This window comes from Cnephaeus nilssonii, assembly GCF_951640355.1.
Source record: "Cnephaeus nilssonii genome assembly, chromosome: 21".
Lineage (NCBI taxonomy): Eukaryota > Metazoa > Chordata > Mammalia > Chiroptera > Vespertilionidae > Cnephaeus > Cnephaeus nilssonii.
The window spans coordinates 10,575,755-10,864,112 of record NC_137092.1 but is presented as its reverse complement, the minus strand read 5'-3'; the positions used below and the strand labels follow the sequence as shown (position 1 = coordinate 10,864,112).

The following is a 288,358-nucleotide window of genomic DNA, read 5'->3' as shown; positions in this document are numbered from 1 at the left end:
TATATATATATATAAAGGGGGGAAAAAAAGAAACAAAGCTCAGAAAGAATCTTGTTTCAGACCCAAGAGCTTCAGGCAGAAAACCTGCTTTAGGAGAGACCTTGGCTTAATCACATTCAGCATCTTCACCCTAGCCTTAGTCAGGAAGACTCCAAGCCTGTTAGCTAGACACCCAGTGGTCCCATTGTTTCTGGGTTGCCTAGGAGCATTTTCCTGCCACGTATGCTTCTCAACTACTTGTAAACTGCTCACTCTCACTTCTAACATCTAATACCCCATCTCCCCATTCCCCCCCCCCCTTTTTTTTTCTTTGTCCAAAATGTCTTATATACCCAATGTTGAATCACTGTCTTTGGAATTTTCATGCATATGTGAATTCTCCTTGCACACATATTAAAATTTGATTTTTTTCCCCCCTTTTAATCTCTCTGTGTCAATTCCACACAGTACAGCTGTCACCTTGGAATCTCCCTTCATCACATCCTGGGGATTCCCTTCACCCGTTGTGTTGACTAATCTGGTCCTTGCATTCTACCTCTTCCTTGTTCTTGGTTCACTCCATTGTTTTGGTGGAGCACATCCTTCAGTCATTTTCTAAGAAAGAGTACATTTCTAGGAAGATATAACAGATGCCATCAATGCCCTGTCCATAATCTCTTGGCACCTACTACATCCATGCATTCTAAATTACCAGCATAAATGTCTCTTTGCCTGAGGGCTTTTTCTGGCCACTGAAAGTTTTGCTCAGAAAATCTTAGGGAATTAACCCCCTTCTCCCTGGGAGCAGCCGTTACCCAATGACTGATAAGAGTTAGTAGATAAATACCCCAGTTTCCTCAGCCCTGACTGGGGGTAACTTTGAGGCACAATTTCTACACTGGTCTCCAGAATTCCCCAAAGGAATCAAGTCCCAGTTGTTCACAGTAACTTGCTGGGTTTATTGGCTTCCTTGTTTCACTTCCCACTGCCTTACAGGTGTTTCCTGGGATCATCTCCCAAATAAACTACTTGTGCTCTTATATCTGTGTTCCATCTCTTATCTTTATACTTTACTCTCTACTTTCCAAATCTTCTACCGAGTTTTTTATTTTTAGCAATCATATCTACATTTCTAAGGCCTCTTTTTTGTTCCCTAAAAGTTTCTTTTTAAAAAAATAGTGTTCTGTTTTTATTTTATGTGTGCACAATTCCTTCTTATCTCTATGAGGCTATTAATAATTTTTTTCTTTTTCTCTCAGAGATGTTGCTGTTGTCAGATGATCTTTAGAGCATTTCTCTCCAGTGTGTCAGGTTCCCAGAGAAAACTTTTATATAAATCTTCTGGTTGGATGTCAGGGTTGCACTACCTACATAAGGAGAGAAGGCAGGGGGTCTCTAGGTAATCTTTTTTTCTTTTTTTTCTGTATGTTGTCCTTTCACACAGCTCTGCCTGGTCCTCCCTCTGTCTTACTCTCCCACCAGAAGAAAAACCTTCTTTCTTTGGGCTTTGTGGGGCAGGAACAGTCCACCTGAGAGCAGCAAAGGGAACTGGGGGTCTGAGGATCTCGATGCCTCTTGAATGGACTTTCAATTCATCCTACTGTTTTTAACCACAACTTTAGTCACAAAATACTCACAAAGTACCTGGCTGGGGCCACCAATGGCGGAGCACATGGTGGATTCTGAAGTGTAAAGAGAGTTGCTAGAGCTTTCTCATCTGCTGGCTTAGAATTCTGCTTTCCCAGGCCTCTTGAGAAACTCTGGAAACAGACACAAGAGATTGGTAACAGCACTTACTTATGGGCAGGCAGAAGGTGGGACCTGGGCCAATGGGAGACACGGATGAGGGATACTTTTGTTCTGTGCCTTTTTACTTTTTTTTTTTTTTTTTTAAGAACCATGTGAATGTATTACTTCATCAAACATTAACTTTTGGTCGAGCCCTAGGAGGGTGTGGAGCATAATGCATGTGTTTAATCTGTGGTCCTTAACCAGAAATCTTGAGTGTTGTTTTCTAAGTTAGCAGCTGCAATGTTGAGACCATGAGAAGCTTCCCAAGCAAAAGCCATTCTAAGCAAATTCAGAAGCCATAAGCAAAAATATGGACAAATTTGACTCCATAAAAATGCAAGATTTCTGTGAGTCAAAAAAGCAAAAAGAAAACCAGGACACCAAAAACAAATGGGAAAGGTATTTCCAACTAATAGGAAAAGGGCTGGTTTCCTTAAAATATGGAGTTCTTATAAGAGAATTAAAAACAGATCAAAGTCTAATAGAAAACAATAGGCAAAGGACATAAATAGAATACATTGGTAAATCAATACAAATGGCTTTTTTTTCATTTTAAAGCCACTTTTTTATTACAAAATAAAACAAAAAAACATATACAGACAACCAAACAAAACAAATGTTATATAGTAAGCACACTTTTCATCGTCACCCAGAACAAGAAACAGAACGTGGTCAGCCATGTCAGAGGCTCTCCATGTGCTCTGTGGTGATCATAACTGCCTCCCTTCCCCTGAAAGTAACCACTATACTGACTTCTGTAGAAATCACTTCCTTCTAATTTTGAGGTTTTACCAACCAAGTGGCATCCCTGACTACTATGGTTTAGTTGTGTCCAACCAATGGCTTTTAAGTATAAGAAAAACACTCTCAACCTCACTCACGGTTTTAGGAATGAGCATTCAAACAATGAGAAACCATTTTTAACCTATAAGAAAGGCAATATTATAAAAATCTGATAATACATACTGGTGAGGTGAGGATAATGGGGAGATAGGAAATCTAAAACATTTTTTGTGAATTTGAAAATTCAGGCAGTTTCTTTGTACTTCAGTTTGGCACCAAAGGTCAAAGTTAAAAAGTTATACCTTTTGACCCAGCAACTTGACCACCAGAAATTTATCCTGTGAATATGCTTGCACTGGGCATTATGATATATTTAAGACATATTTACACGAATAAACATTATAACCTAATTTGTAGTCATAAAAACTGTAAGCAACCCAACCATTTACAGTAGTACACTGACTGCATATATTGTAGTATATTCATTCTATATACTGTATGGAATACTAAGCAGCCATTAAAAAGAATGAGGTACCTTTAAATTATGTCAACATGTATTGTTAAGTTTAATAGCAAGATATGAAACAAATGTCTATGAATGACCCCATTTCTGTGTTTGGTGGTTTTTCAAGTGTTACATAGATATACATAGATATACTTACATACACACAGAATGTCTCTGGACGGGGACATAAGAAACTAGCAATTATGGCTACCTCCAGAGAAGGGAACTGGGAAAACAAGAGGTTAAGAAAGGGAAGGAGACTTGCTTATTTTTTTCTTAAATACATTTAAGTCTTTTATCCATTTTGAGTTTATTCTTTTTTTTCTTTATTGATTAAGGTATTACATATGGTCCTTATCTCCCCGTTGCCCCCACACACCCCCACTCATGCCCTCACCCTCCTGGGTGTCTGTGTCCTTTTAAATTTATTCTTATGTATGGTGTAAGTTGGTGGTCTAGTTTCACTTTTTTTTAAAAAAAGGTTTTATTTTCATTAATAAAATAGTTTATTTATTAAAAATAAGCAAACATTATGGAAGATTTGAAAATAAATAGTAAAGTCCCTACCCTCATCTCCACTTTTCCTATTCCATAGGAATAATCAATGTTAAAAGTATGGTAGGTATCTCTCAGCTCTTTTTCTGTGTATATACACATATATTTTTATATATATTTCTAGATATGTGTATAATCTTTTATAACTTGCTGTCTCACTCTCCACGTAAAATGGACCTAACTGACACTTGAAGTGGCTGCATGCCAATAAGTTACTGACAGGTTGGTAAGCCGCGCATGGAGACACAGTGTCTGAGGAGGGGATGTCACACTCCGTGGAAGGCTTGCGGGTAAGGTGATATTTTTGGTTCAGTGGGCTTCACGGCGCCCCTCAAAGTGTAAATTACCTTTTGTAGAAAAATACCAACTTCTACATTCAGGACTGCTTCAGAGCATGAAAGGATCTCCAGCATCATCCAGTCCTACCTCAATTGTAGGCCAAGAGCTGTTTTCCTGGGAGAAGGGGAGGACTTGGTTAGGGGCCTTGCCTAAGATCCCCCAGCCAGGGAGAGTGCCAAAGTTGGGACTTCTTTCTCCAAGACCCTCGCTCACTGTGTTGTGCTGCCTCCGGCTGCTTTGAGAGGAAGAGGAAGAGGGAGGGCAGTGCTCACTTTGAAAATATTCAGTTGCTCAAACCACACGATTCCTCAGATGACAGGGCTGGTGCCCCGCGCCTGGCTCTGTGCCCATGAGCTCTCCCGTGAGGTTTTACTCTTGCCTGCCGTACACCTCATTAACTGCCATGAACTCATTTTGGGGAACATCAGTCTTGTACTTTTCAATCCTGGCACTTTGCACTCTTTATTCCTCAAACACAGCTTTATTATTTGCTCAGGTCTTGGCAGAATACTGAACAGGACAGTATTATATCAGATGGATGATAAAAGGAGTTGGGGGAAGACAACCAAGTTCAGATCGATGCCAAATTAATTTCTTTGGGGAACAGTCATTAAGTACTAGATAATGAGGATGGGGGAGGGATACAAATCAGAACAAGATATATCTCTTGCTCTTTAGCAGCTTCCTGTCGAACTACCTCCAAACTCTTTTCATCATTACATTCCATAAAAAAATTTTTTTAGCATGGCCCTAACCGGTTTTGCTCAGTGGATAGAGCGTTGGCCTGTGGACCGAAGGATCCCGTGTTCAATTCTGGTCAACAGTACTAACCAAGGTTGTAAAGTGCCCTGGTCGGCTCATGTGCAGAAGGCAACCAATAGATGTGTTTCTCTCACATAGATATTTCTCTCTGTCTTCCCTCTCTCTTCCACTCTCTAAAAATCAATGGAAAAATATCCTCAGATGAGGATTAAAAAAAAAAATTTTGCATGCACTCCCAACAATTGCATACTTGTTATAAATTATATGTGCTCTACTGTACTAATTTTTAGATATTGGTAAAGCTTAACTTTCCTAATATTTTAGTATCTATAATAATAAAAGCATAATATGCTAATTAGACCAGACAGACGAATGACCTTCCAGACGTCATTCTGAATTAAGCTGCTGGGGCGGGGGCTGAGGCAAGCAGTTAGAGGTGATCAGGCAGGCAGACAAGCAGTTAGGGGTGATCAGGCAGGCAGGCGAGTGGTTAGGGGTGATCAGACAGGCAGGTGAGTGGTTAGGGGTGATCAGGCAGGCAGACAAGTGGTTAGGGGTGATCAGACAGGCAGGCGAGTGGTTAGGGGCAATGAGACAGGCAGGTGAGTGGTTAGGGGCGATCAGGCAGGCAGGCGAGTGGTTAGGGGCAATGAGGCAGGCAGGCGAGTGGTTAGGGGTGATCAGATAGGCAGGCAGAGTGGTTAGGGGCGATCAGGCAGGCAGGCAGGCAGGCGATCAGTTAGGAGCCAGCGGTCCCAGATTGCGAGAGTGATGTCTGACTGCCAGTTTAAACTGACAGTCGGATATCTCCTAAGGGGTCCTGGATTGTAAGAGGATACAGGCCGGGCTGAGGGACCCCCCACACACACACACTGAATTCTGTGCACTGGGCCTCTAGTAAAGAATAAAAAGAAACAAGTGCTCACATATTTTTCTTCCCACCCCACTTTGGAGCCCATTGTTCCAACAGGGGAATCAGATGGATACCCCAAAATACTATAACCCAAGAGAGTGTGAAAAAGGCTGTAACTTCAGGGTAAGCAAGGTATTCTTCGAGCATCAGGAAGCATTGTCAAAGGAAAGGGAAGTTGAGAAAATGAAAGGACTTCTGACCTAGCCCTGAGCCCAGTCTCCCCTGGGCTCAGGGCTAGAGATTAGTGCCAGGCTTCATTTCCTAGGCTGGTGTCCGTGCAAAGACTGCCTTATAAAAAGACAGCAATATGCTCCTACCTCAACCCTGAAGCATCCAGTTCCCAAGACCTTGAGCTTAATCAATAACATGGCCTTTCCTGATGCTGGAGGCAGACATTTCTGACCCATGGCCCAGAGCCACATTCAACATCTACACTCAGTGGTGAGGCAAGGGCCCTTGATGTGGTGTCGGGAGGCCAAGCTGAATCCTGCTTCTCTTACTAACCAATTGTGTGACTACTGCCCTTTAACCTCTCTGAGCCTTCATTTTCTCATCTGCAAAAAGGGAACAATAAATGCCTTCCAGGATGCATCACAATTTCTAACATTAGTTGAGTTTTTCACTGTGCATAACATGTATCATCTCATGAAATCTACATGACAATAGGATGAAGTAGATGCTACAATTGTTCCCACTTGGCAGACATGGAAATGGAGTCATAGAGAGAGTAGATCATTTGTTTGTACAAGTTTACAGAGCAAGAATGTGCGGAACCAGAGTTCTGCGGACTCGAAAGCCCTTGCTCTGCCCACTCTGCTGGGCTGCTGGCCTCACAATGCTGTCTGGAGGGGCAGATCGATAACTCTAACACTGAAGTACAAAGGAGGTGCTATTACACAAGTCTAAATGCAAAATATGCTGCCGGGCCAGTGTGTCTCAGTGGTTGAGTGTTGACCAGTGAACCAGGAGGTCAGGACTCAATTCCCGGTCAGGGCACATGCTCGGTTGTGGGCTCCATCCCCAGTAGGGGGTGTGGAGGAGGCAGCCAATCAATGATTCTCTCTCATCATTGATATTTCTCTCTCTCCCTTCTTCTCTCTGAAACCAAAAATATAGTTTAAAATAAATAAATGCAAAATATGCTTTTCTACACAGCCCTAAAGGTCAACAGGGTAGGATTTGGTTAGGAAAAAGGTTGAGAAGGAGAACTTTAAAAATTTCTTGCTCTATTTTTAGTCCCTCATAACAGTGTATCATAATCTGGGAAGAGTAGCTGGTTAAGAATAAGACCAGTTCTGCCTCAAACTTGCGCCCTGACTTGGGCACATCATTGAAGCCGAGTGTACTCCTCTGTTAGGAGTCCTAATATATGAGCTCTACAGGGTCTTCTTGTCTGACGGTCCCCAAACTCCATTCTCAAAACAGTCTGCAAGCTGGACTCTCCCTGATCTCCGGGGAGGGGGCTGGAGAGAGTCCGGAGTTCAGGGCGGTGCAGCTCAGGTCAGGAAGGGCGAGGGCGTAGACCAGGCCTGCGGGGCAGGGGTGGGGGTGGGTTAACTGGGAGGGGGCGGGGACTCCAGCCAGAGCTCCGGTGGCCACTCCATAATTATAAGGAAACATCGCAGTTTCTGTTGTGGTTGTTCCCTCTGTTTTCTTTGGGCAGTTGTCATTTTTTAACTGACCCTTCCCAGATGAGATCGTCCCTTTTCAGCTGGGTAAAGTCAGAGCCTTGCAACTGATGGGGTATTTGAATCCTCTGTGGAGAGAGGCCAGGGGCAGCTGACCACCCTGCCCCCCTTCAAGATCCCCCCGCCGACACACACACACACTTCAGGGAAGTGAAGCCAGGGCGGCAAACTTGCTGACATTGCCGGACAGCCTGCAAACCCAAACATCCTCCTTTCCCTCCTGGCCTCCTGCCTCCTCAGTGCAACCATGCGGGGCAGCAGTGCGAAGAACACAAAGCCACGAGCTTTCCAGAGCAGGGGAGGCTCCAGCCATTCCCTCCCAGCCCCTCGCTCCTCCCTTGGGCTCACAGCCACACAGGCACAAGGTTATAGTTACAGTTGAGAACTGCTGACATCTACTTTTTTGGTTGTTGCTTACACACACACATGCACGCACGTGCACACACACACACACACACTTTCCTTCATGGCTTAAAGCTTCACAACACAGTTGATTCAAACCCAAAGGTGCATATTTGCTTTGCTTCTCATGTTTCCTTAAGTTTGAGCAAAATGAATGCGGTGTTTAAGAGTCAGAGAGAAGGCTCATTGGCTTAGTTATTTTCCTAAACTTTCCAGTTTTTTTCGGCCACTGGAAACCAAAGAATAGAGTCTTTTACGCCTAAGATTAGAAACATCTGGCCGTCACATTTGCGTGAGGCTGGGCTAGAGTCTGGCAAGACCAGGTGGAGTGGCCTGCCTACGTGAGTGATGGAATTTTAAGCATTGATGGGACTAAAAGTTACTAAATCCAAGCTCTTGGTTTTACAGATAAGGAAACAAGCCCAGAGTGGTTAGGATTTCTTAATGTCACACATCTTGTGTCAGAGGTGAAGCCAGAACCCAGAAGATAACTGGGAGAATCCCATTGCTGGTCTACTACACCCATAGGAAGGACTTGACTATTGAAAAAAATTAAATGTTTATAAATATTCTTAATTCCTCAATTAGACACACCCAACTATTTCCACCTTTGCATATTTCTACCCAGTTTTTCTTTTTACTTGATTCTTTTTTAGAGACAGCGGGAGGGAGGAGAGAGAAACATGGATTTGAGAGCCAGAATTGAACCAGCAATCTTTCAGTGCACGACAAGGCCCAACCAACTGAGCCCACCAGCCCAGGCTTCCACCCACTTCTTATTCTTCCTCCAGGAGAAGAAAGCACCCACCCTGCACCAAATGTTCACTTACAGTTCGTCACTGAATTGTCACAACACTAATATACGGGAGGCACTATTATGCCTGTTTCATAGAGGATGAGACTGAGAGATCAGACACATTTGCCCAAGGTCATACAACAGAAAGAGGTGGAGTTAGGATTCGAATCCAGGTCCCTCTGACTCTGCAGCTCCAGACTCCAATACACCATGTTGCCACAGCCGCTGTGCATGTCACAGTCAGTATCTGTACCCTTTCCCACTTTCATAATTCCCAGTTTTCACAATTATTACTTTTATGGATGTATTCATCCATTCCGTAAATACTTATCAAACAGCTACTCTGTGCCAGGCATAGTCAAGACACGAAAGATAGAGCAGTGAGTGAGCAACATAGAGGAATCCCTGCTCTCAAAGAGCACAGATTCTACAGGGAGAATCAGACAATAACCCCAAATAAGTCACACAAAGTGCTAAGTGGAATGAGGAGGACAAAATGAGGAAGGGGAATAGGAAATGCTGGGAGCTAGGGGTGGAGGCAGATGACAATTTAAAACAGGATGGCCAAGGAAGGAGAGCTCACCTGTGATATTTAAGGGGGTGAGGGAACGAGCCAAGTGGACATCTGGGAGAAGAGGGAAGAGTGAGTTCAAAGGCAGGAGAAGACCTGGTGTGTCCAAGTAACAGTTAGGAGGCCGGTGTGGCCAGGGTGGAGTATGCAAGAGGAAAAGTAGTACAAGATGGGGTCAGGGAGTGATAGAGGCCCAGTGAGGTGGGGCCTGAGACCAACCAAAGATTTCAGCTTTTATACTAAATGAGAGCGGAGCCAGGGAAGATTTTGAATGGAGGATGAACATGTTTCAGTGTTCTCAGGGGTTCCAATGTCAGCTGTAATTGACCCACCCCCACCCCTCAAAAAATAATCCTAAATGGTTCCTATGACTGCGGTGTTGAAAGTAGAGTAGGGGGTGGGGAACAAGGGTGGAAGCCGAAAGACCGGTTGGGAGGCCACTGCAATTCAGATGAGAGATGATGTGACTGGGACCTGAGGCAGTAGAGAATGCAGTGAAAAAGTGATGCAATTCAGGGCATATTTTGACAGTGGAGCCAGCAGGGTAATCTACCCTCTTTGCATGTCATGATGTCATAAAACATTTATTTTAGAGATATAGGTTGTTCCTGCCGGTGCTATTACAGATAACATGCTCATTAACATGGCCACTCTTGCTTTTTGCATGTCTTATTTCCTTAGGATAAACTATTAGGAGTTGGATTACTGAGTCAAAGAATGTGATCATCCTTACACCTCTTGCTACATAATGCCACAGTCCATGGTAGAATGTACCAACAGTACCTTAAAGATCTTTTATTTTAAATTCTCCGGAATTCCTCTACTACCCCCAGCATCTCTCTTTTTTCTCTCTTTCTCCTCCCTCTCCTTTTGGGGAATTTATAAAGGGGCAGGGTAACAAAGATGAACAAAGGTTAGGGCTGGCCACAGAGAGAGGTAAGAAAAGACAGGGAGGAATTTCTTCATTTTTTTTCTTGTGTTACAGCCCTGAGAAAGGGCCAGCTGCTTCCCTTTAGTTATTCTTTGGTAAGAATCAACAAACTAACAATACTGCTTACTTAGAGACCTTTTTTTCTTCTGGGGAGATCAATGGACTTAACAATTTCAATTATCTTTCACAATGTCCCCTGGTGCTAGATTAAACTGCCTCCTCTGCACAAACATTCCTCTCACTAGGGTGGGAAGTTCACCAAACTTTGGGCTCCTTTATTCCCCTTATCCAGCAGGATGGTCCCCCTTTCCAAGCTTCCCCCCTCCCGCGCGCCCCCCGCTTTCCACACTCCAAAGTCTACTTGCTCTGTCCTCCTTATCCAATTTCATCCTTAGTATGAAAGAAAAAATTTTAATCATTTATTAAAAGTAGGGGGTTTCTTATGAATTTTAGGATCAGTTTGTCAGTTTCTGCTGATCCTAAAATTCACATGGAAACGAAAGGGACTCAGAATAGCCAGGTGATACTGAAAAAGAACAAAGTTGGTAGACTCACACTTCCTGGTTTCAAAGCTTACTGAAAAACTATAGTAATCAAGACAGGGTGGTACTGGCATAAGGATAGGCGTACAGATTGATGGGACAAAATTAAAAATCCACAAATAAATCCTAACTGTTTTTAGGCATTTGATTTTTGATAAAGAGACCAAGAGTGTTCAATAGGAAAGAACCGTCTTTTCAACAAATGGTGTAGGAAGACTGTGTATCCACATGCGAAAGAATTTGGACTTCTATCAAATATATACATAAAAATTAACTCAAAATGGACCATAGACCTAAATGTAGGAGTTAAAGCTATAAGACTTTTAGAAGTAAACGTGGGAGTCAGTCTTTGTGACCTTGGGTAAGGCAATGATTTGTTAGCTATAACACCAAGAGCACAAGTGATAAAGAGTTGATTTCATCAAAATTTAAAAACTTTGTGTTTCAAAGGACATCATGAAGAAAGTAAAAGGACAATCCATAGAATGACATAAAATATTTTCAAGTCATATATCTGATAAAGGACTTGTATCTAGAATATTAAAAACTCTAAATTCAATAATAAAAAGATGAATAACCCAGTTTCAAAATAGGCAATTACAGCCCTGGCTGGTGTGGTTCAGTTGGTTGGAGCTTCATTCTGTACACTGAAAGGTCATGGGTTTGATTCCCAATCAGAGCACATACCTAGGTTGTGGGTTCAGTCCCAATCAGTGTGCATCTAAGAGGCAACCAATCGATGTTTCTCTCTCTCTTTCCTTTTTCTAAAATCAAAAAACATATCCTCAGGTGAAGATTTAAAAATGTGGCAATTACAATAGACATTTTTCTAAAGGAAATATACAAATCCTATATAATAAAAGCCTAATATGCTAAGTGTCCGGTCGTCTGGTCGGCTGTTCAACTAATCAAAGCATAATATGCTAATGATATGCTAAGGCCGCTCAACCACTTGCTATGACATGCACTGACTACCAGGGGGCAGACACTCCAACCAGTAGGTGAGCTTACTGCTGGGGTCTGGCCGATCGGGACTGAGCAAGACAGGCAGGACACACCCTGAGCCCTCCCACAGTCCCTTCCTGGTTGACCAACCTCTCACGTCCCTCCCTGGCCCTGATTGTGCACTGGTGGGGTCCCTCGGCCTGGCCTCTTGCAACCTGGGACCCCTCAGGGGATGTCCAAGAGCCAGTTTCAGCCTGATCCTGCAGGCCAGGTTGAGGGACCCCACTGGTGCATGAATTCGTGCACCAGGCCTCTAGTAGCTAATAAGTACATTGAAAGTTAGTAGGGAAATGCAAATCAAGATCACAATGACATGCCAGTTCTCCCCCGTTAGAATGGCTATGATTTAAAAAGCAAACAATAACAATTTTTGGTGAGTATGTAGAGAAATTAGAACCTTCATGTATTGTTGATGGAAAAGTAAAATGGTGCAGCCACTTTTGAAAGCAGTTTGGCAGTCCCTCTAAATGCTAAAAATAGTTACCATATGACCTACCAAAAATATGTCCACACAAAATCTTGTATGTGAATGTTCATAGCAGCTTTATTTGTAGACTCAAAATGTACCATAAACAAACTAAATGTCTATCAACTGATAAATGGATAAACAAAATGTGATGTAGCTATACCATGAAATAGTATTTGGCAATGAAAAGGAACCAAGTACAGACACATGCTACAATATAGTTGAACCTTAAAAGCATTATGCTAGGTCCGTGGTTGGCAAACTGTGGCTTGTGAGCCACATGCAGCTCTTTGGCCCCTTGAGTGTGGATCTTCCACAAAATACCATGGCCTGGGCGAGTCTATTTTGAAGAAGTGGCATTAGAAGAAGTTTAAGTTTAAAAAATTTGGTTCTCAAAAGAAATTTCAATCGTTGTACTGTTGATATTTGGCTCTGTTGACTAATGAGTTTGCCGACCACTGTGCTAGATGAAAGAAGCCAGTCACAGAAGACCACCTATTGTGTGACCTCATTTATACAAAATGTTTAGAATAGGCAGGTCCATAGAAACAGAAAGTAGATTAGTGGTTGCCTAGAATTAGGGGGAGCAAAAGAGTGGAGTGGGGAGTGGAAACGGTGACTGTTAATGGGTACAGTTTCTTTTGGGGATAATGAAAATGTTCTAAAATTAACTAAGGTGATGGATGCACAACTTTCTATATAAAAACCATTTAATTGTACACTTTAAACGTGAAGTTTACAGTATATAAGTTATATCTCCATATAGCTATTTTTAAGTGGCTTCTTGCTCTCTATTGGAAAAAAACCCCACCAGATTGTTCCCTTCAGTTCCCTCAAAACATGTGTTCCTGTGATGCATGGAGGAGCATGCTAGGAGAATTGCCTTAAGGGTCGCTAGTAATAAAAGCTGGAGGCTGAGAGGAGCCAGGGGAAGAGGAGGATGGAATAAGGGATGGAGAAGGAACGATAAGGAATAGGCAAAGAGAGGCACCCAGAAATGAAGGCATAAGTCATCTCAAGGTTGGACATCCAGGTGGGAAAGGGAGAGGAAATGTGGGAGTGGGATTTGCAGAATGTATTTACTGCCAACTTTGTGGGAATGGGGCCAGGTGGTTCAAAGCCAAACTGAAAAGCAAATAATTATGAGGATACAGACTTCCCTGATTCTTTGAGTATATAATGCTGGGTAGAGCTGATAGGGATTATTTGGTAAAAGTAGATGAGCACTGTGGCCATTTGGGAAAAGCAGTCATGACTGCTATCACCAAATCTGCAGCAGAGCAAAACTATAACACGATTCTGCAAATAGCCAGAAAAAATAAATAAAAGGCTAACCTTTCCTACAAACAGAGCTGTGGATTAACGTTAGGTAACTTCCAGGACAGTGCTCCTTTGTCTAAGCAGAAATCCATGTGCATAATCTTATTTGTACAGCCCCTTGCACCTTGAGAAGGGTATGTTTAATTTCTAAAAAATGTTTTCCCTAAATTAGAACTTTCAAGAGAGATGTTGGATCTGAAATGTGCCTATTTTTAAAAATTGATTTTAGAGGAGAAGCAGGGTATATATATATAGAGCAGGGGTCCTCAAACTTTTTAAACAGGGGGCCAGTTCACTGTCCCTCAGACCGTTGGAGGGCCGGACTATAGTTTAAAAAAAACAATGAACAAATTCCTGTGCACACTGCACATATCTTATTTTGAAGTAAAAAAACAAAACGGCAAAAACACCCGCATGTGGCCCACGGGCCATAGTTTGAGGACGCCTGATAGAGAAACATCGATTGGTTGCCTCCTGCATGTGCCCCGACCGAAGGATCCAACCCAGAACCCAGGCATGTGCCCTGACCAGGAATCAAACCCGCAGCCTTGGGCACACAGGACAATACCCCAATCAATGAGCCACATAGGCTATGGCTTACATAAGAATTTTAAAATAAGAATACCGGGTAAGTTGAAGAATACAATGGTAACTCATTTCGCACACGCACACATCATCCCCCAAAGGTTAAAGCCTGGCAAGATGCAGATCACACCACTGGTAGCCTCTTCCTTGCAACTTGAGAGTCCATCTCTTCCTCTCACAGACGGGAGAAGAGACAGACAGAAGAGCTGTGACCAGGGCTTACTCATCTGTACAGTCAGTAGATGATAATGGCTATAATAATTAACATGTGTGAAGGTTTTGGCAGTGCACAAGCCACCACCATGCATTTGCTTTTCATTTCATTTTAATCTCTACAGAAACCTCCCCTCTCATGAGAAAAATCAAAGCTTAGGAATGAAGTAACTTGCTTAAGATCTCTCTTACCACTTTCTCCTCAAGTGTATAAACACACCTAAACCTCTCTCGGTTTGACAAAAAGAAACCCGTTCTGTACTCCACATGCCCTCCAGCCAACCTGTCTCTTTTCCCATAAGTAACCTTTTTCAAAAAGTAGCTCACACTCCCTGTCCTCCCCTCTTTGCACTCATATTCTTACTTTCTTGTCTAAGGAATGTAATGTACAAAGGCAGGTCACAAGGTGAAAGGCCGCACCTGGGGAGCACGCCTCGAGCTCCTGCAGCTTGGACCATGCATGAGTATTAAACACAACTTGAGGGTTTAACAGGAGGGATGCCCTTGACCTCTGAAGCAAGTGGGCAAGCCCTGGGCAGGCAATCAGGCTTGGGAAGCTTGTAGCACCCCTCGGAGCTCCAAGGAGCTTCCCGTTCCATGGCTACTTTCCCCTCCCTTTCTCTCTGAAGGGAAGAAGGGAAGGAAGAAAGGAAGGGATGGAGGTCAGGAGGAAGGGCGGGAGGGTTCTTTCAAAGCAAAGTCATCTGACCACAAACCCCTTTATTAGGATAGGATCCCTTCCAACTCACTGCTGTTGAGGTTGCACAACAGAGGCCACATTTTTAGGATGTGTAGCTCTGGCCTTGTGAGAGAAGGCCCCTCTCTCCAGAATTGTTTCCCTCACCCCCTCTCATTGCACCTATAATTCCTCCCTTTCAACCTCATGAATGATCTAGATCTTGAAAGATGTCCTGAATTGAAGAGTCTCAAGAAGCTGACCCGGACGGGAGCGGGTGAGGATGCTGCAGGCGCCACCTGCTTCCCAGTGCTTCTCAAAGTCACCCAGGTCACGTAGAGGATAGAAAAGTACGATGCAAAGAGGCCGAGGAGTAACCGAACGGTCTTGGGTACAGTTGGTTCTCTCTCCCCTCCCAGCTGCACTAACCGTACTTCCTGTTCTGTTATCTGAAGTGTGGGTCTGGCACTGTGTGAAGACACAAGTGCCCACTTGCAGCCAAGCACAGCAGCCTTTCTTCCGACCCGACGGCCACCCCTGCTCTGGGTGCTCTGCACCTCCAGCTGCAAAAGCAGGTCCAGGGCTCACCTCCCCAGGCTCTGAGGCGATGAGCCAGTGCTTAAAATCTAGACAGAGTTCCTACATCTTTTCCCACACCTTTCATCCCTTCTCTGTAACCCAGGCTGCTGGAGAATTAGTATCTCCTTTGATAGCAAAGGGGACAAATGTAAGTAGTCAGGGGAGGCCAGGGCAAAATCACTAAGTAGGCGAAATATATCTTTGATGCTCCCTTCTCTTTCCTTACTCCTTCTCCCTCTACTGAAGTCAGGAAAGAATCAGAAAATACTAATTTGTAACTTAATGTGACTATAAAGTTCTCCTGTATCTCACAGGGCCTTTATCTGCAGTTATAAAATTTAAAAGTTTGGGGCACTACTAGCAGCAGCCTTTCAGGCAGGTAGCAAAGGTAATTTTAGGGAATCGGGGAGCCTTCACCTGGGAATCAACCCGGGTAGGGAGCTCTTAGAAACACTCTCAAGCCCAGGATCTTCCTGCTCGTGGAGCTGGACCAGGTGGGGAGTTTGAGATGAATGGTCCACAGTCATTCGATTCAGGGGCTTTCTCCCAAACGCTACCCCTCTGGTGGCCTTTTCTGTCATCACCCCCCTTCTTAGGCCAGTACCTGGTAACTCATGGTGACAAAGGAAGGTTGGATCAGGGGAAGTGAAGAGCAGGCTGTGCTGATGATTTATTAAAGCCTGTGGCTTCTGACTCCTTCACAAGACTCCTCATCAGAGGGTGCGGCTTGGGTCATGCCGGGCACTCAGCAGCTTTGTGGTGGGTATTGGTTTGTGCTTCCTTCCCTTTGCTTTCGATTCAGTGCTTTCCTGTTGCAGCCTGAGCTGTTCTATTTAGCTGTGGCCCCACAGCAGCCACCACTATGTGCACACTGGATCCACTGAGGGGCAAGCGTAGGGCAACCAGAGGGGGAAGGGTTGAGAGGTAAGAAAGGAAAGTGGTAGAAGCCAGCTGGAAAGGAGAAAAAATTCCAAAGATAAAATGTCATGATGAATAACAATCAAGAAAACATTCCAGTAATTTAAAAAGTATGTTCCAGCTTACATTCAGCCCTGGTTAAAGTCAATCCTGATCTAAGTTAATTCATTCAAATACATTTTCATTAGAACATACCCTTGAGTATATTTTTCAAAGAAATAAGAAATACATAGGATGAGATAAGGTTAATTCAAGAATTAATTGAATTCAAGAGGGGTGGAGGGAGGACAAAGAGGGTAAAGGGTTCAAATATGTGGTGATGGAAGGAGACTAGACTCCAGGTTGGGAGCAGACAAGAGAGTATGCAGATGTTGTAGTATAAAGTTGTACACCTGAAATGTATACAACGCTATTAACCAATGTTACCCCAATACATTTCATGTAAAAGCATGCTTACCAATTTATAAAGAGTTAATTAAAAATTAAGTATCCAAATTCAATTTTAATTCAGGAATAAGATATCTGACAATATGCGGGGGGCGGGACGGGGGGCATGGGGAGCTCAGATGAGCTGTGTTTGAGGTCCTGTAATAAATTGTTCCAAGTGAAGGGAAGAGCATTTGTGAAGGCCTAGAAGCGAGGAAGCAGGGGTGTGCTTGAAACCCTGGAATCCGGCATGAGTGCAGTGCAGACTGGTGGCGGGAGGACAGGCTGCTGATCACCAAGGGCTTTCCAGCCCGGCTAAAAGGATTGTTCCCTAGCCTAAATGATTTTATTTTTTTAAAAATATATTTTATTGATTTTTTACAGAGAGGAAGAGAGAGGGATAGAGAGTTAGAAACATCGATGAGAGAGAAACATCGATCAGCTGCCTCCTGCACACCCCCTACTGAGGATGTGCCCGCAACCAAGGTACATGCCCTTGACCGGAATCGAACCTGGGACCCTTGAGTCCGCAGGCCGACGCTCTATCCACTGAGCCAAACTGGTTTTGGCTAGCCTAAATGATTTTAAGCAGAGGAGGTAAAGTTTATCAGATTTGCATTGACAAAACACCTTTTGATGGCTGGTGGAAAATGATCCAAGGGGAGAGAAACTAAAGGCAGGAAACTAGCAAAGATCCTTTAGGCCAGGATGAGGATAAGTGGGTAGATTCAGAGAAGTAGACTTTACTGAATTTGGTTATTGATTGAATGTGGAGGGTGAGCAAAAGAGGAATCAAGGACGAATCCTAGATTTCTGGCGCAAGCAGTGGTGTGGATGTTGTGGCATGTATTTGGATAAGGAGCATTGGAGAGATAGTTTGAGTGAATGAATATGGTTTCAGGAATTTCCAATTGGAGAAGTTCTAGAAGGCAATTGAATGTGTCAAGCTCAAGGGAGGGAGAGATCTGGAAGTCATTGGCATACAGACCTCAACCAGTCCTAGAAGAGGATGAGATTTCTCAGAGAATGCGTAGAGAGAAAGGACACTGACGTAGGTCAGGATCCTGAGGAACACCAACCCTTAAGAAGTTCACGGAGAAGGAGGAGCTTGCAAAGAATGCGAAGATCTATGACGAAGGCAGGAAAAAAATAGCACATGGAAACCAAAGGAAGACAGTTGGTCTTTCAAGGAGGTAATAGTGTCAGATACTTAAAGTCAAGTAAGATAAAGACTGATGTGTCCATTGCAGTTAGTGACACAGGAAGCATTACTGTCCTTAGCGAAAGGCCCTCCAACACAGTGGGAGCCAATTCCAGATTAAACCATGTTGAAAAGAGAGAGAGAAGTGAAGAATTAGAAACAGCAAGGGTAGACAGCTCATTCCTCTCCTTCAAATGTCCTTCCACACTGTTCCTACTTTGTAAAGTCTTGCCCATTCCAGGATTGGGATAAAGTGGAGGGAATTTCTTTATTTTCCTTTCAACTTTATTTTTATTGGTTTCAGGTGCACAGCGTAGTGGTTAGATAATCATATACTTTACACAGTGATCCCATCGATATTTCCAGTACCCATCTGACACCATCCATAGTTATTATAATATTATTGATTATATTCCCTGTGATGTACTTTACACCTCCATGACTGCTTTGTAACTGCCAAATTGAAATGAAAGGGATTTACAAACAAACAAACAAAAATCCAATATATATTTTTCCAGAGACAGATTCAGCCAGGGCTGGAAGTGAAGAAGTGAGTGACTTGCTCTGTGCTCACTAGACAGGAACTTTCAACCAATAAAGGCCCGCACACTCCCTGGTGCCAATGTGGGGGTGTTGGTCTACATTACGCCAAGAATGTGATGCAATTCTTAAGAACAGGAAGAGGTTTAGCTGGAATGGAAAGATGACTCTGGCTGGGGGGGTGGCTGTAGAGGGGAAGGAATGGGAAACAGTCTTTTTTTTTTTTTTCAAATGAGCTGAGCCAGAAATGAAGTGACATATGCAGAAGGGAAAAGCTGTAATGGAATGCCCTCCTACCCCATCTCTGATTGTAGTGAAGCAGACAGAAAAAGCATCAGATTCAGAATTGGCTCTTTTGTCATTTATTAAGAGAGAACAAGTACCCACCCCTGGAGATTCTCTTGACATAGGGGCAGCTCCCTGCACTTTTCTCTTTAAGCAAAGAGCAGCTATTCTGATTACAGATGAGGAAATTTATCTGTAAGATGGGGATAGTGGCTATCAACCTCGCTTGAAATGTGTATGAGAGCGCTTCATATGCTATTGAAACAGTACAAATGTTAGCCGCTGGTGTTCTTGCACAGTACAAAAGCACAAGAGGCCCTGGATGGGTAGCTCAGTTGGTTAGAGCATCGTCCTGATATGCCAAGGTTGTGGGTTCAATCCCTGATCAGGGCACATACAAGAATCAACCAATGAATGCATAAATAAGTGGAGCAACAAATCGATGTTTCTCTCGTGCAAATCAATTTTTAAAAAAGCATAAGAATATCTTAAAACAAATTTGAGCCCAGCCGGGTGTGGCTCAGCGGTTGAGCATCGGCCCAGGAACCAAGAGGTCACCGGTTCGATTCCTGGTCAGGGCACATGCCTGGGTTGCAGGCTTGATCCCCAGTGTGGGGTGTGCAGGAGGCAGCCTATCGGTGATTCTCTATCATCATTGATGTTTCTATCTCTCTCTCCCTCTCCCTTCCTCTCTGAAATCAATAAAAATATATTTTTAAAAAATAATAAAAAATAAAACAAATTTGAATAATGAAAGAGTAAGAAAGATTAGATATAGATAACACTTACTCCGAATGACACAGACACATGCTATGACAGACATATTTACACAGTGTTGTGAATCATTTTTTGGACCTAGGTAGGCATCTTAAATGGAAAGAATCAGGCCTGAATAACTTACTTTCCTCTTATTAAAAAAATTATTTAAGCCTTGGCCAGTGTGGCTCAGTTGGTTGGGCATTGTCCTGTGCACCAAAAGGTTACCTGTTCAATTCCTGGTCAGGGCACCTTCCTGGGTTGTGGGCTTAATCCCCAGAAGGGGGCATGCAGGAGGCAACATAACATTGTTCTCGCACCCATCTTTCTCTCTTCCTCTTCCTTCCTCTCTAAAAATCTATTCTTAAATTATTTAAAAACTGGTGCTATGTGAGATCTAAAATTCTAGAGTTAAATGGGAAAATATGACTAGGAGTATCTAATTACACAGGTCAGATCATTAAAATGAGATTAAAGGAATGGCCCAAACCATTTTCTTCAGAGGATACAGAAAAGACAAAATATTATTTGAAATGAGTGAATGTCTGTTATAGTATTTACTAGAGGCCCGGTGCACAAAATTCGTGCATGGAGGGGGGTTGTCCCTCACCCCAGCCTGTACCCTCTCCAATCTGGGACCCCTCAAGGGATGTCCGACTGCCCGTTTAGGCCCGATTCCTGGGATCGGGCCTAAAGGGGCAGTCGGACATTCCTCTCACAATCCAGGACTGCTGGCTCCCAACTGCTTGCCTGCCTGCCTTCCTGATTGCCCCTAACCGCTTCTGCCTGCCAGCCTGATCACCCCCTAACCACTCTGCTGCCAGCCTGTTTGCCCCCAACTTCCCTCCTCTGCCGGCCTTGTTACCCCTAACTGCCCTCTCCTGCAGGGTTGATCACCTCCAACTGCCCTCCCTTGCAGGCCTGGTCCTTCTCAACTGCCCTCCCTTGCAGGCCGGGTGCCTCCCAACTGCCCTCTCCTGCTGGTCATCTTGTGGTGGCCATCTTGTGTCCACATGGGGGCAGGATCTTTGACCACATGGGGGCAGCTATATTGTGTGTTGCAGTGATGATCAATCTGCATAGTACTCTTTTATTAGATAGGATAGAGGCCTGGTGCACGGGTGGGGGCCAGCTGGTTTGCCCTGAAGAGTGTCCCTGATCAGGGTGGGGTTCCCTTGGGGCGTGGGGCGGCCTGAGCAAGGGGCCTGTGGTGGTTTGCAGGCGGGCCACGCCCCCTGGCAACGCAAGCGGAGGCCCTGGTTATCTGGAATTTATTTTCCTTCTACAATTGAAACTTTGTAGCCTGGAGTGGAGCCAAGCCTGGAGCTCCCTCCGAGGCCGGTAGCCATTTGTGTTGGGGTTATAATTGAAACTTTGTTGCCTTAAGCGGGTGGGCCCGGCCAGGGTGTGCGGAAAGCTTTGCTTCCCCTGTTGCCGGCGGCAACCCTGGCCTGCTCTCTCAAGCTCCATTCTGCCGCCATTTGTTTGAATTTGTTTACCTTCTATAATTGAAACTTTGTAGCTTGAGTGGAGGCTTAGGCCTGCAATGGCTGGCGGAAAGCTTGGCTTCCTCTGTTACCTAGGAAACCTTGCTCTCTGTGGCTGTAGCCATCTTGGTTTGGGTTAATTTGCATACTCGCTCTGATTGGATGGTGGGTGTGGCTTGTGGGTGTGTCGGAGGTATGGTCAATTTGCATATTTGTCTATTATTAGATAGGATAATAATGGGATCTGCCTCATCATTTTTTAAAGCTGTTCTCTTGGCAGGCTGATGGTTACCAGAGGTGAGGGGGTTTGGGGGCTGGGTGAAAAAGGTGAAGGGATTGAGAAGTTCAGATTGGTAGCTACAAAACAGTCATGGGGATGTAAAGTACAGCCTAGGAAATATAGTCAATAATCTATATATATAAAAGGCTAAGTGACTGTCCATCCGTCTGTCTGTCCGACTGACCGGCCAGTACATATGACATGCACTGGCAACTTAAAAATAAATGTTGACTCACACACGTGCGATACATATAAAGCTCTTGCTGGCACCATAACCAAAGCTGAAGTATTATCAGGACCGGTGGAAGGAGGTGTTGTTCTGATTCCAAGAATTGATTTGTCCCCATCTGACACTGACCTCCCATTTAAATTAATTCAGACAGTTTCCCATGATGCCAGCATTTGTGATGCCTATTAATAAATCATAAGGACAAACTCTAGACAGAGTAGGAATATTCCTATCTGAACCCATTTTCGGACATGGTCAGTTATATGTTGCTTTCTCTCAAGTTTGAAGACCGTGTGATGTTAAAGTTAAAGTTGTAAATACTTCATCACAAGGGAAATTAGTCAAGCACTCTGAAAGTGTTTTTACTCTTAATGTGGTTTACAGGGAGATATTAGAATAACTTTAATCAATTTATCAGTCATTGTTTTTATCAATGTTTTTATATGTTTTTGTATTTATATCATGTCTTTGTTATTATATCATGCTGTTATTGTTTATTAATCAATTTATATGTTATTTTCATATACATTTTACTAATTTTCATCTCTGACACTTCTGTTATAGAAAAAGGGCGAATAGAGATATTAAAAATATTTCTTCTAATTAATTTCCTTTCAATGTGCATGAATCTGTGCACTGGGCCACTAGTCCTATCTAATAAAAGAGTAACATGCAAATTGACTGTACCTCTACCACACCCACAAGCCACGCCCACCAGCCAATCAGGAGCAAGCGTGCAAATTAACCCAACCAAGATGGCTGCGGCCACGGAGCTGCAGCAAGCAGGAGGCTTGGGTTTCCCCAGCAATGGAGGAAGCCAAGCTTCCCTGCTGCCCTGGCCGGCCCAGACCTACACTCAAGGCTACTAAGTTTCAATTATAGAAGATAAATAAATCCCAACAAAAATGGTGGCAGCCATGGAGATGGAGAGAGCAGGAGGCTTGAGTTGCCCCTGGCCATGGAGGAAGCCAAGCTCCCACAGCCCTGGCCTGCCTTGGCCTCCACTACAAAGTTTCAATTATAGAAGATAAATAAATCCCAACAAAAATGGCTGTGGCCACGGAGTGAGCAGGAGGTTTGGCTCCGCTCAAGGCTACAAAGTTTCAATTATAGAAGATAAATAAACCCCAGATACCAGGTTCTCCACTTGGGTCGCCGGGAGGCATGGCTGGCCTGCAAACCACCACAGGCCCCTCACCCAAGCCACCCCACACCCCAAGGGAACCCCCACCCTGATCTGGGACACCCTTCAGGGCAAACCAGCCAGCCCCCACCCGTGCACCAGGCCTCTATCCTATCTAATCCTATCTAATAAAAGAATAATATGCAAATTGACCATCACTCCAACACACAAGATGGCTGCCCCCATGTGGTCAAAGATGGCTGCCCCCATGTGGACACTAGATGGCCACCACAAGATGGCCAGCAGGGGAGGGCAGTTGGGAGGGACCAGGTCTTCAAGGGAGGTCAGTTGTGGGTGATCAGGCCATCAGGGGAGGGCAGGTGGGAGGGACCAGGCCTGCAAGGGAGGGCAGTTGGGGGCGATCAAGCCTGCAGGGGAGGGCAGTTAGGGGTGACCAGGCCGGCAGAGGAGTGAATTTGGGGGCGACCGGGCCTGCAGGGAAGGGCAGTTGGGGGGACCCAAGCCTGCAAGGGAGAGCAGTTGTGGGGGACCAGGCCTGCAGGGGAGGGCAGTTAGGGGCAATCAGCCTGGCAGGGGAGCAGTTAGGCATCAATCAGGCTGGCAGGGGAGTGGTTAGGGGGTGATCAGGCTGGCAGGCAGAAGTGGTTAGGGGCAATCAGGAAGGCAAGCAGGCAAGCAGTTGGGAGCCAGCAGTCCTGGATTGTGAGAGGGATGTCCGACTGCCTGTTTAGCCCCGATCCTACCTGGATCGGGCCTAAACGGGCAGTTGGACATTCCTTGAGGGGTCCCAGATTGGAGAGGGTGCAGGCTGGGCTGAGGGACACACAACTCGGTGCAAGAATTTCATGCACGGGGCCTCTAGTATTGTATAACTATGTATGGTGCCAGTTGGGTACTGGAAATATTGGGGGGAACACTTTGTATATTATTGTCTAACCACTATGCTGTACCCATGAAATTAATACATAATGATATTGAATGAAAGCTGTAATTGAACAAATTTTTAAAGAATTAAGAGTGAAAAATAAAGGGTGTTCTCTCTGCAGTATAGTTATTTTCCTCTAAAGAAACACTAAGGTTAGACCCTCTGAGGATGGGACAAAGAGCCTCTGAGTTGGAGTTTTGCTTCCCTCTTCTGGAAACATTAAGTCATGACCTGAGAAATGGATGGTGCTAAGGGATCCTAAATACTGCAGTATAATCAAACCAGAATACAGTTCCATCGAGAGTAAAATAATTATGCAACTGGGTTGTTTCCAGAGGAACAGACAGATTGCACTGGTGACAAATGTTTCCTTGAAGTTAGAATAGTGGTAGTAGTAGTATTAATAGTATAATAATAATAATAATAGTCACTTCAAAGTTCATAAAACCCTGACACACATTACTGCATTTTTTACCTGCTCTTATCCTCCAATCATCCAGGTGAAGCAGGCAGAGCAGATATCACTCCTGTTTTCAACCATCGAAAACTACGGCCCAAATAACTTACCTAAAGTCCTACCGGGGCGGAGGGGGAGCTGGGTCTGGAAGCCAAAACTCCCAACTCCCTGGTTCAGTGTTTTCTGCCCTTTCACCTCCATGGACACTGCTGTATGTGATGTCAGTAATTTGTCAGTGTTTTACGTGAATCTCTGTCCTTCATCAGCATGTCCCGCAGTGTTCACCTCATTGGTGAAAACAGATATGCCGCTTCGTATAGGATTCTAGCAAGGCTATACTGTTATTGTAGAAAAAACATCTGAAATCTCAAGCACATGGCTGTCTATGGCAGAACTTCTTAAACTTTTGCACGGAAGTTCTTTAGCATTTCATTGTTGTTTTTTATTTTTCACTTACAGTTACCATACAATATTATATTAGTTTCAGGTGTACAACATAGTGATTAAATAAATTATGAAGTGGTCACCCCATTCAGTCTAGTACTCACCTGGCATCATACATAGTTATTACATAGTTATTGAATATATTCCCTATGCTGTACTTTATACCCCATGACTATTTTTAAAAACCACTATATATATACATACATACACACACAAACACACACACACACACATTATTTTTAAGAATCTTTGGCATGTAGAGTTTTGTAATAATAAGTCGCAACTCTGTTACTGGGAAAAATTGAGTTTGAGAAAGATGGAAGAAAAAGTAGAGTGTAAAGATGAAAAAAATCAAGAAAAACCAATTTGAAGGTTAAAGTGCTTTTATTTTACAGTTCTAAGTGTGCAAATAAACACATTCTGCAAATTAATGAAATGGTCAAACAAAAGGCATACACATCAACATGCTCTTCCATCTTCCCTTTCATAGGTCTATCACCTACCCTTGCGTGCTCAGCCCAAAACACCTCATTGCCCACTTGCACTATTTGCAAGGGAACCACTGGGAGAAGTTTGGCAGGTGCGAACTGCCACCAGCTGGTCAAAACCAAGCCTTACACCAGTTTTGTGACTTTAGCATGATAAAGTATGGCTTCCTTTATAGGGCATTGTTGGTCAAGGTATTTATCATTGGAGTTACTTTTTTAGATGACAAATTGGTAAGGAGTTAAGTGACACGAAAAGCTTAATTGCTGCTATCCACACAACATAAAAGCAACCACAGGCATGATGGCTCTGTGGTCAACCAGAAACTGCTGGTCTATTTGACTTGGTGTTTTCTCTTCATGTCTAATTTGCCTCCATGCCTGAACTCCCTTTCTTTTTCCTCTCAATTGTTTCTGCCCTAAAGAACTGATTTCATTTTCTATATCACTTTCTTCTTCTCCAGTGGGTTCACTGTACATAGAATCTTCCTGTTGGCCCTCTCTTGTGACTTCTTTAGTGTGCCTTCCCTTCCCCATTCTCTTATTAGGCCTATGCCATTTTTTCCCGTTTTCTTCTTTCATTCAAATTACATGTATATCCATGACTTAAGAACAGCCCAGTTCCAGAAAACTTGGGCATGAACTTTTTAAAGACAATGTACTCATTCTGCAAATATTGCCGAGTACCTCTAACATCAGCCATTGTTCTGAGTGACAAGGATTCCAAACCACGAATAACCATTGGTCTGTACCTCAGGGACCTCACATGGTCTACACAGCCAAGGAGACAAAACAAGCACACGATGACTGTTCTTTGAAATTGGTAAGTTTGCTATGAGAGGACGAAACCATAATCCCCCCAGGTTGGTGGGAAGAGGCAGGTGAGAACCTTAGAAAGGCTTTGCAAGGGAGACATCAGAGCTGGATCTTTGAACGATAAGCAGAGCTTTAGTAGATTGAAAGGGAAAAGCCTGGGGGTAAGGTTTACAGAAAGGATGTTCTAGAGAGAAGGTACCACTGAGCTAAGGCACATGGTAAAGTGCTTAGAACAGAGAATGTGGTCAGGCTCAAACAGCAGAGGTGGTGGGAGTGGCAGGTGAGTCAGGAGTGGTACAAAGCAGTCGGCTTGTAGGAGGCAGCCTGGAGTACATGACCTTTTATTCTATAGAAAACAGGGTGTGATGAACTTTTTAAGAAAATTTCTGTTACTCACATGGCAGCACCGGGTTGAAAAAGGGACCTGCGTAAGGAAAGTAGTAAGGAGGCTACTGCATGAGTCCAAGTTAAAGTTAATGAGAGCTGGAATCTAAGGCCAAAGGAAAGGAAGTGACGTATGAAACATTTTGGTGGTTATTAAAAACAGACTTTTTTTAAACAGTTGAGAGGTAGAAAGCACAAACACAGGCATCAAATGCAGTTAATGATTTGTTCAGGTAAAGGGGTGGCAGGTGATGCCAAAAAAAGGACCAATAGAAGGAAGCACAGGTAAGGTTTTACCTTTGATATTGAAGTGGAGGTAATAAAATATCTTAGATGCAATTACATATTTGTGGAATATTACAACACAGATCTCCAATAAGCAATTACATATTTGTGGAATATTACAACACAACTCTCCAATAAGCAGCAACAAATCTGGGTCTGAACCTCAAGTCTGAAGGTAGACAGGTGTACTTCAGAGTTACCAATAACACAAGGAAGAGTTGAAGTCCTAATTACAAAGGCAAGCTAGTGGAGCTTGTTCTTAAAGACTTCTTGAAATGTTTGAATTTTTTTATAAAGGGACTCCTTAAAGAAGGGGCATATCTGCATTAATAAGATAACATAGGATAGTATAAAATCAATAAAAGTTTAGATGAATGAAGGTCTAAAAATAAAAAGTATAACAGTTGATTTTTAAAAAAATATTTTTAATGATTTCAGAGGATAGGAGGAGAGATGGAAATATCAATGATGAGAGAGAATCATTGATCTCCTGCACGCCTCTACTGGGGATCGAGCCCACAACCCAGGCTTGTGCCCTGACCTGGAACTGAACTGTGACCTCATAGGTTGATGCTCAACCATTGAGCCATGCCCACCGGGCTATAACAGTTAATTTTGAAGCTCTTGCTTATAGAGCAAAGTTGAAGGATTACATTGACTCCTCAGTAGAAACAGCATCTAGGGAAATTATGTAAAATGCGAAGGGATAAAAGAAGTGAGGAAAAGAGAAAATGGGCAAAAGGATTAGGAAGGGAAGACTTACTTTTAAAAATCATTTTGCACACTGGCCAGGTGGCTCAGTTGGGTGGAGCACCGTCCTGTATACCAAAAGGTTTTGGGTTCGATTCCTGACCAAGGCACATACGTAGGTTGGGGTGTGTACTGGAGGCAACCGATCAATGTTTTTCTCTTACATCAATGTTTCTCTTTCTCTAAAAATCAATAAACACATCCTCCAGTGAGGATTTTAAAAAAGCATTTTGCTAATCCTTAAGTGAATCAGATGTGGAAAAATGTTGAATTGACAATGAGATCTAATGAAAAAGTCAAACCAAGGATGAGAAAGGGCAAATAAGAACTCAAGAGCAAAAAACATTAAAAAGGAATACAGGAGAAAGGAAAAAAAAAAAAAAAAACACCTAAAAAGAGAATGGAATAATACAATGAAATTGTTTAAAAAGATATACTTCTCCCCAAAAAAGCAAATTAAATAAATTGACAGGACAAAGTGAAATGCCAAGTGCTTAAAATGAACATGTCTGCGTGATTATTCAGGAGTAGTAAACTACTGGGTAGGTGTCTAGGAGTCTGGGGGTTGAATCTAAGTACTTCAACATGCTATGCAGCCTTGGGCAAGCTGGAAAATGGTTATGGGGAAAACATTAGAAGTCTTGATTAGTATATAAAAGCCAAACTTCCAACAAATTTTCTCATCTAAAACATGGATTCAGTTACAGCACTTATAACTGAATGATTAAATTGCTCAAGATAGTTTTTGACTTTTGGATCAACCTTCTCCGTAATGAATAATAGGGTGTGAGACTCAATTTTCTCATCCTATATCAACACATGCTACAAATTTTCTTTCGGGACCTTTAACTGTACAAGCTATTTGGTCCAATCAGTCAATTTGCAATTATACTAGTACACCTATACACCCACTGCTCTTTGCCTTTTTGCTGAGCTGTTTGAAAAGACAACCAGGGGAGGATTCAGTCAGTTTGCTAAATACACTAACCAAAAAGCCTTAACTGTGTGGCCACCAACAATCAAGCCTTTAGTCATGAAAATTCCCAGTGGGATGGGAAATTAAATTATGAGATGTTTTCTAATGCATTTATTATTAAATACTGTGGGTGCAGAATTATCCATTTGTCTTAACTTGTTTTTTGCTAGATGTCCTACTGATAAAAGTAGAAAATATAAAAGATCCTTAAATGTGATTTTGTAGAACTGAGACCAAAATTTTTTTTTAATACAGTTTTATTGATTTCAGAGAGGAAGGGAGAAGGAAAGAGAGATAGAAACATCAACGATGAGAGAGAATCATTGACCGGCTGCCTCCTGCACGCCCCCCTATGGGGATCGAGCCCACAATGCGGGCATGTGCCCTTGACTGGAATTGAACCAGGGACCCTTCAGTCCACAGGCTCTATCCATTGAGCCAAACCAGCTAGGGCCAAAAATTTTTTTCTGTACCACCAGATGCCTAAATGTACTACAGAAAAATATTGATAGAATTTTTTTTGGTATACCACCTTTCAAGAATGCATCTCATCCACAAAGTTAGTTCAAACAATAAAATTCTTCCGATTCACCAGAGCTGGACAGTTTTCAAGGCTTCTGGGTACTTACCTTTGACTTCCACTTCCTGCATGTCTGGGGTTCTTAACTGGGGGACCATGGGCCACTGGGTTACAACAGGCTTCAGGAGTCCTTGAATTCCCTAACATAGTATGTGATACTTGGTATACAAGTACGCATGAGTTTTTTCTAGGCAAAGGCACATACCTTTCATCAGATTTTCAAAGGCTTTCCAAACAGTGTAAGATCCAGTTAGACATTTAAATGAGCAGATGTATGTACAATTGGCCAAATCTTTTTAACATTTGTGAGATTTCTTAGTTTAATAAGCATCTTGGGAAGTTCAGTGTCACAAGAGCCAGAAAAGCTACTTTTAAGAGTAATTCCACATCTTTACTTCCTAGTAATTCACACAATCTTCAACCCACTGTAATCTGACTTCTGTCTGTATGATTAAGTTCCTAACTGCTAAATTCAAAATACATTTTTTGGTACTTATCTGTCCACTTGGTGGTATAGTATATTGGAGAGAAGCGGACTCGGGAGCCAAACTGCCTAGTTCAAAGCTTTGCCCCATCACTTTCTAGCTCTCCAGCTTTGCACAAATTAACCCTCTATGCCTCAGCGTGGTTTCCTTAGTAAAAAGTGTCTTTATTCATGTTGTGTGAACAGAACTTACTTCAAAATGTCAATGGGAGAATTCAATGTGCTCCCAACTAAGAAAGCATTATGTAAATATGAGTTACCATTTGGTACCTGGGATAACTCCTTTCTTGAAAATCATTTGAAACGTGACTCCTAGGTCTCATTCCAACTTGGGTGGCACCTTAAGTTTCATCTTCCTACTTCTAGGCTTATCCCTCTCTAATATATCTTTTACACTATGGCCAGAATGATCATTTGAAACTACAAACCTGATGCCATCTCTTGCCCCTTTACAACAGTGGGCCAGTCTAGCTCTTCTTCCTTAAGTCTCCATTGCCTACACTTACCCTACCAGGTGCATGGAACCAAACTAATTACAATCCCCAAAATGTGCCTTATTCTTTTAACTCATGGCTCTGTATAAGCCATTGACTCTGTCTAGAATACCCCATTCTCCTTTTCTTACTACACTCCTTCCCCAAGTAAGTTGGGTATCTATTCTCAATGTGGCCCCAGTAACACTGCACGCTAATTACACATTCTATTCTAGAAGGCTGTTTGGTTGCTGATACATTTCATCTAGTCAGATCTTCCCTTCCTACCACCTCTAATAAAGAGCAGAAGTAGGAGCCATATTATGACAGTCTTGTTCTTTTTCTACCATCATAATCTTAAACCATTTTCTTATTCCTTTGTCATTCCATAATCCCCTTCTCATTTTTTAACCCACTGAGTTTATGAAGAAAAATAGCTAGAAGGTTATAGGGACATAAATAAACTAGATAACAACACTTCACACTGAAGGGAACATTCTAGAAGTATTTATTTCACTGCTGACCACTTGGTTACAGCATGCAACTCTCAACAGCGAGCTGCCACTATCCACTCCTACAGAAGCACCAAATGCTATGGTGCCTCTACTTAGTTTTCAGCCTTTCACAGGCTTTATTACCAACATCATTACCTAGGGACGAGCCCTTTAGAGACTTAAAAGCACTTATTCTCTATAAAAAGTAACTTTATATTTCATGCACAAAACTCCAATTGGCAGATGTAGGTCCAAAATGGAAAGAAAAAAAATTATTCTAGTTCTGTAAATTATCAGGAATAAAATAAGCATTTCTCCTTGCCTGTCATAAGGAAATAGAATTTCTCTATCAGGAATCAAGACAGTAGCTTTGATGAGCCCACAGTTATAAAATGAGCCCACAGTTATAAAATTGCTCACTGGTTAAAGTTCTTTCCAAAGATGTTAAGAGGTAAGAAGATGGCTCATTTTCCTCTACAATTTAAAGAAATATTTGCAGTATTTGTAGGAGTAATAGGTTATATTGCAGGCCCTTGTGACAATATTTAAAAGACCTATTCTCCCATTTAGAAAATTCAATCTCAGAAGGTAAAAGAAAATCCCCATTATCCCTGAGCAAAAAGGGGAAAAATCATATGTCCTCTTATTTGTTACTAGAAGACACTATAAATGAGTTGCCTAGCTCTAGGTCATTCTCAGAAAATTTATATAAACTTATGCAGGTGTGAGGTGCCCTCAGAGACTTTCTCAGATAAATGTATTTAGTAGTTTGAGTAGTCACTCAGCAAAACTTTAAATTTAACCACACAGCTGAACATTCTCCATTTTGAAATTTGAGACTGTCCTGAGAAGATGCTGATGGGACATGAAACTATTGGGCACAGAATAATTTTTTAAATGTCAGCAAACGGTGACAAGAGAGAGAGAGTGGGGGAAACTGTAGTGGAGACAGTGAGAACGGGGCAGGACAAAGCTCTAGTTAGGAACCGGGCCTTTCTTCTTAAGTCAGGGGCCTCTGGCTACAGGTACGCTATCCTCACTCTTCATATAAACCAGACATTGCAAAACAAAATTAAGCATGTCCCAAACTAATTTAAGTCTTTTAAGGAATAAATGACAGAAAACATTTTAGCTTCTTAATCAAGGAGTGCTATAATAGAATTTCAAGGCATCTTAATATAATTCGTTTAACCCTAAAGCAATTGTGCAATAAGCAAAATATAAAAGGAAAATAACAAAGGTTAACTTCCTACAGGGGCCAACAGACAAGATCTCTGCTGCACAGCAATTAACCTTCACACACTGGAGTCTTATTTAAAAGGCCATCGAAAACTCAGATTACTGAAAATCACAAATGTCACCAACAAAAGGAATGTTGATCAGATAGAGTCAAAAAACTTCCCAGAGGGCTGCCTTCTCTGAAGGAATTTCAGCCTGTTGCTAGCACAGGTTGGTTTAGTTAAATCTCGCTGATGGCTCCGTTAAAGAATGAATGCCCCAGTCAGTGCTGTTTTAAAAATGTAAAACACTGGGAGGGGAAAAAAATACCCAAAATAAAACAATCTACTGTTCCCTAACATATACAGCTTAGCACCCAGAGAAAGCCTCTGCCCCCCAAAGAGACTTTCCACATAGGGTTAAGCTTCATTAAATGAGGTGTAACCTTTCCTTTTCAGGATTTGTCTTTTCTTGCAAGGTCCTTAAAGGCAGAGGTCCCACTTGGATTCTAACACACATCTCTGTGAGCTCAGCTTCCTGAAAACACACACGTGCCGGGGTCTAGGTTCTCCCTTGCCAGTGACCGGTTCACTACTTCACAGCCACCAGAATCGCACATACACTATCAACATGATGAAAAACACAGCCACTGCTGCAAGTTTGGCGTAAGTGGACCGCATGTTCAAGTACTTCGCGTCTTGGCGGTATTTCTTAGACAGACTGGACAAATTGTTAGCCTTTGAATCCAATGCTGTCAAAGAGGAAGAGAGGAAAACACTAATTAGTCCATGGAAGTATTTTATCAAATGTATGAAGTCATAAAAATAACCAAAAGGAGTGGCACTATACCAAACAACCACAATGCTTAAATGATCACTTTTATTTTAAGGGTAAAGTTACCTGTACTGATTAATTCATGATCCTAAAGCACTGAAAAATCTACAGTGCATTTAAAAATTATCAGACCAAGTAATGTTCAAATTCCTGAGGCTGCATAGTGAAGTGGTTAGGAGTGTAGGCTCTGGCCTCTGACTCTTTGGTCAAATTTCAGATGCATCAGCCTCACTAAAGCCCCGGTTTCATCATCTATGTATTGGGGATAACAGAAACTATATCATAGGCTTATAGGTACATGCAAATGCCTGTAAAGTGAGCACAATGCCTGCATATGGTAAACATCTGAGAAATGTTGGCCGACATTAAGCATCTCCATAATCTTTCAATGGTCTAAATTATATTCCCTCATATTTTAAAAAATAATAACTCATGTAAAATAACACTCAGATAACCAGGAAATCCAATGAACCAGCCACTGAATATTAAGCTATATCTCAATGATGAATGCTGCCAAATGTCTAAAATTCTTCACATTGTAGAGACTAATATAGGTGCTAGAAAACCACCAATTATCTACTAAATTAAGCTTTTTAGAATATTTTGCAACATTTATTTTCCCTACAAGTAAATGGCATTTGTAATGTCATTATCTTCTTACAACTAGAGGCCCGGTGCACGAAATTCGTGCACACGGGGGTGTGTCCCTCAGCCCAGCCTACTCCCTCTCCAATCTGGGACATCCCTCTCACAATCCAGGACTGCTGGCTCCCAATTGCTCGCCTGCCTGCCTTCCTAACTGCTTCTGCCTGCCAGCCTGATTGATGCCTAACTGCTTCCCTGCCAGCCTGATTGCCCCTAACTGTCTCCCCCTGCAGGCCTGGTCACCCCTAACTGCCCTCCCCTGAAGGCCTGGTCACCCCTAACTGCCCTCCCCTGCAGGCCTGGTCACCCCTAACTGCCCTCCCCTGCAGGCCTGGTCCCTCCCAACTGCCCTTCCCTGCAGGCCTGGTCGCCCCCAACTTCCCTCCTCTGCCAGCCTGGTCACCCCTAACTGCCCTCCCCTGCTGGCTTGAATGCCCCCAGCTGCCCTCCCTTGCAGGCCTGGTCCCTCCCAACTGCCCTCTCCTGCTGGCCTGATCACCCACAACTGACCTCCCTTGCAAGCCTGGTCCCTCCCAACTGCCCTCTCCTGCTGGCCATCTTGTGGCAGCCATCTTGTGTCCACATGGGGGCAGCCATCTTGTGTGTTGGAGTGATGGTCAATTTGCATATCACTCTTTTATTAGATAGGATTGTTAACTGAGCAATTAAGAGAAATAGCCAGATAGACAAAAGCTAGACTGGACTAAAATACATGGCATATTTTAATAATAAAAACAAACTCTCAATTTGACATAAGTGAATTCTGATCAAACTTTTACTTCTTTAAGTTTTTGAAAAACTATTTTGCAATCTGAATGTTTGTTCTTCCTCAGAGAATGCTTCTGGAATATTTGGAGTTGCCTAATAGAGACTGGTTTTGATTGAGAAATGTGGCATTACTTAATAGCACAGGCATGACAGCTACTTCTAAATTATCAACTTGTCCTGTAAGAAAAACACCTAGTCATGTAAAAAAAAGAAGTTACAGGATGAGAAATAACCATGACAATGCTGCAAGGAATCTTTCTAGCCAGTCTACTAGAGTGTACAACTCACTGGACAGAGGTTTTTAACTATTGTGTTTATTTTGCTATATCCCCAGTAACTAGGACAGAGTCTGGCATATATAGTCAGTGCGCAATAAATAAATATTTGCTAAATGAATCTAAATCTGCTGAGACTAACTGGACAGAGGAACAAGTATTAGGGCATATGAAATAAGTAATAGTTAAGTGAATTCCTCTGCATCAGAACATTTAGAAGCACATGGCATCATTAAGACAAAGCTACTACTTGGAGAAGTCGTTTAGCAAATATGTGAAGACACCATGTGAAGTGCTAGAGGATACAATGATGGCCAAAACATGTTTTTTGATACCTAAGTTTGTGAAATTTACAGTGCACCTTTGAATGAAAAGACAAAACCTATGACTTAAGAGAAATAGGTATATTTAGGCAGTAAAAAAAGGTCATAATTTGATCTTGCTGAAAGAACTCACAGGAACTATTCTTGGGTCTTAAATGCAAAGTAGACTAGCTATACAACTTTAAAAATTAGAGAAGAAGGCATAAAAGATGGATTCTTATTACGAAGAAGCTTAAAGAGAAAGAAAACAGTATATGAGGTGGGCTTATTTTTTTCACTGTCCTTCAAATATGCTCCAGACAGAAATGGTTTTTCTTCCTCTTATAATACCACTCTTCACTCCTTCCTGATGTATCAAATTTCAAGAATCTTTCCTGCTCAGTTCACATTTATCTACTTCCTTCTATATTTTTATAGCTCTCATTGTCTATATGTCTATTTAAAACTACCATACAATGAAAATGGACAACTCCGTGGGCCAACGAAAAAGCAGTGTGGCTTTTATGAAGCTACTCAACCTTTCTGAGTTTCTGATTCTTTATCTATAAAACTGGTTCGACACCACCCACTTCACCTGGGATTACTCTAAAGAATTAATAAAATATATGTAGTCCCCCTAACATCTTGTCTAGCACAAAGTGTTCCATTGATGTTTGTTTCTTATACCATCTATAAATTTCTGATAATGTTACTTATTTTCCCAATCAGATGAAGTTACTTCAGGGTATAAATGTACTTCTTTTTCAATCAGCATCTCAGCTTTGTAGCAGCCAGCAAAGCATTAGGAGAGAATTCTTTACATTTTTTATGAACTCATCAATATATGTATTTTGGATTTTTAAAAAAGTTCCTGTGGTCTACTTTATCACAAGTAGAAACTGTAAGTCTGTTATGATGAAAATATACACAGACTCACTTAAAATTAGATTTTTAAAGAGTGTGAAGCTATATGCTTGGACAACTGCTTCCTTGTAACATAAAGGTTAAAATTTGCAATATATAATAAAAAATTTATTCATGAATATGCAGAAAGGTTAAATTCAAGAAATATTCTTAAGACATCTACTTGTGATCATTACTATGAGAGACATAAAAGAAATATATGAACTAGACATAAAACATAAGCACTTTTAAAGAGTACATGTCCACATTAAAAACTTAGATAACATTTAAACACTTAAGTAACATTTAAACATTAAATATATATTTGGTATTAATAAATATATTAAGTATAAATATATTTATTAATACCAAATATATATTTCAGGAAATTTACATAAATAAGTACATATACACAAACACCCTTTTAAGTGCTAAAAAACACCAAACACCATATGTAGCTAAGTGCTTTAAAGAATTTAATGTGATATGGACTATAAGGATCAGAAAAGGCTTATTTATTTAAATATGTTTGTATTGATTTTAGAGGGAGAGAGGAAGGGAGAGGGAGAAATGTTGATGAGAGGCTGCCTCTGGCACACCCCATACTGGGGATAGAGCCTGCGCTCTGACCGGGAATTTAACCAGCAACCTCTTGGTGCATGGGCCGACAGCCGACATGCAATCAACTGAGCCACACTGGCCAGGGCAGCAAAGGCTTCTTCATAGAGGTAGTTCCTATCTAGATTTAAAGAACAGGTCCAGGATTACCTGACTGAGTCAGAATGTTTGTAACTAGGGAGAAGGAGAGGAGTTTGTAATCTCCTTACCTCCCAGTATAGAGAACACAATGCTTTTGCACATTACAAGTACACAATAATAATGACTGAATGAATGAAAAGTAAGTTGAGACCAGACTAAATCTTATCTTGCATTCAGAGTTTTTAAAGTTTCAGCAGAGGATTATATAACATTTAATCTCGAGGCAGTAAAATCTCCCCAAGTGGCTACTCAGGAAACCACAGCAATTGACAATTTCCTCTCATTCTTCTTTTCATTTCTGCTCACTTACGTGTTTCTGTAAATAATTACTGAACTTTGTAAATATCTTGGAAATAGTAATTGCTTCTGATATGGAATGAGACCCTTACTGTTTCAACTCAACAAATCTAATCATGCTAAGAAAAAACATATCATATTGGAAGCTTTATAATGTCATCTGTTTCTGAGAGATGAAGTCTTAACAGTGCTCCATAGACTCTGACAGCATGCAAGTTACACTAATATAAGCTATCCTTGCCTCTGGAATGAGAACCACCTCTTCGTAAGACTCGTATGGCTTTTAGCTACTACCTGAGAGTGCTTCTCCTCGTTGTAACACTTCTTCGATATTGGCCACCATGAGCCTCTGCACGTCTTGCAATTCAGTGTTGATGGAGCCTAGGTTTCTCCGAGCACGGCTATCAGTGTACAGCTTCTTGGTTTTCTGAATGTAGGTCTCTAGAATGATGGAGAACAATTACCATGAACGACTTCTTTCATGTCCATCAAAATAGTGAAATAGGGATTAAGCAGTTCTGAGTTTAGTGCTGGATTGCTACTATCCATGCTTAACCAAGCTATTGCATGAGTATCAAAAGGGGAGTTTTGATTTCTTTATTTGTAAATTGTAAAGATACAATTAGATGACCATGCAGGAGAAATGTCCTTTGCACACCTTCGAAGTGCAAATTAGAAGTACCTACTTTCAGGATCCTTAGAGAAATTAAGACTCACTACAGTAAGCCTTTCCTGAAAGCAGACATTTTCCAACTGTATTCTGAGGACTCTTACAGTTTCATTACTTAATTCGACACATTCCCTTAAAAAAAAGCTGGCGCCGAAACCGGTTTGGCTCAGTGGATAGAGCGTCAGTCTGCGGACTGAAGGGTCCCGGGTTCGATTCCGGTCAGGGGCATGTACATTGGTTGCGGGCACATCCCCGGTGAGGGGTGTGCAGGAGGCAGCTGGTCAATGTTTCTCTCTCATCGATGTTTCTAGCTCTCTATCCCTCTCCCTTCCTCTCTGTAAAAAATCAATAAAATATATTAAAAAAAAAAAAAAAGCTGGCAAATATCCAGCATTTCTATAGCCTAACATGGCAAAAGAGTCACTCTATCATTAAAAAGTTGAAAAAAATTGTCTTAAAGTATTTTCTTTAACGTTCATCCCAATTTCACTCTGTTCGTAAACTTTAGGTAAAGCAGACATGTATTAGGGAGTTTTCCCAAATAACCACTCTAAAACTGCAGCTTCATTCATGTTTAGGTCATGTCTATATTTCTCAGAACTGTAGAAGAATGACTTATTATTAAAGATTACATTCTCAACATCTGACCAAAATCTTAAGCTATTTGTGCTGGATACCTCTCATTTGCCTCTTTTGATCTCCTCTCCACTGTTCTGCACCCTGCTTTTGCCTTGGGAAGTTGACCTACATGGACTATGTCAATAGTCCATGCTAAGAAAAAAAATATCGTATTGATATAGCTTTGGGCCAAAGCGGGAGACCCAAGAGAAGGAAAGAAGAGCAAACAGTGACATCAGGGTATTTAATCCTCTAGCTCCTCCCTGAAAAATCACTTTGGGCTGGCAATGTCCCTCCACCAACTTACACTGGAGCTGGCCTTCTCTATCCCCAATCCAGAAACTGCTTCTTTTTCTCATTCCTTTGGGCCTGGGGATGGTAACAGTTACTGTGTTACGGGCCCCAGTACCTTGCAGTTCACCTATAACCCATTCATGTCTCTGTCTATAATCCTTTAACCTAACTTGCGTGTACCAATTATTTTCTGTGTGACCTTGACAACAGCAGTCTTATTTTTTTCGTGGCTTACTGGACTGCTATTGTCTACAAACGTAAAACTAAAAAACACATACATTAAAACAATCAGCTCTTGCAGAGTTATAAAACACGGGAGTATTTTGCTAAACTTTATTTCTAAAAAACAAGATGATCTCCTTATCTAGAAAACGAAACATTTCAGAAATATAGAGATAGTAAAAAACAATTTCCTTTTTTTTTAACTAAAAACGTCAGCGGTGAAGGCTGACCATACCTGTTCTTACTTCCTCTACTTGCTGTACTAGGACATTTCCTTTGATGTACTGCCATCAGATACTTTAACAAGGCTGAGCAGTGCTGAGTCTATAATTCTTATACAAATATCAACACCCATACTCACTACTTCAGCATGCAGTAAATGTTATCCCCCAATGCCATCTATCTTCTGATACTTTTCTTTAAAATTAGAGAATCTTATTTTCTAAAAGAAACAAGACACCAAAAATCTTGCTGATTTTCAAATTCTGACCTCCATAAAATGAGCCTTACTGTGAGTGTGTTTGTGTCTGCTTGGGAAAAGAACTCAGCTATTATATACCAATTAAGTAGACTTGACCATAATGAAGAATCAAACCAAATAACCAAAAAGGGCAAAGGGCAAGTTCTATGGGGAAAAGATCAAAAGACTAGTGAAAATTACTTATAAGAAGGAAGCCCCATCATTTAAAAGGACAAAAAAAGGTGGAATGAAAGAGGCAGAATCCAAAACTTCAGTAAAATTATGTGAAAATCATCAGCGTAACAAATAGCTTTTCCACATTCTTTGCTCCCTTGAAAGAGAGGTGAGGAACAAAAACTTACCAAACTCAATAAAGCAATAGGGTCTAGACACAGTGGGCACCTTCTTTCCATACTGTTCATCAAACTCTGAGTGTAAATCTTCTAGGAAGGCAAAAGCCAACTTCTTAGGGAAGTTAGCTTCACTCAAAACCAAGTAACACACTCCGTGTTCAATAATGTAGCTGGAGAGAGACAAAAAAGTAAGAAAAAGTTGTTTGTACAGTAACAATTCCTCTGACAATTTGAAGCAGACTCTCAGTACCATATAAGCTTTTCAAAAATATTCTAACCTAAGCTGTGGGAGGCTAAGTCAGAAAGCCAATTTCAAACAACAAACCCTTGGAATCAGAAAGCAAACATCTTTCTGTTATTAGAAGTATATTCCAAAAGGAGTACTTAGTCATGTGTAGTACAACTGTCTATTCACTATATAATTCTTGAAGTAAACTGTCCTAATAACTAAGGCTTTTTCTTGAAATCTGGGAGTTGTGACTCCATCCATCCTTTGATTATGTATGGTAAACTAGTATACACAGTTTTAAACTCCTTCCAGCTGTAAGAAAAACAGTGAAACTAAAAAATGTCATAGATACTTAAAAGTCAGAATTTAATGTTATTTACAGAAAATAATGACCTCGGGAATAAAAATATCCTGGTATCAAGGTAGGAGGACTCTGTATCAACTGGAAACTGCCCAGTAACAGAGCTGGCTTCCTCTTGTGAGAGTGAGCTTCCCGACATTCTGGAAGGGACTATGATTGAGAGGAGCTACTAAGCAGACAAGCAGAGCAAGGAAACTGAGGCAGGTAGTTAAATAAGCAGTTTACAGCCATCTGGTAAATTACATAATCTTATTGTCCCTAAACCAAAGACACTTAAGAGTAAATGGTTTGCATTTCTCCTCCCCAACCAGAGGTAAACAGCCTAAATCACCCTAATCGGGAAACAGATAGCAGAAATCCAATTAATGCCATTTGTCCCAACCGTACCCAAGGACTGATGAAGTTAAGGAAATAAATCTTATTTTGGCACCAGCATAAAACTGATTAATATTCTATTGAGAGTCTCTCATAAACCCTCAGCCTTTAAAACATTCAAACGGAAAGTCCCAGGGCATGCTCTCCCTCCCAGGAGCACCTGGGGTGCCTCTCCCAGCCCTCTCTTCTTCCCCCACAGGCATGTATCTCCTAAACCAGTGATGGGCAACCTTTTGAGCTTGGTGTGTCAAACTTCGCCAAAAAACTGAGCATAACTCGGGTAGTGTGTCACTTTGAGGAAAAAACATTATTTCGCAAATGTTTCATCCTCAGGAGCAGCAAATGTTTCATCCTCGGCATGCGGCCGCCTCAGCGGCCGCGTGTCATCAGAAATGGCTACGCGTGTCAGTGCTGACACGCGTGTCACAGGTTTGCCATCACTGTCCTAAACTCTAAAGGACCCCACAAGGCTTGCTACCAGGGAGCAATGGGCAGCGACCCCCTGACCCTGTACCCCTTTTCTCTGACTTATTAGTGAGCCAAAGCAGCCCAGCCTAGGCTCACTTCCCCACCTAGTCCCTCTCCTGTTGCTTCTTCTATCCTAGGCCCTTCCTTGTTTCACTGTCCCCAGCTTTAATAACTGTCCTCGGAAAATCACCTGGACTCGGGTTGTGAATCTTTCCTGCATGAAGTCAAGAACCCACACACTATCAGCCTGCCCCTAGGCAGACCCGCTCAGGGCCACGTCCCCTGTCTGGTAACAATTACATGTCTGAGATATTCTTGGAAAGAGGTTAGGCTACTCAGTGGTTTTCAAATGTATTTTAGCCATTGTAGTCTTTATTTCAGCTAAAATTACATTCAGAAGACAAATATGTATAGAAAATAAAATACGTTCTTTAGTTTAAGTAGGAGTCTATGGGTCCCCCACCCCTGCCCCACTCCTAAGGCATCCTAGGACTCCACAGAGTAGTGTTTCTAGTCTATTATATGATCACTCAGGCCCTTTAAAATAATAATGATGATGATGATGATAATAATACTGCTGTCCTATCTTTTGTTGCTTTTTTCCTAACCCATAGTAGAGATAAAGGTATTATATAATTAAGTGCCTTTAACTTTTTGATGTTAAAAATTAGGTTTATAGGAAATGTTTTATAAACTACACAAATTAATACCTTATGAAACTTAATGCCACTACTTTATTAACCAATAGGCCAGGGCTTTTTGTTTTGTTTTTGTATACTTATTTGCTTGTTTTTGATGGGTAGCGGTTTTTGTTTTTTTCCTTTTAAGTTAAATACACAAGGCTGCTCCCAGGTCTATATCACCTTAGTATCTGAGTTCCTAAAATAGCAACATTATTCAGCTAATCCTTTTTTCTTTTTCTCTGATTTTCTTATCCTCTCTTTTCTTTAATCCTTCCTGTTTTATCTCCTTCAAACTTGACATGTATTACACATTTAATACCAATTTTGTATATCATTTGAAATCCAATGAAGTGCCTTTGATCCCTCTCTCAGCTGTATGCATTATCTATAATCAAGGATTGAGATGCTCTTGAAGTGTCTTTTATAATTCTTTTTCCTAAGTAATAAGTAACACTTACTAACTATTCTCTATGTGCCAGGCAAGATATTAAGAGATATACGTGGATTTCCTTTACATGGAATAAAAACTATGATTACTTTCCCTACTTTATAGAGGAAACTGAGGCCTGGAGAAGTATATATGAGTTGTTCAAGGTTACACTATTAGTAAACTAGTGTCCCGGTGCATGGATTCATACACATTGAAAGGAAATTAATTAGAAGAAATATTTTAATACTGCTATTCGCCCTTTCTCTATAATAGAAGTGTCAACCAAATTCACGATCGACGATGACAGACAGAAACACATGCGTGATTTGTGCTAGCAAGAGCTTTATATGTACTGTGAATGCGCGAGTCAACTTAGTCTTTTATATATAGATAAACTTGCTTAATTAGACCTGCTTTCTGATTTAGCTAAACTTTTCCCAGCCCAGTGAAGCACCCCAACTTCTCTTTCAGATAATTGTCAGAAACACAGCAGTAAATATCAACACGAAGCAGATTATTATTGTATATCATGCAGGGGAATAAAGGGTAAAATATTTAACTGCAGCAGTGTTTAACTATATTCTGCGCAGTGAGAAAACCTTAAGTCATTTTCAAGTTCCACCATTTCTTACTTCTTTTCAGTTGGGTCAAGTTTCTAAACTTTCTAAATCTCCGTTGTCTTGCTAATGAAAAAAAAAAAAAAAAAAAAAAAGGATTCTACTGAGTCTCCTATCTATCTACTCCAGGACTTCAGTAGGGATCAAATGAAATGAGGCACAGGAAAACGCTTCACAGATATTTGGTTGAACTGTAAAATGTTTCCACCTGGCTATAAAGCAAGTCGTGTTCCTAGGCTAAAGAAACTGCAAGGAGGCTATTTACTAGGGAGGGGAAGCTGGGTGTTGCTATGTAACATCATTACCCGCGCTCACAGCAACCGTTTCTGGGCTGGGTTGGGCTGTGGGCCGCATTTTGCGCCATGGGGTCTTGGCAGCGTTGGCTGCGATTTGGTGGGGTGTCGCTCCGGGGTGGTGGCAGGGCTTGTGTCCCACTTGGGGGAAGCCAAGTGTTGGTTTGTTGGCACCAGGTCCATGGTGCAATTTATTTTTAAATGGCCAGTGCGCCTCATGGCAGCTCCTGCGTTGACCGTCTGCCCCCTGGTGGTCAGTGCGCATCACAGCTACTGGTTGGAGGGAAGGACGGACACTTAGCCTTTTATATATATAGATGTTTGAGCAGGGTACTAACCTGAATGTGTCTGGTTCTATGAAGCGCCTAAAGCAAAAGCTATCTATTATTGCATGACAGGTACAGCATTCACTAGACACAAGTTGAATAAACAAACCAAGATTTCAGTTTTGCAGAATCAGAGCTAGGGAAGTGGCTTCATGAAGAGACTACACTTTTAAAGTTATCTTACTTTTAAAAAATTATTCTCATCACATGTTACTTACATTTATTGTATTTCTGTATTTCATACTTAAATGATCACAAAGAAAGCAGGATTATACTCACTGAAAACTCATGGTGTCAGCTTCCAAAGTACATCTGGTAGGGGACTGCTCGTTCAATTTTCGAAAGAGTTGCTTAGCCTGACTCTGGTACTTTTGAAGGTCCCGAAAAGCCTGAAAGAAGACACCTTCATTTAAGAATTTTCCAGCCCTGGTCAGTATTGCTCAGTGGTTAGAGTGTTGTTACTGGTCTGGATCTGAGGTTGAGTATTGAGAAAGAACAAAGTGAAATCTTAAAATTCTATATAGTAAAATGCTGAGCTAAGAGTAAAAATGAGGAAGCAATAAAAAACTATTTCAACGGCAGATAAGCAAGGTACAAGTAGGTATAGCTATATTTAAAATGGTGAATTGAAAATGCAAATCAAAACCACAGTGAGATACCACCTGACACCTGCCAGAATGGCTAATATCAAAAAGACAAGAAATAACAAGTGTTGGTGAGAATATTGAGAAAAGGGAACCCTCATTCACTGTGGTGGGAATGTAAATATATATGCAACATTGTTTAATGATAATGTACAATGGTGCAGCCACTATGAAAACAGTATGGAGGTTCCTCAAAAAAAAATTAAAAATAGAACTGTCATATGATCCAGCAATCCCACTTCTGGGTAGTTATTCAAAGAAAATGAACACAGTAATTTGAAAAGATATATGCACCCCTAATATTCATTGCAGCATTATTTACAATAGCTGAGATATGGAAACAGCATAAGTGTCCATCAATGGATGAAAGGATAAAGATGTGGTATATATACACAGTAGAATACTATTCAGCCATTAAGAAAATGGAATCTTGCCGAAACCGGTTTGGCTCAGTGAATAGAGCTTCGGCCTGCGGACTCAGGGGTCCCAGGTTCGATTCCGGTCAAGGGCATGTGCCTTGGTTGCGGGCACATCCCCAGTGGGGGGTGTGCAGGAGGCAGCTGATCGATGTTTCTCTCTCATCGATGTTTCTAACTCTCTATCCCTCTCTCTTCCTCTCTGTAAAAAATCAATAAAATATTTTTTTTAAAAAAGAAAGAAAATGGAATCTTACCATTTGTGACATCATGGATGGACCTTGAGGGCCATTACATTAAGTGAGTCAAAGAAAGAAATACTGTATGACCTCACTTATATGTGAAATCTAAAAAACAAAACAAACAAAACAAAACAAAAAAACAAAATCATAGATGCAGAGAACAGACTGGTGGTTGCCAGGGGGAAGAGGGAGTAGTGAGTCAAAACAGATGAAAGGGATTAAAAGTTACAAATTTCCAGTTATAAAATAAATAAGTCATGGGGATCTAACATACAGCATGAAGACTAATATTAATAACACTAGGAGCCCAGCGTGCGATTCGAAATCACATAGCGCTGCCCACCCTCGAGTCGCAGGTCTGGTCCTGCCTCGCTCCCCGGGCCCCGCAGCAGCTGCGGCCGTTGCTGGTCTGGCCCTGCCTCCCTCTCTGGCCCTTGAAGCAGCCGCAGCTGCTGCTGATCAGGCCCTCCCCCAGCACAGGCGCATGGAGGCCCCTGACGCCCCGCCCCAGACGCTGCGCGCGCAACCTCCTCCTGTCCGGTTGACCCGTTAAGGCGTCCCGGTTAATTAGCATATTTCTCTATTTTATATATATATAGCCTGTACTGCATATTTGAAAGTTTCTGAGAGGAAATTTTAAATGTCCACATTACAAGAAAAAAAATGTAACTATGTATGGTGATGGATGGTAGCTAGATTTATTGTGGTGACCATTTCACAGTGTATACAAATATCAAATCATTATGTTGTATACCTGGAACTAATATGTTACAGGTCAATTACACCTCAATTAAAAAATAAAATAGCCGAAACCGGTTTGGCTCAGTGGATAGAGCGTCGGCCTGGGGACTAAAGGGTCCCAGGTTCGATTCCGGTCAAGGGCATGTACTTTGGTTGTGGGCACATCCCCAGTGGGGGGTGTGCAGGAGGCAGCTGATCGATGTTTCTCTCTCATCGATGTTTCTAACTCTCTATCCCTCTCTCTTCCTCTCTGTAAAAAATCAATAAAATATATTTTAAAAAATTAAAAAAATAAAATAAATAAGAATAAAATGGTAAACTGAACAATTAAATATGAATAAGAAAGTAAACAAATGAACCTGGGAGTTAGGCAGAGACCACTAGAACTATCAATTTGTAATAAATTGTTCAGCACTGTCTTTATGGCAATGATTTGTTATAATGCTGTTCACTTGAGAAATACTTCTATATCAACACATATAAGTATATATATGCATGTACATGTGTATATATGTATAGTTTTATATATTAATACTTTGAAATAATTAACATTATATACTATCATTAAACAATATTGTGTGTGTGTGTGTGTGTGTGTGTGTGTGTAGCAGGCATCCTCAAACTACGGCCCGCGGGCCACATGCGGGTGTTTTTGCCGTTTTGTTTTTTTACTTCAAAATAAGATATGTGCAGTGTGCATAGGAATTTGTTCATAGTTTTTTTTAAACTATAGTCTGGCCCTCCAACGGTCTGAGGGACAGTGAACTGGCCCCCCGTTTAAAAAGTTTGAGGACCCCTGGTGTATAGGGTGTCCAAAAAAAGTACACACACACTTTGAATAATTATAAAGGCAGTGTTTATTAAAATACATTTCATTTTCAAAATTGAGCTATCAGCTGTTAAGGTGTGTATACATTTTGGGGGACACCTTGTATATATATAAATTTTTTTTCATGATTGGTCAGCCAGTAAAGGAGACTGAACACTATCACATGCTTTGAACTAGTGCACAATATCCTGCGTTCCTAGGTTTGAATGGTATTTGCCAATCTGTTTGCTTCCCCATGCCATTATGTAGCATTCAGAAGAGTTCTGACCCCACAACAATAGATAAAAAGAATGAAATAAAGTTGGAAACGCTACTAAAGTGCCAAGAAATAATACCAATGTAGATTAATGCTTTTCAACCTTGGCTTTACAATAAAATCACCTGGAGATCTTAAAAAAAAATACTCAGGCACAATCTCCACCCGAAACGAATTAAATCAGCATCTTACACACAGAACTCATACACTGCTATTTTTAAAATATCCACAACCACAGATGTTAAGTTTTTTGACAGCTAAAGGCAGGTGAGCACCTTAAAGTTTATTTTATATCTGACTAGTCAGACTTGCTCAAGGGCTTGAGGCCAAGAAGAAAAGGGGCTAGCATTGGAGCCCAAGCAGTCTAGGTCTGAGCTCCTGCTCCTTAAGCTGCTATACCCCCTCTTCAATTAAAACTGCTGCAGCAGTAGCAGATACACCTTCTAGGTGATGTTTTACCATTTAATATTAAGTCAAATTCATAGAAAGTGTTCAAGAAACCACGTGGCAGCTTGAATCTAGGTCTCACAACATAAGCACTACTTATGTTAAAGATAAACGCTATTTGCTTTCAAGATTAAAGTCTACCTAAAAATAATTAAAGTAGATATCTTCATTCTGTTTCCTACTTTATCTAAAATGGACTTGAACCTTTTATACACTATAAGGAAAGTTATCTGTTGGTAATGCAATAATGAAGAGGATGTGACTGTCTGATAAATTCTGAAACTAATCTGAGTTCATTCAGTAGCATATTCGGGATGTGGTTCTGTATATAATATCAAAAGTACAGGGTAGTAATTGGCCAAACAACTGCAATACCTTTCATTGGTGTCACTAGGACTGCTGAACAATTAGTTGTATCAAATGCCATCTTTTGCCTTTGCAGAATGTTTAGGTAAACGCTTATCACTTTTAAATTCCTGATGAGCTCAACTGGTCAAAGGCCAGAAGCACCAGAACCAACCATTTTCCTCTTAATTACAGTAAGGTGATTAATCAAAACTCATTTAACTCTAAACAGACTATGCTTTTTTTGGAGCTACCTGTTGCCTACTAGGTTAGCTCTTCAAGTCCACAGAGCTGGGGCAAAATGAAAGAGAAGAGAGTATGTTTCATTTTGAGGTAGAACAGAAAGGTAGGTGAAAAAACTGCAAACACCTGAAAAGGAGAAACAGCAGAAAGGAAGAAAGAAAAAATAGATGATCAGTTAGGGACTCTAGGATTGAAAGGAAAAATTCATCTCTCTATTGCCCTAGGTCTACATTTCTAGTTAAGCACAGAGGAAACAATGCATTAGACAATCTGCTGATATTTTTTTTATTTTACTCCCTATTGTATTATCTGAATAACCATCCAACTGCTGTAATAAGGCAGCTTGTACAGGGACTAGCACCCAGTAACTATTTAAAATATGTTCTATCTTATCAGTGTAAATCATTGAAAATGTACATTGAATTATTTGACCTGGACAATTAAGATACTTACTATAAAAGTATTTGGAAGAGATATCCATTTCTTAAAAAATTATTTCTGGACTCCTAAGATGTAAATACATGATTAAAAAGTCATAGAACAAGGTTGTAAATTTAGTGTAGTGGGTAGGTACTAAGGCTCTAGTCTGGAGTCAAGATAGATACTGATTAAAAACCAGGGTTCCAAACCAGGCTGATTTTGCTCCACCCGCCACCCCCCACCCCAGGACATCTGGCAATGTCTGCAAACATTTTCGGTTGTCACAACTGGAGGGAGGGTGGAGGTAGTGCAACAGTGCTAAAGTTAAGAAACCCTGATAAAAAACTGCATTGTGCCCAGCCAGAGTGGCTCAGTTGGTTGAGCACTGTCCTGTGCACCGAAGGGTTGCCGGTTCAATTCCCTGTCAGGGCACATACTTGAGTTGTGGTTCTATCCCTGGTCGGGAAATGTACAGAAGGCAATCGATCGATGTTTCTCTCTCTCGCTCTCCCCTTTCTCTCTCTAAGCATGTCCTTGGGTGAGGATTAAAAAAATGAAAAAAAATTTTGTTGTGCTACTTATAAGCTATGTGACTTTACTCAAGAGACCCATCCTAAATTTCAGAGCTTCCTTATCTATAAGTAGGGATGATAACAGTATCTATTGCTGTTAACATTGCATGATATCATGCACTTGACAAGCTTAGCACAGTGCATGGAATGTAGTAAGCACTCTATAAATATTCTGTATACTATTGTAATGGTAAAAATTAGTCTACAATTGATATTTTTGCAGGTAATAAAAGTTTAATACTTTATCATTCTAAGTCAACATTTCTAAAGGAAATCACCATGGGATTACAATCACAAAAAATATTTTTGTGTAAAGTTTCTTTCCTTGTCAATTGAACAAAGTAACCCATTTTGGTAGATGGATACCTAATTTGTAATTAAATTAAGAAACACACAATAATATGTCAACTTTTCAATAAAGTATTAAGGTAGAGAGTAGGAGCCTACTAATATTAATTTAACTTCAAATCCATTTTGTATTCTTTGCCCACATTGAAATTCAATGCAATAGCTGGAAAGCTGACCAGATTTCCCCCGCTTTGGGAAAACTATTTCTCAAACGACACATCCTTTAAAGAATATTTCGCCACACCATCCTACTTTTCCAAATCATGCTCCATTTAAAACTTCCACTCCTTCTGCAGAGTGTTCCTAGAAAATCTTAACAAATTGGAAAAGAGAAAAATATTTCACAATTTAAAATTCAGGGCATGCTCCATTTTTTTCACATTTTATATCAACGTTTAAACTTGTTTTGTTGAATGAACCGAAAACATTTCACTTGGCATGACCTGCAACTTCAAAATCTGTATCACTGTTCTTCTAAAAGTGAAAGTAAATACATTTCTACATCAAACCTACAAATGCACACAACTAAAGAGAAGCCTCCCTTATTACTTGACACTACTGTCAGTTTAAATGTCACCATACCTTTTCCATGTTTAACCAAACCTTCTTCCTCTTCCATAGCAGTTACACTATGTTATAATTGCTTGTCAGTTGTCTGGCTCTTCCACCAAACTCTAAGTTCCAGGAAAGTAGGGTCTATGTGCGCTAATCCCCTGCATCAGCACCAGGCTTGGCACATTTGATGTGCTTACTAATTTATTTTTCATGAATATATGAACAAAAAGTCCTAGAAAAGATACGCGCAATTTTTTTTTATCTACAACCCGTCTTATTTTTAGGCCTTGAAGTTTTCGTCCAAAAACTACTTAGGTTGTATGAGAAAGTAGGATAAAACTGGTTACTTTAAACATGTTATAAAAAGTTCATTCTCAGCCTCCCTTCTTCAGAGACCTCCCAACTGGGCCCTAGAAACTTGTTTCACACCAGAAATTTCCCTTGGGAGACTAAGGCACAAAGGAGCTCCTTTTCAAGATGTCTGGAGTTGTTGTTGTTTTTAACCAATTCAATACATTTTTGAGCACCTAGGAGCATAAAGCTGCTGTTGTAAAAGCTGTCATAAACACAAAGATGACTAAGATCTGTCACTTGCCTGCTAGGAAACGCTATTAAAAGGCAAAGAAAAATAGTAAGAGAAAGGTATAAAGCCCAACAGGAAGATAACACAGGGGCTATAACTCCAACAGTAAGAATTATAGAAGGAGGTGGGAATTGGGCATAACCTTGAAAGAAGGTACTGTACTGAACTTCAAACAGGTGCCTATATGTGGCAATATTACCTCACCCACTTTCAACCGATAGCATCAGCAAGCTAGGGCAAGGATCAGGTGCTAGAGCTGGAGAATGTGGGAGCTGATTTAACCCAGGGCCTGTCAGTCAACCTTATTAGCAGCAAAAAAAAATTACGTAGAAGTCCTGAATTTTAACCAAGTCCCTCAAGCGTTACAGAACACTGGGGGGTCACAATCAGCCGAACCTATCCCTTCTCCAGAGCGTTTCGTTGGTTCGTTTTAAGAGAAACATGTAACACAACCATCGACCTCCGCCTTCAGAGCAGATTTCTTCTAACAGGTAGTCTCTCCAAAGCCAAAAGGTAAAAGAGCGCTTCAGAGAGGGCGGGAGTGTCTGGGAAGTAGCCAGGGTCTCCCGCGTTCCGAGAAGAAATCATGTGCTGAGAGCACAGCCCCCCCGGCAGGGACTTGGGGTCGCGGGGACCCAGGAGCTCACCTGTTCGTCCTCCTGTATCGAGGCGGCCAGCGGGAGCCCGTCCGCCACTCGGGCGATCATCGTGAGCAACAACATCTTCGCAGGTTACGGGAACCCGACACTGGGCCGCACGGCCGTCGGCGTCCTCTGGCTTTCCTCCGCCGCTACAACAGTTAGATCTCCACCTCAGTTCCCGGAGACCCAGCTACTGGCGTCTCCGCTTCCTGCTGAGGTGGCCGGAAACAAGCTCCAGAGCGTTCCACTACCGGTCCCCAGAATTGGCTTCCCACTGAGAAACACAGGCCTCGCAACACAGTTCCGCCGCCGCTCCTTCCACCTTCGGAAATTTTCAAGGCCCCACTCACTTTTCTGGATTTCGAGCTTCCAATAAGCCTTGAGGGCGTGGCACACAAACTGAAATAGAAAGTTCTAGTTCCTGATACTTTAAATTTGGGGGGAGGGCTGGAAAGGAGGGTGAGAGTTAATGAGTACTTAGATGGAGGGTGTGTAAAATAAAATCAGGCTACATATTTTCATATGTAATTTTTCTATTTTTTATATTATATATCCTATACATAGTATTTTATATGTTAGTATATTTTTAGGCAGAGATTCCCCCCCTTTTTTTTGCTTGTTTGTTTATGCTCTACCACCAGATCCCTGAACAGTTTCTAGTAAAAAAAAAAAAAAAGAAGAAGGAGGAGGAGGAGGAGGAAGAGGAGGAGGAGGAGGAGGAGGAGGAGGAGGAGAAGAAGAAGAAGAAGAAGAAGAAGAAGAAGAAGAAGAAGAAGAAGAAGAAGAAGAAGAAGATGATATTGTATGTGTGAATAAATGACCAAGTATAGGACCTCAGAAATCACCTAGGTCAATCACTCTTCCAAAAGCTGGGGCCTCTGCTACATCTCTCATGATAGGTAACGGGGTAGCCTTGCTAGAACTTCCAGTAACTAGGTATTCACTCCCTGCAGGAGAGACCTCTAGAAATTCCATTTATGTTACCATCTCTCTTTTCTCAGGTGTCCCATCTCTAAAATGGGGATATTGTCTGCCTCTCCGGACTTTTGTGAATATTAAATGAAAAAATGTAGGTACACAGGTTTTGTAAACTATAAACTTTAAAAATTTATTATTTAAAAACAATAAGTACTTCTGTATTTATTATATGAATAACAACTCTTTATTAAGCACTTGCAGTTGGTGTTAAGTGCTTTATGGATACTAGTTATTTAACTAAACAACACAGGAAGGTTGTTTAATGTTAGGTTCCCACTTTGTAGTTGGAGAAAAAGCACTAGAGAGTTATTTTTCCAAGGTGACACAGGTAGCAGTTATGGAAACAGGATTTGAACAGAGGTTGAACTTCAAAGCCTATTCTTGTAATCCTGATGCAACTCTGTCTTAACATTTAACCATAAGAAAAGAGCTCATGTTTTTGTTATCTTTTCTACAACTCTACAGCTATTAGGGGAAAACTAATATTATTTCTTGAGAGGATTTGGGGAGGAAGACCCAATAAGATCTAATGATTGACTCCAGATAAAAGATAAAAGACTAGGATATATGTAAGACAAAGAAACCAAAGGGGTTATTAACAGACAATGAGAAAGTAAAATAGAAGACAATCCTGTGTATATGAGAGCCTAAGTTGGTAAAATCATAATATCTTACATTTAGAATAGCTCATAGATAAAAGCTGATCTAACTTCCCATCCTCCAACTCAATAAGTACAGCCTTCTACCACAGTTTCAAATGATAGTCATTCAGCCTCTTCAAGGACAATTCCAGTAATGAGTTATTAATACAAATATTTTAACTTAATACAAATACATTAATATAAATATTTTAAGGATACTGCTATGAGGATCAGAGAAGTAGATAGAGAATACAGCAGGCATGCACAAGGAGCAGATTTGGAGCAAGTCCCAGCTTCTTTCCAGTTCCTGGCTCTGGTCTCTTCCCATAAACATTCCTGCACACAGATTCTATGAGCCACCGTTATTTCTTTACAATAAGTCCCCCCAGACACACACACACATTTTTGCTTAGTTTCTCTTACTTACAACCACAAAAATTAACTAATAGAGGAATGCAGAATCAACCTGAAGCAAAACTTTCTTGAAACAAAACATTCATATTTGCACCTCTTACTTTTTTCCTCTTAGACACACTATTCTGACACTGTTTATACACACTGAAATTATTCCTCCAAGGAGAGGGCAGTGGTCTTCTTAGGTCACAGAGCAATCATCAGAAGGCCAGAACTGCCTCTGTGTGAAACTGCCCCACACTTAGACCTCGGGAACTCTGAAATCTGAACTGCTTTTGCATTTGGCTTAATGAGCATCATCTCATTCACACCCAGGAGTTACCTTTGAGCTCCTGCCCTTTGGACCTTTGGGCGATACAGGACTTGGTAATTATGGCAAACACTGTGATCAAAATCTGGAAGGTTCTCAACTTTTACACTGAATGAAAAAAGGGGTAGTAACAAACATTGTCCAAAGCTTTAGAGTTATAAAGCTTACATACCTTTGCCTGAAACCTAACAACACTGTGAAATGGGTCAAATACAAGAATCATGGAGCTTGTAAACATTGTACTAAAAAAATGAAAAAATAAGCCTTGAATATCAGAGCTGCGAGTAAATTCTTAAAACTTATCAAAGAAACCGAGGAAAGCACATATCTAAATCAATTTAAATTAAGCTGCTAAAACAGGATGAGACTTTCCATTAAATGAGTCAGAAGGTTGCAGAGATTTTACACGTGAGATCAAAGGAAGCAATAAAGGCTTGTGTCCATTTATTCTTAAACAATTCTTGACAACCTAATTAATTATATGCCAGACACTGAGCCCCAGACCAAACACTGTTGCTTAGGGGAAGAAGAAGAAGAAGAAGAAGGAGGAGGAGGAGGAGGAGGAGGAGGAGGAGAAGAAGAAGAAGAAGAAGAAGAAGAAGAAGAAGAAGAAGAAGAAGAAGAAGAAGAAGTAGTAGTTGTATGTGTGAATAGCTGGGGCCTCTGCTACATCTATCATGATAGGTAACGGGGTAGCCTTGCTAGAACTTCCAGTAACTAGGTATTCACTCCCTGCAGGAGAGACCTCTAGAAATTCCATTTATGTTACCATCTCTCTTTTCTTAGGTGTCCCCATCTCTAAAATGGGGATATTGTCTGCCTTTCTGGATTTTTGTGAATATTAAATGAAAAAATGTAGGTACACAGGTTTTGTAAACTATAAACTTTTTAAAATTTATTATTTAAAAATAATAAGTACTTCTGTATTTATTATATGAATAACAATTCTTTATTAAGCACTTGCAGTTGGTGTTAAGTGCTTTATGGATACTAGTTATTTAACAAAACAACACAGGAAGGTTGTTTAATGTTAGGTTCCCACTTTGTAGTTGTAGAAAAAGCACTAGAGAGTTATTTTTCCAAGGTGACACAGGTAGCAGCGATGGGAACAGGATTTGAACAGAGGTTCAACTTTAAAGCCTATTCTTTAATCCTGATGTACATGAATGTTCATAGCAGCATTAGTCATAATAGTAAAAAATGCAAACAATCCAAATGTCGATCAACTGATGAATGAAAAGAAAAAATGTGGTCTTTTTATACAATGTGAAAAGCAATAAAAAGGAATGGAATACTGGCATATGCTACAAAGTAAATGAACCTTGAAAACATGATGCTAAGGGAAAAAAAGTCAGACACAAAAGACTGTATGTCATATGATTCTGTTTATATGAAATGTAAAGAAAGAATATAGGTTAGTGGTTGCCAGGGGCTGGAGGGAGGGAGAGAAGATGATAGAGATGGAAATGCCTTTGATGGCTATGGGGTTTCTTTTAGAGGGGATAAAAATGTTCTGAAATTAGATAGCAGTAATGGTTGCACAATTCTGTGAATATATTTGAAAGCTACTGATGAAAGAAATCAAAGAAAAACTAAATACAGAGATATATTCCATGATTATGGATAGGAAGACTCAATTTTGTCAAGATGTCATTTCTTCCCAACTTGCTCTAAAGATTGATTCCATGCATCCCAATCAAAATACCAGCAACTTATTTTGGGGATATCAACAAACTGATTCTAAAGTTTATATGCAGAGGCAAAAGACCCAGAATAGCAACACGATATTGGTGGAGAAGAACAAAGTCAGAGGACCAACACTACCTGAGTAATCAAGACAGTGTGAGTTTGGTGAAAGAACAGACTAATAGATCAATGGAACAGAATACAGAGCCCATAAATAGACCAACAAAATATAGTCAACTGATTTTTGACAAAGGAGTAAAGACAAATTAATAGGGAAAGGATAGTCTTTTCAACAAATGGTGCAGGAACAACTGGACATCCACATGCAAAACAATGAATCTAAATACCGACTTACACCTTTCTCAAACATTAACAGCAGGGCCCGGCTGGCGTGGCTTAGTGGTTGAGCGTCAACCTATGAACCAGGAGGTCACGGTTCGATTCATCAGTAATGTTTCTCTCTCTCCCCCTCTGAAATCAATAAAAAACATATATTTTAAAAATTAACAGCATGGGTAAAAGACTTAAATGTACATGCAAAACTGTAAAACTCCTAAAAGATAAGAGTAGAAAATCTAGATGGCTTTCGCTTTGGTGATGATTTTTTAGATACAATTACAGATATGAGCCATGAAAGAAATAACTGAAAAATTGAATCGCATCTAATTTTAATTAAAAACTTCTGCTCTGCAAAATACACTGTCAAGAGATTGAGAAGACAAACTCCTATTTTTTCCCCTTTTTCTGTCCTTCAATTTGGAATTTTCTACTGACCTGTTTTCCATTTCACTAATCCTGACTTCTGCTGCATTCAGACTGCTATTAAGCATGTCCAATGGGTTCTTATTTAGAGTTATTGTAATTTTTATAATTAGAACTAGTAGCCCGTTTGCACGAAGATTCGTGCAATAGACCTTCATTCACCTGGCTGCCTGCACCAGTTTTCTGCCAGCACCAGGGACCCAGGCCTTGGCTGTGGCCACCGCCTTCTGCCTTTTTCAGGGTCGGGGCTTGGCCCCGGGCGGTGGCCTTGGGCTCCGCGGCACCCAACATCCTTGCTAAGGATCGCAGGAGCCGACCCCCAGTGGTTTCCTGCCATCCTTGCAGGCTGCCCACTGGTGCCCAAGGCCCGGAAAGCCTCGGCCCCTGGGACCCCCGGGAGCGGCGGGAGGGGCGGGATGGGCATGGCCAAGCCCCCCCAGGTGTCCGATCGACACCCGGGACCCCCGGGAGGGGCGGGAGGGGCCGGCCACGCCCCCCCAAGTGGCCGATCGACCCCCGGACTCCCGGGAGGGGCGGGAGGGGCCAGGCCACGCCCCCCCAGGTGTCGATCGCCCCAGGCACCCCCGGGAGCGGAGGCATGGGCCCGGCCACGCCCCCCCGGGGTGCCGATCGCCCCAGGCACCCCCGGGAGCGGCGGCATGGGCCCGGCCATGCCCCCCCGGGGTGCCGATGGGCCTGGCCACGCCCCCGGGGTGCCGATTGCCCCAGGCACCCCCGGGAGCGGCGGCATGGGTCCGGCCACGCCCCCCCGGGGTGCCGATAGCCCCAGGCACCCCCGGGAGCGGCGGCATGGGCCCGGCCACGCCCCCCCGGGGTGCCGATCGCCCCAGGCACCCCCAGGGGCGGCGGCATGGGCCCGGCCACTGGGCACCGCCATCTTGATCTTCTCAACAGCGGATATGCCACCCGGAGTCCCGCCCCCAGCCTCCTGCCGGCCCAATCGTGGGCATAGCGGAGGTGCGGTCAATTTGCATGTTTCTCTATTATAAGGTAAGATGTCCACATGATTTTAATAGATTCCAGTTCTATATGAAGTACATTATCCATTTTTTATTTTCTTAAACCTATTAGTCACAGTTATTTGAAGTCCTGTCAACTTTGTGTCTGTTTCTATACTTTTCTCTTAGTGTTTAGTCATTTGGATTTGATTTTTAGCATGCCTCATAATTATATATTGGATCCTAGACATTGTGAATAAAAAAAAAATTGTAGTGGCTCTAGAAAATGTTATCTACCCCCAAAAGAGTTAAGTTTTGCTCTGGTAGACAGAGTACTGGCAGATCACTTTGATCCTGTAAAGAGTTGGTTTAAAGCTTTGTTAGATCTATTCTATTTCAGTATTGCCCTTACTCTATGGGTGTAGCCTTTTTTTGGGGGGGTCTCAACGGAAGGCCCTGGGTGTCTGTCTACCTTGGAGAGGGTTGAAGTCCAACTTGTGTTGGATGCTGAAATCTCTGCTTAGCTAATTAGCCTCCAAACTGCTATTTTCTGATGTGATTTTTGGCATCTTGCTTGTGCATGCTGGTCTTAGGGACTGACCACTATCTTGAGTAGAATTTGTACCTAGATTATTGAGCTACTTCTCTGCTATTCTCTTTTCTTTGGGAAGTCTCAGCCACTTTGATAGCCCCGAATTTTGACCTTTCACACTTTAGCCCAGTAATACAGCTGTCTTTTACATGGCCTTTATTTTCTAGCATCTGGTTTGGAAAATTCCCTTAGGAGAAAAATCCCAGGGTAAATATGGAACCTCATGTTCTCTTTTCTCTAGGGTCATAGATTCAAGTCCTGCCTGCTCTGGTTACTCTTCAATGCCTTTAAAGAGTTATTTTTATATTTTCTGTAGTTACACACATAGTATTTATATAATATATAGTATATTTATAACTACTTATAAATATAATATATGCTATTCTATCTCACCACCACCCCTGCCCAGGGGAAGAGTTAGTCTGATACACGTTCCTCGATCTTGGCTGAAATTGAAGTCTCAGCACTTCTTAGCTTTTGGGTTTGCAGTAATTTCACTAAACTTTTTATTTATTTGCCTCAACTAAGATTACAGATTCCCCTTAAATTAAAGAACCCCATTTCTATTCCTTTTAATTTGTGTATTAGATGAAATCTACAACTCTTCTGTGGGCAAAACTGAAGTCTGAGTCTGAAGCACAGCAGCTTCAGCTAAGTAATAGGATTAGAAGCCTGATTATAGAGAATTAGACGGTAAAGAATGAATGGAAGTCAGGAAGTGTAGACATCAAATGAACACAATGTATTTAAGCAAGTTGGTTATGAAGGGAAGTGAGACATATGATGGTGGTTAGTGGAGGAAGGACTTTGTTTTAGGGATGAGGAGACTTGAACATGTTTATTGGCTGGGGATGGAGCTAAAGGTGAAAGGGAAGCTAAAGATATAAAAATAAGAAAAGGTACTTAAGAATTTCTTAGTAGAGATGAGAGTGGTAGGGGAAATTGCCCAAGTAAGATAGATTGGGGGGAGAGGGGAGAAGAGAAATAAAGACATAAATTAATTTAGAAGATTTAAAAGAAAGAATGAGGAGGTCCCCAATCGTGTCATTTTCTGGAGGCAGTGGGAATCATGATGAGAGGGGCCACTTGAAGATAAAAAGAGGTAAAGAAGTAGAATTAAAGACAGGATGAGGTGAATTTGGAGCCTGGGTGACTGGATAGATGGTAGTGCTGTTTTTGTTGTAGTTTTAAAAAACAGACTGAACAGCAGATTTAGAAGGAAAATGAGTTAAGGTTGAGTTCAGCTTTGTTCATATTGAGTCAATCACAATAGTGACTATTGCCTATGAACCTTGGGATCCACAGCATCCACTACAATGATACACCTTCTCCCTTGCAGGCCTGTGCTATACTATAATAGTGTATCAGAAGCTTTCTGCTTTGTTGGAGTCTCCTTAGCCTCTGTTCTTAGAGGATACTGTGGGAATATAAGAAAAAAAGTTTTCAGAACAAACGTTCAGTGGATTTACTTGACCTATGAACTTTTCTTTTTTGAACCATGAAGACATTCCCTTGACTTGATGGTGGATACCAAGGTATATACAAGGTGGGCAAAAGTAGGTTTAAAGTTAGGAGTACATGAAACACAGAGTTCATTTTTGTATTATTATTTATTAATTATTGTATTTATTTGCATTACAACTGTGAGCCTAATTTTGCCCACCCCTGTATACTTTACTATGAGTTCATGAGAAATGGCATTCAAAAAGTCTCAACTGAAAGGAAAACTGAGTTTGTTTAGAGGAAAGGTTTTTACAATTGACGGGGAAATTGAAAGGAAAAATAGATGTTAAAAGAGGGAAAGAGAGAGGAAGGAGGCTAGCCAACAATCTGAGAAGTGGTGGTTCGGAGGAGGTATAAGGGTGAGTAGTTTGGAGGGAGGAGGGAGACAAAAATCAGGGAGATAAGGAGAGAGCGGTGCGGAAAGGAGAACCGTTTTGAGGTTGGAAATTGAGGAAGGTGGCAATAGAGCGGATAGAAAGGGAAAAAAAGATCTGGGGATGAAGAGATCTCCAGGTTGAGGTAGTGGGTGGGGTGTTTGAGGGAGAGGCACAGCGCAATCTGGGCGGAGCAGGTGGCACAGGCAGCCTTGGAGAAGGCCTGGTCCTTCCCACTCTCCGCCACAACGGGGACAACGGGGTGGATGCGCATCCACACCCCGAGGATGTGCGCAGGCAGTGCGGCGAGACCGAGCAGGGACCGTAACTAGGACCGGGGTAGCCAGGCCTCGGGAAGCCATGGAGAAGACCGACAGCGGGTCCTGCTGCTGCCGCCGCGCGTCCCGCCGGGCGCACCACGCGCGTTACTGGTCCGGGGACGCGGCACGAACCCTGCAGTCCTCGCTGCAGCCTCCTGGCCCGGAAAGACGGCACCCGGAGGCGGCCGGGAGCTGGGCTGCGGCGGCGGAGGAGGAAGAGGCAGCCGGGGCAGCCGAAACCTGGATGAGGTGAGAGTACCGCGGGGCCCAGGGGCTGCGGATGGCGCCTGCGGGCACTGAGCCGTAGCACCGCTCCAGGGCTGCAGACTCGGATGCTTGGGAGGGGTGGTTGCGGAATGACATTAACTTGGGGACGGTAGGAAGGCATGGGGGTGGGGGCTGATGGCGCTAGGGGCAGGGGCCGGAGGGGGAGAGATTGTGGCGGAGCTGCCTAGAAATAAAGCTGTGGCGCTGGATTCTACTGGACTAGAGCTTGGGAAACCCGGTCTCGATGCCAAGATCTTTGCTTAATGTGTTGACCCCCACTTTGTCGGTGGAGATGAGCTTGAAGGCCAGGCCTGTTGGGTCAAAGAAGAGATGAGCAGAGCACATGATTCAGGAGGCTATGCCGGGGTGGAAGCATTAGAGGCAGTACTAGTAAAAGAAGATATAAAGGATCAGGAGGTGTGCGTCGGTGGGCAGTTGAAAGAGTGCGCTCTGCCCTCTATTACACGCCCCTATAATTATTTTTTTTTTAATCTTAGATACAGCAGGGTGGGGTGGTGATGAATCCTTTTTCCTAGGCTACCTTTCTTCCCCGCGCAGAACTGGAGTCTGTCTGTTGACTACTGGATGAGGCCTTGCAGGATAAGAGCCACCTAAACCTAGTCCCTTCCGTGGCTGTGGCTTGTAAGACCAGGCAAATTAGGCCCACTTCTTTTTTATAATATATTTTTTTATTGATTTTTTTTACAGAGAGGAAGGGAGAGGGGATAGAGAGTTAGAAACATTGATGAGAGAGAAACATCGATCAGCTGCATCCTGCACAACCCCTACTGGGAATGTGCCCGCAACCAAGGTACATGCCCTTGACCGGAATCGAACCTGGGACCCTTGAGTCTGCAGGCTGATGCTCTATCCACTGAGCCAAACCGGTCAGGGCCCACATTTTCTTCATGCAGCAACAGCAGGATGAAAATGTCATACACATGATTTTTTTTTTTTTTTTTTTTAGAAGAGACAGATTGTGCTGCTCCTTTTTTTGAAATAAGCATTTCCTTGTCATACATCTTTAGCTTATCCTTTTTGGGGAGCTAACATTCATAAATCCAACAACAAGGCAGGTGGATTTATGGTTTACATCTCTAAGCGCCATTAACTAACTGGGATCTGAAAACAATTACTTCATTTTTTTAGGCTTCAGTTTCCTACACATAAAATCAGGATTTGAATCTTTTGAGTATTTATTACAGAAGTATTAATAGATCTGTATTCTGTGTTCAGGACTATGCTTTATTTGTAAACTAGGAAACTTAGTTTATTCACAGACACTTAATTGTATTTATTCATCATACTGTCCACAGTTGGAGAAAACTGAGTCAGATATTCAGTTAACAGTGCTTAAAGGAATCACATTTATATTAAGAAACCCATAATTACTGCTTTTAAGAAGGAATGAAACAAGAAGTATTCATTATTTCATTTTTTATAAAGTAGAATTTTAGCCCAAACATAATTACTTTTTTAAAACTTGTATATCTATGGGGTGTTGAATATTTTTCACAGACTACTTCGGAATTTTTTAAAAGCCTGAAACATCCCTGGCCAGTTTGGCTCAGTGGATAGAGCGTCAGCCTGCAGGCTGAAGGGTCCCGGGTTTGATTCTGGCCAAGGGCATGTGCCCGGGTTGCAGGCTCGATCCCCAGTGGAGGGCATGCATCTCATCATTGATGTTTCTATCTCTGTCTACCTCTTCCTTCCTCTCTGAAATCAATAAAGAAATATATTAATTAAAAAAAAAAAAAGAGCCTGAAACAGCCCTGGCTGGTTTGGTTCAGTGGATAGAGCGTCCCATTTACAATTTCATTTAAAAAAACACCTAGGGATAAATTTAACCAAGGAGGTAAAAGACCTATACTCAGAAAATTATAAGGCACTGAAGAAAGAAATAGAGGAAGATACAAATAAATGGAAGCATATACCATGCTCATGAATAGTAAGAATTAACATCATTAAAATGTCCATATTACCCAAAACAGTCTATAGATTCAATGTAATTCCTATTAACATATCATCAATATTTGCTTTATATATTTACTGCTCCTTTACTGGAATGCCTGGAGAGTTTTCAAATAAAAACTGCTATGCAGGCCCTAGCCAGTTTGGCTCAGTGGATAGAGCGTCGGCCTGCGGACTGAAGGGTCCCAGGTTCGATTCCGGTCAAGGGCATGTACCTTGGTTGCAGGCACATCCCTAGTGGGGAGTGTGCAGGAGGCAGCTGAATTGATGTTTCTCTCTCATTGATGTTTCTAACTATCTCTCTCCCTTCCTCTCTGTAAAAAATCAATAAAAAATATTTTTAAAAAAACCTGCTATACAGGCCTAGGCTGGCTGAGCACGCAGAAAAAGCCTGAGGAAGCGTGATGTGTTGGGTGGGGTGGGGTCTCAGGGAGTTAATAAAGGTGGCGCTAAGTTGCATTCAGATTTGGCCGTTTTGGAGGAGGGCTCAACACCAACGAGGTTACCTATCTGCACTGCATTGGAGGAGAGCTCAACACAGGGACAAGGGCAGCTGCTCACCAGTCCTTGCCCTGAAGGCACACAGCTCAGTTCCTCCCCGTATGTCTCTCTCTGGTGCCTCCAGAGCCACTGTCCCTCCATTCAAGCCCAGGGTAAATGCCTGAGAGAGAGTCTGTGCACGGGCCCTTTAAAAGAATGCCTGGGTCTCCAGCAGTCTTCCATCTCACTCAGATGAACAGAACCCCCTGATTTTCACAGCCAGACGTTTTGTGGGTTCCTTATCCCTGGCACTAATACTCTGGGCTGGGGAACTCCAGCATGGGATGAGATCAGGGTGGGTATGGGACCAGCCCGTTTCACATCTCTGTCCCTTGTACCAGTCTCGATGTGGCTTTTTCATAGCCTTAGTTATAGGACTTCTGTTGATGGTTCTCCAGGTTGATTTATCTATAATTTAGTTGCAATTTTGTGTGGTCATAGGAGGAGGTGAGCACAGCATCCATCTATCTACTCTGCCATCTTGACCAAAACTCCCATCTTGCATGGTTTATAGTTTCTCCATTTCAATGATCCTAGATTTGCTTTTTCTTAAAAAACAAAAAAATCAAAACAATAGAAAGACTGATTGAGGTTTGACCAAAAAAAAAAAGTTCTTGTCTCCAAATTAGCATATCAAGTGTGAAATTTCTTTTGTTTTAAAATAATAAGCTGCATTACTAAAATCTGACTTTGTGGGGATATGCTTTCAGTTCATAGCACAAAATGCCTGAAGGTCAACACAGAGAAATAAATGGCCTATTTAAAAGAAAAGAAAGTGTGCCTGGATATGAGCAAGAATCTTATCAAAAAACCATCAGATAACTCAATATTTAGGTTAATAAAAATGGGTTAACTGTACATTTCAAAGGAGAATCTGGGACACTGTTCAAATAACAGTCTTAAAGCAAGCTGGGCTCAGTGCCCAGAACAACAGGCACATGTGTTCACAGAATGAGGGGCTTTTGTTCACTGTATATGTGTTCATGTGTGCCCACATTTAACCATCCAACATTAGCTCAGTGAAAGCAGAACCAATGAAAGAAATGTTAACATGCACGAGTGACCTTAGTGTACAAACAGAAACAATACCACATTTTAGCATCCTTTTAGTGTCCATATTCCAGCCTATAACATCTTTGCCTCATTGCTATATAAACCTTGACTTTGGAATCTCCAATTAAATACTTCAACTGAAATGTACAACTTTCCTATAATCTTAACAAGAAAGCTCTTAATGGATTTTACATAGTTTCTAAAATAGTAATGTTTTAAAAGCAAATTTGGGGGAGAGAGTGCTTAGGCAGTATATTCTACAGAATGGTCTCACTCCCTTAATTTTCACCATCAATCTAGATTTCCTCTTGTGCTGCCTTAAGTAAGTGTTCTGAATTTTTTTGTCCTTCTTCACTCTTTCTGAATCATAGGGGTGGGTCTCTAACTCTACAACATGACCTTGGATTGTAGGAAAGTTCAGGAGTCTGTATTAGTTATCTATTGCTCCTTAGCAAATCACCCCAAATCTTAGTGGCTATTATGGTTAATTCTATGTGTCAACCTGATTGGAACACAGGGTGCCCAGATATTTAGCTAAACATTATTTCTGGGGGAGTCTGTGAGGGTGTTTCCAGATGAAATTAGTATTTTAAATGAGTAGCCTGAGTAAAGCAGATTGCTCTCCCCAATGGGGTGGGCACTATCCAATCCACTGAGGGCCTAAGTAGAATAAAAGATGGAGGAAGAGCTGAAACTGGTTTGGCTCAGTGGATAGAGCGTCGGCCTGCAGACTGAGGGGTCTCAGGTTCGATTCCGGTCAAGGGCATGTACCTTGGTTGCGGGCACATCCCCAGTGGGGGGTGTGCAGGAGGCAGCTGATCAATGTTTCTAACTCTCTGTCCCTCTCCCTTCCTCTCTGTAAAAAAATCAATAAAATATATATTTTTTTCAAAAGGTGGAGGAAGAGAGACTTTGCTCTCTTTGCTCTCTGTCTGCTTGAGCTCTGGAATATTAGCCCTTGAACTTGGACTTACATACACTATAGGCCCTTTGGTTATCAGAACTCCACCATCACCTTTCCTGGATTTTCCAGTTTCCACAGCTAAACGTGGGATTTCTCAGCTTCCATATTGCACAAGCCAATCCTTTATACTATATCTCTTTCCCATATCAAGAGTGTGCTTACCAGGGATCACTGAGGTACTTCTTAAAGATTGCCTATCACAGTCTGCATCCATTACCTCAACTCCTAGAAGTTAGTTGAATAAGGCAATTTATTCCTTTCCTTTCTTCCTTCTGGAACAAGGCTAGTACAAATTAAGCACAAAAATCAGGGAGTGTAACCAGAGCTGGGGCCGAAGACTGTGCCATGCTATGTATGTCGTGTTAAAGATTTTCATCTGTATCCTTAGAATAATAAAATCCCCAGACTCTACCTGCTTAGTCAGCTCTCCAAGCATCTCTGGAAAACATTGCTGGCAGTGACTGGCTCTGGCTATTTTCTTGGATGCCTAAAAGGTTGAGTGGATCAATTTCTGGACAATGTAACCTGTTGGCAGCACAAGAGGAATACTGTCTGGGAAGCTCTGCCTTTAGAGGACCTATTGGAAGACCATCTTGTAGAGGGTGGGGCAAAAGTAGGTTTACAGTTGTGAGCATGTGAAACAGAGTTTATTCTCGTATTATTACTTATTCATTATTGTATTATTTTCCATATGAACAACTGTAAGTCTACTTTTGCCCCACCCTGTATGTGTAGTTTACAGTGATGGCCCCCAAGCTCCTATTCTGAGGGCCAAACGATATACATGGGGAGGCCTCTCTGTGGGATAAGTTCTGCCAGCAGGGGGCATCTGTAGATGGTTGCATTGTCCTAAGACCAGGTTTGGTATTTGTGGGTGGGCACTTCTTGCCAAAGGAGAGGCGACAGTTTGATAGTTTCCTAAGCATTTTTGCTATGTGGCCTTGATTGCCTGACACGTGCTCCTTGGCCGTGGACTAGAACTGCTTGTCCCCTACCGGAAAATGACTCAGGTTTTAGTGATGGTGCAATTGTCATGAATGCCTTGAAAGCTGTTTATGTCAGTATTGTTTTGGATTGCAGAAATTTATTTATTTTTTTAACCCTCACATCAGTCCCTTCAATTTTTAAGGCCCAATATCTGTGTTCAAAGCAGTGAGAATTATCCAGGTATTTCACACAAGTCTTCCTTCACTGATCCAACCCCCCTTCCTAGACATTTTCATACCACATTTCTTGCATAATTCCCCCTGCTCCCACATCAGATACACATAAGTAGTGGGTGTTGAAAGAATGAGGGGGATTGTATGAGTAAATTACCACCAGCTGTCTGAAGGCTTGATCATAATTTCTTTCCTTGAGGTTTTTTTTTTTTTTTAAACAGCTGACAGGGCTAGCTAGTAAAGGAGATGGGTCTGAATAACACACACACACACACACACACACACACACACACACACACACACACTCCTAAAGACAGAAGGAGAAGGTTGGGAGAGAAAGAATACAAGATGATGAAACTGCCTCCTTTTTTTGTCCCTAGAACTCCAGCTAAGTGGTGAGGGAACCAGTTCATTCAGCTGCCTTTCCAGAGCCTTGGTCTCATATGATAGATCAGAGAGCTGAGAAATGGAAAACCTGGGTCACTGACCTAGCCCTCGAGAGTAATTTGGAACAGAACTGAATTTATGTCTCCTATCCAGGGTTGGAATCCTGCCTGGTATGCAAATATTAATAAAAAAAATAGCTATGATGTATTCAGTGCTTTAAATGTGCTAGGCAACACATTAAACACGTCATATGTTAGCTTAATTTGTTCTCACAACTACCTTATTAGGTAGTTGTTGTCATTAACCTTATTTTACAAATGAGGAAGCTAAAGTACAGAGTTTAAGTAACTTGTCAAAATCACAGGGCTGAAAATTGACAAAGCGAGGGGGGGCGTAAGGGGGGAGGGGAGGAGAGATTCAACCAAGTCTCTCTTACTCCAGAGCCAGAAATCTTAACCACGCTGTTGTAATGCCTGCCAGTGACAGCATCTACACTGCATGGCTTTTCTGGATGAATGGGACCACAGGCAGTCACTCAGACGAGACTGGGAAGATCTCTCCTTCTACTAGTAAAAATTCAAATTGTTTAACAGAAGCATGATCTTTTGCAGTCCTAATAATGTGATAAAGTTTTTAAGTGAATAAATGAATGAGATAATGGATCAGAATTCTTGTGTACATTAGAAGGCATTGGTCTAGTTGTCTAATTCTGTGTAATGATGCACTTAAAAACTTAGTGGCTTAAACCAACAGCCATTTTATTATATCTAATGATTTTGTGGGTCAGGAATCTGGAAAGGTCTCAGTTGAGCAATTTGTCTGCTTCCTGTTGAAATGGAATTTTTGGACTGGAACCCAGATTCTTTGTCCGCTGGAATCGAAGAACGAATCCACGGACAGAAAGTGGCATAGCAAAGATGGAGATTTATTGAAGAATAAGTACAGACTCCCACATGGGGAGAGGAAAAGAGTCCCACAGAATGGACCCTCACATAGGGAGGGGGGAAAGGTGAATATGCTAATTGACCATCACACCCTCACAAAGATGACGGCGCCACCACCAATAAGGAGGGAATATGCTAATTGACTGCCACGCCCTCAAAGATGGCGGTGCCCACAGCCACAAGATGGCGGCGCCCAGTCCCCTCAGCCCTGCTAGGGTGGCAGGTGCGCAGCACGGCCAGGCCCACCCCCAGGCGGGTCCAGCCGCTCCAGGCGCCTGCCTCTGGAGTCCCCCAGTCCCCTCAGTCCCCCAGCCACCCAGGGCCGCCCGAGGATCAGATAACCAGGGCCAGCTGAGGCTTGCGCTGCTAGCAGTGGCAGCAGCAGAGGTGTGATGGGGCGTCGCCTTCCCCTGATTGCTGGGTGACCTCCTGCCCTTGAGGGCTCCTGGACTGTGAGAGAGGCAGGCCTGGCTGAGGGACCCCCCTCCAGTGCATGAATTTTCATGCACCGGGCCTCTAGTGGTTTATAAAGGCTGCAGATCCTGGTGCCTTGATATCCCCTCTGATTGGTCACTATTCCCCTAGACTGGTTACTATAGTAACTCCTGAGCTCAAAGGTCGAACCTCACATGGGACATGTGAGGTTCTCCCCTCCCCCCTTCCTTATTGTTTTCCTATTCCCTTTGGGCTTTCTTCTTCTCCTTCTGGATGAAGGGCTTCCTTCTCTTTGTTTTGTAAATATAGAACTTTTGCAGTTCCCAGCTCCCTCATTCTATGGAATGTACCTGTTGCAGCTTTTCAGCCCCCCTATTCTATGGAAATATACCTCTGCTGATCTGCAGCCCTGTGCTTCCTCCATGGTCTCCTTAATTTCCAAAATTTCTAGAATTTCCTAAATCTGTCCTATTTTACCCCTAAAATTCCTGTTTCACTGTGGTGTTGACTGGATCTCTAGGTGGTATTCAGCTGAAGGATGTTTCGGAGGTCCAGAAAAACTTCACTTATATCAGGCTTAGAATGTGAGTGATGCCTGATGTCTTCATGTCGGCTGCTAGATGATATTTCACAACTGGTCTCAGGGCCTGTCCTTGGGGTCTCTCCAGCAAAGTAATCAACCTTCTTTTATGGCAGCTCCCAGGTGGAAGCTGCAAGGCTTCTTGTGCCTCAACCTCAGAATTTATAACCTAGCACTGTATTCTGATGGTCAAGCAACTCACCAAGACCAGCCTAGAGTCAAGGGGTGGAGAATTAAACCCCAGGTCTCAATGGGAGAAGTAGCAAAGAATTTTCAACCATCTCCAATCTACCACATTCCTCCAGCTTTTGGCCATAAACATTACCACATGCATTATTTACTCCCTCCCCAAGCTCCCAAATTTCATAACACTTCATCAGCTCAGAAGTTCAGAATCTCACCATCTAAATCAAGTTCAGGTGGAGATGAAGCTGCTGGGGTACAGCTCCTTAAGTATGGTTCCTCTAGATCTGAAGATATCTTGGTCTTGCCCTCTGGGCTCCTGGTTCTATTCTTTGAGTCATTCTTTTTTTTTTTTTTCCCCATAAGAAATGGTACTTGTAGTCAGGCAACTTTCTCAGCCTGCTTCCTCTCAGCAGCAGGTTGATGGGTCCAAAGGCATTTTTTTTTTTTATTCTGTACTGTCTAATCCCTTTCAGTCCATGCCAGTACAATTCACTTTAAAACTTTGAGGGCATCTTTTGTGCAAATTTATAGTCAACTTCTCTAGACAAAAGTCACACCCACACTTCGTTCTGAAACACACTCTTCTCTACCTCTGGCTGTCTATGAGGCTGCTGGAGGATAATGGGTCCTGCAAATTCTTAGCTCTTTTGTCTACTGGAGAGGCACACACTTAAGAGTCTTACAGGCTTTTTATTTTATTATTTTTAATACTCACTGGAGGATGTTTGCTGATTTTAGAGAGAAGGAGGGAAGGAGGGAGGGGGAGAGAGAGAGAGAGAGAGAGAGAGAGAGAGAGAGAGAGAGAGAGAGAGAGAAAGAGAGAAACATCGTTGTGAGAAACATTGAATTGATTGGCTGTCTAGATCCGCTGTCTCCCACTCTCGCCCTGACTGGGGGGTCCAATGGGAATCCAGCCTGCAACCTTTTGATGTATGGGACAGCTCTTCAGCCAACTGAGCTTACAGGCCTTTTAGTTTAACTGCAATTATAAATGAGGCACTAGCTTTAATCTTTTTGAGTTCTTAACCATCATTCTAACAGTTACATCTTAGATTTGATTTTTGCTCTGAAACTACAGTTGACCCTTGAACAACATGGGGGTTAGGACTGTCAACCCTCACTCAGTCAAAAATCCATGTGTAACTTTTGACTCCCCCAAAACTTAACTATTAATAGCCTACTGTTGACTGGAAGCCTTACTAATAACTTAGTCAATTAACACATATTTTGTATGATATATGTGTGATATACTGTATGCTTACCATAAACTGAAAATGATAGGGAAGAGAAAAATACATTTACAGTATTATACTGAATGTCTACATCCTTTATTTTATTTTTCAATTACACTTGAAATTCAATATTATTTTATTAATTTCGGATGTACAGCATAGTGGTTAGAAAATTATATAATTTACAACATAATTCTGATACTTATCTGACACCATGCATAGTTATTACAATAGTATGGACTGTGCCGAAACCGGTTTGGCTCAGTGGATAGAGCGTCGGTCTGCGGACTGGAAGGTCCCAGGTTCGATTCCGGTCAAGGGCATGTACATTGGTTGCGGGCACATCCCCCCCGGTGGGGGCGGTGCAGGAGGCAGCTGGTCGATGTCTCTCTCTCATCGATGTTTCTAGCTCTCTATCCCTCTCCCTTCTTCTCTGTGAAAAATCAATAAAATATATTTTAAAAAAATAGTATGGACTGTATTCCCTATGTTGTACTTTGTATCACCGTGACTATTTTGTACTTCTTAATCCCTTCACCTTTTTCACACACCCCAACTCTCCTTCTATCTGGCAACCCTCAGTTTGTTCTTTATATCTATCAGTCTGTTTCTGTTTTGTTTGTTTGTTTGTTTGTTTGTTTTGTTCTCTTAGAATCCACATGTAAGTGAAATCATATGGTATTTGTCTTTCTTTGCTGACTTATTTCTCTTAGCATAATGCCCTGTAGATCCATCCATATTGTCTGCAAATTGTTAGATTGCATTCTTTTTTAATGGCTGAGTCATATTCTATTGTATACATGTACCACCTTTTCTTTATCCACTAGTCTGTTGGTGGGCACTTGGGATGCTTCCATATCTTGGCCATTGTAAGTAATGCTGCAGTGAACATAGGGGTGCATATATCTTTTTGAATTGGTGTTTTGGATTTCTTCGGATATATACCCAGAAGTGGAATTGCTGGGCCATAAGGTAGCTCTACTTTTAATTTTTTGAGGAAACTCCATACTGTTTTCCATAATGGCTACAGCATTTCTAATCCCACTAACAGTGCAAGAGGGTTCTCTTCTCTCCATATAATCACCAACATTTGTTTGTTGATTTATTGATGATAACCATTCTGACAGGTGTGAAGTGATATCTCATTGTGGTTTTAATTTCTATCTCTCTGATGATTAGTAACATTGAGTATTGCTTTATATATCTATTGGCCATATGCATGTCCTCTTTGGACAAATATTTAATAAGTGAAAAAAGGAAGATATAAACTTATGTCTAAGTTGTAATTTTAACTATAAATAGATATGGAATATATATGGACTAGAGGGAATATGGAGACATTTAAACAGTTGTGCTGGAGGATTACATATATGGATGAATAGTTTTATTTCAAAATATAATACAAAAAGTTTCTTTTTTGACAATAAATGTAATTTTTTAAAACAAATAAATTTCTCAAGAATATACTCGTGTGTGTAAGAGTCATTGTTTAGGTTAGAAGATACATTTTTTAAAAGACTGGAAAGAAATTAAATTTTAACATCGATTATTTCTGGGGTTAAGGCTAATTTACTTTCTACATACTTTTCTGTATTTTTCAAATATTTCACAATGAATATATTATGAACTCTGTAAAAAGTAATTTTAAAAGCAAATGAGCATATTTTCCAGCCTCATTTCTGAGACCCACACTTTATCTAGTTAATGTGTCATTTCTTAAATGCAGCACATGTCTGGCTATAGACAGAGTTCCTCTCCAAACCCAGTAGCCCATAATTTGATTTGAGACAAAACTAAATATAGCACCAACTTTGGGACGGAGGTCGGAAATCCGACTTTCCTGGCCCTCTCCTTTTCTTCCCCCGCTAAAGAGGCAGCAGTAAATTCTTTTCAAGACAGGTGGCCTGTAAGCCTTGTCTCATTAAACGTTTTTAAATGTTTCCTGGAAATATTCTGAGTTTAAGAGCTCTGTGGCCTTAGGTCAAAGCTAAGTATTAAGGTTGGGGGATTCTAGACGAGGGGCTTTTTAGACGGTTCCTCAAATGTTTTAAAGTTATCCAACCCGCCCTAACCGGTTTGGCTCAGTGGATAGAGCATCGGCCTGCGGACTGAAAGGTCCCAGGTTCGATTCTGGTCAAGGGCATGTACCTTGGTTGCGGGCACATCCCCAGTAGGAGGTGTGCAGGAGGCGGCTGATCGATGTTTCTACCTCTCTATCCCTCTCCCTGCCTCTCTGTAAAAAAATCAATAAAATATATTAAAAAAAAATAAAATAAAGTTATCCAACCTGCCCGGCCCCCATTCTTTACTGACAATCAGGAGAACTAACCCAAGAGACGAGAAACAAGAATACAAGCTCCCTATAATATCATGCATACTCAGGCATGCTGGGGTCCTTCCTGAGTTTAACTCTTGGGATACCTGAGCGAAATCAATGCATCCCAGAGAAGCCTCATTCGTTTGATCTTCAGAAAGCATGTATCTAGGGCAGTGATGGCGAACCTCTGACACGCGTGTCAGTGCCATTTCTGATGACACGTGGCCGCTGAGGCGGCCGCATGCAGAGGATGAAACATTTATGTTATTTAAACTATAAATATCGCGAAATAATGTTTTTTCCTCAAAGGGACACACTACCCGAGTTATGCTCAGTTTTTTGGCGAAGTTTGAAACACCATGCTCAAAAGGTTGCCCATCACTGATCTAGGGCCACACTGTGTAGGCAACAACCTGTATCAGAGCCTTTTAGCCTTTTGGGGGTCTCAAATTTATTATCGGTGCCACAAGGGTGACTAAATCAGCATTGCTTACTCACGGGCACTCTGAAGCTTTCTGCAAATTAAAAAAAAAATAAGGTCAGTGGTAGTGCTATTAATACTGGTGGTTATGTCACTTAATAAAATGGCTTTATTTTAGAGCTGAAAAAGGAGCTTCGGGGCTGTGAGCACTTTAATTATAGCGCGTCTGACTTGTTTAAACCTTGTCGCAGAAATAGATGGTACATTGGTCTCGGGCAGTGCCATCTCCAAAGGACCCTTTTCCATGGTCTTAGAGCAGTACTTAGAAGCTTCTAGGTCCTGATGGCCAGTGTCTGAAGCTTTTCTGGGGAGTTTGGGAGCCCTCTGACCTCCTGCAGCTAGTGGGAGCGCCCGGCTGCCTCCATGCTTGAGGAACTGAACCCCAGAGAGACAGAAATGCCACACCGGGGATGTCTGAGATGGAGACAGCTGCTAAGGCTGCAATGTTTTGTTCGGATGCTTCCCTTCCCGAGCGAGGTTCCTGTCCCCAAATTCTGGTGAGCCCGACATGTCAGATCTCTGAGGAAATAACCTGGCGTCCTACGACCATGTAGTCTGTGCATCCGCATTCAGCCAGGGTTGCGCCTAAAACCCTCCTGCGCTCCAGCTCTGGCTCTGGGGTTACCTGCGGGTAGGGTGATGCAGGCACAAGAGAGGACCTCCTCTCTGAAATAGGATTTTCCCAAAGCCTATCGGCGGCGTGGGCAGGCACAGAGGGCTTGGCGTGGCGTCCTTTTACGGTCCTTTTGCCAACATCATCCAGGCGGGGAGGGCCGGAGGGTGTGTCTAGGCGGCGGGTAACCTAGGCCCGCTCGGCTCCCGACTCCGGCGGCCAGAGCTCCGCCTCCCCTCGTGGTTGACAGCTCAGCTGGAGCCGGAGCCGCTCGTGCCAGCCAGTCGTGTCTCAGCCTGCGCTGCCTCTGGCCCCAGCTCCCCAAACAGCTCCGCTCGACTCCGCATCCAGCTTCCTACTGAGAACAGTCCCTCCCTTGTGCCCGCTGCACCGTTAGCTGGAGGTTTGGCCACGTCAAATCGGGTTTTCTAAAAAAGCAGGAGCAGAGCTCTCCCCCTTTGCGGACACAGAAGGAGGGAGCTGGGGAGGGCAAGGCTGCCGCGCTTTGCACTGGAGGTTCGTGGGCAAGGCTTCGCATTCTCCCGGGCTGCTTCCTCTCCCGGCTGAGGGGCGCCTGGGAGCAAGCACAGCGCCTGGAAAATGGAGCAGCCGTGGACAAGGTAGGTGACTGCTGCTTCCTCGCCGCATCCCGCATCCCTGATTTTGTGCCCCCTCCCCCCCCCAACCCCCATCCCCGCGCCTTTACAGAAAAGTCGCTCCTCGCCTCTAGGGGTCTCTTTTTTTGTTGTCTTGCCCTCCGTAATGCCCACGTTCGCGTCTCTGGTGTTTCCTTGCCTAAAAAAAAAAAAAAAAAAAAAAAAATCTAACCTCTACCTCGTCTCGATGTTAAAAATACTCATGAGGCTGCCTGGGAGTTTTTGGAGAAATGTTCCTCTGTCTTTTCCTTGTTCCACAGATGAGAGGGATTCCCGCAGGTCTTCCTTTAGGGATACCTTTGATTTCAGATACCTTGGAAAAGGTCATATTTCCTTCTCCCCCTGCCACGTCGTCCCTCCTAACCTCACCCTCCACCTACTTACACAGAGGCAAAGGGCTGAGAGAGCAGGCCAGCCAGGCTCATCTCCAGGGCCCCGCTGGAACTGAGTTTGGGAGAGGAAAGGAGAAAGAGATCAGGGTGCCCTTCATTGCTCAGACCTCGTGGAGGCCAGGGCGATAGCTGCTTTTCGTTCTCGGTCGTATTTTGGAGATGCTGGTGACATTGTGTTTTCTCCGTCCTCCCTTCCTTCCCCCAAAGATACTTGAAAGTGGAGCTCACTCAAGGAGAAGAGATGATGGGTTGAGATGAAGACTTCATTTTTGTTTGTCGGTAGGAGGGCAGATGGAGAGACTATTCAGAGGTGTTTCCGTAACAGATGTTCCTCCATCTCCAAGACCTCGCTTGGGGGATTGGAGTGGGGCCAAAGAGTGTTGGGCGTCCTACAAGAGCTGCGGGCTGGACAGACACAGAAAGTAAACGTACTTGTGAAAAAGATGTGGGGGGTTTGGGCCGATTGTTCGACCGGAGTGAACGGTATAATGTGAATTTTAAAGAAAGGGCAAGTGGGAGGTTAGGGTATGCTGATAAGAAATACACTAGATTTGCACGTGATGATTCTACTTTCTGCTCTTTCCTGCTCTTCTCAGGCCTCTCCTAGGGGACTCTGCTCTCTTCTGGGCATCACTAGATAAAAGGAATGCAATCGAGAGGCAAGGAGGACTGAGAAACAGGCCTTGAGGGGTGACGGGAGGACCTGGAGCTCCTTAGTCCAGAGAACTGAAGACTGGGGAGGGGCTTACTAGGTTAATGATGTGGATTTTTTTCAATAGATGGGGTTCCACATATATTGATAGGTATGCTATTTTGTTATATTGACAACAAGCTTCGAAACTTCATATGTCAAATTTTCTGAAGGTGTGATCATAGATATTTTTACGCTTAAAAATGTCAAATTTTGTGCCAAAAAATGAGCATTTGCGGAAAGTTTTAATTCATTATTTTATTTGGAAGAAAAGTGCAAGCGATGGACATTACTTTGAATAAAGCACTTTTGGTGTTTCTCTTGAAATTATCGTGTTTTCTTTAATCACAAAATCCTCATTATTAACCTGTTAATTATTAAATTCGGATTACCCATTAACCGGTTAGTAATGCGGATTACCCATTAACCGGTTAATTATGCGGATACCGGTTAATTATGCGGGAACTGGTTAATTATGCTAGAACCGGTTAACACGTTAAGCGCCATGTCAGTCACTGGTGACTGACACTATACTTTCTGTTTGGACCTGTCAGTCTCCGGCCGCCAGCGTATCGGTGAAATCGGCTTAAACGGAAAGGAAGACAAAACAGGCTGGGCGCTTAACGTGTTAATTATGTGGATTACTCAACTATTTGAAGAGCAGCTGCTGTAGATGGAGTAGATCTATTTGGAATCTGTTAGGAGGACAGACGACTGATGAAGCAAGTTGTGGGGAGGCACGTTATGGCTGACTATAAGGGAAAAGCTTTCTAACAAGTGACCTGGGCAGTAAATATGTTCCTGACCCTGGAGTGATTCAAGCGAAGATTTGATGACCACTTGATGGTAATGAGAGGGAGTGTACGGTGGTTCTTGCTCTCTATGTGTTTTTCATACTTAAAAAAGGTATTATTGATTTTTTTGAACTTTATATTTAGATATCACAATTTCAGAAATAATTTAGAAAAATCACAAATCATATGTTTACTCGTATAGTCCAGCTGATTTCACAAATTGAGTATACCTATGTAACGGGCACTCCGATCAAAAAAGAAAACATTACCAGCACCCCTGAAGCCCTCGGGACCTGAAGGATAACCTAATCATCCTAATTTTTAACACCATAGATTCATTTTGCCTCATTTTGAACTTTAGGTGACTGAAATTATCCACTGTGTACTCTTTTGTATCTGGCTTATTTCATTCAATCGTATGCTTGTGGGGTTTTTAGACATGGTTGTGTATAGTGGTAGTAGTTCATTTTTGCTTCTATGTACGATTCTATTGTGCGTAAATACGTCACATTCATGTATCCATTCTATTGTTAATGCGCATTTGGGCAATTTCTAGTTTGAGGCTATTGAGAATAGTGTTGCTGTGGACCTTTCTGTACTTGTTTTCTCGTGGACGTGTATACACATTTCTGTTGGGTACATACATAGAAGTAGAACTGCTGGGTAATAGGAAATGCACGCTCAACTCTAGTACATATTTCCAAGGCGTTTTCTATAAAGTGCTTATAAAGAGGATTTCAAGAGGATAGAGACTCCACATCACTAGTCATCAAGGACATGCAGATTAGAACCACAGTATACATACCACTGCATGCCATACCACTGTGTACATATCAGAAAGGCTGGAATGGAAAAGACAGAAAATACCAAATGTTGGCGAGGTGAAACAGTCAGAATGCTCACGTGTTCTTTTTCATCCCTACCCACAATAAGAAATGTATTTACATCCCAACCCAGTTACATTACACGCCGATATGTCACTAAAACAAAAGCTTCATGTAACAGTACTTAACCTTACTCCATGTTTTGTACTCTGATCTTTTCTACCCTATTATTTTTCTTTTTTTAAAAAAAATGCTGGTATGACTCACTGAATTTATTTCACCACCTAGTGGGTCACACATGGAAAAATCCTCTAATCATATATCTTAACTGATGTCTCAGATACTTCCTAACTCCCAGCTAAGATCAGTTCATGCTTTAAAATGTGAGGGCCCCATACGGATCAGGCACTGTGCTAACTGCTAAGGGTAAAACAATGAATGAGCCTGGGTTCTTCTGCCTTTGAGGGTCTTACTTTCTCATTGTCTGAAATTCTGACAGAGAGCAACGAAGGCAGACATGTGCATTGCCTGCTCTGGGAGCACAGTGAAGCAGCACAGCATGGAGAATTCAAAGAGTAAAAATTAACTATGAAGTTACCATTTATTAAGCTTGTATTCATTCACTTGTGTGTTAATCCCTTTTCATACTTTATCTAATCTCACAACCCTCTGAGGTATAAGGTACATGTTGTTATACTCATTTTTTAGGACTAGAAAATTGAACTTTAGAGATATTAAGTAATACCCCTGGTTATGCACCCATATGAGGAAGAAGTGTAGTCTGGAACTATCTAATTCCAAAGACTAGGCTCTTAATTGCTTTGTTTGAGTTGAGTCTTGTAGGTGACTTGGTTTCTGAATTGGTTCTGTAGCTGGCTGCTTAACCTGACTACGCTTAAGCTTATGAGTAAGTTTAAGACTGTGATTCTATTCCCAAGTTTTCTTCTTGGCAGCTCTGGAAAGCCTCTTCTCTGAGGGGTTCTTCTCCTGAGCCCACAAACTCGTTATCTTGCTTAATCTTTCAAAAAAGAACAGGGTGCTGAGTAATTGAGTTCTCAAAGTTAAATATCCCCTATCTCTCCCTGCCCCCATACACATCTTCCCTGCTGCAAATCAGTGGGAGTGTCTCCCCCCATACACCTCCACCCCCACTCCCCCACCCCCACCCCCACCCCCACCCCGCATCTTGCCTGACTGTTGCCAAACTCTTTGGTTAAATCACTCAGGGAGAGCCTGGTTGGTTCTGGAATAACAAATTTCACATGAATACATAAGCCTTACAAAAAGCTGGTTTGGTCACTAATCAAACTGATATCCACGACTAGGGTAGGAGTTGTCAAAGGAACGAGTTCATGGAGATAATGAGGAACCTGGTGATGAGGGTCATTTTGCTCACCTTGCAAGTCTAGCACCAATCAGACAAACGGCTTCTACTTAATTTTTAGTGTTCATCTCTCTGGACTAGCAACTCTCTATAACCTTTTGGATACTTCAGAGTCCCTGTTTGTATTCATTTCTTTCTTTCTTTCTTTTTTAAAGACACATTTATTCAGCGTCATGATCAGACTATTACATTTAGCAATCAACAGCATGGGTGCAAAAAAAAAAATAATCTACATTAAAACCCTTGGTTGGAATGTATTCATTTCTTTTGATGCTGTCACAAATGCCACAAACTTAGTGACTTAAAACAATGCAAATTTTATCTTGCCTTTCAGGAGGTCAGAAGTCTGAAAACCGGTCTTTTAGGCTAAAATAAGGTGTCAGCGGGATGTGTTCCTTTCCACGTTCCTTGGTTCGTGGCCCCTTTCTAGAAGTGGCACCACTCCAGCCTCTGTTCATCTCCTCTCCTCCTCTCATTCTTCCTCTCTTGTTTGTCTCGTACAAGGACCCTTGTGGTTACATTGGGCCTAACTGAGTAACCCAGAACAACGTCTCCATCTCAAAATCCTTAAATCCGAACTGGAAGCTCCCTTTGCCTTGTAGAGGAGCATAGTCACAGGTTCCAGATATTAGGAATGCGGGCTTCTCTGGAAGGCCGCTGCTCAGCCTACCACACTGGTAAGTGTTGGAAAAGTCATTACTCATTCTCTTCCCCTTTTAGGTGGAAATGTTCTTGTTTCTAGCATATGGGAAAGCTGAATACAAGTCAGGAAATCATAATGTTAACCTTATACAGTTTCCCTGAACAAATAATTCAAGAAAAAGTGAACTTGAACTATTTAAGACTGAAGGTAAGGAAAGGAAAATAAAATTAGTCTGTTTTGTTTTATATTAACCTGTAATTTGATTTAATAAAATGCAAGCATTCATTGTATTTGCCTGCTGTGGCTGTGAAAATTTGGAGAAGGGGAGTAGCATCCAAGAAAAACACAGTGGTTTGGTATAAAAATTCAAGAATTTTTATTTTGTTTCTCCGCTCCTACAAAGCTAAAGTATAGCCTTCAAATAAGACAAGATGCAGTTAAATTGCACTTAAATGGTCCCCATCAATATAGATTATTTGCATTTTTTCCCCTGTTCAATGTTAACTCTTAACCTAGAGGAAGCAAGGACATTTATTTCTCTTTGAATTCATGGTGGGTTAGCAGAATCCCATTCACTAATTCATAGTGACAACCAGAGATGTAGTCTCCCCATTTTATAGATGTGGCCGCTGAGGCTCGGGAGCATGAGGATCTGATGATTTTCATATCTTTGCTTCCCTGGTGCTGCTGGTTGGCATATTAGGGAAATGCTCCTTTTCCTAATTCTCTTATTGAGATATCTTTGGACATTGGATTTCCAGTTTATCATTCAGCACTTCTAGCAATTAATTTTCTGCATTTGGTGAAGGAATATTTCTGCATTCACAATTCTGATCTGATTTAAGTAGGACCATACTTGGATTTTGACTTGAGAAATTTATCTTAATCCATGCTTTCACCTCCATTTATTTCCCACATACCAGGTCAGAGGAGCCCCCCCACTCCCTTTCTTTCAGCTTACACATTAAGGCTGGATTTTAAATACCAGAAGACTGGGATGAGGTTGTGTTTGCCTCTACAAGGATAAGTGGGCTGACACCTCTCCATCACGGTGTACCCTCTCCATTCTGGGTGACTCAGGGCTAGTTTATTCAAGGCTGCATGGAGCACCCATTCACTCAGTGGATGCCCTCGCTGCTCCTATTGGAATTGACCTTATTTTATAAATAAAATTCCAAATTGGTCCCAGAACATTCCACAAGTTCTGTCTCTGGCAATAATTCAAATCGCATTTAAAGTTAGAAGAAAGTCCAGAATAAAAGAGCTGTCACGGTGACCCAAGGTGGCTCTGTCCGATTCTATTTTAAAACGTTTAAACGCTCCAAGGACTTGTTTTCCTCCATCTCAGAACATCTGAGTTCTGTGGTCAGCAAGACAAGTGTGATCTGAATTTTATTTTTTTCCCTCATGGCTGAAGCACTTCCTTAGTCATAGACTATTTATTATTGTAATAATAATAACTTGTGTTTTCATTGCACTTTAATAGTTTCTCACATATTTTCCCTTAACCTGTCTCATTAGTTCCAGTCCTTCTCCGCTGGTTCCACTGAAGAAACTTCTTTCTTGCTTGGTTTCCCCAAGGCCCTTGGAAAATGGGTGAAGGTGTCTCCTCATCATGGCCAAGGTGGGGGGGGAGGTGCGTGTAAAGAAGCAATAGCTGCTAATGTATAGAAAACATTGATTGGCTAAGAAAATCGAATAAATCATAGAATTTCACACAATTGAAGAATATATTTGTGTTCCATTTCATAATGTGGAATATTATTATTTTAAATGCAGAATAGCATGTCATGTGGAGTAGTACTTTACTTAATCACTCCCCTAAATTAAAGCTCTTAGGTTTCCAATTCTTAGCTGTTATATAGATCTGGTAAACATCTAGGTGCACAAAGCATCTCCTCTCACAGTTTAGTTTTGAATGGCAAATGTTCAGAAGTAGGATAACAATGTTGAACACTTCTAGTTCTTGAAAATACATTGCAGTTATCTTAGGGTTTAGAATCATATAACTCATACTTATAGAAAAGTTATTACATTCAGTTTAAATATCCTTTTCAAGACCTGAGTCCCTATATGGCAGAAGGGGAAATGAGGCACACACACTGACATATACTAGGATATCCTGTGTGCATCAGTAGCAATAGTCCCAGCTGTTACTTCTCTCTGGGGCAAGATGCCTCACTGTTACTGCTATCTCTGCTCCCATCTTGAAGTGTTTCCTGAAATAAACAGAACAGTTCAATATAAGAAAGAAGAAGTGGATATAATTTACATCAAAATTATGCATACATATTAGGATGTTGATTCCAAGGAGAGAGAGAAAAAAATTGAGGCTGCATTTTGTTATAGGGTTATGGACAACACCCTTGACATGCTGCTTTTCAACCAAGTGAGCATATGCTTTTACCTGGTATATCAGGTTACATCTGTGTCTACCAAGTGACAACATGTAAAGCTTGGAACGGAGGTGGTTTTGGGAAGATTCTTCTGTGCATTACTAGGAGATTTCCAGATTATTGGCACCATGGGAGCAGCATTATGCTGGGAGCTGGCTGTCGAGCGTCATTTTATTCACCCTGAGCTAAAATTACTATGAGTGGGCCTCAGTACACCAGTTGTTCCCACCTACACAGCTAGCCTTGCCTTTGTTAGGATAACTCTGGGTTTCCTTCAGAGGGTAGTTGCAGCACTACCGCCTTTGGAATTATTTTTGGAACGTAGTTCTGCATGTTTTCTACCGCCAGACCACGCTCTGCACCTTGACCTCACAGTTCTTCAATTCTAATTCACTTCAGTACCCCCTAAGCACAGCCACCCTTTGTTACTCAGCTTCACCCCAAACTCCCCATCCCTGTGATCCTTAATTCTACAATTATATTCCCTGACCACAAGGTCAAGTCCCCCATCTCTTCATTCTTTCTGTGTATTCGGTTCACCTTATCGTTTAGTCCAGTTCCTCCACTTCTCCCCATCTTCCAGGCCTTCTGCTCTTCATTCCTCTCCCTGCTAAGCATTTGAATTGTTCTCAGCACTGCTTTAGAATCTCTCACCGCTTCAACCGTTCCCACCCTTGGTAACCCTCGGTCAATTTTATTATCCTCTAGGACTCTATAAGCTCTTTTTTAATATAAAAAACTATACTGAGAAGGAAGATTCTAATTCATTCTTTCTAATCTCTGTCAGGTCCGTAATGTTATAACACTTTCTCCTCCTTCACTCACCTGCCTCCTCCCTCCCTCTTCCTCTTCCCGAAAAATGCATTCCTCAAAACCTTCAATTTCAATACTATAAAATCAAGATACAAATAGTTTGTTCAGTATTATTTCTATTTTGTAGAATTCACATAGGCATACGAACTGAAGAGCAATACATAAAAATCTTTCGCAATATTGCCTTTAGGTGGTCGCACTTTTTATTATTTTTATTAGAGGCCCAGTGTGCAATTGAAATCGCGAGAGGAGGTGCCCCGCCTCATGCCATGTGAGGAGGCACCCTGAGGGGGGCGGGGACCCGCGCCTGACTCACGCAGCGCCAGCCGCTGCGGGAGTCAGGCCAGACCGGCACTGTGGGGGGCCAGGACCTGTGCCTGACTCGCAGCGTCCCCTGGCCCCCCTGCCTGTGTCCACTCTGGGGCAGCCCCCCCCCCCCCCCCCCCCCCGCCTCTGTCTCCGTCTCCTCTCCGGGCCTCACCTGCGCACGCAGTCTCCTCCTGTCTGGTCATGACCCATTACGGAGTCCTGGCCTAATTTGCATATTACCTCTCTATATAGAGAGATTTTTCTCTGTATACCTTTCTCCTTTCCAAAATTTCTAGAGCACATAATTTTTTTCAAATTGTTATAAATAGACATTGCTAAGAAAGGAAACAGTGCAAGATAATGTGAATAAAAAGATGAAATCAAGGGAAAAAATCACCTATCTCTTGATGCTTGGTCTTGGGTTCTGAGATAGACTGAGCCAGTTGCCTCGGCATACCCCAGTGCCTTGTGGGTGGTGCTTGTTCTTGAGAACTGAGGAGTACAGAGTGCAGTGCCAGGACCAAAAGCAAAAGGCACAAGCTAAGTTTTCGAAGTGGTGGAGAGCCCCTGTACCATCCTGAGTGATGTGACAGAACCGAAAGCAAATTATTTTAACATCTCATTTAAAAGAGTGATATCAGTGTCTTGGCTGATTTAGGGGGTAGGGTAGATAATTCATTTGATATTTGGATGTCTGGTAACCTCATAGGTCAAAGTGAAGAAAATAATTACTCAAACTGCCTTTATCTTTTTTACAGTAGTAAGTGGTTTTTCTGAACCTTGATAGATAGCAGCAAGAAAAATGTCCTCGCCCAGCTGGTATGGCTCAGTTGGTTAAGTGTCATCCCATGACCCAGGCGGTCACATTTCGATTCCTGGTCAGGGCACATACCTGGGTTGTGGGCTCGATCTCCAGTAGGAGGCATGCAGGAGGCAGCTGATTGATGATTCTCTCTCATCAATGTTTCTCAATGTTTCTCCCTCTCCCTCTACCTCCCTAAAATCAATTAAAAAATTAAAAAAAAAGTTAGTGAAGACTTAATATAGGAGCAAAATAGGTCATAAAACTCGAAGTTGTTGCAGATGCGCAGTGATGCTTGTAGCTCCCTATAGCTACTGAGGGCTTAGCACTCCAGAAAAACTGCCTCCCAGACTTCAGTTGGCCCTGGTCAATCTCAGTGAATAGATACTGTTGAGCGAAGGGTGTAAATTGCAGCCTGTGTTGGAGAAAACTGGATACCACGGCAGCAGTGTCAAGTCAGCCCGTACTTAGTGTGCAGAGGAAGCTCAGAGTGATCCTCTCTCCTGTCAGAAGGGCTCTGCCAATTAAGCATCCTACCCTGCAATTTTATAATGACAGGTCTTGAGGTAAGAAAAAATTACAATCTTACTGCATTTATCATATGAGAGTCTTGTGTTCTGCAGCTGTGACTTCTACCCCATTTGCATTTAATTTATATGTTTTTGCAATTATGGTGCCAAATGGAGGGTAGCTGGCAATATTTGGATCATGAGAGATATATACTCAGTGTCTCTCTTGGCAAGAGAAGAAACGAACTGAGGAGACGTCTCAGAGCTTGTTCACTCATGGCTTTCCCATTTTGATTGTGTCTGTTCCCATCACCTTTGCTGCCTGTCAGCTGATTGCCTTTGTTAGGGACAATGCCAAGTATCATCACACAAGGGGCTCAAGGCAGACGTGAAATACTTGGAGAAAATTGGCTGGAAATAGGGAAGTATAAAATAATATATGACTCACTTTTTAGGATAGGACTTAGATAAAAAGTCATATTTACCACTTCCCTTTTAGGATTTTAGTCATTTGTCACGTGGCATCTGTTTATACCAGTAGTCACATACTCAAGTGTGAACAAACTTGTGTCAGGATTTGACTCTGAATTCCATCTCCTTCCCACAGCACCACTGCCCACCCTTCCTCTCACCTCACTTCCCAGGTCCTTTCCCTGGAGTCAAGGCTCATTTACCCAGTAACTGAGTGGGTACAAATAGGGTGGATAGGACAGAGTAAAGGTATGGAATCAGACAGTAACAGTGTTCAAGTTTCTGAACCAACTAGCCAAATAGCTGATCTTGGGCAAATTACTTCACCCTTCTAGGTCTCTTATTTCCGCGTCTGTAAAATTGGGGGAGCAGTGCCTATTTTACAGGATTTTGTGTGGATTGAATGAGATACTGCCTGGAAAATATTGGGCACTCAATAAATTATGGCGGCAGCATTGGTGGTGGGTGGTGGTGGTCGTCTAACTAATGATGATGCTCATTTAATTCGAGATTAGTGTTGAGGAAAATTCCCGTGTAAGAAAACATGTTGAACTGTAAAGTTGTGCACAGGCAGACCAGAGACTGTTACCTCTTGACAACCTTGGTTTCTAAGTTGGCACTGCTTGTGAAACCCTACCATGTACAAGCTCTCAGAGCCAGAGCTTCACATATTAAAGGAAGTAGGCCACAGTTCTCCTCCTTCAGGCTCTTTTATATCTGCAAGGGTTGAGTGTGGATATAAACTGAGAATAGGAAAGATCAATTTTTTAAAAAACTACTTTTTTTAAAAAAAAAAGTGTTTTTATTGACTTTTAGAGAGAGGAAGGGAGAGGGATAAAGAGCTAGAAACCATTGATGAAAGAGAAACATCATCAATCAGCTGCCTCCTGCCCGCCCCACACTGGGCATGTGGCCTGACCAAGAATCGAATCACTACCTCTTGGTTCCTGGGTTGATGCTCAACCACAGAGTCACACTTGCTGGGCCTGAAAGATAAATCTTTACATAAGAAAGATTTCTTTCATTTGAACCAGAATCTAGCAACTCATGTCAAGTGAGCTTTAAGAATATGGGAATTAAGAGAAAATGTGTGTTTGGGTCAGTGCCTACTATTGGAGAGGACCCAAATAAACATCAAACTTCACCAATCTTCCCATCATACCACACATATCTCCCACTGTTTGAGAAGGCCACACTGAGACTAATCCCATTTCATCTTTTATCAAGGACATTCAATAAAAAAGCAATGTAAATTAAATCAAAATATGATTCCTCATTTAAAAAAAAAAGAATTATACCATCCTAAACCCTTGCCCATGCACCTCTCCTGTTTTCTTATGTACCCACACCCATCCTTCAAGGCCTAGATCGCGTGCTCTCTGTTTTCTATATATTTCCTAGTGCCACCCCCTCCCCACCACCACCAAACAGGACAAAATTATCTCATTTATTTTCTGAAATCTGTTTTAAATCTCATCATTCTAATAATTATCTCTTTGAATCTTGTCCTCCTCCCCCTATAGACTCTCAGCACCTTGATGACAGGGTGTATTTCTTTTTCACCTCTGCATTACCAGTGCTCACCATATAAGCAACTTATATGTTTATGAAATGGAATGAAAAACCTAATCAGAGGCCATTTTTTGCTCTAAGTACTGCAATATATATATATATATATATATATATATATATATATATATATATATATATGGCATATTGTTTTCCCTCCTTCTGAATAAGAAAATCACAAAAGGAAGTTTAAAAGATAGTAAATGCTTCTAGGAGATGGCCTTTGTCCCCAGGCTCAGAGATGTGAAGCAGGGTGGTGGTGGGTGATGAAGTAGGGGGACCACATTGTGCGGTAGTCCAACAACGTGAGTGTGTGTGATTGCCCTGGGGAGAGGCCTGAGAAAACAACCACCCCTTTGGGAGTTTGGACACTCATAATGGGAAGAACTAGCCCTAGATTAATGATCTTAATAGGTGAGAGTAAGAAGGAAAAGGTAATGGGACCGGGACAGACAACACCTCTTTATAAATAGTTTGGGGTGAGTTTGGTCCAGGGATACTAATAGTTCATTCCGTTCAAAGACTTGCTGCACAACCTGCTTTGTGATGGTGAAGTTGTCCAATCACCATCTTGCCATTGCTCATGTATAATATGGTCTATTAGCATGATCCATTTCTCTTCTCAGCCCACAGATTAAACAGGCAAGGCAGTAACGCCAAATATTCAGTTTACAAAGGACGGTTTATGGCTGCCTCCTAGAGAATATCTCCCTGTGGGCTCGGTTGTGGTGTCACCCTTTTCTAAGACAGGAAGACTTACGTTTCTACCCCTCCCCACAGTGTGGTGAGAGACGAGACTGGTGGGACCAGCAAGCTGCTCAAACCTTGGAAAGGAGCTCTATCAGTGGCCATTCTCAAGCAAAGGAAAATCGAGTGCCTTAGATATTCCTGACATAAGTGAAACTACCATATGTACTTAGAAAGTTGCTGGAGGAAATGATCAGAGCACAATTCGACAGCATCAGAGCATCAGAGGGTAGCGGGTGGCTTTGGGAGGAGCAGTTGTTTCCTGATCATTCACAACCTAAACACCCTGGAAAACGATAGGAAAAGCTAGTAAATAGGAGATACTGAATGTCGTATAGTTTGAGTCCAGTGTCTTCATAGCTGCTTATGAGCAAATCATGAAAATGTGGGTAATATGCCATGCAGAAATTAAGTAGGTGAACAGCCGGTGGGTGGGTTGTGCTTGGAAAATGCGTGGTTCTTCAAATTAAGCCGAAGAGTGCCCTGATAAAAATTAATGAATGTAATTTTAGTGTAATTGGTGTCAGTATTAACAGATTAATGAGGTAGGGAGAAAAGGATGAGGCTCATTGAGGGAAAGTGTAGTTCATTTATACTGGAAAAGCTACATTTAAAGTAAAAGCATCTTGGGGGAAAGATCGTCTATGTCCATGTATGCAGGAGAGCTATAAATGCCCTGGTGAACCACACACTTGCTGAGAATGAATCATTCATGGACTCATGTTAAAAAAAAATAAAATCTAGAAACACTTGAATTTTAGAAACTGGGACAAAAGATAAACATTTTTTTTTCCAGACTTGGGTAATACAGAAGAATTTACCAATATATATTACTGCTTTGTGTGTGTGTGATGTTGTGTGTGGAGGGGCGGGGGCAAGCTTGGAGTCTGTCTGTAGCATACTCCAATTCTCTTTGCACTTTGGTTTATCAGATGTCACGAACTGCAATCTCCTGAACATATACCCTGTGTTTCTTCACCATGAGCCCCTTCCCTGGGGGAGCATCAGATTCCTTACCAACCTTTTGGAGCAGCTGAGTGAGCCCCACTTTCTGGCAATAAGAGGGAACTTGAGCTGTTAATAGAGTTAAAGTGATTAAAAAAAAAAATCTCTGGAGACTACAATAATCCCATTAACTCAGTATCCATCCAAAGTGACCTCTCTACCCTTTCAGTTATTGATTCATCCCGGGCAGACAGCTAGCTCAGAGTGGGTGTGGGTGGGGTGGAGAAGGTGAGCCCATATGCATGGCCTTGCTGTAACCTGCTCCTGGTTGATCTAGAATGTGGACTCTTTAGAGCAAGGAGGATTGAATGTGATCATGTCTGGACAGTTCCCCGGATATTTGGAAAGTATTAAAATGGGTTTTATGCTTAAGCATCTACTAGAATAGAATTGCATGATTACTGTAAGGAACCATAGAAATTCATGGACTTCTTTTACAAATATTTGAGGAAATTGAAGGCCAGAAGAAGTAAAAATGACATCATAAGATAGTAGCTTATAATCACAGATTGATGAAACGTGTGCTAAAGCCAATAGGTTACTCGAGACTATGTCTTAAAGCAGACATGCAATCTGTCTGTGCTTTGTCAATATCAGGATAATAGCCTCCAAGGAGTCTGGCAAGTATCACAAAGAGTTCATGAGTTGGAACTGAGAGGGACCGTGGCAAACTGGAGAATACTCCTGTTCTGTTTAAAGGTGGCAGGTTATCCGCGTGTGGGAAGGCAGGCCAAGTATTGCTAGACCCATTCATTTTTCAAGAGAAGTTAGAAATGGGTCAACTTTGTGTTGACCAAATATAACATGTTGGATGGGCTGAATTTGGCCTGAGGAATGACCCTGCTCCCGATGGCTACCTCGGTCTATGGGCTGAGCATAAAGGAATTCACCTAATTCGTGAATAAAAGCAGCCAAGTATAAGTTTTAGTCTCTACAAATTTTTCAAGATATTATTCTGGCTGATAGTTTCAATATCCAAGTAGTACATTTCTCTCTTTCATTGTTCACTCACAAGGAAAGTTTTTAATGCGAAGTGGAAAAGGAAAGAGGCAGGGGGCCTGGAAGGAACCACCAACTGGTGATCTGCTTTTGAATAATCAAGAATTGGCAGGTGGTATGTGTAGGACTAATGTGTCCTTTCTGGTACTCTCATGTCCATCTGGAAATTAACAAAGTGAAGATTTGTGCCAAGATCCAGACCTGACACAGTGAACAAAGAACAACAATTTCGGAACAAATGCCTCCCTGTGAATGGCTTTTTAAAAAGAGGAGCTCTCTAAATCTCTGTCTACAGAATTATTGTCCCAGCAACCAACTGGGAGTATCCAAGATTTAAGGAATAAGCTAAATGTTGAAAGCATCTCATTGTAGAATTATTGCAATGCTCTCTCTGTTTCTGCCTTCCCCACCCAGTCAGTCTGGTGTCAAAACAGTAGCCAGCCCTTTTAAAACATTTGTCACTCAGTTCATCTCTTTTTTAGACGTACAAGACTCCAGTGGCTAAATGCCTCTCAGTGTCCCAAAAGGCTTTATATAGCCTGCTCCCGTCCAGCCTTCCCATTACTCCCCTGACCTCACCTCCTGCTACTCACCACGTGCTCACTCTGCCCAGCCACACTGGCCTCCTTGCTGTTCTAAAACCACTCTGGCGTGCTCCCTGCTAAGAATCTTTGCTTTTGATTTTCTCTGCTTAGAAGAGAAAATACCCAATACCCCAAGGCCATCCTTAGTGCTTTTCAGAGAAACCTTGCCTACTGAAAATCCTCACACATACCCCATTGCTTCCAGCACTCCTTATCCTTATCTCTACTTTAATTTTTAAAAGTACTTGTCCCCAGTTTCTAACTATATATTTTCCTTTTGTTTCCCCTTTTCTCTAAGCTCCATGAGTGCGGGCAGGTTGTTTTTATTGATTTTAGAGGGAGAGAGAAACATCAATGAGAGAGAAACATCCATCCACTGCCTTCGGCATGTCCCCTACTGGGGATCAAGCCCATGACCCAGGCATGTGCCCTGACCTGGAATTGGGCCAATAACCTCTTGGTGCATGGGAGATGCTCAACCATCTGAGCCACACCGGCTGGGCAAGCGCAGGCATTTTTGTCTGTTTTGTTCAATGTACATTTGTGCCTAAAACATAGTAGGTGCTTGACAAGTATTTGTTAATGATTTTGAGGTACCCCTCCCTTCTGTGCTAGGGATGGTGGTCTTGTGCTGGATAGATACACCTCTTGCTACTGAATTTTGGTGTTTTTAGCATTTCCATTAATAGACTTTGATTTCTATGTCAATTCTACTTCCTAAACATATCTTGAATATTTTGCTTTTCTCCATCTCCAGGTCTTTTTCCTTGGTTAAAACCATCACAACTCCTTGCTTTCCCCGTCTACCTTTGTTCCCTCCATGCAGTATCACTCAACAGTCAGAATGATCTGTCTAAAATCGAAACCTGGTCATTTACCATTCATTCCCTGATTTAAAATCCTTCAGTGGTTTCCATTGCCCTTCATATAAAACTCAGTATCCTTACCCTATCCCACAAGGCCAGACAAAGTCTGGTCCCAATCAGATTCTCTCTGTTCCTTTCCCATTCAGGTTCTTTGCTGTTCCCTTATGTTGGAATACTCTTCTGTTCCCATTTTTCATCTGGTTGACATTCTCTCTCTCTCTCTCTTTAAATCCTCACTCGAGAATATTTTTCTTTTTTTCTTATTTTTTGCTGCAAAAAGCTTTATTGTTTTGTTTGGTCCAAGGCATGGGAGAGGGCTTCAGGGTGGTTAAAAGAATGGCTAGTAGTTTCAGGAAGAGGCTCAGGTAAAAGCCAGACACCAGGGGATGCAGAGGGGCCTCTCACAAGTTGTGCTTGTGGGTGAGTTTTTCGAAGATATACTCCCCCAGCCCAGCCTGGGGACCAGGGGCCTGCGGAGGTGAGGCAGGTGTCTCCCATCTTCTTGATGAGTTTCACCTCCTTACCCCGGAAGTGGTGCTCCAGGAAGTCACAGAGATGAGGGTCTGCATGGGTAGAACCCAGGGCATGCCGCTCCAAAAGGGCCTGGGTCAGGTTCCTCTCCAAGGCCAGGGCAGCTTCCATGGCATCCTGAGTTGTGCCCACTCACCTTGGGGAGGCTTCAGCACGACCTGGAAGAGAATGTGGCCACCACGCTTGCTTTGCATCTTTGAGAGACGCTCAGCGCCCTTACACTTCTTCTTAGCCAACTCTCGGAAGAAGTGGCCCTGCCCTTAAGAGCCACACTGTCTCAGTAAAAATAGAAGCCCAGAGAGAGGTAGGTGTAGGAGGCCCGCAGATGCAGGTTGGCCAGGCGGTTGACCGCAGCCTCCACCTCGGTGGAACAATTCTGACGAATTTGGGAGCTCATGGCTGTTCAGCAATAAGGAGTTAAGGTAGAAAATTGGCTGGTCCCGGAGGTGGTTCTGAAGGTGGTGACTGGATAAGACGCAGGAGAGTGGTTGGAGGCTGGAAGAAGGAACGTCCCTGGGCCTGTTCCATCCAAACACTATTGTAGCAAGAGACAGATCCGGGACCAACAATATTTCCTATTGATTTTTAAAGAGAGTGGAAGAGAGAGGGAAAGACAGAGAGAAATGTCCATGTGAGAGAAACACAATGATTGGTTGCCTTCTGCACACACCCTGGCCAGGGCCCCGGGCCGGGGAGGAGCCTGCAACTGAGGTACATGCCCTTGACCAGAATCGAATCCAGGACCTTTTGGTCCACAGGCCAACGCTCTATCCACTGAGCCAAACGGGCTAGGGCATGGTTGATGTTTCTTTATCTCAGTTTTAATGTCCCCTTTTCTGAGTTTCTCTTAGTCTCTCTACTAGTTAATTTACTGTGCATTTTCCTTCATAGCATTTGCCACTTGGTAATTCAATACTTGTGGAATTTTTTAGTCTATGGCCATCTCTAGGTGTACTTATTGAGGATAGATAGGGGTTTGTCTTTGTATCTCCAGCACTTAGCACTGTCCCTGAAACACAGTAGGAGTTTAGTGAATACTTGTGGAGAAATAAATGAAAACAGAACATAGGTGTCTTATTGCCCCAGGGTTTGGGGACCCAGTGGAGAGGTTATCTCATGAATTATTTGTTTCTCTTTACAGAGATTATTTTGCAGAGGATGATGGGGAGATGGTACCCAGAACAACTCATGCAGTAGGTAAGGAAGCCATGGGCCTTGTCTTGTTAAATTCTGGTTTTCCTGCTGGTCATAAATCCCTTAAATCACAGACCTTTAAATTCACCATGGCAGTGTCCTCAGACTTTTTGTGAATTTTCAAACATGCCTCTGTGGCATGTAACTCCTCACCTGGCCAGCACATGCAGTGGATTCAGTATGTGAACTCTTTAGACTTTTAATGGTTCTGTAATTGCAAGATTAAAGTCACTTGTAAAGTGATTACAATAGAGTCTGCCAGAAACCTTCACTGTAATATACCATTAAAATGAGTATAATAACAGTGTCAAGCTCACAAGTGAGGTTAAGTGGGAAGACCTCTTAGAACAGAGCCCGTGAAGGAATAAGCACCCAGTAAATATAGTTATTAGTGTATTCCTAATACTCTCTCATCATTACTGCCCTACCATTAGCCAGAGGTCTACCTAAATTACAAAACCCGTGTGAAGATAGCTCTCTCTTTTCAGGTTTTCACAAAAACTTCGCCATTTGAGGATTTCACTTTGCTAAGTGATCTGCCTTTTTCATGCCAGCCTCAGAGCACAGATAGTTCATATGCACGATGTGGGGGAGAGTTTATCATTTGAACATGCCAGGGACTTCAGAGTCACTTAAAATTAGCATTTGGAGTAGCGTATGTTCATCTACAATGATCACAGTGCCACCATTGTGTGACATCACCTGTTGTTCTGTTTCACTGGCAGCGTTTCTCAGTGACACTAAAGATCGGGGCCCTCCAGTGCAGTCACAGACCTGGAGAAGTGGCGAGAAGGTCCCCTTTGGGCAGACACATTACCTGAGAGCATTTGAAAAAGCCCCTCCAGTGCAGACCCAGGCTCTCCGAGACTTTGAGAAGGTAAGTCACATGGGTGGAGTCACATGGGTGGGGAGTTGTTAATCCCAACTAGGAGGAGTCCCATGGGTAGTGATGGCTTATAAAACTATGATCCATGGCTTGCTCTGGTGTGGGTGTTCTTACCATAACGGTGCCTCTCGTACGGGCATGTGCCCCAATAAGCATTTTGCCCTATTAGCTGCGTGCTGAGCGCTGCGGTCTGTGGGCAGTGAGTGGCCTGAGGCAGTGGTTTTGCTGCTTCGCCATTTTTATCCCTGGTTTACTTCTCAGATCAATTCAGGAGGTTTAAAGGGCACCCGAGTCCAGGGAATCCAGTCCACGTGGCTGGCATTATTCTCTCTGTAGCTGGCTTGGGCACAGCTCTGCACATCTGGATACTGTCCGTGGTGTGAGGTGGCTCAGCCACAACCGTTGGCTGCTCAACAAGAATCTGTCATTGTGGCTCGAAACTCCTGCTTCAACTCTTGACGTGCTCAGCACCTTGATATGTTTACCCTTAGATTTGGCCAAGCCAGATTACGGATAATGTAATTCACGACCCCAGCTCCCTGTACCCTGGACTGATCCCAGCAAGGCTGTACAGTAGCTCCCATCTTCTGGCATTTTATATGGCCTGGAAAGAGCACCCAGGATTTCTTACACCCCCGTGTGCTAAAAATAGAAATAGTTCTTTGGTGCCCCCTGGGGGTTACCCGGGTATCAGGCCACACACCGGTACTGTGTCAGTGTACTCAGATCTGTGGGTTTCTTCTATTCTTGAATTGATAGCTTTTGACATAAAATAATAAAATTCCTACTAAAGCCGTGTTGACATGGGTTTGCCCCGTCTTCTCTCAGTTTGTAAATAGCAATGTTTCATTAGGACCTACTGTGCATCCTACCAGATTTCCTGTGGACAGAGAAGGTACTCCATGTCCCATGGGCTTGAGAATTAAACAGCTTGTTCTTGCTTTGGTTTTGTTTTCACCCAGGTTGTCATGGATACTGGGTGTGTGTTTTTAAGACACAGAGAGTTTGCAGGAATATTAAGTGGCTTTTGAAGACTAAATCTCTGAACCGCTGTGGTGCTGGTGGTGGGAGTCGGGCTGGTAACACCCAGCCCCTCCCTCTTGGTTCACCTTTGGATTCTGCGTAAGCACCCAGGGGTGAGCAGAGCTGCAGGACTCCTCAGAGCTGGGGGCGGGGCTCTTGGAAAGCCAGTCTGCCTGCAGGTTCCTTTTGGTTGAGAGGCGATTTGGAACCTGGAAGTCGGGGATGTCACCACTGACAGAATGAATGGCCGGATGCCGTGGGGGGAGGGGAAATAAAGGACCAAGCTGGGTGACAAACAGAAGTCACCTGACGTTCAGGTATGGAGGTCTAAGTCCTTTTCTCCTAACATCCAGGTCTAAGATCCCTGATTAGTCCTTATTCTCAATGCTGGGGACCATGGACAGAAACCGAGGCAGGACACAGAAAAGGCCAATAGGAGATATTTTAAATCTCCCCTGTGTGTCAAGTAATACATAAGTAACAAGGGCTATGACACTTTTGTCAGAAATGTCATTGCTGGGACTAAGAAACTGTGACTTTTTCAGGGTTATGGAGGTTATGTACCACGATCATAAATCCTGACAGGTTATTGGGTCAGAAAGATTCTTACATGTAAACGGTGTTGAGAAAAACTCCTTTCATGCTTTCCCTGGCATGTCTGGGATGAGTGAGAATAGAGCAGCATGTAGATAGTACTAGCTATCACATCTTGATCACTTTCTATGTGTCAGGTACTGTTTTAAGTATGTGTATTATCTCACTTAATGAGAGAGATAGAATAGAGATAGAGATAGAGAGAGGGGGGGAGGGAGAGAGAGAGGAGAGGTGAAGGGAGGAGAGGAGAGAGAGAAACATCAATATGAGAGAAACATCGATCAGTTGTCCCCCCGACCCCCAGTATTTGCACCGACCAGGGATCGAACCTGAAACCTAGGTATGTTCCCTGAATGGGAATCAAACCCACAACCTTTTGGTGAATGGAAGATGCTCCAATCAACTGAGCCACCGACCAGGGCAATACTTAATATATTTTATTTCAACTATTTTTTAGTTCATTTTCCTAATACTGAGATAGATATTATTACATCTGTTAGATGGATGAAGTGACCAAGACTCAAATAACATACCTAAAGCTATACTGGTTTAAAGTGACAGAACCATGATTACTCCAGTGATTTCCAAGGTTCCTAGGGGAATGAGTGGACCATTTAGGGCAGGCGTCCTCAAACTACGGCCCGCGGGCCACATGCGGGTGTTTTTGCCGTTTTGTTTTTTTTACTTCAAAATAAGATATGTGCAGTGTGTGCGTAGGAATTTGTTCATAGTTTTTTTTAAACTATAGTCCGGCCCTCCAACGGTCTGAGGGACAGTGAACTGGCCCCCTGTTTAAAAAGTTTGAGGACCCCTGATTTAGAGAAAGAGAGATTGGCGAAATGTGTGTAGTGTGGTTTTATGTATAGAATAAAATGGCAGATGCTATAGAAAAGCTATGGAGATGTGGGGGCCTGTGGCCATAAGGTCTAAAGGGGGACTCCACTGCTTTCTCCTGTTTATACATCTATAATAATAAAAGTGTAGTATGCTAATTAGACCAAATGTCCTTCCGAATGACCTTCCGGACGAAGCCAGGGCTGCGAGGGAAGCCCGGGTCCTGGGTGCCAGTGGGAAGCTGGTGCCGGCAGCCGGGGAAAAGAAGGCCTAGTCTTGTATGAATTTCATGCATCGGGCCTTTAGTCCTATATAATAAAAGGCTAATATGCAAATCAACCAAACGGTGGAACCACCAGTTGCTATGATGCGCACTTACCACCAGGCGGCAGATGCTCAACAAGGAGCTGCCCCCTGGTGGTCAGTGTGCTCCCACAGGGGGAGCGCTGCTTAGCCAGAAGCCGGGCTCATGGCTGGCCAGTGCAGTGGCAGTGGCGGGAGCCTCTCTTGCCTCCGAGGCAGCGCTAAGGACCCCTTGGGGGATATCCGCCTGCTGGTTTAGGCCTGCCCCAGAGAGCGGGCCTAAGCCAGCAGGTGGACATCCCCTGAGGGGTCCAGGATTGCGAGAGGGTGCAGGCTGGGCTGAGGGACCCCCCCACTCTCCCAGTGCACGAATGTCGTGCATCGGGCCTTTTGTTTTTAATAATGTTGTCTTGAACATGAAAATGCCTGCAAACCCAGCTGCAGTGTTTGGCTAATTATAGTGTGAAGCCAGGTTTCCCTGGTCGTCTGGTAGTCTGAATCCAGCCACAGTGAGTCAGCTGGGTGAGGCTCCACCCATCCTGGAAAAATTTTCCACTTGAATCTTGAAGTTTGTATGTGTGTGTGTGTGTAGTGGTGGTGGTGGTGGTGGTGGTGGTGGTGGTGGTGGTGGTGGTGGGTGGCGTGAGGGTGGGAGGACAAGTCCTAAAAGGGACTTTTCTGCCTTTCTGGAGATCCGATTTCTCACAGTCTGGGTTTCCTGTTCTGGGTTAGGTGAATCTGGATCAATCTCCGCTGGCGTTAGGTCCAGCAGCTTCAGTGCTTCTTGGGAGTTTCTCTCTAATTACAGCCTTGGGAAGTGAATGCTACCAGTGAAGAGTGTGTTCATTAAAAACAAACAAAACCGGCAGTTACGCCTCCCAAACCACAGTTCCCCAAGCATACTGACTTCGTTTTTGCTGGTGTTTGAAGCATTCAAAAAGTTATTAGATGACCCTGGCCGGGTGGCTCAGTTGGTGGGAGCGTCGTCCCCATATGCCTCAGTTGTGGGTTTGATCCCTGGTCTGGGCACATACAAGCATTTACCATTGAGTGCACAGAGAACTGGAACAACAAAATCGATGTTTCTCTCTCTCTTCCTCTCCCTCTCAAAAATCAATCAATAAATAAAAAATTTTAAGTTATTAGATGAGAAGGGAAGGGGGAAATCCTAAACTTTCAGCAATCATAAGGACAGAATTTTCTTCTTTCTAAACATGACTTTTCAGGAGGATTCCACACAGTCATTCCACAGAACTTCAGAAACATTTTCATTCCTAAGCAACATGGCCAGATATGTATCAATACAATCTTTTTTTTTTTTTTAAGAACTATTAACAAAAGGGCTGATTCTAAGTGATGTAGAGGATACAGAGATGCATACAAGTTACCCTTCTCAAAGAGTGTACAGTCTGATTGGGGTACATGAAATTTAAGTCATCCAAGATTTAATTTAAATAACAGCTACGGCAACAGGGGAAGAGATATCACAAGGTTAGAACATTTGCTAAGCAAATGTATGTCTTTAAAGCCCAAATATTAGAAAAACAGTTTAAAGTTTGTATTAATATATACATGTGTAAATATTTCTTCTTCACTCAATGAAGAAAGCTCTATCTTCTTATGGCCCTTGAGGAATTTTCATTCCAGTAATAATTTCCATTCCAAAAATAATTTTTAAAAATAGCAACAAAAGTGATGATGCCAGTTAACATTTATTGAGTGCTTACAGTGCACAGGGCTCTATGAATGCACTTGACTTGCATTATCTTGTTCAGTTCTTATAACAGTAAAATGAGGTTGGCACAACCATTATCTTGATCTGTACAGAGAGGGACATTGAAGCTAGAAAAAGATAGTGATTATTAGAAAGTGCTGAGCTGGGATTTGAGCAGAAGTGTGCTTATGTCAGAGCCTGAACTCTTTTTTTAAAAAAAATATACTTTTATTGATTTCAGAGAAGAAGGGAGAGAGAGATAGAAAGAAACATCAATGATGAGGGAGAATCACTGATCGGCTGCCTCCTGCACACCCCCACTGGGGATCGAGCCCACAATCCAAGCATGTGCCCTTGACTGGAATCGAACCCAAGACCTTCCAATCTGCAGTCAAATGCTCTATCCACTGAGCCAAACCAGCTAGGGCCAGAGACTGAACTCTTAGCTACACTGTGTTTTAATCCTCACCTGAGGATATGTTTTTATTGATTTTAGAGCGAGAGGAAGGGAGAAGAGAGAAGAGAGAGGGGAGAGAGGGGGGGGGGGAGAGAGAGAGAGATAGAGAGAGAGAGAGAGAGGCCAGTACATAGGGCCTTGCAAGTTATGTAAAGCGTTGTAATTTTTATCGGAGCTCTATGGGGAACCATTGAAAGCTTCTCAACAGGGAGATGATGTGATCAGATTTTCCCTTTAGAAACACCCCTTTGGCTTCTGTATGGACTGTGGATTGGAGGAGTCGGTCTAAGGCAGAGAGGGCAGTTAGGAGGCTGTGGAGTAGTCCAGACAAAGGTTGGTAGTGGTGACCCATAGGATGAGAGAAATGGACAGGTGAAAGAGAGAGATGTCAGAAGCAGAAGTGACAAGACTAAGCAATTGATTGGGTGCATGACCCGTGATGGAGGAGAAGCCTAAATAAGCCCTACCACCAATTCATCTCTCCATTCCCATCACAGGGTAGGGTGTCACCTGTTGTAAACTTCCAGAGCACCTTGTACTTTTCCTTTCATAACATATGTGTTCAGAGTCTCTCTTCTCCATTAGGATCTGAGCTCCATGATAGCAGAGACGGGGTTCATCTCGTTCACTACTAGAAACAGTGGGTAGTGTAGTGCCTCGTTATAGCAGGCGTGCATGGGTGCAGCTCAGCTGTCCTTTCTGCTGTGGAGGGCGTTTCACTGTCTGACAGCACTGCTGCTGGCTGCACCACGTATTTTTGGAAGTCAGGGAATTTGTTATTTGTTTTGTTTCGGTTTTATAGAGTTCACAGTGCTCTACTGTGGTGATGACGACAGCACCTTGTTATTCCAGGATCGGAGGAGGCGTGGGTGTGCATCTCTGGTGGGGGAGGGCAGCAGGGATATTGTCTGAACCCCTCTCCTTCATCCACACGATGACATGCGATGGGGTTATTTATCGACCTGATGGAACAGCTATGCTGTTAGCTCTCTGGGCGTCCAGACAGTTATTTCAAGAGAAAGGCTGCGCAGAGGATGGGTATCTGAGTTTTGGGGGAGAAAATGGAATGATATTAATATGATAGCATTTAAAAGATGCTGGAACTTCAGGAATGATGTTGAAATTTCAGAAACAGAGTTTCAGAAGAAAGATGTGTTTATTGTGCAACTCAAAAGAAAAAAAGGTCTTGGTAGAATTGCAGTCTGCTTTATGAGCAGGCCTCATCAACAGCTGACACCTGGAATGTGGGTCAGAAACCCTGGGTGGGAATGAAAGGGTTAAGGAGTGGAAGACCAAGTTCGTTGACTTTGGTTGACACTCGCCTTGTTAGACTGGTCTCCAAAAGGTCGGCATAGTCTTCAGGACCCCTTCAGGAGTATGTTTTTCCTGTAGCAAACCAGAGTGCATCTATGTTTCCTTTCTGTTTTATCTCAGGATTGTAAACAAAACCTTAACTTGGTAAAACATAACCCGTGAGTTTTTTATACTGAGGGCCATTTAAAGGGTACTTCATCTTAGCAACAACAAAAAAGGATACTTCATCTAGCCTTTATGTTAACGCCCCCTAATCTAAGCAGAACATTTTGAAATGATCATTTCTAAACCACTTGCTTTTAACGGAAACTTTATCATTAAAAAAAAAAAAATCAGTTGAGCCCCTTTGGTGACAGGACATTTACTCTCATAATGTAAGTGCTCAATAAATATTTGGTGAATGGCCCTAGCTGGTTTGACTTACGAGCATTGGCCTGTGGACTAAAGGGTCCCAGGTTCAATTCCGGTCAAGGGCATGTACCTTGGTTGCAGGCTAGGCTCCTCTCTGGCCCAGGACCTGGTCGGGGCTCATGCAGGAGGTAACCAATTGATGTATTTCTCTCACATCGATATTTCTCTCTGTCTCTTCCACTCTCTCTAAAAATCAATGGAAAAATATCCTTGGGTGAGGATTAAAAAAAAATTTGGTGAATGGATATGTGGATGGAGTGTGGCAATAAGTTTACTATATCCAACTCTACTAGAGAATTTATCCTTGATTTAGCTATTTTACAAACAATAGGAATGCACAAAGAATAATAAAACACTGTCATTGTGCCCAATATCTAAATTATACTAAATATTATTTTCACTCTACTTGCCTCAGATTAAAAAAACAAAAGTTAGCATTTCAGAGATAGTTACAAGCTTCTTAGTAGCCTACCCAGATCTGTCTCCTGACTCCTTCCCTATAGTTAATTACTAGTAAGTAATTTTCCCAAAGTCACACAATTAGAAAATAGCAGAGCTGGGATTTGAACCTACATCTCCTTGGTTCAAAAGCTTTTGCTCTTTCCACAATGCCCAGCTACTTCACCTAGATAAATAGTCATAATAGTGATAATATTTGTTGCCTATTTGTAAATGAATAGTAAGTATGGTGTCAAAAGTTACTTAAAATAGTAACTTTTTTCTCCTGTTTCTCTGTTTACCATAGTATTTAAGGCTATTTTTATCTTCATGAAATGTAAAAGATATGAATTACCACAGATATCAAATTAGTATAGTTTAAATTGCAGAAGTGCTATTATATTTGAAAAGAATCTGTCAATTAACACTGTGCGGACCAGTAGTTTTATTACTAGCTTTACCCAGTGGCCAGAGAAGTTTCTATTAAACGAGTACAAAAAAATGTTTTACATAAATGTTAAAAGGCATGCTTTAAAATTAAATACCATTGCATTTTGAAGTTATCTATTACATGTTCTTACAAACTAATAACTTTTAAAAGAATTCTCGTGATTGGCCACAAGCCTTAGAACAGGAAACACGAGAATGCTCGTGATCCGTCCGCAATGTGTTAAGATGATTAATCATCTTTAGCAGAGTGGAAGTTTATTTTTAGGAGACAGAATGGTAAAAGATTAGTATGTTTTCAAGCATTTCCATTTAGAAGAGCTATGTGGGGGGTCTGAATATGATCAGGCAAATGTGAAGCTGAGTTTTTTTTTAAAAGACTGACTTGACAGTTGTTTGTGTTAATGGGGCATGACATGCGACAGCTGGGTTGTAATCCTCCTACTATTGTTGGCATTGATCGAGTCCTTATTAAAGTCTTATTTCCAGTTTGAACTAATACATCAAGAAGATGTAGAAATTAAAGAAAGAGCAGGAGAGAGCCATTAATGTTTGGGAAAATATTTTTCGGGAAGAGTAAAGGTTTTCGATGCGCACTGTGTGAGAAAGAAATGGAAAAAAGAGGTAGGGCCCGGCCAACCTGGCTCAGTGTTCATTTCCTAAGTAATTCAGAGCTTAACAAAACACATGAGCCTGCGGGAGAGGCCCTGGTTCAGTAGCCTGGTGTGCATCTCGGGTATGTGCATTTTTGTTTGCTATAAACAACAGACATAAGCAATAAACAAAACAGTTCCTAGTAAGCAGTTTCTGGCTCTCCCCACCCCCCAAGCCTTTCTCCTCACCCGTTGTCTAAATTGAGAGCCAGGATGTGTCCAGAGGCTCCTCATCCTGACTTTCAAGATCTCCCGAAAATGGTTCTTCACCCCCATCCTCTCTTCCTCATTACAGGACAGTATGCGCCACTGTTTCCGTCCAGTTGGCTCTCTGCACCTTTGCTTAAGCTCCACCTGCCTTGATTGCCTTACATTCTCCCCAAACGTGACTCATCCTTTAAGGAGAGCTGAGATGCCAGTTCTCTATGGAACCTTCTGACAGCTCTCCTTCCTAATTTCCAAGGTTTTTACAATTTGTACAGTTCAGATTGTCCTTGAATTGTAATTTGTCTTATATTATGCCCCATTTGTTCAGAACTCATACGAAGTTCAGATTCTGCATTGTATATCAAAATTAGTCTTTTAAGATAACCTTTTTTATAAAGAAGGATGCCTTTATATATGCTCATCATCCTAAAACATCTCTCTAATTTTGTACATAGATTGAGTTCTCGTAGGATTAAATCCAGTCAGTAAGTTAACACATTGCGGACTGATCATGAGAATTCTCGTGTTTCCTGTTCTAACGTTTGTGGCCAATCACGAGAATTCTTTAAAAAGCTATTAGTTTGGCCCTAACCGGTTTGGCTCAGTGCATAGAGCATCCACCTGCGGACTGAAGGGTCCCAGGTTCTACTCCAGTCAAGGGCATGTACCTTGGTTGCAGGCACATCCCCAGTAGAAGGTGTGCAGGAGGCAGCTGATCAATGTTTCTCTCCCATCGATGTTTCTAACTCTCTATCCCTCTCCCTTCCTCTCTGTAAAAAAATCAATAAAATATATATATTTTAAAAAGCTATTAGTTTGTAAGAATATGTAATAAATAACTTCAAAATGCAATGGGTATTTAATTTTAAAGCGTGCCCTTAACATTTATTTAAAAAGTTTTTTTGTATTCGTTTAATAGAAACTTATCTGGCCACTGGTAAAGCTAGCAATAAAACTACTAGTCCACAATGTGTTAACTATTCATCCCTTCTTTTACCCAGCAAATACTTATTGAGCACCACTCTTGCCTGGTGAACAAAACAGGCAAAAATCCTGGAGTTTATATGCTAGTGGGGGAAGATAATCGAGAAACAAAATACATAAGTAAATATGTACATTTTAGATGATGATAGTGCTATGGAAGAAAAAAACAATGGCGATATGAGTGCTGGGGTGAGGCACAGAGTGAGTTACAGTTTTAATTATACAGAGAAAGCAAACCATATGGAAGATCAACAAGCTCAAAGGCTCTGAGGAGAGAGTGTGTTTACTGTTTTTGAGAAATAGTAAAGAGAAACAATGTGGCTGGTGCAGAATGGGTAGGGTGAGAGGGGGAGGAAAAAGTAAAAGAGCAAGGAGAGAGACTCCAGATTAAGCAGGGCTTTGGGCCTTACGGGCTAATGAAACGATTCCGTGTTTCACTCTAAATTAGATGGGAAGCCAGTGGGGGTTTCCAGCAGAGGAGTGATCTGATGTATTTTAGAAGGGTCACTATGACTGTTGTGCTAAGAATAGATTATAGGGGAGTAAGGGCAGGAGCAGGGAGACCAGTTAAGGGGGACTATTCAGACAATTTAGGGGAGAGATCATAAGTATCTTGGCCAGAGTGGTAGAGGTGCCAGTGGTGGTGGCGATATAGTTGGATTCTGTAAATATAGATGGATATAGATACATTGAAAGTAAGAATAATAAGATTTACAGGCAGATGAGATGGTGTGTATGAGAAAGAAGAGACGAAATAACTCAAAGGTTTTGGCCCAAACAACTGCAAATAGTTTTTACTCAATATTGGGGTCCAATGAGGAAGGAACGTATGCACTGGGAAGGATCAGGAGTTTTAGATAGCTCAAGTACAAGTCTGCATTCAGGTGGAAATTTCTGCTAGGAAGTGAGATAGAGACTGGGGTTCTGAAGAAAGCTCAAGATGGGCATGTAATTCAAGTGAGCAAAACATCATTCTTCTACAGTAATCATTCTAGCAAATGTGGTTTCTTTGGAAGTATTGCAACAAACCTTTCTATATTATTGGAAAGTTGTGAGAACAATATAAGCAAACGAGCCCATATTTAACAAATGTAATTAGCAAAATTCAATTACATTTTGAGCACTCATCTATTCATCAATTCAACAGAAATTTAGGGACTGCTTCCTAAATACTGTGCAATGAGAATGCAAAGGCACAAACTGCATCCTCAAAACACCCTGGTCTGGTTGAAGTGACTGTTAAGGAAACGGAATTTTTGGACTGGAACCCGGATTCTTTGTCCGCTGGAATCGAAGAATGAATCCACGGACAGAGAGTGGTATAGCAAAGGTGGAGATTTATTGAAGAACAAGTACAGACTCCCATGTGGGGAGAGGGAAAGAACCCCACAGAATGGACTCCCACGTGGGGAGGGGGAAAGGGTCCCACTGAGTTCCTTTTCCCTCTGGCTTATAAAGGGTGCAGATCCTGGTGCCTTGATATTCCCTGTGCTTGGTCACTCTTCCCCTAGACTGGTTACTATAGCAACTCCTGGGCTCAAAGGTCAAACCTCACAGGGGACATGTGAAGCTCCCCCCTCCTTCCTTATTGTTTTCCTATTCTCTTTGGGCTTTCTTCCTCTCCTTCTGGATGAAGGGCTTCCTTCTCTTTATTTTGTAAATATAGACCTTTTGCTGTTCCCAGCTCCCTCATGCTATGGAAATGTACCTGTTGCAGCTTTTCAGCTTCCCTATTCTGTGGAAATATATCTTCTGCTGCTCTGCAGCCCTGTGCTTGCTCCATGGTCCCCTTAATTTCCAAAATTTCTAAAATTTCCGAAACCTGACCTATTTTACCCCTAGAATTCCTGTTTCATTAACAGGTACAGTGGGGTGAATGTTACTGGCGAGGCTGTCTCGGTTGTAGTGGGACTGAAGTAAATGTGGAAAGACATGTAAGTGCTTGGGTGGTGTACAGACTAGTTGGAGAAACAAACACACAAGTTAAGTAGCTCTAAAGGGTGTAAACAATCCTTCAAGACAACAGGAAAACAATATCATGAAGCAGCATGTGAGCACTTGCCAAATGCAAATATTTGCTTTAGGAACTCAAAAGATGATGAAATCTTTCCAGGCTGGGGAAGCAGGGAACACTTTGTTTGGGTGGGATTTGACTTAGGGCCTGAAAAAAGTGGATGTGGCTCAGTGGTTGAACATTGACCTATGAACCAGGAGGTCACAGGTCAGTTCCTAGTCAGAGCATATGCCCACGTTGTGGGCTGGATCCCCAGTGTGGGATTCTCTCTCATCATTGATGTTTCTATCTCTCTCCCTCCCCCTTCATCTCTGATCTATACTAATAAAGGCCTAGGTGGCATCTCACCCTCGTGTCATCACAAGATGGCCACCCCCATGTCATCACAAGATGGCCAGCAGGGGAGGGCAATTGTGGTGAGCGATCAGGCCAGCAGGGAAGGGCAGTTGGGGGTGACCAGGTTGGCAGGGGAGGGCAGTTGGGGGAGACTGGGCAGGCAGGCAGGCAAGTGGTTAGGAGCCAGCAGTCCCAGATTGTGAGAGGGATCCCAGATTGCAGAGGGTGCAGGCTGGGCTGAGGGACACCCCCTCCAGTGCACGAATTTCATGCACCGGGCCTCTAGTATATATATAATCAGAGACAGGGTGTCTTGAGGAAAGATGATGGTGGGGTTTTCCTTTCATTCTAAGAGGGATGAGATAACTGATAAGGGTTTTAAGTAAGAGAACGACAGGATAAGATCTGAGTTTTGAAAACATCACTTTAGCTGTAATACAGAGCAGATGACCAAAGTTAATTCTGGCAGACATGATAAGAGACTGCTACAAATGTTTTTGCTATGAGGTTGATTGTAAGGATGGGACATTCACTCAAGCTATCTAGCAAAGAGTATGATGTGTAGGGCTAGGTCTTGGGTAAGAGGACTTGGTTGGAGATTTGGGGTTTGTTTAGGAGGCAGAAGTGATAGCCCTAAAAGTGGATAAAATCTCAAAGGAAGAAAGTATGAAGAGAAAAAAAAAAAGCAGAAGGCTAAGGACTAATCATCATTTAAATACTCACTTTAAGGAGCAGCAAAATCCAGAAAAGGGGACAGATGGAGGAACAAGGGACCACATGGCATAAGAGGAAATAGGCATTAATGTACAGAAAGAAATATCTAAGTTGGATAAGAATACCCTACATTCTTATGCAATGTTACTTTTCATAAAGCTTTCATTAAATTATCTCACTTGATAAAAGAATCCAAGTAGACATAGCAAACATTATTAAACATTAATCAAATCTGGAATCCTGGTTCCCCATGTGCCAAATGGAGGTGATAAGAACTAGGTTATCCCTTTTGGAGCATAGACTGAGAAAGTGCCTTAAAAATCACCTCGTTTCCAACCACTTCATTTTATAAATGAGGACAGGTAGGCCTCTGGAGAAGCACACTTCTGAGGTCAGACAACTCTTTAGGAACAAAGCTGGGACCAGAAACGGATCTTCTTGAGTTTTAATTTAGACTTTTCCTCTTCCTGAACTCTATTCATTTCGTCTAAGAGCATGGATATAACGAAAATAACTACATGGATTTTAAATGTCTACATTTTTTTAAAAAAATGAATATTTTATCTTAAGTTACCAACAGTCTATAGTAAAAAAAAAATAAAAATATGTTGACTACTTATAATCCAAATCGATTCGAGAGAATGCTCAGTTCAAATTATGCCCTCCTGAGGCCACTTGATCCACTCAAACTTTTCCTGTCTTTCAAAGCGAAGGGCAAGTGCAACTCTGAATGCAGTTTTCTGCCATCATCCCAATAAGAATTAACCACTTTGTCTTCTGGGTTCTCAAGAGTCAGCGTTTTCCAAACTTCAGGTGGAAACGTCAGTGTGTAAATGCATCAGTTCAGTGGGTCACTCCCAGAAAGAGCAATAGAACAGATAACGTCAGTGTGCATTGCATACCGTGGTGGTGAAACGGAATTTTTGGACTGGAACCCGGATTCTTTGTCTGCCGGAATCGAAGAATGAATCCACCGACAGAGAGTGGTATAGCAAAGGTGGAAATTTATTGAAGAACAAGTACAGACTCCCACATGGGGAGAGGGAAAGAGCCCCACAAAATGGACTCCCACGTAGGGAGGGGGAAAGGGTCCCACTGAGTTCTTTTTCTCTATGGCTTATAAAGGCTGCAGATCCTGGTGCCTTGATATCCCCTCTGGTCACTATTCCCTTAGACTTGTTACTATACTAACTCTAAGGCTCAAAGGTCAACCCTCACATGGGACATATGAAGTTCTCTTCCCTCCTTCCTATTTTCCTGTTCCCTTGGGCTTTCTTCCTCTCCTTCTGGATGAAGGGCTTCCTTCTCTTTATTTTGTAAATATAGACCTTCTGCTGTTCCCAGCTCCCTCATGCTATGGAAATGTACCTGTTGCAGCTTTTCAGCTTCCCTATTCTGTGGAAATATATCTTCTGCTGCTCTGCAGCCCTGTGCTTCCTCCATGGTCCCCCTAATTTCCAAAATTTCTAGAATTTCCTAAACCTGTCCTATTTTACCCCTAAAATTCCTGTTTCAGTGGTAACATTACTTTCTGAAGCTTTCACTTCATTCATGTATGTGTGCTGGATTGCAGTATAAAATGTAAAAAGTGTGACAAGCTTGGAGGATTATAGTGTAAAACACACACCTATATCCATATAACTAACTCTTTGGGGTTTGGGACTGTCCTCACCTTTCTATCCCTCATGCCCAACATACTATTTGGTGGGGACTCAGGAGATGAAGAGTTATTATTAGAAGAATGAAGAACAGGTAGGTTGGGGAGGAAGTGAGTACTTGAATTAAGTATAACTTTCTTTAGTCTACTTTGGATGTTAATACTAATTTTTTTCAACCGAGTATTTACCGCAACCAAGAACCTATGTTTGGTATGTGTGTCTCCCAGTGACCTTCAGTGTCCTGTGTGATGTGATATAAATAACACTTCCTGCTAATGTTGCAGCTGTCATTCAAGGATCTTAAATTGCTCTAGGAGCAGGATCTGGCGATGAGTGCCTGGCTCCACTGGGCAGGTGCCCGAGTTAGAACCAGGGACCGGCTGAAATCTCTGGGCTCCAGGCTGACGCCTCCCTCCCCTCCCACCCCCTCCGCCCACCCTCTTTCCCTCATCCCTTGTGGGGAGGAGCCATTGACCCTGCCTTTTTGTGAGCTTGTGTAATGGTAAACAGAGTTTGCAAAGATTCCAGTGACCGAGAAGGTTGCTGTTTAATTTGGGCTGACTCTGATGTATAATGGTGGGGGGAGGTCATGGAAATAAAGACTATTGATTTAAGCAACGCTGGGATGGAAAAGCCAGGGGAGAAAACTGTGAAGGCACTGATTAGAGGTTTGGGACCATCCAAGGAAATTAGAGACCCCTCTGGCTAGTAGCTCTTTAAGATTTGCACTTGACCTAAAGGGGCTATTTGACCGTCTATGTGCGATATCCATTTTTGTGTACACTTGTTCATTTCTTCCTTCTGGCCACACTCCGTTGGTTTTGTGTGTGTGTGTGTGTGTGCAAATCAGCCACCAGGAGTTTAAATACCACTACCCACCCCACCCCCCCCACCCCAGCACAAACACCGTTCATTTCCTTTTCTTTTTTGTAGCCCTACCATCACCTTGAATTACTCCCATTCCCCATTTCCTGGAAGCTTCTCGGGGTCACCCCCCTTCTCTTTCTCCAGAAGCTGTTAACTGCCCACAGTTGGGCCTGGGCGGCTCTGGGAGGGTGGCAGCTTGGAGTCCTGGCCTGGAGTCAGGTTACACCACTTGTGTGTGTCTGAGTTCACGCAGCATGTTCCTCTGTCAGGGATTCCGCAAATATCTCCCGGAGGTAAAAAAGGAAAGTGCGCTGCGCTCCAGCACCCAGAGCAGTGAGCCCCGCGTCCCGAGTCCCCGAGAGCGCCAGCCACCAGGGCCATGGCGCCGTAGCCTCCACCGCGCCCGCCCGCCCGGCCGCTCGCTTCATGCCTCGGTGCAGCCGCACCACATTCCTGGGGTGAAGGGGTGCCTGGGCATGCTCCTCCCCATGGGTAGCCCACCATGTCTAATGGATATCGCACTCTGTCCCAGCACCTCAATGACCTGAAGAAGGAGAACTTCAGCCTCAAGCTGCGCATCTACTTCCTGGAGGAGCGTATGCAGCAGAAGTATGAGGCCAGCCGGGAGGACATCTACAGGCGGGTGAGTGCCGCGCATTGATATTCCAGGCCCTTCCTGGTGCACTAGCGGGGGAGGTGGGTTCCAGGCCTGGACCGCCTCACCTTAACGTGCGTGACCTTGGCCAAGCCCAGTTCACCTCCTGAGCGAGGGAGCTAGATTGAACCAGAGGTTCTCAGACCGCGACAGTGTGTGTGGAACTGTGCAAAACCATCGCCTTGGGAGCTGGTTAAAATGTAGATTCCCTGCCTCACCCCGGGATTCTGACTTAGTCACCGGTGGGGACGCTGGGGAATTTGCATTTTGCCCCAGAGGTGGCTCTGAAGCTGGTAGTTCCCAGGGGTCACACTCGATAGAGAAGGGCTGTGTGTAGTGCTGACTGGCCCCGTGGAGGCAGAGAATGATGCTGTGGAGAACAGGGCAGCACGGAGGGCATTTCATCTTCTTGAGAAATTCATGTTCAGTTTTTAAATATATATATATTTTTTATTGATTTCAGAGAGAAAGGGTCAGGGAGAGAGAGATAGAAACATCAATGATGAGAGAGAATCACGGATCGGCTGCCTCCCGCTCGCCCCACACTGGGGATGGAGCTGGCAATCCGGGCCTGTGCCCTGACCAGAATCGAACCCTGACCTCCTAGTTCATAGGTGGACGCTCAACCACGGAGCCACACCGGCTGGGCTCATGTTCAGTTTTTGAAGATCGTTATGTAGAATAGTTTTAAAGTCAGAATCTTAGGCGTTTTCAGTTTTAGGAGTAGGTAAGCTTAGAATGAAGAAAAGGTAGCAGCAGGCCTGCGGAGGGGGAGGGGAAAGGGTGGCTTCCCTGAACCAGAGGGCTGTCTTGATTGACAGCTGAGTGACTAGGGTGGGGATTGGCTGGGTTGAGGGTGAGATGAGACAGCACCTTGGTAGAGGACATCAGGCTGTGGGGTACAAGGATTAAGCGTCCTGACTGGTTTCCACAACATTGGTTTCCACAGCCCTCTTAGTGTCTGTGCGGGTGCTGAAGTGGCCTGAGTGACCTGGAGCTGGTCGCCTGGGACTTTATCAGAGATCCTGAATCTCCAGCTGTTTACACAGGAGACCGTGCAGCTAAGACCCCTGTGCGTCTCAGGCTGCTAGATAGGGTCTTGGTCAGAGGAGGAGCTGGTTTGCATGACAAATCTTGGTGTCTCCTGAGAAAGAGAGCTAGACTGAACCAGAGGTTCTCAAACTGCTAATTTGGTCAATGATTATTTGGTAAATCAACTAATGTGGACCGCCACATTGGGGGGATTTAGCCCCATTTTCTGTTTTTCCTGGATTTCCATGTTTTGCTCTGAATTTTTCTGAAACTGGTCTAGATTCGCCTTTCAGCTTTTACATGACTAGTGCTGTGCCTCAAGGAGCCGTCAGGGTCCAGGAGGATATTGCCAAGTGAGGGTTGTTGGCTCAAAGATAAAGAGAGAGGGGGGAGGGTAAATGGCAGTATTTGCCTCAGGGTAGAAATAGTGAATGAATTTGTTCACTGGAGCATTTTTCTCTTAATTGTCCCTAAAGCAAGACAGAAGGAAGAATGGTTTCTTAGATAATTTGAGGGAAAGGTTGTGTGTGGGTTTTTTTTTAACTTGAATCAACGGATTGCTTGCATCGTTTGTTGTCACCCTCTGCTCTGAGAGTCTCCAGTGAACACCTCGGGCTGGCTGTGCAGAGGCCCAGCTGTCCAGGAGAAGCGTGATTAAGATTAAAGGAACTGCTGAGGGGTGGGGTGTGGGGAGGGAGTGGTCACAGCACATTGTCACATGCAGAGGTGACAACCATTTTGTTCGACCAAAGTCGCCACTAGTCCCGTTTAGGAAACAGACATGGCTCTGTGTCCTCCTAATGTCAAGTACAGCGAAGTCAGGCAGCTACTGGCCAACACGATTGGAGGGATCTCACTACTTGGTCCCCTTATCTTCCTTCTCACCAAATCTTCGTTCATTCCACCTGTCACATACTCATCCCATTTGTCTGTGACGTGGGAAACACTAAAGGCTTATGTTCAAATGCTCTTATTGGGGAAACGGAATACATAAAGCCATTATTAATCACTAGAAAAGAGGCACCAAGATTTGTCATGCAGACTTTTCAGCTCTGAGTTAACTCACCTTTCACCTGGGAGATTTATTTTCTGCAATAAGTGAGACAAGGGAGGGTCAAGACGCCCTTCTGGCAGGGAACTGCTGCTTGTCAGGGAACTTCAATTCAAAGTAATCAATATGTCATTGTGGGATATTTTGGGGTGGCCTGTTTTGGGCCCCACCAGTGTCTTATGTTCCTCCTTGTTAGTCACATCATGATTCCACGAGATTAGGTGGATTAAATAACAGCCATGTTGGCAAAGAGACATCAAAGGTGACATGCATACATCATCACACGGTAAGTCAGGTCATTCAGATGGGAATTCAGAGCCCTGTTTTGTTACCAAACTTAGCTTGGTTTTTCTTTAGCGTTGGGAGGACACTTGTTTAAATAGAGTAAAAATATTAAATCACACCCAGCTGAGTCAGAATCTGCAATAATTTGGGTGCTTGCCTGCATGGTTCTCTTAAATAAAACCAATGTTTGCGAAACATGTAACGTAAGTCTGTTGCGGACAGTAAGTATTTGATCATTTCACACATCTCCACTACTTCAGATTCTGTTGAGATATTTGTATTAGGAGTGAAAATGACTGTCTTTTTGCCATGATGGCAGCAGGGGAGGGAAAAACGGGAAACTTTAGGAGAAAAGGACTGGAGAGAGGGTCCCGTCTTTCCAAGTGGCAAGTCCTCCTTTATGTAGTTGCTTAAGGAAGAGACAAACATAGATATAATTCATAAGGATTTTAATTAATTGTAAGAAGTTGTAAGAGAGTTATATAAAATCCTGGAAGTGTCGACTGCAAGGCAAGTAAATAAAGGAGTTAAAGGTTTCTCTCTTTCAAGCTGTTCAGAAAATTCAGAAATAATCTTAAGACTCATGCTAACTATGGACTAATAAAACAGTATTAAATTATACATAAAAATTGGTTCTGTGAGACTGGTTACTTTTCTGCTGAGCGTTTTAACTATCCTTTAGCTTCAATTTTTGTAAATAATTAAAAAACACAGAAAGCGGCTGCTTACCCTGAGCACAGAAAAAAATGAGCATATATCTACCTGGTGAGGTACCACTGCCCCCTCTTGGTAGCAAATAGTAATTGCAGGTTCAGTTTTTTGGGAAAACCGCTTTGAAGGTGTCTTCCCAAGAAGAAACCATTGCAGTACTGTTAGCTCCTGATTCTGGAGCTGAGTAAAGTGAGAAAGTGCTGGGACTGGTCCACAGCTGAGTATGGCCCACTCCTTCAGAGGGTGGCTTGTTGGCATTTCTGGACTGCAGCTGCTCTGGCAAATAATTTCTGGGTGGCAACTTGTTGATTTCCTCGTTGTTGTTGATTATCTAATACCGCATCTTCTCATTATAGCTGAGTGTGCCACCACTAGGAATATGTTGTGCCCTGGAATTAATGAAATCCACTGCTGTGTGGAAAACACCCAGTCCACTGTGTTTCGCCTTATGATAGCGACTTACTTGTTTAAGCTTCTGTGAGTTTATTATTATGGTGCTTTAAAAAAAGATTTAAGAATGGAATTTAAAATCTGACAGATCCAATGACAAAAATATCAGGAGAAGCTGACGGTTGTCATCCTGGGCCAGGTAAAGTCAGTGTTTAAATCTGGCATAATTGACGTTAGAAGGTTAAAGTGGATTTGGCCTTTAGATGGGAGTTGGCAGAGTTGTGTTCTATTGTTCTTTGGCCCTTAAACTGTCTGATTTCTCTGAGCTCTGGTTTCTCATCTTTGAAATCAAATGATATTTTTCCTGAGCAAATTTTGAAGTTTATATACATAGCATCTTCATGCAGCTAGGTTTTTAAAATTGTGACAAACAGACTGACTTTACTTGCCTACTAGATTTTCATTTCTACTATTCAGCTGTCACTGGGCATAGTAGTTCAGAGTTATGAACCAGCCTGGCTGGTGTGACTCAGTGGTTGAGCGTCAACCTATGAACCAGGAGGTCACCGTTCGAATCCCAGTCGGGGCACATGCCTGGGTTGTGGGCTCAATCCCCGGTGTAGGGAGTGCAAGAAGCAGCCAATCAATGATTCTCTCTCATCATTGATGTTTCCATCTCTCTCTTCCTCTCTGAAATCAATAAAAAATATAACTTTAAAAAAGAGTGAATAAATAAGAAAGGCTGAGTTTGCTAAATTTCTTTTTTTAACAATGTATTTTATTTAGCAATGGTACAAAGTCCTTTGCTTTTATACAAATTATTATGACTGTGATTAATTATAATTCAAAATGTTTTATCATCTTGGTTTAATATTTTCTGGTATAATTTGGCCTGGTTCTAAATTCAGCTTTTAAAAAAGTTTTTAACCAATTCATTTGCCTGTCACCATAACCATTATTGCTTGTCCCATTTTCGGTTCTTATAAGTGTATTTCTAATAGCACATGATCTCACTCATCTAGGGGAAATAATGAACAACATAGACTGATGAACAAGAACAGACCCAGAAAAAAGGAGGCATGGATCAGACTGTCGGGCCTCAGAGGGAGGGTAGGGAAGGGTGGGGGTAAAGGGGAGAGATCAACCAAAGGACTTGTGTGCAAGCATATGAGCCTAACCAGCGGTTAAGGACAACAGGGGGGTGGGGGCATGTGTGGGGAGGGGTGTGGGATGGGAATGGGGGGATGAGGACAAATATGTGATACCTTAATCAATAAAGAAATTTAAAAATAATAATAATTTTAAAAAAAGAAAAAAAAAGTTTTTAAGACCTATCTCTTTTTGGTTGATCCTGCCTGCTTCCTTAGTTTCAGGGGAGAGACGGGCTTAGGCAAAGTGTGCAGGAATGTGCTGCAGTGAACTTACAGATTTTCCTAAGAGTGTGGAGGAAAACAGAGGGTCCGGTGGGCTCGAGAGACTGCCACATTCTATCCTCGTTCCCTCCCTCCTCACCTACACCTGCCTGGAGCTGTGTTTCCTGAGGATGGTGTCCACAAGGCCAATGAGCTCTCAGCACCGATGATGCACTTCGGGAGCCTGATTTACTCTAATTCACTTTCAGTTATCCCCTTACTACGACGTCCACCTAATTTATACTTCTGCATGAACTTATTACAAAGCCCCTTCTTAGTATTAGTTATGTCCATCCAGCCTTACACCCTGATAGACATAGCATGATATAGTTGAAAGGAGCCACTCTAAATTCCTGTCTCAAGTGTTTCCCTTATTTGCAGTATCCCCTTGACCATTTGTTCACTCTCAGTTGCACACATTCATTCAAACATCTGTTGATTATCTGCTATATGCCAGCTACTGTGCTAGATGTTGGTAGAGAAAGATATTAACAAATAAGTAAAAAATGATATAATAAGGGCCTCCATAGAGATACGAACATATTGGTCTAGAGTACAAAGGAGAACAATAAAATCCACCAGGAAAGGTCTTGCCAAGTGTGTGAAGTTTGAATTGAATCTTGAAAGGTGATTAACACAATAAGGAATGGGAAAAGCATTGCAGGCAGAAGAAACAGCATATACAACAGCACAGAGGCGTGAAAAAGCACTGTGTGTTGGCACACTCCAGGTCTTCAGTATGGCTGGGGCACAGGTAAGGCTTGTGGTGGTGGGAAGGTGAGTCTGGGAGGTAAGCAGGGTACAGATCATGGAAAGCTTTGGGACTTACCCATTCATTCATTAATAAACATTAATTGGATACCTACTATACTCTAGGTACTCTGCTAGAAGTTGGGAATTCATAATTGTAAAACACAAGCGAGGGAGTGTGGTAAAAAGCAAAAATCGAGATGTGTACAAAGTTAGTCGATGGATGGTACAATGGAAAGAAAAGGATTTTGCCGGAAATGAAAGCTTAGAGACAAGAAAGCGCATGATTCATGTGGAGTATCAAAGTGGTTTTGCGTTGATAAATTAAAGTAGTAGGCATATAGAATAAATAGGCTTTGAAGTACGCAGGACACAATCCTGTATGCCATTTTAAAGAGTGTGGACTTTATCCTGAGGATGATAAGGAGCCATTGATGGGCTTTAAACAGCGGGGAACCCCCAGATCCTTCTGGTGGGTGGGGAAGAGGGACTCCAGGAAGGGAGCTCGGGAAAGGAGGAGGACAGACAGGCCAAACAAACTGTGGAGACAGTAAAAAGATCAGTAGCTGGCAGGGGGTTGGGAGGAGGAAGGGATGAATAGGCAAAGCAGAGAAAACTTTTAGGGCAGCAAAACTATTCTGTAGGATACTATAATGAGAGACATATGTCATACATTTGTCCAGACCTATAGAATGTACAACACTATGGACTTTGAGTGATGATCATGTGTCATTATAGGTTCATCAATTGCCACTCGTGCCACTGTGGTGGGGAATGTTGATGTGGGGGAGGACGGGGTATGTGGGAACTCTCTGTACATTCTCTGCCCAGTTTTCTGTGAACCTAAAACTACTCTAGAAAATAAAGTCTATTTTTAATGCTAAAAAAATCAAAGAAATTTTAAAGAGACACAATGAAGGCCCATGGCAATAGGAATAGAGGGGAGGGAACTGATCTGGGAAATATTTAGGAGGTAAAACATCTGTAGGACTTGGTGGTTGATGGGATGGGAAGACTGAGGGAAAAGAATCTAGAAGACTGTCAGGCTCAGCAGGGGTGCCTCAGTGGTTGAGCGTTGGCCTATGAACCAGGAGGTCATGGTTTGATTCCTAGTCAGGGCACATGCCCCTATTGTGGGCTCGATCCCCAGTAGAGGGTGTGCAGGAGGCAACCAGTAGATGATTCTCTCTCAACGATGTTTCTAGCTCTCTATTCCTCTCCCTTCCTCTCTCTAAAATTAATTATCCTTCATAATAAAAAGGCAATATGCAAATAACCATCACTTCGCTACGCCCACGATTGGGCGGTGGGAGGCTGGGGGGCGGGACTCGGGGTGGCATATCCGGCCATTGAGAGGCGCGGGACTCCCGCCCACCGCCCCCCCCTGCCTCTCAACGGCTGGATTGGCGGCCGCTGAGGGGGGCTGCCTCGGACACCCTGGACACCCAGCTCCGCTGCCATCGGAGGCGGGGAGCCGGTTGTCCACACCCGGATCCCCTGCCGTGCTCCCCTTCGTCAGCGCCTCAAGCCCCAGCAGCAGCGGCAGCGGCTGGGGATGAGCTGGTGATCCCAACAGCCTGGCAGCTCAGTGGCGGCGGCGGAGGCAGCACTGGGCCTGGGGACTGGCGAACAGGCAGAAGATGGCCCTGATCGCAGGAGGCTAGGCCTAGGGACCCTACCCGCACGATTGAATCGTGCGCTGGGCCTCTAGTGTGTGTGTGTGTGTGTGTATATATATAGCATTTAGTTGATTTGTATTTAATATTCATTCTATTTTATATATATATAAAATGTATTATATATTTTAAAGACTGTCAGGTTCCTGGCTAAGACAGGTCACTTTTTCTTTTTCTGGGCTTCTGCTTGTTTATGTGTAGAATGAGTGGGCAGGACCCGGATCCATGCCAACATCCCTCCCGGCTCGAAGTTCTGTGATTCTGAACAGCCTCTTTGGGATACTCTCACCCTAGCTTAGGTAGTTGCCTCCCTTCTCCCAGGCTCTGAGCTCATGATGCCTCTCAGTGCGGGAGTTCCCTGCAGAGCTGAGATGGCTTTAAAACTGCCAGCCAGTGTCAGGAAAATCTGGTGCTGTTACCAGGTAGCTGGGGTTATAATTAGCCCAGTTGCTAGGGGAAAACTGAGATTCTGTAGGCATGGACTGCCAGAAACAGCTTTCCCCTGCTGGATGAATCGACTCCTTTGCAGGAACAAAGTGGATAGGGATGGAGTGTTTTCATGTGTTTTTTAGAGGATTCAGTTTTTGCCTAGGGTATAGGATAGGCTGAAAGCAGAAAACAGGTTTGTGCTGGGGCTACTCAACATCTTCTGTGTGGTAGGAGGAGTGGGCAAAATTCTCTTGATCTGTATTTGGGTAGCTGGAAAGAGACTGCACTTGATGGAGAGAAATAAGAACTCACAGTTTAGAGCTAGAGAGGATCTTGGAGGTAATCTACTAGTATATAACCCTTTTGCTTTTTAATAAATATTTTTATCTTAAAATAATTTTAGACTTATAGAAAAGAGGCAAAAATAATATAAAGAGTTCTTACATACCATTCATTCAGCCTCCCCTAATGAGTAAGCCCTTTATTTTTAAAGATAAGGAAATTGAAGCCCCAAATTGGTAAAGTCACTTGCCCAAGGTCACAGAGGTCAGGTTGGGACTAGAGTCCAGGAGGCCTGGCTACCTGTCTGGGTACTGGAAGTGACTTCCTTGGTCGTCAGCCAAGTTTCAAGGGGTTTACATGCTTGCCAAAAATGGAGACTTTCTTCCGCTTTGTGCTACTGGGCTAAAATAGAATATACACAGCAGGGGCTAGGGTAATTCATAGATAAAGATTCTGTACCCTGCGCCTGCTGCCAAAAACAAACAAACATGTAGTTCCTCAGCTTATATACGCCTTCTGTAGGGGTTTCATTTAGGTTTCCAAAGCCACTGTGAACATTTTTTCTCTCTGCTTCCTGCTCTGACCTTTGCCATCTCATCTAAGCAAGTTCAAATTCACAAACTTCACAGTGAGGTGAGGCTCTGTGATACATGGAGACGGCACAGAGTGGGGGCTGGGGCACACTGGACAGAATCCACCCTATCACGTTAAACAGCAGCTAAGCCACCCACACACCGAAAGACCTGGTACATGCTGTTCCGTGCAGAGCTAAGTAACGGTCCAGGTGGCCTTTTGCCAGGCAGCGTTAGAATGGACTTTGGGCCACACTGGGCAGTTATCATACCTGTTATTTGGAAACCTGGCTTGAAGAGGCTGGAAGTAAATGAAAGGCACTGCCTGCCTTGTCATGCCAGCTTTTCATGCCCCAACCTCACGCAAGGTCCCACTGCGTGAAGGGCGGGAAGCCACCTCTTTACGTATACAGGGCTTTAGAAAGCCCTCGTGGGGGTTTGAGGAAGAAGCCTGCTCTGGGGCCCCTGGGTAAGTGGAGGGAGCTGGCCAGCATGCAGGCCATGACCTGGAGCTGCGGAAGGAGAGTCTGGGCCCTGGCTGAGGGCCAGAAGCAAGAAGTCCTTCCGGGTCACTTGTTCTGGGTAGGTTTCCAAGCTTCCTCTGAGGCCGCATAGTGGCTGCCCCTCTCAGAGTTCTCCGTTAGATCCAGTCAAACTGAGTCGATGCTCAGTACTAAACATGCATCTGGTCCTGCCCACCTGGCACCACTCAGCTGATGACACACGGCGTGCTGTCATCACTCTGCTCCAAAGTCAGGGACTCTGAGTCCAGAGCAGGACCCTGGGGTCTTCCAGGGACAGAATCAGGTGAAGGTGGTGGGACTCTGGGGCTCAGGTGAGCGGATTCCTTACAGATGGGGAGCACTCTCTCTTCTGAGTCTGCTTTCTCTCTGACCCCTTCTCGGCTATGGGAGTGTGAGGCCTCAGAGGATTCTTACAGTCAGAACGGCCATAACGGGTCCCTTCCAGCCTCTGCAAAGCTGGGAAGGAGAGCAGAGGGGTCCCTTCAGTCAGGGAAAGCGTGGTTGTAGAGGGGCCACAGAAGGGCTTGCCTGAAGTGCTGCAGGTAGAGGGTGATCACGAGATGGTGGTTAGAACTGGAACTCCGCCCCAAGCTTTCTCCACCCTCATCTGCTCATTGCTCTCTCTTCTCTTTTCTCTCCTGTTTCCCTACTTTTTCAAGGCATGTGAGAGTATGTCCCTGGTGCCTCATCGTCTTGGCCTAAGATATAAGAAAAGAAATGATCAGGAGGAAAACTCCTCTATCCTTTCTAGGCTACTGCTCTCCAGAAGTTTCCAGAGCCAGATCTTGTCCCACCTTCTTGTATCACTGCTCTCCCCCATTTTTAGGCTCTTTCTGTCCTTCTTTGTCCCATATCTTGTCTCTTCCTCCTCAATTTCACACATGTAAATGCTAAATGCTTCCCATTTAAACCCTCTTGGAGAAGGAAATCCATTTAGTGTTACTGCAGGCCAGGCTCTATGCTTTTGCATTTTATACATATTTAATCTCAAACCCATAATAGCCCTGTGAAGTTGGTGTCTTGTCCTCATTTTTTTCCACAGGGCCAGGGAGTGTACCTGGTATCCCAGCAGCCACATGGCCCGATTCTTGAGTTAATGAAGGCCTTGGCACATCCTTTAGAATTAAAAGTTAGTCCCTCTTTCAAATGCAAATGATGCTTTTTAGTGACTAACTCTACATTGTATTAAGGCCTGACCAAAGAGAAAAGAAAGAGTTCTAGTGAACGATATCTATTTTCATAGTGGCTTTCACCAAGACTGTGACCGGAAGGGGTAGCATTATCTCACTGCTCTACCTGCAGTAAAAGGTGGCATTGACCTCATTTTTACTTGTGAAACAGGTGCAAATTGCTATGTGGAATGTAATAGAAACCATGCTATCCTTATTCCTGTACACTGCCCTGAGTCTGGTATGGAACTCCAGAAATACAGAGGAAATTAGGAAATATTCAAACCAAAATACAAATTAGAAAATGAGGTTTATGAGAAAAGGGCAATGGAATTGGGATTTTTAATTTGGGGAAGAATAAACTTAAAGGTGACCTAGTAGTAGCTTTTAGATACATGAAGTCTCGGTATGTGACAGATGATAAGCTATGCTCTTGTGTCTGATGAGAATAAGAATAAGTTGATCCTAATTCAAACATAAGCATTTAGGCCTCATTTATGAAAATATTTTTGACCACCTACTATGTTCCAGGTGCTATTAGAAGTGTTTGGAATATTGTATCAATGAACAAAACAGATAAGCATCGCTAGCCTCATGGACTTTATATTCTACCTTGAGAAGACAGACAATGAACAATAAATACGTAGAATATTAGAAAGTGATTAAGTCCTCTTCAGAATAAAAAGAAAAACATAGAGCAGGGTAAGGGGGTCAGAAAGTATAAGAATGGAGGGCAGGTTGCAGTATTAGAAAGTCCTCAGGGGAGGCCACATTTAGAGAGTGATTTTAAAAACACACACACATATTCATTACTTCACAGTTTACGTGGGCCAGCACTCTAGAAAAACTTAGCTGAGTTCTCTGTTTAGCATTTCACTAGGCTACAGAGAAGGTATTGGCTGGGCTGAGTTCTCATCTGGAGACGTGATGGTGAAGAATCTGCTTCTGAGCTCACTTGGGTGGTAGGACTAAAGGTCCCAACTTCCTGCTGGATGTTGGCAAGAGGCTGGCCACAGTAGCCATCAACTACCCTTTGCCATATGGGCTTTTCCACATGGCAACTTGCTTCACCATGTCAGCAGGGAGAGGCTCTAGTCTGCTAACAAGACAGTCTTAAGGCTTAACATTGACACAGCAGTGACAGTCCCTAACTTTGTTATATTTATTGGGTGGAAGCAAATTACACATGCTGCCCATACTCAAGGGGAGGGGACTATACAAAGGCATGAACACCAGGAGGCAGATATCATGGGAGGCATGTGAGAGTCTGTCCACCAAATAATCATCCCACTTTTTTTGCAGAGATGGGATGGGAAGGGAAGTAAATAAACATGAGAGGGACCAATAGAGGAAGATTTGTTCCTAGGTTCTACCTTCACAGCATTTATAACCATCAAGCATCCCAGATTGGTGGTCTCAATGCTGAGCTCCTTACCTTTTGTACTTGGCTATTTGCACTGACACTTGCTTTATTGTATCTTTCTTTACATCTTTTTGTTTAAATCAACTTTATTAAGTGTACAGTTTGATGAGTTTGAACAAATATATACATCTATGCAACCATCACCACACATTAGAGATATAAAGTATTTTATGACCCCCAAAATTGTATGTCCCATTGGTATCAAGCCTCTCACACCACTGGCTGTAAGAAACCATTGATCTACTTTCTGTGTATGGCTTAGTTTTATCTATTCTAGAATTCCTCTCTAATAAAATGGTAATATGCAAATTAACCATCACTCCGCTACATAAGCCACACCCACCAGCCAATCAGTGCGAGTATGCAAATTAACCCCATCCAAGATGGCTACAGCCACAGAGAGTAAGGTTTCCCAGGTAACAGAGCAAGCCAAGCTTTCCTATAGCCATTGCAGGCGTAAGCCTCCACTCAAGCTACAAAGTTTCAATTATAGAAGGTAAACAAATTCAAACAAATGGCAGCAGAATGGAGCTTGAGAGAGCAGGCCAGGGTTGCCGCCGGCAACAGGGGAAGCAAAGCTTTCCGCACACCCTGGCCAGGCTCACCCGCTTAAGGCTACAAAGTTTCAATTGTAGAAGGTGAATTAACTGCCACAGAAATGGCTGCCGCCCCGGAGGGAGCAGCAGGCTTGGCTCCGCTCCAGGCTACAAAGTTTCAATTGTAGAAAGAAAATAAATTCCAGATACCAGGGCCTCCGCTTGGGTTGCCAGGGGGTGTGGCCGGCCTGCAAACCACCACAGGCCCCTCTCTCAGGCCGCCCCATGCCCCAAGGGAACCCCACCCTGATCCGGGACACCCTTCTGGGCAAACCAGCTGGCCCCCACCCGTGCACCAGGCCTCTAGCCTATCTAATAAAAGAGTAATATACAGATTGATCATCACTGCAACACACAATATAGCTGCCCCCATGTGGTCAAAGATCCTGCCCCCATGTGGACACAAGATGGCCACTACAAGATGGCCAGCAGGGGAGGGCAGTTGGGAGGCACCCGGCCTGCAAGGGAGGGCAGTTGTGAGGGACCAGGCTTGCAAGGGAGGGAAGTTGGAGGTGATCAACCCTGCAGGAGAGGGCAGTTAGGGGTGACCAGGTTGGCAGAGGAGGGAAGTTGGGGGCAAACAGGCTGGCAGGGGAGCAGTTAAGCATCAACCAGGCTGGCAGCGGAGTGGTTAGGGGGTGATCAGGCTGGCAGGCAGAAGCGGTTAGGGGCAATCAGGAAGGCAGGCAGGCAAGCAGTTGGGAGCCAGCAGTCCTGGATTGTGAGAGGGATGTCCGACTGCCCGTTGGGATCGGGCCTAAACGGGCAGTCGGACATCCCTCCAGGAGTCCCAGATTGGAGAGGGTACAGGCTGGGCTGAGGGACAACCCCCCGCCGTGCACGAATTTTGTGCACCGGGCTTCTAGTTTCATATAAATGGAATTCTGGTGCCTGGCTCCTTTTACTTAGCATAATGATTTTGAAGTTCATTCATGTTGTGTCACTAGTTCATTCTTTTTTACTGCTGAGTAGTATTCCATTGTTTGAATATAATGCAATTTGTTTATCCGTTCACCTGCAGATGAGCATATAGACTGTGTCCAGTGACTGGCTATTAGGAATAAAAGTGCTCTAAATATTCATGCACAAGTCTTTGTTTTATTTCTTCTGGGTAAGTACCCAGTAGTAGAATTGCTAGGTCATATCATAAGCATATATTTCAATTCATAGGATGCTGCTAAACTATTTTCCAAAGTGGCTATGCCATAGAAAATGTTTTTTTAAAGCAATGCCTTAAAGAAAATGAGGAAGTTAGCCAAGCAGATAACTAGGAGAAGAACATTCCAGGGCAGCCATGGAGCCCGAAGCAGCATGAGTAGGTGCAAGAATGCTGAGATGAGGCCCTAGAGGTAGTGGAGCTGATGCAGATCAGATAGGCCCTCTTAGATAAATTTAAAGACTTTGGCTTTAACTCTTATGGATAAGGGAAGCCATTGAAAGGTTTTGAACAGAGCAGTGACCTAATTAATGAGAGTTCTATCTGACTTTTGAAGAGATCTCTGTGGACTGACAGTTGGCAGAGGGGAGTGGAATTGGAGAACTGGGTGAAACAGGTGAAGAGGTTAATAAGTACAAATTGGTAGTTACAGAATAGTCACAAAGATATAAATTACAGCACAGGAAATATAGTCAATAATCTATAATAATAAAAGTGTAATATGCTAATTCAACCAGACATTCTTCTGGACGAAACCGGGGCTGTGAGGGAAGCCTGGGTCCCGGGTGCCTGCTGGCGGCCAGAGGGAAGCCGGTGCTGGCAGCCGGGGGGGAAGGAAGGCCTACTCTTGCACAAATTTCATGCATCAGGCCTCTAGTATCAAATAACTATGTATGTTGCCAGGTGGGTACTTGAAATATCTGGGGGATCACTCTGTAAAGTACATGATTATCTAACCACTATGCTGTACATCTGAAACTAATACAGAATAATATTGAGTGTAAACTATAATTGAAAAATTAAAAAATTTTGCTTAAAGATCACTGTGGTTATGATACTGAGAATAGGCTGTAGAAGGGAAAGGGTAGAAGCCAGAAGGGCTGCTGGGAAGCTATTGCAGTAAGCCACATAGGAGGTGATGGTGATCAGACTAAGGTAATAGCAGTTGATGGGGGGAGAAGTGGTAAAGGTAGCACCAAGAGGATTTGCTGGTGAAGGGATGGATGTGGAATGTGAGAGAGAAAAAAAGGAATTAAGGAAGACTCCAGGGTCAAAGCCCAAGCAACTGGAAGGATGGAGTTGCCATAATTAAAACTGGGAAGGCTGTATGTGGAGCAGGTGTGAGGGTGGGGAGTGGGATTTCAATTTTGGACATTCTGTGTTTGGGATATTTGTTGGACATTCCCAGTGGCAATATCAAGCAAGCAGTTGAATTTATGTCTGAAGTTCTGGATAATGCATTGGACTGGAGATATAAAATGTGGGTGTTGTCAGCATGTAAATAGTATTAAAAGCTGTATAAGATCACCAGGGAGTTAGAACTTCCAACGGGGAAGAGGAAAGGACCAAAGACTTAACCCTGGGTCACTCAAACATTAATAGTTTGGGGACAGGAGGAAGAACCAACAAAGGAGATAGAAAAGATTCGACTGGTGAAGTGGGAAGAAAACCAAGAGTCTGGAGTCATGGAAACCAAGTAAAGAAAGTATATAATGGCCCAGCCAGTTGAGTGTCAATCTATGAACCAGAGGTCATGGTTCGATTCCCGGTCAGAGGAACATGCCCTGGGGTTTTGGGCTCGATCTCCAGTGGAGGGTGTGTAGGAGGCAGCTGATCAATGATTCTCTCTCATCATTGATGTTTCTATCTCTCTCCCTTCCTCTCTGAGATCAATAAAAATATATTTTTTTAAAAAAAGAAAGTATATAATGGAAAAGGGTGGGATCAACGTTTTGAACTGCCACTGATAGCTCAAGTAATATGATGACTAAGAATTGACCTTTGGCTTGGCCTGCATGGCTCAGTGGTTGAGTGTCGACCTATGAATCAGAAGGTCACGGTTTGATTCCCAGACAGGGCATATGCTTCGGTTGCGGTTGTGGGCTCGATTCCCAGTAGTGGGTGAGCAGGAGGCAGCCATTCAATGATTCTTTCTCATCATTAATGTTTCTATCTCTCTCTCCCTCTCTTTTCCTCTCTGAAATCAATTAAAAAAATTTTAGACTTGATCTTTGGATTGAACAACACAGATGTCACTAGTGATCTTGATTAGAGTAGTTTGATGGACTGGTGGAGGCAAAGCCTGATCGCAGTAGGTATAACAGAAACTGAGAGGAGAATTGGACTCAGTGAGTACAACAGATCCTATTTAGGAGTTTTGTTGCAAAGGAGGGCAAAGAAATGGGTAGTCACTAGTAAGGGGTTATAGAAGATTTTTTTTTAAAGGTAGATAATAGCATGTTTGCATACCAATAGAATTTTCCAGTAGAGAGTGAAATATTGGTGAAGAGAAGGGGAGAGTTTCTGGATGATTCTTTTAAGAGGCAATGCATAAATGGAATGTTTGGCTTTAGGCGGGAGCATGGATAGTTGGTCTTTGGTCACAAGTGGACAGACAGAGTATGTGAGCTCAGATGCCTGTGGATGGACAGATACGGTGGGAGAAGACTGTTCAGAGTTTTCTTCTAGCATTTCAGTATTCTCAAGGATGTAAAAAGCAAGCTTGTAATACTTTAAACAATAAAAAAAAGAAAAGGGAGAAAACAAAGCAAGCTTATTCTCCCACTTTGTATTTTCAAACATGCTCCTAGAGTGAGTCACTCTCCCTCATGTGTGCTAATTCCTGCTGACATATCCTCGTTCACACCTGGAATACCCCTATCCCTTTTCTCTGCTTATCCAAACCTTTCTCAGGTTTCAGAGTCCAACTCAGATTCTACCTGCTCAGGAGGGCCTTTCCTTATCACACTGCCTGAAATCATCTTTCACTCTCTGTGCTCTTCCAGCAACTACAGTTGGGATGTGTTATTTGGCAAATGTTATTGAATTCCTGGCTGGCAACTGTCTTTCCACATATACAGTCCTTGTCCCTCCTCTTAGATTATGAACACTTTGTGGGGTGGATTGATCTCAAACTTCCTCTGTAGCCTTCAACATAATCTTCTACATAGGGGTCCTCAAACTTTTTAAACAGGGGGCCAGTTCACTGTCCCTCAGACCGTTGGAGGGCCGGACTATAGTTTAAAAAAAAACTATGAACAAATTCCTACGCACACTGCACATATCTTATTTTGAAGTAAAAAAACAAAACGGCAAAAACACCCGCATGTGGCCCGTGGGCCATAGTTTGAGGACGCCTGTTTGTTGAGCCTATAACACAAACTCAGAAAGTTTGTGTTGATTGTTTGCAAACACCCTGAAAGTTGCAAGTGAGGCTCATCTGTACAGAAAAAGAGGAAGAGCAGAACACCTTTGTACCCTTTGCTATCTCCTCCACCTGGGAGGCCCAGGAGCTGTGCTTGGGAGGTGAACCCTCATCTCTTCCCAGAATCCAGCAGCCTCTCCAAGAGAAGGGTTGGCAGAAATAGAGAGCAAACACATTGAGGAACGAAATAGGTAAGAAGAAGAAATTTGTGTGGCAGGAGAGGAGGGGTAAGAGATCAATCAAAGGACTTGTATGCATGCATATAAGCATAACCAATGGACACAGACAGTGAGGGGGGTGAGGGCCTGTGCTGGGGGGATGGGAAGGGGCGGGGAGAAGTCAATGGGGGAAAAGGGAGACATATGTTATACTTTCAACAATAAAAAATTTTAAAAAGAAAAAAGAAGAAGAAATTCTTGACAGTAAGAATTGCTTAAGAGTGGGCTCTGGCCCTAGCTAGATTGGCTCAGTGGATAGAGCATCAGCCTTTGGACCAAAGGGTCCCTGGGTTTGATTCCGGTCAAGGGTAAGTACCTTTGTTGCAGGCTCCTCCTTGGTCTGGGCCCTGTTTAGGGAGTGTGCAGGAGGCAACCTATCAATGTGTTTCTCTCACATTGATGTTTCTCTCTGTCTTTCCCTCTTCCACTCTCTCTAAAAGATCAATGGGAAAAATATCCTCGGATGAGGATTAATCCCCACCCCCACCCCCCAAAAAAAGAGTGAGTTCTGTTTTATTTTGAACAAATTCACTCATTTGATAAAGATGTAATCATCTTCTATGTATGGGCACCGTGCTAACAACAGTGGGGATACAGTGGTGAGAGAATAGAGGGGTCCCTGTCCTCCTGACACTCATCACAGTGCCTGAACATAGTTTGAGTAGGACTGGGATCTGACTCCTACTCAGTGCCATGCTTGCTACCACTTGTCTCGTTTTGCTTCACTTATAATGAGCTGGAGTCATGTCTGTGTTTTGTTGGTTGCTGAATGCCATTATCCCATGAAACACTAAGATTCTCCTGTACCACAGGATTAGTGTAATGCAGGGCAGAGCGTTTTTTGTGCAATGTACTGAAAGTTAGTGCACCTTTCTCCTAACATCTTATAGAGCAGTGCTGTCCAGTAGAAATATAATGCGAGCCACAGACGAAACTTAGAAATTTCTAGTGGTCATATTAAAAGAACAGTTTAAAAAAATGTGAAAATAATGTTAATAATGTATTTAAAATATTACTTCAGCATGAAATGAGTATTTAAAAATCAAGAGTGTATATTCTTTCGTGTGGTTGGCCTTTGCAATCAGTGTGTACAGAGTCTTTGAAGTCCTTACAGCATATCTCAGTTTGGACTGGTCACATCTCAGGGGTTCAGTCGCTACATGTGGCCTGTGGCTGCCGCCCTGGATGGCAGAGCTGTAGGACCTACAGTCGTAAGTGCTGTGCCTGGTCCCAAACAGAAGCTCAACCTCAGAAGAGCTGACTGATCAGAGGGCCTGGCTGCAGGACACAGGTAGGCTTTCCAGGAGGAGTGGCTTAGATTCCAGTGTGGAGAGTAAGCGTCAGTGTAAGAAAAACTGTCTTGCACTTTGCAGGACACCCATCAGTGGCTCTGTCCTTTTAGAAAAATAAAAGCAAGTGAGCTGAATTTGGGGACAAATGTCAGATCGTGTTAGACAACATGGATGCTTTTTTAACAATTTATTTTTATCGATTTCAGAGAGGAAGCGAGAGGGAGAAAGAGATAGAAACATCAATGATGAGAGAGAATCATTGATCGGCTGCCTCCTGCATGCCCGCTATTGGGGATTGAGCTCCAATACCAGGCATGTGCCCTGATTTGGAATCAAACTGTGACCTCCTGGTTCATAGGTCAACACTCAACCACTGAACCACTCTGGCTGGGCAACACAAATCATTTAAAAACATTTAGTAGGCCATATGTTTCCTGTGCACCAATTTATCTATAGAAAAATTAATATAGTTGTTATATTTTTTTAACTTCATAGTAAATTTTTACTTTGTTCCCAGTTCTAGACCTGCTGCCCAGAGAGAAGCCAGGGAGAGCTCAGGATGGTACCCTGAGCTCCCCTTCCAGACTAGCTGAGGACACAAGCCATTCTGAGCATCCCTCTCAGCCCCATGCGTGGGGCTGGGCTCCTGTCTGCACACAGGTGTCCTGGGGGTTGAAGGGCTCCCGCCTCGCCCCGGCTTTCTCAGGAGGCCTGCACTTTGCTAAATTAAGCCCCGCCAGGCCTATTTGTGGACCAGAGGCTCCAGCCAAGTGAGAGATGCGTCCAGCTACGGAATGTTCTGGGAGGGAGAGAAGCACTGAGATCATTGGTATTTATGTGTACAGTCTCTCACTTGCCAGATCAGCAGAGGCTTCAGGGACTCAACCAAGATTTTAACAGAGTGGCCACGGGGGACGAGTGGCTGGAGGTACACTGAGGACAGTTGAAGTGGAGAGCAGTGTGGACACCAAAGCAGTGTGTATATGAAGACCTCTGAGCTTGGTCTAGCTGAAACAAGCCCAAGACACCTCAAATTCCCGCCCGCCCGCCCCCGTCCCCCCACCCCCCACTTTGTAATAGACTTTATTTTTAGAGAAGTTTTAAGTTCACAGCAAAATTGAGCCAAATATACAGAGATATCCCATATGCCAGTTGTCGGCAAACCGCGGCTCGCGAGACACATGCAGCTCTTTGGCTCCTTGAGTGTGGCTCTTCCACAAAATTCCACGGCCTGGGTGAGTCTATTTTGAAGAAGTGGCATTAGAAGAAGTTTAAGTTTAAAAAATTTGGCTCTCAAAAGAAATTTCAATCATTGTACTGTTGATATTTGGCTCTGTTGACTAATGAGTTTTCCGACCACTGCCATATGTCCCCCAACACCCACAGCCTCCCACCATCTTAGTCCAAAGACATCTCATTTTAACTTTCTTGGGTTCCTACAGTTAGTGTAGACCAGAAATTTCTCTCTCTCTCTCTTTCTTATGACTCATGCATCTTACTACCTGTGGGGGAAACTAACATTTCACCAGATTATGTAACCAGACAACCGAGGGGTCTGGGCTGCCTGTCACTACTTGAGCCACTTAAGCAGAGACAGGGTTGAATTATTTATGAGCGTTTATTCCAGTAATGCCAGCAGTGTGGGAGAGCAGCAGGTTATCCACAAAAATCTGCTCTGCACCCCACCATAAGCCAGCTGCTTATATTGGGTAGAAGGATGAAGATTACATGGGAAAGTAGGAATTACAGGCATGGGGAAGTGGGCATGGGATAATCATTACAGGTTACAAGTCATGCGGGCTGGAGGGGATTCTCAGAGGGCAGGTGCCTCCAGGCACCCCAGCACCAGATTACAGGTAATAGGGGCTGGGGGTTGTAAAGAGCAGGTGCCTCTGGGACTACATTTTTTTCAGCCAGGAGGTTGTAAATCTTTCCATAATGATAGACAGTTTTCTGGACAGGAGGATGGACTGCATTCCTATGTTAGCTCCCATATTCCAGGGCGGACAACTCCCAGCCAGGTAAAAATGTGCTTTCTCTAATCAGAAAAGAACAATCATGGTTAACAGAGCATGATTAATATTTCTTATAATTATAGTTGGTTTCCAATATTTTATTTCTGCCCCTAACACCTACTCTGTGTTAGATATTTTCACTGTATCTTCTCATTTAATTTTCACAATATTCCTGAGAGGTAGTTATTAGCACTCGAAAAAAACGAAAACATAGGTTAAGCGATTTACCTCTAGAATACAGAGGTTGAACTGTATGGAACTATGTGAAACTGAGAAAAGTGGCTGAAGAGCTGTACTTCCCTGTGATTCAACCTAATAGAATGTGAGCGAGCTAGTACATCAGTCCTAAAGTCTACACTCTTTGCCTTGTACCATACGCTGCCCTAGGAACCAGATTCTTTCTTTTCCCTTGGCAGTGCGGTAGCTTCAGACTTATGTCTCTCACCCCCTAAAACATTAGGACTAGGGAGCCGAGAGGAAGGGCAGCCCAAGGTCTGACATATGTTGAGTTGGGTCTAGGCGTGTTTCTCTGGAGGTGAAAACTGGAATTGCAGGACGGACCTCTATTGATTTGTGTATCTGCTGCTATTTACAGCTGCCACGTGTGAGCATTTCCGCATTTCCATACACTATCTGATTCTAGATCCCTTCTGTTTACCACACTCTACTGTAATCATCTGCTTAATTGCTCCCATAGGCTGTAATTTCCCTGAGGACTGTGATTGTGTCTGCCTCGTCCTTTCTAGTACCTATTAGAGTACCTTGCACATCCAAAGTAGGTGCTTCATAAATATTTGATCAAAAAAGAAGCAAACAAATGCTACCATCTCACAAGTCACCCTGTCTTCTGCCCAGTGAGCACCTTTTCTCCTTCTTTCTCTCTCTCTCCCCTGTGTCTGTTCATACAACCTGACCTCCTTACCTCCTTCGAACTCATTCACAGCTCAGTGTTTCCTCGGATGTGACTGTGTTTGTCTGCTTGGGCTGGGAAGAGAATGGTATTGTTTTCAGGCCCCTACGAAGGACTGACATGGGTTGGGCTTGAAGGAGAGACCTGAATAGAGGAACTTTGCCATTTGGATGTGGATCCTTGTATTATGTATTGTAGGAACTGAAATTTTCCACTTGGGTTTTTTCCATCTCTTTGGGGGCCTGGACATTAAAGCAGGTTCTGGCAGGAAAGTGCCCCGGCCTTGTAGAGTCCTCTGGTTACAGAGACTGTGGACACCGCCCTGCTGTCCTTTCCTTGGCAATGAAGGACGCTTGTCACATGCTGGGGCAACCTAGGTGTCTAACTGCGCTAGTAGAAGGCAGTGAACTTGGAATCTAGAAAGGCAGAAATTTCACCTCTGAGTAAAGTCTTTCCTGTATCATAGGGTCTAAGGACTGTTAAAAAAACAAACAAAATTCAACCCAGTACATTTGAAGATCTCATTGGCTTTATTAAGCGACTCATGAGTCAGGCAGCGTCCCGCCTAGCAACGAGAAGGATGATCCCAGGGTTGTACCAAATGGAAGCTTTTTACAGGAAGAAGGGTAGGGAAGGGAGCTGATAACAAAAGGGAAGGACTATTTTTAGATCACTGACATTTTCTTTTGGGAGCTGGGGGACAGCAAGGGTTTTTATCCTGCAGATTGCCTCTTCTCTATATGGGGCATGGTGAGAGCCCATGTGATAGATTACCTCATGGGTGTTGACCAGAAAGTTCCAGACTGGTTGATGAAGATTATCTTTCTGGGAGAGTTTGAAAGGGCAGTTAGGTCAGGTATTAAATCCAGGTTTGGTATCACGGGCTTTCGCACAAGGTTTTTTTGTGACTGACTGCGTTCACTTAACATAATGTGTTCAAGGTTCACCCATGCTGTATATATCATTTCTCTTAATGGCCAAATCATATTCCATTGTATGGATATACTACATTTTTTGTATCCACTCATCAGTCAGTGGGTGAAATTTTGAAAAGTGATTCTAGAACTTTATAGTGTCAAATATTTATGCTTGAAATGACTGAGCTCCTGAATGGTACTTGTACATATTGGATTGTCTAGCAATTTCTATCTTAATACCACATTTCTTACCTACAACGATGACATGGTTAGCATCGGTAGCAGCTCGAGAAAAAAGCAAGCGAGTGGCAAAGGGTTAAATTGGAATGTACTTGTATTTCCGTGTGGTAAGGTTTTGTATCACCTGTGAAATAACTTTGATCCGCAGGAATCATTGATCATAAGATTTCAGATATAATCTGTGATGCTGAAGCTATTTCAGCAGTTCTGTGTGAGACATAAATTTCACTGTCTATTTGATTGAACAGACATAATACTAAGGCCTAGAGAAGTAATTCTATTTTTTTAAAATCTTTCCTCATTTATTTTTATCTTTTGCTTTCCCTCCTTTTCAATTCTCTTTTCTACTTAACTTAGAAGGATAAAGCTAACATGAAGAATGTGCGGATTGGATATGTATTTGTGTGCAGGGTCTGGGATAGCCCACCTTCGGTGTAATCATTTCTTTTTTTCTTTCTATGACATACTAGTTTAAAATGTGGTTATGGCTGAGAACTTTAACTACCTTAGTCGGACAGGGTAAATTGTTTTTATAGTTGATAATAGGTCATGTTTCTTGAATGCTTACTGCACGCCAGGCACCGTGCGTGTGCTTTTTGTGCGTTATTTCACTTAGTCTTCTGAATATCCTTATGAGCGAGGTACCGTTACGGTTCCCCCTTGATCGATGAGGGAGGTCTGGGCTTTTAGAGAGGGCAGGTGACTTACCAGGCCCTCTTCTCACCTGCAGGGCCTATGCTCTCGGCCACTCTACTTACTGCCTCCACATCTTTCAAGAATGCACAAATGCGGCACGTTCCCTAGTTTTATAGCTCACCACATTCCACTAACTCAGGGAAGACTGGCAGTGTGTCCTGGCCTGGTCTCTGAAATGCTGCAGTGGAATACTGGATTCGGTTATTGCTGTATCTTCAAGAGGAACCCTTCCGGGTTTCAGTTTCCTTATGTTTAAAATGAGGGACCAGACCTAACTGGTTTGGCTCAGTGGATAGAGCGTCGGCCTGGGGACTGAAAGGTCCCGGGTTTGATTCCGGTCAAGGGCATGTACCTTGGTTGCGGGCACATCCCCAGTAGGGGGCGTGCAAGAGGCCGCTGGTCGATGTTTCTCACTCATTGATGTTTCTAACTCTCTATTCCTCTCCCTTCCTCTCTGTAAAAAATCCATAAAAATAAAAAAAAATGAGGGAGCATACTATTCCTGTGAGAAAACGGAGGCTCATGTGATGAAGCCCATAGCCTAGTATTAATAAAACTCCTCCTGCTTCATACTGTGCAATGGGTGCCATCAGGGAAGGAACCGATTCGTTTCTGTGCGCTCAGCTCGAAGCCGGAATAAAGTCCATCCTGAACTAAAATGCAGAGACCCCCTCCTTCGGCTCACCCACAAACCTGCTCCGCTTGCTGTGCCCTGGTTCAGTCATTCACACGCATTGCCACCCACTGGCCAGAAACCTCCGCATTGGCTCTGCTCCTCCCTCTGGTCTACTCGAGTCCCTCGCTAATCCGCGAGCCCTGTGGAGTCTACCTCTGAGAGGTCTTCTGAGTCCTCCTCCCTGTGCTTCGCTGGCCTCAGACAGTCCCCGCCCCGTTCTGGTCAGTTGCCTCTTGGCTCATCATCTTCCTCACGCCTACCTACTGTGAATTCCTTCCTCAGCACAGAGCTCGGTGAATTCCTTCCTCAACCCAGAGCTCGCCGTGGCCCTATTTTGCCTGCAGCGCCCTAGTGAGTTCTTGTTCTCTACTGATTACTATTCAGCCTTCTTAGCATGACGCTCACAAACCAGTTGTAAACGAATTTCAGTACCGATTTCCCACTCCTCACCATACACCAGGCCACTTCCCCTGCCCTGGGCACTTCATGGACAAGCGCTCACCAAATCTTTGTCCATGTTTGACTTGGGATGCTTTTATTTCCTTCTTGGGTTCGTCAAAATCGGACTTGTTGCCGCTTCACCTCAGTACAAATTAATTGTTCTCTTCATTTGCCATCAGAATCTCCTGTCACCTTAAACAAATGCCATTTATGAAAGTCCAATTTTATGATAAAGGTTGGGTATTGTTTTCAGAAATGCTCATCACAACACAATTTCTTTAAATAATTAAATTCCTAGGTAAACTTAAAATACAGTCCTATATACTGCACTTTGGTTTACAGGAACACACCTGTGTTGGTAAGAAAAAAAGTTATTTTAATATACACTCTGTCCGTCAGTGCATTGAAGAGCGAACAGGCTTGGGCAGTGCTCAGGACCAGGGGCGGTGAGGGACAGATTAGGACAGTGATGGCGAACCTATGACACGCATGTCAGCACTGACACACGTAGCCATTTCTGATGACACGCGGCCATATGCCGAGGATGAAATATTTGCTGCTCCTGAGGATGAAACATTTGCGACTAGAGTCTTGGAGTTAGTTTTTTCCTCAAAGTGACACACTACCCGAGTTATGCTCAGTTTTTTGGCGAAGTTTGACACACCAAGCTCAAAAGGTTGCCCATCACTGGATTAGGAGGATGGTTAAGTAGCCCTAGAGAAGTCCTGAGGCCTACAGTCCAGTAGTCATTGGCTAGGACCTAGGTTACTGACCCATCTGAATCCACAGCTGTGTCAAGGGCAGGAAGAGGGCTGAGTTGAGATGACAAGTTGAGGACCAAGGCAAGTTCAAGTAGGAACCTGTAGGAGGGTCTGCGGCAGGAAATGATGATTCGTGCCTGTGTGCTTTTCAGAACATCGAGCTGAAGGTTGAAGTGGAGAGCCTGAAACGAGAACTCCAGGACAAGAAACAGCATTTGGATAAAACTTGGTGAGTTGTAGTTTGCACTGGATGAGTTCTGGTCCCTTCCAGAGTCTGGCTCACTAACCCGAGAATAATAGATTTGGAACCAAATTCCTTACCCTGAACTCTGGCATCTGGATGCCATGTCCAATTCAGGGCTCTGTTACTAAGTCTGACAGACCTTGCCATAGGTTGACAAATTCACCAGACCTAAGTTTATAAACTTCCTATCCAATAGCCTACTGATATAACACCAAGGGCTGGCATAGAGTTTGGGGGAAATGGGAACTCTCATACACTGCTGATGGGAGTGTGAATTGTGGCCACATTTTTGGTATGTGGCACTACCTAAGTAAAAAAATTAGCATTTCCTCGGATCAAATAGTCCTTAAAAGGAATCTACTCCTTACAAATAAAAACACAAATATGAAAGGATAAATGTATAAAGATAATTCCTGAATCATTATTTTTAATGGCAAAAATCTAGAATCAACTAGGCATCAATAGAGCAATGGTTGAAGGCATTTTGATCTAACCATGCTGTGGAATATTATGCAGACATTAAAAAGAATGAGTTAGCTCTATCCTGGTGGGAAGTCCCTGATAGACTAAGTAAGGGGAAAAGGTACTGAGTGATGTTTATAGTATCAGCCCCTTTGAGTAAAGGCAAACAGTGTTCTCTTTGTGTATATGTGTTTGTTTGATGCTGCATAGGAAGAAAACTGGAGAGTTACATATCAAATCCTTTAACGTGCTTATATCAAGGGAGTGAGATTAGAGTTTGTGATAGGAAGAAGACTTGATTTTTTCTTTATATAATTTTGTGTTGTTAAAATAGTTTTATAATTTATAGTTTTTATAATTTAAAAACTGAGTTTTAAATGACAAGTATTATTAAAATTGTCATCAAAATAATTTTCAGATTGTATCCTGTGATCGGTTTACATTCAATTTGATCTGTCATTCTTTCTATTGCTACAGTATTTCTTGACACTTAGGATGACTAGTCTAGCAAGGTCAGAATACTCAAAACCAGATTCAATAATACACGATATACTGGCATTATTAAACACTTACTAAAGCATTAAGTGAGCTGATAGATTTTAGGAAAACGTATAAAATAACAATTGAGTAATAGATTTTGAGATTTGTGTGATGCTTTAAAATTTTTTATGTCATTTCAGCTTTTAATTAGGTGGCATTATCTATTATCTATTTTTAGAAATGAAAAAAGTAAGGTACAGAGTGTTAAAGTCTTGTCAAATGAGTGGCCGAACCCACATCTTCTGGCATCAATTCAGCGCCTCTGACTTTACAACAGCTGTAGCCTCTTCAATCAGGAATTCCCGGCCAACTGAGCTACTCAGAAAATGTATAACTTCCATTCTCTAGATATTATAGTTAGCTTTTGTCTATTGCATTTATCAAAGAGTATGGAGTCAAAGGAAAAGTTGGTGATTCCTGAGGTCTACCTATTTAGGGGTCTTTCTACTTAGGGTTATTCTTTTGACTTGTGTCCCTTGTACATCCAAGACCCTTCTATCCCCCAAAGACTCAAGTTACATAAAGCCTCTGGAGAGTACTGAGTAGTGTCCAGCAATAACTAAGGGATCCTGTCATCTTTAGGAAAGCTCCACATGGTCTCCATGGACACAGCCTTCTGGGTCAAATATTAAAGTACCACTGAGCTTGGGTAGAGTAGCTTTGATTTATCAGGAGCCTATGAAGGTACAATGTTTTTCTCTGCCCTGAGAATAAGAAGGTGGTCCATGGTTCTCAACAAATGACTTAAAGCAGGAATAAAACCAAACCGGAATTAAGATCATTCAGCACCTGATATTGCCCCCAAATTTCTAATCCTCAGACATCCAAGGGCAGCTGTTGTTAGCTAAAAATAAGCTGGTGACACCTTACCCGCTTCATGCTAGTGCCTGGACATTCATTCCTAAGGACGTCAGAGGAGCAAAGCTCAGAACTCTGAGCCTCGATAGATTAAATGTCTGCTCTCTGCATGGGATCCTGGGAACACTGGATCGGACTCTGGCCAGGTAGCCCAGGTACAGGGCAGGTATTTAGGGGTTACTGGCTATAAAGGAGGAGAGCATTTCTGTGGCTGTCCAAATGGATATTCTGTCCCAGCACCTACATGGAAGGAACACTTTCAATTCAAATAGCTAGAAAGGCAGGCAACTAGCAAAGCACTCTGGGAGGATAGCCTGAATGGAAGAGTCCATGGACAGAAGATAGTGGACATGGATGCTGAGTTCTGAACAGTTTGATGGCTACTCACCTTCCAAATGAAAGATTCCCCCATGAAGCTATAGAAATAATGAAGCCTCTAGGGCAGGAATGGGGAAGGTCCCGCTTGCGGGCTGTGTAAGGCCCTCAAAATCATTTGGTCTGGCCCTGCCAAGGCATTAGGGGTGAGTTAATTAAATGTTTGACCAAATACAGCAGGCTAATTTTTAAGTTGAGAATTTTGTATGGCCCACGAATGATGTTACAAATGGCGCTTGGCAGAAAAAAAGGTTCCCCACCCCTGCTCCAGGGAGTCAAGTGTATTCTGATGGACAAGCAGCAAAAACTTAAGAGTTCTTGGAAAGGTTGGAAAAAGCAGTTCCGAAAATAATTGCAGAGGGAAAAAAGCTTCATTTTCCTCCTCATCTGTGTGAAACAACCGACGTGGGCTCCCGTGCTAAATTACATGACTGGCTCTGACTGGCCCGTGCTCTGTGGTTTCAGTGCCGATGTGGAGAATCTCAGCAGCCACAATGAGGCTGAGCTCCGGCGCCAGTTTGAGGAGAGGCAGCAGGAGACGCAGCATGTGTACGAGCTCCTGGAGAACAAGATCCAGCTTCTGCAGGAGGTAAGTAGGGGCCCAGGGCCAGGCTCCCTGCCTCTTTCCCTACTGCTCTGCCCCTGCATCCACCTTTCCTTCCCTCTCTCGCTTCCCAAACGCGTGGAGTGTCCCTGTGTCTTAGGGCTCTGAACCTTGGTGGGGACTTCGCAGTCTCTCAGTTTTTGTTGTTTTTGCAGGAATCCAGGCTAGCAAAGAATGAAGCTGCGCGGATGGCAGCTCTGGTGGAAGCGGAGAAAGAGTGTAACCTGGAGCTCTCGGAGAAACTGAAGGGCGTCACCAAGGACAGGGAAGATGTGCCAGGAGACCGGGTCAAGCCCGACCAACACACTGAGGCCCTGGCCCAGAGGGACAAGTAGGTGCCTTTGGTGCTGTATCTGTCACCTGCCTTTTGCCTGTTCTCCAGGCTGTGAGCCACATAGCAGCTGCACTGTTCCCCTTTTTTTTAAAAAATATATTTTATTGATTTTTTACATAGAGGAAGGGAGAGGGATAGAGAGCCAGAAACATCGATGAGAGAGAAACATCGACCAGCTGCCTCCTGCACAACCCCAACCGGGGATGTGCCCGCAACCAAGGTACATTGCCCTTGACCGGAATCGAACCAGGGACCCTTCAGTCCGCAGGCCGACGCTCTATCCACTGAGCCAAACCAGTTTCAGCTGCACTGTTCCCTTTTAAAGGACTTACCGTGACCATTTCTAAGACTCGGTGGCTCCCACAACCAAAGATTTTCTTTTAGGGTTGCATCTTCAATAATATTCTTGAAAAGAACTCATTTGTTGGCCATTGGGAGCCTTAAGTAGGTATAAATAGAACAAGGGTCACGTGGTGGCTAACAAGAGATGTGGATTTACTTATTGTACAAACATTTACTGAGCACCTGCTACATTCCAGACCCTGGGCTAAGCGCTAAGGTTACAGAGATGAAAGACCCAGTTCTGTTATCATGCTGCACAGTCTTCGTAAGTTCTCTGACAGAAGTAACATGGGATGCTTGGGGGACATGGAGGATCGTCATCTCTTCCAGAGATGGGGGAGAGAAAGGTTCTGTGCGAAGGATAAACTGTGGAGGGGAGACAGAGGGAAGGGTGTATTTCAAGGCCTGCGCGTAGTTCTACGTAACTAGAGCAGAGGGTCTGGGGAAGACTAGGGAGAGGTAAGCTGTGCTCACAGTAGGGGTCTGATTGTGCCAGCTTTGTGTGCCATAATAAGGAACTTGAATTTGTTTCTAAAGGTAACTGGGCAGTTGTTAAGGCCACTATTGTCCTGATTACTACAGCAAAACTTCTAACTATTCTCTTCACTTCTGGTCCTGCCCATTTACTGTCCATTCCTTCCTAATAATTCAGAGCAGTTTTGAAGCGGAGAATTCAACATTATGAGAGACACAGCAAGATATGCCTTGCGTGTTGTAGATAATGAATAACTGTTTATTTGAACCCACAGTTTGTATATTTCAACATAGCGTTCGGCCTTTAAACTTACTCGTAATCCTAGTCTGCTTGTCCAGCCTCTTCTCCAGCCATGGTCTCTTCCCCCCAGCCTTTCCCCCTTCTTCCTGCCAGGGACTCTTCCCCAAATATAACTTGTGCCTTCATGCTTTCATTCCTCTCTTCAAGCTCTCCTTCTGAGCCTGTAAATAACTCAGTCTTCAAAAATCTCTTCTCCTGAGCTTTCCCCAGACTCTTTACAGTCAAATGAATCATTTAAAAAAAATCTGTCTTCCTGTAGCTCCATGGCAGCACCCAGTGTACTACAAGGTACACATACACCTGTGGTATGGCAGCACTTACTACATTCTATGACTATTTTTTGTTTCTCTTGCTGAGTCTCTGCACTCCCCAAACTCTTGGCATACACACTAAAAGAATGAATGTTTTTACAGAGCAGAGGTTGTGTCTTTTCCAAACTTATATTCCCAGTACTTGGTAGAGTGCATTGAGTATACGCTGAGTGGCCAGATTATTATGATCTCTGAACGCATAATACTCTGGCCACTCAGTGTATATCCTATATAATAAAAGACTAATATGCAAATTGTCCCCTCAACCAGGAGTTTGACCAGCAGGCAGGCTGGCCAACCGCCCATGTCCCCTGCCCCTGGCCAGGCTGGCCAGATCCCAACCAAGCACAAATTCATGCACCGGGCCTCTAATACACACACACACACACACACACACACACACACACACACATACACACACACACACACACACACACACACACACACACACACACACTGAGTGACCAGACTATTATGCATTCAGAGATCATAATAATCTGGCCACTCAGTGTACATAATGGCTATCTAAGAATTGTTTCTTGAGTGAAACAACAATAGCAACCGAAAAAAACCTGTAACTTCAGGGCCCTATTTCCAGTTACATACCTATGGTCTATAGATCCATGGATTGGCTTCAGGAGGCCCATAAACCTGGTGACCATGTAAGCAAAGAGTCACCTATATAAATGTTGGGGGGCTGGAGCAGAGCATACATGGCTTTCTGAAGAAAAGAATCACAGAGTTCAGTGACCCCCAAAGCTAAAAACCTACTGTATTGAACCATGCTGTCTTTGGAGTGGGCGGAAGGTAGTAATAGTATCATGAGCATAATTGTTCTCACTTTTTCTTCAATTCAGACAAATTGAAGAACTGAGTCAGAGCCTGGCTGCCCAGGAGAAGCTTGTAGAACAGCTCTCTCAAGAGAAACAACAGCTGCTACATCTGTTGGAGGAGCCAACTAGCATGGACGTGCAGGTGAGGTTTGGGCTGTACTTCCTGAGGCACTCGCCTCATGCTTTCATGAGTCCTGCTTTCTTGTATCTAAATGTATTAGCTATCTATTGCTGTGTAACAAATTACTACATACTTAGTGGTTTGAAAACATAGACATTTATTATCCCACAGTTTCTGTAGGTCAGAAGTCCAGGAATGGCTTGGCTGGTTTCTCTGCTCAGGGTCTCACAAGTCTGAAAGCAAGGTCTCAGCTGGGCTGCGTTCTCTTCTGGAGGCTCACTCGAGAACTGATACATGACCAAGCTCCCTCAGGTTGTTGGGACAATTTTTTTTAATCCTAACCTGAAGATATATTTTTATTGATTGATTGATTGAGAACATCAATGTGAGAGAGAAACATCAGTCGGTTGCCTCTTATACATGCCCCTGCTAGTGATGGAACCCGTAAGCTAGGTATGTGCTCTGACCGGGAATCGGACCTGAAACCTTTTGGTGTACAGGATGACACTCCAACCAACTGAGCCACCCAGGAGGACAAGTCTCTTGGATTTTAATGAGGGACGAAAAGTGGTATGAAAGAATGAGCTCAGGTTTCGGAATTTGAATCTGAGTGTTTTATGTATAGCCTTGGGCACATTACATAAACCCTCCAAGTGGTTTCCTCCTCTGTAAAATAGGCATTAAAATACCTCATGTTTGCTCTTTGTACGGATTAGAAATAACATGTATGAGATGTTTAGGGTATTACTTACAACATGGTAACCACTATCATCACTATCCCTATTAACAACCTGAAAGAGTAAGGCTGTTCCTAAAATGAGTAGCCGCTAGAGGGACATAGTCGGTCAGATATCGCAAACCTCACTCACATTGTAACTGTCTTTGTTTTATCACAAGGACAAAATTAATAAATATAGCTGTTGTTTATTAGTGAGATTAATGGTCATAATTCTCCCTTCAGACCTGTTAGCTTTGCACATAGAAAAACTATTTTGTAGGCAAAAACGGAACTCAAGAGTTGTCAATTTGAGTTACTGCTCCTCAGGAGGACCACAATGGAGTATGAATGGTTCAGAGCAAATTGATCACAATGATAATTATCTACCACTTTAACCTCCTAGACAAAAAGAAATATTGAAGCACTTTCTGTAATATCTTGGGAACATTTAATCACTCAAATGGTTCAGATATTGTAATATAAAACATATTCCAAGTGTAATTTAAAATATTTATCAGTGAATATTCAACAACTTTTCTGTAGTAATGAAATCAGCACTTATTGTAGCATTTTCTATGTACCAGGTGTGGCTCTAAATATCTTATACATTAACTCAAATTAACAAGTCTGAAAACAACCCTGTATATTGACATAGGCAGCATAAAAAGAGAGTAATCCTATATAATGAAAGGGTAATACGCAAATTGACCCAACGGCAGAATAACTGGTTGCCATGATGCGCACTGACCACCATGGGCAGACACTCAACATAGGAGCTGCCCCTTGGTGGTCAGTGTGCTCCCACAGGGGGCGCACGGCTCAGCCACAAGCTGGGCTGATGGCTGGTGAGCACAGTGATGGAGGCAGGAGCCTCTCCTGCCTCTGTAGCAGTGTGGGGACTGGGCCTAAGCCATCAGTAGGACATCCCCGGAGGGCTCCTGGACTGCTAAAGGGCACAGACCGGGCTGAGGGAACCCCCCTCAATGCACGAATGTCATGCACTGGACCTCTAGTTGATAATAGAATAATGTTTATTTTAATATGTAAGTTCTTGAGCACAATTATTTTAAAAAGACAAAGAAATAGGTGCTTATAACTATAACAAAAAGCACTGTGATTATCACAGCTTCCAATGCAATCTGATTTTATAAGTGATGGTATAACATGCAGGCATGTTCTGTTGGCACTTCAGAAATGGCAAGTGGCAAGGCTATTAGTAATGAGTTAGTGGTGATGCCAACATGATAATGAGCCAAGGTGATGCCAAGGTGAAAAACTCTTGGTAAATTTCCAAATGAAACAAAAACAATTCTCTCCTAATTTACATAGCAGTTCAACTCATGGAAAATTTAGTGTATATTAGTATGTCCATATATACAGTAGAATTAAGTCCTAAGTTCAGATGATTATATAAACAGTTTTATTACTTCCACCAGTGCCCCATGGAAGATTTGAAAGTCATTTAAATGTCATGCTTTGTCCATTGCAAGTTATGTAGCACCCTTTGTCCCACTCATTATTGGGATGACAATGAAAACAAGAAACACCCCCATGAATTTGCAGAATTCACCAACGGAGTTTGTACAGTTGCTCAGTAGAACTATGGCCTAAGGGGTCCTAGCCTTCAAAGGGTTAATCGTCCAATAAAAGATTGGCATGTAAAGAATTAAAATACAGGATGATAAATAAAGACATAGAAATATACACGTAATGCTAAAGGGACCCATCAACAACAGGGAATAAGTCTACCTATGGAAGTCCCCCTTGACCTGGTCTTAAAGATTGAGTACATTGGAGAAGTGCATTCTAAGCAAGGGGAACAATATATGAATAGTTAAGGAATTGGGAGGAATTGGTATTACCAAATATATGGTAAATGTTGGGAGAGTGAAATACATAGCTGGAATGTCCCATAAATGTCAAGCTAAAGATTTCATGTTGTAGGCAACTGAGAATTTTTAAAAAATTAAGCAAGGGGAATAAAAGCATCTGGTGTATTTTAGAAAGATAATCCTGGTGGTTGTTTAGACTGATTGACTGAGCAGAGATTTGATGTCATCCCTCGAGGTAGTAAATTGTGGTGTGACACGGCTAATAACTGGCTTCATCTAATCCATTCTGTGAATTGGATAGAGGCATATAAAGATTATTATACAACCAGTTAGACAGCACTTTGTCTCCCCCCTCTGTATGCACTAGTGTGTGGCAACTCTTGCTATTTGTGACACTGGAAGGCTCTGCTCTGGGTGTTACCCCTTATCTGCAAATAGTAGCTGCATTTTAGTTTCTGCAAATAAGACTCAGGGCTTTGATACAGGTTATTTGACTTAATTGATTTTATTATGCCTCTGTTTCCCTTTTCCATTCTACCAAAACATCGCACAGCATCCATTGTAGCTGGAGTGTACTTGCACAATACTTCTGAGCTTCTATTAAATAATTAACTTCATAGAACAACAGCAAAAATGCCATAAGCTTAACATGCCACCAATTGACAATACTGCGTTGGCTTCCCATCCTCTGTATCCACTCGGGTCGCTAGCATGCTGTGATTGGGGTGCTTGGGAGCTGTTTGAGGTGGCTGTCCCCCTTTTCACGAGGGAGTCAGAAAACCGAATGGAGCCAAGTTTACAAAGCATCGCTCTCTCTTCCTCGGTGAAGGCATCCTCAGCATTGCAGGGGAAAGCTGGCAGTGGCCCCAGTGACGGATATTATTCCCTTTACAGAATGGCAGGAGCTTCATCTCAAAGCACCTTTTAAATGAAACCTTTCCTGGAGGGTGTGCGGGCAGGGGAAACGATGAACGGTCTAGAGGAACTCTCCTTTTGTTCCTTTCCCTTTTCTCTCTCCATTCCCCCGCAGTATAAGGTAATATTCATTACCATGTAATTTCACTGTGGCTGGCCTGAAAATGAAACAGAACAACAGAATTCGGGAGAGGCATGCATTGAACAATCAGGCACCCACACAAAGCAGCAGACACCGAAGCCATTGCATTTATGGCTTGTTTGGAACCCAATGCAAATGACGCTGCTGTTCAGTGAGGCATGTTTCCTAAAATAGCAAACATTCCAGCGTTACCATGGAGAGATCTAAAGTGGAGGTTAAAGGCAATAATGCGCTCCGAAGCTCAAGGCAGAGACTGAAAACCTTGCAGGGATTAGTAGCTGAGGCAGCCCCAGCCAACTTCATACGAGATTTATTTTTTTTTCTTTCAGAGCAGCATTTCTGCATCCCCTTCTTAAGCTGATGAATGTTGAAGCTAGAGACTCATTGACAAAACTTCACTCAACATCCCTGTCTCCCAGACATAACCCCCATTGATAACATGTATCAGAAACAGGTCTTATCAGCTAAGACAATCATAGTTCTCCAACATCACAGGAAGTGGAAAAAATAAGGGCCTTCTTTATAGCTTCATTGAAAATGCTTATTGAGCATTTACAGTGGAGATAGTATGCATAATGATTAGAGGAGTAAGCTTCTCCTAAGGTTTCCAGAACCTGAAATGGAAAGCATAGTGAAAATGTGAAGCAACATTTCTGGACAAGCTAAAGATGTTCAGAAAAAGGATGGAATGAATGTAGTGTTTGGTTTGATAGGGAAGGAATCTGGGGAGTTAAAGGCAACAACTCTGACGCTTACACATCCACCCAGGTAGAGAAATTACACAACCAAGTTTCTCTCTCCTGCTGATGTATCTCCAGCTTTTTATACATTGTTAACCAGTGCTCTCCTCCTTGAAATCCTGTCCCCTCTCACCTGTGCTTGGATTGCAGAAGAGTTTCCTCAAGTCACCTAAGCTCAGCAGGTCCCGAATCAAATTTTTCATTATCGTTTTGCAAATGGACTGACTCTTCAACTTCACATTTCTGCTCATTTAGACCATTTCATCTATCAGTCTTCCAGACCAAAAACCTTACCTCCATTTTCAATCCTTTTTTTCGTTCATCCTCTCTGCATATATGTCATCAAGTCCTGCTGTTCATGCCTTCAAACGGATTCACACCACTTTCTTCCCATTTCCACCCCAGACTTCTATTACCCCACATATGAATAACTGCAGTGGCGTTTTTGCAGGTCTTCCTGTAATCATCCCCAAATCTCTTCCTGAAACTCTAATTTCTGATCTTTTGACTGAGAATTTGAATGTTGCCTGGCTAATCTTCCCCAAATAAAGTTTTCATCATGCCATTCTCTGCTCAAGTTTATAACATTAAGTCCTGATTCTAGTTGCCAAGGCCCTCCATAGCACCACGGCACAGTCTGGCTTATAGTTGGCCCTTCACACATGTTCTTTGAATGAGAAATTACAGAGGATAAGATGTATTGAGTAGGATGAAGCTGGCCATTCAAATGCCCGGCAAAATCTCTACTGTCTCCCTTTACCTACAGACTTCTGATGATGCTGTTTCCTTTTTCTGCAGTCCCTTCCTTTGTCTCCATTCTAAGACCCATCTCAAAAGCCGCTCTTGTCCCCTTTAACTACAAAGCCCATGCTCATCTCAACTTTTATTTTGCAGTCACATTGAATGTTAAATCAGTACCATTTAGTTTACCATCCAATTGTTCTCATTGTAGCATCCATATTTTCTCCCCTTCAACTAAACTGAAAGCTCCCTGAAGGCAGAGAAAAGACAGAGTTTGCAAAAATTCTTGCTCATGGGTTGCTTGATGTAACACTACTATAAAATTCACTTAAGTAGCTATGGGTATTTAATAACTTAACTGGAAAGACTCTGATGCTTACTATTTTAAGGGATCCTGCTGATACCCATACCCATATGACTACAATCTGTAGTTGAACTGGAAATCTGCTGGTTTTAGAGAAGTGTTGTGAAATGCTGTATCAGTTGTTAATGCAAAACACGATTGTTTCTGTCGTCTTAAAGATTTCCAGGCAGCACAGGGAAATCATGCTTGTGGTATTACCATAAAGCCTAACTGGTTTGATTGATATTCTTGTATTTCCTCATCTGCTTTACTTCTCTGCCATAACCACTTTTTTTTTCTTTTTTCTTTTTTTTGCATAGTTTTTAGTAATTGGAACAGCTAATCCCCATGTCATAACTAGGGCAATGAAACCTAATACAACTGGTTTGAGACATGGGGATTTTCCACATCTGATTCTGTTGGAAACTGCCAGCCCAGAATTAGGTCTTAGAAGCACTACAATGCTGGGGGTACAAATGTGACTACGGTCCTCAGAGATCCTTCCCAGGGCCCCAAATGTAGAGATCAAAATAGAGATAGTGCAAAACATCCTGACCACAGTAATACTAAGGAATCTTGTTCCAAATTAGTATATCGTTTTCTCTAAGGTCAACAGTTTTATAAGTAGTTTTTCATTGGTGGGTTTTTCAATTTATCTGAAGAATTTCTGATCTTAGACTGAGATTTTACTAACACAATTTAGGATACTTCTAATGCAGTGGTTTACACAGTGTGATTCCCAGACAGCAGCATTATTAGCATGATCTGGGATTTGTTAGGGATGCCAATTCTTGGGCCTCACCCCAGACCAAATGAATTAGAAACTTGAGGAGATGGGTCCCAGCAATGTGCTTTAACAAATCCTCGAGGTGATTCTGATGCATGACAAGGGTGGAAAACTACTGTTTAAATTCAACATGTTTACTTTGTAGATTAGGAAATTAAGGGCCAGATATAAGTGATCTGACCTAGGACATAGTTGCATGTATCAATACATTTTGAGGCAAAGTGCTGATATGTAAAATCAATAATTTATTTACTTAATAGCTTGTTATGTTATGCACCCTGCTCTCAAATTTTCCTTTATTATGTAACTTTGACAAGTTTTAGAAATAATCATTCTATTCTAAATCATCACAGAAGCCCTAAATCTCACCTTAATATGCTTTGCTTCACTCATAAATGTGTGGTGTGTACAATAATATTTTCCAAATCTCATACGGATAGGAGCTATAAAGTTTTGAGTTTGCAAGTGGGCCTTTTATAAAATTTTTCTGGGCTACATTTTATCTTCCCAATTTTCAAAGCTATTCTTATGACAAAGTGGGGGTTAGCAGCTGTAATGAGCTTTACTCGGAACTCTATTTTGCATTCTTGGTTTTAGGGCCAGAACATACATACTTAGTGAAATCACACATGCAGAGCTCTGTAGCCTGTGCAGCCCAAAGCTCTAAGAGCTGTCCCCTCTCCCAATGCAGCTACTAAGATTTTGTTTTGGTGATTAAATCAGAGAACAATACAATCTTTGTTCCCCCACAAAGTTTTAAAATTACTTAAAAATATTTTTATGATGTTAAAATAACAACATTCGCTATTCTTTACTGTCAAAGTACTCCTCCCAAATCATCTCATTTAATCCTCCATAAGAATTCTGGGAAGTTATTTGGACTCTCATTGAACGCGTTTGAATATCTCCAGGTTGGGGAGTATGGGCTTAAGATATACTTAGACTGTTGCTGGCCATGACCTCTCACAAGGTCAGGTTAATAAAATTCAGCGTTATTGCCACTGGGAAATGTCCTGCCCTGGGAGACTCCAGGTAACTGCTGGGGCTGTTTTCCTCCCCGTGAGAGGTGTCTGCATGCCTCTCACAACAAGAAAATTCTTTATTGTAAATGATTTGACACCTGGATTCCTCCGAGTCAGAGCTCCAGTTTCCCTCCAGTCTTCGTGTGCATCCCAAGTTCTATACCCAAGGGTGGGGTGACTTACAACCATATAGTGTTGAATAAAACAGGGTACTAACTGAAGTCCGAGAAATTTCCCAGCCCTAAATCTGCAGAGCAGCACTCCCTGACACTCTGGACTCTTGCTCAAAGCTAGGTCTTTTGTTCCAGAACCTGAAAGAGAATTGGGTGATGGTAATCTACTCTCAGGTGTCTCCATTCTTGAAACAGCTCACTTTCTCTTCCATTGTCTTTAAAATCTTGCTTAACCAGCTGCATTCATGCGGTATTTGCTGGACTCTCTCAGGTGATTGCTTTGTGCCATCTCTGAATTTCTAAAAAGAAAAGGGCAAATCACCCGGGGTTGCTAAACCTACCACCCACTCCCAACATCGCGTTTCTAGTTATTCCCAGTAGTCGAGGGAGAGGTTGAACTGAGCCGTCTAAAATCCGCCCTACGCGCGCCCCCTCTGGTTCATCCAATTTTTCTCCTCGGCCGCCTCTGCAGCCGCAGGGCCTTTTAATGCGAGCACCGGACTGGATGGGAGAGGAGGTGGGGCTGCAGGCGGGAGGGAGGCGGCACGCAGCGGTACCTAGTGGCACTGCCTGGCTGCTCCATCCAGAGGACGTGGCACTGCCCGTGGGGAGAAGGGGGAGGGGGTTCGGCTTTCTCCTCCCCGCGCAGAGCCTCCGGACGTGCTGCAGGGCGGCAGGGAGGACCCACGCGGGAACTGATGCGCTTTCGTGGTGAAATCTTAGCCGATGAAAGTGACCTGGCAGCGGTCAGCGTCCGTCCTGCTTGCCACTGCGAACACACACTGAGCCAGGTTTGTGTTACCCCGCAAGGAGCGGTGACCCGATTTGGGGCGAAGGAACACACACACTCGCCACCACGCATGCGCAGAGCCGGGGTGCGGCCTCCCGGACTACAGTTCCCAGAGGATCCTGCGGGAGGCGGCGGGAGCTTTAGCCGCTGACGCCATCTTGAAATCTGATCCTCTGTCTCCAAGCCTCAACGTCAGCGGCCGGCGGCAGCCCGGGCTCCGCGCACCCAGCCTGCCTTCTGTGGGAGGACGTGCGGGACGCGGCGGCTGGCGGGAGGGAACAGCCGGAGGAGACGTTGCAGGTTCCGCGCACGGCCTGCTCTGCTGTCACTTTAGCATCGCCCCGAGGCGTTTCCGCGCTCGCGCCCTCCCCGAGGGGCGGGGCTGGCCACTCCGGTACCCAGCGCTCGCGCGCGGGTGGCAGAGGTGACCCCCTGCACGGTGGGGATCGCCGCGGGCTGTGCCATGCCGGCACGAAGCCGCCGCGGTGGGAGACGGAGCGCCGCGCCGCGCCGGTGAGTGAACCCCGCGCAGCGGCCGCCCCGGGGGAGGCGGAGAGGGAAGATGAAGGAGATCTGCAGGATCTGTGCCCGGGAGCTGTGCGGAAACCAGCGGCGCTGGATCTTCCACACGACGTCCAAGCTCAACCTCCAGGTCCTGCTCTCGCACGTCCTCGGCAAGGATGTCTCCCGCGACGGCAAAGCCGAGTTTGTTTGCAGCAAGTGTGCTTTCATGCTTGACCGGATCTATCGCTTCGACACCGTCATTGCCCGGATCGAAGCCCTGTCCATCGAGCGCTTGCAGAAGCTGTTGCTGGAGAAGGACCGCCTCAAGTTCTGCATCGCCAGCCTGTATCGCAGGAATAACGAGGACTGGGGCGCGGAGACCAAGGCGGGGAACGGGACGGTTGACATTTCCGGCTTACCCGACGTGAGGTACTCGGCGCTGCTCCAGGAAGACTTCGCCTATTCGGGGTTTGAGTGCTGGGTGGAAAACGAGGACCAGATCCAGGAGCTACACAGCTGCCATGGTTCGGAAGGCCCTGGACACCGACCCAGGAGATGCCGTGGTTGTGCAACTTTGCGGGTTGCCGATTCTGACTATGAAGCCATTTGCAAAGTGCCTCGCAAGGTGGCCAGAAGTATCATGTGCGGCCCTTCCTCCAGGTGGTCCACCAGCATTTGCACTGAAGAACCAGCGTTGTCTGAGGTTGGGCCCCCAGACTTACCAAGCACGAAGGTCCCCCCCGATGGAGAAAGCATGGAGGAAGGGACACCGGGATCCTCGGTGGAATCTTTGGAGGCAAGTGTCCAGGCTAGTCCTCCACAGCAAAAGGATGAGGAACCCGAGAGAAGTGCGAAGGAGCTTGTCAAGTGTGACTGCTGCTCAGAGGAGCAGGCTCCGCAGCATACGTGTAACCACAAGCTGGAGCTAGCTCTTAGCATGATTAAAGGGCTTGATTATAAACCCATCCAGAGCCCCCGAGGGAGCAAGCTTCCTATTCCAGTGAAATCCAGCCCCCCTGGAGCCAGGCCTGGCCCTAGCGTGACAGATGGAGTTAGTTCCGGTTTCCTTCACCGGTCTTTGAAACCCCTGTACAGCACACCTGTCAGTTACTCCCTGGAGATTTCAGACCTGCAGGAGCTGTGGGATGATCTCTGTGAAGAATATTTGCCACTCCGGGTCCAGGTATACAACATGGCTACATAGTGTCTTTTTTTTATTAGAGTTATCCGGCCTCAAGCTTCACATGATTTCTAAATGAAGGTTAATTAGAAAATTAATCATCGAGCCTATTTTTGCCGCACCTTTCGCTTGTGTCCCATTTAGTATACAGTATGTGATTCACACTCAAATGATTTGCTCTCCACAGCCCCCTTTGTAGCAACATCTATTGGCCTTCCCATAATCAAAATTGCAGATAAATATTTCAAATTCACTTTGACCCTATGATCTTATCTTATGTCTGGCACTAAACATAATCTTATGTCTGGCACTAGAACTCTTCTTCCCTCTTACACACACCTCCCCTCCCCCTGTCTCCCTTCTTTTTTTTGTTCTGTTTTTATTTTTAGATTTGTAGATGTTTTCTCCCATTCTGTAAGGGAGTTAGTTCTTCCCCAGGTAAGCTTCAAACTGATTAGAGCATAGGGTAAAGGTTTGGGAAAACCTATCAATTCACCAAAGTATTGTGGCATCTGGGCAATATTTATACTAAATTAATAGAGGACTGATGGTGACTTGCTCATAAAAGAGATTTGGGAATTCAAGTGTTGTCATTTAAAATGTCATTTAAGGAGAAAACTTCACAGCCAGTTAGTCTATTGAGCTCTTTTAGGAGATATTTGATATTAAGAAAGGATTCATCCATTATCAAGTAATAGAGTTTCATCCATTATACTCTTGAGGGTCTAAATGATTAGAGGGTAGCAATTGATCTTAATTTGAGCTGCTTACATCTGGCCAATAGATTTCATGTCACTTTTAAAATTCAGCTATACTAGTATACAGGGATCTGACATGCTATTTTGTTTCTATAGCAACAGTAAATGCTAGATCTAGAAGGCATTTTGGGGAAGCCTGCTAGTCACCATCATCCTAGAAATTTACAGCTTGATAAAAAAAAATGAAATTGTTGATTATCACTTGAAATTTTTGAAAAGTAGTTTTAAAATATATATATATATATATATATATATATATATATATATATATATTAAACTTGCATCACAATGACAAATTTGTCAGAAACAGTATATATAAAAGTGTTAGAAAAAGTTTGATAATGTTTTCATTTGTATAAAATACTAAGTATTAGTGTGCCTACTGCTTGTGTGCTTCTTTTCTTTTGCTTCCTTTTCTTGGAGTGGAGCCTCACAGCTAAATATGGGCTTTACAGTATTTGTGTGACCAGACATAGATGTCACAATTAAACATGGTGTTTTCATATTAGGATCTAAAAGTAGTCTGGGGCAGGGTGGGTGGGAAATAAGCTTATTTTACCCCCTCTCATATATGGTCAATATTAATAGAAAAGTAAAGACAGAAAATGGCAGGCAAAATGAGAGGAATTTTAAAATCCATATTTAATTAAAAATTCTGTCTTTTGGTGCCTGCACTCAACAAATTTTGGTGTTGGGAAGGATTTTAAAGATCATTTCATGCAGGCCCTCAGTTGAGAGATCTGGAAAGCTCATAGTTTACATACTTAGCCCAGGCACAGCCAAAGGTCCCTAACCATTCTCAGCCAAGACCTCTTAATCTGTGTATTAAGTTACATTGCCTGATATACATTGAATTAAATACGTACTTATTTTTAACAGAGTCTCTTTTCTATACCCTAAGGATTCCAGGAGGATTCCTTTAAACTATGTTGACTGCATCTTTACATCAAGTCCCTTTACTTCACTAAATTTGGGCATTAGGAAAATAGATGTTTAAAACAAAGTGTATGACCTTCCACCCATCACTTGGCTTACATTCTTTACTGTTTGTTGAATAATAAAACATCAAGAGGAGGGAGAAAATAACATTCAGCTTGAATTATGGCTTTTAATTACTATGCCATTTTCTCTAATAATTAAGGATGTGGGCGGGGGGAGTATGAAGATAAACTGGGCTCAGGTGTTTGTAAATAAAATGTATGTTTGGACCCCTAGTCTGTTCTTTAGGCCAGGTTGACTTTTAAATTCCCTAGGCCTGTTGTGCTTTATGGCAGAGCCAGAGCCAAGTGGAACAAAGGCAGACGGGTTTTTGTCTATTGCTCTGAACAAATGTGGAAATATTAGAAATAAATGTAAATTATTTTTGGTAGTTGTCCTCTTAGTTTGTAGAAAGAAAAAAACACAAAAGAATAACATTTCCTTTCGTTATATTCTACTACAAATATGAAGAAAACCTTTTATCCTAAAGAGCAAGATTGTTCAGTAACATTATTTGATTCTTTGTTTAGTCCTCTACTTTCCCAGTGATGTGCACTATTCAAATGTCACTATCACAGTGCCTCCTGATTACTTTTCTTACTGTCTGTCTTTGCTTTTTCCTTCCTTATGTTGAAGACAAACAGCAACAGTGTCATCCTCCTGCTTACTAATTTTCTAATATTATGTAAATTGGCTTATTTGCCTTGTACAGAATTTATGCCTGAATAAATTCTACATATTGGTTGTCTAAATATCTAAAGAAAGGTTTGAAGCTTTATTCTAGCTGGTAATTATTCCTTCTTTATTGTCTGGCCCTGAACTAGAAAAGCTATGATAGGGGTGTGGTTCCTTAGTAAACAGCAGTTCAGCTCTGGCCCACATGCAATTTCCTTTTCTGTGTAAATTCCAAGAGCAGATCTTTGCTTCAAGCTTTGCAATGCCAGGGTCTGCTCTTGTGTGACTATAGTAAATCATAGCTCTCATGGTTTAGCTACATAACCTAGAGCAGGCCTTTGGAAGATGTGTTAGATGCTGGACAAGATTAGGTCTTTAATTTGATGCTGGGTGATGATTCTTATGTATCTCCTCTTATCAACAATGGAATCGAAAATTACAGCAGTTTGAGATTAATGACTTGGTATTGTGAGGACTAGAAACATGCCAAGAAAAAATGCTGTTAACCCAGAAGACCTAAATGACTGCCTTTTAGCCTAAAGGTCTTACAATATACAACATTAGGCCTGGAAGCAATTCTCTTTTCTGATACTGGATTTGTCCTGAGTTTAAAGCAACTTAATTAAAATTATTACAACATGAGCTTAGTAGCCGATAGTCCGGAGATTAACACTGATCAACCAAATCAAGTATTACTGAATTTCAGGCTCGATAAAATCTTCATAGGAGCGATTGATTTATGTACTTGATACTTCCCAAGAATTCATGAGCTGTTGGTTCAGTGGGGCTTTGCTAAAGGCTCTTTGGCACTCATATTTGAAAGGACATTTTTCTGAGATGTAAAATAATAAAGTGTTATGATTAAAGAAGAAACAAACAACTTCTAGCTTTTAAGTCAGTACATTACAGAATTAGGAGTTTCCTATGATAATTTATGCCAAGATGGGTTCAGGTGAGACCCAGATTCATTTGTACTCTTCGATGGCCTTCTTGGCTTTAAACTTGCTGTTGAGATATCTATATTAAATATCATCCATCTGTCTTTCTATCTCGTCTTATTTGTAAGAGAGCCACTAAAGGATTAGAACATTTTCCTGAGAAGGAGACAGGCCTATCTTTTGTTTGTTTGCTTTTTATTGTTTTTATTAAACAAAAAACTTTTGGCCCCTATAATATTTTAGGCATTATGATAAATAGTGATTTTACGTATATAGAGGTGAAAGATACATTACCAACTTAAGTGCATTCGGTTAAATTGGAACCTTTTCCTGATTTCCTGTGTCCCTTTGGACAAATTACTTACCATCTCTAAGTTACTCACCATTTCCTAAATGTAGGATGGTATTGGGCCAGATAATTAAAGTTTTCTTCACAGCGCTAAGATTCTTTGTTTAAAGGGCATAGATATAACCACAGTTCCTACCATTTTAAACATGAGGCTGTTTTCTTTGATTCTGTTTGTTATAGTTTAAATTTGAAACATATCACCCTAGCTGGTTTGGCTCAGCGGATAGATCGTCAGTCTGCGGGTTCAATTCCCGTCAAGGGCACATGCCTGGGTTGCAGGCTCAATCATCCCCAGTAGGGAGAGTGCAGGAGGCAGCTGATCAATGATTCTCTCTAATCATTGATGTTTCTTTCTCTCTCTCCTTCTCTCTTCCTCTGTGCAATCAATAAAAATATATTTAACATTTTTTGAAGCATATCTAATAATAGATATTATTGAAAAGTTGTTTTATTTGAGGAAATAAAAAGCCAGGTTTTGTAGACAATGTTTTATCATTAAATAAATGATAGTTATTTATCATTTAGAATTGTTGTACATGCCTATTAAATAGTTACGTCTCCCATGTGTGACATAATTCACATTGATTCAGGGCAAGGCTCCCTGTTATACCACAACAACAAATACCTCAATTTTTCTAGGAGTTGTTTTTCTTGCTTCTTTTTTCTTTTTCTCTCTTCCATCTTGTCCTGTATACTATACTTTCAAAACATATCTACCCATTTCTCTCCCCCTCCATTACTACCACTATAATCCAGGCTGCTGTTATCTTTCACCTACATTACTGCAATAGCCTAGTCTCCTGTTTCTATTGGCGCTCCCCCATAATCCACTCATCACAGAGCAGCTTGAGTGACCTTTTGAAAAATTAAATATGATTGGATTACTTTTCTGTTAAAAACACTGCAGTCCAATCTCATTTCAATGGGAATGAAATTCAATTTCATTAACTCTGGTGTACAAAAGCTATATATGATTTTACCCTGCCTTCCTTTCCATCTCATCCTGTATTACTATCTCCTTTGCCGCTTATGCTCAATCCCTGTGCTATCCAGCAAGGTAGCCTTACGTGGCTGTTGAGCACTTGAAATGTGGCTAATCCGAATTGAGATGTGCTATGGGTGTAAAATATACCCCTTCATTTCAAAAGACAGTATGAAAAAATGTAAAGTATCTTGTTAATCATTTTTATATTGAATGCTTGTTTATGATAGTATTTTGGATATAATGGATTAAATAAGATATTTTATTAAAATTGCATTCACCTATTTATTTTTACTTTAGCCAATGAAGATACTAGAAAATTTAAAATCATGTCTATAGCTCATTGCATTTCTATTGGGAAGCAATACTGTAGTCATCTAGGCCTTTCTCTTTCCCAGGCTCATATCCACCCTAGGTCTCTTTCATTGGTTCCCTCTTCCTGTCTTGTTCTGTAGATCTTTGCACACTGACCAACCAATTTAGGGTAACTTAGTCGCTTTATCATGCTCTCTGTTTTACTGCATAAGGCTTGTCCCTAGCTGATATTTCGTGTGCTTCCATGTTCCTTTATATGTAGCTCCCTTCTGCAATGCTTTGTATACTATGGTACTTAACAGATGTGCTGGATAGTATGGGGTTAGAGCACAGTGAGCAGAGGAGATAGTAATGCACGGTGAACAGAAAAATTGACAAATAGCACTGAAGGAATAGAAGAGATTTTTCTTCTGAAATCTTTATGCTCCCAGTTGCTGGCAGGAAGAGACTTAAAGTAATCTGTAACTCCACTGCCTGCAAGGTGGTAATAAGAGGTCGAAAGTGTGAAGGAAAGAAAAAATGAATACCAGTTGCCTTTTTTCTCTTCCTCTAATGGGTTTATAAGTTTCTAATTGGAATGAGGGAGGAATAGGGAGGGAGGAATAGGGAAGGAGGAGGTGGAATTTAATGCCACAGTGAATTCCTAAAGCTTTATTTTAGTAATACTCTTAGCTCATAATGAATATTAGTATAATTCAATGAGTTCATCTTAGTCTGATTGATCATCCCATATATAAATAATACATGTGTGTGTTTTTTACCTGAATTGTTTTGGTGAATTACTCTTTCTGTAAGACACCTTTCCCTCAGACCACTATGGATTTTTAAATTTATTTTAAAATATTTTTTACTTTTTATTTTATTATCATTTTTTAAATCCTCACCTGAGGACATGCTTAGAGAAAGGAAGAGATAGAGAGAGAAAGTGAGAGAGAGAGAGAGAGAGAGAGAGAGAGAGAGGAGAGAGAAACATTGATCTGCTACCTTCTGCACATGTGATGAACCCTCAATCCAGGCATGTTCCCTGAATGGGAATCAAACCAGGAATTGCAACCCTTCAGTGCACAGGAGGAAGCTCAACCAACTGAGCCACTCCAGCCAGGCTTACTTTTTATTTTGAAATAATTTCATGAGGGAGGTTTCATAGAACTCCCAGATTCACCAGTTGCTGAATATTTTGCTAACTTTGCTCCCACTGTCTATATAGACACATTATTTTTTTCATTCCGGAACCATTTGAGAATTAGTTGCAGATATAATGCATTTTTACACTGAATACTTCAACATTTATTTCCTAAAGATAAGGACATCTCTTATTTTATAACTATAGTATTATATATTATATAATTTTAGTATTGATAAAATACTATTATTTAATGTATAGTCCATATTAAAAATCTGCCAATGTCTCCAATAATGTGAGCAAGCATGCTATAAGAAAGATAGTTGGAATATAACTTTTCCTCTCTTAGGGATGACATAAGTTTGATCAGTGTGCCTTTTGAATTTCCTGATTGAAAACAGGATAAAGTGAATATATGATCATCATTTTCTATTTTGAATCCTCCCCTTTCTTTAAACTCTGAATTAATTGCTTTAACTGAATAGGTAGTGTTTGTGTGAGTTGCTGGGAGAATTAGGGAGGGGAGCTAGGGAGTATAGTAAGGATGGAAGTGAATCAGTACTCTTAATAAGGAACAGGACTGTCTTCAGGAATTCATACTGATAATGCATGCAACAACTGGTTTTTGTAAGTCTCTAGCAAAAGATGCTAAAATCCTTTGAAGATAAAATTTATTGTTGGTTACTTTTAACTCAAGTAACTTGTCTTGTTGCTTCTTCCTAGCCCATGACCGAAGAGTTATTCAAACAACAAAAGCTGAATTCAGATGAGACCATTATAACTCAACAGTCGGTACCTGAGTCCCACATGGCAGAACTCCAGGAAAAAATCCAGCAAACAGAGGCTACCAACAAGGTATAATCACCTGGTGGCCCTTGGAGATCATACTTTCCTGGGGATGTGACTGGCTCTGGCTGAGTCTGTTAACTTCTCTGAGTAGGACTTGGGAGATGGATAGTGTATATTTAAGTGTAGTTCTTTATTTCACATCAGGATGTTAGCCTGTTCTGCACAGATCAGGTTTCTGGTGCCTTTTAGGTATGTGATTAAAACTTGAATGCAATCTTTAAGTGTATAAGGTACTGAGATAGGAGATTTGTGCTTTTGATTTTAGCTTAACTTCTCATCCCTTCATAACCAATGGATTTTAACATCTGCTTAGAAGAAAAGTCCCACAATTTGGGATGCTGAGCTTCTGGCCTGGTGTAGTCCTGTATGATGCTAGATAGCAGAAGCTCCTTGGTCTTGGTTTAAGGGATCTACAGTGAGTCGTATGCACAAGTGCCCAGGATGGCTGCCATCATAGAAAAAGCACAATGTGTGAGAATTGAAGCAACTGAGTGTAGGAGGAAGTATTTCACCTTTCCTGCCACTTTCTCTTGCTGATTGGCTTAGGACTTGAATGGTCACTATATTGGGGGAAAAGTAATAAGGTAATGTTTCCCAAGGAATCCTCTGAACCTAAATTTGAGGGAGGATTTTATGGTTGCATTTGAGGTTAAAAGAAATAATTGGCCCTAACCGGTTTGGCTCAGTGGATAAGAGCGTCGGCCTGCGAACTGAAGGGTCCCAGGTTCGAATCCGGTCAAGGGCATGTACCTTGGTGTTGGGCACATCCCCAGTAGGGGGTGTGCAGGAGGCAGCTGATAGATGTTTCTCTCCCATCGATGTTTCTAACTCTATCCCTCTCCCTCTCTGTAAAAAATCAATAAAATATATTTTTAAAAAAGAAAGAAATATAATTGACCTAATAAACTCTCTTACTTTCCTGAATTTAGATTCTTCAAGAGAAACTGAATGAAATGAGCTGTGAACTAAAGTCTGCTCAGGAGTCATCTCAGAAGCAAGATGGTACAATTCAAAGCCTCAAGGAAACTCTGAAAAGCAGGGAAAGTGAGGTAAAATATTTGGCAATCACGGACCTGTGAGGAAATGATGTGTCCCATTAAAGTCGACAAGTATTCTATATTTTTGATGTCTGACTAATAAATCTTACCCTAGAGAAATTAATTGTAGCTTAACCTGAATTGATATTTTGGAATAGTCCTGCTACTAAAATCTGTACAGGCGAGATAATGGAGTTAATTACCATTTCGTTTACTAACGTGGGGTGCTCCCTCTCTCATTTTCAGACGGAGGAGTTATACCAGGTGATCGAAAGTCAAAATGACACAATGGCAAAGCTTCGAGAAATGCTTCACCAAAGCCAGCTTGGACAGCTTCATGTATGTGGGGGTCACATAGGCAGACTCCTTGGAGGATGTGCCGTTCTCTGACCGATATTGTTGCTTTTCTCAGCTGCGTGGTGCTTGCCCTCCTTGTGATCATAATCTTTACTCTTTTCAGAGCTCAGAGGGTACTCCATCTCAGCAACAAGTGGCTCTGTTTGACCTGCAGAGTGCTCTATTCTGCAGCCAGTTGGAAATACAGAAGCTCCAGAGGGCCGTACGACAGAAAGAACGCCAGCTGGCTGACGCCAAACGGTGTGTGCAATTTGTCGAGGCTGCGGCCCACGAGAGAGAACAGCAGAAAGAGGCTTCTTGGAAGCATAACCAGGTAAATCATTAATCATTTTGTGGCCCTACAGACTGACTTTGCCCTGATAATAACTTTTTATCAAGACAGTTTGTGTTGAACCCTTTAGTCACTTACTTTATCTGAGTAATTCATTTGTTGCCCTCTTACTCTGTGCCGAATATTGGGCTGTGCTCTGGAAATACAATAGGGAAGATCACAGGCTCTTTCCTTGTAAGTTACTTGTAATTTAATTTGAGATACAGCCACATAAACAGAAACATTGATCGATTGCCTCCCACACACGCCCCAACTGGTAATTGAACCCGCCACCTTTTGGTGCATGGACGATGCTCCAACCAACCGAGCCACACAGGCGAGGGCTATGAAGTTATTTTTGAAGGATGGGTAAAAGTCAGCGAGAAAGAAAAGTGGAAGCACAAGCAAGGTCGAAGGAATGGCACATGCCATTAGACATGTTGTTTGTTTTTAATAAAAGACATAATTTTTAATGGTTTCTTTATCTTGTTAGTTTAGAGCATATGCTATTCTTTTTTAAGATTTAAAAGGAAGGTTGAAATATCCTATCCTTGATCTTATTATAAAGCAAAGGATCCAGGTTTGCAGTGGGACAGAGTCCTCCTTAGTAGTTATAGAGGTCTATCATTTTTACCAAATTTACATTCTACCCCCATCCACAGTTTCTCACATCCTAGTTGATCTGTGTATAATATTTCTGAGTAATTTTAAGGATGGTACTTTCTGCTAGTTTATTTTGTTCTACATGCCCGGAAAGCTTTAAGGCCTCCATGTCTAATGACCTTGTGAAAATGTTAGATTCTTAACAAAAGGGAATATGGGGGACCATTTAAGATCTGTGTTGTCAATTTGGCTCAAATAAATTCTTATAAAATTTCAAAAAATAAAATAAGGGGAATCTGTTTAATTCAGGAATTGCGGAAAGCCTTACAGCAGCTACAAGGAGAATTACAGAGTAAGAGCCAACAACTCTGTACCCTGGAGGCTGAAAAATACAATGAGATTCGAACCCAGGAACAACACATTCAGCATCTAAACCATAGTCTAAGTCACAAAGAACATTTGCTTCAGGTGAGTCACACAGTGATTTCATTGAAAACTGGACTCAGAGAGCTGAAGTTCCTGTTCATGTAATCTCTAGATGTCAGTCCACCTGCGTTGAGTACCTGCCACATGTAGAATAGTGAGAGGTGGGGACCAGGAGGGTTCAAAATAAAGTACAATCTGTGAACCAGGATGTTAACCAGGAAGTCCAGGAAACAAATATAGACCTGAAAGACGGAGCCATACTCGTAAATAGTTATTAAGCACCTCTGTGAGTCAGAAAGTATGCTAGGTTCTAGGAAGACAAAGAGAAGATATGGCCACAGCTCTTAGCCTATTAAGTGAAGAGATCTGAACAGAAATTTCCCCAGATGATAAAACAAAAGTGTTAGGGGGGAAATCAAACTCTAAAGAAGACAGTAATCACTTCTACCACCTACTCTAAGCTCCAGTCACATTGAATCCCTTATAGTTTATTGTGCATACGATTGTTCATAGCATGCATACATTGTGCATACTTTTTTTTTCTCTGATAGAAATACCTCCTCCATCACCTCTTCTAGTCCTTTCAAGACTCAGAGCAAATGTAATCTTTTGTGAGATCTCTAGTGACACCTTCAGGCAGAGTTAGACAATGCATCCCCTGTTCCCCTATGCACGTGTATATGTGTATGTGATGCAGTTAAAAATTTGTTATCTCTGCTAAACTGTTCCCCTTGAAAGAGATCACATTTTGTTTTTTAACCTGAATAACTAACAAATTGCTTGGCAGAGTATGGGAATTCAGTTAGTATTGGATAAATGAATAAAGGAAATATTTTTTGGCTTCATTAGGAATTTAGGGAGCTCCTGCAATATCGAGATAACTCGGACAAAACGTTTGAAGCAAATGAAATGTTGCTTGAGAAACTGCGGCAGCGAATACAAGATAGAGATGCTGCGCTAGAGGTATGTCCCGTAATTTTGCTCACGATGCTATGGATTATTCTGTCCACATAGGCCCCATAGAAATCTGTATCTGCTGGGTTTGCTGCTTGTCACAGTTGAATCTCCATTCCTTTATATTGGGATTCTTATTGGAAAGGGGTGACCAGGATAGTGGCTCTTACGGAGCTTTAGGATCCTTGCTTTCCTTGCAGCGGGCTATCGATGAAAAGTTCTCCACTCTAGAAGAAAAAGAAAAAGAGCTGCGGCAACTTCGTCTGGCCGTGAGGGAGCGAGATCTTGACTTAGAGAGGCTGCGCGGTATCCTCTCCTCTAATGAAGCTACCATGCAGGTAAGAGCAAAATCTGTCCTGACTTGGCATCCCTCTCCTACTTGCATTCCTGAAGCATCAGCCCTTCTGTCATTTTCCAGCGTATTAATTTATGAGAAAAAAATATATTAAAAACAAAAATAATAGTCACTAGTTTCATCATCAGGGATTAGGAAGTGAGAAGTTTTAGCACTTTCATGAACTTTGTAGGGGGAGGCAGTGAATATGGATTTCTATACATGGTTCTAATTCATTTCTAACCCTTGCCAATATCTGTACACTTTTACATAAGCATTGCCAGGCTGCAACTACTACATTGTGGTTTTCTCATTAATGTTACATACATGTCTGTGTATGGCCGCAATCAGATCATTTGTTTATTTTAGTAATATTTACTGTGGAGCATTTTTGATATTTATTTTAGAGCTTATATATCTAACCATCTGCCACTTCTTAAAGAAGTTCTTCACTTCCTGTATAGTATAGCCTTCTTCCTCCAAAATACATCATTTATCATGTATGTTATGTTTATGTCTTGACAAACTAGATGAGAGTTTATAAAAACAAAAAATAAATTAGTATGGCATTTTTAGATTAGGTACTAAGCTTCCTCCTTTTGTAAAATCGTTGATAATATGAAGATCATTTAAAGGTAGACCGGGTTTCTTGTGTCACCTGAGGGGTGTGGAGTGGTCCTTGGACTTACGGTTGCTTTCTTTGTGACCATAGAGTATGGAGAGCCTCCTGAGGGCCAAGGGCCTGGAAGTGGAGCAGTTATCTGCTACCTGTCAAAACCTCCAGTGGCTGAAAGAAGAAATGGAAACCAAATTCAGCCATTGGCAGAAGGAACAAGAGAGTATCATTCAGCAGTTACAGACATCTCTGCACGACAGGAACAAAGAAGTGGAGGCAAGACTTTGTTAACTTACTGGCAGTCAGTTTATCGGTTACATAAGCTCAGTCTTGGATTAGGACTCTTGAGGTCTGGGAGGCCAGCGACCTAAGTCTTTTAATTCCATTCTGTGCCTGGGCGAGTCATTGGCTTTCACTGGGACTGTTATCCCTACTCCTATAAATTCAAGGAGTTTGTTATTTCAAAACAGTATGTCAGCTGCCATAGTATTCTTCTGTGTTGTCAGCGTTCATTCACTGAGCATGTATTTACGGGCTTCTGTGTGCGAGGCCTGTGCTAGGTCTGGGGAAACAAAAACAAATGAAACACTGATACTTGTTCTTCAGAATCTCACTGCTCCTTCTTATATGATAGATCCTTAAAAGCCCTTTGATATGTAGTAGAGGGAATTCTTTCCTCCAAAACTTAACTGTTTCTTCTGTCTTAGGATGTTAGTGCAACCTTGCTCTGCAAACTCGGACTAGGGCAGAGTGAGATCGCTGAGGAGCTGTGCCAGCGTCTACAGCGCAAGGAAAGGATGCTGCAGGACCTTCTGAGTGACCGAAACAAACAAGCGGTGGAACACGAAACGGAGATTCAGGGCCTGCTTCAATCTATGAGCACCAGGGAGCGGCAGAGCCAGGTAAGGACTAACACACACTTTACCCAGAGTAAAGAAAGACATCTGTTATCTGTTTATTTCAGAGAGGAAGGGAGAGAGAGAAACATCAGTGATGAGAGAGAATCATTGATCAGCTGCCTCCTGCACACCCTGTACTGGGGATTGAGCCCACAACCCGGGCATGTGCCCTTGACTGGAATTGAACCTGGGACCCTTCAAACCGCAGGCTGATGCAGGCCGATGCTCTGTCCACTGAGCCAAACCAGCCAGGGCCAAACCAGAATCTTGACACCTTGGTCTGATGAGTTCTAGCAGAACCAATTTCAGATTATTTTATCTTTAATATATTTGTTATATTCATTTTGTTCTAATATTTTACCTATGAGAGACTTTTCACTCATTGACTATATTTTCCCCTGTAAACTGAAAGCAAGGAAACTATTTTCCAGGGTCCCAAAACTGGCTTCATAATGGTTGGCTTTTAACATATAACTTCAGAACACAAATTTTGTTTTATTAGAGAATCTTTCTGATGTCACGTGTGATTTCCTTTCTAGGCTGCTGCCGAGAAGATGGTGCAAGCCCTAATGGAAAGAAATTCAGAACTGCAGGCCCTTCGCCAATATTTAGGAGGGAAAGACTTCACGGTGTCCCAAGCACTCATCTCTAGCCAGCCGACTGGAGTGACCTCTATCAGCCCCCGCCTCGGAGAGCAGACTGGTCAAGTAAGACTGTAGACTTGTGTAGATATTTGAGGCCTAAGTTTGATAATTATCTGACCTGTGTGAGAACAATCCAAGTCCTTGTCATTGTGATCATGGTTCCTGCATCTTCCTAAATCCCCCAACTCCTCCAATTTTCAGGGTTCAGTGCACATACCCTCCAGAGATGATAAAACTTCATTGACTACCAAAGGGGATACCACCATACCCAAGTCCCCATTAGGTAAGCATCAAATTGCATTAAGTAATCTCTGCTTTTCCTTCCCATAATTCTCTATTAATAGATTTGGCCAAGATTCTCTTTCCCTTCCTACCTTAATGGAAAAATTAAACTTGAGTTCCCCTGAAAGGATGAAGACGAGTCTATTCTAGGAAGAACTGCCCTTTCCATAATGTTATCTGTTTATTTCAGAGAGGAAGGGAGAATTGAGGTGATTACTCTGGGCACGCAGTTTGGCCAGGGAAATTGCATCCTCCTTTTCAGATAGCTTTGCAGGGATTCAGCAATGCAGGAGGTAGTGTTTCCAAATCTGCAGGACGATGGGGCTGATACCTTCTGGGTATTTTTTAAAAAGGCTGAAGACACTTGCTGTAACGTGACATTTCAGTGTTGGGAGGGGCAGGCAGTTGCCTCCATAACTACAATGTAATTGTCACACAGGAGATTTAACCTTGGTGTGGGTATACTGTGGCTTACTTAATTTTATAAGCATGTAGGTGGCTTGCAGTGTTTTGCCTTTACAAATCATGTTGCAAAGAACAACCTGTGCATATATGTTGTTTTTTATTGTTGGGGTGTGTCTTCAGAGTAAATTCCTGAGAAAGGAGGCCGCAGAGATCATGCTATGTTAATAGTGATAAAACGCACATTGTTGTTTCAATTTCAGGAGACTTGGACACAGTTGCAGGGCTGGAAAAAGAACTGAGTAATGCCAAAGAGGAACTTGAACTCATGGCTAAAAAAGAAAGAGAAAGTCGGGTGAGTTTTCTAGTGAACCCTAATTTCTAAATTCCTGGTTTTTCTTTCAAAATAATTTATATTTAAGAAAGTACATTTCTCCAACTATAATATCTGGGTCCAAAAACAAGGTATGCCTTTTTTTTTTCTGGAGAAAAATATAAATCACTTCATATACATATTACCTTTCCAAGATGCTCTGGTTTTTATAAATGGGGACTGTTAAAACATGTTAAGTGTTAAAATAATAGTTTTCTCTGCCCATTGCTAACTGGAATAAAGTAATTGGGAATAAATGACATGCTATATAATTGCTGCTTAGATTTATGACATTAGATTCATAAAATTAGTTTTGGAAGCATGGAACAAGAGAAATTTGAGAATGATCACTAATGTTGAGTAATTGCTATAATGCAGTGCACTGTATTGGCTACTTAAATTACCACTAATGCTTATAATTCTATACAAAGTAAGTGGTATTGGCCCTATTTATAGATAAAGAAGCTGAAACTCAGACTTTTTAAAACACAGTGGTAGGAAATAGTCATATAATTAAAACTAAAATTTAAGCTTGGGTCTTTTGTGACTTGAAATGCTTTGTAAGTAGTCATTTCCTGGAACAGATGCGCCCCCCCCCCCTTTCCCCGCCCATGTTTATGCTCGAGGTCTAGCAATAGAGTTTTCATCAGTCTTCTTGGAAGAGGCCTCTCAGCCTCACAGACTCTCCTCCCCTTCTGCCTCCCTGTGCAGCTAGTTGTATGTCCAGCTATGCTGCAGCCACAGTAGAGTGTTCCAGACTACAACTAAGAGCCTTTACTTCCCATGGCATCTGTTTTAGAAGGTCGGTCCGGGCCATGGGTTCCTAAATCAAGTTCAGCTGGCTAAGCGGTGTAGCTCAGTTTTGTTCCACTTCTTTGTCTTAGATCTAAATGTAAAGCCTGTGTTCATAGTTGTGATTAAAGTATCTTATTATACCTCTTAACTTCTCTTTTTACACCATTTATCTCCTTACAAACAGACCCACATTATATGATTAAAGTTTGAGGATATGAAATGGCATGGCATTTAAAAAATAACAGTTTTAAAAGTCCCCCAGTTATCCTCCCCTTTGGGGGGGGGGGGCGGGCTCTACCCCAACCGTTATCTGATTATTCATGTCAGTTGTTTAGTTTCCATATGCAGTTCCTGTTTTTCTCATATATGCTCAGTTCAGAGCAATATTACTCTTTGGTCTGGTCCTCTTTTCAGGATTATAAAATTATAGTGACTAAATGGATATTTGGAGTGAATGATATTTAGCTATATTACTTACCTTTATGTATCCTTAACTACCAACTTCTCCGTTCAATGTCTTATATTCATTATCAGCTTCCCTCTAATATCTGTTATTTTCCAAAAGCCATGAAGATTTTTTCCAATTTTTAAGCACTCCCCTACTATTTTGAGATAATAGTAGTGGTGGTAATAGTAATCATCCTTCATTGATTGTCTAGTATGTGCCAGGCACTTTAGATACATATTTTTTATTTTCACATAGCTCTGAAAAGTAGGTATTATTCCCATTTTACCATTGAGGAAACTGAAACCCATGTGTGTCTGACTGCAGATCTTTATCATGCTTCAATAATGTTTCTTCCTCATGTTTTCATTTTTTTTTTTTTAATGGAGCAAATTATCTGGATATTTAATGATAGAGATCTCTGAAGAGGGCCTAATGCATAGCACCCCTTTTTTCCATAACCCAGACCTGGACAAACTGAAAAATAAAACAGAGTAATGGCGGATGCTGTGTTACCTTATCAACTGTGTTACTGATAAAGGCTTAGGTAGAGAACTTAATGCAAGAGCCAATGGGCCTGCTAGCCAGTCCCCAGAATTAGGTAGACTTACCTCCCCAGTCACAGGCAACCCTGGGCCTGGGCAGATTCCCCAGTTTGCATGGTCGGGAGGAGGCTGCCCTTGGAGAAGCCGTGGCAAAAACAGGCTTCCTGCAGGCAACTCTCTCCCAAGGTTAGGAAAGGTGGAACCTCGTCAAGCGTGCCTGGCTTATTCTTTCCCTATGTACCATTACGATAAGTCCCTCTTCCTGCCCAGAGCTGGGTGAGGAAAGGGGTGGAGAGAGGTCAGGAGTTACACTGCCTGGGCTTCTTCAACATGCAAGGAAATGTGAGGAGACACATTTTCTCCTAACATGCCACAGGAGCCCAGAGCCATCAGATAACTTGGTATCGTCATAAATCATCATGAGCCCACACAGTGATACTGTAAGCTTTGATAGAATTAGAAAATACACAAATAAAATTTTTGTTGCTTATAATTTACTTGAGGATTTCTTTCTGCACAGATGGAACTTTCTGCTCTACAGTCCATGATGGCTGTGCAAGAGGAAGAGCTGCAGGTGCAGGCTGCTGATGTGGAGTCCCTGACCAGGAACATACAGATTAAAGAAGACCTCATAAAGGTCTCTCAGCTTTTTAAAGACCATTGGAAATACCTACAACTCAGAATAGCATCTACACACATTTGGATGCACTGAGTCCGCTGGCCAGTGCTTATTTCTTGGACACACTGTTAGTCTCGTGATATTGCCGTGTTCTCTTTGACTTGTACCAGAGTTGCTGTGACTTCGTTCAGAATACATCATTACCTTCAGAATACATCATTACCTATGACTTACCAGTATCCCACTTGAAAGTGTAGCAGACTGTCTTAGGCGCATCTGCTCCTTTGCTAAATAGTATTTTTATTACTGTAACCATTTGTTTACTTCTAGGACCTGCAGATGCAACTGGTTGATCCTGAAGACATACCAGCTATGGACCGCCTGACTCAAGAAGTCTTACTTCTTCGGGAAAAAGTTGCTTTGGTAGAATCACAGGGTCAGGAAGCTTCAGGAAACCGAAGACAACAAGTAAGTTATTGGAATACAAACCTTATTTTCACTGTGAAATGAACAGTGGAAAAGCTGTCCATCTCAGTTAGCTGGGAAGGGGTCCGGGGATAGAATTTCACGGAGAATCTGTGCTCTGGAGTGTCCTGCCTTGGTCAGTGGCAGCCACCAGCGTGGAGGCTCCTTCCTTACACTTGTCATTGCGAAGGGAGAAGCAGTTCTTTCGTCACACACTGTCAGTTGTCCCTGACCCCTAAGTCACCTCTCTCGGCTGAATCCATCTGTCTGCATGTAACCATTTTTTAAAAATGGTTAAATTTTTTTTTTTTTAAAGAAAAGAAGAAAACTTCTGCCTCTTCCCCAAGTTCTTTTGTAGCTTCTCTCCCATGTCTAACCTTTTTTCAATGATAAACTTTTCAGAAGACCTACTTGCCTGTGCTCCTGGTCTCCACTCTCATCCCTCTCACTAACTGCTCATGTCACTCCGGCCTGGCTTTTAACTCTACCAGTCCACTTAAACAGATCTCTCTGGTCATGCACTGCCGTAGCTCGTCTTCTTTATCGCACTTATCAGAGCTCACGGTGACACAGTGACAAACATGATTGATGAATGTCTTCCCCCTGACAGGATATAGTAAGCTTATTCCTAGAACAGAACCTGGCACATAAGAAGGGGCTCAGTAAGTATTTATTGAATGAATGAAGAATACTAGGAAGTCCCATTACATGTTTCCCTCTCGCCCTTCCTCTCTTTCTCTTCCCCTCCTTTCTCTCAGCCTCTCTCCTAGGCTTCTGGCTCCTCTCTATCTTCTACTTGCTTCCATGTTTAAACACTGCCTTATAGGGTTTTAAAGAAGAAAAAATGGTAGTTCATGTGGCATTGATTTGAAAACTAAAATACCATGGAAAGCATAAGTAAGTAATAATATAGTGGGCTTTCTTTTAGTCAAAGTACATGCTAATTCATTCTTTTAGTCTTTCTCAGGATTAACTGGCTTCATGTCTCATGTCTCCATTTGCGCATTTCTTCTACTCTTTCCTCAGCTGCTGCTGATGCTGGAAGGACTGGTGGATGAACGGAGTCGGCTCAATGAGGCCTTACAAGCAGAGCGACAGCTCTATAGCAGTCTGGTGAAGTTCCACGCCCATCCCGACAGGTAAGAGAATGACTGCACTGTGTTCCCGTTGACTCTCACTAAGTGCAGATGCTTACGATAGCGAAGAGGAGAGAAAGGAAAGCAGAGATGGCTGTTGGGACTGCCCAGTTTGTCATTCGTTGTGTGGATTGCTTTGAGCAGAAGTGTCTAATCTTAAGTCAGTCATATAGCTGTTGCAAATTTCAAATGAGAAGACCTAGCAGGTTTCTAAAAGGATGCCTTGCCTCTAGTAAGCTCTCCAGGTATACTGGTAGTCCTTTGCTTTCTCTGCTCCAGGCCCTACTAAAGACTGTTCTGCTGTAAGACTAAGGCTGTAATGGGAACTGATACTGTTGAGTATCATTGAAGAAAACATATTTACTGCGATGCCAATATCACCCCAGGATCACTGATAGCCATCGTGATCAGTCTATATTCTTGTCCCTCTTGATTTGGGGTCATGTATATTATGTCATTCTAGTCCATTTTATATTCTTCCCCTTTTTGTACACTTTGCCTTCCCTCCTAGCCCCCTTTTCTCTTACCCGGTTTTTATTCTTTTACTATTCCGTTTCTATTATTGTTGGATTTAATTTTTTTTCTACTTCAAGCAAATGAAGGAAGAGGAAAGGTAGAATAGGACCCTTTGATTGTGTTACTTTTTAAAAAATATTTGGATCCTAATTTCTGTGAACTGGATTCCTTTTCAGAGCACTGTCAAGCCTGGTTAACAAACAAGAGAACAAGTATTTTACTTGACTCAATATTGCTTCATTTATGTTTAGTTTTTCCTGGGTTTTGTTTTTCAGAAACTAACGCTCTTAGTCAAATAATGAAATTTCTCTTATGTGCTTTAGGGGTGTGAGATAAATCTCGGGAGCTATAATTTCATGTGAGATTGGCCCAGAACCTAGGATAAGGGACAAGCTTGAAAGAAAGGAGCATGTCTTGCTAATCTACCGCAGTGGCCACAGATGCCACAACAAAGACTACATTCATTCACTGTGTCCTGGGGAACAGCTACTTTAGACAAGCATGTCAAACTCAAAGGCTAACACAGGCCGAATAAACGAGGCATGCGGCCCGCGGGCCGTGAGTTTGACATGCTTGCTTTAGAAGATCTCATGGCATTGATGGCTCTTTGGAAGCACAGGTGGACTCATTACAGTTGATGGCTAATCCATTTTCCTTCCGTGTGGCATGTTCAATCAGCTCTGACAGAGACCAGACTCTGCAGGTGGAACTGGAAGGGGCCCAGGTGTTACGCGGTCGGCTCGAAGAAATTCTTGGAAGAAGCCTGGAGCGCTTAAGCAGGCTGGAGACCCTGGCCGCCAATGGAGGTGGGGAACTGGAAAGTGTGCGAGTTCGTCACAAGCATGCCTTCTGAGCACTGGCGGGTCACTGCAACCAGGACGGAAAGCCTTGTTTGTACTAACCAGAGAGAGCCGGGTCTGACTGGCAGAATTCAATGGTGACTTACTAATGATAAAACCGGTACAAGTAGCAGCAGCTACAAAGTGAAACTCACGTTAGTCTACCTGAACTTCACAGCACGTATCCATCTCTAAGTTGAATGGTGGAGGTTACAAAGTGTATTTGCACATTTTAAATCATTCCATTTTAGTTTTCCCTCCCGTATTCATTCGTTTCCCCAGCGCCTCCTCCCGATTCCTTCATCCCTTCTGTGGGCCAATAAAGTTTATTCCTCCCCCACTCTCACAATCCATTTCATATGTTCCATATCATGTCATAATGCATGCGTGTGTATTATATTTTGCCATTCAGTCAACTCCTGCTCTTTGAGGGAGAGTAATTTAAAGTTTCAAGATGAGAGAGAGATTTAAAGTCTGTAAGAATGACTTTGCAAAAGTGATATAATCCTTGTCGGGAGGTAACCAAAACCAAGTCTCGCCATGGTAGACTGTAGCATTGGGAGGGCCACATTAAAGAGCAGAGGCAAAGGGTAAAGCGTTGATAGTAAACCTTTACCTCCGATATTGGTTCAGAGTTGATTTTTTAATGACAAATTAGATTAGGAGCAGATTAAATTCCATTAAATTCTTTTTTCTTTAAACCAGGGGTATGTTATTTAGTCAGAACATGACTTGAAGAAAGCTCCCAGGTCTTCCAGAGTCACAGTTCTCTATATAAAAAGATAATTTGAAATGAATGTCCCCCGTTAAACTTAGTATTTCACCAAATAAGTCATTATGGCCAGAGGAGTGTATTGCTTGTCTGTTTTCCGCGGGTAGTGGCCCTGATGGGATCCTATATTTTTCACTCTTTAGTGCTTCTCCAATTCTCCATATTAAAATAAGTAATGGGCTTCAGGCTTTGAGGTGTTTGAATAGTTTAGACATAAGTGTCACAGATCTGTGTTTATAGGTTTTAGTCATTGTCTCAGTGCTCTCTTAGAGCGACAGCATGGGTAGAAGGACAGGGGCACTGGCGATTGAACTGGTGTCTTCACGGTTGACAGTGTAAAACGTAACCAGGGTAACTTGGAGCTCTGGGGGTTCAAATGAGATAGCTTATTTTGCCGGATGGCAGTTTCTTAGATTAGAAGCTAGGATTTTGGTTTGTAAACCTGGAATTTGATGAGCAGGGGTTGAGGCTTTCTAGCACCGTAGATGTGACTGCTCTTTGTAAAGGAGGTGGGGTGCAGTGAGTGTCCTGTTTGCCCTCCCTTGTTTTCCAGGACACTTTCATTTCTCTCACACTCGTGTGTTGACATGGCTCGCCTGACATTCTAAATTCCATCCAAGAGAACAGCCTAGCATTTTCTGTAAAGTACTTTGCAAAGACCAATAGCCTTCATAGGCCTTCCTCTTCATGGAAGTGCTTTCCAGGTTTAATGGCTTTGGCGGGGAAAGGAGTCATTTATTAAGGAAGGAAATAGGAAGTATAAGCAGAACCATCCACTTCCTTACTCTTCTCCTCTTAAGAGGCCCTTGCTGCACAGAGCTTATTGTGACTTTCTGGATGTGAGGAGGTGGGTATTCGAGCAGTAAAAATGCCAACCAACCAGACCATTTAGGAAATGTTCTCTCTTAATTTTACGAGTAGACTAAGGAAGCTTTCTAAGTCTCCTAAGATTCAACCTTGGGTGACTTGGGTTCTAATGATTCACAATGATTACAGGAACTTATGTTCATTACCACTGCTGCTTCTGTCAGCCTTGAACAAGAGTAGGAACTTCCCTTGGGGTCTTGAACTGTTGCTAAGTGTTAGGTGAATTCAAGTTAGATGAATAATGAGAAACCCAACTTCCTATTGAATAATTATCAGAATAGATTAGAGAAAAAAAAATCTTAAGTGAATTTCTGGTCCCGACTTAGGTTCCGAAAGGACAGACTAACTTGTTACTTGCCTTTTTGGTATTGTCTTTGGAAAACATTTTAGAAAATTCAGTGCCTTAGTGGCAGAGGATAAATTAAGAGTTTGATTTTGATACCACAGATGTGACTGAAATCGGTACTGATTTTCTGGTAGCTGGAATGAGGCTTGCAAACAGTGCTGCCTGGGGAGAGCTCTCTGGCCTACCACTGTTGTGTGATCATTTGACATCATATTAGGGAACACAGTTCTGATGAATTTTGTTCTATAACCTTCATATAGGTGATGCTGTGATCGACATAGGGACTAGAGTTAACATGACATAATAGTGTCCATTCTCTCTTTAGAAGCACAGACCCTTTCTCTTACTGGATTATGCTACCTGTGTCAGGCATTTTTCAACATCACCACAATTTTAGATAAAGCATTGTGTGTTCTGCTTATGGAACTTTATGCCTGAATAAAAAAAAATCTTGAAAGAAAATGAATGAATTAAATTCTCCCTCAGATGATAGCTGTTTAGCCAAGTTGTAACTTTTGAAAAGACATTTTTGGGCTATTCTAATATTGTCAGCCTTTTAGTTTGATAGGGTGTACTTTTACCCTTACCCCCACCCAATTTCTCTCCCTTCAGTTGTAGGCAGCAGCAATATTTTTGGTACCTCTACTTCCTTATTCATATTTTTAAAATATTTGTCAATGCCGTTAAATATAGTGAGAGCTCTATTAAAGCAAGAAAATCTTGACCTGAATAGGATATTAGGATCTAGCCACAAGACATTTTCTTAGAGGGTTCTTTAGTATATTTCACTTGCACAGTTTATACATACATGATCTCTGTGACAAATCTTTATAAAAACCTATCACTATTATGCCTATTTATGCTCCGAATTCAGTATCTGGTCCTGAGAAGTTTGCTTTATAGCCTCAGTGCAGTTCATGAAATTGATTTCTGTTTTCTCTGTCTTCCATTTGGACCTAGAGTTCTCTGATTGGGCAAAGGGGGAGCAGATCAGATTATACCCAAATTGCTCCTTTCCTCGAGGAATAAAGGCTGACTGGCCTACCTAAAGTCACTTCCCTTTGGGCTGTAAGCCTTAGAGAGAACAATGCTTAATTCCTTGGCTTTCCTTGAGCTAGTGTCAGAAACTCTAGTTCCTGTTGTTAGGATGAAGCCACTGGTCTCTGGTCTTTTTATATGAAGAAGTCACAGAATCTTCACATTTGACATCCCTGAAAAATTCAAGTTGCCTCTTCAACTCGGGCCTCAGTAGTAATTATACAGGTCAGCAGCCAGTGCCCTGCAGGGAAATGTGACACTTTCTATGAAGTTAGGAAGAAATATTAGTCCTCCGCACACAGTCCATTTTCCATCCTGTCTTGTAGAAATTGTACTGACGGTAGAATAAGTGAAATCAGCTTTCTTTTTCAGATACTAATATCCTGTGAGATGAAGCCTGCAGAGTATGTTCTCTCATTTCTCTTTGGGTTAAAGTTCAGAGAGATTTTCTTCTCCCTTTGGTGGTATAGAACCATTTGTACTGTAGAAAGAAGAGCTAGGATTATGGAGCTCATGAGGCAACCAATAACAAAAAGCAAGGAGCGAGCCAATGGGACCATACATCGGAGTGATTTCTATGGGGTGACAGTTTCTGAGTCTTAACACCTTTTGGAATATGAGTTACGCCACCCTCTCGCTAGACATTTGGAGCGATAACTTTGTTAAACCGTTTTTATTATGATTACATGACAAGCATGTTACTGTTAAGTAGTCTGAGTGTTGATAGAAGGTAAGTCCTCAGCCTCTTGCTATTTAATCACAAGAGCCAGGATGAGTTTCCCAAATCAAACATTGGCATTGCATTTAGCTTCCAACAAAGGATGGGAAGTGGAAGGGAAACAAAACTGTAGAGCTGACAATAATAATTGTACCAGGTTTCAAATAATAATTAAACTTATCAAGTGAATTACTCATTCTTTTTGCATTACTTTCCCTTTTTGTTGTTTCAACTCAAATTCCAGAAATAAACATCTCTATCATATTGTTTTCCTCTTGCAAAAGCTGGAAGGATAAAATGGAAAGTTCAACAACATCAGAAAATGTTGGATGTAAAATAGTGTGAAGAGTAGGGGTGTTAGGTTCATGAACCAAATCAGCTTCCTGGTTCCCTTAAGGAACTCATAAATATCTGTCAAATGCATGAAGGTTGCTTTCCGTAAGTAACATGAGTACGCACCGCTTCTCTGTGCCATGATCAGAGTCCTTGCTCTAAAATGCCGACCTCTCTCAAGCTGCACGTGTGTATACAGGTATGTTTTGCAAATCATGAATTTATTTCCACAAAGTAGTAGCAGTTTGATGATAAAAACAGCTTTACTTTCATTGCTTAAAAGTTTGCTCCTAAGGCTTTTGAGAAAAATGAAACTGATTCAGACTGTTTAAATGAAGGAGGAAGTGACATGTTAAATGACCCAGTAACTTGGCATTCGATTATTTCCAGGTCTATTTCCCAGTCCTGTGTATTTTCCTCAGGAAGTTCATTTCTTCATGGCCCTGTGCTGTGCTAACCTGTGTTAACATTTGTGCTGACATGGAGAGTGTACTTTTTTTTTTTTTTTTTACATATAAGTATTAGAATTTCAGCCACTTGAGTTGAGACACACAAAAAAGTTGTTACTGATCAATAAAAGTATCCAAGGCCAAACAGTAACTATTGGTTTCATTTTTAAAAGGTTTATGAGGAGAAAAAAGAGAAAGAAAGGTCATATCTTCCCCCCCCCCCCCATTATAGGAGAATCAGTCTGTTGACCATTGTATTAAAATTCCAAGTCAGAGTAAGGCTCTGGAGTGAGTGAATGAATGCCTTTGTGTTTATTAACTAAAGGAAGAGGAAGGAACCTGAATTTTTCTGCTTTCAAAGAAGTGAGCCTAAGAGACAGCCTTGTATTTCCTGCAGAAATGGAAATGGATTTCTGTACCTTAAAAACCCTTTCTTGCTCTCCTCACTGAAGGAGAGTAGTAGGAAGAGGGATGGAGATGTGAGGAGCCAGTTCTTATGGTGGGTGGTGCTGTCCCCATACAGGTTCCCGGAAAGTCCTGCTTCCCGTGTCCTTTGCGCAGAAAGAGAGAGACCATGAGCAGGAAGAATTCCTTGACATTGTAGAAGTTGAAGCACTGAGAACAGTTGCTTTCTGAATCAAGGACAAGCTGGTAGTGACTTAAGAGAGGTTGCAGTTTAAAGACAAAGATACACCCTGAAGGGTCTTGACCAAAGACAACAGTTTTCTAGCTACTTCTGTTCTAAGAGCGGAATCTGTCCAGTTAAAGAATTTTATTTCTCAGCAGAAGTTTACGGAGGACTGTATGAACTCTTAAAGTTTTCTTATGGTCCAGAAGGCAGTGGATGCGGGTGAAATTGTCGCGTTCGATAGGCGAGCGGTTTCCTTTGATTCTCTCATAGTGCATCATAATACTTGAGCCTGCCGTAGCTGGTTCATGATGTGAACATGTGACTCCTCGTAATGAGCCCATGGCAGGGTGCCCAGAAGTGAAAGGGAGACGGGCCCAGAGGGCTTGAATCAGCAGCCTGGCAGCAAGGGAAGAACAGCCGGGCGCTTGGCACTGCCAACTTGTTCATGCTGTCAAGTGTTTAGCTCTTTGAATCTTCTTTCAACATAGTCAGATGTGAGTCCTATGTCCTAAGTAACCATATGGGAAAATATTACTCTTTTTCTGCTGGTCCCATATAAATGGCTGGAAGGGAAATCAGTAATGACCCTAGAGTTTGGGGAAACTGGTCGTGTGCAACCAGTTTGGGCTCGTTACTGCAGAATTAAAGTAACACTTCATGACTTTCCCTCTAAGGCTCATTCGTGCCTGCTGGAGTTTGAGGGCAGCTAGACTTTGATGATGATGAGCCCAGTGTGTGAAGCACCTGTCACTCCAAAGAGCTCATTCCATTTACTTACAACGTATTCTTTCAACGGTTCTGGGAAGCAGGGAGAACCAAGTGTGTTTTCCAGCCTCTCGTTTGGGGAAACACACAGACATGCAATAGTCTCAATGCAGATCCTCCAGTTAATCACAGGTACAAAATTTCCCTCTGCTGGTTACCCACCCTTGGGCCACTTTAGTTTACCAACAGTAATGATAAAACAATAATGTTTAAGGGCAATATTTAGTGGTACACGCCATATGCCAAGCACCGTTCTAAGCACTTTCAAAAGCAACAAACCCTTTAAAGTGCACAACTAGGGAGTGGGTGTCATTATTAACCCTAGTGAATGGGGTTAACTGCTGAGAGAATTGAGTTACGGAAAGGCTGTGACTTGCCTGAAGTCACGTAACTAATGACAGAAGCAGAACTCTAACCTAGACATTCTGGCTCCAGAGCCCCTGTTCTTAATAATTATAGCCATCTTCTATTTAAAAAGCGCCACAAATGCATAAGTTTTTGCCTCATTGATAAAAAATAAATATTTGCGTAATGCTTAAAACTTTGCCCAAGGATTTTATGTATTTTAGAGGATTGTTTTATATCTGTGTACTTTATCATTAGATCGCTTGTAGAAAATAATTTCCTAAATCTAAAAAGGAAGGTTTTGGTAGCACCTCAGTCTGTGTAGTTCAGAGCCTAGAAACGTGCAAGAATCACAACTTGAGAACTACTATCGAAGCCTCAACAGTTTTTAATAAAAATTTCAATCTAACACATAAAACTTAACCCTGGAGATAAAACCTGGAGAAGGAGAAGTAAGTTAAATTTGAATGAACAGATTCTTAGCTTTCAGAGATTCTAAAGGTGACATTTCACATTCATGAGAAATAAGTAGTAGGTTTATTAATACAAAATATAGCACCTTTAAATTAGAAATTTAAAGTATTCCAAGTTAGTTTTGAAGATAGTGTTTTGTTGCCTTGTAAAAGCTTAGAAATGGGGTATTTTGCACAAAAGAAGTTCTTTAGTTGTCATTTAAAAAAAATACAAAAAAACAGAAGGTAACAGAAAGAGGGATGTCTAATGTAAAACATGTAGGACCTTGTGTGGGATAACATTCATCCCAATATTCTCTCAATTTTTTTTATTCCACCCCACTCAAACACTAAAAAGCTTTCTGCATTCTAATTTATGTTGGTGAAAGGCTGAGCATCACTTAATGCTGTCCTGGAGGAAATACAGGGACTATAAACTAGCTTAATAATAAATAAATAAACAAACCAAACATTAAGGAAAGTAAAACCCCTGCGTAGTGGAGTGTTGTGATGAAATGGGCATTCTTGCTTGGTCTCCCTTTAATTCCTGATGTCAAAACCATGGTATCCTGCTCCTGAGTGAATTAAAGAGACAGCATTATCTAGAAAGGTGGATGTGGCATCAGGAAGGTGGCGGAGGTAAGTGGAGGGCAGAAAGTTAGAGAAAAACTTTCAAAACCAGTGACAACCACCTATTCTGATTCCCCACTAAACCTTATTCCTGAAACCTAGTCTAGAATCACCTTGGTATGTAAGCCCAGAATGGCTACATAACCCACCAAAAATGGTGTGGGGATGAGGATCCTGACCTCATAGAGCTGAGCTTTCTTCAGTCACAGGGTCATTCTCTAGTCCAATGCTCAACAGGGGAAACCATGAAAAGTGTTTTTTTTTTAAATCTGCCACTGAGTGGGGCAATTGTTTTTCTTTGCAGGGGAAAATAAAGATTCTGATTTGTACTGTTGTACAGAAAACAAAAAAATTGAAAGTAAGCATAATACAGGGTGTCCCCAAAAAAATGTATACACACTTTAACAGCTGGTAGCTCAATTTTTTAAATGTATTTTAACAAACACTGCCTTTATAATTATGCAAAGTATGTATGTACATTTTTGGGGGGACACCCTATATACGGTACAGTTGTCCTCAAGTGATTTAGCATCCTGGATTCAGTGAATTTCCAAAACAGCCAAAGCTTAGGGAGTGTGATCATTCACCTCTACACAGTGTCCTGAGCGGATGTTCTGGGGCTGGTTTAAGAGTAATGGAAATGCCTGTTGTGCACTGTGCGCGAGGGGGCTCCAAAGGTGTTGAGTGGTGGAGGTCCCTTGTAAGCAGGGCCTTATTGAACGGGTACTGCCTTGATCCGAGGATAACACAACATTCACGGTGAAGATCAGTGAATGAATCCTAAAATGGAGCTGTTAGAACAACATGCCTACTACCTTTTAGTACTTTAATGTGATTGGCCCAGACCATTGCAGATGCCAAGATGGAATGTGGGTGTGAATCTCCCCATTCACCTCATCTGCAGATGGTACTCAATGCTCGTTATTCACACAAGGCCTTTCATCCAGGGATGTCTGAGCTCAGGAGCAGAGTCTTGAAGGAAGAAACAAAGATACAGATCTGATTTGTCATTAGAAGGAACAGTGAGTTGCCTCATAAAGTTCAGACACTTGTCAGAACCTTGGACACGCCACCTAATCTCTTTGAGGCCCAGGTTACTACTCAGTGGACAGAAGAGTTTTAACCAGGTTGGTTGCCAAGGTCAGGGTCACAACTAGTTCTCTAGGTTCTCTAACTTGGGCAGGTTCTGTAAGACTCAGAGAGTGTCAAGGTGGATTTTCTTGGGTGTTCAAATGAATTAACCACTATAAATTCCTACACTTTCAGAAGAAATCTGCAATGTGGGCCATAGGCCTTAATCTGAAATTGGATGGATAGACAGTCTTATTCTAACATGTAAAGAGGAAGAAATATCCTAGGTTTGTACTGTCCGATATAGCAGCCACTAGCTACATTTTTAATTTAAGTTAAACATTTTTAATTCAAGCTATTTTAAATTAAAATTTCAGTTACTCAGTCACACTAGCCACATTTCCAGTGCTCAGTAGCCACTCACAGGTGACCAGTGTCTACCGTGCTGAGCAGTGCAGACAAAGAGTTGCAGAAAGTCTATTTATTGCTCAGCACAACTCTAGACCTTTGCCCAGACCACCAACTGCAGCTCCTTGTCCCTTAGTGCAGGGCATACATGCTTGTGCCCTAGGGTGACTGTGTCCATCTTTGGGGAATGAAAATATGGATTAAATCCCATTTGGAAAAAGCAGTGCAAGAACCCTTCAGGCAATGGATGTTGGCATTGAGCAAGAGTCTGAGAGATGGGGATGGGGGGTGTTAAAGAAAGAATTTAAGAAATACCTGTGCCTTGGGTCTTGACTAGACCTGAACTTCTGTAGGACACAGGGCCCCTAGAGGAGGGTTCCTCAGAGAGAGTGTCACCCCATGCACAGCTGATGCCAGTGATGGGAAAGTATGAGAGGAGCAGGGCTGCCCAAGTCCCCAGAAAATCAGGGACCCTGTCCACATTCAGTGGTGGGGAAAAGGGTAGTCATGCAGGGGCCCATGTTACAGAAGAGAAGGTTGTTACATAGCCAGTCAGAGGCAGAACGGGGGTGGGAGGTAGGGGGGTTGTAATTCAGACTTTCTGGAAATAAGTGAAAGGGGTAACCACCTGACGGTGGGCTCCTTAGGTACAGGTCTGTGCAATCAAAGCTAGTTTATGTTTGGGGCATAAGCTTGAATGTTAGTAAGAAAATACCAGTGATACCGTGTGAAGGCTTTTCTACAGATTTGGCATGTTGGTTCTGCCTTTCCTGTCAGCCCTGCTGGCCAGGGGACCATGCATATGGGGAAGGGAAGAAATCAGAGGCGGATGGCAGAAGGAGTGACATTTTAGCTGCCGTCTGGAAGCCATCTGTGAAGGGAATCACCTTTCTCTTTTGGACTTATTTCCAGGTGCAGCTGCAGGGGATGACACCGAGGATGCGAGCACCGAGTTCACTGACAGCATTGAGGAGGAGGCTGCACACAACAGCCACCAGCAAGTAAGTCTGAGTCAGGTTCTGGGTCCCAGGGCGGAAGACTTGTGACTCTTTGGGGCCTGGTGCTTTCCTGCAGCTCTTGTGGACTGAGAGTGAGAAGCTATCTTTTTATAAAAACCACTTCCCAGTCTTCTCCCTGCCCTCCCTGAGCTTCCCAGCCTCTTTGCCAACCTCTATCTTCACTACATTTTTCTCTCCAATACACTCTTTGTTTGCACTGCTTCTGTCTCTTACCCTGCTCCCTGCCCCTCCACCTGCCTTTGTCCCTATGTACCATCTATAGCTGTAGCTCCAGGAGAATTTTTACTTACAAGACCACAGACACTGTCCCTCTTGGGCTTTTGTAACTGAAACACACCACTGAAGACAGAGTCATAGAAGGGCTACTTGGGGAGGTGGCGGGGCCTGGGACCTGCTTTGGGAGAGTGCTCTCTGAGAGAGCCTAAGAGGATTGGAATCATTCTCCGTGAAATCTCATTATACAAAAGAGAACTTTGTTGGCAAACCTGACAAACCACCCGGGTCATGGCACATCAGTGACCAAGAGATGGCACTTCAAGAGCAAGCCCCTGTCAAACCTCAACTTGGAACCCAAGGCTGAAACACTGTTCTCACCAACCATCAACGATGAAATAACCAGCATGGTCTCAAGCTCAAGAATTTAATGGCCTGGACTCAGAGATTAAGTCACCGATAGTGATCCCTAGCACTCACTGGTACCCCTTTGTGTCTCCAGCTTGCCCAGGGACATTTAGCCATCACATCTCCTACATGGACCATTCCTGTGACTTAAGGAGGAAGTGGATTATTGGTATCTGTCCTTCTTGCAGAAGCAGCTGGGCATTTCCAGTGATACCTTTCTTGGGGGGGGGGGCGCGGTATTAGGAAAACTATAGGGAAAATTAGGCTTTCTGGGTCTGCCTGTACATCTGCACAAGAAGAAGAGGAGACATCTAATAAACCAACAAGAAGAGCCCAAGTGAGCAATCCCCAACTCTTGCAGGATTTGGCACAGTCTGGTTCTTGACATGAGTAGTTGTCTGGAATATCTCAAGTCCTCAACACAGATTATTTACTTCTATCAAGATCCTCTCTTTATTGCTCTAGACTTAACCTGACCCTTACTTTTCCCTGGAGTTTCTGCATGAGCTCTTCTTACCATTTTGCTTAAACAGCTTCTTCTGAGTCCTCCTAGCCGATGCTTGTAACTTTACTTATGTACCCCACAGCCCCTTTGCACCAGTTCCTCTGCCTCTCACTTCCTGATTTCATTGAGGACTCTGGGTGAGCGAGAGGGATCTTCAGGATGACCAAATGTCCACCCTAAGACAACTGTATTGGGATGTCAGCAGGTCACTGATGGTTATTGCTACTGTGGGACAGGATTGACTTTAGAATAAATGAACAAGAGACACAAAAGACAAGAGCCAGATTCTGATTGAGAAGTCCTTCATTCTAATTCTCAGTTGTAGGCAAACTGAGTAGTAAAGTCATTTCTTCCTTAACCTTCTTTCCTATAGTCTGCATGGAGACAATGACCAGAGCACATTTTGAGAAGGTCAGTTCAATCCTGAAATACACCTTTACACTGGGGCATTTGTATTTTTTCTTGCAACATCTTCCCTATTACTTGGCATAGGAGATAATAAATTATGGGTTAAAATATCTTTGGATTGGGGCTTGACTCATGATTGACAAAGCATATACCTATTGGATGAAGGATATCTTGGGTAAGCACCATTTTGCTTTCCATCACCTTTTCTTGAAACTCTAATCTTCAGTTTTGAGTAAGAGGTGTGTGAAATCATTGTAAATTTACTTCAACTTTTCTGGAGCTTGAGGGTGTGACTCTTCTGCTACAAATTAAATAAAGCTTGTTTTGCCATACTGTTTTGTGTCCAGATTCTCAAAAATGTGTTTGCTTGTGTCCAGGGAAATGGTCCCTTTGAGATTAGGTTCTGAGCTTCTAGTTGTGTCCTTAGAAGGTTGGCTTTGTTCTCGACACAAAGCTCCCTTCCTACCTCAGGCATACACACAAGTCCCTTAACAAACACACCCAACTTTGTGTTTCTTCCTAGGCAAGAACCAACTTTTGGCTAAAGCAAGTAGCTTTATCCTTATATTTGAACTCACCCACCTCAGGAAGTCTCAGGACCAGCCATGGTGGTAATTTCCAGTCTCAATCAAATGTAAAATCTATAATAAATACCTAGGAAATTCCTGTGAAAGAAACTAGCATAACCAATTATTATCTTTCTTCTTTGAACTTTTTTAAAAAATATATTTTATTGATTTTTCACAGAGAGGAAGAGAGAGGGATAGAGAGTTAGAAACATCGATGAGAGAGAAACATCGATCAGCTGCCTCCTGCACACCCCCCACTGGGGATGTGCCCGCAACCAAGGTACATGCCCTTGACCGGAATCGAACCCGGGACCCTTGAGTCCGCAGGTCGATGCTCTATCCACTGAGCCAAACCGGTTTCGGCATCTTCTTTGAACTTTTGCAATGGAAAAAAGTTAATCAAGATTCAAATGAAAGGAGAGAAAAATGAGTAGACTTAGTGTGATGAACTTGAGAAAAGAATGGTTTTAATGCCCCTAATGCTATCAGAGAACTGATTTACATTATGAGAGATGTGAAGCAATAAGGTAAAAGCAACACAACTCTATTCAAACAAGAGATCAGAGCTGCATGTAGAACTGCATGGGGTTAATGGAAATCCAGCACACAAAAAAGTTGAGTTATACCCTGACGTAATAGAACAGATGAATTAAAAAATGTGTGGTGGGGGAGCTATAAGAGATACAATTAACAATAGACCTAAAGGGTTTATTCTACCACCACACATACTTGGGGTTTTATTGGGAGAGGGAGGAAATATTAACTTTCATGCATTTGTATTTAAAATGTAAAGACAAATTAGCCAAAGTAAGCTCCCTTTGACCTGAAAATATGAAACCCAAATCATCCTGGGAACAAATCAGATCTCTCTTTTCTCATTTTGTAGTGGGAAATTAGATCAGATGGACTTTATGGTTAATATTTACTGGGACTTTATGGTTAATATTTACTGGGTCCATGGGTCTTAATTTTGTATTTAAATAAAATGGGTATATTTAAATCAATAGAAAAAGATATACATTCAGAAGGTACATTAAAAAAATAGGTGGTTGTCATTAAAGTCAGACATTATTTTTAAGCAGAAGGAACCTTTAAGGTTTAGAAAAGGACAAATGTTGCCCCATCTGGTTTGGTTCAGTGGATAGAGCACTGGCCTGTGGACTGAAGGGTCCTGGGTTCAATTCTGATGAAGGGCACATCCCCGTGACACAGGCTCGATCCCCAGTAGGGGCCGTGTAGGAGGCAGCAGATCAATGATTCTCTCTCATCATTGATGTTTCTATCTCTCTCTCCCTCTCCCTTCCTCTCTGAAATCAATTAAAAAGAAAGAAAAGAACAAATGTTTTGCCCATATTCAAAGCTGATGCAACATTCAGTTAGTTGCAAAGACTTTACATAAAAATATATCATATAGTTTAAATGAGGGCTGAGGTTACAAACTTTCAAAAGTGGTTTTATCCAGCCCCCCTTCCTTTATTTTGTCCCAGATGCCTTGTGGCACATGCAGGGATGGCCACTAGTCTCACCCAGCTTGGCAGCAGAGGCATAGAGGCAGACATCCCAGAGCCTCCCAAATCTCAGGCTCACAATCCCAGGAGGGGGATTGGATGCCTAGGAAATGAGCAATTGTGTTTGCTCATCTCTTTCATTTTTGAGTTGGATGTGCATCTCTTCACAATCCCAACTGCTATGCTCCTAATCACCATTGCACGTACATGCCATTAGTCAACCCCACCACATACGTGCAGCCCAACTCTTACTATGCTCTGTCATGGAGTCAAAAGCAAAGGTTGATGGCTTTGTGCCAAGTCAAGCAGCTCTATCGATCATCAATCTATTTACACTCCTCTGGACTCTGTTCTGTTCAACATATTTGTGACCTGAATGAAGGAATAAAGCATTTAATTCTGCAACATATCCCTAATCACAACTCCACTATATGGACACTATATGTTTTATGGAGATGCACATAAATATACTAATGACTTTGATCATTGGGAAATGATTTTGTACAGCCAGTATGAAGTTATAAGTGACAAGTACAAGTCATATTTATAGAGATAAAAGATGACAACATGACCCAGAAATAGCTATGGGGAGAGGTGGGAAATTGGGAGGTCAAAATTGAGAGGAAACAGAAGTCAGGATGGCACTGGGTTATATGATTAATACTGGACCGCCAGGCAAATTCTTGTACTAAAATAACTAGTCATAAAATAAGTTAATTATCATACTCAAATTTGTTTTCTACACTTTTAAATGCATGGGGAAAACTGGAGAGGAGCCCAAGATGAACAATAAGGAAGTCTAAAAGTTAAAAATTCTCATTTGAGGGAAAACCATACAAATGCACTTTAGTTGAAACATTGAGGAGTAATGTCAAGAATATCCTAAAAAAAAAGGTGGCGGGGAGGGTGTTGGGAAGTTGTTTCTGCCTTGTTTACTTCTCATGTGCTTAGATTTGTAGAGAGAGTTTCACCAGCAGCATCAGCACAAGGGTGATTAACCAACCAGTGAAGCTAGCTGCTGGCAGGAGGCCTCACTGTAGCTTCTCAGTGGTTGTGGGGTGTGGTTCTCCTGCAGCCAATGAAATTCCGCTTGTTGTGTCTTATCTGCAGCCCCACCCATATTCTGATTCTGTCACTGACTCCTGACTGCCCAGCGCCTTGAGCCCTCCCTCTTGATCATCCTCTTTGGAGTCTGAGTTATAGGCTCAGCCTGAGGATTTGAGCGCTGGTGTCTCGAGGCTTGGTCTTCCCAGTCACAGACTCCAGGGTCATGGAGCTGATGAAACTTCCTGACTTGTGAGAAGATTCAGGGGACTCAGCCCCCTCAGGAGGAAAATCACAGCACGCATACTTTCCAGTCTAGTTGAAACCTCATTTGTTCGAATTTTTATTTATTTATTATATGCTTTTGTGTTTTTGTTTTTTCTCATCCACCTCTGGGATCTCCTCTTCCTGCCCATGGCAACAGTTCTCCCTGCTCCCTGGGTGTGTCCTCCCCACCCAAACCAGTCTCCAGGGCCCTCTGGCTGAGGAAGGCCTCGGAGGGCGCTCACTTTAGGTCTGCCCCTTTTTGTTCCCATTCGAGAATGCCCTTGAGATCTGATGTTCCTCTTGGATCCTCTTTAATGGCCTGACTTCTTTAAATCATGATTTTCTTTCAGCTCATCAAAGTGGCTTTGGAGAAGAGTCTGGCAGCTGTGGAGAGCCAGAACATGTCTCTCTGCCCTCCGTCCCCAACAGGAGGGGGCAGTAACAGGGGTCTTCAGGAGGAAATGCTCCACCTGAGAGCTGAGGTCCACCAGCACCTCGAGGAGAAGAGGAAAGCCGAGGGGGAACTGAAGGAGCTGAAGGCTCAAATCGAGGAAGCAGGATTCTCCTCTGTGGCCCACATCAGGTAGGACAACCCCCAGACCGGGAGCCTGCCAATGGAGAGGCACCATAACTGAGGGACTTGCCTTGCTGCAGCCAGGACATCTGCTCCTGCCATGGGGCTTCTTGGTCCCCATGCCAGGCTCCATGCGTTTATGTTTCTATAGGTTCTTTAGAGAAAAGTGCATAATATTGGATAATGGTGATTTCTTCCCTTAATTCTACTTGTTAAAATAGGTTTTACTGCCCTAGCTGGTTTGGCTCTGTGAATAGAAAGTCAGCCTGAGGACAGAAGCGTCCCGGGTTCAATTCCAGTCAAGGGCACATGCCTGCATTTCAGGCTCGATCCCCAGTAGGGGGCGTGGAGGAGGCAGCTGATCAATGATTCTCTCTCATCATTGATGTTTCTATCTCTCGCTCCCTCTCCCTTGCAATCTGAAATCAATAAAAATATATTTAAAATATAAATATATGTTTTACTTAAACTCTGTAATATGTAAACTTAGTTGAGCAAGAATAGTATATCTCTTTTGATCCTACAGTTGAACTTACAATCAAACCATATGTACACATTTTTATGGATTATTTTCCTTTCCCCTGACAGAGTTACTGACCTGACACTCTGATTTGTTTAACTCTCCACCCAACTTTAAGATTGGCTGATATTGTAGAAGATAGAATTTATGAAATGCATAGCCTATCTCTTGAGATGATTTTGTTGAGCTTTGCTTTCATTAGTTTGTATTGTGAAAACAATAGGATTTTCCCCAAAGCATAAAGTTAGAATATTAAATATTCTTTTCTATATTATACACATGCCCCTTTCTCTCCTTCTTACACCTCAGTTTTGGTAAAATACCAGTTCCCTTTGTCTCTATTGAGGAAACTCTCATAGACAGTGTGTCTGAGTCCATGTCCTAAAGCATTTTCTTCCTTAATTCATATTAGACAAGCTCTTCTGTTGGTTCCAAGACTTTAGGATTCTGAGAAATTCAATCTAGAGGCATAGCCAGCTGGTGATGCATCAAGTTGTGAATTGCTTATTTTCTTTGCCTCTTCTACCCAGCAGTTCTCAATTTAGCACATGTAAGAAGCACCTGAGGAACTTAAGTAAAAATGTAAACTCCTAGGCCTCAGCCCTAAAGCACTTCATAGGATTCTGATGTTAGTCTTCTCAGGGCTGCAGCTATACAGCTGAATTAGATGACTTGTCCATGGCAGACCCTCAGTTAACCACACACACATGTAATTTCATTGAAGCATCCAAGAACTCCACTAAGTCACTGCTGTGATCCTTATCTATATATATAAAAGGCTAATATGCAAAGTGTCCCCTTGGGAGTTCGACCAAGAGACCGGGAGTTTGATCGCTCGCTATGACATGCACTGACCACCAGGGAGTGGTGTGGAACGAAGGAAGGCCCTGGATGGCAGCTGGAAGGCCCTGATTGGCCCTGATCGCTGGCCAGGCCTAGGGACCATACCCATGCACAAATTTCGTGCACCGGGCCTCTAGTTTTATATAAAAGAAGATGGCGGCTCAGAGAGGTTAAGTGAATTGCCTTGTTAAAGCTATGCTTCCACCAACCCTACTAAATGATTTGGTGGGAGGAAAAGGTGGATCTAGAATGTCTTGGTGAAAATTATTTGTTGAGTCCATTTTATTCTGCAAATGTGAATGTTTAATGTGGAGGCTCTGGGGGCACGGGGCAAACAGGACAGACATCTGTTCTCATGAAGGTGGTCTATCACAGGAGTCATGAAGCAATTAATTCCATAGTGTGTTTGAAGTTCTGATTTGCATTATTTATTTCTTCCATGTTCCTAGGTTCCAATTTCTCGCCCAGTAGTTGAAAACTGACTGATGCTAATTAAGAGAACCATAGAATGCATAATAATAAATGTGTCCCAGGCTATGTCTTTATGTTTTTTCTTAACAGTGTAAGTACGCTTGTTTATTTCAGGGGCCATTAAAAGTTAGAACATGAGACTGTGGCCGGGTAAAGACAACGAAACCAGGTGTCTTAAGTCCAAGATTTTTAGTGAGGGTGTGGGCAAGTCTCTTATTCTTCCTGAGCTTTGGCTTTCTTATCTATAGAATAAGAGCGTTATTATAGGTCTCTGAGGTTACTTCATGCTCTGGGGTGTCCCTGAGTCTATGATGGACTGAGATGTGGATAAGGGGGCTTTCAGGAACTCGGGCCAAGGCCAGATCTGGCCCCTGATGGTGTATGTTCCCTGCAGAAACACCATGCTGAGCCTTTGCCTTGAGAACGCAGAGCTGAAAGAACAGATGGGAGAAGCAATGTCTGATGGATGGGAGATGGAGGAGGACAAGGAGAAGGGCGAGGCGATGGTGGAGACGGTCGTGGCCAAAGGGGGTCTGAATGAGAAGAGCCTTCAGGCTGAGTTCAGAAAGCTCCAGGGGAAACTGAAGAATGCCCACAACATCATCAACCTCCTCAAAGAACAGCTGGTGCTGAGCAGCAGGGAAGGGAATAGTAAGCTGAGTCCAGAGCTCCTGGTGCACCTGGCCACGGAGATCGACAGAATGAACACAGAGCCAGTGTGCTCTCCTGGGAAGCACCAAGGCCAAGAAGAGGAGGACGGGACCGGGAGGCCCCGCCCCAGACCCCAGAGCCTTGACCTTGGGGCTGCCCTTGCAGTGGATGCCCACCAAGTAAGTGTGGGGTTAGATGGAGTGAAAGGCCTCTGGAGAAGGGCTGGAGATGTCAATTTCTTCCCTAAGCAGCTCTGCCTGTGGGTCCAGAGGGACCAAGGGAAGGGCACCTTTGCACCTCAGGCAGCGGTCATAATAGTCCTCACACATTCAGGCTTTAGAAAGGCTTTTGCAACATTATGCCATAAATATTTCACAAGTAATAAATCTCCCAGAAATGTATCTTGAGTGCTTACTTTTCTAGTAGCACACTAGGTATCGGCGGCAGGCAACACGACCCGGTCTCTGTCCTCCAGGTACTCAGTATGGAGGGAGAGCTGGACAGAAGCAGTTCCCTGCAATAGGAGGCGGTGTAGGGAATGCACGGGGTTGTAAGGCAGCCCAGTCAAGCGGTGTGTAATGACATCTCTTCCTTATCACTGCCATTTCCTCTCCCCCTTCTTATTGAATTTATTGGGGTAACGCTGGTTAACAAAATTATACAGGTTTCAGATGCACAACTCCACAACACATCATCTGTACACTGTGTTCACCGGCCCAAGTCAAGTCTCTGTCCATCACCATTTATTCCCCCACCCCCTCCTCCACCTCCCGTCACCGCCTGCCCCTGCCATTTTCATCACAGCTCCTCACAGGGGCCTGTGTCTGGGTCTCAGAGGGGTTCGCAGGCTCCTTTTAAAGGGGAGGGGCTGTGCTGAGGATGAAGAAAAATGGAGAACCCTGAGGATTCGGAAAGGACAACCGGGGCAGGAATGCAGGGGCAGATGAGGGGTGGTTTCTGCCCCTTCTCTTTCCGACCGTTGAACAAACAGTTACTGAGGGCTCCTCCAAAGACTCGGTTGGCCCCGTGCCGTGTGCTGTAGATCCCGAGGTGAATAAAACATTATCCCAGCTCCCCAGGCTCCATCTGGAAAGCAAGATGCTGCCAAATGGCATGAGCTGGGCTGTGGCAGACACACGAGTATAGTCCATGGGCTCAGAGGGGCAGGGGGCTGACCTCAGACCGCCCCGATCCCTTCACTTCCCTGTGCTGGCTCCTCTTCACAGCTGGACGACCAGCCCCAAGCCCGTGACCCTGGGCCACCATCGGAGTTGAGCCTCCCAAGACCCACCCAGCACCTGCGCTCCCAGCTGGCGCAGTGCAGGCAGCGCTATCAGGATCTGCAGGAGAAGCTGCTGGTAGCGGAAGCCACTGTGTCAGCCCAGGCCAGCCAGCTGGAGAAGTTCAGGCTCATGCTCAGTAAGTCCTGAGATCCCGTCACCAAGCGTCTGTCTTCCCCCTGCGAAGCCACATGCCTTGCGGACTTAACATCTTCCCCAACCTTGAAACAGACTTACCCCTGACCATGGTCCTAGCATCATGGAGGAGGATATTTAACGTTAATTTGCAGGTGGCAGAGAAGAAGGGATGGATAAAGCAGTTTGCAGTGAGTTAGGGAGGCAGTGGACTAACAGCTGGGTTTGAGGATCTCTCATGCGGTCAGCACACGACCTTACCTCACTCAGCACATACTGATAGTTTCTCTCCTGCTCCTCTGCACCACGTCGGATTCTTCAAAAATATATCATCACTGTTGGTCTAGACTCGGTGCCTTCCAGCAGAAGGCCCTGCAGTGACAGAAGTGTTCTCTGTCTGTATCACATGTGGTTATTGAACACATGAAATGGGGCTAGTTCATCTTGGGAATTTTACCTTTTATTTAACTTTAATTAATTTAACACCAAATAGTCACATGTGGCTAGTAGCTACTATATTGGACAGTGCAGAGCTAGATGTCTTGGGATTCTAAGTTAGTTCAGTGTCATTCAGGTATTTCCTGAGCTTCTGTGGCTAAGGCACTTGCTGGTTTCACTGGGGCTTCTATATGAGAGTATGCGATATCTGCCGTCGAACGATGTCTGGTCCCGACTACGTCTGGGTCAACGTAGGTGAGAGCATCAGTGGCAAACACAGGCTCACCCTGGTGGAGGGAAGTCCTGCTGCCCGGAGAGGGTGGTCTCTTCCACGCCATGAGTCCAAAGAAGCGTATATCCCACTCGGGACCTGACTTGCCGCCTCCAGGGGCCAGCGTGTGTGCCACCGAGTAAGTGAGATACCCTCTGTCTCTCGAGCAGGTGAAACCTTGGTGAAGCAGGCCAGCAAGCAGGTTCAGGTGGACCTCCAGGACCTGGGCTACGAGACCTGTGGCCGGAGCGAGAATGAGGCTGAGCGGGAGGAGAGCACCAGCCCAGGTAAGGCCCACCGTCCCTCCCCATTCAGCCTTCACATCTGGGTGCTGTTGGCCAATCCCACACCTGATGAGGAGGAGGAGGGGTGAGAGGGTGTTGTAAACTGAAGAGGACACAGGACCAGAGAGGGACAGGAGGTCTGGATGAAAACTCTTGCCCAAGACGAAGCCAAGTGTGAGTTTGAATTCCTAGACTTAGTTTCCAGCATACTACTGTTAAAGAAAACACTCTTCTAGCCAACTGATTATTATAAGGAAAAATGCTAAGGCTTACTTATTAATGAAAAAAATCAAATGAGCTTTTGGGAACATGCAAACCATAAGTTAAAAAATTGTATTTCTACTATAAAAGGACTTTGATTGTAGGGATATCCCCCAACTTGCAATCTAAAACAGAGGGAGGCCACACCTGACTTGCAGGGCTGTTGTGAGGACAAGTAATACTGTATTTGAATGCTAGTCCCATGCCAGGGCTGAATAAAGAGCTGTTTCAAATGTTACTCTCACAATTGTCCTTGTGACCACACCACCTGCCCTGAAGGGCGAGGCTATGGAGCATGCCCAGCTTTACTCAGGAAGGCGGCTTTGTCTTTTCCCAGAGTGCGAGGAGCACGACAGCCCCAGGGAAACAGTCCTCATGGAGGGGCTGTGCTCTCAGCAGGAGCGCCTGGGCCCGACCCTGGCCGGCCCCCTCAAGAGGAAGCCCTTGGAGAGCCAGCTGGGGAAGCAGGAGGAGTTCCAGGCATATGGGAAGTCCGAAGACATCTCTGTCCTCCGGAAGGACATCAAAGATCTGAAGGCCCAGCTGCAGACCGCCCACAAGATCATTCAAAACCTCAAGAGCCGGGTCCGGTCTCTCTCCGTCACCAGCGACTACTCGTCCAGTCTGGAGAGACCCCGCAAGCTAAAGGCCGTTGGCACCCTCGAGGGATCTTCGCCTCATAGTGTCACTGACGAGGACGAGGGGTGGTTGTCCGATGGCACTGGGGCTTTCTACCCCCCAGACCTTCAGGCTAAGAAGGACCTGGAGAGTCTGATTCAGAGGGTGTCCCAGCTGGAGGCCCAGCTCCCGAAGTCCGGACTGGAAGGGAAGCTGGCCGAGGAGCTGAGATCAGCCTCGTGGCCTGGGTAAGGAGGGCGTTCCTCGGACCCTTACCAGATAGAGGATGGCGGAGTTTGTGCTTGAGGTAGGGTAGCCAGGCAGGTGGGAGAGAAAACCCCACAGGGCACTTATTTCAGTGGTCGACCAAGTCTGAAGAAAGGACTGGTAGGCATCCAGGGTATTGGGTGGCGGCCCCGTCTGGACAATACCAGGTCTCTGGGATTTCCTCCTGGGAATTTATTAGGAAAGGACAGTGGGCACAGTGTAATGGTAAGACTGAAGTTAGGCTGCCTGGGTTTGAATCCTGGCTCTGGCAATCACTAGCTGTGCAACCTATCTAGTCTTTCTGAGCCTGCTTTCTTACTTTTTTAAAAAAAATATATTTTTTTTATTGACTTCAGAGAGGAAGGGAGAGAGATAGAAACATCAATGATGAGAGAGAATCATTGATCGGCTGCCTCTTGCACGCCCCACACTGGGGATTGAGCCCACAACCCAGGCATGTGACCTGATAGGGAATCAAACTGTGACCTCCTGGTTCATAGGTTGACCCTCAACCACTGAGCCATGACAGCTGGGCTGTTTTCTTACATATTAAATGAATCAAATAAGAAAACTTATCTCAGTGGGTGGTTATTAGGTTTAAGTGAATTAATATAAGTACTTAAAATAATGCATATATTAAGCTCTAAGTACTACTTGCCACAGTTATTATTGTTCTTGATACTTTATGTTGAAAACCACTGGGCAGATATCTTGGTATCTGTCCTGGTTATCTGGGCTGAGTGACCAACCACCCCAGAACTTACACAATAATTCATGTGGATTGACTGGGCTCAGCCGAATGGCTCTCCCTTGGGGGTCTCTCACGGGGCTGCCACGCGGTGGTCGATGGGGCGGGCTTCATCTGAAAGGTGTGGCTGGGCTGGACACGGCTTCCTCACTGACATGTCTGGTGACTCTGCCCCTTGGCTTCTCTGTTCCTCCACGTGGCTTCATTTCAGGGCCTCTCCTCCTGGGATAGTGGTCTCGGGTAGTTTCATTTCTGCGTGGCAGCTGGCTCCCAAGAGACAGGAAGTGGAAGTTGCCAGGGCAGTCAAGGGTCACTCTGGGCTTGGCACCCTGTCACTTCCACTGTATTATTTTGGTCAGAGTGGTCACAGAGCCCAGTCAGATTTAAGGAGATGAGAACAGCCTCTCCTGCCCATGAAAGAGCAGCAAAGCCTCGATGCAGAGAGCAATGGACCAGGAGCTGTGCCTGGCCGTCTTTGCAGCACTGTCTGCCGTAATATCGACCGTCTTAGACATAGAAATATGAAAGGTCCTGTCCAGATGGAAGATTAAGTGATTCTCCTCCATTTATTTTTAGTATATTGAGCATGTACTAAGTAAATATACTAGTATTTATTGAGTATCACCTATGAGGCTACATTAATACTGGTGCTGTAAGGGGTGTTAAATATTATGGCTGCATTTCCTCCACAGAACTTATAATTTATTTTAAAAATATATGTATTTTTTTATTGATTTCAGAGAGGAAGGGAGAGAGAGAAAGAGAGAGAAACGTCAATGATGAGAGAGAATCATCAATCAGCTGCCTTCTGCACGCCCCCCACTGGGGATCGAGCTCGCAACCCAGCATGTGCCCTTGACTGGAATCGAACCCAGACCCTTCCGTCCACAGGCCAACGCTCTATCCACTGAACCAAACCGGCTAGGGCCTTACGATTCATTTTTGGGCCATTTGACTAACATATATAAACAGTAGAAGAAAGTAGCATAAATTGTTTGATTCAATAGTCTCTCAGAGCAGAATTTACTCTTAAATACGTCCTTTGGTTTATGTGCCAGAATTCCACTTGGCGGGGAGATCCTTAGAGAAGTGCTCACAGAAATCTCCACGGAAGCCCCCATAACTTACCATTCCCTCTTCTTCATTCTTACTCTTTCCTTCTCTTCCCTGCATTAGGAAATATGATTCCCTGATTCAGGACCAGGCGCGAGAACTATCCTACCTACGCCAGAAAATACGAGAAGGGAGAGGCATCTGTTATCTCCTCACCCAGCATGCAAAAGATACAGTGAAGTCGTTTGAGGACCTCCTAAGGAGCAATGACATTGACTACTACCTGGGGCAGAGCTTCCGGGAGCAGCTCGCCCAGGGAAGCCAGCTGACGGAGCGGCTCGCCAGCAAACTCAGCACCAGTGAGTTGGCCACAGGGCTTTGGGACACGCTCAGTCACCCTCAGCCTCGGGCCCGGGTGGTTGCTACACCTCCACAGCAGCCTTTTCACCCAGCCTCCAGCCTCTACGTCATTCCCTGGGGGCCATTACAGCATCAGGCTTCTTAGAGTAAGAAAGGTGGGAAGCACCGCAGAGGCACACACCGGGTTGGAGAGGCCGCGGTTACCACTGTAGGAAGGTCATCCTTCATGGAATGTGACCTTTGGGAAGGAGGCTGCATCCATCCAGCGCTGAGGGGAAGAAAGGGAGGTGCTCAGAGCACCTTGTGACAGTGGAAAGAGCCCTGAACTTAGAATTCAAGACCCACGCTCTGGCCTGGATGCTGCCATCAACTTGCTTTGGGCAAATGACTTATCTCTTTGGTGTCTGTGTTTCTTCATGTATTGCACGGTATTATACACAAAACTACCGTATTTTCCAGTGTATAAGACGACTTTTTAACCCAGGAAAATCTTCTATATGCCCAGTCGTCTTATACGCCGGAAAATACGGTAATTCAAATATAGCTGAAGCACCATGCTCTTTTGGACATGGTTTAGGCACGAATTGCCATAGTACAAGGGCTAGGAAAGTTGGTTATTACTGAAGCTCTTTGCTTAGAGAGAATTTCCTGGGCACAGCAGAATCAGTCTTTGGGGCCAAGCACCCCACGTCCGATAGCAGGTGCCAAAGTGGGACAGGGCTGTTCGTCATCTCAGAGCAAGAGTAGGTTCTACATGAAAGCCGTACAACGGGGAGTCAGTGTGTGGCAGGCTTGGAGGCTGGATTGTCCCAGAGGGAAGCTGGGCACATGCCTTTTAAACTTGTTTGCGTAGATTTAGGGCAGAGGAAGTCATGGTGGGAATCGCCAGACCAGGGAAGGTCTGCGGTGAGCTCAGGAAAGCCTGCGGGTCCCTTCCCTAAAGACGGAATCTGAGGCCTCCCAGCATGATGCTCCCACACACCCTGGACACACACAGTAATCGTTCCGTACACAAGTAGGCCCCTGTGTTTGTAATGTGTGAAGTGAGACCTGTTTGATTGTTTTACTGCTTCTTTTCTGAATTTGGTTTGCAGAGGATCATAAAAGTGAGAAAGATCGAGCTGGACTTGACCCGCTGGCCCTCAGGTAATTCCACATGGGATCTGGTAAAGGGATCAGGAATGAGGCCCGAGGGATGAAGCATGGCTCACAAATTGGGGAGGTGGGGGTAGAGGAGGGAATAGTTGATTGTAATTAATTCATTTATTCATGGGACACTGTACCGTTGTCTTTAACCTAATTCTTTACTCTCTTTTGATATGATTCTGTTGGTTTCTATTTGCATATTTGTTCTCCAGGTTTGGTAACCTAGAATCAGTCTGATTAAAAGTATACTAACCATGTTTTAGGGGTTTTGCACCCCCAGGGTCTTCCCGCTGTGTGTTTAAAGACCAGGGTGTACTTTTTGCCCAGTTGGCTTACTCTCCCCCTCCGTCCCCCAGTTGAGATGTCAGCTAGTTCCTAGCCGCCCAATTTCCTTAGGAAAAAAGAATTATATTACAGTTCTTAGTGAAAAAGGCCTAGACATTGCGGTCCCTGGGAAGCTCAGTGCCTCAGAAACCAGCTTGCAGTGAATCACTGCATACAGCCTTATCATGCACAGTGACACATGGGCTCAGAGTTTGTTGTAGCTGCTAGTTCGAGCCACTTTGTGTCATGCGTGTGCTTTAGACCGCACAGTGCTTCTCCACATGTCCCTGGTGAAGGACAGGGTGCTTTTGTTTTTGCCTTTGTTTTCACATCTAATCCATCAGACACACAGGTGGTCTGTACCGCAGTCATGCAGATGGTTTCATCTGTACTGCTCCTGGATGTTAAGGCGAGGTCAAGCTGCCATATGGCTCTCACTGCTTTCCTTCCATTCCGTGCTGTCTAGTTGGAGACAGGTAGCCAACAGTTCTCAGGCTGCAGCCGTAGTGGGGACCATACTCTAGGCCAGTGGTCGGCAAACCGCGGCTCGCGAGCCACATGCGGCTCTTTGGCCCCTTGAGTGTGGCTCTTCTACAAAATACCACGGCCTGGGCGAGCCTATTTTGAAGAAGTGGCGTTAGAAGAAGTTTAAGTTTAAAAAATGTGGCTCTCAAAAGAAATTTCAATGGTTGTGCTGTTGATATTTGGCTCTGTTGACTAATGAGTTTGCCGACCACTGCTCTAGGCAATAGTGCCTTCGAGGGCTGGCCCAGTCCCCGCTAGTCCTCAGCGTATGGTGTGGCCAGTGCCCTGGGTAGCGATTGCTTCCCCTCCCTCTGCGCCCCACCTGCTCCCCACCCCTAATCAGAGATGGGTCACTTCTGTTATTCTCTGCGGGAATGTTCCCTTGACTTCTGTGGCTTTCCCCATGTGGTCCAGTCAGGACCAGCTGGTCTGGGGACCTCGATTTCACCTGCTGTCCTCCCTCCCCCACCAGCCTCCGCAGGGAGCTGCAGGAGAAGGAGAAAGTGATTGAGGTCCTGCAGGCCAAGCTGGACGCCCGGTCCCTCTCGCCCTCCAGCAGCCGCGCCCTGTCCGACTCCCAGCGCTCGCCCAGCAGCTCCTCCTTCCTGTCCGAGGAGCTGGAAGCCTGCTCCGACATGGACGTAGCCAGCGAGGACACACACTATGAAGAGAAGAAAGCTTCGCCTGGTCACCCAGGTAGCCGCCACTTTCTGAGTGGTTCCAGCTTTATGTAGGCCGAGAGGAGCCCTCCATAACCCGGCCTCATAGATCCACCTGGTGTGGATCAGGCCGAACACGGCTCTGGGACCAAGTGCCAAGCACAGGCCCAGTGAGTTAGGATCCTTGCTCTGCTGCTGACTCTACTAGTTACGCTGGCACCAGGTCTCCGGCAGCATGTGCATGAGGTTAGACCCCAGGCGAGCCACAGGGGAGAATGAGATCGTGTCGGTGTTTCTGTCCCACTGCCTACGAGCACAGACTCTGACCTCCTTTAAGGTGGGGCCGCTGGTCCTTCCTGCAGCGATCACATCAGCAGCAGCAGCTCCCGAACAGCGTCCCACAGGTGCTGCCGGTCCTGCCTGGTGTCATTGCAGATGCCATTTCCATGGTTTCAGGGCTCTGGGCCCGGTATCACCTCTGTGCTGGCTTGCCTCCCCAAGGAGCTCTCTGTACTGAGGAAATGAATCCCGGTTAAATGTAAGGCCAGGCTCCGGTTCTCTGTAGATCATCAAACATTTCTTTCATTCGTGGGTTTTGTAGATTCCATCCATCACTCAAGTCATTCTGCTGTACTGTCTTCTACACCATCATCAACCACTGCGCCTCAGGGGGTTAAGGCCGAGCCCAGCAGCAACCCCAGCAGCCTGCCTGCTCCCCAGAACCCCCCGCAGGAGGCCACCCAGGCCCGTCCAGGTATGCAGCGGTCAGCGGGCAGGGCCTCGTCTCCTTTCCCCCAGCTCCTGTCTGGCTTTTCTTCAGAGACAGATGTTTCCATTGTTAGGGGCTTATTTGCATCAAATCCTGGAAAAAAAATCAAAAGACCATCCTAATTTGCTAATTGTGCCTGACTTCTTTGTTTGAAATATTTTAGAAAAATAACTCATTCACAGCAGACTTTGAGCTGCATACGAAAAGACTCTGACCAATAGTTGCCTAATCATTTGTATTTTATTTATTTTTCATTAATTTTCACATGAGGATATTTTTTCCATTGATTTTTGAGAGAGTGGAAGGGAGGGAGGAAGGCAGAGAGAGAGAGAGAGAGAGAGAGAGAGAGAGAAACATCAATGTGAGAGATACACACCGATTGGTTGCCTCCCACACATGCCCCCGCACCTGGGCCAGGGGATTGAACCTGCAACCCAGTACGTGCCCTTGACTGGAAATCTAACCTGCTACCCTTTGGTGCACAGGCCGACACACTAACCACTGAGCACACCGCCCAGGACTGGGTAATCATTTTTGAATAAACATTTCATTTCTTTCTCTCATTTCACCCTGGGGAGCAAAGAGGCAAAATGTTTCTCGCAGGATTATAGTAGTCAAAGCATGAAAGGAAAGTCACATCTGCTACCCTTCCCCCCCACGTCCCCCCTTCCCCCCCCCCCCCCCCCCCCCGTTTTACCTGTGCCACACCCTCTGCTGTACGTGGGCTGCTCACTTCCTAGCTGGGGAGGCCTCAGAATCCTCAGACAAGATTCTGCCATATTAAATCACTCAGGGTTTATGAGTGGGTCGGCAGTCCTTGATACGTACATGGTGTGTATCCTGAGGCCAGTTGGAGGGGTACGTTTCATTTACCTGCCTCAGCGTAGTGGCCCGGGGTACACTGGTTAATCTCAGGTCTGCACCAGCCATGCAGGGAAAGGCAAACCTCGTCTTCGCTTCTTACACTCCTCCCCTCCCCTGTCTTCAGTGTGGTTTGTGGAGGGGTCGGATTTGTACAGAGGTGCCCCCAGAAAGCACAGTGCTTCCTTCTGTCGCCCCCGTCTCTCCTGAGGACAAGTCAGCCAAATCTTGAGGAAGAGCGTGTGGCCGAGTCTCCCTGAGCTGGGCTCAGGTTTCTCAGTCACAGGGAGCAGCAGCCGGAGCAGGGGCTCGTGGGGAAAAGCTGCTCGCCCAGCCTGCAGACATCTGCGGAAAGGCTCTGGGGTCAAACAGCCGAAGGCCAGGGCTTTACATCAGAGGCCTCCTGGAGGAGCCTGGGCCATGTCGCTGGCAGCCCGGTGTCCCGGCAGTACTGCTCTGGTCCCGGGTCAGCGCCGGGCAGTGTGTGATGTAGAAGGTAGACATGCTCTCCCACGTGAGACATTCTCCACGGGTCAGTCTCGGTTTCTGCTCCCTCTGTGGGCTACCTGCCCTATACCTGGTTTTGTTTTTTAATCCTCACCCAAGGATATGCTTATTGTTTTTAGAGAGAGGGGAAGGGAGAGAAACATCAATGTGAGAGAGAACATCGACTGGTTGCCTTCCGTACTGCAACCTAGGTATGTGCCCTGCCCAAGGATGGAACCCACAACCTTTTGGTGTACAGGACAGTACTCTAATTGAGCCACCTCGCCAGGGCCCCCTAACTGTTTTTATGAAAGAGGAGACAGATTCAAACATCAGAACTCCCCAGGGTTCTTCAAGACCTGTCTGCAGATGAGCTACATAGTGACCACTATGAAGACTTGTTTAAAAGTAAATTTCCAAGCTCTATTCTCAGAGTTTCAGTGGGTCTGCATTGGGGCCCCAAGAGTCTGTGTGCTTTAAGAATGTTTCCCAAGTGATGCAAATGCCCAGACAGGTTTGTGAGCCACTGTGTCTACGTCACTTCACGGAGGCCTCTGTTTTTCACTCGGTGAAGGAACATGTTGATGTAGCATTCTGAAATGTTTCCATTAGTCTTGAATTGCATGCATTCATAATGCAAATTTCCCCACAGTCCTAGTCCAGCCTGAACCTCCCCAGGGTGAGCCCTAATGCTTTCAGAAAAAGGAGTTCAGGGTGTGGGGAGAGGCTTGTCACAGGGAAGGACTGGCGCCTGCTGTGACAGTGCCCAGGATGCTGGGGTGGGGCTACGGCCACCTGGCTTACTTTACGGTAATACCGTTGCCTTCTGTCGCCAATCGTTTCCGAGATGAGCATAGACCAGTGGTTGGCAAACTCATTAGTCAACAGAGCCAAATATCAACAGTACAACGATTGAAATTTCTTTTGAGAGCCAAATTTTTTAAACTTAAACTTCTTCTAACGCCACTTCTTCAAAATAGACTCGCCCAGGCCGTGGTATTTTGTGGAAGAGCCACACTCGAGGGGCCAAAGAGCCGCATGTGGCTCGCGAGCCGCAGTTTGCCGACCCCGGGCCTAGACCATGTCTGCAGGATGGCCCTGGCAGGAGAGGGGCGGGGTCAGCCAGGCCGGCCTTGGGAGCAGTGCTCACCCGTGGCCATGGCTGTGGTCACTCTTAGCCGTTCCAGGCAGCACCACCGTGAATGAGAGCCACTCCCCAAGGAGACATCTGCTCAGGGGACAGTTTCATCTTCTCGATCTTGTACTCATTCCTTTCTCTCTAACGATGTCTCTGCTTTCTCCCCAACTTTCTGTTTCTAGGCCTTCCTTTCTCCTCCATACCCACGCGGGTTAGCCTCCCGCAGGCACCATTACCCTCAGCTCCACCCAGCTTCCTGCCTTTCCGCCCCCCTGGCCCTCCCCTCCTCGGCTGCTGTGAGAGGCCCGCGGTCTCCTTGGCCGAGGCTCAGCAGGAGCTGCAGATGCTGCAGAAGCAGCTGGGAGAAAGTGAGCACTTCCTGCACGCGAGCCTGCGGATGGCGGCCCCGCCCGCATCGCTCTGCATGGCTTTGGTTTGAGGGCAGAGTTTTCTAAAAGCCGAGGGGCGCACATGGCCGGGGCGATGGCGGGATAACGCTGCTTGCTTTTTAAATTTTTTTTTTTGGAAATGTCTTTACTGTTATCTTTCTGGTGTGTGTGTCCCATCAGTTCACAGGCGTCTAGCTCACCAGGCCCTAGTCCTGGTGCTCTCCCACTGCTGGCGGGGGGAATACCACCAAGTGTGCCGAAGCCTGACACGCTGGTGACGCACTTGCCTGTGCAGGGTGAAGTGGCCGTGACAAAGGGCCACGTTCCGTGACAAAGATGGCCACATTTCGTGGGATCCTTTCCGTGGCCATTATACCCTCCCGCTGTGAGATGCTTTTAGTTGAGTTCAGATCCTCACACCCTCAGGTGGGGGCTACAAGGCGGAGGTAGAGGGATTAGAAGGGGGTGACAGCCCCTCTCCCTGTTGCACAAGGTTCATTTCTGCTCCTGGACAGGGGACACATGGCAGCGAGACCCAGAAACACAGGGATGTCTGCTCTGAACTCAGTCCTCTAACTCACAGAACTCATAGACTGTGTGGTTACCTTTTAGAAAAGAGTTTGATGTAGAAATGGGCTAGATGCCCCATCATAAAAATTTTGTGTGCGTGTGATCACTTACAGCTTAGGAAAAATAAGAAAAGAACCTCACATGATGGATTTGCTTTCTAATAGTGTTCAAAAAAACAACTAGAAAGCAGTTTGAAATTACCTTGAAACTAGTGGAAAGTGCTGGTGCGTCTGACCTAGAACTTCCTGCTGTAGCAGTTCTGGAACCAACAATTGATGGATAACAAATCTGTCCCATGCCTCAGTGACAAGAGTGTCCTCAAGCTCACTTTTCCCCCTTTCCCTTTCCATAGTTGTCGATTCGCCTTCATCCAAGGGGAGACACAGAAGGAGAGCACTGCATGAAAAGGGGTCTGGGGCTGTGGGCTGAAGCCCTATCTAGTCTGGGGCACTGACCAGAGTCGGGTGGTCCCGCGTTGGTGAGGAAGATTGTAGCCCTTTCTTTGCCCTCCTGAGGTGCGGTCCTCTCCGAGGGACCATCGCTCATCCATGCTCCTTGTTTGCTTTGACCCGAGCTTCCGTGTGGACAGTAGTGCATGGCGGCTTCTCAGGTCACTGCGGGGCAAAAACCTTGCCTGGTGTCCTTGCATGATTTAGGGCATGTGCTCTGCATGGTGTGGCCAGGGAGACTGGAGACTGGGAGTATTGCTCACTGGTGCTGACACTCGGGAGCTCCTGTGACCTTGGGTAGAAAGTGTACGCACTGACTGTCAACAGTGCTTTGCCTTGGGGTAGGGGTGAGCTGAAGGGAGTAGGAAAACACATCTTTATTGAATCCCGGGTAAAATTCCGAGGCTTACATTTTTCATCCTGTTCTCTAACCCCCAGTGATCCTAATGGATATCTGTATTTTGCAGATTTGGGGGAGGAGAGACCCATGACCGTATTTCTCAAACGGTGCTGTCTATTGAATCATGTGGGATGATTTAAAAACACCCAGTGCCCAAGCTGCACTCCATACCAACTAAGGCAGCATCTCGGGGGCCCAGGCATCAGTATATACTTTTCTTACATTGTCCCAAGTATTTCCACTGTGTAGCCAAGTTTGAGAACCAGTTACAGATGGAGATAAAAATTAGCAATTAACTGCTCAGAGGAGTCTGACTTGGCAGGAGGAAATGTGCCCTCACTTCTGTTTGCTTAGATAGAGCTACCTGTGCACTTGCCACCCATGTAAATGATCCCTGAAAGACAGCAGTCATATGAATATGAACGTCCTAAACTACAACGCTGCCCTCCTCTCTCCATCTCTCCCCAAGCTGGGCTTCTTTTATACAGAAGCAGAGATGATGATGCTCAAGAGAAGGCCCATGATTTCCTAAGATCTATGAAAGCATCAGCCTGTGAAATGCAAGGTCCTCTTCCCTCCCTGCCTGCCTCCCTCCCTGCAAGTCTTCAGTGATTCTTCAGGCAGGAGTGAGGAATCATGTTGGGTGAGGTCCAATCCCCACTTGCCATAGAGCCTCCTGCAGCTTCAGCAGAGTTCTCTGGTCTGGAGGAGTTGGGGCGACCATGTCTAGCTGGATTTCATGTCCCCTTTCTCCTCGGACAGCCCCAAAGGAGAAAGGGAAAGACGGACTGCTTAGCTCCTGGGGAAGGCAAGTCCCCACAGGCCAACAAAGAGTCCTGTTCACAGGTGTGCGCAATGCTGGATCCCATCACCCACGTAACCCCCGACTTTGGGAGTGAGTTCTGCTCCTGGAACCTCCCTAGGCTCTGTCATAGGAGTTGTGGTAGGAGCCAGGGTCCACTGGATTTCTTTGGCTTACACTGGTGACTTTCAGATACTTTATCCGTCTCCTACCTCTTGGTGTCTCCTGATGGCAAATACATGGCCTCTAGGTCATGAGTCTTCATCTACTGGGTTCTCTGCCGTGGGCTGGGATCTCTGACAGCCACAGGCACCCGTCGGGGTCTGTTCTCGGTAAGCACACACTTCCTCGCTGATCCTTCCCCTCTGATGCTGTTTCTCACGCGGGTTTCTTTCTGCCCAGGTGTCAGCACCGTCCATCCCGCCTCCCCGGCTACATTGCTGAGCAGCCACTCGGACGCCAGCTCTTCCCACTTCCTCCACCCTGCCCAGCCCCACTCTCCTCCGAGGGGCGCCCTAGAACTCGGCGGGATCCTGGAGCCCCGGTACCTGGGCAGCAGCGGCCAGTGGGATATGATGAGGCCTCAGAAAGGGAGCGTATCGGGGGAGCTGTCCTCGGGCTCCTCCCTGTGCCAGCTGAACTCCAAACCCACAGGTAAGTGAAAGTAAACCCATGTAGCGTCTGTGCCCCCGGCAGGGCTTTGCCTTTCTCTAGTCCCTGGGGATAAAATGAAAGGGCCCTAGCGGTGCTTCGTGCGTCCTTCATCCTCCCTGCCAGGGCCCGGGTGCTGGGCGGGGCGTGGGGAAGCCAGGGACCCCGCTGCTCTCACATTCGCCTGCATCCCGAGCCCCTGGCAGCACACTCTGGGCCCTTCCGGAATGCCGGGCACCAGCACTCACAGGGCATGCTGCCATCAGTCAGGAACTGCTGCAGAGGGGGTGGCCCACCCCGTAAATACATCCTGTGCCCCAAACCAGGTCCGACTTTCCTCTGTCCTAGCTTTCCTGGTCTGGGTCGAGGCAGTGCACCCTGTGGACCTGTTAGGTACAGGTGGGTGCTGGGACGCGGCTCAGTTCCAACAGTGAGACGACTGTCATTTTAAAAAAAAGGCTGAGCCCGAAGCAAAGTGGTGCAGGTGGTGCAGCCTGTCAACAGCACCCCTCCCCGCTCTGTTCCTGCACCTGTCATCCTCTCCTGGGGCACTTCTTCCTCTCACCAGCCCTCAGATATGTGCAGGTCTCCTTCCCTTCCTTCTCTTCCTTTCTCCCTCCCTCCCTCCCTCCCTCCTTCCCTTCCTCCCTTCCTCCCTGGTAAAGGGATGTGAGGGCAGCATTCAGGACCATTAAGCAGCGGGATGAGTCCATGTCCATGAAACTGACCCGAGGCCTTGTCTTGAAGGCGGAGGAAGAGCTAAAGGATGTTTAATGAAGCATCAGTAAGAGGAGAGGGTTAGGGTAGCACGAGGCCTTCGCCGTCACACCCAGAGTCACACTCAGGGGTGGCCACTGGGTGGCCAGATGCCAGCAGGCCTGTCCCAGCCTCCAGTTACTTATTTATATTTTGCGCACATGAACAGGTTTTTAATAACATCCCCCCTGAATCAAACCGAACTGGATTAAAAGGGACAGCTTAATTTCCAGAACTCAAAAGACTGCAGACTAAAATAAAGTCAGGCAGAAATGATGAGAAATTCTAGCAAAGTCTGTGAATGAATCGTCCTAGGAGTTTGAACACATAGACTGGTTCCGGTCCAGGTGGTAACTAGAATTCAGGGATCACCAGACCACGCAGAAGGAACCTTCCCACGCTCCACACTCTGGGCCGAGACCCACGGTCGGGAAACCACATGAGAACTCAAGCCAATGAGCTCTCAAGCTAACGAGCACTCCAGTTACTTTTCTAAACCAGGCGGAACCCCCTCACACTCACTAGTTACACTGGTCACTGCACACTTGCACTTAGCCCGGCGTGGGAGGGGGTCCATGGGGCTTGCTTGGCCCGGGCTGTCCTGTGTGGGAAAGTGCCCTGTTGCCTGGGTGCCCATGTGAGAGGGTGCAGTTGGCAGAAGGAGGGTGACGTTTAGGGATCTTGCTGAGAAGCCGGTGGCCGAGCCCTGTGCCCGTGTGGGCCCCGCCTGTGACCGGGATTGTCCTGCCTCTCTCCTGCCCTGTGGTGGCTGCAGGGGCTGACCTGCTAGAGGAGCACCTTGGCGAGATCCGGAACCTGCGCCAGCGCCTGGAGGAGTCCATCTGCATTAACGACCGCCTGCGGGAGCAGCTGGAACACCGGCTCAGCTCCACGGCCCGCGGAAGCGGTAGGACGGCCCGGGCTTCCGGTTCCAGGTCCTAACTGGGAGCTTCTGGAGGGAGGGCCCTTGGGCAGAGCTTCAGAGCACAGTGGTCGGCTTACACCAGGCATCCTCAAACTACGGCCATATGCGGGTGTTTTTGCCATTTTGGTTTTTTACTTCAAAATAAGATATGTGCAGTGTGCATAGGAATTTGTTCATAGTTTTTTTTAAACTATAGTCCGGCCCTCCAACTTTCTGAGGGACAGTGAACTGGCCCCCTGTTTAAAAAGTTTGAGGACCCCTGGCTTACACAGTTGCCTGCCAGCAGCCAGGCAAGGCTCTGAGCAAGTACCGCTGTCCTCACTGTGCAGGTAGATGGAGGGACCTTCCTCACAGCAGAACCAACCAGGTCTGTCCCAGAGCCACAGACTTCTCATCCTCCCTAATCTGCTCTCGTACTACCTGCTGAGTCCTCTGTGCCCTTGTCCTGTGGTTGGCAGGTGGTAGGGCCAGGTCTCCGGGGCCCTCCCCCAGCCACTTACCCGCGTGGCCTTTCCCCACACTCGCCCCCAGGCTGCCGTCACTGGGAGGCCATCCCTCCCACACACCTTGTCCGGCCCACAGCGCAGCTGCAGCTGTGTAGGGGAACGAGCCTCCCTGACGATGGCAGCCGGGGCAGGTGATAGTGCCGCCGAGAACCCCGAGAGGATGACAGGAAACCAGGCCTCGGCCCCCAGGCCTGAGTCCTCAGGGTTTTCTGCTGGGTGGGACAGTGTCTTTGGAGATACAGAAGGGGCAGCTTTGAAAGCATCTGCCACCCACATGCGTAACTCGTCTGCTTTCTCTCCCGGGGCAGGATCCACGTCTAACGTCTACAGTCAGGGTCTGGAGCCCACGGCTCAGCTGCACAGCGAGAACAGGGCCCTTCGGGAGGAGAACCGCAGCCTCCAGGCTCAGCTGAGTCACCTGTCGCGAGGTGGGTGTCAGAGCCACAAACTGGTCACCTCGGGTGCCTGTCTTCCCTGGCCACACCCGTCGCCAACTGGAGAAGCAGAGAGAGGAGGCGGAAAGGGCTGCTCCTGAGAGGTGCCACCTACGGGCCCTCAGACTCCGGGGCCCCAGGGACACATAGCCCTAGGGAACCACTCCTGCCGTGCAAACCCGCCTGCTGATACAGTCACTGGCTATCAAAGTGGATACCACTTAGGTATCTGTCCTACCTCCCCCCAACCCCAGCTGATTTGGAACCAGGAAAGGAAGGAACCTGAGTGCTATAAACCCTCTCCCGTTTCTCCTGACTTCACTGCAGCTCTGTGTGTCCCTCCTGGTACTGGGCTGCCATCCCCGTGTCCCCTCACCACGTCCCCTCGCTCCTCAGGCTCCTCTCTGGTCAGGAGTCTTCATGACTGTGTCAGGAGGTGCCTGTAAAGTGTTTCCAGAGCTTTCCCAGTCTACACAGTGGGCATCCACGGGTGGGCATCCATGGGTGGGCATCCATAGGTGGTATCCACAGGTGGGCATCCACAGGTAGCATCCATGGGTGGGCATCCACAGGCAGTCATCCATGGGTGGGCATCCATAGGTGGTATCCACAGGTGGGCATCCACAGGTGGGCGTCCATGGGTGGGCATCCATAGGTGGTATCCACAGGTGGGCATCCACAGGCAGTCATACATGGGTGGGCATCCATAGGTGGTATCCACAGGTGGGCATCCACAGGTGGGCATCCATGGGTGGGCATCCATAGGTGGTATCCACAGGTGGGCATCCACAGGCAGTCATACATGGGTGGGCATCCATAGGTGGTATCCACAGGTGGGCATCCACAGGTGGGCATCCATAGGTGGTATCCACAGGTGGGCATCCACAGGTAGCATCCATGGGTGGGCATCCACAGGCAATCATCCACAGGCAATCATCCACAGGTGGGCATCCACAGGCAGTCATCCACAGTTTGGCATCCATGGGTGGGCATCCACAGGCGGTCATCCATGGGTGGGCATCCACAGGCGGTCATCCATGGGTGGGCATCTCCAGGTGGCATCCATGGGTGAGCATCCACAGGCGGTCATCCATGGGTGGGCATCCACAGGTGGGCATCCATGGGTGGGCATCCACAGGCAGTCATACATGGGTGGGCATCCATAGGTGGTATCCACAGGCAGTCATACATGGGTGGGCATCCATAGGTGGCATCCACAGGTGGACATCCATAGGTGTCATCTATGGGTGGGATTCCACAGGTGGGAACCCACAGGTGGGCATTCCATAGGTGGCATTCATGGGTGGACATCATTTCCGATATGGCCTGAGGTGCAGCTGACCTTAGTGTTAGCTGACTTGCTCAGATCACTATATTGTCAATAACAAATTATTTTTATTTACTAATATTTATTAGTCATAGAAGACTAAGAATAGTGTCCAAAAGGATAAGCTGAGAATGAATGAATGCTTGTGGAAAAGGAAAAAGATATCAACAGATTTTTCCAAATTAGCCACCGCAGAGCAAGGAGATAGGAAAGGTCACTGCGTGGGGAAGATCAAGGTTAACACATAAGAGAGAAGGCACGGTTACTAAACTACCATTGTGTGCCTGGCAAGACTGGAACAGAGCTCTCGGGGGAGAAGATGGGAGAGTTAAATGAGCAGTTTGCCAGGCCCAGGTGAATTCTACCCGGAGGGCTGACGGCACCCGCAGCCTTGTTCTCAGAGTCCCTGTCCAGAATCTTTAAGAAATGAAGCGCATAGAGATGCCACAAGCCCAGAGCAGATGTCCCTATTTTCAAAATGACAGTAATATATACTAAAAACTGTAGACAGGAGATCTTGTTGATCTCTGGCGAAATTCAAGAATGGACTATTGCGCAGAGGGTTGTGAGCACTTAGAAACAGTGAGCGTTAGAGACCAGAGCGTTTTCTCTAACAGCAAGTAGGCCTTATTCACAGAGGACCAAGGGCATTGCAAGGACGAGGCCCCATTCCCCGGTGTGTGTGGACAGTGAGCTGACCACACCCCACCCCACCCCCCAACCCCGGGCGGCTGCAGCATGTGCCAGCCTTCCTTTTGCCTTAGCTCTGTCTGCCGGGATGATGTGCTTGGGCTCACCTTCCTGCTGCCCTCTGCCCCCAGTCTAAACGCTCCTGTGTTCTGCTCACCAGAGCACGCCCAGGAGGCGGAGTGCCTGCGGGAGGCGCTGCTGACCTCGCGGTCCCGGCTGCAAGAGCTGGAAGTGGAGCTGGAGCACCAGAAGGTGGACCGGCAGCAGCTTTTGGGAGACTTGAAAGAGAAGCAGCAGGAGATCTTGCATTTCCAGGAGGAACGACTCTCGCTCCAGGAGAAGGACTCCAGGTCAGGGGGAGCCACTGATAAGGAAGGAGGCCCCAATTTCAGGTGCAGAAGAAGGGATCTTGGCAAGACAGTTAATGGCCCCTTTTGAAGACCTGCTTCCCCTTTGCGATTCCTGATTTATGGGTGACAGGCACAGAAGGAGGGACTTCTCTGGGAAGGTAGAACCCCGGCACCAGCCGTGATGCTCGTCCCCAGCCTAAACGCTAACTGCCTGGCAGCGTGAGAAGAGCATCCGGGGCAGTAGGAACGCTGTGCTGGTGTGTCCCAGCCACTGTAGCTCATAGCACCACTCCAAGCAGTCACTTCCCCTCCAGCCTCTGTCCCCACATCTGTAGAATCAAAGCCAGGGCTTTGTGACCCGCGTTGACAGCTCGGGCTAAGCCTCTCTGGTGTGAAGGTTGGCTCGCAGTGTCTGACCCTGGTGTGGCCGAGTGCCCTGCAGGCTCAGCGTCCTCCCCCCCCCCTCCCCGCAGGCTGCAGCACAAACTGGCCCTCCTGCAGCAACAGTGCGAGGAGAAGCAGCAGCTCTTCCAGACCCTCCAGTCGGAGCTGCAGATCTACGAGGCGCTTCACAGCAGCTCCAAGAAGGGGCCGCAAGGTATGAGTTCTCCCGCCCGCCCCCTGGCCGCGAGCTTCCTGCCCCTGCTTAGCATCCCGGTGGGGTCTTCTTCACCTTGGAGAGTGTACAGGTCCTGGAAAGCTACAGTCCGTCTCAGAGAAACCACCAGCCAGGCCCGGGGCTCCCAGTCCAAACAGGGGAGCTCTCCTACGCAAAGCCCGGAGGTTGGTGACAACAGTGAGGTCCTTAAAAAGAGGCCACAGAGTCAAATCTCACCCACCATCTAGGCCAGAAGCCAGTTAGCTCCTCAAGGTCCAGATATACAATGATACCGTTTACGTGCGCAGAACCGTCCTGATGGTGTCATCGTTGGGAAAGGTCTTGGCTAGTGTGAACAATACATCCCAACCACCACACAGCCCGTGCAGCGGCTGCCTGCTCCCGCTCTGACCCCTTCCCAGCGAGAAGAGAAAAAGATACAGGAATTGTTTTTATGGGAATACCACTAATAGGACCTACATGTCAAGGCTGGATTTACATTTTAAACTCTTAAAGAAGACGTTTGTCACCTGCTGAAATAATAATTTTTAGAAGTCCTGAGCTTGATTAAAAACATCTGTGGAACCCAATAAATTTAATTTAAAAAAATAAATAAAAATAGTGGTAGAAATACAGGACGTGGAAGCCTGGGTCTGTAGCTGTCCGTGGGCTCGCGGATGAGGGCGTGAGGTGAGGACACATTTCCACAAGGACGTTGTAGGCCAAGGTTGATAGAGGAGCCACCTCAGCCCGAGACCACCGCGGTGCGAGCGTGGTGTCCCCATGGTGAGACCATATCTGAAATATTGTCAGGTTGTGAGTACCGTCTTGTAAAAGGGACATTGACAAACTAAGAACATCGTGAAGACATGGGCCATGAGGCTGAGGGACTAGAAATCTCAAACTGGTTGAAGAAACTAACAATGTTTAGGCTAGGAAAGAGCCTGAGAAGGTGAGAACTGGCTTCGAACATTTGAAGGACTGTCAGGTGTGTTTGAGGTTTGTCAGAGGGCTGAACAGAGGGCCGGGGTGAGGGGCAATGGGATTTGCATCTACAATTCCCACTTCCCTGGTCACTGGAGCCTTCTGGTGGTGGACAGGCTGGATTGTGGAGGAGTAAGCCCCCCTCCCGAGCCCTGTTTCATGGAGTGTCCGACAAACGCTGAGAAACACTTGGATCAGAGCTACTAACCCCTCTTCCTCTGCTTTCAGCTCACACCTGGGACGCCTGCCACCAGGTCCCTTTGAGCAGCGACCTGAGCCACCTGGTGGCCGAGATCCGGGCCCTGAGAGGGCAGCTGGAGCAGAGCATTCAGGTGAACAACAGCCTGCGGCTGCAGCTGGAGCAGCAGCTGGACCGCGGGGCCAGCAGAGCCAGCCCTGGCCCCTGCGGCAGCCACAGCTCGCCCGCCAGCACGGGCCCTGGGGACAAGCAGCCGCTCCTCCCAGGTAGGAAGGCGAGGGCATCGGGAAGCCCCAGCCAGCTGCCTGGCCGCCAGGCGTCTGTGGTGGAAGGGCCAGTCTTGCCTCCTCCGAGCTCCTTAGAGAAGGTCGGGGTGACATCGCAGATGCTCCCGTGTAGTCAGTGCCTGAGCAGGGCGCGGGCTTCAGGCTCAGCCCTGCCTCCGACTCTGATGCCACCTTCCCATGCTTCCCCGGGGCCAGGTGTTTGAGCTCCTCAGGCACTGAAGCCTGACTTTCCTCATTTTTTAAGATGCAGGTAACAATATCGAGTTTGTGTAGTTATTTGGAGTGTTAAATGAAATAATTTACAAGTGCTTGGCACAGTAAGAATTGCTCAACAATTGACAGCGGTGTGCCTTAACGGCTCCTGTATTTGTATGTGTAGAGTGTTTTAAAACTTCCCACACGTTTTCAAATAATTTCATCCGCGGCAGGACAGGTTTTACACTGTTTTCACAGGAGAAAACATTGACACGTTAACTGACCTGCTAAGGCTTACGGGGCTCAGACCCCACCCAGGACCGAACCAGAGGTTCTGATTTCCAGGCTGCGTTCCTCCCGCCGCCCCAAGCTCCTCTCGGTGCTGCTGGCCATCCAGGCTCTCTAGCCTGGCTTCCCTTCCCCTGGCACTGGGGACCTCAGTCATTGCCCCGTGTCCCGTCCCACCGCAGAGGCCTGACAGGGAGCAGGCTCCGAGCCACGCTGGCCTGAGCAGGATGGTCTGTCTTCAGGACACTTGCCAATTCCTCCACTGAAGGCTTGCTGCCTGGTCTCCCGCCGGGCACCCCTGGCCCACCAAGGCTCCTGTGTCCTGTTCTTCCCATGCTGCTGCGTTTTCCCAGCACTAACGCCTCGTCAGAAGGGTGACTAGAATGCTGGGGTTAGCCCTAGCTGGTCTGGCTCAGTGGATTGAGCATCGGCTTGTGGACTGAAAGGTCCCGGGCTTGATTCTGGTAAAGAGCACATACCCAGGTTGCGGCCTACATCCCCAGTAGGGGGCGTGCAGGAGGCAGCTGATCAATGATTCTCTCTCATCATTGATGTTTCTATCTCTGTCTCCCTCTCCCTTCCTCTCTGAAATCAATAAAAATGTATTAAAAAAGAATTCTGGGTTTAGTCGCCCACACGTCCCTTCATTCCTTGATTCGGTATTTTTAACATATATGTTACCAATATTTAACATACATGTTACCAATATTTAACATATATGTTACCAATATTTAACATATATGTTACCAATATTTAACATATACATTACCGATATTTAACATATATGTTACCAATATTTATGCATATTTATACTTTGTTACAAAGCATAGTATCAGATGCTACATGCAAAATCGTATTCAAAACTGGGGCTAGAAAAAGATATACCTGGTAATTTTTAAATTAGACTTTGCTTTCTCCACCCTCAGTTTCAGGAACACCTTGTTCCACACCATGTGGTCGGTGTGCTCTTGCTTGTGCTGTGGCCCGTGGGTGTGTGAGGGCCGAGGGGAGGAGGGGTGCCTGTGCGTGGCGAGCAGCCTGTCCCGGGGTCCCTGAGAGCTGCCCTTGTCTTCACCCCCAGATGCAGTCGCCTCCCCTCCCGTTCGGGACGTCGGCATGAACCCAGCCCTGGTCTTCCCGGGCTCTTTCACGGCGGCTCCCGGTCCAGACAGCGCCCTCCTCAGTAGGACTAATGGTAACGATGGCAACCGGAGGGCACAGGGGCTGGTGATGGAAAGCCGTTACTGCCAGTGACCCTCGGTTTTCTGTACCCACATGGTCTGAATTTAGGGCGTGTTCTCTGCATGCCCCGAGGCCGTGGGCCCCGCTCATTGGCCGCCTTTCCTGTCAGGACACTTGCTCCTGTGGGTCTCCGTTTGCTCCGCTGGTGCTTCATCGCACGCAGTCGCTCCCTTCCTGAAAGTGCTGTCTGAATCCAGCCTCCTCTCCTGCCCTGTCTTCTCATCCCAGACGTTTTAATGTTTTAATGAAAAACATTTGTTCCAAATATTTCTTGTGCAATAAACACAAAATCTGCCTCCTGCAATTCTGTCATTGTGAGATGACGTAAGAAAGATGACAAAACATAGAACCCAGACCATCCGGACTCCACGCCCCGGGCTTTCCCACGACTGCCCTCCCTGGCCCTGGCCCGTGCAGTACTCGACGTGTCTTTCGGGTTGACGTGAGCAGTGGGGTTTGCTGTGCCTTTGTTTTTCAGATCTGGGTTTTGATGGAGTGAAGAGCCCTCCCAAGCTGGAGGGCGATGCTGCTGACGGCTGCTTCGCCAATAAGCACGGCCGCCATGTGGTCGGCCACATCGACGACTACAGCGCCCTGAGCCAGCAGATCGGGGAGGGCAGGCTGCTGGCCAGCAAGATCGCGTCAGCCGTGAGATCCGCCTGCAGCTGCCCTGGCCTCGAGGCTCGGGGCTCCGAGGTAGTCACACCACAGTGCCTAGGTGCCCCTGTCCTGGGCCCTTTCTTCTGGTTTTTATTTTAAATTGATTTTTAGAGAGAGAGGAAGGGGAAGAGAGAGAGAGAGAGAGAGAAACATCGATGTGAGTGAAACCTCAATCGGCTGCCTCCTTCAAGCCTCCCACCGGGGACGGAGCCTGCAACCCCTGCAGGTGCCCCGACCTGGGACTGAACCGGCACCTTTCAGGTGCCTGGAAAGACACCCAATCAAGTGAGCCACACTGGCCAGGGCCCTTTCTTCCGACTTTAGCTCCTCCCACTTACTCATGCATTCATTGATTGCTTCTTTTTCCCCTCACCATTTATCCCCTTATGCTCTCTTCCACCTCCACCCTCTCCTGCCATCAACACACAGGAGATTTATTTCCTGTTTTCAGGGGGACAAAGGAGGGTCAGAGTGTCTTTCTTGCACCTGCTCTTCCTCAAGTAACTTTAATTCAAATTAATCGGTATGCCCTCATGGTATAGTTTGCTCCCCTTCGGGACTTTAGACTCAAGCGCGTGGAGCAGGACTAGAAGTAAAGAGAATGTGGGGGAAGCTGAAATCCGATGAGTCCTTGCAGGTGGGAGGTCACAGCTGAGGCCAGGGGCGCTGGGCTTCCAGGCCTGCGTCTGCCTCACGCACAGAGGAAGCTGAAAGCGTAAGATCGCTGACAGCGTGCCTGGGGGAAGTGATCTGTCAGCCCCAGTGATGCCCGCGCTCCCTGCCTCTCTCCCAGGTGCTGGGCAGCGAAGGCGTCCGTGAACTTCGCAGCAGCGCCAATGCCCTAGGCCACGTGTTGGACGAGTCGGCCTCCCTCCTGACCATGTTCTGGCGGGCGGCCTTGCCCAGCTCCCACGGCCCTGCGCTGCCTGGCAAAGCGGTAAGAGACCAGCACCCTTTGCTGGTTCCACCCCCAGTAACCGTGCTGCGTCCCCAGCCCCGTAGATCCTGAAGATCAGGAGCGAATCGGACAGATGGGACCTGGAGGAGACCTCTCGTCTGTGGGTTCTGCTGTGGACCTCTCGTCTGTGGGTCCTCCCGCCCCAGCCCCCAGGATAGAAATCAAAGGGGAAAGAAAGGATGCAGAGGAGGGAGAGACAGGAGGACCCTGGAAGCCGTAAATGCTCCGTTTCTTTAACTTTCTGAAGTGGGGCTGGGAAGTTCAGGGACAGGTGAAAGCTGGGGTCCTCAAACTTTTTAAACGGGGGCCAGTTCACTGTCCCTCAGACCGTTGGAGGGCCGGACTATAGTTTAAAAAAAACTATGAACAAATTCCTATGCACACCGCACATATCATATTTTGAAGTAAAAAAACAAAACGGCAAAAACACCCGCATGTGGCCCGTGGGCTGTAGTTTGAGGACATCTGGGTTAAAGCCTCAATGCCCCCACCCACCCACCACGCACAGAGTCAAGCAGGATCCACCCGCTGGAACCCACCAGGGCCCTTCAGTCTGCATCTCTGGGCCAGGCCTGGAGCGCCAGCCACCCCTGCTCTCAGCCCTCAGCCTGCTCCCTGGATGGCGGCACTGGGACAGGCAGCTTCCGAATCCCCTCCAGGGCTTCTAGCTCCAGATTCTAGCTGCCCACACCTAGGGGACCCACCTATGCTAATTCCAAGGGGGGGGGGGTTGCCATCTTGAGGTTGGTACAAATATTTACAAAAGTGCAGACAGTCTTTGGCCAGCCCTGCCTCCCAAAGCACAATATTCCTAATTTCCAGGCTCACGTGTGAGGCCCAGCGATGTAGGACGTCCGCCCTAAGGTTGAGCTCTGGTCACAGCCGGGAGTTTCCGTGCTGTCCTGGGGTCAGGTGCTCTCAGCAGCCGGAGCTCAGCAGCTGGAATGTAGGCCTGCAGGCTGCTGGGCCGCCAGGTGCTAGGTGTCCTGCCTGCTGGCTTAGCGCCCCCGGTGCTCAGTGTCCACCTGCTGGGCCCCCAGGTCCTCAGTGTCCCGCCTGCTGGCTCAGGGCCCCAGGTCCTCAGTGTCCCACCTGCTGGGCCCCCAGGTCCTCAGTGTCCCGCCTGCTGGGCCCCAGGTGCTCAGTGTCCCGCCTGCTGGGCCCCCAGGTCCTCAGTGTCCCGCCTGCTGGCTCAGGGCCCCAGGTCCTCAGTGTCCCACCTGCTGGGCCCCCAGGTCCTCAGTGTCCCGCCTGCTGGGCCCCAGGTGCTCAGTGTCCCGCCTGCTGGGCCCCCAGGTGCTCAGTGTCCCGCCTGCTGGGCCCCAGGTCCTCAGTGTCCCGCCTGCTGGGCCCCAGGTCCTCAGTGTCCCGCCTGCTGGGCCCCCAGGTCCTCAGTGTCCCGCCTGCTGGCTCAGGGCCCCAGGTCCTCAGTGTCCCACCTGCTGGGCCCCCAGGTCCTCAGTGTCCCGCCTGCTGGGGCCCCAGGTGCTCAGTGTCCTGCCTGCAGGCTCAGGGCCCCAGGTGCTCAGTGTCCCACCTGCAGGCTCAGGGCCCCAGGTGCTCAGTGTCCCACCTGCAGGCTCAGGGCCCCAGGTGCTCGGTGCCCCAACTGCTGGCTCATCCTGAGCTGTCAGCACTGCGGGGTTTTGAGACTTCCATGGAATCTACTCCAGAAATCGATGGGAAGATCAAGGAATCCTGCTTTGGGTTGTAAGAGCCTCGAACATGGGGTGTAGGCCTCTGACCATCGACAGCCAGCTGTTCCTCTTCCCCAGGGAGAGTCCGCGGCGAGGGAGCTCCTGGAGCTGAGAGCCAAGCTTTCCAGGCAGGAGAGCCTCCTCCAGAGCACGGCCGAGCGCCTGAGGACCGCCAGCCGGCAGAAGGAGAGCCTGGAGCAGTTCATCTTCAGTCAGCGTGGGTGCCTGAGCCGGAGGGGAGGGGATGGGCGGGGTGGGGTGGGGTGTGCAGACTCCCCACTGTGCTGCGGATGGGCAGGGGAGGGGAGACTGGTGGATGCCCAGCCTCCTGTGCCCTGAGTCAGCATGAATGCAGAGCGAAGTGGGGCTTGGGGGCACAGGAGGCCCAGGCTGAGCTGGCCTGGAAGACACACTGCAGAACACACACCCAGGGCCAGCGGGGCCCCGCTTGCTGGTAATCTCCGCCTTGTCGGGCTCTTCTGTTTTTCAGTGACCAGGACGCACGATGTTTTGAAGAAGGCAAGGACTAATCTGGAGGTAAGGAAACCACCGCACCAGTCCGAGCCAGAGAGCCCACCCCACACCCACCCGCATCTGTCGCCAGAGTCTGCGGGTGACCCTCCGCCTGCTCCGGCCACCGGGCTTCTGGTCCACGGAGGAGTGCAGGTCGTCAGCAGGTGGTCGGCAGGCATCCTCTAGTCCCCCACCCCCACCCCCCTCCCCGCCCCCCACCAGGGGCTCCATCTTCTCTCTCTACTCCACTTCCCCCTCCTTTTCTGCCACGTCAGGCCCCAGAGAAATGCAGCTCCGTTGATGCTGGAGTCGGGGGCCACGTGGGAGTCGGCCTCTGCCTTCGCCCCAGGAAAGGGCTCCTGAGGCCGGTGTGTGCTGGGCTTTTCTGTGCCACTTTAGGGAGATATAAAAGCAAGGTGCCACCTAATAAACGGAATTCACTGCACACTATTGGGCCGAAAACAGCAGTTTGATTTTGCTGCATCTTTTTCTTTTAAGCAACATCACACACAAAAAAACACTGGGTCTTATTGACCTAAGAGAATCTATCTAATAAAAGAGTGATATGCAAATTAACCATCACTCCAACACACAAGATGGCTGCCCCCATGTGGTCAAAGATGGCTGCCCCTATGTGGACACAAGATGGCTGCTACAAGATGGCCAGCAGGGGAGGGCAGTTAGGGGCAAACAGGCTGGCAGGGGAGTGGTTAGGGGGTGATCAGGCTGGCAGGCAGAAGGAGTAAGGGGCAATCAGGAAGGCAGGCAGGCGAGCAGTTGGGAGCCAGCAGTCCTGGATTGTGAGAGGGATGTCTGACTGCCCGTTTAGGCCCGATCTTACTGGGATCGGGCCTAAATGGGCAGTCAGACATCCCTCGAGGGGTCCCAGATTGGAGAGGGTGCAGGCTGGGCTGAGGGACACCCCACCGCCCGTGCACGAATTTCATGCACCGGGCCTCTAGTTAGATAGATAAAGGCTGAACCGCGGAGGGAAAGAGGTGAGGTACACGGCAGACATTCTCTACAGTTGCTGAAAGCACTAACTCACTTCCTAGCAAGTACCTTGCAGAAGAACTTGAGATGTTAGAAATGGCTTAGCAATCAGAAACCCAGTCTTTCAACCTGGACTTTAACGGCTTTGCCATAAGCAGCTGAGCATGTTCCTGAGTGATAACCGGGGAGAATGTGGGTTTCCCCAGTGAGAGAATGGGTTAAACGCGGCACCCCCTTTTTTTTCTTTTCTTCTTTTGCTAATTCCCTCTTGTCTTTCTCTCGATGATTCCTCTCTTTCCTGAGCCTTTTTAGAAGAACACTTCCAAGATTGCCTCTGTAAAGCCTTATTCCTGTCCCAGCAAAGGTAACCCACCGGCTTCGCTCCCGCCGGCTCCCCAGCTTGGAAGTTCCTCTCCACCTCGCTAGGCCGGGGCCTGGTTCTAATCCCGGGCGCGTCACTAACCGGCTGTGTGGCTTTGGCTGCCCCTCGGCTGTAAGAGCGGGCACTAGACCTAAATGATCCCCGAGGTCCCTGCTGGCGTGGCCCCTTTTTCTCCTCGTTAAGTAGATGGGACAGAACGGGGGGCTCTCGCAGCGTCCCCTCCTTCCCACAGCGCACCGTGTCTGTGTGCGCCTGTGCCATACTGAGCACCTCTTCCTGGGAGAGCACAGAGCCATCATTTTGCTGCAAAGTGGATTGAGAGGGAGCTGGCCCGAGGGGGTGGTCGGATCCGGCCACTGCGTGCTTTGAGCAGGGATATCGCCATGCGAGGAGGTGGGAACTTTCCACTAACCTGGTGGCACCCCTTGCTCCCCGGCCTCAGGGCAGCCCCTCAGCTCTTCCTCTTCACAGGCCCTCGCTGTGCTGGCTTCTGCCACCACTCAGCTCCCGTGCAGCCTCAGTGTCCCCAGGGGGGACAACAGTCCTCACTCGGGTGTGGTTTTGTCTGCAGGTGAAATCGCTAAGGGCCCTGCCGCGCGCTCCCGCCTCGTGACCCTGGCCTCCCAGGAGCCAAGCAAGAAGCGTGGCCACCAGCGGTCCTGGAAGCCGCAGGAAGGGTGGGCCTGCCCCCGTTCCGAGCAGCTGCCACTCTGCTGAGGAGCCCGCCCGCTCCTCCTCTCCTGCCGAGGCCGGCGGGGCAGGGCGGAAGGCGGGGGCCGCCCCTGCACTTACAGACACCAGCCCAGGCCCCTGCCCGGCACTAAGCACAACATGCTTATCACTAAGCAAAACCCGGGAGCTTGTAGACGGCCTGGGCGCTGCTTGGGAAAGCCCGGGGCCCGGGACCCGCAGCCGCTCGGCTCCCCCAGCAGCGAACCTCCTCAGCTCAGGGGAACCAGGACCCTGCTCCCCACGACGGCATGTGGTCCCCACTGGAGCTCCTCGGCGGCCCAGAAGCACACGGCGGAGCAGCGGGCCCGGCCGGGCAGGGGGCTCAGCAGCACTACTCAGAGCCGCGCCTTCGGGCCACTCAGCTGGTCCCAGGCTGCCTGTGAATCCTCGTGGCGGAAGGGGCGACTCCTGGACACCATCTCACGCTTAGCCAGCACCCTCCTTTCCCCTCCCCCCCCCATCTCCAAAGTGTGCCGGCCCCACGCTGGACACGCTGTCCCGCTATCACCGTGTTTCCCTCGGGGGACTGGGGGCTAATGGCCAGGCCAAGCCATTGAAAGTCTGTGTAACGCAAACCCGTGACCTTCGTAGGTGGCGTGTGAGAGACAGTCGTGCTAAAGCCTACCCAGTCTGTCTCCGCGGTGCTTTAGGAAGTGTGTATGTGTGTATAGCTGTATGATATGTATTTATATATGTTGCTATAGCAATAGACTGAAGGCCGACATGACTGGTGGGCAGGATCTGTGGGAGGAAATGAAACCTTTTCTCTGGGGGCTATTAGAGCAAAACGTGCACAAAGAAATAAAAGGTTTTCTTCGCCTGCGTTGTCTCCAGTGTCTGCCTCAGTCTTTAGGCTGCGTGTGTAAGAGCAGGAAGTACTAACAGTTCCTGGCACATATAATAGGTTGTTAATAGATATTGGTTGAATACATGAATGAGCAAGAGGGGTAGAGTTCAATAGGGAAGTATAGTCTTTATGGCCACACAGACCTGGGTTTGCATCCTGTTTCTGTTACTTAGAGCCTTGGAGTTCGGCAGGTAATTTCCTCTCTGAGCCTAAGTTTTCCCATCTGTAGAATGGGCATGTTGTGGAAGGAGTAAATGAGACTGTATGGAAAGCACGTGGCACAATACCTCACAGACAGGAGGCAGTGAGTGGCTAAATTCTTGATCTTACGATCAATGTATTGATCAACAGGGCTACAAAAGTGAATCAGATGTAAATTCTGGCCTTATTGAGCTTACAGACCGGGAGAGCAAGAAAAAACCTGCACAGCTAACCGTTACACAAGGTGGGACATGAGCTGCCTGAAGTGCTGTGGTATTTGGAGGCGGGGAATGCAGTTAGGGGTGACATGAAGCAGGATTTAAAAATGAGTTATCGCCCTGGCTGGTGTGGCTCAGTGGATAGAGCATCGGCCTGCGGACTCAAGGGTCCCAGGTTCGATTCCCAGTCAGGGCACATGCCCGGGTTGCGGGCTCCATCCCCAGTGCGGGGTGTGCGGGAGGCAGCCGATCCATGACTTTCTCTCATCATTGATGTTTCTCTCTCTCTCTCTCTCCCTCTCCCTTCCTCTCTGAAATTAATGAAAAAAATAAAATAAAATAAAATAAAAATAAAAATGAGTTATATTCATAAGAACAAAGGAAACCCAAAGCTAGTGGAAGGAAGGAAGTAAGAAAGACCACACCCTTTGGATGCCTACCGCCCCCCCCCCCCCCAACCAAACCACTGTGTTGGCGATAATATGGAGAAACTGTGCCCGTGTGCACTGCAGTGGGATGTAAAGTGGTGCCGCTGCCGTGGAAAACAGCACGGAGTTTCTTCCAAAAATCGATCCTAGAATGACTGCATCATCCTGCGGATCTGCTGCTGGGTGTGTGGAAAGAAGGTGCGTGCAGATGTATTTGCACACGCACGTCCATAGCATAATTGCTCTCAATGGCTGAAATGTGGAAGCAACTGAGTGTCTACAGATGGATGAATGGATAAACAAAATGGGACAGATGCAGACAATGAAATAGCATCCAGCCATTTATTTATTTATTTATTTTAAACTATGTTTTTGTTGATTTGAGGGAGAGGGAGAGGGAGAGGGACAGATAGAAACATCGATGAGAAACATCCATTGGCTGCCTCCTTCAACCTGGCCATGTGCCCTGACCAGGAATGGAACCGTGACCTCCTGGTTCATGGGTCGACGCTCAACCACTGGGCCACACCGGCCGGGCTCATTCAGCCTTTTAGATAAAGGAATACATTTCTGACACATACTACTACATGGAAGAATCTCGAAGACATGCTCAGTGAAGGAAGCCCATCACTAAAGGACAAAAGGGCAGGAGGGGATGGTGGATAAGAAAAACATTTTGAAGTCGGTGGATTTGTGGTTGACGGTGTTGGGACGTTAGGAGTAGGCATGCTAGAGTAAGCGTTCTGGGAAGATGAACGAATGGGAGAGTGAGGTGTTAAGTGTCATATCTTGGGGGTAGTGTGCTAATTGTCCTATGGCAAGGTCCAAGGCATGGTGGTGAAAGTGGGCCTCGGTGTGGTGAGGAAAGAGTTCCAAGTGAGGAGGGGCAGGATGTGAGCGTTCACTGCTGGGGGGTTTCACATGGAAGCTGAAGTCACAGAGTAGGGGTGAGGGAAGGACAAGGCGCTCAGTGTCTCGGTGGCGGCAGGTCTGAGGTGAGTTCAGGTGAAATAGCCGATGGCAAATGCCCCCTGGGCGCTGGGGCTTCTGCCGGGAAAGGAGGAGAAAGGGTTTGGATGTGTCGGTGGGAGCAGGAGGCGAGCTCTCCCACCTGCGGGCTGTTCCCTGGTTGGTGAGGGGGGAGGAAACACCTGTCTCCTATGGAGGGGAGGCTGGGAAAGTGGACGGCACCAAAGGCCCAGAGGACTCAGGGGGGTGATACAACAGCAGGGGATGGGTTACAACACTTGTCAGTAGTTTTGAAAATCCAACTATTGGAAAGTACGCTGACGCCTGCAGAGAGGCACAGAGATGCTCTGTTAGAGGAGGGGTGGCTGCACCAACTCCCCCAGGACCCGGCCCGGCTGCCCGAGCTCAGGGCTCTCACCCCCTGAGCTATGGTCGCCCTGCTGCCCAGCTGGAGGCCACACCTCCCGCCGCCCACAGCCAGGCGCCGCCACGGTCCTCAGCCCAGCGGGGCAGCGCCCTGAGGAGGTGCTTTGTGCCACCTCCTCTCCTTTCTGCGCCCCACGGGGTGGGGGGGCGGGGGTGATGGGAGACCGTTTTGACTGTGCGGGTGGTTGAGTTCCCTGGGGACATCGGAGCCGCCAGGCAGGAGGCACGGAGCCGCCGGAGGAGCTCCTGAAGCAGGCCCGCCCTCACGTCTGGGGAGTGATGGGCAAGAGGTGAGCGCCCCCTTGTTTGGGTCCTAAATGCGATGCTGGGAGGCAGGGGGGGGGGTCCAAGTTCTGGGTGTGAACTTATGCCAGTTGCACGCTCAGTTATTATGCCACCTTCATGGGGTCACGTACGCCACCGCTTAGAAACGCACAGCGTTCCCGGCCTCAATCAAGATTCATTAGGAAAATGTGGAGAAGGCTGTCTCATTAGGTTCAGCTTTGCCGTGACTTCTTTACTACCTGAAGCAGTGGTCGGCGAACTCATTAGTCAACAGAGCCAAATAGCAACAGTACAACCATTGAAATTTCCTGTGAGAGCCAAATTTTTTAAACTTAACCTATATAGGTAGGTACATTGTTATTCACTTCATTAGGGTCCTCCTAAGCTGGCCTTTGCTAAAAACTCAAGGGGCCAAAGAGCCGCATGTGGCTCAAGAGCCACAGTTAGCCGACCACTGATGAGGGATTAGCCAACAAAGGTGAGTGGTGAATCCACAGATATTTGAATGAAAAAAAAAAACAAAAAGAGAGGGACTGGAAAGTCCCATGTCACTGTCTTGGTTTTGAGTCACATGTGCGGGGCCATCTGTACCAGGTACCCTTCTGCTTCTGTTTGGGAGAATGGCTTTTCGCATTTCCTTATTTGGGGGTGAATTCTGCTGTTCCCCAAGCAACAAGGAGACGCTGCAATATAATTCAGGTCTTGAATTAAACGCACATCAAATGCGGCTACCAACATAAGCATTTCGTCACTGAAACATGGGGCAGGCCACCTACACCAAGCATGTCAAACCCGCGGCTGGTGGGCCGCATGCCTCGTTTATTTGGTCCGTGTTAGCCTCTGAGTTGGACATGCTTGATCCACACCAAAGCCTTACATTTTATTTATTAAATAACACGTTTTTATTGATTTCAGACGGGAAGGAAGAGGGAGAGAGAGAATCATCAGTCGGCTGCCTCCCGCACGTGCCTCACTGGGGATCAAGCCCCCTACTGGGGATGACCTCCTGGTTCATAGGTCAACGCTCAACCACTGAGCCAAGGCAGCCAGGCCAGAGCCTTACATTTTAAAAAAGGTTACCTTCACTGTTCAGAAATGGGGTTCGGTGGGAGTTGGGATTGACTAACTCCTGCCAGGGCAAGCCTGTTTGGCTGCTTCTGTAATGGGCACTTTATGGGATGGCACCAGCCAATCCCCCGTGCGGCCTGTGGATGAACACAGCCGGGCGGGTTTAACTAGGGTTTACTTAGCTCAGAGACCGAGGGCTAGTCCCTCCTTGATAACAAATAACACAGCTGTAAGTGCCTAGAGTCGCAGGAGAGAAACACAGGCGGCCACACAGAACCCTCTTCGAATCCTCCTAGCTGGCCCGGGACAGTTATTTGTAGGTGGGACGTGGCGGAGGGGACAGGAGGGGGCAGGAGACTCCGCTAGAAGCCAGGTCCAGAGGTGAATTAACTTGGGATGGGGAGGAGGGAGGTAGAAAGGCTTTGTTTGTAGCCTAAATGTACTCAGCTCTTTGCAGCTCTTCCCAAGTGGCTGCTCGGTTCTGGCCTGCTGCTCCCAGACCTGTCCTGGCTCCTCCCGCCTTGCACCCAGGAATCCCATAACATGAACGTTGGGGAAATGCTCTTAGTTTTTGCCCGTTGAGTATGATGTTGGCTGTGGGTTTGTCATATACGGCCTGATGTTTTTATTCTAAATCTTTATTGTTGAAAGTATTACATATGCCTCCCCTTCCCCCCATTGACCTCCTCTAGCCCGCCCCACATGGCCTTTATTATGTTGAATTATGATCCCCCTAGTCTAAGGTGACCAGATCGTCCCGCTTTAGGCGGGACAAAACCGATTTTTAACCATTTGTCCCGCGTCCCAAGGCGTTTTAAAAAAGTCCCTATTTTTGGAAAGAATAGGGACTTTTTTAAAACGCCGTGGGACGCGGGACAAATGGTTAAAAATCGGTTTTGTAAATAGGGACTTTTTTAAAACGCCGTGGGATGCGGGACAAATTGTTAAAAATCGGTTTTGTCCCGCCAAAAGCGGGACAATCTGGTCAGCTTATTAGTCCCACATTGTTGAGAGTTTTATCTCACAAATGGGTGCTGGATTTTGTCGAATGCTTTTCCTGCATCTATTGATAGGATTATGCGATTTTTTACCCTTTATTTTGTTTATGCGATGTATCACATTTATTGATTTGCGAATATTGTACTAGCCTTACATCCCTGGAATGAGTCCCACTTGGTCATGGAGTATGATCTTTCTGATGTGTTGCTGGATGCGATTTGCTAATATTTCGTTGAGGATTTTAGCACCCATGTTCACCAGGGATATTGACCTGTAAGTTTCTGTGTTGTCTTTATCTGGTTTTGGAATTAGGATAATGCTGGCCTTGTTAAAAGAGCTTGGAAGTCTTCCCTCCTCTTGAAGTTTTGGAAGAGTTAGAGGAGGAGGTGTTAGTTCTTCCTTGAATGTTTAGTAAAACTCGCTTATGCAGCCGTCTGGTCCAGGACTTTTGTTTGCTGGGTATTTTTGATCACTGCTTCAATTTCATTAGTTGTTATTGGTCTCTCAGTTTTGTTTTTTTTTTAATTCTGATTGAGTTTTGGAAGATGGTATGTTTTTAGGAATTGGTCTTTTGCCCACGTTGTCCAATTTGTTGGCATATAGTATTTTCTTACAACCCTTTGTATTTCTGTGGCGTCAATCTTGTTTATTTAATGTCTGATACCGCTTTTGTTTCTGTTTTATTTATTTGGGTCCTCATTGTTTCTTGATGAGTCTGGCTAAAGGTTCCTCAATCTTGTTTATTTTTTCAAAAGAACCAGCTCTTGGTTTCATTGATCTTTGGTTGTTTTTTTTTTTTAGTCGCTATGTAATTTCTTCTTCTTTTTTTTATGATGATGATAAATATATAACATACAATTTTCCATCTTTTTTCCCCATTATAGTTCACATTCAATATTATTCTGTATTAGTTTCAGGTGCACAACATAGTGGTTAGACAATCATACTTTTCGGAGTGGTCCCCTAATATTTCAAGTATCCCCCCTGGCCTGTACATAGCTATTACACTATTATTTTTTTCCCTCCATGACCTCTCTCCAGCCACTCCCACCCCCCAGCAAATGCCCTCACCCTCTAATGACTGTATCCATTGGTAATGCTTATATGCATGCATACAAGTCCTTTGGTTGATCTCTTACTCACACTCCCCTGTCTTCCCTCTGAGGTTTGACAGTTTGATGCTTCTCTGTCTCTGGATCTACTTTTGTTCATCAGTTTATGTTGTTCGCTATATTTCACAAATGAGTGAGATGATGTGGTATTTATCTTTCTCTGACTGGCTTATTTCACTTAGCATAATGCTCTCCAGATCCATCCATGCTGTTGCAAATGGTAAGAATTCGTTCTTTTTTACAGCAGCGTAGTATTCCATTGTGTAGATGTACCAGTTTTTTAATCCACTCATCTGCTGATGGGCACTTAGGCTGTTTCCAAATCTTAGCTATGGTGAATTGTGCTGCTATGGACATAGGGGTGCATATATCCTTTCTGATTGGTGTTTCTAGTTTCTTGGGATATATTCCTAGAAGTGGGATTACTGGGTCAAATGGGAGTTCCATTTTTAATTTTTTGAGGAAACTCCATACTGTTCTCCATAGTGGCTGCATCAGTCTGCATTCCCACCAGCAGTGCACGAGGGTTCCTTTTTCTCTGCATCCTCACCAGCACTTGTTAGTTGATTTGTTAATGATAGCCATTCTGACAGGTGTGAGATGGTACAACATTGTCATTTTGATTTGCATCTCTCGGATGATTAGTGACTTTGAGCATGTTTTCATATGTCTCTCGGCCTTCTGTATGTCCTCTTTTGAAAAGTATCTATTTAGGTCTGTTGGCCATTTTTTGATTGGGTTGTTTATCTTCCTTTTGTTAAGTTGTATGAGTTCCCTGTAAATTTTGGAGATTAAACCCTTACCGGAGATAACATTGGCAAATATGTTCTCCCATGCAGTGGGCTTTCTTGTTGTTTTGTTGATGGCTTCTTTTTCTGTGCAGAAGCTTTTTATTTTGATGTAGTCCCATTTGTTTATTTTCTCCTTAGTTTCCATTGCCCTAGGAGCTGTATTGGTAAATATATTGCTATGACAAATGTCTGATACTTCGCTGCCTGTGGTTTGCTTTAAGTTTTTTATGGTTTCCCGTCTTATGTTTAAGTCCTGTATCCATTTTGAGTTTATTTTTTGTGTATGGTGCAAGTTGGTGGTCAAGTTTCATTTTTTTTTTTTGCATGTATCTGTCCAATTTTCCCAACACTATTTATTGAAGACACTGTCTAGACTCCATTGCATGCTCTTGCCTCCTTTGTCAAATATTAATTGAGCATACTGGCTTGGGTCAATTTCTGGGTTCTCTGATCTGTTCCATTGGTTTATATGTCTGTTCTTATGCCAGTACCAAGCAGTTTTGAGTATAGCTTGATATCTGGTATTGAGATCTCTCCAACTTTGTTCTTCTTTTTCAGGATTGCTGAAGCTATTTGGAGTCTTTTTTTATTCTATATGAATTTTTGGAGAGTTTGTTCTAGGTCTGTGAAATATTCCATTGGTATTTTAATGGGGAGTGCATTGAATCTATATATTGCTTTGGGTAGTATGAACATTTTAATGATGTTGATTCTTCCAATCCATGAACACAGTATATCCTTCCATTTGTTTATGTCCTCCTCTATCTCTTTTTTCTTTATTGATTAAGGTATTACATGTGTGTTCTTATCCCCTCATTGTCCCCCCCCCACTCCCATTCATGCCCTCACCCCCCTGGTGTCTGCGTCCATTGGTTATGCTTATATGAATGCATACAAGTCCTTTGGTTGATCTCTCCCCCTTACCCCCACCCTCCCCAACTTTCCCTCTGAGGTTTGAGCATCTGATCAATGCTTCTCTGTTTCTGGATCTGTTTTTGTTCATCAGTTTATGTTGTTCATTATATTCCACAAATGAGTGAGATCATGTGATATTTATCTTTCTCTGACTTATCCCTTTCTGTAAGTTCATTATTGGTGTATAAAAAAGCCATAGATTTCTGGGTGTTAATTTTGTATCCTGCTACCATTGCCAAATTCATTTATTAAGTCTAATAGTTTTTTGATGGTGTCTTTAGGGTTTTCTATCTACAGTATCATGTCATCTGCCAATAATGTATGTCATTTATTTCTGCTCTAATATTTCCTTCCTCCTACTTACTCTGGGCTTGTTCTTTTTCTGGTTCTTTTAGTTGTAGGGTTAGATTGTTTGAGACTTCCCTTGTTTCTTGAGGTAGACCTGTCATGTGATGAACGTCCCTTTCAGGACTTTCACTGAGTCTCATAGATTTTGGGTTGTGTGTTCTTTGCTAGAATACAACTGATCAAGTATAAATGACCGGCATCCCCAGAAAATTTGCTGAATTGTAAGAACAACCTTGTGGTTGTTTTATCCGTGAAAAGTACAGGGTACCCATCCCGAGTGAGAAAACAAGGCTGCTTCCCATCACTCTGACTTCTAGAGGCTAAACCGGGGGAGGGGCTCAGCCCAGGGAACTGAAATCTACATGGGAGTCCTCTAACCACAGCCCCACAGGACACCCTACTGATGGGACAAAGACCAGCTGTGTCAGCGAGGACATCTGTGGCCCTTCCAGACCAGCCTTAAGTGATCCATCACGCATACGCATTTTCAGTGTCCTCGTTTCATTATGTAAATCACAACGGTAAGTCTTCCTAGCAGCTGGGAGCACAAAAAGTCAGACCACAGATATCAACAATCATTAAAAAGCATAAAGCACTTTACAAACACGAAAGTGCGAGCTTGGCATTTGTAGAACCAGGAAACATTCGCGGCTTGTGCTACTTGGCAGTTCTGCATTTACACCTCTCCCGGCTTGTGCCCTCCGTGTGTGAAGCCTGGAGCTTTCTCCTGTGCCTTCGTGTAAAAAAAAAAAAAAAAGTTTCTACTCAGACCGGAGCCCAGGTCAATAGGAGTGAAGGTGGGGGTTCCATGAGTTCCCCCATCACTACTGGGGGCGGGGGGTACACAGATACAAAGCAAATGCAAATGAGACAAAGGAGTCTTGCACCCCAACATGTGAACTTTGCAAAGCTCTTGAGCGCGCTGACCTTTGTAGCAGGTCACGGGGCCCCTGTGGATGGCCTGAGGTTCACCGGAAATAAACACCCAGCTGAGCCGGGAAAGGGAGGGTCGCCCAGAGCTGGGATGGTTCCCCGTCCCTGCAGGTAGATCACAGGTGAGGCCTGAAAGAAACACGGAGCCAGGCACACACCTGACCCTGGGGGCAGGGCCCGCTCACCCACAGACCACCCTGGCCCAGCACGAAACCAGGACGTTTCAGAGGAAGCAGCAAAGAACCGGATTTCCTAGATCTGAAAACCAGCTATGAACGAAGGTCTGAGTTTCACCTTGGAAATGAGGGTGTGCAGCTTTTCTGCCCAGCTTCCCCTGGATGCCTCAAAATAGCAGCTAACTGTGGCTCAGAGAGAGGAGAGCGCAGGGTATATCCTCCTCCAGGATGGCAAGGTTCCTCTGCTTTTCGTGGGACTCAGAGCTGATGTGGGGGTGACAGGGCAAACAGTGGCTTCACACTGATGGGACCAGGATAATTATTCACACCTGCCTTTTATTTTACCCCTTGACCCTCCCACCACACCCTCCCGATTCCCACAGAACATCACAGCCCAACCTACTCTATGCCCGCCACTCTGTTCCCTCCCTGACCCCGAACCCCATTTCCTCAGGGTCCTCAAAGTGCCTGCTCATTCTAGATGGGTTTGCATTTTTAACTTTATAGAAATGGAACTGTACTCTTTCATGTCCGCATTCCCTCATGTAGCATGATTTTTAATCCTCACCCGAGGTTATTTTTTCCACTGATTTTTAGGGAGAGTGGAAGGGAGACAGGAGGCAAAGAGAGACACACACATTGATTGGTTGCCTCCTGCACACACCTGGACAGGGGCCAGGAACCTGCAACCTAGGTTTGTGCCCTTGACCAGGAATCGGGATCCGCAGGCCGACACTCTAACCCAGGGGTCCTCAAACTTTTTAAACAGGGGGCCAGTTCACTGTCCCTCAGACCATTGGAGGGCCGGACTATAGTTTAAAAAAAACTATGGACCAATTCCTATGCACACTGCACATATCTTATTTTGAAATAAAAAAACAAAACGGCAAAAACACCCGCATATGGCCCGCAGGCCATAGTTTGAGGACGCCTGCTCTAACCACTGAGCAACTGGCCAGGGCAGTGGTTGGCAAACTCATTAGTCCACAGAGCCAAATATCAACAGTACAACGATTGAAATTTCTTTTGAGAGCCAAATTTTTAAAACTTCTTCTAATGCCACTTCTTCAAAATAGACTCGCCCAGGCCGTGGTATTTTGTGGAAGAGCCACACTCAAGGGGCCAAAGAGCCGCATGTGGCTCTCGAGCCGCAGTTTGCCGACCACGGGGCCAGGGCATTTTTGATGTCCTCGCTGACAAAACTGGTCTGTGTTACATAAGTACAGTGTCTTTGGTATGTTACCTTTCCACTAGGGGCTGTAGTTAGAGGACTCTTCTTTAGTATGATTTTAAAATCCATCCATCTTACTACATGCATATTATACATCCATACACTACATCAACAGTTCATGCCGTCTTTTTTTTTTTAATATTTTATTGGTTTTTTACAGAGAGGAAGAGAGAGGGATAGAGAGTTAGAAACATCGATGAGAGAGAAACATCGATCAGCTGCCTCCTGCACACCCCCCACTGGGGATGTGCCCGCAACCAAGGTACATGCCCTTTGACCGGAATCGAACCTGGGACCCTTCAGTCCGCAGGCCGACGCTCTATCCACTGAGCCAAACCGGTTTCGGCAGTTCATGCCGTCTTATTGCTGAGAAGTATTCCTTCATATATATGTGTTGTGCCTATATAAATATATCTATATCTATCATTATCTATCTATCACCACTTTTTAACAGACATCTGAGTAGTTTCCAGGTTTTGGCTATTCTGAATAAAGCTATTAATGGATATTCAATTACAGATTTTTGCATGAGCATATTGTATAAATACTTGGGAGTGGAAGGGCTAGTCATGATTGGTATGTTTGTGACTCAGCTTTTCAAAGTGCTTGTACCATTGTTCATACCATAAGTGGAGGATACCTCTAATTGCTTTACATCCTCAGCACATGTGGACTTTTCAGGTTATCTTAGCCATGGTAATGGGCGTGTAATGGTAACTCACTGTAGTATTCTTTTGTTTCCCTGAGGACTGAGGTAAGCATCTTTTCATGGGCTTTTTGGTCATTTATGTATCTTCTTTTGACCAATTCTAATACTGCATTCTTATCAGTACCCTGAAAATCACAGAATGCTACTTTGAGAAATTAAAGAACTGAATAAAATAGATAAAACTTATGGATTGGAAGACTCAATATGGTTTAGATGTCAATTCTTTCCAAATTGGTCAAAAGATCTAATACAATCCAAAATTCCAGCAGGTATTTGGTATTTATAAGCTAATTCTAAAATTTACATGGCCCTGGCTTGTGTGGCTCAGCTGGTTGAGTGTGGACCCATGCACCGAAAGGTCGCTGGTTCGATTCCTGGTCAGGCACATATTCAGGTTTTGGGTTCAATCCCGTCAGGTGTGCACAGGAGGCAGCTGATCCATGTTTCTCTGATTTAATCAGTACAAACATAAATGCAAATGATCTTGAATTATCAAAACAACTTTATGGCACTATTTTTACAAATTTCATTGTTTTTTTATCCCCCCCAAATACATATAAATGGAAACCTGCTCTTCAAATGCAGGGGGAGGCAGTTGCCTATAATTTAGTATTACATCATAAAACATTCTGATATAAAAATCAATATGCAGCTCTTACATACTATATATATACACACACACACAATATATTTGTAAGTAGTTATGAACTTTCTACTTACACATATTCCTTTAGTAGAAAGTTAGAAATCTGGGCAATTCCCATGCTTTCCAGCCATGGGAAGATAAATACAACCTCTCTGAATGTTTTTTTTAAAAGATGAAACATGTAAATGACACAACTTATTTAGACATGTACATATTAAAGCAGGAACACTGCCACATAAATGACAGTTTTTCTCGAAGAGATAACACTTGAATAAAAATGCCAAGTTGAACAGATGTCTGACACTGTTCTGTACACGCTCCGTGGGGAAATCAGAATTCTCTCACTAGAAACAGAGCTGCGCCCATCCCAGCCTCCTGTGACGCCGGCAGCAGTCTCCATCTTCCTGTATAGTCAGTCACCTGCCCAAGCAGGCTTCATAAGGCATCTGTTTAAGTCCAACCGTCAATAATAAGGGCAAATGAGATATCCCCAGTCCCCCAAAAAGAAGTGTAAAATCTACTTCTGTGACTCAAGAGTTCAACCAGGGCAACCAGGTCAAAGCGCTGATGAAAGGCTATCTGTCTAAGTCCCAACTCGCTGCCATCTAGACACACATTACACATACAGGGCACTAATCACCCAGAAGCCCAGTCAGGCGTCTCAGCTCGACTGCACTTTAGTTAGAAACAACTAATTTATTAAGAGAAGGATAAGCAATTAACAAGCAGGGTATTTCTATATAGAAATAACCTGTAAGAGTTAAACACACTGCGGACGGGTCATAAGAATTCTTTAAAAATATATTAGCTTGTAAGAACACATAATAACTAACTTCAAAATGCAATGGGCATTTAATTTTAAAGCGTGCCTTTGACATTTATGTAAAACGTTTTTTGTACTCGTTCAATAGAAACTCATCTGGCCACTGGGTAAAGCTAGCAATAAAACTACTGGTCCGCAATGTGTTAAGGAGGCCGCTCTAGATCATTTCCATGGTCCTTTCAGCTCTCCTTGACTCTGCATTTGTGGGCAGAGGACATTCAACTGTGCACCTGTCTCCGCCGGAGAACGCAGGGTCACAAATCTGCCAGGGCAGAAATAAGATACTCTTGAAACATTAATTTCAACTCTAGGGAAACACACAGTTAAAAAATTTCTTTGCTTTCTGTTAGAATATAAGGGGAGCAACTCCTGAAAGGCCCAACCTTGGAGGCACAGAAAAGATTTCAAACTCATCGGTCAAGTCCAAGACACGAAGCCCACAGGCAAAGCAGGGCCGCATCCTGGGATCCTCGGCAGCACGGTAAGCTCTTATCTGGCTCCTTGTAAGCTGACTTGGCCTCTAATGCTGCTTAGTTTAGAAGTCCTTTTTAAAAAGTAGAAAAAGCACCACACTTCAGTTCTAGGTCAGTGTTAAAATCAGCTTCTCCCTCTTTTTCCTCTTCCTCTTCTTCTCTTCCAAGTGGCTGGTCGCATCAGCGAAAAACATAACTTCACTTTTTGCCTCGCACTCCCTCTTGAGATAGTTCAGACCCGCCAGGTTGAAGCCAATAACATCCTGGGGCGGAAGACGAGAAAGGTGAGACTTGTCTCACTTGAGCTCAGCACCTTAAGTATCAGCATATGTGAGTCAGGGGCCAGTAAGCCTCAGGCCTTGTTTTCCTATTCCTACCAGCTCCACTGCCAAGCTAATCCCAAATACAGACCATGTCTGGTCAATACCACCCGAGACAGGCACAGCGCCCTGGGCTACTTCTAAGTCACACCCTAGGGTCTCTCCCTCGCTGCTGGAGCTCTACAGACATACTTACCCGGACTTGGCTGACTTTTGAAATAGTTGTTTCCTTTAATTTTTCAATCACTGGCACAAGCATTTGGTTACTAGTGATCTGCCCAAAGTGAATCCTAACAGAGAAAGAAAACAGCCATATTTTGAAGAGGGATAGTGGGGCTGGCTCTACTTACCCCTTCCACAAATAGCAAATAGACACAACAGCAAAGCAAAAACACTTTTTACGGCATCATGGAAATATAGAGACGTATCTAGTAAAAAAGCTAAAGGAATTTCTTCCCTACTATTCAGTTCTATCTGATAACAATTTACCAGGTTCAAACTCAGACCTGGAGTACCCAGACACCCTTGATGAGCACAGGCTCCTTCAACCACAGACTCACCCGCGACTGTGACCTGCCATCTCTACCTGGGAGGTAACTAGTACCCACCTACAACCCTGGGATATGCTGGCATTCAGGGTGTTTCTTTTAGAAAGAGTAATCCTGATTCAACAGCACATATGCCACAGCAACAAGAAATTATTAGTAATACTGCTAAGTCCTTACAACTTGCCCCAAATTCTAAATATGACAACAGAACAATGTAAATATATTCTTCTTTCCCTAATATCCAAATAGAAAAAAAATGGAGGGCTAAGAATCATGAAAACAGGCCAATTCACCAACTTCACTAAACATACCTGTTTCTTTGAACTACTTGGTATTGGCTGACCAGTTTTTATTTTGTCCTCCTAACAGCATTTTAAGGAATGTCCAATTTGTCCGTGTTCTCTGTTCTAACTGCTCGAAACAGAGGGGCAGAGAGTGGGAGATAGAATAATACATTTTTAAGCCTTTGTAAATAGTCCTCTCAATTACATATGAACAAGAATTTCTCATATTTGAGAATATCATCTAATGACTATATTTTCCAAATTAGTTTCTTTTATGTATGTCCTTCTTTTGCATCTATACCTATACAGACCTGGAAAATCCATTATTCCTGAAAAGGCTATAGGAGGACAAGACGAAACCATTAACTTAAACCAGTGGTCGCAAACTCATTAGTCAACAGAGCCAAATATCAACAGTACAATGATTGAAATTTCTTTTGAGAGCCAAAAACTGACTTCTGCGCATGGGCCACAAAGTTTCAATCGCACTGTACGTGCGCGCCCGCACGTGGTATTTTGTGGAAGAGCCACACTCAAGGGGCCAAAGAGCCACATGTGGCTCTCGAGCCACAGTTTGCCGACCACTGACTTAAACTAACAAATGAGGCAAATTGATGAGACCCAGGCTGTTGGACTGCAGCCTGAAGACCCGCGCCCGACAAAGCATTCCTGAGCAGCATTAACCTCCTAGTACTTGTTTTAAGGCAAAACTGGTTCTGACTAGTTCCAAGGACAAGGAGTAATTCACGCCAGGCAGCACTAAGGTTCTGTAACAGTCCCTGAAACCAAAACATCCGGGTTTTTCATCCCGAGGGGGTGACAGCTTCAGTTAAGCTCTACTGGAGCAACTGTGCTGAGTAGACAGGGTCTGCCCTGGAAAAGGAGTTACCTGAGGAGGAAGAAGAGGCACCTGCACAGAAGTTCAACGTCAGAGCCCAGCTGGATGAACTCGTTGAAGAGTTTCAGGATGTCCGGGACGTAGGAGAACGGCAGCACCAGGAGCGACTCTTCCAGCTCACTGAGGAAGGAAGCGTCACATTCCTTAGCGCAGTCACCTGAAATCTTTCCTCGACTATTTCTTCCTACTGCTTTTATTTAATAGACCTTACCCATTTGGAGTTAAATATAAAAAACAAAACCTTGAAAAGAGAGAACCGTCTAGAATATTGAATTTAATAGTTTAATCTTTTGGATGCATTTTGGTCCATGGCACAGCAGGAGAATCTAACTTTTTCTTCTTCTAGAAACCAATTTCTCCAAAGCCTATTGTTGACTATTCCATCTTTATATGACACTTCTCTTACCATTTATTGAGTCCTTATAAAAATAGTCTGTTTGAGGCCTTCTGAGTCTGTTTTGATGATCAATTGATTCTGACAACAACCCTGTACTATTTAAATTTTGCCAATTTACAGGTTTTTAAATCTAGATGAATAGATTTGTTGCTCTGGTTTCGTTTGTTTTACCTTTCCTGAACTAATTCTAGCATTATTTCAGCAATTCCAAGAGGATTTCAAGTGGAATCACAAAACTGTAAGTTAAAGAAAAACAAAAACTTTAAAACACAGCCTCTTCCCGCCTGGGAATGCACTGCACCTCCATGGATCTGAGCTCCCGCTACATGTCCCTAGTGAAGGCTCCTCTTACTCAGGTGGCTCCTGTTTACTACTTGTAAGGGACACACTTAGACATTGTAGCTCAAGCTCATAAATAAAATCAAAAGGGAAATCACAAATACACATTATTCTAAAAATATACAACAAAAGACAAAGAAATTATTAAAAACCAGTAAGGGCTAACAAACATAACATTTTAACTTCATCAATAATCAAGAGATAAAAATCACCTTCAGAAAAATAATGACAGATTTCTATGTAAAGGTGTTCACTGAAGCAATATTGATAATAGCAAAAGACACGCAAACTCCAATAGTAATTATTTGTTTTTGAAGAACAAGAATATTGGTAAACACTCAAATATTCTGTGAAAAAGGACAGGATACAAAATTGTATGCAAGATGGTTCTAACTGTGTATGTGCACAGGAAAGAAACACACTACAAAAAATGTTAACTGCTGCTGCGACTGAATTATATAGATCAAGCATGTCAAACTCAAAAGCTAACACAGGCCAAATAAACGAGGCATGCGGCCCATGAGTTTGACATGCTTGATACAGATGATTTCATTACCTACAATATATAGTAATACTACCCTTCATTTGTCCTTAATTAGTAGAGCCTTACCTCTACTTCAAAAAGATTATAGTAAATTACTTTCCATCAAAATTTTGACACAGTTAACCATCAATTATAATTTCTCCTTATCTCATGTTTAGATACACAATAAAAGTTAGCTGACCACTGATAATAACTGTGCCCTGAGACGCACCTTGACTTGATTCCTTTAAAAATCTCCAACACGTAAGCTGAAGGCTGCAAAGGAAGGACAAAGGCATTAGCGACAGTCTTGACTGGTTTCTACTGAATCTCTACTTTCCTAAAACCCAGGACCCTCTCTCTCATGAGACAGTGTACTGAAATGGCAAGACGTGCATGGACCCAGTGTTAGTCAGCTCTGCCACTTACCAACTACGTTACCTGTAGCTCTAAGGCCAGTTTCCTGTCTGTAAAAGGAAGATGCCCTGACCCACAGGACTGTTGTGAGGAAGGAGACATGCAAGTCAAGTTCTAAGGAACTGGACATTGTTGGTAGCTTGCACTGCGCATTACTCTCCCTCTCTCCCCTGTATCTGATTTATGCCAACTTTTCCTCCCACACCTTTAATTTCAAAGTTCATTTAGATGAACAGAATCTTCAGAGGGCTTTGGTCACGAAACATGAATAAACACTAGAAAACTGAAGAATGCCAGGCCAGTCCAACCAAAAAGGATGACCTGGAAGTTACACTAAACTGGTCCTTTACAAATTCTAAATAGAGGACACCACCCTTCAGGAGGGATTTTTAACGACAAAGTATTACTCCTCCCTCACCCGAGAGTAACCTCTGACTGACCAAGGGGAGACTTAGACGTACTCACAGAGATATTGCCGTAAGCCATCAGGATGGGGTTGGTGGGGAGAGGAACCTAAGAAGAAAATTATTAAATCCAGTCATTAAAAAATGAGACTTCGATAGTGCTTGTACAGGCAGGGAGATAATAGTATTTATATTTCTAGAAGAGAAAACAGCGACCCTAAAAATTGAAAGACTGAGTGTAAGGAAGCATCAGGCCTTTCAGTTTCGATAGAGCTTACGAGTGAGTTTGGACAACAGGTTTCCCCAGAAATCTGACATGGGTACCCTGCCTCCGAACCAAAGTAGGAGCGTGAGTGTCTACTCAATACAACAGTCTCACTTTGCTCTCCTTCCCGTTTGTTAAGACCAAGCTTCCCCCACCCCCCACTTCCTCAATTCGCTCTAATGTTTGAATGAGAACAAATTCTATTCCATTTCTCTCATTTCTGACCTGAGTTAAGTCCTGAACAATGGTTTTCCTCTCAGGAATTCTCTACCTATAAATGTCTCCCAGAGCGTAACGTAATGGGCATCTCACCTCTTTCCCTGCAGCTTTACAAATGGCTTTGTGTTCTTTCATTTTTGCACTTTCTTCTCGGTATAGTTCAACAGCCTCCATGATCCTCTCAGCCTACACAGACGAGGCCAAAGGACAGAAGTCACCACGACCCACCCTTCACCCCAGAACCCTGCACCTGGAGGGCCTGCCCGGTTTAGTAAAGATGTGCCCACAGAGTGGCAAACTGCGTGCAAAGGCATCTTTTTTTAATTTTCAGGGAGGGACTCAGTGCTCTGGACTCCGGGAAGAATGGACGTGGACACCTGGGAGGGGCAGCTCCCGGGAACGGCTGAAAGGCGCTACTTTCAGGAGACCAAGCTTTCCTTTCTAGAAAGCAAACAGGTTTTGATCTCCCTATAAATTTAATTAACTTGTATTCATTTTTTTCCCCACAAAAGACTATTTGGTTGATCAAGACTTTTACTACAAAGTCCAGATCCTATGAAAAAATGAGGTACTGCATTCTACATCAACTCACTGCTTTGACTGTTTCAATAGTTTTCTTTCCAGTAAAGTAATTTTCTCCTTGAGTCTCCCCTGGAACCTGCCAGAAAACAAAGAGATCCTTGAATAACATTGTTGACAAGCATTAAAGAGCCAATAGTTAACCTACTATCCCTAAAAGAACAGGCACTGTGGTTTCATAACAACAACACTGGTCATCAGCTGCCACTCACTGAGGACTGAGACAGGGCCACATATTATAAGATATCTTTCTCTCTCTACAAATGTTTTAAAATAACGCCCAATTTCTCAATTTTCCCGATTTTAATTTTTGTTCTATAGTGAAATAATTCCCTGAAGTCTCCTAAAAAAAGCCAGAATACAGTTGACTGAAAGGACTACTCAGAGCCTGTCTCACCTCAGCTGGTGATACCTTGGCATCTGGCCCCAATTCTAATTCCCTCAGAAATTCTTGAAATTAGGCTAAATTCCAATAAGATAATTACAGGCACAATCCCAGGATCCCAAGTTTACTTACTGCTGGTTGGTCTTCTTTGGCCACACTCTCCTCATATTCTGCTTCCCTTTGCTGCAAGAGACAGACAGAAATTAATCTGAAAGAAAAAACATGGTCTCTATGCAAAGTGAAATGAGAAGGAGACAGTGAGGAGCTGCTGCTTTAAGTTCCACCCCTGTGGCCCCTCTGCTGGCTGCTGAACGGTGGCAGTCATTGTGGGAACATCCCCGATCTCAGGCGGTCCTTGGATTTGCACTGCCTGAGGGATGACTGCACCAGACAGAGAACTTGGGTGGGGACAGCGTGTCAGACACCCACCAGCGCATGTGTAACCAGACCTAAGTCCTTACCATTTCCCTCTCCTCCTCAAGAATAAGAGGCTCCCGTGTTCTCTCCCAAAGTCTCAGAGATTTGTCATGGGACGATGACACGACATAGTCTCCATTGGGGCTTACAGCCAAGCACCAAATCTCCTGGTGGTGCCCCTGGAGAGAGGAGAGAGGAAAAACAAACCCAAACCGGGAGTCAGAATGTCATTCACAGACTGCTACCTGCTCACATTAGGGGAGCCAGCACTCAGTCTTCGAAGTAGTAATTCAGTCCCGAGCAAGCACGCAGGTGTTACCTCCAGAGTCTGGATGTGCTCAAAGTTGTCCGCATCCCACTGCTTGATCTTCCGGTCCTTCCCGGCGGTGAAGAAGAGGTGAGACTTGGGGACAAACTGTAGGTACATCACACTGAAAGGCGAGAAGAGTATTCAAATGTCACCCAATTCCACGTTATTAAAAGTCTTACAGCCCTAGCTGGTTTGGCTCAGTGGATAGAGCCTTTGCCTGAGAACTAAAGGGTCCCGGGTTCGATTCCAGTCAAGGGCACATGCCCGGGTTGCAGGCTCGGTCCCCAGTAGGGGGCGTGCGGAAGGCAGCCGATTAATGATTCTCCTCATTGATGTTTCTATCTCTCTCTCCCTTCCTCTCTGAAATCAATAAAAAAAAATATATTAAAAAAAAAGTCTTACATACATCAATAGCTTTTGAATAGCTAGTTCTAGTGTCTTATTTATACTTGAGAATTTTAAATGTATGACGATCTGAGACACTAAATGTAGACACATGCTCAAGGGAAATGGTACAGGTGACGCAAAGGGAGGTCTCTGAAAAGACTGCGCCCACCTGTCATCGTGTGCGAAGAGAGACTTGTGGCAGTCCCCGAAGTCCAAGCCCCAGATTTTCACATTCCTGTCGGCAGAGCCGGTTGCTATCAGTGCTCCGTCCTACGAGGAAGAGAGGAAACACATCGCTTCAACTTGATCATTCAACACTGTAGAGAAAGACAAGCTACCAGAACATTTAACCCATTCTCTCCAAAACATGAAAATCAATGCCATTTCTCTACCAAGAGCACCTACTTTGCCTTTATCCACAAATCTACTTAAAAGCTCGTTAAGCAAAAGCTTCAATGTTTCTTGACGGCTACAGGGCCGTGTTGTGCCTTGATGGAGATTGTCTATAGACCTGTTAAGTAGGTAGGAAAAAGAATCTCTAATCTGCCACAGAATTTGGGTGAAGAGAGGGAGAGAGAAGGAAAGAATGAAGCCAGGAAAGAATCTTCTAGAATGTTGTCACCTAGCCTTTTATCCCATGTACCCTATCATATTTCTCTCCTTTTCCTATTTCAATGCCTAGTTCAAATGGCTGTTAACAAGAAAATCGGAAATATTTCTCAGCACCAACTTGTTCTGTTAACGTGCTGATCACTCGAGCACAGGCCCACGCCTTTCATACTGAGTGGATGTTGATTTTAAGTATATATCGCCACCCTAATCACAACTAGACATTGCAGACAGGATTTTGGTGGAGAGACTAAAAGTTTACATAGTGGAAAATACCGTGAATGTCCACATAGAAAGCTAAGGCCCATCTTCCTTACCTGCTTTCAAAGCAGAGGGGGTGCCTTTTTAAAGTCTTTCATATGTTAGGGTGCTCTATCAATTATAGTATTTTACACAAAATATTACCTGAGGAATCCACAACAGGGAGTTAGTTATGAGGATTAATTTGTGAAAATATTCTAAAAACATTAAAGTAACGTATATACAAGAAGTAGGATTAAAATATATATTAGTTTGCTTTTGGGTGTGGAGGGAGATATACAACAGAATGAAAAAATAAATATTCTAAAATGACCCATCAAGCCAAGAACTAAGAAAATGCTTTAGAAAAATAACTTGTTACTGAGATACTACTTAAATTTTACTTACATAAGAGATGTCCATGCATATAACAGGCAATTTGTGTCCATACAGTGAGAGGAAAAACTAAACATTAAAAAAAAAAAAAAGAATATAAATATTTCATGTTTGTCTATAAAATACAGGCATAATTTAATTACATGTTAATCTAAAATATAACTCCAAAATCCAATGCTAACACTGTCTGGGTCGCCTTGTGTGTTTATTCTCAAAAGCAAACCACTGACGGCAGCCTGCACCGTCTCGCTTCAGACCCAGCATGCCCTTGCCAAGGACATGGCAGCCCAGTGGAGCCGGGAGGCCCCGGAAGCCTCCTGCCTGCCTTGAACAGAGCAGAGATGGTCTCTGGATCTCTCAGCTGGAGAGACCCCGGGGCACTTATTTCACACCATTCCCAGGTTCAACGCAGTCCTACCAACTCCGCGGGTAGGGCCCAGTAAACTGTGTTGTTAAAGCAACACAAAGACCCTGATAGAAAGCCGAGTGTGGAATCCCTGCCCAGGATACCCAGTGATGCCCTTGAAACCACTGGCTAGGACAGGATTTTCTGAACATTTGCAATATAACTTGCTTTAAACAAAAGTTATAAACCAAAGGATTCTTTTAAAACTCTGGCTTTGCCCTGACCAGTTTGGCTCAGTGGATAGAGTGTCGGTCTACGGAATGAAGGGTCCCAGGTTCGGTTCCAGTCAAGGGCATGTACCTTGGTTGCGGGCACATCCCCAGTAGGGGGCGTGTAGGAGGCAGCTGATAGATGTTTCTCTCTCATCGATGTTTCTAACTCTCTATCCCTCTCCCTTCCTCTCTGTAAAAATATCAATAAAATGTATTTTAAAAAAATAAAACATAAAACTCTGGCTTTCCTAGGGCACCTACAATGTTTGATCCACATACAAGTTTTTAGAAATATGCTCCTGCTGGGCAGTCAAGGCCACTTCTTCTTCTTTTTTAAATATATTTTAATGATTTCAGAGAGGAAGGGAGAGGGAGATAAACATCAATGATGAGAATCATTGATAAGCTGCCTCCTACACGACCCCCACTGGGGCTCGAGCCTGCAACCCAGGCATGTGCCCCGACTGGGAATCGAACCGCGACCTCCTGGTTCATAGGTTGACACTCAACCACTGAGCCACACTGGCCGGGCACAAGGCCACTTCTTTACGACCTCCACCCAGGCCATCATAAAGGAAGAAAGGCACGACCACGGTACCTTCAAGGTGTCGACATAGAAAATCTTCACAGTGCAGTCCAGCAAAGACACAGCCAACAGGTTCTGATGGGGCGAGTACCTGACACTCAGAACGTCTTCATCCAGCTGCAGGGTTCGGGTTTGCTTCACAGAAAGCCTAGCATCACAGAAAAAAATAATGAGTACCTTACAAAGGCAGACGAAAATGCCAAAAAACTCTGGGGCTCAACAGAAATACTCAAAAAAGTCCATTCAGTGAGTCCCCACTTTCAGTCCAAGAAATGGAGGAAAGTAAAAATTGTCTACTCACCTCTTCTGGGTACTATTTTCATCTTTCACCAACTCAAAATCCCAGAACTTGACAGATTTATCTGCACCACCTGTCACAAAGCCACGCTGAAAACCAAATGACATCCCAATTAAAAAGAATTTTAGCACAGAAACCTGGATAAAATACCAAAATAGTATAAAGACCATTTGTCTTCAATGGCATGAGATAAGAACTAAATGTGGTTTCTAACTCCTTCACTCTCTTTAGGGGCTGCTGCTATAGACCGTATGAGGATTCCTAGCGACACTAACGACAGATGACAACTGGTGGAAAGTCCTAGTTATACTTCCGTTCGGCATCAGGAGGAAAGATGCAGTGAGCGTTGGGGGCTTGTGCTCCACCTGAGAAGGCAACAGTCTAAGGAATCTGCTACTAAGTAGCAAAGCAGTTCCACAGATAAACAGACAGGATCATCTAAGTAAGTTTGTTCACAGTATTCACCTAAGAGCATAAATGTATCCTTACAATATCTCTGCTTAAAATATGTTAAAATCGCTTTCCAATATCAAGACAATTAGCCTCGTCCCATTGCAGGGCTGGTGTAGTGTCCAGAACACAGAGGTAGAAACAATCTCAAGCATCTGGTCGGCCAATTCAGAGATTTGTAACAGGAAACAACTTTACAGAGATGCTTACTGTTGCTGTGGTGATAAAGACCACCTAGTTTACAAACTCATCGCAAAAATAACAATAAACTGCATAATGGATGTGAAAATATTTTGGAAAAGATAGACCACTGTACAAATGCAAGATGGTATAACCATTTAAAATTTACATGCTGCTGCATTCTGACTCCAAGAGATTTTACTCACTCTAAAATCCAAATTTGAGTTTTTTTCCCCAAAATGTCTACATTCAATGAATGAAGGTTCACTACCATTCAGAATATGCAAATGAATGGGCCACAATCTCTTAAGATATTTTCAAATAATACCTCACAATGTCCTGAGCCACTGCACCCTCATGGAGGGTGACGCCTCTGAAGGAAGCCCACTGTGAATGACTCAAAAGGGCCAACTTATCTGCTAAAACACTAGACTTACAGTCACAGATGAACGGACTAAAAGGGGAGAAGAGCCTACTCTCCCCTCTGCACTGCGCTGCCCAAGGAACTGTCCTCTTAAGAAGTATCATAAGCCACTGGCAGAAAACCATGAAGGCAAGGAATGTGATGCCATGTAACTGACTGAGAGCAGCTGAACAAGGACTCATTTCACAATGACATATAGGAGGACATCACACAGGAAATAGAAAGATTAGACAAAACATGCTTTCTTTAAAGAAACCCTGAGAAAAATCTATCAGGCAGCAGTGAAACCTGACAGAAGAAATGGGAAATGCGGCAGAGTCCTGAAGTCCAGATGTGAACATCTGTATGTTACCTGGTCTGGAGAGAGAGACATGGACCACAGAGCCCCGTCATGGGCATCCACAGTCTCCAGCAGGGTCCCCGAGGCCAAGTCAAACAGCTGCAGCCGTCCTGTCTGTGGGAGACAGAACGAGCACAGCGCTGAGCACACCCACTACTCCTGCCTGCGCGGGGCAGGAGAGACTTCACCGCCAAGCAGCAACACTGCGGCCACTGCTTGAAAATGGACTCCACGTCCATGCTCTGCACTCCTACCCAAATCAACGTGATGAACCCCTGCTGACGTGTGGAGTGAACCCTGGCATGGTGGCTATTCCTGTAGTACTACTCCTGCCATTTTCATTGGTTCACCATCTTCACAAGGTAAACATCGTGGCCACAGGCAAATCAGAATAAACCTAACAGCAAATGGCAAACCTGGAAACCCTTAAAGTTTAACCAGTCTTGTAAGTGGACTATGTCTGTGGTAACTGGCTTAACCAACCCTTCCCCATCTAGCTTTGGTTTCCTCTCTACCCTACACTGACAATCTATCTACCATGCTAGGGTGAGCAATGAACCTTAAAAATATTGTAGTGGCTTAGAAAGCATCGGCCACGCTTGCTTAGGACCCTGTGTAAGCCACGGCCATGGTGCCAGCATGGACCACACACAGCGGCAAAATCTGCTCTGAGCTTCTGCACGCCCAGTGGGAAGAGCATGAGGTGGAGACTGGAGTCCCAGGGCTGCCTCTTTCCAACTCAGTGACTGTTGGTGAAGTCATCTTTGTGGGCCCGTTTTGTAAATCTGTAAAAGCCCACCTTTCTACACTGTTGTGGGGACTCAATGAGATAATGTACATTATCTGCATAGCACAGAGGCTAGGCTAGGGATTGTATTTTAGTCATACAGGTGGCCTTGAAGGCCATATGCAAAATGGTCTCCCAACAGCAAATGGCAGATGAATATTTGTTAGAAGAATGAAAAATGAGGGAGACTTTTAATTGAATTTAATGCTCTTTCCCTGACAATGACCCCATGATCTCTCCAGCTTATTTTTCAATTTGTGCTGGGCAAAGGATATCCATTGTGTTACACAGGTTTTCTAATAAAATAATCATGCACACACGGTCCTGGTTTATGGAGATAAAAATGACAAATACTTGCAAAGCACTTTTCAAACATTCCATAGACCTTACTCCATTTATTCTCACTCCTCATCATTGCTACTTAAGGTACCAGCTCTTACTAGTAGCATGCTGTGAGCCAGTCTCTGTGCTAAGTGCTTTGCATGCTGGGAGGTAGGTTATTTACATCATTTTGCATGAGAAAACCAAGGCTTACAGGGTTAAGTAACTTGCCCAAAGGCCTCATAGCCAGTGAGTGGAAGGGCTGGGTGGGATTCAAATCAAGGTTCATCTGGGGGAAAGCAGTCAGAAGCAAGCCTCATTATCCCATTACAGAGATAAGGAAATTATAAGAGAAGTTATGGGACCTGCTCCAAATTACCCATTTCTTAAGGGAGAGATTCCGACTCCAGATCCACATCTGCTCATTCCTGCCCGGTATCCTCCAATCCGATGAGCAGCTGGGAATGAGGCCTTGGTCAGGTTTTTACTGAAGCTTCTATCGCCAAGCATGAAGCTAGGTACTTAATGTATTTATCATTAGTCCTCTCAAAACACAATTTCATACGTGCTCAAAAAGATGCACAAAAGCTGATCACCAAAATGTTAGTGACAGTTATCTCAGGGCCGTGACTTTGTCTTCCTCATAATTGACATAAAGTTTGATTTCTTAGAAACAAACAAAACAAAACCCTCAAAAAACAAATCTCTCAAAACAGGGACAATGAACACCCTCATGTTATCCAGCTCTAACACCCTTCCACTATGCTAAAAAAGAAGCCAGGTTTCTCAAACGCCTTTAAGAATACTAAGTAGGATAGACACCGAAATCCAAGAAAAAAATCTCGACTTACCTTTGTTCCGATGACCACCTGCCTATCACCAGGTACAAAGAATGAGCAAAGCGCATATTCACAGGTCATTGTGCGGATACACTGCAGTGTAGACCTGTGAGAAGGAAGGCGGAAGAGCTCAGGATTGCAAGTCAAATTAGCTTATTTCTATCTATCCCTACATAAACATTGGACCATAAACATTCATCCATTCAACAAATGTATATCAAATGCCCACTTCATTCATCAAACATTTACTGAGTGCCAGGATCTCGTGAAGCTTAGCATTATTTAGGAATGAGACAGATAAATGTTGGTCTACCAGGTGGTAGCAGGTGCTATGGAGAAACACAAAGCTGGGGGGGAGTATGTGTGCAGAGTGCAAGGGTGGGGGAGGGTAGCAGGACTGCCCTTTGATGAGAACACAGAGAAAGCCTGTAGAGGAACGGGGAAAGGTGGTTCCAGGCAGAAAGAACAGGGAGCAGAGAAGCCATGACACAGGCATGTTCTTGTGTTGAAGAGAGAACAAAAAGGCCAGTGAGGCTGCAGGGGAGCAGATGGGGCAGCAGTGAGAGATGAGGTCTGGAAGGGCTTTGGCTTCAGGTTGGAGCGAGATGGAGCTACTAGAAGTGACATAACTCCCACTAAGACTGCCGTGGCTGCTGTGTTGAGAATGGACTATGGGGGGACCAGTCAGGAAGCTATTTCAACAGTCCAGAGGAGAGATGATGGTGGTATGAATCGGGTGCAGGCAGGGCAGGTGATGAGGTGGGATTTGGGTACATTTTGAAGGTAAAGGATTTGCTAATGAACTGGACATGGGATATGAGAGAGAATCAAGAATGGCTACAAGGATTTGGGGCCAGAACAACTGGAAGGAAGTAATTATGTACTAAGATGGGGAAGTCTGTAAGAAGCGGGTGGGAAAATTGTTGAAGAAATGAAGATCACAAGTCTGGTTCGGGACATATAAAAATTTGAAATGCTTACTAGACATCCAAGTGGTGACACAAGCAAAGCATTTGGATAAATGGGCCTGATGGGGAGGGAGAGGCTAAGGCTAGAGATATAAACTTGTGTCATCACACAGAGAAAGTTGTGACTAGAGATCACATAGAGTGAGGGGACACAGAAAAAGTCCAAAGACTCCCCCACGAAGCATTCCAACACGAAAGGTAAAAAGGATCCAGAAAAGACTAAGAAAAAAACAGCCAGAAGAGGAAGTAATAAAAATCAAAGAAAGTGTTTCAAAGAGGAGAAAGTGCTCAATTCAAGGAGTGTCAAATGCAGCTCACAGGTCACTGGGTTTGGAAACAAGATGTCTGATGTGGTGACAAGAGCGGTTTGGTGGCATGGTGAGGGTAAAGCCTCGTGGAGACATGCAGACAGCATGGAGATGAGAAATCAGACGGGGAGCTGAATGGAGAGAGGAGGAGGAGACAGGGTTATTACTTTTAAGACGGGAGACAGTACAGCCCATCTGTATGCTGATGGAATGGCCGATGGAAAGGAAAACTGCAGGAAAGGAGATGAGAAACTCACACACAAATGATGATTAATTTTGTTAGAAGCCCCAACACAGCACTGTGAGGAAGGACAGGTTGTGTGGAGATAGATACAGCTATGTGGCAGGTATAATGGGAGCATATAAACGTTTTCTAGAAGTTTCCACTTTTCCAGTGAAGTAGGAAGCAAGGTCACCAGCTTAAAGGTGCTTGAGAAAAGAAGGCGTGAACGAGTCACCTAGCAAAGCGAGGAGTGAAGCCGTATAGTGGCATTACTGGACAGCACGAAGAGCCTACCTGAATTTAACAAGTATGCAGTGTATTTGTTTCTCTCCATCCATGTTCAGCTACAAGCTTCATACATGCAACAAGTTTGAATTTTTTTGCATGAAACAAAAAGGCAACTTTTCCTAAACCCCACAGACATACACTCAAAAAACACTGAAGATACATTTGGATGGAACTGTCTTTAAGGCCTTAGGAAACTAATAACTAACCATGAAGAGTATTAAGAACTATTCAAAGGGAAGAAAACATGCTGGATAAAGCTACCGAAAGATCACTTCACAAACCTGTTCCAAATCTTAATGGAGTCGGCTGCCGCGGAAAGGACAGCGATATTGTCCGAGCTGAAGGACAAAGTCCGCACGTCACTGCGATGGCCCCCGAGGGTGACCCTGCTTGTCCTCACAGGCTGAGGTGCAGGCGCTGACAGGCTCAGTGAATATAACTCCACCAAGTTGTTCTGCAGCAGGAAGACAGCCTTTAACTCTCCTTGCGGTGAGAGGATCAGGTCAAAGGATCTGCATGTGGAAATATTCATAAATGTCTCAGCTCATACCTCAGCTCCCACGGTTAACTGTTTCTAGGACAAAGGCTTTGAAATGTCCTCAATCTATACGAGTGTGAACAAGTGTAAAGAATTTTACATGTAAGAGAAGTCTGAGTATTGGATACTAGTTGAGTATAGGCTTTTAAGAAATCTGGGCTTAATCACTGGACCTGGCATATATGTTGTTCTTGTGTATCTTTTGTAAGTGACCTTAAATCCTTTCAGCATATGAGGGATATATTTTTCTTTTAAACTGGCAGCAGGAAAGAATAGTAATCAAATAGATAAAAGGTAAAACTAATATGACATGACAAGTAAGTGTGCCCACTATGAGGAGCAGGAGCTGAGTGTGACACAGGCATCCCACGATCACTGTCTCCAAATCCACAATTCGTACAGACCGCTTACAAATAGCGTGACCAAGCCAATACAATGCTACCACTTGCTGTTCCTACAACACTGCAGGAACCCCTCAGATACTTCACACACTGCATGCGTACTCACTTGATTTTGGCAGATGTTTTGATGTTTGTCACCCGCTGGATTTCATCTTGCAGAGTCATTTCAACAGTGACTTCAAGGTCTTCCTCCTCCCCTTTGCCAGAGTTTAATCTAGAGGGAAACAAAGTCATGCTACCACTTTTCCAGCAGCTTTGCTACTAGTTGAGTCAAGCCTGGCTCTGAGACTCACAGCCTGTGTGATCTTGGGAGTGGCACATAACTATACAGGATGACTGTGAGAACTACAAATGTAGTGGATGGAGAAAAGCTCTGTGCACTGCAGTGTCATTTAAGGGGTTCTCTCAAAAAATGGGCTCACCCTAGCTGGTCTGGCTCAGTGGATAGAACGTCAGCATGCAGGCTAAAGGGTCTGAGTTCGATTCCAGTCAAGGGCACATGCCTGGGTTACAGGCTTGATTCCCAGTTGGGGGGTGTGTAGGAGGCAGCCGATCAATGATTCTCTCTCATCACTGATATTTCTATCTCCCTCTCCCTTCCTCTCTGAAGTCAATAAAAATATATTTTAAAAAATGAGGGGGGGGGGGGGGGAGGGAGAGGCTCTGAATGCAAGAGCCCATACAATTTCCTAGGACAAGTCTCTGTAATTTGAACTATTCCACTAAAATGTTTCTGGTAAATTTTTCTAACCCCAGGACATTTTAGAAAATCCATTATCCTGGATTTTTAAAAAATTCAATCCAATCATGTCAGATAAACCAGAGATCTCAAAAGAGTTGCCAGGTCAGATGACTTTTTATTTCTTTGCGACGTGGTAAGTTTCAACCATTCAGGAACCACCTTCTATGACTATAATGTCCTATTTCAGGGTTATACAGCCTCCATACTTCAGTTACATGACTGTCCAACCAGCCTTCCTTCTCACCGCCCCACAGGTGAGCATCATGCAACCCACTTCCTTCTGTACAGGCTGTTGTCACTGAAGACACGGGGCTGCCCTCTGGGAATTTAAGGCCTTTAGGAGTGATTTTTAAAAATCTGTCTATGTGTGGCTGAGTTCAAGACTGGAATGCAACAGTTAAAAAGCTGTACTAAAGAGGAGAAATGTAAACCTGGACTACCAGCATGCCTCAACATCTAGCTTTTCAGTAACTGGAAATAGAGTAAATATTTCCTTAACCCAGTTTTTCTATGGCTACACCGGCCCACCCAGGATACCTGACTATTAGTAAGTATTAAGGAAACACACCTGGCTTTCTTTCTGGCCTTCTTCATCTTCTTATCCATTTTCTTCTGAATCTCCTCCCTGGAGAGGATGCAGAATACTTCCAGCACAGAATCAGTTCCCTAGAAAGACAAAAGGCTGACTGAGTCCAGGATGGGCAATTTGTCAGCTAGCTTTTTCTCAGTAAGAACTAAACCGGTTTCCTTTTCTTCCCTTACTAGTTGTATCACCTAGAACAACTTAATCTCTCTGGGTTCACTGTCTCATCTGTGAAGGGGGAACACCACCTCTTACTCAGAGCACTGCTTAGGAAAGCAAGCCTGTAATAAATGGTTGCTCGTAAGAACATAATATAGCCATTACTAATGTGGTGGCTGACAGAAGCTCGGGATTATAGGTCCATACAGTATCATCATGATTTTTAGCATGACCAAAGAAAAATTCATCTCCACACAGACTATGAAAGAACAGGTCTCTGAAAGGAACGCCTAGTTCTTGTTTCTTCCTCCTGAGACTGGAACTCACATGGCAAGCAAGCATCCTGCCTGTCTTGTCGGTCGAGAGGTTCACGACTCTGTCCCTTCCTTCCCGCAGGATGGAACCAGCTTTTCTGCAGGTGAGGATGCGCTGCAGAAGGAGCAACAAGGAAGAGGAAGGTTAACCTCTGAAAAGACGACTAAGAAATGCAGATAACAAAGTCATTCCCTACAACAATGCCAAGAATTACAAATTCAATAACAATTTCCCCTTTCCCCACCACTCGGCTCAATTAGAGATCAGAAATGCCTTACATCCTCAGGAGCCTCGTCCACCTCGAGGGCACCATCCTCTGCTTCACGTGTGTCCTGTACTTCAGGGGACGACCCCTTGATTTTCTTGGGCTCTGGTTCTTCTAGATCTTGAATCTGTTTTACGAAAATGGAAAATATGAAATAATGTTCTAGGAAATGACTCTTAACCCTAATGACTTAGGAACCTGATGGCCACTAGTACCCTCCACTCAGTGATCTCTCTGATCAAACCTCCTCAGTGGCAGGACATTTATATCAGGATATATTAAAGACTGACTGTAACAAATGCATACAAAACCTTGTTGGCTATCCTATCTCCAGTAACATCCAGAGTATAAGAACTATTATTTAGTAACAAGGTGACAAAATAATGATTGACTCTTCATTAACCTTAAAACCTTCTTAGGTAAATGGTATCCTAGAGGGAAAGATTCAAACTGGCATTAAGAATTGCAAAAGCATTGCAAGAGAGGTTATACTTTCCCCTTAAATAAAGAAAAGCTAAGCCCTCGCCTACTAATGTAGAACCTATCAAAGTGGCTGCTGGACACACCACACACCGAACTCCAGCTAAACCTAAGGTCCAGCCCTGGCTGGTGTGGCTCAGTGGATAGAGTGTCAGCCTGCGGACTGAAGGGTCCTGGGTTCGATTCCGGTCAAGGGCACATGCCCAGGATTGCGGGCTCGGTCCCCAGTAGGGGGCGTGCAGGAGGCAGCCAATCAATGATTCTCTCTCATCATTGATGTTTCTATCTCTTTCCCTCTCCCTACCTCTCTGAAATCAATAAAACTATGTTAAAAAACAAAACAAACAAACCTAAAGTCCAGAACCTTTTCCTCACAAAATCTTTGAGGATCTGAGAAAAGGTTATAGATCTCAGAATATATGTATTTAGAAATACACAAACTTTACAGACTTTTGTTTGAGGGGAAAGAGTCACTGATATTCTCAAGTCCATCCGTGGACACCGAAGGTCCAGGAATATTAGGCTAAGAATCCCACAAACTAAAACATTAGCATGATCAGAAGCTAGACGCCTAAAGCTATTCTTCCAAGCCCAAACCCATGAGGGCAATGGAGCACAGAATGAAGAAAAACTTGTTTAGAAGTTGCAGGTTATCAATGTGATAGCATTCCTTCAGTACTACGTGACGCTGTGTGAAGCACTCAGTAATTACATCCGATCCTAAAGTCAATGAGCCCCTAAAACCGGTGCAACACGACAGGCACATGATCAGAAAAAGGAATTACCTCTTGCAGATAGGCTATGTCCCAGGCCCTCAGCTCACTGTCCGAAGCCCCCGTGATGAGTCGCTTTTCTTCTGACACCAGAACCAACCCCCACACCTAGAGTATACAGAGATTCCAATAATACAACTTTTAAGACCCTAGGATGTATGACGTGACACTCCAAAAGCTTCAGTATACTGTAGTGACATCTCTTTGGCATTTGCAAAGTCTAATATTAAGGTAATTCTGGCAACATGGATTGTGAGAAATTCCACTGTTAGAAAGAAAAAATGGCCTATGGCTGAACTGTTGTCTGATAACTTGACTTTTCTCTGCAATTTGCTATCCTTAAATTTAGAGAACGGTGTTCAACATAAATCCTAACAAGAGTCCACTCAAATGAAGATTTTTAAGTCTGATACTTCCTTACCTCGCAAATAAAAGGAGCTCCATTCTTATCTACTGCATAATATTCAGCCTCAAATACCCAAGAACTAAACAATAAAAATAGCAGTACTATTGCAAATCAATAACCAGAGATCTAACAAGCATTTCCTCATTTACTCCAGGTATATGCTTTTAAAGCGTAGGATGTTTGAACAGAGTAGGATGCAAAGATGTGTAATATTCCCTGATCTCTATTGAAGAGATCTAAGTTCAGGTAACTTTTATAATGACTACAATTTGCTATTCACATGTCACCGGGCCAGGTACTGTACACTCAGTGTCATTAAACCTCCCTACAATCATAAAGGTGGACACTTACTATTTGAAAATGATGAAACTAGCCCTGGCCAGGTGGCTCAGTTGGTTGCACCGAAGGGTTGCAGGTTTGATTCCTCATTAGGGCACATATCTAGGTTGCGGGTTTGTTCCCCAGTCAGGGCATGTACGGGAGCAACTCAGAGATTTCTCTCTCTCTCTCTCTCTCTCTCTCTCTCTCTCTCTCTCTCTCTCTTTCTCTCTTCCTCTTTCTCTAAAAAGCAATAAAAACATATCCTTGGATGAGGGTTTAAAAAAAAAAAAAAAGATGAAACTCATATTCATGGGTTAAAACATATCCAAAGCCAATTTTAAGTAAATGCCAGTATCTGCTGATGGCTGGCACTCCCCAACCACACTGACTATCTCTCCAGGTAACACTGGACGATTACTGTTGCTGAAAGCAAAGAGCCATGAAAGGACCCGGGGAGAAAACCAGCCTTTCCTGTTGCCCCGAATTCTTTCCCTGGGCCTGGGAGCCCACATGTACCTCAGTTCGGTGGCCAACCATCGTTTTGAAGCAGTGCTGGGTATCAAGGTCCCACCATTTCACCACGGAATCTTTCCCACTAAAAGAAGAAACAGTAAAAAGTATTATTAGAAAGAATCTTGAAACTAACAGGGAGACCAAGGTCTCATTTGTAGCCTTAAACAGATAACGTACAGCTATTCTACCCAACTATTAGTGATCAGACTTTCACTAATACTGCTATTCTACCCGACTTTCTTTTAAAAAGTAAAGAATCTGAGCTCTCCATGTGAATACTTTTAGGTATGGTATGGATCAATTGGTTGGAGCATCGTCTCATGCACCAAAGAGTGTCGGGTTCGATTCCTGGTCAGGGCACGTGGGGAGGCCACTGATTGGTTTCACTCTCTCTAAAATCATTAATAATGTTTCATCTGTAAGCCCATCATGTTTATCATCACAGCACATTCTTGCACACTAACAGAAACTTCTTAGATCTCCCTGCTCCCTAGGCTCCCATGTCATTTTTCTCTACGTCCTAAAAATGCCGCCTCAGTGAAATCGATAAGCCTTGATTCCTTCCTATCCATTTCTATATTTAAGGCCTACTGCCTGGATTATTTTAACAGCTCTTCGTCTGGCTGCTCTGCCCTTTCCTGTTCCCTTGTCACATCCAATACACTTCTGTCCGATAATCTCAATTTACTAAGTTCACACCAGACCCAAAATCAGGCTCTTCATCGGCACCCTTCTCAAAACCTCCCATCATCTGGCTCCAAAATTCCTGCCAATGGGCTCTACTCTGCCCTGCTCTCTCACTAATACAAATCTAATTAAGTCTCTTTTCATTACCAAAGTGGGGAAAAACAAAACAAAAATCCCATTTATAAAGTCTTTCCTACAAAATCCCACCTCATTTTCCCTAAACTATAATGTGCATATTCCAGTAGAATTGCAGTCATTCCTGCTCTCACAGAATCTCTTATCTGAACAGGACACACTGGTGTTCCACCCTCCCCACAGGAACAGCCCGCCACTGGCATACCACGCGTGCTCCTTCTCAAGTTCCCCAGTCATTCCTACGGCTCTTCTATCTACTGCCTGGCAAATCTCAGGACCCCAAACTTCCCTGGGTGGCCATTCCTCAGGAATGATAATTGTTACATTAGGTTAACCCTATGCAATTGCTGATATCTGACCAATCTTTTTAGACCTACACAAATGGAAATTTTTAATGACTCAACCTAGTAGATGTCAGAAGGCCTAAATACAGAGCATGTCTCTTCTCGACAGGCTAAACAAGCGGTTGCCAACCAGTGGCCCATGGATCACTGGTGGTCCATGAGGTCCGAAAGGTTGGCTACCACTGGTTTAAGGAAACCTATGGAGCAGCAGTCGCCAACTGGTGGTCTGCGAGGTCTGAAAGATTGGCGACCGCGAGGCTAAACCAATACTTAGTATTCACCTCTGCCCACTGCTCCATATTGTGATTTCCTGACTTTCTGGAGATCCAGAAAGTGCACAGCTCATATAGAAGGCACATCAAGAGGTTAAGGAACATGGAAAAGTTGGTATCAGAAAATAGAATTTAAAAATACTATGAGTAACTCCAGATAGTTTCTATGATACTGTTTGGGAGGGGAAGGGAGCAGAGAGAAAAGCAGAGAACAGAGGAAACTAGAACATGAGCTTGAGTGTAGCGTGGAGAAATGAGTAAGCAATGGAGCAAATTCCTCTTTAAAACCCTCCACCTAGAGAAGAACTGGAAGCGAAACTTTTTCTTTACCTACTGACTAGCAGGTTCTTTTCTCGTAGGAACAATGCTTGTGTGATGGCGTCCTTGTGCCCCTTTAGACGATAGAGGCCACTTTCATTGATCACGTCCCACACAATAATATCTGTGTCCTAAAGGGATCAAATAATACAGAACCTTCTTTATCATATAAAGGCCTAACAATAGGATGTAACATTTTTGTTACAAATTTTTATTATATAGTCCTTATAATCACCACAGATACTTTGTTTTATGTTCTTCCAGTCTTGATGTATATATCCAGGTTGATAATTTCCTATTAAATTTTCTATTAAAATGCTATTCATTAAAAAAAAACCCTCCCCTTTTTTCACTTAATGCATTCCCATTTTTCCATGTCTTTCCAGACTGCTCTCATTTTTTAATGGTCTCTTAATAATCCTAAGGATATACAATAATTTATTTAAATTTTTTTTCTATTTTAGCCATTTAGGTAGTGTCCAATATTCTATCATTACAAATATGTGGAAATGGACACATATATATATGTGTGTGTGTGTGTGTGTGTGTGTATATATATATATATATACACACACACACACACACATACACATACATACATATATATATAAATACATATACATACACACACACACACACATATATATATATATATATATATTTTCTTTTCCCCCCCCCCACACACACCTTTGTATGTATCTCTGATCAGGGTAAATACTATGAAGGGAAAGTCTTGGGTTAAAAGTATCCCTATTTTTCAGGTTTGCAACTCATATCATCAAGGTACTCTCCAGAAAGGGTGCAGCAATCTCTATGTCCAGCAGGGGTAGTACGATAAGACCCATTTTCCCATCCGCTCAGCTCTGGGCACTATCAGCTTCTCAAAACCCAATGCCTATTTCACACGCTAAAAATGCTGCCTTGCCCTAGCTCCGTGGTCAGCAAACTGCGGCTCGTGAACCACATGCGGCTCTTTGGCCCCTTGAGAGTGGCTCTTCCACAAAATACCACGGCCTGGGCGAGTCTATTTTGAAGAAGTGGCGGTAGAAAAAGTTTAAGTTTAAAAAATTTGGCTCTCAAAAGAAATTTCAATCGTTGTATTGTTGATATATGGCTCTGTTGACTAATGAGTTTGCCGACCACTGCCTTAGCTGGTTTGGCTCAGTGGATAGTGTCGGCCTGTGGACTGAAGGGTCCTGAGTTCAATTCTAGTTAAGGGCACATGCTTGGGTTGTGGGCTCAATCCCCACTGGAAGATGTGCAGGAGGCAGCCGATCAATGATTCTCTCTCATCATTGATGTTTCTCTCTCTCTCTCTCCTCCTTCATCTCTGAAATCAATAAAATATATTTTTAAAAATGCTGTCTCTAAAAAAAAAATACTGTCTCAATATTTATTTGCCTTGTATTTTCTGAATACCAATGAGAAATTCTGTACATGGTCTGGGGTGATTACTGACCATCTATACTTCTCTCGAACTACCAAGTCATGTCATCTGTCTACCTTTGGGTCTTATTTTTCACTTTATTGTAAGTTATTAAGAGACAAATGGTATTAAAGCTTTCTTTTGATATAGAATATATTACATGTTTTCCCCTCGTTTTATTGAGAACAAATTGTTATACATCACTTTGTAAGTTTCAGATGTACAGCAAAATGGTTTGATGTACACATATTGTGAAATGATTACCACAATAGGTTGAGCTAACATCCATCTTCTCATATAGATACCAAAAGAAAAAAAAAAGGAAAAATATTTTCTTCCTGTGATAATTCTTAAGCTTTACTCGTAACAGCTTTCCTATATAGTATTAAAAGTACAAATGGTTTAAATTTAAGTATTCAAATCTATTGATCTTTTTTCCTTTATAGTTTCTTTGCTGATATGTTTGAAATCTTTTTCCACTTGGCACCAGGTACATATTTACTTACATACCTTCTAGTTTACTTGAAATATCAATCACTCTTTAATATTATAGCATGAGGTAAAGCTTTAACTTAAATCCCCCCCACATAGTTAGCCAATTGTGTAAGTACCATTTTATGTCATCCATTATTTTCTACTCATCAGAAATATCATCTCCAAAATATACTCATTAGGAATAAGAAAGTAGATTTGTTTCTGGAACTCTCATTAAGTTGTAATAATTACCTATTTTGTACTAATACGAGATTAATATGTTTTCAATTATGACTTCATAGTGCATTTTAATATCTGAAACCTCCTAAAAAAAAAATCTAATCCTGAAAAAAAGCCACAAAACTGAAACTCTCTTTTATTAGTCTTCTTTCCCAAAATTCTAGAGTTTATGATTCATTTGTTTTTTCCATAGATGTTTTTAAATTATTTGATCACGTTCTAACAACAACAAAACCCATTGGGATACTTATTTAAATTGCTTTTACTATACTAATTAGAAAACACTAATACTGTCTTTCTATTCAAGCACATGGTTTGTGTGTCTATTCAAATCTTCTGTTACTTTCTTTAGTCAAGTTTCATAGTATTTTTCTGTTACTTAATAAACCATTGTAAATGGAATCTTTACATTACATTTTCTAACTTTGAGATATAAGAAAGCTACCAATTTTACTAAACTCAATGGCAAAGATGATCATTTTGTCTCTGCCCTCATGTACTATTTTGGGTAGCACTTCCACAATGATGTTATATAGCAGTTACCAGGGGCATACTCATTTCGTCCCTATAGCTAATGGGCTCTAATCAAGACTATGACAGAAAACAAAATGAACCTCCCCATTCAGACCCATCCTTCTTGCTCTGTTTCTACCATTTACACTGTTGTGTACATGATGTGCCCATTGTTCATCCAACAATTTTTGTGTACATCCTGCTTAAGCATAGGATTACAGTCCTTTACTAGATCAAAGTCAGGGCACCTGATTCCAGGTCTCACCTTGGACCCAGATGCCAGCCTGCCTCCCAGCTGATCATACTTCAAGGAAGTGATGGCTGCTTTGTGTCCATTGAAGGTTACATTTCCTTCCCCACTCAGGAGACTGAAGATTCGAATAGACCCATCCTCATAACCAACAGCTAAGTGCAGCCCATCTGGGGAGGGGCACAAGCAAGTGACTTCTTGTTTAAGCCCCTGAAGGATAAGGATCTGAAATCATAACAATAAAAATAAGAGGAATTAAGCATGTCATCAAGGAAAGAGCGGGAATAATCAAGCACCATAAAATTAAGAGCACCAGAAACTCCAAATCAGTCTTACAAATAATAATGAAACCGGAATCCATCTCAACTTCTTTAATATAGGAATTATTAGTGCTGGGAAATGAATCATTCAAGAAAAGGCAAAATTATTTTCTCCAAAGCTCTGCATTAGCATAATACATGCAGAAATTTCCCAGGCAATGGCATGAATTACTAAGTTCTTATCCTATGTCATGAAGTGGTTTTCCATAAAGGGCTGTGAACACATCCTTGGCTTAACACAGCCCCATCTTCTAAGAAACCAACCTATGTGGCACCAGAGTGCTATTGTGGTTTATCCCTAAGGGACCCTTCGCAGCAACAGGTATCCAAGTATTAACTTCTTGGAAGTCACACAGTGAGTGGACAATATCAAAAGGCCTGTGTTTGTTTTGGTAGAAGTGGTAGGCTTATGCGTTTAGAGTTACACAAAGTATCAAAGCCTAGTTTAACAACCTGAGCCTCATCTGAATAAGTAAGAAAAAGATTCAGTCAACACAGCAGAGAACTATTCCTTTTAAATGCCTCAATTTTATAACTGGCTGTGAGGACAAGTAGAAGAACCTGACAAATAGAGAAGTGGTAAAGCAGAGAAACACACACATGTAGGCTATGATTACAAATAATTACCTTAAGTATCACTACAAATAGATTCCTAAGAGGTAAGCTCTTCTTTGGTGGTGGTTTTCAGAATTTTGTGTAGAACACGCTAGAACCTGATACCTGGCTATCTAGAAACAAAGTAAAAAGATTTCCCTTCTAGGGGCACACACATACAAAATCTGGGCACGAGAAATCGGAGCTCTCCTGCTTCTGCCTCTCCATCCTCAAATACCCATATGTCAACACTGACCCAGGTGATTTCTGGCTTACCTTCTCTCCTTTTCTTAAGTCCCAGATGAAAACATGTTCACAGGCTGGTACTGCCACGTAGCGGCCTTTTTCCCCACGAAGTGTCACAAAGACAATATTGCCTTTCTGGCTGCCAATGAGGCCAAAGACTGCGCTGGCAACATAGCGAAGGTACTGCTTGGTGAGCCCCATATTAGCTCTGAAACCACAGGTGAGGCAGCTGCACAGGCAAACGAAGAAAACTCAGTCCTTTGGGTACGGTGGTTCTACTAGGCTAGCAAACACCAATTGTTTATCATGTGGTTAACTTATACAATAATTCATGGCATAAAATACCTGCACATATTACTTTTTTACTCATCGATGATTCAACATGTAATCAATCCCTCATTCATCAAGTTGCAAACTGTTCACATTGTCATGCCCCTCTCACAAATATCTGATGTATGGCCTCAATGTCGCTAAATTAGCTTCTGTCCATTTCATCACCCTCTTAAGTTTTTACACCGAGACTGAGAGCCTGGGACTGAAAATATTTATCAACGAACATTTATTGTAAACTTACTAATCAGACAGGTACTGCTGTAGATGCTAGATACAGATCAACAAACTCCCTGACCTCGCAGCACTTACCTTTAGCACAGTGATTCTCAATCACCCTAAGAACCCAGCTCACCTGGGGCTCAGGAGAACAGATTGCAGGGACCCACCACTTCCCCTTCCCAAGGCCTATTTGTGAGTCAGTAGGTCTGGGGTGGGGCCCAAGACGTTTCATTTCTAACAAGTTCCCAAGGCTGCTGCTGCGTTCCTCGTTTTGAGACCTACTGTTCTAGTACAGTCAGCGTCGCCACCTCCTCTTGGCACAGAAAATGGCACAGCAATTTGGCACACTCTTTTTGAAAGATGCCATAGTTCCCACACTAAGTCAAATTCACTGAAAACACTGGTTATGGATAAGAGACAACACGTGAAGGAAGTAACAAGCCAAGCCCATGTGCTCTTGACATGGTAAAGTGAAAAGTAAGCCCCCAAACACCCATGCACTTAAACACAGTAACCCCTCACTGGCCCCATTTTTCTTAGCACAGTAACCACCGTAAAACCAGTTAAAAATCAAAGAAAGATAATATTCACGTGGTGATAATGCCCTTAACCTACGCCATTTATCAACACCATCCCGATTCATCTTATTCCTTAACTGTAGTTGTTCCTCATGCTAGTCCTTGGCCATCTCCCGATTCTTTCCAGTGTTTTCCTCGGAGACGTCATAGAGACCGCCTCCGCCCAGGGACTGCCACCTCTTTATTTCCAGTCCTGTCCACATCTGGGAATACTGATTAGACATCCCCATTAGAATACCTTGCAGCATCACGTTTAACACGTCTAAAAACATACCTACTTTGCTTCCTGAACCTGTTGTTGTTGTTTTCTGACTTTAAGACACACAAACCTCCAAGCCATTCAGGCTCAAAACCTTGTAGTAACCTTTGGCTCATTAATAAAAAATATTATAGCAGCCAACAGGTGCTTACTATAGCAGCTTCACGACTTACAGTTGGGGGGGGGGGAGGGCCTTCCTAATAAACCCATTGTATTACTGCACATCGAAACGCATTTAATACACCCAACCTACAGAGCATCACAGCTCAGCCTATATGTGGGCACAATCATCTAACACTGTGGTCGGCAAACTGCGGCTCTTTGGCCCCTTGAGTGTGGCTCTTCCACAAAATACCACGGCCTGGGCGAGTCTATTTTGAAGAAGTGGCGTTAGAAGTTAAAAAATTTGGCTCTCAAAAGAAATTTCAATCGTTGTACTGTTGATATTTAGCTCTGTTGACTAATGAGTTTGCCGACCACTGATCTAACATGACCCATCTATGGAGAGTATCGGCTGTTTGCTCTTGTGATCGGTGGCTGACGGGGAGCTGGGGCTCACTGCCCAGCTCACGGAAGAGCATCCTACGGCACAGAATGGGTCTGGGAAAAGATCAAAATTCTAAGTGCAGTTTGCATGGGATGCATACCCCCCTTTCCCACCATCGTGAAGTAGAAAAATCCTAAGTCGGGACCATCTGTGTATGTTGACTAGTTATGTATCTAACCGAAGAAACTGTATACAATTGTCTAGTAACAAACAGCAACTGAGTCACTTAAGTGGGTTAATATACATAAAGCACTTAGAGCACCTGGCATGTTGTAAATATCAATGTAAAAAAATTCTTCACCATAACCTTACAAGGCAGGTACTGCTGTTATTTTCCATTTTACAGGCCAGGAAACCGGGCGGAGATGGGAAACGGCTAGCCCCCAGACACCGAGCACGTCTCACATGCCAGAGCCAGATTCCAAGCCAGGCTAACGCCAACATTTGTTAACCGCCAAGCTTCTCGGGGCCGCTGCCCGCGTTGGTCGGAAACTCCCACCTCGCCGACTGTCTCTGAGGGGGGACCCTTCCCCCCTCTCTCCCCACTACGTCCGCTTCCAGCCTTTTCATCACTAAGCTCCGGCACCAGTTCCCCACCTAGCACCGCCGCCTGCATTTTTAGGAAAGTCTTTTCACTTAAAAGTCGTCGTACTACCACCGGCCTAACTTTTTCACAGGCGCTGCCCCGACCCCCAAGCCCCTGAAAAGACTAAATGGTGAGCCGTTCCCAACAAGAACTCATCCTCCTATCCGTCCCTCTTCACGTCTCACGGAAGCTCGCTCAGGCCGGGCTACTTGGTTCCCTCCCGCGTCCCGCCACCTTGCCTTCGCATCGTCCCTGTCACCTACACCACCAAGCATTCTCCCCTCTGCCTATCTGAATCGGCGCCATCCTCTGAGGCCCGCCCCCTCCGGGGCTAGTCCCATTCTCACGGCCTTCTCCTCCGCAGCTTCCCTGCTTCACCGTCTTCCACACAACCAGGCATCATCACCGGTCTCACCGCCTGGCCTTCCTCGGCGCCCCGACCGCCCCTGCTTCCTGAGCCACCGCGCGGTCCTCCCGCGCCCCAAACACGTTGCCGCCATGCTGCTCTGAAGGGCTGGGACGTCCCCAAACCGAGCCTTCGGTCTGGAGAGGGTGAGAGGGGTTCGCCCTCCGACCACGCCGCCGGAGCGACCTCGGGCGAGCCGGTCCACGCGCCGACCCCGGGCGTCCGCGCGCGGCCTCCGCCACGGCGGTGGGGCGCTCCACCGCCCGGGTGTCCCTCCACCCCAGCGACCGACCCCAACTCCCTCTCGCCTCGTCTGCTGCGGGCAGCCACGAAGGCCTCAGCCAGGAAACGAAGTTGAGGAGCGGAGCACCCCGAGAGTCCTCACCTCAGCGGCCTGAGTCCTCACCTCAGCTCCCACGAGGCTCCGGGCGCTCGGGACCCGCCCCTTCCGGTCCTCGCCCCCACTCTCTTCCAGCCGACGTTTCCTAGGCCTCTCCAGGCGGAAATGACGTAAGACCCGGGCTCTGATTGGTGAGCACCGGCCGGGAACGGAAGTCGGTGTTTCGCAGCCCCGGAGCCTCTGCAGCTGGTCACTCCGGCTTCCAGGGACTTGGATCGCCTTACCCTTCCAGCTCCTGGAAGAGTGGTCCGGGGTGCCGATCGGCGGCTTTCTATGAGGAGTTTAACCCGCCCCGCCTGCCGCCCGGATGGGACCGCGGGAGTGAGGTGAAAGGGGGTGGGCAGAGGCCGGGAGGGGAGGCGGGGCGCAGCGGGCCGGGGGCGCGGTGGGGACGCGGTGGGGGCGCGCAGGACTCACCCCGGCTGGGTGTGCGGGCAGAGGGGTCAGTTCTGTGGGTTCTCTGGAAGAAGGATCCTTCCCCGCTGCTGGGTTTCTCTTTCCCGATGCGCCGTCGGGGACGGCTTATCCAGGAGGAGAGAAGGTAGGCAGACCCGGGCGCAGGGATCGTGATGCTGTGGTCACGGGGGAGGCGCGTGCCCTGGGTGCGGGAGAAGTAGGGCGCGGGAGCCCTGCGGGTGACAGTCCCAGAATGGGGTCTATACGTTGCCCCGGCGGACTGGGCGGTCCGTGCCGAATGGTCTGGATCCCCGCAGTCCCCGGAGTGACATTGGTCCGGCTTTGTGATTCCGCTCCCTGGCCGCTTGAGGGGGAAGTGACCAGAGCTGACTCCCCCTCGCTGGGTCACTGAGGCTTCGGTGCTCTTGCAGTTCTATTCGCCTGTATAGTTGGGCTTCCTAGAAATGTTCAGAAATGAGTCCTGATGTCTGTAGCTGTGGACAATGAAAGCTAACGTATGCTTCAGTAGAAAAACTTCGTAGGCTATCTGCTATCTAGATCACACCCCTTGGATTATCTGATTCTAAGAAAGCTGTTTTACAACTGTGTAAACTGTAGATAACTAATCTCAAATTTAATAAAAGTTGGTGTAAGAGCAGCTGTGGCTGAGTGCTAAGGTTATGCATCTTATAAAGTTCCCAATACATACACCATACAAGAGTATACCCCTAACTTCTTATTTAAATTTAAAATTGCTCAAAGTATTAATACTTATAATTGAAGATAGTAAAGTTCTTTTAATGTGGTACTACTAACTCACCATTCCAGCATGTGCTTTGGATGTTTTTGAATGATGGTGTTGAATTTGACCTGTGCCATTGACACGGTTTAGAAATATTTTTGTTATACTCTATTTGTTGTTGACATATTGACTGCTTGTTTGTTTTCCATATAAGTAATTTTTTTGGGGAAAAAAGTCATTCTTTTCATTTGCATAGAATGACTTAAATATAATAGATTTGATGTTGGGATACAGGTATTGTACACAAATATCTAGTGTACCCTGAATAAATACTGAAATACAAAGACGTAAAGAATGGTAAGCCTGTAATTTATGCAAAGACAGTGAAAATGAACTGGTTGAAATGGGAGGTCAAGCGCAGCTGGTGTGGCTCAGTTGGTTGATCATGGTCCCCATGCAGTTGGGGCACATGCCATGCAGGGTTGGGGGCTCCATCCCAGTAGAGGACGTGCAGGAGACAGCCGATTGATGTTCCCTCTCATCGATGTTTCTGTGGCTCCCTCTCCCTTCCTCTCTGAAATCAATAAAAACATTTTTTTAAAGGGAGATCAAAAGCAAGGACCAGCTCTCTTTGTAATTTCATCGAGGCCTACCTAATCAGTGTAAGCATTTTGAAGAATAAGTACACAGATAAAAATGGAAAATTATACTGTTTTCTTTTTATCCAGACAACAATCAGGTTGTTTTGAGACAGTGATCCAAGGTGTTCTGCTTAATTCTATTGTCTTTTTTTTAATTGATGTTTTTAATAGAGAGGAAGTAGGAGAAAGAGAGACATCAATTTTGTTGTTCCATTTACTTATGCATTCATTGGTTGATTCTTGTATGTGCGCTGACCGGGGATTGAGCCCATCCTCTCTCCTTACCTGAGCCCTCTGTTTGCATTCTTCCCATCACTAGGATTCTTAATCTGAGTCTGGGAACCTTCTCACATTTATTTGGAAATCTGTGCTTGTATGAGCTTATGTGCTCATATTTTGGGTGATGAAAGGGTCTTTATCACTCATGTGATTTTCAAAGGGGTCTGCGACCCCAAGAATGTTAAAAATTATTGCTCCTTTAGGATAAGGAATCAGATTTTCCTGCCTAGCTTGGCTTTGGGGCTTCATTTGCATCGTTGGGGAGGAGGAGATTTAAATTTCTTTTTGGTTAGAAAGTAAATTTCTGTTTAGAGATGGAACTGAAAAAGAATTTACCCTTTGTTAAATGCCATGGCACTGCCCTTAAATGCCATTAAACTCTGCCCTACAGTAAGCACTCTGACTGTTACTTACTACTCATTTAACATCCAGTATCTTGTGGGTCACAATGACTTAAGATCTGGGAAGAAGGGCTAACAAGATGAGGTTGGAGATAAAGGAGAACCCCGAGTGTGTACTGTCAAAGAAGATAGTAGAGTTTCAGGAAGGAAAGAATCAATAGTAAATGCAGCTAAAAGTTGATCAGCTCTTGGATTCCACATTTGGGGAGTTATTGCTGACTTTGAAAGGGCAGTTTTAGCATTGTTGGAGAGATGGAAGCAAAACTGCAGTACGTTGCATAAATAGAAGAATGGGAAGTAGAGCTGCAAAACAGATTACTTTTAAAAAGTTAAGCAGTGAAAAGAGTTTCCGTTTCCGAAGGAGAAATGGGGTAGGGACGTTTTTTGGGAATAGGCAGACTGAGGGGAAGGAGATCAAGATGTTGTGAAAGAGAATTGAGGATTCTGCATTCTCTCAAAGAACGAGTCAGGTGGAAAGGGAGTGTAGTCTCCATTTGTCCTCTCTTCAGCTTGTGCAGTTCAGGTCTGAATACTTGTGAACAGATCAATAGAACTTGTGGTGCCTCCAGTTTCAAAGGCCGATTCGATAGACTAAGTACAAACTTGTAGATAAAATTAGTTTATTTCAAAATGATTTCAAGGAGTATTTAGTAGCAAATAAAAATCATCTTCTCAAGAAGTTTTATCCTGGTATTGAGAGAATAGACAGTTAGGCATGAGCAGAGCAGGAATGTAGGCCTTTAAACTTCATGCTTTCTCCATCTCCTTCCCTACTTAGTTTAAACTTTTGTTATCTCTTACTGCTTGATTGACGTAAACTCCCTGCTTCTCAATCTGTATTTCCGCCACATTATCATTAGACTGAACTCTTGAAATTATACATATTACTTATCTTTGTATCTCTTGCAGCACCTAGCACTCTCCTCTTCCCCCTGCCGCCCCCCTTTAGCAGACACTTGGTGAGTGTTGAATGAATATTCCCATGTTTCTGGAAAGAAGAATTGGTGGTCCCTGTGACTATTTCAGTGGCTGTAATTCTCTGAAAAGAATCTGTGCTTAAATAATCCCTCTTCCTATTTTAGAAAAGCTGGAAAAATTAGAGGGAAAAAACTTAGCGATCCTTTGTTGTACATTGATTTTTATGGACTGTTTTAAGTGACTATAATAATACAATATACTGTTAGAGCACTTCACAGTAGTGTTTTGTTGTTTGCTCTAATAGAAGTAAAGTAGTATCTGTGCTTCTCTATTAAAACATTGGTTTCTTTCTCTCTTAAGCTAAAGTCTCCAGTGAATATCGAGCTGCTGAGGAATCTGGGAAAAGACGAGCTGAAGGTCCCATCCCATGGATCCCTTGGGTGCCCCTTCCCAGTTTGTGGATGTGGATACACTGCCAAGCTGGGGTGACTCTTGTGAAGATGAATTAAATGCTTCTGATACTGCAACCGAAACAGACACCATTAGATCACCTTTTCTTTTTAACAAGACTATCAATGGAAAAGTGATTCTTTGGTAATTCTTTGGTTAAATCATATCATGATATGATAATACATTCTCAGAACTTCATCCTAATTTCTTTTTTCTCAGAGTTTCTTCTAAACTTTTTTGTAAGCCCTAGCATTGTTGAAATGTTGCTTTGCATAGACATATGTGCCTCTATTAAGGCACGATTGACATACGATAAACTGCACACATTTTAAGTGTACAATTTGGTAAATTTTGACATATGTATACACCCATGAACCCATCACCACAATCAAGATAGTGAATATATTTATCACTCCCACCAAATATTTTTTGTGTCCCTTTGAAATCCCTTTCTCCTGTCCTTCCCTGCCTCCACGTCCCCAAGCAACCATTGACCATTCTGTCACTATAGATTGGTTTGCATTTTCTAGAGTTTTACTACTTTTTAGTCTGGCCTCTTTCATTCAGCATAATTATTTGAAAGTTCATCTATCTTGTTGAATGAATTAGTAGTAATACATTATTTCTTATAAAAAGCTTTATCGAGATACAATACGCCAATTTAGATTATACGAGCCAGTGTTTTTTAGTATATCACAAAGTTGTATAATCATCACCACTGTCAATTTTAGAACATTTTCATTGACCCAAAGTTCTATACTCATCAGCAGTCACTACCTACTTCCCTTTTCTCTGCCCCCACCCCCCAAATACATACACAATCTCTCAATTCTAGGCAACCACTAACCTACTATCTCTCTCTATAGCTTTACCTTCTGGACATTTAATATACATTGAATCAATTGTGACTTAGTGTAATGTTTTTAAGCTTCATCCATGTTGTAGTATGAATCAGTACTTCATTACTTTTTATGGCCAAATAATAGCCCATTGTATGGATACACCACATTTAGTTTATCAATTTATTAGTGGATGGACAGTTAAGTTGTTTTCACATTTGGGGTATTATAAATAATACTGCTGTGTCTAAACTCTTTAAACCAACCACTTCTGCACTGAGCATTTTGTTACAATGAAACAAATGTGAAGGAAGCAAAGGAGTAACATGGTTTTATTTTAGACTTGTAGGAATTGCTTTAATATCTATCTAGGATGCCAGATTAGTCTTTCTGAGAGTAGAATGTTTTGCAAGAATTAGAAACTAGCTTTCTTATCTCCCTCCTCATCCCCACACTTGCTCTTTATTTATCGTTTGCTCAGGAAAGGAGATGTGGCATTGCTGAACTGTACAGCCATTGTGAATACCAGCAATGAAAACCTCACCGATAAGAATCCTGTGTCAGAAAGTATCTTCATGCTGGCAGGGCCTGATTTGAAGGAGGAGCTCCAGAAACTTAAAGGTGAGTGGATTTTCTTAAGGACTTATTGCTTAGAGGCTCGGCAGGAGCATGGTGGAGTCTGGAATTGAATGAAAGCAGTCTGTCTGGAATCCAGCACTGCCTTTCAGTACCACCCCCTTTCTTCACACCAGTTGCCCCATTTCCGTACACAGTTAGGTTCCTCTGGGTTGCTAAATCAGTTACTTCTAGGTCCTGGACTGTCTACCTTCCAAAATTTTGATGCTTATTTGCTTCATGTTCTCTCCCATTCTTTTCATCTCTGTTTTCATACCTATTGTATTGCTCACTGTCATTTTGGGAACAGGTAAATGTGTTTAACCCATATTTTTAGCTGAAATTTCTCAATGTTCTTATATTGTCTCTGTTTCATGCATTGTTTAGTTGTTTTCTTTCTGACACCACCATGACATATGTGCTCCGTTGCTCCCAGGGTGCCGGACAGGTGAAGCCAAATTGACAAAAGGATTTCATCTAGCGGCCCGGTTCATCATTCACACGGTGGGACCCAAGTACAAGAGCCGCTACCGCACAGCAGCTGAGAGCTCCCTGTACAGCTGCTACCGAAACGTCCTTCAGCTGGCCAAGTACGGCCTTCTCGCTCCCTGGCCATAGCAGGCCATACATTGCTAAAGGCCCTGGTTTTACAAGGAAGCCTAGCTCTGGAAGTCAGAATTTGAGGGATTTAGATAATTTCAGAGGACCCTGAAGATTGAGCTCATTGTCTTCTCAAACTTAGCAGTAAAAGGAATGGCTTTGGTGACTTGAGAATGTAACTTGTTCTCATTTTACTTAGTCTTTATGTGGAATATATTTCCCCCAAATAGTGCAATTAAGTTATAAGTTAACATAATTCTTAAATACTGCAATTGCGTTAACTACTATGGTAGATTTGTTGAAGGGACAGGGAAGGAGAAGTTAAACAGCATTTTAAAATTAGTTGTGGATTGTGAATGTTTGTAATGTAATTTTTGTGTTTTCTGTTGGGTTGCAGAGAGCAGTCAATGTCTTCTGTTGGATTCTGTGTCATCAATTCTGCAAAACGAGGTTATCCTTTAGAGGACGCCACACACATAGCCCTTCGTAAGTAATATTGGAGATGCTATGCATAAATTGGCTTAGCACTTCATACATGGGATTGGGGGCGCTGGACATAAATTGAGTCTTAAAAATTTGATATCACTAGTGAAATAGTTATAGCCAAAGAAGAGTTGTTAACCGACCATGGCACCTGGAGGGACGCTTGTATTGATAAAGTGTAAAGATCTCAATTTACTTTCTCATGTTGATATTTTTATCCATTTTAATGGAAGATATGCCTATTAAAATGAGACCAAGCTAAGAAGTATGGCCAATACATTGGGTATTTGAATCCTAATTCAGAATAATCTTAATGGGCTGCAGCAGTAAAATCAAAACAGATTTTATAATATCAGATTCACATAGCACTTTGCAATTTAAACCACAGCATCTTTCAGATGCGCCATTTGAATATATACAATCCTGATGTTCGGTTTAAAAAAAGACAGCTCAATCATTAGGAGCCAGAACGTCACTTAAGTAATATACTAGTAAAAATAGGACGTTCGGCTTGAGAGGGCTGGTGATCTCACTGTATTATATGCAGGTTCATTCCACATCTAGAGTTTTGTATGTAGTTCTGCATTTCACAAGTCATAAGACAAGGACAAGCTGGAGGGCAGATGGTTTGAAACATTATATTGCTCCTAAAGAAGAGCATGCTTTTAGCATCTATGGGGCCCATCTTGAGGTGTTGAGGAGTCTCATTGTGGACTTATTCTATACCGAGTTCTTAGAGAAACGGTTCTTAACCTCTTTGGGAGTCATAAACTACCTTAGGCATCTGATGAAAGAGAGCTGGGGACCCTTTCCCTAGAGGAATGTACATGCATATGGAATTTACATGCTCTCTCAGGAAGTTCACCAGTCCTTGTAAGGATTATTGATAAAATTTCCAATAGTAGAATGCAGGTATGAGACAGAGTAGCAAGGGAGGAGATGAGGTTCCATTTGAGATAAGACTGACGGTAATAGAAAGGTGTTTTAAGTGAACTTCTTGTCACTGGGATGTTCATACAGAAGCCAAATGACCATCTATTGCAGATATTTCTCATTTGGGAGGGATACTATACTAGATGATCTTTAAGGCCCCTTTCTATTTCTAGAATTTAAAGATGAGAAGCTAGTTGTCTTTTTGTTATCAAGTTGTAGGAGTTCTTTATACATTCTGGATACAAGTCTCTCTTCAGATATATGATCTGCAAATATTTTTCTCATTCTTTCACTTTACTGATTGTATACTTTGCAGGAGCAATCTCGCTTGGTTAGGACATGGATGCTATTGATAACAGCAGAGGAGGGACATATACCTACTTTTGAAGACCCTCCACTCTGTGCCAACTCCAAAGTATCCACGCCCCTTCTCAGAATGGGAGCTTAATAAAAAACTGATTTCTTTATTATTACCAAAGTCATGCATAGTCTTTGAAAAAATACAAAAGTATCCTGTATAATAAAAGCGTAATATGCTAAGTGTCTGACCGGTCAACTGCTCGACTGCTCAACCAGTCACTATGATGCACACTGACCACCAGGAGGCAGACGCTCCGACTGGTAGGTTAGCTTGGAAAAATTGATCATATTGCCCTGGCCCGTGTGGCTCAGTTGATTGAGTGTTGCTCTATGCACTGAATGGTTTCAATTCAATTCCTGGTCAGGGCACATGCTTTTTAAAAAAGTCTTTTTTTTTTTTTTTTTTTTAATGAGCAGAAGTTTTAAATAGGCATTACTTTAGAAAAGATATACAGATGACCAATAAGCACATGAAAAGATGCTCCACAACATTTGCCATTAGGAAAATGCAAATAGAAAACACTTTTCATTCACTAGTATGGCTGTATTTGCATAGATAATAACAAGTATTGGTGTGGATATAGAGCAATCCAAACCTTCATATCTAGTGAGAATGTAAAATTGCGCAGCTGCTTTGGAAAACAGTGGCATTTCCACAAAAAGTTGAACAGCTGATTGGGAGTGGGCAAGAGGGCTGGATACGCCCTGGAGCCCTCCCTCGGTCCCTCCTCCTGCTGGCTGGCCAACCTCCCGCGGTCCCTCCCTGGCTGGCCAGCCCCCATCGGCCCCATCAGGACCTGGGCAAGATGGCCCTATTGGCCCTGATCACTAGCCAGGCCAAGAGACCCCACCCGTGCACTAATTCGTGCACCAGGCCTCTAGTATAGAATAAAAGTTGACTTTCTTATCTTAATCCTGTACCTGCAACCAGGTCCCTGCTCCCTGTATGTATATAGATATATGATTTATTAACTGGAGAATGACATTTCTTATCTATTGTCTTACGATCTTTGGATTTAACAATTACTTCATACATGTTTTATAAGCTAATAAATACATCTGATGTATTATTAAACAAAAAATAAACGAGGAGCTAAAAGTCTTATATCCACCAAAAAGTTACAAAGATATTAGCAAGTATAGAATTTAGGGCAAGGGCTTGGCCTCAGTCTTAAATAGTATTATTTAGTAATTAGCTATTTTAAAAACTAAGCTCCTTACTGCTCAAGGATTTCATAGTAAATTTATATATTTGTAGATAGAGTATTATTTATATATATTATATTAGACTAAACTTCTTGAGGAGCAGAGATCTTATCTTTTCATTGAGCAGAGACCTGAATGAAATGATTAGTGATCCATTACAAAAATAAAACTTTGAAGAGTTTGTTTTTTCTTCATATGTAAGTAACTTCTTTTTTAAAAAAATAATCTTTCTTTTTTTTTCCTTAGGTACTGTAAGGAGATTTCTAGAGATTCATGGGGAGACCATTGAAAAAGTAGTATTCGCTGTCTCTGAACTTGAAGAGGTATTTTGCTAATTATGTTGCAATGTTCAAATCTTACAGACCAAAATCTCTTATGAATAGAGATGCATGAATCTTTAACAAATTACTAGCAAACTGAATCCAGCAACATATAAAAGGGTTACCAAATGGGATTTATCTCAGGAATGTAAGGTTGGTTCAATATACAAAAATCAATCAATGTAATGCACCATAGTAATAGAATAATGGATATAATAATAATAAATTAAAGATAAAACCATATGATCATCTCAGTAGATGCAGAAATTGGACAAAAATCTAACAGCCTTTCATGATAAAAGCACTCAACAAACTGGGAATAGAAGGTAACTTCCTTAACCTGGTAAAGGGCATCAGTGAAAGACCTGTTGGTGATTAGATGTGACATTGTAGGTTCATCAGTTATAACAAATATACCACTCTGGTGGCTGTGCATGTGTTGGGAGTAATTAATGGTTAATGATAAAATAATTTCTAGGATGATGAAAAAGATACAGAAAAAATAAGAGCACTAAATGCCTATAATGTATCATGGATTTATAAATGAGTCAAATGAACCAACTCATATGGAAATTATAAAATAGAATGAGTTTCATTCTAATTTTTAAAAAAATTTTCCTTTGTTCTTTGGGAAACCTCTAAAGAAGAATAAAAGTCTTGAAATAGCAATTCTTCATAATGAGTATTAAGAAAAATACTCAAAAATTAAACTGGGTCAGTGGACCATGATGGCTCACTGAGGATTGTGAAGGAGCATCTGAGGTGAATCTTGAAAGAACATGTCGTTAGTAAGGTGAAGGGTGGGGAGGGGACAGGAGTGGCAGGACCTACACATTCCAGGCTCGGTCACGGGGAATTGCCAGAATGGGAGTCATGTTTAACCAGCTACTGATGTCCTGATCTTTCACACAAAACCGAAGGAGGTCCCAGACAGCATCTGCTCTGAGCTTAGAGCAGGGAGGTCTTCCTCCCTGAGGGAGGCTCTCTTCAGTGTCTGAGCAGCACTAAGCACTGAGGTGCCTGCTTCATTACTTCGTGATTTGTCACAGAACGTCTTGCTTTTCCGACACAGGCTACTTACCAAAAGCTGCTCCCTCTGTACTTCCCAAGGTCATTAAAGGAGGAGGGTCGGTCATTGCCGTACCTGCCAGCAGATATTGGAAATGCAGAAGGGGAGCCTGTGGTACCTGAACGGCAGATTCGAATAAGTGAGAAACCTGGTGCCCCGGAAGGTGAGTTCTGCCTTTCTAATCTCCCTCTCAAGGAAGTGAAGGGATTGATCACAGAAGTGGGGAGGAGTATGTGTCTGTTAGTGTGACACTGAGATCAAGACCAACTTAGAGGTTTTTAAGAGTCTTATTCTTTTTAAAATATATATATATTTTATTGATTTTTTACAGAGAGGAAAGGAGAGGGCTAAAGAGTTAGAAACATCAATGAGAGAGAAACATCAATCAGCTGCCTCCTACACACCTCCTACTGGGGATGTGCCTGCAACCAAGGTACATGCCCTTGACCAGAATCGAACTTGGGACCTTTCAATCCGCAGGCCGATGCTCTATCCACTGAGCAAAACCAGTTAGGGCAAGAGTCTTATTCTTGTTAAGATTTACTCTTTAAATAAAATAAACATTTTAAATACACCCACATGTATATGTCAGGTCTGTGTTAGGCAATAGAAATTCAGAGGTGAGTATAACAACATTCTTATCCTCATGAAGTTGATACAGGACACTGTTGAGACAGTAGTCACGTACATTATCATCTAAAACGTTCAACAGCTTCAACAAGGTCTTCTAAAACCATACCTAACATCTTCCTTCCTTGGTGACCTGACCAAAGGACTGAAGTTTATGTGCCGGCCAATCAGGTGCTCCCTCCTTAAACAGCTCTGGATAAATGACCCCAAACATTTGTTGCTTTCCTTTATTATTTCAAATCTTCAGATGCCTAAATCGGATTTCATTTTCATTCTCAAAATATACCCTTAATTCTATTCTTTTGAGTTAGCTCATAGTCATCCCTGTTGGGCATTCACAGTCTGTTTGTAGCATTTACAGTCAAGTTTTGTCCTCAGCTCTCTATTGCTGGTATTTGTGTTACAGATGACCAAGAAGAGGAGGAAGAAGGCTTGGGAGCTGACCTCTCTTTCATTGGCTCTCATGCTTTTGCCCGAATGGAAGGAGATATTGACAAGCAGAGAAGACTGATCCTTCAGGGACAGTTATCAGAGGCAGCCCTACAGAAGCAGCATCAGAGAAAGTAAGGCAAACCCCTCTGGCCTGAAAGACACATACGGACCTGAGAAAGAAGAAGGACTTCCATCTGCTAACTGATCCATGTGTAATACATTCCAGTTTATTCCTCATGACAGTCCCGTGAGGATAATATTGTCCCCGTTTTGTGGTACAGAAATTCAAAGTTAATTTATCAGCGGCCACAGTTAGCCTGTGTTGAAGCCAGTGTTGAGATGCATGTCTGACTTCAGAGTTCCTGCTCTTTCTACGATAATTGTGGTCCTGCTGGCTGAGGTTCTGTTGTAAACGTGGAAACTAGGGGACGGGAATGGCAGACTTACAAAGTTTTTACCCGGCTTGACTATGTTTATAATTAAAACATAATCTACAGTTTTATTACATTTAAAAGGCTTTATTTCTCCTCGATTTATCCTCAGGACCTTATAAAGGCATTTTATTTCTTTCAGGTTCTTTTTTTTTTTTTTTAAAGCAATTCTGAATAAATCCTCTTTGAAACAAAGAAAAGTAGCTTTTGTACTTCTGGGTAAGCTTTTCCAAGGACTGATAGTTCTCGGAAAGCTAGCTGCTTTTCAAAAAAAAGTTAAAGGAAAGAAAAAATTCATAAACTATACATGGTTAATATCATCCATTACCTTATAGGGTTGGCTGAGGGGATGACAGCTCATACGGTTGTGAACATTAAATAAGATAATGTCATGAGCTTAGCACAGCACCTGATACTTAGCAGGCTCTTAAAACTGGTCACTGCTATTCTCTTCAATACTGAGCAAATCGTGGTCTAGTTTACCTTTGCGCTTTGCTACTTGGCATCCCTTTGGACTGGAATACTCTCATCCTTCCATTCCTGCCCATTCTCCAGGTGTCAGCCCAGAAGGGACGGTTTCTGGAAACATACCTCGCTGGAGATAAGTTGGAATAGATGGAACAGAGTCTGGAGTAGATGCTGCCTCCTATATGCTTTTTCAGACTCTAATTAACCAAAGCCTAGCGTAGCATTTATCCACTATAGTGAATGATGTGTGGCTGTTGTCATTCTCCATCTGTAAAGTGGGAGTTGGACTAGGTGATCCCTGGAGTCCCTTAGAGTTAGAATTTCGTGTCTCCTGAGTTCCTGGTCTTCACTTTATTCTGGTTTTATTTATATAAACAAAAGCACAGTAGCCACTAGGGGTCACCAATAAACAGCCTTTTCCAATCAGATGGTATTGTCAGTGATTTCTAGGCCATGTGTAAGAATCATCTGGCAAACAGTTTTCTTTGAATATCCTCTTAGCCAATGCCAAACTGTGGTCCCTGGGATCTGGTATAGGGGGCATAGTACAACTACTGTGCTTAACCAATCATTAAAGAAGCCAGTAACTTCACAGATAAAGTTACCTAGTTCCTTTGTGGTCCCACATAACATAACATGTACAACACACCCGTTTTTCTTCTGCAAAGTAAACTGGAGGGCACTGACAGTGTCTTTTCACTATAGTATTCTCAATCCCTATCATAGAGCAAATCTTTGTCGAATGAATGAACATCTGTTTTGTAGAACTGCTATTGCTTTAGGCTTTCTCTTTGCTTTTATTTATTTTTTTGCAAAGGAGAGTAATCGTATTTAAAAACAGTGTTAGTTTGAGACTTGGTATCTCAGCCAATAATATGAGTAGTTTTCATTTGATCATAAAGGGTTTCTTAAATATGTATGAACACCTTTTCTCAGTAACTCGTTTGTGCTTATTTTATCAATACTACACAGTAGAGATTCTGCATAGTATAAAGGCAACTCTTAACTCCTTCCTCATTATAATAAAACAGGGCAAGATAAAAACAGGTCCCAACTGTTGAATTTAATTTACAAGGGTTTATTATAATGATTGTATCTTTTATTTCTCTAGTTATAATCGCTGGTTATGTCAAGCAAGATCTGAGGACCTATCGGATATTGCTTCTCTAAAAGCCTTATACCAAACAGGTGAGCTTCAGGATATGGCAACTTATTCTGTTACTGATTAAGGACCCTACCTGGCATGCTGTTCGAGACTTCATTTTTCTCTGCTGTTGTCCATTTTCTATGAATAAAGTGTTTTTGTACTAATGAAGATGGAACCTATGAAAATTTCAACTCGTAGTTGTATATCGGCCAACTTCATTTCTTCTTAATGTCCTGATTACATTTTTTCCTGCTTTTAAAAGTACCCTATACTTGCTATACAAAATTCAAACCTTATATAAATGTACGAGTGGCTCTGCGCATGGAAGTAGCTCTCCACAGCTCTGTAGCTCACTGCCCTGCCCGCCTGTAGCTCTCTGCCTCTTGTAGCTCGCTGCCCCGCCCTCCTGCTGATCGGTTATTACCATCACAGCATAACGACCATTTGCATATTACCTCTTTATTATATAGGATAATGGAGACAGTGAAAGTTCTCAGACTCCCATTCTTTCTCCATTGTATTTTTTTCAGACAATACTTGAGTCCCATTTAGTTTTCCTGGATCACTAATGTTTTTAAAAGTTATAAGTTTAAACAAAAAGCTATATATGAAAAGATCTTTGCCGGCAACCTCACCTTTGACTGTCCTTGATTTAAAACCCCTAAGAGGCCTTATCTTAAAAGTAATAAGGGCAATCATCAAAACCTCCTAAAGGTAAACTAAGAAGTGTTTTCTGAGAAATCTGAAGATGGAATTTGAAAAACTTATGTTCCTGGCTTTCAGTCTTTTACATATGAGTGGAATATTTTTATAAGGTTGGTGCCCAGGACAAATCCTTCTGGAATAAAGTTTCTGGGTACTGTTTCCATTTCCTGTTTATAGGTGTTGATAACTGCGGTCGCACAGTGATGGTGGTGGTTGGAAGAAACATTCCAGTGACACTAATAGATATGGACAAGGTAAGCCATGGAAAGGCTGTTTTACAAATAATGTTGATTTAAAAAGAAGAATGGGAATTTGGAATCAGGGCTTAGAATGTGAGGTGATTGTGTATTTCTGGCAGAGTGGCAGCCCTGGGGTTCTGCAAATCTGCATGTGGCATTTCAGTAAGTTAGGGGTTTGGTTTTGCTCTGGGAGAAACAGAAATACTGGGATGTCATAATGTGATCTCCAAAAACCCATCTGCTTTGTTTGGATATCATGTAAGGGGCAAATTTTTTATTGGAATCTTTCTGTATTATCATTGTACTAATAAAGTCTGTCTTTCTTTTTTTTTTTTCTTTTTAAATTTATATTTTTATTGATTTTCGAGAGAGAGGATAGAGGGGAGGGAGGGAGGAAGGGGGGAGAGAGAGAGAAAGAAACCTCAATTTGTGTAACACTCATTCTTATCATTAATAGTGTAATTGATGCCAATAAAAACATAGACCCTGCATTGATGTCAGTGTACACTTCCCTGAGGGTCTAGATATTCATGTATCATTTCATATAAAATACTGAGTTGTGTTGTAAGGTCAAACCAGGTAACAACTGGTAGCAACTGGATCTTAATCCATGTTAATCCAATCATGGGAATGCCAAGGACCACCTGAGGAGGAATTGGGAAACAGCCTGTTTCATAACAATCTTTCGGTTGTTACCTCTTAGCTTCCTCCTTGCCATAGTTTATAGCTACACCACTGGGTCATACTGGCCTGCCCATATTGTATGTCTGCTTTGTGTTTGTTTCTCTTACATTTTATCTTTCTTGTAATGGAATATTTCTCTAACCGATCTGCGTTACATTAAATTTGAGTCTTTCAGAGCTCTGGAAAAGCTGCCCAGCCCACGGCCATCTACTGGCTCAACCTGTTCTCATTTTCATCATTCAGGTCAACAGTAAAGGTGCTAAGAAAATTAGCCCTCAAAGTGAACCATGTGAGGCGTCACTTACAATATCCTTGTCAGTAATTCTCAGTTATAAGAGAGCCAGGAGCCTCTATCTCGGTAGAGACTGCAAAGACTTTCATTGAGTTCAAGCAAAAACTTCAAGAATGATTAAAAGTCTAGAAATTCTGCTAATGATTTTGATGTCATTATCCTAGAGAGGGAAAACCTGGTAGTTGACCGAAGAACTCTTTCGAGTAATAGGAAGAGTTATTAGAATAGAGATTAGTTATTCTCCTTCATCCCTTAGGACGAGAGAGAAAGGGATCGTACTGTAGCATTCATCAGAATGATTGAGCGGTGGCATGATTCACTCTCCTGGAGATCCTTCTAAAGAGAACTGATGCTCATCAGAAATGTCCATCTGCAATGCCTGGGCATAGACTAGCTTAATCTGGATTTTTCCTCTCTCTGTGAAATAGACTGCTGTGCAAAACGATATTTACCTTTGCTCCTCATTATCTTCTAGGCTCTTTTATACTTTATCCATGTAATGGACCACATCGCTGTGAAGGAATATGTATTAGTGTATTTTCACACACTGACAAGCGAATACAATCACCTGGACTCTGACTTCCTGAAGAAACTCTACGACGTCGTGGATGTCAAGTTAGTTATTTTTTGCAAATTATGAAGAGGGAAAGAGCTTCTTTCTTTCCTAATTGAAACAAACATTACTGTGTATTTGTGAAAGTGTATTTCATGTACAAAGATTTTTATCATTCATAGTTCAGATATTTTAATAGTTGTAGGTGCTCCTTAACTCCAATTTACCACATTTAAGTAAATTCATATGTAAACTTGAGCCTGCTTTTCAAACACCTTGGAAAATGTCATGACCAACCTTTGTATATAAAATAACAAAAATGCTACCTTCTATTTATAAGGTGTTACACTTACAACATATATTTACAAACATTGTTTTATTTGATCTAGTGACCCGTGAGTTTGTTAATTCATAATCTAATCCCAGAGATTCTATCGTCATATAAAAAAAAAGCTTATCATAAATTTGTTAAGTATGAATTTACTTCGTCTTTCCTCTAGCTAGATAAATATAGATATATTTCAAATCTACATTTGAAAGATGGGAAAATATGGACATTCTGAAAGATGAAGGACATTGCCCAAGGTCTCATAACATTAAATGCAGAATTTGGACTTGAACCTTGGAGCCAGACATTTTTTTTCATTAAACTATATTTCCCTTAAAGTGGTAATAGACATTTTAACTAGAATATATAGACTCCCCACTACAGCAAAGATAAAATGTTCTTCTTTAAATTTTTTTCTCACTAATAGATTTCCTAAATAAAAATGCAATCCACCTTCCTGGTAGTTGTTTTATTACTGGTAGCGTCACAAAGTCTTTGTGGATTGCATTGAAAAATCTATATTGCAATTAGTGTACAAAGAAGGCAGATTACCATAAGTTTCCAACTGTCTTACTGCACCCGTTAAATCTCATCTTAATTCGCAATATTAAAGTTGTCATTACCTCACAGACACCTCGTTAGCTTGCCCAAATGTGTGTTTTATAAGGAAAACACTATACTAGTAATTCTGCTTCTACCTCTAACCAACTCTTTAACTTTGAACAGGCCTCAACTGTGAAATGAAGAGTTTGTACTATTTCTCTGAAGTCCTCTCCAATTAACCTTATGCGACCCAATGGTGATTAAGAAGCTGTTGAAATAATTTCAGGCACGCCTGGGAGGCTAGATAGAGTAGTGGATAAGAGCATGATTCTGTAGCCATACTGCCTGCGTTCAACTTCTGGCTCTACCAGTTGATGGCTCGTAACTTTTGGAAAATTGAAATAGAGACAGTGTTAGTACTCAGTTCATAGAATTGCTATGAGAATTATTAAGTATAAAGCCTTCGTACAATTTCTGGGACACAGACAACTTCCTATAACTATTGTTGTAACATGATCATTGAAACTTTAGTTTCTATTTTTGCTATAACTTTAAGTGGTTTTACTGTTATTTGTAATAACCCAATCCCAGGGATTTTAGGTTCATGTGAAAAATAGCATTGAATACTTGTTAAATATGAATTTCCTTTGTCCTACCTATAGATGGCTGCTACAGCCTAGAAAAAACATAGTATCTCCTATAAAACGGACACTTTAAATAATAAAATGTTCTCTGAATTGTTTTTGACATTTCACCTAAAATTTAATACATAAACCAGAGCTGTATAAAAACTTTTTTCCCTCTGTGAATGAATATATAGACTCAGGCAGAGTTAATTGTCCATAATGGTGACTGGTTTGGGGCATGACTTATATTGACCCTTTTTTTTATTTTAAATCAGGTATAAGAGGAATTTGAAGGCTGTTTATTTTGTTCATCCAACATTTCGTTCAAAGGTACAGTATTTTTCCTTTTAGCTAAATCATGAATTTAAATGCACTGCATGCTAGCATATTAAGACATACATATGTCAACATCCTAATTCTTGCTGTCGCACTGTGACTGCTGATTTCTTTGTTTACCCTTCCTTGTTAAGTGATCTTGAGCTGTGGTCCTGATGTTGGTCTCATTTAATTCTAGTATCTTTGTGGACAATCCTCACAAGCCATGACTTCTCCATCTTTTCTTCTTCTTGCTCTTTGTTCATCCGGACGTTGCTCATGTTGTTGGTACAGAATTCACTTTCCTTCCTCTGCTCACGGCTAACTTACATGTCCTCCAGATCTCAGCTCAACAATTACTTTGCATAGAAAACCTTCCCTGACCAGTCCTGTACCTAGTAGGTACTCCTGCATTGTACCCCCCTGAGCCAGAAGTTGAACGCAAGCAGTATGGCTCCAGAATCATGCTCTTATCCACTACTCTATCTAGCCTCCCCAGGCGTGCCTGAAATTATTTCAACAGCTTGTTAATCACCATTGGGTCACATAAGGTTAACTGGAGAGGACTTCAGAGAAATAGTACAAACTCTTCATTTCACAGTTGAGGCCTGTTCAAAGTTAAAGAGTTGGTTAGAGGTAGAAGCAGAATTATAGTGGCGTGATGCTTCCTTATAAAACCCACATTCAGGGCAAGCTAAGGGGGTACATTTCATAGTGTTCTATCATGATTATGTTTTTAATTCAAATCACATGTTTTATTTTCTGCCTTGTATGTTAGCCTCCAAGATGATGAGAGTTAGAATCTAGCCATCTGGCTCACAGCTCTATCCCTAATATGTGATCCTACATCTTGACTTCATCAAGACATCTAGTCCTTTGGTCCTTTTACTGAAAAGGACATCTCTTTTTTTGTCCTGATTTCCCCCCCTATTCAGCCTAACACCCATGTTCCATCACTTCAGCCACTCTTGTCAGTGCCTAAATAACCTATAACCTCTCACCCTTTCATCACACTTGCCCATTAATCTTGAGATAGTACATCATTCTGCTTTCATCACTCCCGTATCTGGGTTGCTGAGCACTGATGGAGAAATCGGCCGAGCCACGGGGTTTGGACTGCTGAGCGGACTTGGGGCTTGATCTGCTAGAGGCCCTTTGATTGTTCGCTTGACAGTGACCCAGTGTGGCTGTCTGCTCTCCTCAAGCCCCGACCTGCCAGTGGTGCTCACTCCAGCAGATGCTTGCCTTGGTCTTAAGATCATAGGAACCTCAGTCAGGAGCTCCCTATCTTCTCCCTCGCACCCCAAACCTACCTGCCATCTAGTCCTTTCATTGCCTCCTTGTTCTGCCACAAAAGTGTTTCTTAATGAAGGGCAGTCCCCCTCCCTGTGCACTGGATCCCATGGCAATAACAATAGCTAACGTTGTCTGAGCACTTACTCTCCGCCAGTTCTTCCTGTGAATCATCTTGTGTAAGCCTTTTAATAATAGATCTCTGTGTAGGTGGTGGTCATATTCCCACTTTACAGACAAGGAAGTTGACGTTTAGAGAGACTAAATTGCTTGTTCAAGGTAAGCAACTAATAGGTAGCAAAGGCAGGATTTGAATCTAGGCATTTTCATTCCAGGGCCTGCACTCATAGCTACACAATACATTTCCATCTCCTCAGGAAGCTCTCTCCAGTAATTCTCCTCTTTCCCACTTTTCTGGATCTAACTCATCCATTTTTAAACATGTTAAAGTCTTCAGTTATCTCTCTTCTTCTTTTAGTGTAATTTATGTTCTATGCTCACCATTTTCGTTTTTCATACATCTTAAATTACTCTGGTTCGAATTCCACTGTGGCTGCTCACACCAAAATCACTGGTCATCTCTGTTACTAAACCCAGTAGACACTTTTCTGTCTTTGTGTAACCTGTTTCCCTGTAGCCTTAGACACAGTTGACCACTTCTTCCTCCACTTTGTCTGGCTTCTTTGAAACCTGGTGAGCCTCGTTTTCCTCCTACTTCTAGCTCCTCCTGCTCAAGTTCCTCTGCTCCCCTCTGTCTCTGCTCCTCCTTTGAGTGTTAGTGTTCCCAAACCCTCTCCCCTCTTCTTTCATTCTGTACCTTCTTTCCTTTCTGTGTCTTCAACAACCCTCTAGAATATATGCAATTCCCAAATACAGGTCCTGGAGAGGCAGTAAAGCCTAATGTTTAAAGGCAAGGTTTTAGGTTGGGGTAATATGTAGGTTCTAATCCCAGCTCTACCAATTACCAGCTTCTCATCTCAGGCAAGTTATGCTTTCATTTCCCCTTCTATAAGACGGGAGTGATAATAGTACCTACCTTGTTAGGGTGTTGGAAGGATGAAAGTAATACATGTAAAATGCTTAAAACATTCACTGACCCAGATTGAACACTCAGCAAATGTTAGCTATCATCATCATCCCTGAACTTAGACCTGCATGTTGAAATACTGACTAGATATCTTCACTTAGAGGTCCCACAGGCCTCTGAAGTTCAGCATGTCCTCTTTCCGTCCTAAACTGCTTTTTATATCCTCTACTTAGTAAATGGGACCACTGTCTACCGAGGTACCCGAGCCAGAAACCAGGGAGGCATCCTTGGGTACTTTCCCTACCTCACCTCTCACCACATTACATCAGGTCTGTGTGCCTGCTGTCATCCAAATCCATGCCTGTGTCTTCAGGCCTGACTAGTGAAGTTTTCTTACCAAGCTAATATTGTAGAATATTTACTGTAGGGTCCTTTGCAAAAGTTTGCCAAGACCTGGACTTAGGCAAAAAGAAAAGAAAATAAGAATCTGAGTATATGAGGTGTTTAGAGGGGGAAAAATGACTTATTTGGGCATAAAAACCCAGGATTTAGTGATTAATAAGGTTAGTAGGAGTGAGAGAAAGGACTGTGTCATCCATGGCTCCCAGGTGGCATCAGATAAAGGATCATGGATTGGGGAATATATATATATATTTTAATTGATTTTATTGATTTTTACAGAGAGGAAGGAAGAGGGATAGAGAGTTAGAAACATCGATGAGAGAGAAACATCGATCAGCTGCCTCCTGCATAACCCCTACTGGGGATTGATCCTGCACCCAAGGTACATGCCCTCAACTGGAATTGAACCCAGGTCCCTTTAGTCCGCAGGCCGACGCTCTATTCACTGAGCCAAACCGGTTAGGGCTGGGAAATATTTTTTGAGAGTCGATATCAAGTAAACTGAGCTTTAGCCCTAAATGTTCATGAATAAAATCAGAGAGGCTTAGAGCAAAGAGGACAACTGCAGGCGGAGCCCTGGCATCAGGGAAGGAGACTGGGAAGTAAATCTAAAAATCAACAAGGAAACCAAGATTTGACTAATGCCGTGGGAGCCAGTGGATGGGAAAAGCATCAAAGACGGTGGAAATGGTCTTTATTTTAGAGGATTGTGGAGAAATTAAGTAAGAGCAGTAGTGAAAAGTCCTCGTCGTATTTCATAATTAAGAGATGAGTGAAGACTTCAGTGAGGGATGTTTCCCACTTTGGGATTTCTCATGGTTTACAGAATTCTTGTTGAATTTCTCATCCAAATATCATTAAAATTTGCATGAAGTATTTTAAGTAATTATTTCAAAATCGCACATTTCCTTTTGGTCCCGCTGTGTTAGAGTAGCACAATAAGTTCTAATAAATTGCTCATGGGAGCACTGCTTGTGAATTCAGTTACATGAAGGACTTTTCCTTCTCTTTATTCAGTTAAGTTTTGATTACATGCTTAACTATTTCCTGAAGTCTCATCAGCCATTTATTTTTTGTTCATCTAGTAGCTACTAAAAGCTTTTCTTTACTATAGACAAACAGAAGGATTGGCTTGATCTTCAGTATGTCTTTGCCAATAATGTCTGCTCTCCCCACTTCCATTCAGTATTGTATTCAGTGTAATATGGCAAGGAAAACAAAATCCATCTAGATTTAGAAAGGAATAAATAAAACTGTCTCGTTATTCATAGATGACATGATCATCTATTTAGAAAACCCTATGGTACCCCAGAAAAGCTACTAGAACTAATGAGTAAGTTTTATTAAGGTTTCAGGGTTTACTATCACTATTCAAAAATTAATTATATATAGATTAGCAATGAACAATCAAATTGAAATTTAAAAGGTAATATCATGATCACAAAGTACTTAGGGATAAATATGACAGAAGATGTGAAAGACTTGTACACTTAGAAGTTAAGTATACTGAAAACATTGATGAGAGATGTGAAAGGACATCTAAATGAATGATTAGAAAATTTAATACTGGTAAATTGTCAACTCTTGCTAAATCTGAAGATTCAATTTAATCTCAACCAAAATTTTAGCAAGATTTTTTGTAGAAATTGACCAGTCAAAGTGCAAAGCATCTAAAATAGTCAAAACAACATTGGAAAAGAAGAACAAAGCTAGAAAACGAACACTACCTGCTTTTAAAGCTTATTCTATAGCTAAGTACTCTAGACATTGAGTTACTGGCATAAGGATAGACAAATATATCAGTGGGATAGAATAGAGAATCCAGAAATAGACTCACATATATGTGGTTACTTGATTTTTGACAAAAGTACCAAGTTAGATCAGTGGAAAAAGGATAGTCTGTCTAACAAATGATAGTGGAACAATTGGGTATCGATATGCAAAATAATGACCTTTGCTTTATATGTTGCATCATATACAACAACTAAGTGAAAATGAATTAAAGACCTAAATGTAAAACTTAAATTGTTATAGAAGAAAATATAGGAGAATAAGCTTTGTGGCCTTGAGCACAGCAAAGATTTCTTAGATGCAATACCAAAAGCATAATCCAAAGAATTGTGAGAGAGACACATATATTGGTTGCCTCCCGCACATGCCCCGACCAGGACTGGAGTCCGAGCCTGCAACCGAGGCATGTGCCCTTGACCAGAAATCGAATCCAAGACCCTTCGGTCCATAGGCCAGTGCTCCAACCACTGACCCAGACTGGCCAGGGCTGTTTGCTAAGATTTTACTTTAATCCTTCCACCCCAATACTAGAGAGTCACTAAATGTCAGTCCTTCATGTGACATCGATGGAGAGACGTCACTAGAAATTTCAGTGGTAGAGCCACTAGCCTTGGCTGTTACCCCATTGGAATGGCTTCAGCTAGGAGTCAGGGTGAACGCAGGGTGGGCAGAGGCTTGAGGACCAGGTCTGTAAAGTGACAGCCATCCTGTTGCCTCTCAGTAATATTTTGGGAAAATGAGGGAGGGAGAGAATAAAACCCATGTATAATGAAATCCACTCTTGTTTTATGCTAAGTCAAAAACTATAATTGGAGTGTTTCTCATTATAAAATAATGAGATGAAATCAGGGGGGTAATAAAGCAATCGAATCACGCTGTTCTGATTTCCATACTCCTCAGATTTTTTTCCAGGCCACTCCACCCAGAGTGATAATTGGCTGCACATATAAATCACTACTCTTTTTCTCCTTTGAAACTTACTAATAGAATGCAAGCTAATGGAATTTAATCCCATCCTTGATTCTGGCTCCAGTGGATTCCTGTGTACACCATTACTTGTGTGAACCATCTTTTCCTGGTTTATCTTGTTTGTGATCCTGTGTTCTTGGTTTTATGTCTGTAAAGAACTGGATGAAATAATCTCTAGCATTCACAAATGATCCCAGCAGTCCTTTTCAAATTTTTAATTTTCAGTTTCTTAAAATAGTAGATACTAAGGAATTCAATTTACCCAACTAGATGTGTATTTATAACTTATAAATAAACCAAGCTTTATAAAACTAAAATGGAAAAAGCAAAGACAGTGTTCTTGAGTCTCCCTGAACAGAAAACTTTTAACTGGGTTTCCCCTTCTGTCTACTTTGAGTAATTTTCTCTTGCTAATACCTGAAGGATGTGAAGGAGGAAATGGGAGAGAATCTTCTTTCAAAGATTGTACGATTCTTCCCCGACCCAATCTTCTCTGAATTTTCCACCTACCCCCATGTCTCTGTGGTGCAGCACATTCAAGAGTCCTTTCATAGATTTGTGTATTTAAGAATCATTTTAAATTATTGAGAGCTAGCCTGCTCCATGTTATGGATTAGGAAACTGAGTTTCAGACTGAAGAACAGTTTATTTTTATAATTGTAGACAGACTTGTGTCACAATATGCTACTCGCATAGGAGCATAGCGACGCAATGGAAACCAAACTTCGCGGGACACAGCTCCTTACTGCAGTGCCTAGTAGTTGGCACGCTAGTGCGTCTCTTTCTTTAAATGCTGGTCACAATCATCTAAACAAATCACACCATCACTGACGGACAGCACCCTGCATTTTGAAAAGCACTGCTTATTACAAGATGCTTCTGAGCTCAGTTTTAATTTTGAAATACAGATTTTATCTATTATAAATTCTCAAACTCATGTTTGTATTTCTAAGCTCTGGCCACTGGCTTAAATGATTTTCTCTTCTATTAATCAGGTATCAACATGGTTTTTTACCACCTTTTCTGTCTCAGGACTGAAGGACAAAGTCCACCATGTGGACAGCCTCCACCAGCTGTTTGCTGCCATCTCGCCAGAACAGATCGACTTTCCTCCTTTTGTCCTTGAATATGATGCCAGGGTGAGTACCAGGCGTTCTCCCTGCCCTGCTGCAGGCTCCTAACTGCTCTGCAGCGCAGGGCTTATGGGGACATCCGTCCACTGTAAGATGATATTAATGCAATTAGTGTGTTTTTGTAAACTTGATCGTATCAGCTAACATTCTTAGGAAAACACTTTATCCTAAAAGAGGGCTTCTCCCCCAATAAACTTTTCAATGGCAGATTTTTCTGCAATAATTTTGAAGCCCGTCCTGGGTTGTGTTGTGAATTTTTCTACCATCTTTCAGACATACCTCTGCTTACTTATCTTAAGATTGAAGGGCTATTCATCTCCATAAATAGAACCAGAAGAATTGATTGTTGTCCATTTTCAGTAGTAATTGTAAATTAGGTAGCCTGTCTTAGTCTTTACTAAAAGTTTCATTTTGCTTGGCCAAAAGATCCTCAGTTTCCTTATTTAATTGTTGCTGGTTACATATCTTTATGCATGAACCAGGGAAGATATTGGAAGGCTATATTAAGTTTGAAGTGAATTATTCTTCCTTAATTATTGAATAACATGGATAAAGATAAATATCCTGCAACACATTTTCTCACTAACGTCTTTAACTTCAGCTATTATTTCTGTTCTTCTTTATTTTAAGAGTAAAGTATTTCATGTGTTCTGATGGCTAATAAAATCTTATGGTTGGCATGGCCAATATGGCTCAGTGGTTGAGCATCAAACTATGATCTAGGAGTCATATTTTGATTCCCGGTCAGGGCACAAGCTGGGGTTTTGGGCTCAATCCCCAGTGTGGGGCGTGCAGGAGGCAGCCGATCAATGATTCTCTCTGATGTTTCTATCTCTCTCTCCCTCTCCCTTCCTCTCTGAAATCAATTTTTAAAAATATGTATGTATATATATATTTATATTTTTAAAAAAGACTGGGTAGACTTAATGCTCCTCACCAGCTGTCATGTAAATATACCATAGAGCAGTGCATTTTCATCCTGCCCCTCACTTACCATTTCCAACTGCTATCTTACATTAATGCTACACATTTTCTGTTTAAGGTTTCCTGAAAAATACGTTTGTCAAAGAAATGCTTTCCTTAAAAATGAGAAATGAATCTTCAATCTTATAAATGGAATCTAGAGTCCATCTCCTATAAAGTTAACTGCTTTGATTTATATTAAGATAAAGTTAGCCAGCCCAAACCGGTTTGGCTCAGTGGATAGAGCGTCGGTCTGCGGACTGGAGGGTCCCAGGTTCGATTCCGGTCAAGGGCATGTACATTGGTTGAGGGCACATCCCCCGGTGGGGGGTGTGCAGGAGGCAGGTCGATGTCTCTCTCTCATCGATATTTCTGGCACTCTATCCCTCTCCCTTCCTCTCTGTGAAAAATCAATAAAATATATTTTAAAAAAATAAATAAATAAAGTTAGCCAGAATGAGGTCAAGAAATTTCCCTGACATGGATGTGGTGCTTTCTATATTTGACATTAAAGCTCTGGCATTTAATTCTCTATTTTGATCTTGAACTAAGCGCCCTGAGACCTATCATTGGTGCAAGCCTGGACGCTCAGGCGTGTAATGGAGAAGACTCATTTCTGCCAAGAAAGTTATGATTATTAAATGCTTCAGCAATCGTCCCTTTTGTTTTGTGACTCTATGTTAAGATTCAGCACACAGTAAGATAACGCAGTCTAACAACTAAGAATCTGTGCGCTATATTCCATTAGCCATGGATTCAAACGCGGGCTCTGCCGGTGACTAGCTCCGTGGCCTGTGTGAGCCTCAGGTTCCTTTTCTGTAAAACGAGGGTGTCACCTACTTCATAGCATTCTGGGAGGATGTAAAGGGATAAGGAAAGAAAAATGCTGATGAAGTTTCTAGCATATAGAATATTCAGTAAGTGGTAATGTTATGAAAACAATCGTATCATCCTGATCACCTCTACCTATTGTGCACCAACTCTCATTACCAGGCAACTGCACTGATGGCTTGCGCTAGACATTTTATACGTATTAAGTCGTTGACTCTAAATCCCTTCCTTTTATGTTCCCAGTTAAAGTGATCTTATGATGTAGGGTTCTTGTCTTTTTTTCTTTCCACAGGAAAATGGGCCTTACTATACATCGTATCCCCCATCACCAGACTTGTGACCTGTCATCTCCCAGCCCTGGTTTCAAGGACCCCACCCTCTCCACGGATCACTCCCTGCTGAAGTGATACTCATTTTTGCGTACAGATCCAGAGAGCCTTTTGTGCCCGCCTCTCTGGTATTTTTTTATTGACTGTATATTTTCTGGCACATAAGCATTCTGAAAATGGTAGGCCATTCTGAATTGTACACTTATTTTAACTTTGTATATTTGTATCAAATGAAAATGTTCATTTGTAGAGGGTTGTTCATAGAAATTGGGGAGCAACTTTTGAGTATCTTCAGTTTCCTGAAAGGACCCTGGATTCTCCATTCGACAAGCCACCCATGTCACTCATATCCTCTCTTTAACATTGCACGCTTCCTTTGTGTACTTGAGCCTGTCTCAAAATATATAGAACCAGTATATGCTGACCGGATGCATTATTTGCTTCAGATCCTGGCATTACATTTTATACAGATGAGGTGGTTATGATAAAAAAGAATTGTCTGGGACCAAGGATTTGGAAATGATCTGATGAGAAACGTCAACATCATTAGCTAAATAAAGGTCTTAGAATTTTATTGCACCAGTTAAGATGAAGATTTAAGAACTAAAGTTCCTTGGAGCATATGGTTTGTTAAGATTGTTCTGGTCTCAGCAGTGGGGGAAACAGGAAGGTGGTAGGTATCTTCAGCCTTTTTCCTATAATCATGGGTGATTCGGTCTCCTTATTCAAGAGGACCGTGCATATTGGCACCCTGAAGTGGAGGGCATCTCCTGGACTCCATCAGGGAGCCTTTGGAGATGTGTGGTCTTCCCAGAGTCATGTTTGGCTCTTAGAACTGCCCCCTGTAAGGACCCTTCCTAGTTGCCCACATCAGTGTGGAGGGAGTGTGTACATGGAACAAAATTCTAAACCACGTTTGTAACTCAGGCTCTCCCTGTGCCTTAGCTTGCTTATGGGTAAAAGGAGAATTATGCTCCCTACCTCACAGAGCTATCATGAGGGCAGCATTTAGAAAGGGCTTTGATGTCTTTGAATGAAGAATGCTAGGGGAGTTTTGGGGGTAGGGTGTCTTCAGTTAGCTTTTTCAGTGATAATAACTATGCTCGAGGGAGTGCTCCAAGCCATTCCTCTTGTCCTTGGCATCTTTAGAGTGACTTTCTTTTCTTTTGGGACAAGAGCTGTTAGAGCAAAATCCCAACCCTGAGGACCTCCTTCCTCTTCGTTCAGATTTCTTCTGGCCTCCTCCCCCAGCACTGCACTTTAATGAGAGACATCTGCTAGCCATTTTAAGCATTTCTTCTTCAATTAAGGTCACGCCACTGTCATTTCCATCTGGGTGTCTTCGTCCCCTCCATCTCCTTCACCCTGGCATGCCCATTGGCATTTTGGAGAAGCAAGTGTAGACATCTTCCAGTCTAAAGTGCTCAGGATCGGTGCTCCCAAGGGCCTGTTCCCTTTGCCCAAACTAATTCTTCAGTGGAAGTAAAAGAAACAACCTCTCGTTGTTTGTGATAGAGAAGTCCCCTTTGTGTTAACTGCATCCCCTATTTTCCCATATAAATGAGACGGGGCTTTACATTTCTAAGATACGCGCGCCTGTCTTCTGCGTGTAGTGGACACATTTGCTTTCTGTGGGAAATCAAAACCGCTTGTTCCTATGTATTGCTTGTTTGTTAAGGACTTCCTGATGACTTAGGTCATCGGGTCCAGCGAGCCAGTCAGATGTCTGGTGTTAAGCTTCCTCTCGAATAGTAATCCCTTAACCCCGTGAGCCTTGAGCCTTGAGAATCTGAAAAATTAACTTCATCTGTTCCAGGCAATTGTTAGGTCATGTTTGAGGCATCTTTTCCCTGGAGGCAGTTATAAAAATATGCCAACTTTTCTTGGTTAAAGCTGGACTTGGCTCCTTCACATTGGCACCTGGCCCGAATCATTTCCTCTCTAGATAACAGAGGCTGCAAGCTACTTTGCCATTTGAATGGAAATACATTTACATGTACAGTTTCTTATAGGCAATCATTTTGAAAGGTTGTCCCTTTGTGGTGTGTATACCAGTGACATAAGCAGGAGTCTCCATATACTGAAATTCTAGTTCAATTGATGTCCTAGGGTAGGAAGGTTGTATAGGACTACGTACATGTTAACCACATTTCCTAATTAAATGGAGACTAAAGCTAAGGGCCGCTCTTCTCAATGAAACTAAATTTGATGTGGGACCAAGTTCGTGCTGTTATGCTGCCTGAAGTGTTATGTAATGAAGTTATTTCTTGGTGTACTGAGATCCTAGGAGTGGAACACAGTGACCTCGATATTGAAACGATTAAGTAATGCTCAGTGTCTATCTGCCTCTGTGGAGTGGTGGATGCTTGGACAACACACGCCATGTTCAAGGACGGGCTTGAGGATGAAAGGGTGACTGGGTGGGGATGACCACTAGCATCTGATGTTAATTCAAAGCACCACCCAGTCCTTAATTCAATTAAACTTTGGTCATGCCAAATGCTTAGTTGAATTGAAGAAACAACTTATAAGATGTTAAGTTAATCCATTAATTAATTCATGCAAGGCATAATATGATTTTTAAAACAGGTATCTTTCTTGCTTCAGCATATATTTGGATTCTCCTGAACTCAACTATATCTAAGTTTCTTGACAGCAAAAATAACCTCTTGAAAAAAGCTCGGTTTTTATTAGACTCTTAGTGTTCAGAGGCCAAAGTGGTTCATATTTTAAAGATTTTGCTTTAATATATATCTTAGTTCATTGGCTGGTGCTCTATTTATTTATTTTTTATTTTTTTAAGCAATCCATCTCCAATAGTTTGAGAGTGATCAACAGAGAATTTTCAGAATATTTTTGATAAGAAAAATGGATGTAGATTTTTTTATCAAATATCTGAAATCTAGAAGGATTAAGATATCTCCTATTTGTAGAGATGGGTGAGTATAATCACTTTAGTAGAAAAAAATGGTTAGCCTATTTCTATTTGTTCAGATATTGTTTAATGAATTCAAACTGTAGGTAATGGTTTAAACTTTTCTTTGCAACAGTTAATAGGAAAGCGATAAAGTGTAGCTTCAATATAAGCTAAAAACCACTTTTTGGGTTTCCCTTGGTACAGTGTGTATGTATGTATATAGAATTTACATTGCCTACTAGATGACAGAAATTATTAGAATTTGAAGTATTAGAAAGAAGAATTGTATGGTTCTAGGTGCAGTGGATTGATTGTATTAAGGACCAAAAAGACTACAGCATATAAACCCCTAAAACTGGGATTAGCCAGAACGTTTCTGATTGTGGTTCCCTTAAGTTATGGTCATTATAATTAACATGCAGGAGAGTTTTTTAGCTGTACTGACAATTTTGGTATATACCTCATGGTAGATGATTGATTATTGGTTTGCGATTGCCTGAGCCCATGAAGAATAAAGGAGGGTTCTATCTGTGATCTAGGCCATATAAAAAAATAAAAAACTCAGAAATTATAAGGATTGCCTAGTAGGCCTAACCATACACACACACACGCACTTTCTTCCCTCCTTTTGTCTCTCCCTCCTATCTCCCTACAAGAACTTCTTAATTAAATTTATTGGGATGATATTGGCTAATAAGATTATATAGGTTTCAAGTGTACGATATGTAATACATTTCTGTATATTGCATTGTGTGCTTATCACCCAAGGTCAATTCTCCTTCCATCACCATATATTTGACGACCCTTTATTCTTTCTGGTGACCATCATACTGTCTGTGAGTTTTTTGTTTTTCTCATTTGTTGCTTTCCTCATATGAGTGAAATCATGTGGTTTTATATCCCACCTATCAATGAAATCATGTGGTTCTTGACATTTTTTGTCTCACTTATATCGCTTAGTATGATATTCTCAAGATCTATCCATGCTGCCCCAAATGGCAGTATTTCATCTTTTCTGTGGAGAGTAGTATTCCATTGTATATATGTACCGCATCTTCTTTACCCAATCGTCTGTCAAAGGATATGTCAGTTGTTTCCATGTCTTGGCCACTGTGAATAATGCTGCAATAAACATAGGGGTACATGTATCTTTACGAATAAATGTTTTCAGATTTTCAGGTAGGTGCCCAGAATATCCCCACGGAATTTTTAATGGTGGTTAGTAGCATCGGTGCTGTGGTTTCTCACATATCTGGGTTCAGACCTTGAGCACGCTTCTCAACCTTTTCTGAGCCTCAGTTTTCATATTAAATAGGGATAATAATTCTCCTTGAATAATTAAGAGAGATGAATGCAATAATGTTCATGAAGCATGCATAGTGTTTATTTTTATTTTTTTTTATGCATAGTGTTTATAAGTGGTAGCTACCATCGCTTTTATTAGAAAAAGTAACTAACATTTTGCTAAGGTCTTTATATCATTTTATATATTGAGTAGTAAAATCAGGATTCAAATTCAAGTCTGACTCCAAAGCTCATGCTCTTATGAAAAATAATAAAGACCATCAATATCAGTTGCTTATAAGTTTTTAATTTTAAATAATATTTTCTCAATATTTGTTATAAAATTAATGTTTCTGTGGAGGGGGAATGGCTAAGGTTCTTTTTAACAATTGTGTGAATGTGCTAATCACCAAATTGACACAAAAGAAATACAAACTTTATTTACAAGTTGTCATGCTAGGTGTGGTCTAGTAAAGGGACAGTGGGGCCTTGAGGCCAGCGTGTCTATCTTGCACATTTATGATCTGTAACTAATGATAGCATGGGGTTCACCCTGAATCGTGAAACAGTTTTTGCAGAAAAAGAATTTCCCCCCAACCAGTATTATCCCGATGTTCCCTGGTAGTTCTGAGAAATAGTACGCAAGCATCTTAACTTTGTGAAGCATATTTGAAAAACTTGCTTTAACTGTTCCTTAAAATAGATTTTAGTAAGTCTTCTATCTTTTCCTAGTTTTCTAAATAAATTCTGGAGTTCTGAAAAATGAACAAACATACATGCGGGCTTGGTTTATTATTATTATTATTATTATTATTATTATTATTATTATTTTGCTGTTTTCTCTCATTGGGTGATGGGAAAAATAAGTAGGCATGCAGCTGCAAAGCCATGCATTACAACTGGGGGTGGGGTGTAGGAAGAAGAGAAGGCAGGAAAATCAATGCCTTGCCCTGGTTTAAATACCTAAGTCTCTAAATGACTTTTGGTGTTGAGAGAGAGATTGATAAAGATATAAAGGATGAATATATTTTTTATCAAAAATGCACTTTTTGGCAAGTGAGGGCGTGCCTGGCCTAGTTTAGAAAGAAAGGCTTAGCAGTGCACTGTGTGTTAAGGATTAAAGATGCATTTTTTTCTTTTTCTTGTCTTCTTTGTCAAATGCGCGTAACTTGGTAGAGTTACAGAAAGAACACAAGCTCTCAA

General features: G+C 43.7%; 4 protein-coding genes and 1 pseudogene across 10 annotated transcripts; 2 read left to right on the top strand and 3 right to left on the bottom strand.

The window, feature by feature from the left end:
* Positions 1–30,217: 30,217 nt before the first annotated feature.
* Positions 30,218–50,114, bottom strand: SEC22B (SEC22 homolog B, vesicle trafficking protein). Its single transcript, XM_079761751.1, has 5 exons — positions 49,909–50,114; positions 42,900–43,009; positions 38,848–39,008; positions 36,516–36,662; positions 30,218–32,189 (listed from the first exon to the last, which is right to left on the bottom strand). Exons 1-5 carry the CDS (start codon positions 49,981–49,983, stop codon positions 32,035–32,037), a joined length of 648 nt encoding a protein of 215 aa, XP_079617877.1. The 5' UTR covers positions 49,984–50,114; the 3' UTR covers positions 30,218–32,034.
* A 21,884-nt stretch (positions 50,115–71,998) lies between these two features.
* PDE4DIP (phosphodiesterase 4D interacting protein) lies at positions 71,999–214,530 on the top strand. Of its 4 annotated transcripts, XM_079760615.1 has the most exons (47): positions 71,999–72,191; positions 89,698–89,753; positions 90,476–90,627; positions 106,137–106,247; positions 131,241–131,317; positions 134,033–134,156; positions 134,327–134,502; positions 136,791–136,908; positions 153,616–153,747; positions 154,671–154,790; positions 155,025–155,117; positions 155,239–155,448; positions 156,358–156,516; positions 157,324–157,437; positions 157,629–157,766; positions 158,475–158,654; positions 159,086–159,280; positions 159,817–159,984; positions 160,123–160,204; positions 160,869–160,960; positions 163,284–163,400; positions 163,713–163,850; positions 164,874–164,986; positions 166,178–166,305; positions 176,076–176,164; positions 181,455–181,687; positions 183,907–184,342; positions 185,390–185,582; positions 186,458–186,574; positions 187,170–187,698; positions 189,642–189,877; positions 190,973–191,024; positions 192,346–192,569; positions 193,134–193,286; positions 198,799–199,050; positions 200,579–200,710; positions 201,543–201,662; positions 203,846–204,035; positions 204,509–204,633; positions 205,846–206,082; positions 207,668–207,781; positions 208,307–208,524; positions 209,282–209,425; positions 211,222–211,360; positions 211,634–211,680; positions 212,962–213,013; positions 213,603–214,530. In XM_079760615.1, the coding sequence occupies exons 1-47, from the start codon at positions 72,172–72,174 to the stop codon at positions 213,746–213,748; spliced, it is 7,191 nt and encodes a 2,396-aa protein (XP_079616741.1). In that variant the 5' UTR covers positions 71,999–72,171; the 3' UTR covers positions 213,749–214,530. The 4 variants fall into 4 exon arrangements, with proteins under 4 accessions (XP_079616741.1, XP_079616739.1, XP_079616740.1 ...); XM_079760613.1 differs by lacking the exon at positions 212,962–213,013 and having other exon boundaries at positions 213,603–213,758; XM_079760614.1 differs by lacking the exons at positions 71,999–72,191; positions 89,698–89,753; positions 90,476–90,627; ... (4 more) ...; positions 136,791–136,908; positions 212,962–213,013 and adding an exon at positions 144,927–146,390 and having other exon boundaries at positions 213,603–213,758.
* LOC307093708 (ferritin light chain-like) lies at positions 88,427–88,953 on the bottom strand (annotated as a pseudogene). Its single transcript has one exon. The product of its transcript is annotated as a ferritin light chain-like (transcript).
* An 11,373-nt stretch (positions 214,531–225,903) lies between the features above and the next one.
* WDR3 (WD repeat domain 3) lies at positions 225,904–256,636 on the bottom strand. Of its 2 annotated transcripts, none has more exons than XM_079761748.1 (27): positions 256,557–256,636; positions 253,274–253,472; positions 252,099–252,308; positions 249,193–249,311; positions 247,428–247,506; positions 246,197–246,292; positions 244,945–245,058; positions 244,679–244,780; positions 244,178–244,275; positions 242,974–243,081; positions 242,210–242,440; positions 240,154–240,247; positions 238,207–238,308; positions 236,804–236,889; positions 236,515–236,650; positions 235,311–235,367; positions 234,223–234,323; positions 233,676–233,787; positions 233,401–233,535; positions 233,072–233,122; positions 232,568–232,633; positions 232,069–232,161; positions 231,553–231,600; positions 230,903–230,946; positions 229,403–229,531; positions 227,878–227,971; positions 225,904–227,624 (listed from the first exon to the last, which is right to left on the bottom strand). In XM_079761748.1, exons 2-27 carry the CDS (start codon positions 253,442–253,444, stop codon positions 227,469–227,471), a joined length of 2,832 nt encoding a protein of 943 aa, XP_079617874.1. In that variant the 5' UTR covers positions 253,445–253,472; positions 256,557–256,636; the 3' UTR covers positions 225,904–227,468. The 2 variants fall into 2 exon arrangements, with proteins under 2 accessions (XP_079617874.1, XP_079617875.1); XM_079761749.1 differs by lacking the exon at positions 256,557–256,636 and adding an exon at positions 256,480–256,555.
* Positions 256,637–256,725: 89 nt separating this feature from the next.
* On the top strand, positions 256,726–283,375 carry GDAP2 (ganglioside induced differentiation associated protein 2). Of its 2 annotated transcripts, none has more exons than XR_013812981.1 (14): positions 256,726–256,897; positions 260,309–260,542; positions 261,719–261,858; positions 262,289–262,442; positions 262,850–262,938; positions 265,681–265,757; positions 266,827–266,986; positions 267,860–268,016; positions 269,896–269,972; positions 270,814–270,890; positions 272,327–272,466; positions 274,177–274,231; positions 280,731–280,837; positions 282,918–282,932. XR_013812981.1 is itself a non-coding variant. In XM_079761750.1 (14 exons), the coding sequence occupies exons 2-14, from the start codon at positions 260,376–260,378 to the stop codon at positions 282,963–282,965; spliced, it is 1,485 nt and encodes a 494-aa protein (XP_079617876.1). In that variant the 5' UTR covers positions 256,727–256,897; positions 260,309–260,375; the 3' UTR covers positions 282,966–283,375. The 2 variants fall into 2 exon arrangements, 1 of the variants encoding a protein (XP_079617876.1); XM_079761750.1 differs by having other exon boundaries at positions 256,727–256,897; positions 280,694–280,837; positions 282,918–283,375.
* The last annotated feature ends 4,983 nt before the right edge of the window (positions 283,376–288,358 follow it).

What these genes read in the sequence shown, in the direction of transcription:
- PDE4DIP (XM_079760612.1), top strand. Translation starts at nt 145,653, where the DNA reads ATGAAGGAGATCTGCAGGATCTGTGCCCGGGAGCTGTGCGGAAACCAG. An exon ending in CAAGCAGCCGCTCCTCCCAG is followed by an intron (nt 206,083 to 207,667) that starts GTAGGAAGGCGA and finishes CTTCACCCCCAG; the next exon opens with ATGCAGTCGCCTCCCCTCCC. An exon ending in CTGCGCTGCCTGGCAAAGCG is followed by an intron (nt 209,426 to 211,221) that starts GTAAGAGACCAG and finishes CCTCTTCCCCAG; the next exon opens with GGAGAGTCCGCGGCGAGGGA.
- WDR3 (XM_079761748.1), bottom strand. Translation starts at nt 253,444, where the DNA reads ATGGGGCTCACCAAGCAGTACCTTCGCTATGTTGCCAGCGCAGTCTTT. An exon ending in TGGTTGGCCACCGAACTGAG is followed by an intron (nt 246,293 to 247,427) that starts GTACATGTGGGC and finishes TGTATACTCTAG; the next exon opens with GTGTGGGGGTTGGTTCTGGT. An exon ending in TGGACGAGGCTCCTGAGGAT is followed by an intron (nt 244,781 to 244,944) that starts GTAAGGCATTTC and finishes CTCCTTCTGCAG; the next exon opens with CGCATCCTCACCTGCAGAAA.
- GDAP2 (XM_079761750.1), top strand. Translation starts at nt 260,376, where the DNA reads ATGGATCCCTTGGGTGCCCCTTCCCAGTTTGTGGATGTGGATACACTG. An exon ending in CACTAATAGATATGGACAAG is followed by an intron (nt 270,891 to 272,326) that starts GTAAGCCATGGA and finishes ATTATCTTCTAG; the next exon opens with GCTCTTTTATACTTTATCCA. An exon ending in TACGACGTCGTGGATGTCAA is followed by an intron (nt 272,467 to 274,176) that starts GTTAGTTATTTT and finishes ATTTTAAATCAG; the next exon opens with GTATAAGAGGAATTTGAAGG.
- SEC22B (XM_079761751.1), bottom strand. Translation starts at nt 49,983, where the DNA reads ATGTTGTTGCTCACGATGATCGCCCGAGTGGCGGACGGGCTCCCGCTG. An exon ending in GCTGACACCATGAGTTTTCA is followed by an intron (nt 39,009 to 42,899) that starts GTGAGTATAATC and finishes GTCTCTCTCCAG; the next exon opens with CTACATTATTGAACACGGAG. An exon ending in ACGAGGAGAAGCACTCTCAG is followed by an intron (nt 32,190 to 36,515) that starts GTAGTAGCTAAA and finishes CCTCTTTGACAG; the next exon opens with CATTGGATTCAAAGGCTAAC.